We start from the raw sequence: 258039 nt of genomic DNA, 5'->3' as shown, positions 1-258039 counted from the left end.
GATAACAGTATAATATCATCTGTGCTGTCCATTTCTCTAATTTGAGGCAGAGTAGGTGCATTGGCAACCGTTAAATCAAACGGGTCTCGCAACAAAGATGTATTCGTCCCAGATTTAAGTGACGGTTCGCTATCATAGTAAATATTACTTGCCTTAGGGAATAGGTCCATTAGCTAATTTAGTCATTTACAGAAAATGATAATCACGTAGAATTTGTGTGACGTTCTCCCATTTCCATCTAATCATTTTGGTCAAAAATGCCTAAAACTATTTTTGTACAATGCCAGAATCTGATACAGCGAAAAAATATTTAAAATGCTTTTTCTTTCTTTTTCATACAAATGTCGATAAAATTTCCAAAGAAGTCGTTTTGTCCTTATAGTTAAATGATTCAACTTAAAATTTGGTATCTTTCCACGAGAGAAAAATTGTTTAAGTAAGGTCTCTTGGTTCTAATAATTCGGATTTTTTTTTTCAAATTTATTGAAATCCTTAAATTTTTGACTTTTTGTATCTTTACTATAAAGCAAAAAAGCATTAAAAATAGGATACATTTTTAAATACTTTATTTCAAAGACATTTCTTACATGAAACATAACACAGTTTATACTGAAATTAGAAATTTTATTTTTCCTTTACATTCTTTTAAAGGAATTTGAGAGCATATGAAGAAAAAATCCGAAAAAGCTAATAAACTAGAACCTGATTCCTAGAATCAAGTACGCAAAACTAAAATCTAAAAGATAAATGTTTTTAAGTGTATTCCAATTACCCAAAAACATACTCGGGCATGTTTTTAGTGTAGATGGAAAATGCCTAACAAGTTCAAGAGCCAGCGTTATTAAAATGTTAAAATGTAATGTACTACATTCACCACATTCGGGTTCACTTCTAGCTTAATTTTTTAATATTAGGGCGTTTCTGTCCGAAAATTCAATGATATGCTGGTCTATTCCGAAGTTAAATTGAAGTTTCTCTTTTTGGCAAATGATACTTCCTCTAGGACTATTTGGTGTCTGAGGCAATTCAGAGGATTGTCCGTTGTCTTGATTGCGTAAGTAAAGCAGATCTCACTATGAACTGTCGCGACGTCCGAATATGTCTCTTGTTGTAAGACATGGATGTTCTGATGTGATAGTGTGATAGCCACGAGATTTTCCTTGCCTGGTGCTTACACGGACCACCAGCCACTTACGTTTACAGTTTCAGTCAGAAACCCTAACGCTAAGATAAAACGCTGGAAATCATTTATAAACGATTCATATATATATATATATATATATATATATATATATATATATATATATATATATATATATATATATATATATATATATATATATATATAATATATATATATATATATATATATATATATATATATATATATATATATATATATATATATATATATATATATATATATATATATATATATATATATATATATATATATATATATATATATATATTCATTTCCACATAAAATCAAAACTGAATGCACATGTAGACGTTAAGGTATCTAAACTGCAATTTATGAAGAGGAGGAACAAGTCGTCATTCAAAATGTTCGTACCTGAGGAAATTTTTGACACAGTGGTCAATCCGTAATTTTGGCCTTACAGAGCTGTGGTGCATGAATTTGTTTTTAGAGATAGAGTTGCCCGTTTACCTGCACGTCCCGTTGAGCAATCAAAAAACTGAATAAAACCCTGTCTGATACGAACTTTACTATAGTTTATCAGAATGTTAGGGGACTTAATACTAATTAATGCAACCTATATACGGGTAGCTTTGGCTTTGATTATGATTTGATTATATTTACTGAAACCTGGCTTCAAAGTAATATCTTAAATACTGAAATCTTATGCGACAAGTACCAAAGTTACAGATGTGACCGCACGAATGATTTGAAGAAATCTGGTGGCGGCGTCCTAATTGCTGTTTCTTCGAAATTTGCTTCATCAAAAATTGATATTCCAAACGAACTTCAAATTGAATATTTAGGAGTGAAAATAAGGTGCGGCCATAATTCATTGTTTGTGACTTGATCCTATATTCCTCCTGGTGCTTGTAACGATGTTTATAATGCTCATTTGACTGATATCCAATCGGTCCTAGCTACTGCAAGATCCTCTGATTTGATTGTTTTGTCTGGTGATTTTAACATTCCATCTAAAATCTTACCAGCGAGAAATCTTGATGAATCAATAAATACATTTTATGAAACTTTGAATTCATTCATTGCCCAATCTGTTCCATTAATTCGAGTAACTTCTCACACTGGTCCTCCTTGGAATGACAATAATTACGTAGTTTATTGTCATTCCAAGAATGAATGAAGAATAGAAAGAATAAACTTTATAAAAAGTATAAAAAATCTGGATCTGCTACTGACTATGCAAACTACTCAATTGCTCGTTCAGAATACAACTTGTGGAATAAGCAATCCTATAACAATTATTTATCGAAAATTAAAAATGAACTGAAGCTTAATCCAAGGTCATTTTATAGATTTGTTAATTCTAAACGTCAATCAAATGTGTATCCAAGAACCCTTCACAGTGGTGCTGTTGAAGCGGATGATAATGAATCTATATGTATTTTTTTTTTTCAAAGTTCTTTGCAACAACTTACTGCTATAAGGATTTCAAGCAATCTGATGCGTACCCATATAAGATACAGGAATATTCGACATTCTCTACTCCATTTATTTCTCCAGATATTGTGCTGAGTTACATGGAAAAGATAAAATGTTCATATCGCCCGGGCCCTGATGGGATTCCCAGTAACACCTTCAAATATTGTGCTCATTCTCTTTTGACTGCTCTTTCATTTCTGTTTAATGAATCTTTGCGCACAGGATACTTTCCTACGTTGTGGAAGAATTCATTTATCATTCCGCTATTTAAAAATGGAAGCAAGTCAGATATTACGAATTATAGAGGCATTGCTAAATTAAGTGCTATTCCAAAACTGATGGAGAAAATTAGTTCTGATATTTTGAATCATCAAGTCTCCTCTCTTCTATCGCCTAAACAACATGGCTTCCGTAAATCTTGTTCGACCATAACAAATATCTTGGAATTGACTACAATGATTAATGAAGGCTTTAGAGATTGTTTACAGACTGATGTCATTTATACTGATTTTAGTAAGGCGTTTGACAAAGTAAACCATTCACTTTTACTATACAAACTGCATCGCATGGGCTTCAGTGAATTAATGGTATCCTGGTTTGAAAGTTATCTAAAGAATCGTACACAATTTGTAGTATTTGATAACATTATTTCGAAATCAATACATGTGCCTTCTGGTGTTCCACAAGGCAGTCATCTTGGCCCTCTATTGTTCTACTTATTTATAAATGACCTTCCATCAGCCATTAAATTTGGTTACACTCTCATGTATGCTGACGATGTTAAAATTATAAAGATTATTCGGAATAGTGATGACCAATCCTTACTCCAATCTGATCTGAATAGCATGTACAGAGATGGTGCTCATCAAATATGATGGAACTGAACATAAGGTTGCATATCTCTTTTTATAGATTAAATTATATCGACACGAATTATTACTTGAATGACACAGCGCGTGAAACTGTTGAATCCTTTAAAGATCTTGGAATACTTTTGGATCACAGGCTAGATTTTAGGTCTCACATTTCTATGACTGTAAATAAGGCCTATGGATCATTTGGATTTGTCAAGCGCTGGAGTAAGGAATTTTCTGACCCATTTGTTACAATGAACTTATATACTTCACTTGTGCGTCCTATCCTGGAATATGGATCCGTAATTTGGGACCCACAGTACCAAATTCATTGCAATCGTATTGAATCTGTTCAGAAACAATTTTTACTGTTTTGTTTACGTCGGAATAACTGGACACCTCAAACCTTGCCGTCTTACAAACTTATCAAATTACTTACACTGAAAAGTAGACGTACCATGCTGAATATCTGTTTTACGCTTGATGTAATTAACGGAAGATTTTAATCTGATTTCCTTATTAAAAGCATATCATTCAATGTACCGTTTAGACCTACCCGCAACTTTGAACTGCTCCACATTGAATACTTTCGAACGTACTTTGAAAACAACGATCCACTTCGCCGTCTTTGTAATGAATTCAATAAATTTGATCATTATCTTGATTTGTCAGAAGAGAAATACAATGTAAAGAAAAAGATAACATTATTATTAAATACTTGATATATTAACAAACCATATGTATATAATGTAATATATACTGTTAGTCTGTAAGGGTTTAATCCATAGATGAAAATAAAAAAACTCACCACAAAAGATACCAACAACACGCAAGGAATATTCCATTGCCTCTAGAATCAAAACAACCAACAACAGCATAAATGACGCAATAACAAACACAAACAATCATACGAGATATACACAAAATGACTCTAAAAATCCCTCACATGATGCAATGATTTCATTACTCTCTTCTCACTTCATTTTCCAGTAGCACGTTTATTGATTAGTTGGAATTCTATCTATAAGTTAAGGTAAAATATATACCAAATTTATGAGGAATCTGTAAAAAATGATATACACCCGTCAAGGATTATATTAACTACTTTTTATTCTACTTTATCTAAAATTTTCAATGTGAGGAAAAACACTCCAACTTATAATACAAAGGGAAATAATCTGTAGGTAGCCATCATACGAATCGGTAATGTCGTTAAGTTAATTTTTACTATAAACATTTTTTTCCATACAAAATTTTTTCTTAGTAAATTGCCCACATTTCGTAGTAAGATTTTTATATTGCCCATGTATTTTTATAATAGAATCAACGATGCATTAACTACTGTGTTGGAAATTTATTTAAGGAAAAATCCTTCCCATTTCGTAGTTAGTGAACTAAAAACATTTACAGAATTTTTATAAGTTTTCCTTTAGCTAAGTTAATTTTCGTCGTGGTTACGAAAAATGAACTATATTACAGTAAATTTGTTGAACTAGGTGGAAGTTAAAATGGTCCTTAAATTTACAAGACACTTTTTTTCTGTGTAGTTCAAAGATAAATATCTATCATCCTCTCCAAAGTCTTAAGTACGAATGAGGATAAGCTGATTAGTCGGAAATCCTTCGCCCTCGAGTGAGAGGTTTTTCCCGCTTTAGGTATGAAAACGTTTTTTGTTTCCCTCCACTTTCCTGGGATATATGATAAGTTGATACATCCTTTATATATCGCCGACAACCAGGGGATAATTTTGTCAGTCACTGCTTGTAACTCCGCCGGAGTAATTCCATCAGGTTTGGACCATTCAAATCCCTGAATGGTCCAAACCTATTCCTCCATCTTATTCTAGATTCCGATACAATGTCCTCGATAGGAAACGACCGCTGAGCCAATGTGGCACCGCCAGAACCTGGTTCAACCGTCTGATTTCCAGGAAAATGTGTGTCCAATAGTACCTCCAGCGTCTCCTCAATGGACGTTGTCCAATTGCCCTCCGATGTTTTAATGAAACCTGGTGCGAAGTTGGTGGATGCAAGAACCTTCCGTAGTCTGGAAGCCTCAGACGTATTCTCAATACTGCTGCAGTAATCATTCCAAGAGTTATGCTGAGCATTTCTCAGTTCTCGCTTGCATCCTCTCAGATTCTTCTTGTAAGCGTCCCAATCCTCAGGGGGCTCTAGTGGACTTTGCCTTGTTAAAGAGCTTCCTGCAGGATTTCCTCACATAACTTAATTTCGTAGACCACCAAGGTGGTCGATTTCCCCCCCTTGGCTTCCCTCTAAGGCATGCAGCTTTCAGTGAGATGTTGAAGGCCTTAGTAATCCGCTCCACTGCGTGTTCGATATCTTGCATATTTCTCATATTTGTCTGTTATTTCCGGTATCATCATATTGAACGATTCCCTATACCTATTCCAGTCAGCCTAACATTTGGCGGAAATATGGTCTTGGTGGTATGAACATTAAATTTGAAACTGATGTAGCGATGATCTGAGAAGCTGTGTCAACTTAAAAAAAATATTCATAAAATCTTATGTGTAGAAAATTTTATTTATGCATAGGTATGTATACAATATTTTTACAATATTAAATTGAGACGACGGGCTTTTTGGGCAGCAAATAAATCAATGACTTCTTCAGTCGGCACATTTGTTCGGCGATGAACCGACATTAATGCCAATCCATTGAGTCTACTCTCGCTAGTCGAATTTCTAAGATACGTCTTTAATCTCTTCATTGTTGAAAATGAAAGTTCGGATGAGTACGTAGTAACTGCAGGGATGGAATGCAGTACTATAGTACTTTTTCAATACTTTTTCACCCCGGTCAGTACCGTAGTACCCCCGCGAATGATTTAGTACCTTTTGTGTAGACATTTTTGAGTCGATATCAGATTTATGGTACAATATCTTTGACAAAATATTTTAATATTTTGAGAAAGTCTTTATCAATTTTGTCAAAATTTTATTTTCTTTAAAATTTAGTCTCTTGACAATAATTTTCCAGTGAAATTTTTGTAAAAAGTACCTTTCCGCTCAAAAAATACCTTTTTTGTACTTTCTTAAAAATTGTATTTTCCATCCCTGAGTAACTGGCAAATTGACCAAAATTTTTAAAAGAATATGCACGTTTGGAAATATCTCTTTATTGCACTCTCCAAGTGCTTCCATCGCTGAACTAGGCAGGTTCTTTTCGCAGGTTTTGCGCCATTTAATTAACACATGTGTGTTTGGCTATTTCGTTGTTGTTGCTATGGCTAAACAACGCGAGTCATGTTCACAAAAAAACAACAAACACAAATAAAAAGCAGAAAGACATTTTCCAAAAATGAAATTTGTGGTGCGAGAACAAAAACAATTTGTTTTTTCGGCCGTCGTTTGACGGACTTTTCAACTAATATTCTATGATTTGTGCAAGTTTTATAGGTTAGCGTTTTTCAAAATAAAACCTCCAGCTTTTCTTCAACATCTTCGATAAGATTTTTCTATGCAGCTAAAAATATATATTTATTTATTTATATAAAAATATTCATTCATTTCGGGGGGGGGGGGGGGGGGGGGTTTGATCCCCTTCATCCCCTCTCTGAATACGGCCTTGATGATGCGCATTCGCATCGCATCCCATAATGAGTTTCGTCTTTCTTTGTTGTTAGTATCTATCTCATTTAATATCATAATTTATTAAGGGGTTAAATTCTTTAATAAAAAAATCAATTTTACACTTGTCCGCGTTGGCATAGTCTATTAATTTTAATTTATAGTCTATTAATTGGAGGCACTGTGATGTCCTCTAATTGTGTGAAGTTTTACACACTCAAAAATTTAATATTTTCAGGTCCAACTTTTTGGACTTCTCTATTTTCAATTTTGCACTTGTCCGCGTTGGCAGATCAAGGCATAGTCTATTAACACTAGTTGGAGGCACCGTTGTGTCCTTTACTTGTGTGAAGTTTTACCTTGCACACTCGAAAATTTAATATTTGTGGCTTTCTTTATTTTCAAATTTTAACTTATCACTTGTTTACGTTAGCAAATCAAGGTCAATTATACCATCGAATGTGGAAAGCGATAGTAATGTAAAAAGGTTGTATTCGTGTCAAGTAGGTTAATATGAAACTTTTTTAACTGCATTGAAGCCGTGAATCGAATTAACAATAAAAGGATTATCTACGATTAGATGCCCTTGTATCTATTAATAATTTAATGTCTCTCCCTCTTATTCTCTATGAACGGCAGCAGGGAATTTTGCCTTTTTTTGTCGAGGCCATTCACTGGGCCTTGTCTTGGTAGTCATTCTGACTGTAAATGACATTGTCTAGTCAATGCTAATTTTACTAACTCCTGAACAAATTCTTTAAAATCATTATCTATTTCGTTCATGAGGAACATAAGGATCCACCCATGCAAAGATATAAAAAAATAATTTTGGAATTACCGAGTTAACCAACGTACAAGGTACAAGATTGAAGAGGAAGACAGGCAAATAGTAACGCGTTCAATAACATAATCAAAAGTGCAGGAGACTACGAACGTGTAGTAGCTAGATACAGAAATATGATTTTTGAAATTCTTTTGGACACTCAAGATTCAGAATAAATTATAACCGCGGGTTACCGTGACTGATATATATATATATATATATATATATATATATATATATATATATATATATATATATATATATATATATATATATATATATATATATATATATATATAGATACTTCGTTATTAAAGGATGCATACTTGAAATTACTGCTATTGTGTTGATCGCAACTGTATGTGCAAATTGATGAAGATATTGTTTTTTATTTTCACATTACAAAGGCTGCATACAACTCAATCCTAACATAATAAACAAAGCATTTTAATGACAACGTATCAAAAACAATTAAGGAGCAATTGACGTAGCACGTGTTCTCAACAATTGCTTGCATAACCGCAAATACAAATTAATTGTAAAAATCTTCTCGAGACTAGCATCTCTTTGATTCACTTATTGAATAGAGCCATGAACGGTAAAATAAGTGTAGCCAATACAATCAGAGCGGTAAATAACATATAAATTCATAATTAAAATGCAATTTAATAATTAAACTTTCCTTTTATCCACTCGAACCCATCGTTGTCAGTGACGGAATAAATGGAAACTTCGAATAAAAGTATTAAATGGCTGTTTGAGGATGGAGATATTGGGAAATACATTTAAGCCTTTTGGACTTCCCTGACGAATGCCATTTCCATTCAGTGTGCGTCATTACAGAAGTAGGTACAACTCCATCTGAGTTAAACGAGAAAATTAAGACAACACTCAAACTCAAAACAAGATGAACTCAACTAATATTACCCGAATTTTTATTTACTTTATATTTTATTTATTGTAATATGATTTAAAAAATCTGATTTGTTATTATTTTTTAATTAATTCAAAATAAAATGAATCAAAAATAATAAAACAAAATATTTTATTATCCACAAAGAGTTCACCATAAACTAATCAGTTAGGAACTAACTCATAGTATGCTCATATACTATCAGCCTAAAGCTAACTCACTCCGAGCTAACTTTTGGTTAGCTGAAGCTTATGCAGGGTTGAGTGAGGACTGACTCGTTCCAATGACAACACGTGTTAAAACTGAATAGGATTTTACATGGGAAATGAGTTAGGTTTTGAGTCACCTGTGACTCAGTTATGACATAGACCAAGGAAGGTATAGACATCTCAAGTGAATTCACAGCGCTGTAGTTTGTCTGCACACCGTAGATGGCTCTTTTTCGTCTGCAATTGAGTGATTCTTTAATTTGGCTTTAATTTGTTTTCTTTCCTTTGTTCTCTCGTTGAAACACCAAATATTGTGAAAGTTTATAAAATACTGTTCATCCACATCTTTTTTGTAATGCAAATTGACTGATTTGTACGGTAATTCTCGTTTTCCAAAAAGAAATTGAGTCACTTGACTGCGCAATTGAGTGGAATGACTGCGCACTGCAAATAAACAAAACCATGGTGAATTATCAAGGTATGTCTCTATATTTTCTTGGTCTATGGTTATGACTAACAATTTATTAACTTAAAGTCACCTCAATTTCCTACAGGGATTTGATAAGTTAATTTGATTTTGTGTTAGTAACAAAAAATTATTTTTTAATTTTGGTACGGAAACCAGTCATTTCGACCTGCTACATGTTTTTGCAGTTTTATGTACAAATGCTTTATATTATCATAGACCAAGAAAATATAGAGACATACCTTGACAATTCACCATGGGTTTGTTTATTTGCAGTGCGCAGTCATTCCACTCAATTGCGCATTCAAGTGACTCAATTTCTTTTTGGAAAACAAGAATAACCGTATAAATTAGTAAATTTGCATTACAAAAAAGGTGTGGATGAATAGTATTTTATAAACTTTCACAATATTTGGTGTTGCAACGAGAGAACAAAGAAAAGAAAACAAATTAAAGCCAAATTAAAAAATCACTCAATTGCAGACGAAAAAGAGCCATCTACGGTGTGCAGACAAACTACAGCGCTGTGAATTCATTTTCGTTGTCTATACCTTCCTTGGTCTATGATATTATTCACTTTAAAGAAATTACGTTCATTGGAAAATGACGTGTAAATAAAAATTTTTTACATCCCTTCTAAAATATGACAATGTGATATCCTATTTTAGGATATTTAATATTTTCGGTGTTCTCCCTATTTATTTTTATATTAAGTATTTGGTAGGAAACTATTATTGATTCATTGATTCATTGAGTTTTATTCTGTTCTGTGGGTCAATTATTCAAACGAAATTGAAAGAGACACAAGATGTACCGAAAAAGTTTTTTTTTTATTAGAGTTTTTTGAATTTCTTCGAAAATTTTAAACTTTTGCCACCAAAAAAATTCGTTTATTACAAAATTTTATTTTTTCATTAAAAAAAAGTATTTTTGAACCAACAACATCTCGTTTATATCAATCACTGTTCATTTCTGACTTTATGTCTTTAATAAGACACATTTTACAGTTTCATAGTAAAAATTTAATAAAGTAGTATGTAAATGTGAGTACTATGTTTGGTTTTTCACCAAAACACTAAATTAAAAGTACAAATATTTTATGAAGACGATTATATTTTGATCGAGTCTTACCAAATAATGGATGGAAAAGATCCAAGGAATTGATAGCAAATAATTTTATATTTCTAAATTAATTAATTAAAAAAAGTAACCGTGAAAACAAGCTGGTTTTCATCTTGAAAACTGAACATAGTACTAAGCTTAATGTTGAACACCTTTTCGGAATCTTACGAACATATCTGGAATATATGTCAAAAACAAAAAAATTTGTGTTTAGTACAAATTGCATGGTCCGCGGTTCGATTCTCCGTCCAGGCGAAAGGTAAAATTTAAAAATATATAAAATCGAATAATTTCTTCCACATTGTTTGTATTACAGAAAATGGTGCTCAGAACTAAACAAGCTCGTAGTGTTGAGTTAGTCTTTATGAAATTGTTTTTACATCCTGGAAAAGAATAAACGTTTATCACAAAAAGTATATACTTTTCTTCCAAATAAACTTCCTTACAGTGAAAAGCAAATGAGAAACGATCTTTGTCTGTCTAAAATTTCGTTTGGGAGGAAAGAATTATATTTTTGCGTGTGAGATGTGCTTACATCAGTTACCTAATGTATTGATTTTCAGAATATTCCCAATAGAAACTATACACATTTCTATGCGTTTGAACCAATTGCAAAAGCGCTTTTGCCATTCAGATTGAGGATTCACCATTTAATTCCATTTTTTGGGCGAGATAAATGTGTTGTTGTAAACAATAACATACAAGTAGTACTCGTATGTAAAGATGATCTGAGTTCGTATAACCTCAAAAATGGCAAGCTTTACGGTAGAGCTATTAGTTGACAGATTTGAACACTACGGTTGCCCAATCCCAAAATATAAAAGTCAACCCTCGTAATATACCCTTTTCTTCCATTTTGTTTATGTGAATGCCTTCTCTTATTTTTCACATGTTCGACGCCAAAACAGTAGTAAAAATGTTCTTTTTGGATCCGGAAGTGGATCAAAATGGCGCAGAAGCGATGAATTTAATATGGGCTTGTCATAGGACGGATGTCCACCATTTCAACAGCCGTTGCACTGAATTTACATCACTTCTTAAGGAGAGATGCGAATTCAGTGTTTTGGATGTGAATTAAGAAATTAACGCTTGTCTGGAACGTTTCACATCAAATATTTTCAAAAACTCGCAAGTTTTCTAGATTGGATTTAGCTTTTTTTGTCAAAATTTAAACAAATTATATCATTTTATTAATTCTTACTCTGTTTTTAACCCATTTGAAACCATAAAAGTTAAAATTACCCATTAAAAATATGAAAAAATCGAGTTATAAGAAATTGAATTAAACGAAATTCCTGTGTAGTTAAAATAAAGAACGTCTTTTGGAGGACATTTTCGGAAGTGCTTCTAAAGTTGTGCCTTTTGAGTAACTTCCAATTTTTTTGCTGGGTGGCGCAAGGGCGAATTTTAGGCCAACACATAATAAATACACGAACCTCTGTCCTAGGGTTTATTCGGCCGTGTAAGGTGATCTTTATATGGCAGTTCAATTTGGGTTTCTGTAACACAAACATCGCAGCATCAATATCATTGATCATTTTTCTCTACATTATATGCTTTGTTGCAATATTATGCAAATGACTTGAAATAAATTCGTGAAATCTATATAAAACTACACAAGTCATATTATAACAATTCAAAAAGCTTATTCTCTTTAAAATAAAATATTAACCGAATTAAACCTATTATTATAAACTTTAAAATTTCTTATTTTTTACTTATTACACGTACACGTATCGTATTTCCGTATGCCCAAAAAATGGGTCTGGAAGATGGATTTGTGTTTGTCCATGACTCCAAGCATTCGTCCCATAATGTTACAGAATACTTGCTATACAACACCAAAAAAATATTACCTCACCCTTCGCAGAGCTCGGTGTCCGGGAATCTAATTGAACACCTGTGGACATATATGGAAACAACGCTGAAGAACTTTAACATTTTTAGCAAATAATCTCTCAAAAACGTCCTTATGGATTTAAACCAATAATTTTTATTTATTTTTAGTGTACAAGTTTTTTTTTTTTTTTTTTTTTTTGTTACGCGGAATTAACGTTTTTTTGTTATTTATTTCCCTGAACAGAAATAAATCTGAATATTTTTTTTATTTTGTAACTCGGATCACAAGCTTTAAGTAAAGGTTTAATACATACACCCTCAAAAAAAATCGCCTCTTTAACATATGTTCCAAACATATTTTGCAGGAAGCACATATATTATTGGATACTGCCGAAACATTAATATGTTTGTTTTATGTGAACATATTATATGTTTGGAAACATTTTGAGCCCAAAAATGTTATATGCTTGGAAGAATTTTTCCCAAAGACGATTGTGCTCATTCCCTAACATACTCGTAGTTTTCAATTCCACGAAATATTTTAATTCTTGGCACCTTTTTCTGTAATACAAATAATGTTGAAGAAATTATTCACTTTTTTATTTTTTTAAATTTTACCTTTCGCCTGCACGGAGAATCGAACCGAGTACCATACAGTTTGTAAGCCAACACACTATCCACTGGGCTACGTAGCTGTTATGGTCACCAGCAGATAATTATCGTTATAAGTTACATTTATATAGCATAGTTTGCAGCGCCCACGAGCCCATGCAAACATAACATTATTTAACAGAAACATACATTTGTTTGCCACGTGGAGCAGTGGCTAGCATGTCTGCCTTGCATGCAAAGGGTCGTGGGTTCAATCCCTGCTCCGACCGAACACTTTTTTTTTGTTGTTTTTTTTTTTTTTTAATTTACACATTTATATTTATACTATATTAAATTTTTATAATAAAACTTCGAAATGTGGGTTATTAAAGATTTATAGTCATTAACAGTGCTTGATATAAACGAATTTGACTGATTTTTGGATAAAATATTATTTTTTATTGCAAAAATAACAATTTTGTAACAAAAAACTGTTTTTGGTACAAAACTTTAAAATTTGGAAGGAATTCAAAAACTTACAGAAGAAGAACGTGGAGTCGAGTATAAACATACATAAATAATTTTATAATATAAATATAAATTTATTTAGGCGTGAGCAGTTTTTTACTAGCATTTAACACCATCGGTCTAAAATGCCTTTTATTTTTTTTAATAATTCATTTTAAAGAAAATAAAATTTTCAAATTGTTTTAGCTGCAAAACTCGAACTTAATGCCCGCTTTTATATTTGAAGGTGTCCGTCAACTCCTCTTGGACTACTTATTAATAAAGAGGAACTAAACATTGTTTTTATACATTTTACTGTGTAATTTTTCACTATTTCCTCCTTATTTCATTTTACTGTCCCAACTCTAAAAAGAGTATAGTGCCCTTTCGTTATTTTTATGAAGACCCCTCATTTCTTTTAACGAACCAAGAAAAAAATTGTGCCCATAATGCCAAAATGATAAATAAAACACATGTCCACACATACATAAAATGCTGCTCTCAAGGCGAAAACACAGGCTTTTTTCAAATGTCTATTCTCTTGGTTCCGAATGTCCATTCTCTTTATTCAAATTAAATCATATTTAAACTTAAGCATACCAAATTTTTTGCCTTATAAAACAGTTTTCTGAAACAACATACAAGCGGTTTCACAGAAATTGTTCTCTTTTGATTCTTTCGCTGTGTTATGTTGATATCTTTTGTCAACTCTCCCGGTTTCCATCTCTATTTCTTTCTCTATACTCTCTCTGTCGCTTTGAATAAAATATCACAACATATGTATGTTTAGTCGAAATTTGTAAATTTATGCATGTTTGCATTCACACATATGATTTTTATGAAACATTCATGCCCCAAACATAATATATTCTAACATATTAACATAGATGTCCCAAACATTTAGTGTTAGTTTAGGAACATTACATGTTTGCACTTAAATATATTGTGTTTTAAAATTGTGCCCGAAACAAATTTTGTTTATATCGGAACATATGAAAAACATATATTTCTAAGAGTGTATATTTACTTCATATTTTTCACATTTTCACAATTTATTTCGAATTGATTTGGAGTACTACATTTTTTGCTGACTTTATGTAAAACCCCAACCAACTAGCTGTTTTAAATTTATTTGTACTGTAGTCTAGACAAAGGTCCAAACTATATCTGTCCAGACTAGGGAGGTTGTACTGTATTTGGATTACAGCCTATATTTTTAAATAACATCTAGAAATAAATCAAAACTAAATGGGTAGTTGGAATTTGGCGTCGTTTTCGAATGTCCTCTGTAGTGGACATCGGTAGTCAAAGAGTTAAAGTAAAGTAACAGTGAAAATGGCTATTTTAGCGGAAAATACGATGTTAATACCGGCCGCCTTTAGAATGAAACGTTTGTGTTATATTTGTGTCTTATTTTATCGTGCTTTCTGGGTAACATATACATTTTATAAAGATTTTTACGTGTTTTCCAATTACGCATTGTTGACAATACTAAACTGCCACTCAAAGGCCACTAACAATAAAATCAATGGAAAATAAACAATTTGTCCGTGTGTCAGTTCAGATGTCCATGACAATGCAAATGTGAATGCAAACATGCATACGCTATACATATGTGTAGGCATTTGTATATGTATGTCAAATTTATGGGTATTAATAGTAATGATCTTGAATTTGTATGGGATCAAATTTCGCTATGGTAGACATAAATGAACTCAGGTACTTACTGCTCGATGCATCGGTCAACATTTGCTGTTGCTTTGAAGCCGAGAATGGCAAATATCACTACACTGGCATAAATGGCTGTGATAGCATTACAGACGGAGACGAGTAGGACATCTCGGACGCAATTGTTTTTGGGGGTATTGTAACTGCCAAAGGCAATCAGTGATCCAAAAGCAAGACCAAACGAATAGAAGACCTGGGTTGCGGCATCCAACCACACTGTAGGATCGCCTAGCTTTTCTACTTTTGGTGTATACATGTGCATTAAGCCCGCGCTAGCTCCAGGTAATGTTATACCGCGAATAAAGAATATTGTCAGGACAATGTAGGGAAAGAGTGAAGTAAAATAGACCACTTTACCGGAACTCTGTATACCCTTCATCACAATGAAGAACACTATTGTCCACGATAATAGCAGACACAGGACAATCCACCATTTAAGACCGCCTGGCTCTTCCATGGACGGTGCTGCATCTAAAGTTGTGCGATACCAAAAATACGCTGTTTCCGAGGACAGGGCACATTCCTCCAGCACAGCTCCCGTCTCATTGGTGGGACACGATGCCCACGGGAGAGGATACTAAAAATTGAGAAAACTTTAGTATAGGGTATACTACTGCAATAGCCGTGTACTTACCCGGAAGCTATTGAATAAGTAGAAGAACACCCATGTTATGATGACATTGTAGTACAGCGCCACAAACAATGTTACTATACACGATGAAATACCAATGCCGCCCAACCATGGATGGATGGTGTTCCAAACTCCCAAAGCACCTAGACGCATACGTTGTCCCATACCCAGTTCAATAAGAAAGAGCGGTATACCCTCTAATATCAACATCACCATGAATGGTATTAGAAATGCACCTACAAGTAGAAAAAATAAATACAAATTTACTCAATAAATATGAAAAAAGGTTCCAAAGATTTCGTCTTTACACCAATGATTTTGGTATTCATCAATTAAATTAACATTTAATTGATTCAACAAATTTTTTAATCAAAACATAAATCAATCAAAAAAATAATATATGTAACAGGTTGGCTGAGAAGTCCCCGGTCTAACAAAGAAAAACACATTATTTTGGCAAAATTCGTTTTTGTTATTCAACATAGTTCCCCTCAAGAGCGATACAACGATTATAACGACCTTCCAATTTTTTGATACCATTTTGGTAGTACTCTTTCGGTTTTGCCTCAAAATAGGCCTCAGTTTCGGCGATCACCTCTTCATTGCAGCCAAATTTTTTCCCTGCGAGCATCCTTTTGAGGTCTGAGAACAAGAAAAAGTCGCTGGGGGCCACATTTGGAGAATACGGTGGGTGGGGAAGCAATTCGAAGCCCAATTCATGAATTTTTGCCATCGTTCTCAATGACTTGTGGCACGGTGCGTTGTCTTGGTGGAACAACACTTATTTCTTCTTCATAAATCGCCGTTTTGCCGCGATTTCGACCTCCAAACGCTCCAATTACGCCATATAATACGCCATGCGCATCCCAAAAAACAGAGGCCATTACTTTGCCAGCGGATTTTTGAGTCTTTCCACGCTTCGGAGACGGTTCACCGGTCGCTGTCCACTCAGCCGACTGTCGATTGGACTCAGGAGTGTAGTGATGGAGCCATGTTTCATCCATTTTCACATATCGACGGAAAAACTCGGGTATGTTACGAGCTAACAGCTGCAAACACCGCTCAGAATCATCAACACTTTGTTGTTTTTGGTCAAATGTGAGCTCGCGCGGCACCCATTTTGCACAGAGCTTCCGCATATCCAAATATTGATGAATGATATGACCAACACGTTCCTTTGACATCTTTAAGGCCTCTGCTATCTCGATCAACTTCGTTTTACGGTCATTCAAAACCATTTTGTGGATTTTTTGATGTTTTCGTCGGTAACCACCTCTATCGGGCGTCCACCGTCCTCCGTGCTCATTTCACCACGCTTGAATTTTGCATACCAATCAATTATTGTTTATTTCCCTGGGGCAGAGTCCGGAAATACATTATCAAGCAAAGTTTTTTTCTTCCACCGTATTTTTTCCCTTCAGAAAACAGTATTTTATCAAAAGACGAAATTCCTTTTTTCCACTTTTTTCACAATAACAAAAGTTGTTTCACAAAAGACGCTCTATCTCACAAACTAATTGACTTACAAACGTCAAATTTTGACACGAATCATTTGAAGGTTGGTACTATATAAAAATAATATGCATTTGATACTAGCGACGCCATCTATGTGTCAGACCGGGGACTTATCATCCAACCTGTTATCATTTCTGTGATTGAAGACATTTCAACTAAAAATTAATTGGATCAATTAAATTTGTGATTGAATCCATAAAGGCATTATTTTGAATGACATTTAAATTTGAGTTTTGGTTCCAGGAAACAAATTTGTTCATTCGTCTTTTTTCTGCTTTTTCTTAATGTGTTATTAAGTCCTTTATAAGTTTGTTAACGTTAACTTACCTTTCCAAATTCTGACTCGACTTCAAGTAGAAATTATACTATGTTTTAAGTTAAAACAGACTTTGAAATGAGACATTTCTTATTTCTGAATGCTTTTAGCGTTGGAGTCAAGATACAAAATTTTAAAGACAATTTCGTTCATTTTAAAGAATTTTCAGATTTATTGAATCAATTAACTATAAGGGCAATTGAAAAGTTTTTCTACTTTTGAACAAAGAAAAAGCCTTTATATCTTTATACCTTCTATGCTAAGCAAAGTTTGCAGTCTAATTTTAAGGATTCGAAATTTTTGCCCTCACGCCAATATTGCTGCACGAAACTGGATCGGGGTTATTTTGGCCCATACCCAGCGAAGCACCGTTTTGAAATGATCGACACTTCGGTATTTGTTAGTGCCAACTTTACTCTTCAAAATGCCCCGGGCACCATGTTTGTCTGCCCAGAGCTTCAATACTGTTACGAATTTGATATTTCTAAATTTAAGTTTATTTAAATTAGTTTCCGTTAATTTAAATTTCAAATTGTAACGATAAAATTACGTCATAACTTGTTAGAGTCATTTCTTTATTATCTAGTACTTTCCTAGACATTTTTTTGTGTTCTTAGTTTTCCAATCGTTCATTGTAAAAGTAACACCTTTTGTTTTACTGTTATAATTATCGGTAATATGACCATAATCCCTTATGCCTGCACGACATCTACCAGATGGTAGAATGCACTGGCCAAGATGAGAATAAGCCTGTACAATAACGCCCTATAGAAAGTTCTAGATAGCCGAGACAATGAACATAAGTCGATAAATATGTGCGATGTCGCCCGTGCGACATCTACCAGGTAGTAGCCTAATGTCGAAGGTTGTATGCCAATTAGCGAGAACATTCGAAATCGTCATATCTCGGTATATAAACCCCTAGCGGAGAGAGCAGCTAAAGTTTAATACAGTTTATACAGTACACATCGTAGAGCAAATAAGTGAAACCAATCAGTTAAACAAATAAATTGTAGATTTTCGTTATTTGAAAAGAACTGTGTTTTAATTATCGGATAATTAAATACGCCTCAATATAAAAACGTAACAATTGGTGTCGGAAGTGAAATAACGAAAAAAAAATTTACACTGAAGTTTAATCAGCTTCGAGTGGAATACTTGAAGGAATTGAGCAAAATGGAGCAGCCGACTACAGCAAACAAGGCTCAATTACAAAAGCGACTACTAGAAGAGTTCGAGCGGCGCAGTATTGATATCGAAACACATGAGTTCGATTATAAGGAAGATCTTGACGAATCAGTAGTAGCCAGTGCCTTGGAAACTCCATCTGTAGCTTCTAATGTTGTTGATTACACATCGATGGTCAATATTTTGAGCAAAATGATGGAAGAAAATTCTCTAAAAATGCAAGAGAATTCTAGAAAAATGATGGAAGAAAATTCTCTAAAAATGCAAGAGAATTCTAGAAAAATTATGGAAGCTAATTCTAGACAATTGGAAGAAAACTTCGACGAAAATTCAAAAAAGATGGACGAATATTCTAGAATTCTAAATGAGAATATTCAACAAATTGCTGAAGGCATGGAAAAACGTGTGGACCATATCGAAAGCCAAATTGGGGAGCTGGATAAGAATATTATTTCTGTGGATGAGAAAATTATTGTTCATGATGAGAAGTTTCTACACATTGAAAGAAAAATGTCAGAGCTGGAAATTAAAGGTGAACCAGTGCGCGTTATCGAGGGCTCGAAAACCAAACCTCCTGTTTTCGATGGCTCAACTTCATTTGATGTCTTCAAATTCCAATTCGAAATGGTTGCTTGTAGAAATTTATGGAACGACAATGACAAAGCAATTAAACTTCTATTGGCATTAAAGGGCAATGCCGCTGATGTGATACAAAGCATTCCCGCGGCACTTCAACGTAAGTACGGCGGAGAACATAAGCAAGACATCTTCAGAATGGAATTAAGAGGAAGAGACCAGAAGTCAAATGAGACTCTACAAGACTTTTCAACAGAGGTGGAACGGTTGGTGCTTTTGACATATCAAGGGGAAAGTCGTCCACTTGTGAACCGCATCAAGAGGGAGACCTTTGTGAATGGAATTAGAGACCCTGATATAAAATGTGCAACATATGCGTCACAAAAGGCTACATTCGCAGAAACAGTAACATTTGCACTTGCACAAGAAACTGCGAGATTGTTGGCACGACCTCAAATTCACAAGGTACGCAGAGTGGAGACCGAGCAAGATGAATCAAATTCCGCGATTGACTCAGTGAAAGAAGCAGTTAAGCAGGTAATGCAAGAAATGAATCAGGAGACAACTAAATCCAGAATAAAGTGCTATAACTGTGATAAGCCCGGACATGTTGCTCGTGAATGTAAAGCACGTCGTAAGCCATAAAGATCGAAATCGCCTTCACCACCAAACAATAGCCATATGTGGGTGAACCCACAGTCCATTGCAAACAAACAGGAACAGTCATTTCATCATCTAAAAGAACTTTTATGTTCAACTCCTGTTCTGGCGTATCCTATTTGTTTTGGATACAGATGCTAGTGCGTACGGATTTGGTGATGTACTATCTCAACAGATTGACGGTAAAGGAAAGGTCATCGGATATTTTAGCCGAACGTTATCCAAGCCCGAGAAGAATTATTGCGTAACAAGAAGAGAGCTGCTTGCTGTCATAGAAAGCGTAAAGCATTACCACAAATACTTGTATGGACAGAATTTCTTGCTAAGAACTGACCATTCAGCTCTACGATGGTTGCTTCAATTCAAGAATCCGGAAGCTCAGCTGGCACGAAGGATAGAAAGACTCCAAAGCTATGATTTCAGTATTGAGCATAGAAAAGGTGGCAAACACGGCAACGCGGACGCCTTGTAATGTCGAGTGCAAACACTGCTCGAAAGCTGAACAGAAGGAAGAAATCGTGGATATCAGGCTGTTGCACGTCGAATCTGGAGCGGACTGGCCAGCAGAGCAGCGTAAAGATCTCATTTTGAGCAAAATTATTTCGGCGAAGGAAGAAGATAAGAAACCCAGTAAGAGAGACATCGCAGCCGAAAGCCCACTTATGAAATCATACTGGGCTCAATGGGACAGTCTATGTCTGGTCAATGGAACCCTTCAACGTAAATGGGAAAGCGAAGATGGAAAGAGCAGCCGAAATTTAATAATCGTACCGGATTCTAAAATAAGAGATGTTTTGACGGAAATCCACAATGGACCTAGTGGAGGTCACTTGGGAATAACCAAAACAGCCGAGAAAGTGAAGCAACGATTCTACTGGGTTGGATGCCAGAAATCAATTGCTGAATGGGTGACAAATTGCGAGAAGTGCATAAAGGCGAAAGGGCCAAGACGAAAAAGTAGTGGTCTTGTGCAAGAGTATAGGTCAGGAGCGCCATTTGAAAGAATAGCAAAGGACGTTGCAGGGCCATTCCCAGTAAGTGATTCTGAAAACCGATATGTCCTTGTGGTCATGGATTACTTCCGCAAGTAGCCAGAAGTTTATGCCATTCCAAACCAAGAGGCGAAGACGATTGTAGACGTAGTCGACAAGAACTGGATATGTCGCTACGGTGTGCCGTCCGAGATACACTCAGACCTCACTCAGGAAGAAATTTTGAATCGGCCATATTCCAAGAGATGTGTGACTCTCTTGGTATCAAGAAAACAAGGACTACGCCATTGCATCCGCAGTCTGATGGCATGGTAGAAAGGTTCAATCGCACTCTGGAAGAACATCTTCGAAAGGTGGTGGATAACGGCCAACGAGACTGGGACGATCATATACCAAAGTTTTTGCTGTCGTATAGATCAGCCATACATGATTCTACGTCACGTACACCGGCCAAGGTCCTATTCGGAACGGAATTGAAGTTGCCCGGAGATTTGATATTCGGCGCTACACCCATTGAGCTCGCCATGGAAGAAACCAGTAACGACATACCAAACACATTTGGTAAAGTTCACGAATCAGTGCGAAACAAAATAAAAATGGTCAGCAACAGGATGAAGGCGAGATATGATCGTGCAGCGAACACTGAGGGCTTTAAAGAAGGACAACTGGTTCTGCTATTCAAACCTCAACGAAAGAAAGCATTATGTCCTAAACTACAAACGCAGTGGGAAGGCCCATATAAAGTCATCAAGAAGATCAATGATGTTGTATACCGCATTCAAAAGGACGACACCCCAAGGTCAAAGATGAAAGTTGTTCACCTGGAACGTTTGGCTCCTTACGGAATGGGTTCTGTGCCTATTCGGGACGAACAGGCTTAAGCGGGAGGCAGTGTTACGAATATGATATTTCTAGATTTAAGTTTATTTAAATTAGTTTCCGTTAATTTAAATTTCAAATTGTAACGATAAAATTACGTCATAACTTGTTAGAGTCATTTCTTTATTTTCTAGTACTTTCCTAGACATCTTTTGTGTTCTTAGTTTTCCAATCGTTCATTGTAAAAGTAACACCTTTTGTTTTACTGTTTAAATATCGGTAATATGACCATAATCCCTTATGCCTGCACGACATCTACCAGATGGTAGAATGCAGTAGCCAAGATGAAAATAAGCCTAAAAGTATCGCCGAGACAATGAACATAAGTCGATAAATATGTGCGTTGTCGCCCGTGCGACATCTACCAGGTAGTAGCTTAATCTCGAAGGTTGTAGGCCAAATAGCGAGAACATTCGAAATCGTCATATCTCGGTATATAAACCCCTAGCGGAGAGAGCAGTCAAGTCAGTCGTAAGCTAAAGTTTATACAGTACACATCGTAGATCAAATAAGTGAAACCAATCAGTTAAAAACGTAACAATACTATATATGAGATTTTCTGCCTACCAAACCTAATACAACTTAATCTAACCTTGATTTCATATTATTTTAAACAAGTATATACGGACTTATGTTCGGCCGGGCCGACTCTTAAATGCCCACCACCATTAATCAAATAATAAAATTGTTTCGTTTGAAAACTTCGTCAGGGTACTTGAAGTAATATCGGGAGATCGGTCTATATGCGGTGTATATCAAAATATGGATCGATTCTCCCCACATTCGCCTTACTTATTTGCGGAACCAAAATACCTATAGATTTTTAATTTTAGGCAAATCTGAAAAAATTGGGACGTCTAGATGCTCAAGAGGTCAAACTGGGGAATTGGGAAATACCAAACTATGGACCGATACATACCATCTTCGGCACACTTATGTGTGGACCTAACATACCTCTAGATTTCCAATTGCAGGCAAATCGCATACCAATTGCCGTTTCCAGAAGCCCAAGAATCAAATCAGGAGATCGTACTATATGGGAGCTATACCGAAACATGGACTGATACACACCATCTTCGGCACATTTCTTTCTGAACCCAAAATACCCCTAGATTTTGCAAAATCGGCTAAAACTTGCGGTGACTAGAAGACCAAGAAATCAAACCGGGACCGATTCACACCCTACACAAGATGTGCAAATAGCATTGTTATTTATACTTAACATACTGCACAGAGCTCAATGTGTATGAAGAAAAGCCAAGACTAACGAGTCACAAAACTGACTGGGAATATTTTAGGACTTTAGTCCAAAATGGAATAAATTGTTTTTCGCAAATAGAAACTTCTGACGATCTTGAAAAGGAAGTCTTAGAATTAACAAACCTAATTCAGAATTCTGGATGTAACAGCACTCCTATTGTAAAAAACCCGTCACTAGGCCACACCTACCCATCGTATATAACAAATCTCATTAAAGAAAAGAGAAAACAAAGAAAAAAATGGCAAACAAATAGATCGCCGCACGAAAAAAAGAAAATGAATCAGTTAGCACAAAAGTTACGTAAAGAAATCAAAAAGTACAATAATAACAAATTCAATAAATTCATATCAGAGCTTGGGCATGACCGTAAAACTGACTATTCTTTGTGGAAAGCAACGAATAAATTAAAACAGCCAAAGAAATTAAATCAACCACTAAGAACGCAACAAAATACATGGGCAAAAACTGACTACGATAAAGCCAATGTCTTTGCCGAACATTTAGAAACAATTTTCTCCAAAATTTCTAACCCAATGACTGACATTACCGGAAACATTGAGGAAGAAATTATAGAAAAGTTACGATGAAAGAAGTTCTTCAAGAAATAAAAAATTTAAGCTGCAAAAAAACGCCTGGTTTTAACCTAATTAATGGAGAGATCCTTAAGCAATTACCAATTAAAGCGGTAGAAAACTGAAAATATTCAAATATTCAAAATATTCAATTCTTGCATTCGCATTCAATACGTTCCAACTCTCTGGAAGGTTGCAGAAGTTGTAATGATTCCAAAGCCTGGGAAGGATTCTAGTCAAGCTAGCTCTTACAGACCTATATCTTTACTGCCATCAATTGGAAAACTATTTGAAAAAAATTTATGTAAACGACTCAATTCATATTTGGAGCGTGAAAAAATCATTCCTAATCATCAATTCGGCTTCCGAAAAGGACACTCTACAATAGAGCAAATTCACAGAATAACTCATGACATTGAAGAAACTTTTGAGAAAAGGGAGGTATGTTCAGCAGTCTTTTTGGACATATCACAAACATTTGATGGAGTAGTACACTCGTCATTAATACACAAATTGAAAAACATTTTACCCAGCAATTTCTGTCTTTGGCTGGAATCGTATCTAAAAGACCAATTTTATCGTGTCAAGCAAGGTTTGGAGTACTCCAACCTTTACCATATTCAATCCGGTGTACCGCAAGGTAGCATATTGGGTCCTATGCTCTATCTCCTATATACATATGACCTTCAGCCTCAGGAAGATTGCATAATAGGCACTTTTGCTGACGACACAGTGATAATGGCAAAAACGAGAAAATATTGAAGAATCAACAACCAAACTACAAACTGCTCTAAACGATATTGATAAATGGATGGACAAATGGGGTCTAAAATTAAACAGTTCAAAATCTGTGCATGTTAACTTTACACAGAAAAAGATACAACCTAAACCTATATATATTAAAGATCAAGAAGTACCTAGAGCTGATTCAACGAAATATCTTGGTATGACACTTGATGAAAAGCTGAAATGGAACGAGCACATAAAGAGTAAGAAAGATGCATTGGAAATAAAATACCGTGAGTTGAAATTGTTAATTGGGAGAAAATCTAATTTGTCAATTGCAAATAAACTAATGGTGTACAAACAAGTATTGAAGCCTATGTGGACATACGGTCTACAACTATGGGGTTGTGCTAAAAATCAAGACATAGATATGATTCAAAAATTTCAAAACAGAGTGTTGAGAGAAATAGTGGACGCTCCGTGGTATATAAGGAACAACTATCTGCATAGGGATCTGAATATAAAAACAGTGAGAGAAGAAATCTATCATCAAGCAGAATGGCATGAAATGAGACTGTTAAGTCACAAAAATGAAGAGATACCACATATATTACAACACATATCTAACCGAAGACTTCAGAGATATAAACCACTTGATTTGAAATTTCGATTCAAAAAACAAGGCACAATATGATACTTTAACTCTCTAAATTTTCATTTCAATATTAAAAAACTACTAGTTAGTCCCTTTGTAAATAGACTAGTTGTAGTATTATAACTTAAACAATCTATTTTTAATATTTAAGAATAAAAAAAAATAAAAAAATTATACACTCAAAGAAATGTAGAAATGTGTGGGAAATACGAATTTTGTAAATCTTTGCAATATTTAATTTGTTCACCTCTTTTAGTTAAGTTTGTTAACGTATACAAAAAATTATTGATGTAAAGAAAACTTTCTCATATTGGAGAAATTTTTTCTAAGGCATAATAATTGTAGTTTACCCTAAAGAAAAAATAAATTTGACAAACATTCTTTTCCTCTGTTGGTTAAGCTACTCTTGTAGTTTAGTCAATGTATGGTTTTAAGCTGAAATAAAAAAAAAACAACAACAATGCTTAAAGAACAAAACCAACAATAACAAAACAAAACAAATGGAAAAAGAAGAGGAGGCACGCTCGAAATAAACCCAGCCATGTGAATTCAAATCGATGATTTGACAGTGGCATAGGAAAAGAGATATGTTTGTTTCGAGTTTATTTCGGCATAAGCCGGCTATCAAAGTAAAACCTTTTTTCGGAGGGTTCAAGTGTGGTTTTTGTTGGGTTTAATAAACTGCCTGAATTTATTCTGATAATTGGTTGATAGTTTTGCTGCAAGTAGAGGATGCTGATGAGGAATGTGGTAATTCCGAAACGTGCGTCCATCCAACCATCTTGCAGTCTATAGGGCTTTGCCCAAATAAATTTGACAAACATTCTTTTCCTCTGTTGGTTAAGCTACTCTTGTAGTTTAGTCAATGTATGGTTTTAAGCTGAAATAAAAAAACAACAACAATGAAAAAATTAATCAGTAAAAAAAAAGAATAAATTAGATGTATTTGGCACATTTTATTATAACTTGAAAGGGAAATTATGTATCAATTCAAAAATTAGCTTTCTTGCAATGTTAATATTTCTATGAAATATTAAGGAAAAATATATATGAACAAATTATTATTTGTACCCGATACAGCTAACTTAATACCAGCCTTAAGGCTAAAACATGAAATACGCATATAAATTCCGCGTGTTTAATATTTTTAACAGATTTTCTAGTCTATATGTTACGAATTTTTGAACATAAAAAAGTTTTATTTCTGATTCAATCACAAAAATTATAGTATAAATCACAGTTTTAATTGGGCAAAAAGTACTTGATTAAAAAGTTAATTGATTTCATGAGCAAAATATTTTTTTTAATTAAAAACTTTACCATTTTCAATTACTTTGATAACTGACTTTGTGTTTTTAGTTTGATTAAACGATTGATTGTTTGAAACAAAATTTTAATTAAAAATTTAAACAAAATTTCCATCACCTTTTTTAACTGAATAAGTCTTCCGAGTTTGATTAAAAAGTTAAATGTATCAATTAATGTTTTAATTATTTTTTTTTTAATTTCAATCATTGACTTAATTAACTTAATGCTTTTATCTAGATTAAAAAGTTGATTGTATCAATTAATTTATTAATTGAACAATTTTTCAACTTCAATCAACTTTTTAATTGGAAATATTTTGGTGATACTTGTTTGTGCTTTTCATTCAGTGTATATAATAAAAATATTTAAAAGCTATTTTCAGAAATACGTGCCGTTTTATAAAGGATTGTGAACAAATGAAATATATTGTAATTGCCGTAGATCTTTGTCTCAAGGCTTCTTGATTGTTGCTAATAAGATACAATTACTACTATGTGTATGCAACTGCCTTTTCTTGGACTACTTTTTTTAGATCGCTCTTAACAATTACAACATCTTTACGAGTATTTCCATCTGCACCTGCACAAGGCATGAATCACTAATCCTTCCGCCACGCAAATAGGACCGTTTGATTTGAACTACATGCATACCATCATTGCACCTTAAGTTTTATAATGGTAGAAGAAAGGTACTGCCATCAAGATTCTCAAGCATCATATTAGTCTCTCCGACTGACCTATGAATCACAATGTTGGTATAGGTAATGCCTGTATTGCCATGCCACTATCAAACTTGATGAAAACGTTTTAAACAATGATGGCTAAAGCAAATTATGATGTAAATTCTATAAGCTTACATTTAGTACTTAGTTACACTATAGATGAAGAGGTCAATTACCCATAACTGTGGTCAGTGTTGAACATCCAATAAAATTATATTATAAAAATAAGCCTTCAAGCACTCATTCGGCTGGTGAATTAGTCTCAATTAACGCCTATTTGAGCAGAGGTTTTCAAACTAATGAATGAAAGCAGAAACAAATCAAGAGTGTCAATTCCATCGGTGTTCTTTTGGAATAAACTGGTAAAAGATCAACCATTTGAGGTATGCATATTAGTAGTTATGTTCTGCACCCTCAAAAAAATCCCTTCTGTATTATATACCCCAAACACATGCTGCTTCAAGCATATATATTTTCAGGATTGGTCCAAACAAAAAATTGTTTGTATCGTTCAAACATATAATGTTTCACCTTAGGCATATATATCTAAGGTGAAAAAGTGTATACAGTGGTAGAAACGATTATTAATGAAATTTTCTTTGGCGCCAGCCAATTGGTTAATTCATAAACGAATATAAAAAATGCGCCAAAGGATTTAATCAACAAAATCTCTTGAAAATGAATAAATAATGAATGTACATACACAGACGAAAAAGACTGTTTTTCATAAGTTTGGGTGTAAAAATTATATGTTTGAAACTCAATTTTTAAACACAATATTTTTAAGTGCAAGCATATAATGTTTATAAACTAGCATAATATGTTTGGGACATATATGTTAATATGTTAGAACATATTATGTTTGGGACATAAAATGTTTGTAAATATAATATGCTTGGATGCAAACATATATTAATTTAGAAATAGACTCTAAACATATATGTGTTTAGAAAGAGAGACATAAAGTGTATGCTGGAAGTAAAATAATGAAAGTAACCAATTGGCGCCTTAAAAATATATATACACAACGAAAATTGTGTGTGAATATAAACAAGTATAAATTTACAAATTTGGAGTAAACATATATATATATATATATATATATATATATATATATATATATATATATATATATATATATATATATATATATATATATATATATATATATATATATATATATATATATATATATATATATATATATATATATATATATATATATATATATATATATATATATATATATATATATATATATATATATATATATATATATATATATATATATATATATATATATATATATATGTTGTGATATAAGACTTCGCCAAAAATTGTATATGCTTAAGTAAAAATATTAAAATGAGTATTCGGAGAGAAAATTCATTCGGAACCAAGAGAAAAGACATTAAAAAAAAAAACATGAGTTTTGTTTATCATTTTCGCATTACGGGCACTTTTTTTTTTTGTTTCGTCAAAACAAATCGGAACGTACACTGAAAAAACAGTGAACCCACCAGGAAGAAAACTTTCGGTTAATTTTGAATATTTGTAGAAAATTTTAACTAAACAGTATTACAACCAGGGATCCGGAGCGGAGCGGAGCAAGCCCTTTTTTTTGCCGGAGCGGGAGCGGAGCGGGAGCGGCATTTCTAAAATCCGGAGCGGAGCGGTTTCCAAATGAAAAACCGCTCCGCTCCGAATAAAATATTACTTGAATGAAATGTGTAACTTTGAAATTACACTGTGTAGGTAATTTCAAATTTAGCTAGTACTTAGCGTAGTGTGAGTAAACGTTTAAAATGTACGATAGGTATTTTTGTACGTACGTACATTGGGGAAAACACAACGTGTTTTTTTAGTAATTGTTTTCAAAAACGGCAAATGTCAAAATATATATCTAGTATGTGTTGTAAAAGTAACAACAGTACTTTCGATCAATTTCATCCCGTATTAAAGGGTGATACGGTCAAAATTTGGTCAATATAAACTTGACGTATTTCTTTCAATTTTGCATTTAAAAAACCTGAACACCCCTCATTTTGAAGGTGTGTGTGTGTAGAATGTTGCTCCTATTTTGATTTTGGAATTCACTCTTCAGTTGTCAAAATGCCGTCCAAGCAAGAAGAGCAGCGTACCAAAATTTTGCTCGCGCATCGCGAAAATCCGAGCTACTCGCACGCAAAGCTGGCAAAATCGCTAAAAGTTGCCAAATCAACCGTTACAAATGTAACTAAAGTGTTTGGGTAACGTTTGTCGACAGCCAGGAAGTCTGGATCGGAGGGAAATCGAAAACCGGAAGCCGCTGAGACGACAAAGAGAGTTGCCGGTAGTTTCAAGCGAAACCCTAACCTCTCTCTCCGAGATGCCGCAAATAAGCTGGGTGTATCGTCTACAACCGTGCATCGAGCCAAAAAACGAGCCGGACTATCGACTTACAAGAAGGTAGTGACTCCAAATCGCGATGATAAACAAAATACGACGGCCAAAGCGCGATCCCGGAGGCTGTACACGACGATGCTGACGAAGTTTGAATGCGTGGTAATGGACGACGAAACCTACGTCAAAGCCGACTACAAGCAGCTTCCGGGACAGGAGTTTTATACGGCAAAAGGAAGGGGAAAGGTAGCAGATATTTTCAAGCACATAAAACTATCAAAGTTCGCAAAGAAATATCTGGTTTGGCAAGCCATCTGTACCTGTGGCTTGAAAAGCAGCATTTTCATAGCTTCCGGGACTGTCAACCAAGAAACTTACGTGAAAGAGTGTTTGAATAAACGTCTGCTGCCTTTCCTGAAGAAACACGGTTGTTCCGTACTGTTTTGGCCGGATTTGGCATCTTGCCATTACGGTAAAAAGGCCATGGAGTGGTACGCCGCCAACAACGTGCAGGTGGTTCCCAAGGACAAGAACCCTTCCAACACGCCAGAGCTCCGCCCAATTGAGAAATACTGGGCTATTGTCAAGCGGAACCTAAAGAAGACCAAAAAAACTGCTAAGGACGAGCAGCAGTTCAAGGCAAACTGGCTTTCTGCGGCGAAGAAGGTGGACAAGGTGGCTGTACAAAATCTGATGGCAGGTGTCAAGCGTGAGGCCCGGCAATTCGGATTTGGAAAAGCGAAAGCCTAACTGAATATTGTTCCTGAATTTTATACTAATTGAACTTGAAAAAGAAATTTAATTTGATTTTTTAAATAAATGATTTCACCGATTTACACGCGTTTTCCCTTGACCAAATTTTGACCGTATCAACCTTTACTACAAAGATGTTTGTAATGAACGTCAAATAAATGCAATTAAACGATCTTATTTATATTTAATTTTTTAGTTTTCTACACTGAAAAAAATATTGTCGTGAAGTCAAAGATTCCATGTCCTTAGAATAAGAATGCAAATTTTGCTTAACATGGAAGACGCATTTCTCTAAAATAAAGTTTTTTTTCTTGTCCAAAAGGCAATAAACTTTTGAATGAAGTTGTAATGTCCTAATAATTAAGTGATTTTACTTAAAAATGTGTATCATAACATGAAAGATAAAATTTTTGAGGTAACGTCAACGTGACTTTAATAATTAAGAAAAATTCTTTAAAATTAATAAAATTGTCTTTAAATTTGTTTCCTTTTTGCATCTTGCCTACAAAGCAAAAAATCGTTAAAAATAAGACACGTTTTTCAACACTTTATTTTAAAGACACTTTTTACTTGAAACATAGCATAATTTCTACTGGAAGTCGAGTCTTAATATGGAAAAAAATAACTCGTTAACTCGTTTTTAAAGGATTTTGATAACAACTGACGAAAAAAATCTAAAAAAATTAAAAATTAACATTTGCTTCCTAGAAGCAAGTACATAACCCCCAAATTTAAAAGAGAATTACGTCTTTAAAGTATCTTTACTTATATTCTCCGCTTCTTTGGCTCGGAATTAATACCCAAACTGTTAAAGTAGACAAAATCTTTGGAACCGGGCATGCTTTTTTTCATTCACATTTGCTTTACTATTGTACTATATCCTAGCATTCTCTTATTTCTGATATTAGTTCTCGAAAATTTAATTAAAATTATGGATAGTTTCAATTTTGGTTGAAAAATGTGCGCATATACATTTATTATACAATAAAGGGGAAAAAAGCGAAATTAGGTAACACTACACTCAAAAAAAAGTGAACTCTCTATTTCACTAAAGCTAATTTAACTTTATTTTAGTTCATGGAATTATTATGTTTGGAGAAAGTTTCCTTTATTCTAATAATTTTTTGTGTACGTTAGTTAAATTAACTAAAACCGAGGAAAAACATATACTCAAATGAAGCAAAAGGATGAACTAAATTCGTGCCTTCCTCAAAATAGTTCAGAACTTCTTTAAATTTGTAAATTTTACCAAAAACGCGTCCATCATGAACTTCGTATGTCACTAAAGACATTCTTGCAATTTTTAACACCAAGTTTTTCATTCAAACTACAAAATTTTCTTTAACAAGTGAAAAAACTTAGTTATATCTAATAAATTTTCTTGATTTTGTCGAAAAATATTTACTTATTTTTATGACATCAGCTTGATGCCTACGTTTGTAATGCTGTTTAGTTAAAATTTTCTACAAATATTCAAAATTTTCTAAAATTAACCGAAAGTTTTCATCCTGGTGGGTTTACTGTTTTTTCAGTGTAGATCTGAGTAAGAATATTCGTAGGTATACCACGGACTGATGTCGATGGAGGTTGTTGCAAACATAAACATACACACACACATTACAAATATAACAAAACCTCTTCTCTACACTCAAAAAAAAGTGAACTCACTATTTCACTAAAGCCAATTTAACTATATTTTAGTTCATGAACTTATTATATTTGGAGAAAGTTTCATTTACTCTACTAATTTTTTTCGTACGTTAGTTAAATGAACTAAAAGACGGGAAAAAATTATACACAAATCAAGGATATAGATTTACTATTCTCGTATTTCTCATAAAATAGTTCTTTATTTCTTCAAATTTGTAAATTTTACTACAAAAGCGTCCATCATGAACTTCGTTTATCACTAAAGACATTCTTGCAAATTTGAACTCCAATTTTTTCCTTCAAACTACAAAATTTTCTTAAAAAAATGAAAAAAAAAAATATTTATGTCTAATAAATTTTCCTGAATTTGTCGAAAAATATTTACTTATTTTTGTGATATCGGCGTGATGCCAGCGCTTGTAATACTGTTTAGTTAAAAATTTCTAAAACTATGCAAAATGTTCTAAAAATAATCAAAAGTTTTCTTCCTGGTGGGTTCACTGTTTTTTCAGTGTACGTCTGTTACAAAACAAAAAAAAACTTTCGGAGAGTAGTTACTTCTACTCTGTGTATAGACTTTCAATTCCAATCAGCGTTGCCGTTTTGGTCCGATCGGACCAAAATTGGTCCAAAAGATTTCTAATTTTTAAATTTGGTCCGATGGTCAGACCAAACAGAATTTGGTCCATTTTCATAAATTTGGTTTCTATCACATATTAAATAGTAGATGGTGCACCGCAAAGAATATTGTCGGGAGGCCAAATATTTCACATGCTTAAAATACGAATACGAATTTTGCTTAGAATAGAAGACGTATTTCTCTGAAAAAAAATCTTGTCTAAAAGTCTCTAAACTTTTCAATGAAGTCTGTTTGCATTCCTAACATGAATGCAAATTTCGTTTTAATGAAGTCAAAATGGATTTAATATTTCTGAAAAAATCTTCAAAATTAATAAAATATTTCAACACATTGTTTTAAAGTCATTATACCCTAAACCACATAGTGGTTAGGGTATAATAAGTTTGATCTGCCAAAAAATGTGCCTACAAGAAATATTGATTTTAGACCCCATAAAATATATACCGATCGACTCAGAATCACCTCCTGAGTCGATCTAGCGCTTGGCGTCCGTCCGTCCGTCCGTCTGTCCATGTATTTGTTGTTCACAGGATTTCGGTCGCAATTATTAACCGATTTTGATGAAATTTGGTACAGGGAGTTTTTTTGGGCACAGGGACGAACGTTACTGAATTTGGAAGAAATCGGATCAAATTTAGATATAGCTCCCATATATATGTATTACCCGATTTCGACAAATGGGGTCACGTTGCACTTTTTTTACTAACCGATCGTCGTCAAATTTAGCACAAAATAATCTTCTGTATCACCCTTTAAGTCTGAAAATTTCATCGAAATCGGTTCAGATTTAGATATAGGTCCCATATATATGTATCGCCCGATTTTGTCAAATTAGGTCATAAAACCATTATTTATCAACCGATCTTACTCAAAGTTGGCGAAATGTAATCTTCTATAGCACTAACTATATGTGCAAAAAAATCATCGAAATCGGTTCATATTTAGCTATAGCTCCCATATATGTACCATATATAAAACTCAATTGAACAAATAATACAATGTTTGTACTATAATTTTCTCGAAGAGGAGCGGAGCGTGGAGCGGAGCGGTTTTTTTTTCTCCGGAGCGGGAGCGGAGCGAAAAAAATGGACCGCTCCGGATCCCTGATTACAACCGTTGGCATCACGCCGATGTCATAAAAATAAGTAAATATTTTTCGACAAATACAAGAAAATTTATTAGACATAACTAAGTTTTTTCACTTGTTAAAGAAAATTTTGTAGTTTGAAGAAAAAACTTGGAGTTCAAAATTGCAAGAATGTCTTTAGTGACATACGAAGTTCACGATGGACGCATTTTTGGTAAAATTTACAAATTTAAAGAAATTCTGAACTATTTTGTGGAAGACACGAATTTAGTTAATCTTTATGCTTCATTTGAGTATATTTTTTCCTCGGGTTTAGTTAATTTAACTAACGTACACAAAAAAGTATTAGAGTAAAGAAAACTTTCTCCAAACATAATATTTCTATGAACTAAAATAAAGTTAAATTGGCTTTAGTGAAATAGAGAGCTCACTTTTTTTTGAATGTAGGACGAGTAAGTCAAAATATTCAAACAAAGGTAATTAAAGGAATCTTCACAAAAACTAACGAAAGGGCACTATACACTGAAAAATAGCATGCCCGTTTCCAAAGATTGTGTCTCTATTTTAAAAATGTTGGTATTGATTCCGAGCCAATGAAGCCGAGAATTCAAGTAAGGATACTTTTAAGACACAATTCTCTTTTAAATGTGGGTTTTGTGTATTTGACTCTATGAAGCAAATTTTATTTTTTCTCTTTTTCAGTTTTTTTCATATGCTATAAAAAGTCCGTTAAAAACAAGACAGTAAAAATTGTGCTATGTTTCAAGTAAAAACGTCTTTAAAATAAAGTGTTGAAAAACATGTCCTATTTTTTAACGATTTTTGCTTTGTAGTCAAGATGCAAAAATGCAACAAATTTAAAGACAATTTCATTAGTTTTGAAGATTTTTTCTGAATTATTAAAGTCAAGTTGACCTTAGTTCAAATTTTTTTCTTTCATGTTATGATACCCATTTTCAAGTCAAATCACTTAATTATAAGGACAACACGACTTCATTGAAAAGTTTATCGACTTTTGAACATGGAAAAAACTTTATATTAGAGAAATGCGTCGTCTAAGCTAAGCAAAATTTGTATTCTTATTTTAAGGACATGAAATCTTTGGCCACACGACAATATTTTTTTCAGTGTACTCTTTTTAGAGTTGTAACAGTAAAATGAACACATTGGGAAACAGTGAAAAATTAAACAGTAAGATCTATAAAAACAAAGTTTAGTTCCTCTTTATTAATAAGTAGTCCAAGAGGAGTTGACGGATACTTTCGAAAATAAAAGCGGACATTGAGTTTGAGTTTTGCCACTAAAATTATTTCTCATTTTAACGGCAAAACTCGCATCGGTAAAACCAGAATAACATTATAACTTTTTTAGGCAAATTGTATTATAACTTGGTGGGGAATGATCCAAAGCAACAATTGAATAAGTTTATTTTCTTTAGAATAAATAATTAAAGAAAGCAAACAATTGTTCACACCTAAATAAATTTATGTGTTGGTTGTAAAATTATTGTTTCGAATTTAAATATAATGTGCTTTTGAATGGTTATCGTTAACTTTAGGATTCGAGGGAAAAATATTTATATATTACTCGACTTCACATTCTTCCTTTGTAAGAGTTTTTTGAATTTCTTCGAAAATGTCAAACTTGTGTACAAAACCCTTTTTTGTTACAAATTTTTTATTTTTGCAAAAAAAAAATAATATATGATTTGAAATCAGTCCATTTCGTTTATATCAAGCACTGTTCTTTTCTGAATTTAAGTCTTTTATAAGACACACTTTACAGTTTCGTAGTAAAATGTTAATATAGTAGTATGTAATGTTGAACACCTTTTCGGGTTATTCCGAACGTATTTGGAATATACGTAAAAAATATATGTAAAAAAAATAAAAACAAAAAATGGTGTTGGTCGAAGCAGGGATCGAACCCAGGACCCTTGGCATGCAAGGCGGACGTACCAACCACTGCTCCACGTCGCCAACAAATGTATGTTTAACAATGTTATGTTTGCATCGGCTTGTGGGCGCCACAAGCTATGCTATATAAATATGACTTATAACGATAATTATCTCTTGATGACCATAACAGCTACGTAGCCCAGTGGTTAGTGTGCTGGCTTACAAACTGTGTGGTCCGCTGTTCGAATCCCCGTCCGGCAAATGGTAAAATTTAAAAAATTATAAAATTTAATAATTTCTTCTACAATGTTTGTATTACAGAAAAAGGTGCTAAGAGCTAAAAAACTCATGGAAGTGAGAAAAATGTGAGGGAATATACAATTAAGCAGAAAAAAATTTGAGCACAATCTTCTTTGGGAGAAAATTCTTCTAAGCAAATAATATTTTTGGGTTCAAAATGTTTCCAAACATATTATATGTTCACATAATAACATATAGTTTTTTGGAAGACAACGTTATTGAATTTGGATGGAAAAATACATAATGTTTGGAACTTAGACTACCCAAACATATTATATTGTTTAGACCAATATACTTTCAAACATATTTTTTATTGGAAGAAATCAAAAACATAAATGTTTGGGCAATACCCAAAAATGTATATGCACCGATTGTACACCCTCAAACATATTTTGCTTCAAGCAAGTACATTTTTGGTTATTTCCCAAACCTTTACATTTTTGATTTCTTCTAATATATAATATGTTTAAAAGCATATTGGTCTTACCGATATAATATGTTTGAGTAGTCCAAGCTCCAAACATTTTGTACATTTCCATCCATATTCGATAATGTTGTTTCCCTAAAAACTATATATTTGTCCACATATTTATGTTCTCAAAGTCCCAATCATATTTGTTTCCATATAAGAAGCATATTTTCTCTCAAGCATATTATTTGCACCCTCACAAAAAATCGCTTCTGTAACATATACTCCCAAACATATTTTGCTTCAAGCATATACATTTTTGGGTATTGCCCAAACATTTATATGTTTGATCTCTTCCAATATATAATATGTTTGAAAGCATATTGGTCTAAACAATATATGTTTGGGTAGTCTAAGTTCCAAACATTTTGTATTTTTGCATCCAAATTCAATAATGTTGTCTTCCAAAAAACAATATGTTATTATGTGAACATATAATATGTTTGGAAGCATTTTGCACCCAAAAATATTATATGCTTAAAAAAATTCTCCCAAACAATATTGTGCTCAAATTTTTTTTTATTTATTTATATATTTACAATCATAATGAATTATGAAAATAAACAGGTAATATAGGTGCTAACAACATAGTGTCTGTCATTAATTTTCCATAATTAAAATTATTATAATAAAAACTTTATAACGATAAATCTATATTGAATCCTACGCTTTTATAATATATAGTAAGAGATCTACATTTGTTGATATATCAAGAAACCCACAATAGGTTTTCGACCTGAATGCTCAAAATTTTGTTTCTGCCCAATTGTATATTCCCCGACATCTTTCTCACTTCCACGAGATTTTGTAGTTCTTAGCACCTTTTTCTGTAATACAAACATTGTAGAAGAAATTATTCAATTTTATGATTTTTTTTTATTTTAATTTTACCATTTGCCGGACGGGGATTCGAACAGCGGACCACACAGTTTGTAAGGATCAAAGAAGTAGCTGATCAATTGCCCAAGGGAAAATAAAATGTTAATTTTGTAATAACAAGCAACAACCACCAACTTAATTCAATATCGCTCCCTGTTAAATAGCGCTCCAAGCTACTAAACACATATATGTTTATAGGCTATTTCTAAATTAATATATGTTTGCATCCAAGCATATTATTTTTACAAAAATTTTAGGTCCCAAACATAATATGTTCTAACATATTAACATATATGTCCCAAACATGTTATGGTAGTTTATGAACATTATATGCTTGCACTCAAAAATATTGTGTTTAAAAATTTGTGTTCCAAACATATAATGTTTGTAGCCAAACACATAAAAAACAGTCTTTTTCATCCGTGTGTACGTGATAGCATATAAATTCTTACGAATCAATAAAGTTTGTTTCCATTTATTTATTGTTAAGCGCAAGCATATAGTGTTCATAAACTAGCATAACATGTTTGAGACATATATGTTAATATGTTTGTGACGTAGGACGGAAGTAACCAATTGGAGTCTTGAACATATAAAAGGTGAAAATTAATATCCCAGCAAAATAATTTGGCAGTTGCTTTAAAGGCATAACTTTAAAAGCACTTCTAAAAATATCCTCCCAAAGGTGTTCTCTATTTTAACTACCAAGGAAGTTCTTTTACTTCAATTTTTAATAACTCACTTTTTTCATATTTTTAATGAGTAATTTTAACTTTGTTTGTTTCAAAAAGGTTAAAAACAGAGTAAGAATTATGTATTTGGGAGTATATGTTACATACACTGAAAAGAAGCATGCCCTGTTCCAAAGATTTTGTCTTTACTTTAACAATTTTGGTATTGATTCCGAGCCAAAGAAGCGGAGAATACAAGTAAGGATACTTTTAAGACACAATTCTTTTTTAAATTTGAGTTTGTGTACTTGCTGCTAGGAAGCAAATTTTAATTTTACGTTTTTTCAGCTTTCTTTTTTCATATGCTATCAAAGTCCTTTAAACACAAGTTAACGACAACTTTATTTTCCAAATTCAGACTCGACTTTCAGAAGAAATTATGCTATGTTTCAAGTAAAAAACGTCTTTAAAATAAAGTGTTGAAAAACATGTCCTATTTTTGAACGTCTTTTTTGCTTTGTAGTCAAGATGCAAAAAGACAACAAATTTAAAGACAATTTCATTAATCTTAAAGAATTTTTCTGAATTATTAAAGTCAAGTTGACCTAAGCTTAAAATTTTTTTCTTTCATGTTATGATACCCATTTTTTATCCAAATCACTTAATTATAAGGACAAGGAAAGAAACTTTATATTAGATAAATGCGTCTTCTATGCTAAGCAAAATTTGTATTCGTATTTTAAGGACATGAAATCTTTGGCCTCACGACAATATTTTTTCAGTGTAGGCAATTCTTTGAGGGTATATAAATAATCACTCAATACTTTTGGGAAAATCTTCAGATACAATAGAGATATCTTAAAAATATCTCCGCAAGTGGTGCCTAAAATAATGTCAAACGAATTCTTTGGGATGAAAATACAATAGAATCGAATTACCCTCATTGATATGCGCACCCAGAGAAGGAATATGATCACCCCAAACATGTTTCAAGCGCAAAATTTTATTTTTGGATAGTGAACATGGAGAATGTTTGTCGCAACCATATTATTTTCTCGAAAATTAATGATTGATTTGCGGAGAAAACAACAGATTTGCGACAAAAATTTTCCATGTTCACCGTCCAAAAATAACATCTTGCTCTTGCAACATGATTAGCGTGCGAGATAATTCTGTTTTATATGTACTCCTTGGGATTTTCGTGTATTAATGAGATAAGCATAGTGAAAATATATTGTTGATTTATTTGTTCGTCTTCGGCATCATAGGCACTTACGATTATTTAGTTAATTTTTCCCCCGCAGAATGGAAACTGTCATAGATTTTAGAAACCGAATTATATAGAGTGAGATATTTCAGAACCTTTTGATCAATGTCATATGTTCAAATGTAAAATTGAAAAACCCGGGTTTCCTTACTTACCCCCACCATTCTGTTGACATAGATAGGGAAACCGCCATATATTTCCCAGACCTACAGAGTATCCAATAATACTGAGAAAGAATTGCATTTTTCCGGACCATGCTGCACGCTCTGGATCGCCAGGAATTTCTACCGAACTAACAGAATTTCTCTGGGGCGCTGTCAAGACAATCGTAACACCATGTGATCCATCACCTCGCGCCCTTGTATTCAAAGGCGCCATTTCGTGGCCATTTCGGGGCGCATCAATGATTTTGGTAGCCGCCATCAACAGTTGGGGAAATCAATAATGGAACGGATTCTTAGTTTTTCTCTATGCAGCTGTTTCTCCGAATGTGATGATACTGGAAGAAAAAAAGAAAAGAAAAGACAATTATTTTAATCTGTTATAAAATTTGTTACTATTTAGGTTTCACGAACTCGCGAAAAGGTGTAGACATACACTTATGGCCATGTGTAATGTCCACCATTACAAATTAAAACAAATAATGCACTCCTCGGAGATGACACTTCATGTAATAGCGTGTAAAGGCTTTGTCGGCCATTTGAAGGCCATAATTCGTGCAAATTCGAAAAAATCTAACCTGATTCTAAAATTTCATGTTAATTACGACATGTTTTGCTTTTAAACAATGAAATAAAATAAAAATATATAAAATTATATGGGGCTTTATTGTTGTTGCATTACTTATCAGCCACCTTGTAAATATAACAGAAGCTCTTCTAGTTTTATTCTAGACAAATGAAACGAATCGTATGGGCAGTACGAGAAGGTCGAATGTTAAAATGTAGAAAATCCTATCTAAAACAAAGTGAGCTTGTTACCATTACCCAGCGTTGCCAATTTAGCTTTTTTCCCGCTAGATTTGGCTTGTTTTGAAGACGTTTAGCTGGGAAAAAATTCATTTAGCTTTTAGCTTTTTTTCTGGCTTTTTTTCATGACCCTTTTAGCTATTTTTGGCTTTTTTATTTTCGAGATGTTCCTATTGCAATATGGATAAAACTTCGATTTTATCTAAGCCTTGCTGCCAGAATAAGGTTTTCCACACATTTCAAAGCTCATTTGAAACATTAATAATTATTCCGGCTCATTTTCTCATTTGAAACATTAATAATTATTTGCTGCAAAATGCCCGCATACATTTTGCAGCAAATACACCTTGTTGTAAAGTTTCTTCCTCGTATTCATAAAAGTTATCGTAAACTTTAAATCTACTATTACCATACAAATTCCTTATATAAAATGTCAGTAAATTATTAGGAATATTAGCATTTGACTCGTTTATTCTTTTTATGTTATTATAATATTTCAAAGTTATTATGATATTACTAAATTAAAATAGTAGATGTGAATTACTTTGTTTACTGAAAAAATATTGTCGTGCGACCAAAGATTTCATGTCCTTAAAATACGAACGCGAATTTTGGTTATAATAGCATTTGTGAATTTCTCTTATATAAACTGTTTTCCTTGTCCAAAAGCCGATAAAGTCGTTTTGTCCTTATACGAGTAGTTAAGTGATTCAACTTAAAAATCGGTATCTTTTCATGAAAGAAGACTAGGGTCAAATCTAAAAATTTCTTAAAATTAATGATATAGTCTTTAAATTTGTGGAGTTTTTGTATCTTGACCACAAACCAAAATAGCGTTCAAAAATAGAAGAGGTTTTTCAACATTTTATTCTTATTAAAGTCGAGTCTGAATTTGGAAATTTAAGTTGTCGTTAGCACGTTTTTAAAGCACTGTGATAGCTCATGAAAAAAAAAGAATGAATTCAAATTTGACTCGGAATCAATACCAAAATCATTAGTGTACAAAATCTTTGGTACCGAACATAGAAATAATAAGGGAAATAAAGTTTTGAATGTGGTATTATTTTTTTTAACATCAAAAAAATGCAATAAAAAAATTCGTAGTGATAGGATCAAAACAAATCTGCTATTTATTAATGGAATGGATTTACATTTACGAAAATTGGACAACAATAGGTTTGTATGGGAAGTTTTCGAAAAAAGTTATTCAGCATAAACTTGCAAGACAGTTAGAATGGGTTTTATTCTCTTGGGTAAAATTAGGAGAATTGTACACGTTCACGAATTTATGATTAATTCGGTTAAAATATATAATATATTGATATTTTCTAATGCAGTTCTATGTGACGTTGTGCAATATATCACACATTGGACTTGTTGATGATTAACCAGCTGATAATTGCAAGTTTACTGGGAAAAATGTTTTTACTAGGAAATTAAACGAAGGACGAAAAATTTGTGATAGTAATCAAAATGTATCGAGTACGCAAATAGAGCTAATATGACATAGATTTTCTTACAGTCTCACAGAAATGGAATTAAAATTAATACAATTAAAATAATATGCATTTTAAGTGAAAAAAAGCCTTAAAGTTTGTTAAATTTCAATCAAAAATGTGACTTTTGATACAAAAAAATTTCGCTTTTTTTCTAGCTATTTTTTTTTAATTTTTTAGCTTTTTTTGGCTAGTTTTTTGGACAAATCTAGCGGTTTTTGGTGAAACAATTCTGGCAACGCTGCCATTACCAATTGTAAATTTGAGAATGGATGGGACAGGCTACATAATTATATTTGTTATACCATAAAATATCGATCATATATTAAAAACTTTTAACAAAATATTAATTGATAAATAAATTAGAACAGACTTGAATTTAAGAAGTGTTTTCTTTTTTTTTTCTTTCAAAGAAGCGTAGATTTCTTTTGACACTTAAACCTTTTTCTTTAAAGGTAAATGAAAAAGTGTAAATACAATTGCTGAATCGTTTGTCATAAATTCGTGTTTAATTTCACTTTTATTCTCATAAATATAAATTTAGTTTGTTTCCTTAACGGTCAGTTTCATATAGGTCAGTTAGGTTTTAACTGTCAGTTAGCCAAACGATAGTTGAAAATATTTTTGAACTGGCTGTACTTTGAAATGAAAAACTGTTAAGTTCCTGTCTTGTGAGTACAAAAACTAGCGGAAATATTAGGTTAGGTTAGGTTAGGTGGCAACCCGATGTTTCAGGCTCACTTAGACTATTCAGTCCATTGTGATACCACATTGGTGAACTTCTCTCTTATCACTGAGTGCTGCCCGATTCCATGTTAAGCTCAATGACAAGGGACCTCCTTTTTATAGCCGAGTCCGAACGGCGTTCCATATTGCAGTGAAACCACTTAGAGAAGCTTTGGAATCCTCAGAAATGTCACCAGCATTACTGAGGTGGGATAATCCACCGTTAAAAACTTTTTGGTGTTCGGTCGAAGCAGGAATCGAACCCACGACCTTGTGTATGCATGCTAACCATTGCACCACGGTGGCTCCCAAGCGGAAATATTAAAAATTGTGCGAATTGATTGAAGTTTGATATTAAAACTTTTCGAAGAAACACACAAAATATCACTAAAAACCAATGCGTTTAGCATACAAAATTGAAACGATTTAGTTGGTTTTGGAAGTATTTTCAACCGGACCCAATATTTGTAAAATTTTTGATGAGAAGATTGTGACACTAAACCTTTCGTTTTCCAGCATATTTGAGCTCTTGGCATAAACGAAATTGATTTGAGTATTTGTCACAAGTAAAAATTTGTTGTACCAATAGAATCATGTACCAACATTGTATTTTTGGTTGTAAAGGCATTCGTTTTTTTATTACTCAACATCCGACTCATAGTCGCCTCTAGCTTCTTCTGTGCTGTCATTGCCACTTCCATTAAGCTGCGACAAATACATACTGTTTGATCAATAACTATTATTTGCAATTTAGAGTGTACGCTTTTACGGAACTTCATCATGCAGACATGCAGTTGCCTTTACTTCATACTGCTAACGTTGGTACTTTCCGTGTACATTAGTAGAAGTATATACGGCTGAAAGTCGAAAGGCCAAGCCAAATCTTATGTACCCTCCACCATGGATTGTGTACAAAGTTCTACCAAAGTTTGAAATCCATAATCGAATTTTTGTTTCCTAACATTGTCTTTTAAACTGTAAGTTAGTCCATATTGAGTCTATGTTAAATAAATAAGTCATATATAACAACCACTTGTAACAAGTTATATGTACTTTATGGGATCTGAGACTAATATTTCGGTGTGTTACAAACGGAATGTCAAAGTTAGTTTAGCCCCACCCTATGGCGGAGGGTATAACATTACACATTTAGTCATCCCCATCGTTTGAAAAGCTCTTTAAAACCATTGAGAGTTTTGATACACTTAGAGAAATTGACTTATACACACAAAAATTTTTTTCTGATTCAATCACGAAATTAAAGGGTCCAATTAATTTTTTAATTGAAATGTCTTCAATCACGAAAATGATAGTATCAATCACAGGTTTAATTGGACATAAAAAATACTTGATTAAAAAATTTATTGATTTCATTAGGAAATTTCAATAAATTGTTTTAAGTGATTCAATTAAACATGTAATTGATGTTGATTGCAAAACTCAATTATTTTTTAATTAAAATAGGTTACTATTTTTAATTACTTTCTGAATTGGCTTGTTTGATATAAATTTTTAATTAAAAATTGAAAAAAAAAAAAGAATTTATCAAAGGGCACTGGGCAAATATTTGACAGAAATCAGATAAGAATACGTCGACACAGCCAAACCAGCTAACATGTTTAGCTCATATTCGATATTTAACATCATGGTAGGATTATTTTCCAAAAACGATATCCAGATATTCGGAAAATGATTCAGGAAAAATGTTTGACACTTATTTTGGTCAAATATTTGCCTAGTGTGACCATAGCCTTAGTCTTTCGAATTCGATTGTATTGTAATTGTATCAATCAATTTGTTAATTAAAAATTTTAAAATGTTCAATCATTGGTCTAATTAACTCAATGTTTATATCTTGATTAAAAGGTTAATTGTATCAATTAATTTAAAATTTTTCAACTTCAATTAACTTTTTAGTTGCAAATATTTTGGTGATATTTTTTCTGTGTAAGCAAATTTTTAGGCAAACGAAAACTTTAACACCACAGAATATTAGAGCTACGTGATCTTTCTTATTTAAAGTTATCAGCAATGCAATAACTTTGTGATAAAATTGAATAAGTGATTTGATCGCAATTTATTGTGACTAATTGGTCTAATAACATGAAATTCAAAGTGGTACCATAGACCAAGGAAGGTATAGACATCTTTTGACAATTCACAATGATTTTGTTTATTTGCAATGCGCAGTCAAGTGACTCAATTTCTTTTCATCAAAAGAGTAAAGGAAAGAAAACAAATTAAAGCCAAATTAAAAAATCGCTCATTTGCAGACGAAAAAGTGCCATCTACGGTGTGCAGACAAACCACAGCTCTGTGAATTCACATAAGACGTCTCCTTCCTTGGTCTATGGTGGTACAGTGTCAGCAGTAAATATTTATTACTATTTGAGCATTTCATACATTAAAAATTAAAGATTTCACTTTTTTCTGTGATTTGTTTTTAAACAGCTGATGACAATGTTGCACATTTTTCGAAAGGATTATCGAGTACTTTGTTTTCTTTTAGTCCGCCTTCGGCTTGGGTATCCAGTACTAAAAGAAACCAGCTCTAATGTCGACTATGTGTGATCAAGGTCCGATATGGGATATTTCCAAGCAGATTATATGCATATAGCAATTTTCAGTACCTTAACAATGATTTTGTATTCAATTTAGCCACAGTAAAATATTCTTGGATAAAGATCAGACTTATAGAATGTTCAGATGACAACAAATCAAAATTGCACCCTACCTCGTTCAAGGAAGCAAGCATGATTGTAACAAACGGATATAATATCTTTTGGAGACGACTTTGACTTCGCCATAATCAATAATAACATATTTATAATTTACATGTTAATAATCTTACATCTTATGATGAAGGCCATAAAATTGCAGTTCATCCTATTCACAACAGTAAGTAAGCCCGTATGGAACATATTTGGCATTCATCTTAACCCCAAACCATGATTTTAGCCAGTTTCACAATAAATAATTTCAAATTTATGTGTGTTTGTAGCAATCACAATGAGGTCAATTTATACAATGGCTGTTCTTGAACACATCCTTTAATTTTCTGCTCAACTTTTCTAGGACCCTTAATGGAAATATTGGCAAATTTTACAGGGTCAGCTAATGTAGGGGGCAAGGTCGGTGCTCTGTAGTGAATTCAATCTATGCAATAACGTACGTTATTTATTGTATAAAGGCCAGTCTATTCTCTAATCAATGCCTGCACATTCGAAATGATGTCAGCGATTTTTAAAAATATCTTTTGCTAAGCATAGTTACTGGCGGCTCAAAGCAAACATACATATTTGTGTTTGCTCTAGACGTGTTATTTTTTTAACTACTGATATCCTTCATAATAACTAAAGCTGGAGCAAAGTTCATATTCATGTCTTTATTTGAGAGCAGACTTCGTCTACATAATTCATTTAGTAAAAAGAAAGCAAACCCATTTGATTCATTGAACCTTTCACAAATATATGCCACATACATTATTTTATTAAACAATATCGTTTTTAACAAATTTGTGATGCCCAAAGAGCAGTAGGCAGTCTGCAAGACCAAAGTTCAAGCATTTTACACACAAAAATAATCATCCTTATTATTGAAATTGTCCTCGCCATGATGTCGTGTCTGGGTTCCATTATTTTTTTTTTATGTACAGACAATTAATTAAGGTTTAATGGAAGTTTGGAAATCAATTATTTGCTGCAAATTAAAATTAAATCAAAAGATAGATAATTTTATGCTAAAATAATAAAATACAGTGTAAACTAAAAAAATATTTTTTTCTACTTGAAAACAATTCATTCTATCGAGACTCAAGATCCTTCGTTATTTCCAATGGCGATGTGCACATCTCTACACTCAGAAAAATGTAAACCCACCATGAAAAACATGTAGTTTATATTCGAAAATGTTAACAAAGATATTTTTCTATAATTGAAACATGGTACAAATATGTTAATAATTTATGTCAAATTGTAGAAAATTTACTAATAATAATAAATTTATTTCTGTTGCTTAAGAAAATTTAATATTTTGAAGGAGTTAACAATTTAAACACAATTTAAATAAAATTTATTTAATAGAGAAACTTATGAACGCAATTTAAGTAAACTTCACCCATTTTAGTAAATTGTTAACTATTTTCCAATTTAGTAAAATTGTGTACTTCATTTGTATAAAGCTTTTTTCTCATTTTTATTTCACGTCATTTATGTTAGCAAAAAATAACTAAAAGAAGAAAAACTTTCTCATATTTGGCAAAATCTAACTAAAATCAACTACTACATGAACTATAATAAAGTTAAATCAGCTATAAAAATGCATTGACTTTATCTGCGTGTAATTCAACCTCATATAGGTTGAGGTATACGTTATGGAGCGAAGGATATCTCGATTCTTAATAGAAGAAAAAAGGATTTTGTAACCTTGGGTGGCCGCACGCAGAGAAGAAACATGATTGTCACAAACATATTCGAAGAGCAAAATAATATGATAGTAGCTATTTTTGCGGCGACCATGTAACATTTTAACTGCAACCATGTTGGCTCAGTGAACATGGTTCTAAGAAAAATAATTGTCCTCATCTAAAATGTTATTATAGTGATAAAAAGAATTTTGTTTGGATGAAAAGACAATGGTCACGATTTAAAATGTTATGGTATTCATTAAAAATGTTTTTCTTCTAGTTAAAATAACATGGTCACAACCTAAAATGTTTTGATCTTTATGAAAAAACTTTTTTCATCGTCGAAAAAAGGACGTAACTTGAGAAAAGAAAACACAAAATTAACTTTATTTATTTGTTTTTATTTATTTATAAACTAATTCATTCAAGCAAACATCATATATTTTTACACACTCTATTTTATTTCAATATCAACGATAAGTAATTATTCCATATTTACATCGTGCCCATCAAATGTACAAACGCAGACATCATGTAACTGCAAATAAAAATAAATGATCCATATAGCAAAATGCAGAACAAAAAACAGGTACATGTTTTTTCAATTACACTTTCCTTTTTTGTGTTCACATAAAACCACGTACCACTTCTGAATAAATAAATTAACACAAAACACAGTAATTGCGTATTCTCCGCACGCTCACAAAAAATCGCTTCTGTAACATGTACTCCCAAACATATTTTGCTTCAAGCATATACATTTTTGGCTATTGCCCAAACATTTATATGTTTGATCTCTTCCAATATATAATATGTTTGAAAGCATATTGGTATAAACAATATATGTTTGGGTAGTCAATATCCAAACATTTTGTATTTTTGCATCCAAATTCAATAATGTTGTCTTCCAAAAAACAATATGTTATTATGTGAACATATAATATGTTTGGAAGCATTTTGCACCCAAAAATATTATATGCTTAAAAAAAATCTCCCAAACAATATTGTGCTCAAAATTTTATTTATATATTTACTATCATAATGAATTATTAAAATAAACAAGTAATATAGGTGCTAACAACATAGGTTTTCGACCTGAATGCTCAAAATTTTGTTTCTGCCCAATTGTATATTCCCCCACATCTTTCTCACTTCCACGAGATTTTTTAGTTCTTAGCACCTTTTTCTGTAATACAAACATTGTAGAACATATTATTCAATTGTATGATTTTTTTTATTTTAATTTTACCTTTTGCCGGACGGGGATTCGAACAGCGGACCACATAGTTTGTAAGGATCAAAGAAGTAGCTGATCAATTGCCCAAGGAAAAATAAAATGTTAATTTTGTAATAACAAGCAACAACCACCAACTTAATTCAATATCGCTCCCTGTTAAATAGCGCTCCAAGCTACTAAACACATATATGTTTATAGGCTATTTCTAAATTAATATATGTTTGCATCCAAGCATATTATATTTAAAAACATTTTATGTCCCAAACATAATATGTTCTAACATATTAACATATATGTCCCAAACATGTTATGCTAGTTTATGAACATTATATGCTTGCACTCAAAAATATTGTGTTTAAAAATTTGTGTTCCAAACATATAATGTTTATAGCCAAACATATGAAAAACAGTCTTTTTCATCCGTGCGTCCATTCCAAGTAACAATTAACACACGACTGACGCGTAAAATGAAAACCGTGTGTACCTGTCAATGTTTTTATAAAATTCTTTTCGCTGCAAAAAAATGAAAAAAGTAAATGGTCGCGAAAACAATGTACGTGGTCTTTATGGCCATGTAATGGCTCTAGCCATGTCTATACGTAACGTATAAAAATACTTTTTTCCTTGCAAAAAAGTAAAAAAAATTGAATGGTCAGGTACATGATTTTCCCGACCATTTAATGGTCTCAAATTCTATCATTCAAATGATAAAACATTTTTGCGGTATTTGAGAACCATTCAAATGCTTATTGCCACCATACATTTTTCTCCGCTCGAAAACTATTTTTACAAAGACAAAATACATGGTTTTCGCGGCAATTACATGCTCTAGATAAGCATTAAATGAATGCGGCAACCATGTCCAAACATGGTTTTTCTGTGCGTGCGGAAGGTGCTTTATAGCAAACAAACTTAGAACTCGTTTGCAAAAAAAGAGTGGAAAAAGCATTTACAAACTTGCTGAAAGCCACTGTATATAAAACGAATATAAAATACATTTTTACTTGTATGTACACATCTATATATAAGTTTGGAGGCTCGTCAGTGCTGACGTATTATAAATATCTCTCATTTTTCACTCTCTCTTATTTAGTTTTTACATAGTGTGAAATTGTAAATGCACTGTGGGTAAGAATATTTATTAGGAGTGGTACTATAACAAAAATATATGTTCGACGGATGACAAACAAAAAGAACCACTATTTTTATTTTTGTCCTTAATAAATAATTTATATTTTTTTTATTTTTTATTATTAATTTTTTTATAGAGATTATTTTTTGTATAAATTTACGAGTAAGTTGATTGCTAGTGCCTTTGTCATCCGGTTGTATCATCGAATTTTACAATACCACCAACCAAAATAAAATCTTTTCCCGTAAAATACATATACGCGTGTACAAAATCCACACATAGATGTCAACCTGTATATGTTATACAATGTTGGAGTCTGGATCCGATATTTCCGATAGCTATTATAGTCAAACCCAGACTGTATGGTCTTATACTCTACTTCAGATTCAATACAAAGTGTTGTCTGATGCGTTCTTACATCCTCAAAAATAATTGCCCATATAATATAATATCAGGCTTTCGTATAACTCAATTTTTTGCCAGACCCTTGAAATAAGGAAATTGAAAAATAATAAAAAATTAATGAAACAGAGTTTCATACGCATAACAATAACATATGATACAACATACATGCATAAAAAATACTGTTTTTCATATGTTTGGATATAAAAATTATATGTTTGGAAGTCAAATTTTTAGCACATTATATATGTCTACAATCTCGTTCCTCGGAAAATAAAACTCTTCTTTCAGTGTTTTCAAACGTTCAGAATAAATGGTTTTATTTAAATTTCTTTCTATTCTTCAACATATGAATCATTGTTTTACAAGAGAATTTTTTCATAAAAAATGTGTTGCATAGTTTACACTTGACCCCTCTTACCCAGTGCAGCCTACTCAAATTGTACACGTTCGATTGACGGGGTTCTACTCATCGCAAGACCAAAAGTGTAACTCACTTTGCACTGTAGCTAGTCTACGGTTACACTTTCAAACCACTTGTTTGTAACGGTGTGGTCTTTGCAGGAGTTTCTGCAACATTGTGGTAACACCATAAAATGTTGTACCATTTGTATATTAAACTTTTTTCCAAACGAAATCACCATTAGTTGAGCCTTATACCTCTTGGAAACACTGTACGTATACCGAGTGATATAAGTAACTATATATGTATATATGTGAACATGTACCATTAACGAAGGACAACATTAAAGAGAAAGCCTAAACAATACAGATACCAACACATTTGGTGACGACACGAGGTCGAAATGATTAGCATGCCAGCTGAGGGAATGCAACGAAACGGAATGGAACAAAACAATAACTATGGTTGGAATTCATGAGAACGAAATGTATTCAACTCTTGTGAAATATTCAATAATGCGCAGTTAAACAAAATACCCGAAGCACAAAACGAATGGTGGTGGTGAATACCGTGCCCTAACACAAATTGAATCGCCTCTCACATACATACATGACTTTACCATTGAATTAAAACAAGGACTCGTAGTAGAGAAGAACGCATTACGTATACGCATACTTTTTTATGTGTCTCTGCAACGATTCTATGACGCAGCAGCATGGTCATGTTATTCTTCCCATCAGCGTAATTTTATACACGAGTTAAATTAAAAACAAATCCATTAGCATGTGATACGAGAGTGTGTGTGTTGCTTTTTGGTTTATATAAGAGCACTGAACTCTATAAAACGCGATTTGCCATATTTTCTCGGTCACATGAAATACTTTAGAGATGTACATATTTCCTAAGTAAAGCAAAATATAGAGTAATAATAACAACAATGTCCTCCGAAGTATTCAATTTCTTAAGAATTAAAATTTTGGACTTAGCAGGATGTATTTCACAAATATTAGCATTTTATGAATAAAGTTATAGTCTAATTGTTTTATAGTTATAAGACTCTAAAATTTTGTTTCTTTTCTATTCTATGATATGAGAAAGTTACCTATTGAACATGCAAAATGATTATTAATTAGTTTTAATAATTTACTACAATATGTTCAGGTGTTAAAATATTTGTTTGGGACTAATTTGGTTAACACAAAAAGTATACAATGTTTACAAATTAGTATAATACGCTCGAAATCCACTTTTTTGAGTTTAAATGGCAGTTGTTTTTGGAAGAGTAATGTAAATGACGTATAAAATGCTTGGGATACGTATGTCAATATGTTAGATTATATAATGTTTGGGACATCAAATGTTCATAAATAATACATGAGTGGATTTAAATATATATTCTTTTAAATATTTCGTCGACACATATGTATGTTAAGATATATTGATCAAATGTAGAGAAAAAGAAAGGCACCAACATGACACAGTCAGAAAATCAAATGAAAACAAATTGCGTCTCACTGAGAGACAATAAGTGTGTATTTATTTTCTATACTAATGAGAATCCCCCAAACAATAACGGCCTTATTCATAAAAAACATTAAAGTGCAGTTTAAATCAACCAGCAAAAAAGTAGTGAAATTTGCGCAGAAGCGATGAATTTAATATGGGCTTGTCATCGGACGGATGTCCACCATTTCAACAGCCGTTGCACTGAATTAGCATCACATCTTAAGGTGTGATCTGAATTCAGAGTTTTGGATGTAAATTAAAAAATTTTGTCATATTTTGCCAAATTTATAATTTTTATAATTTTGTATGATTTTTAATACATTCTAAGGCTTGTCTGAAACGTTTGGTCTCAAATATTTTGAAAAACTCGCAATTTTCTAGAATTGATTTAGCATTTTTTTCGACAAAACTTAAATAATTTGTACCATTTTATTCATTCTTACTCTGTTTTTAACCTATTTGAAACAAAAAAACATTTAAATTTCCCATTAAATATAAAAAAGTGTTATAAAAAATTGAAAGAACTTCCTTTGCAGTTAAAATAAAGAACATCTTTGGGAGGACATTTTTGGATGTTCTTTTAAAGTTTTGCCTTAAGATGAACTTCCAATTTATTGCTGGGCAGTGATAGCTATTCCACTCTTATTATTTTATAAGCCGTATATAAAAATAGTAATAGTTAATAGTAATAAGGTGGCAACACAAGTCGTTATATCTTTTCATTTTCATCGTACTGACGAAGTACGAGTTATAACCGGTTGATCAAAAATAATAATAAATAATAAAATAATAATAATAATAAATATAATAATAAAAAATAAAGTCCTAATATTTCAATGATTTTGTTGTGACAAATTATTTTCCAGGTTAAATTATTTTATTTCATTTCAGTCAATTTATTAGTATTCCAATCTCAAGTCTATTGTTATTAAAAACACTAATCTAATCTATTTATTTTCTCGAACTAATTTTCAATGGATTTTGCATTAAGGTGACAAAAGTAAGTTTGATATGGTGATACATTTAAATAATATTCGTACGAATGAATTCTGCAAGTCTATTTCTGTAGTTATTTTATTTGGTTTAGTATTTGAGAAAAATAGCAACAAAACAGGTCTTTTATAAGAAAAGATCGCATTTATGTTACATATAATAATACTCGTATAAAGAGTGAAAAATTAATTACTAAAAATAGCACAATTTCATCAAAGAGTTAAAAAGAGTTATATCTTACAGAGAAAACAAACTTCAACCGTACAGATGTCGCATACACTCAAACAAAAGTTTTCTTCGATCCAAAGATGTTGACCTTCCCTTAAGAATTTTGATATTCATTCCGAGCCAAAGATGCGGCTTCTTTAAACTAAAGACATTTTTAGCGACCTATCTAAATCTAGGATCAATAACATTAAAAATAGGATACAGATCTCATTTATCGAATTTGATTCCCTTTCTGTTATATATTAGTAAATACGCGATATTTGTACGCGAGTAACAAACATATGTCAGTCTAAAAATCCAATTTATAACAGATACTTCAAAAAAGTTTTCCTGATTTAAAAAAAAAAAAAACCAAAGATGCAAAGTCCTTAAAATAAGTCTTAGCCTATATCTGAAGCATTTTTACCTTAAATCAAAAGATTCAATATCTCAGTTAATTTAAAGATTATTCCTTCAAATCAAAAATGTTTTCCTTAATTTTAAGGAAAAGGCGTGCTCGAAAAATAATTGTATAATTAGATATAATGCATTTGGACGTCAATTGCCTGCTTCGGTATCAGGCTAACATGAAATATAATAAGCAACGATGAGCCCGTCGTAAAACTAGGAAAAACACGACTAATGTACGCGTTAGAATTGTTGTTGTATCCTGGAAACCAGTTTCTGTAAGTTGCCACATGTTGTTGTAGTTGACTGTAGAAACAATAAGCATTGTTCGCCTGTTCACCACTTAGGTGAATTCTAACAAATTAGCTTTCTAAAAAAAATTTCGTGTTGTTGCATTACTATGTAACAAATCGAAATAAAAATAAGATTAAGGGACTTGTAAGTTATATGAAAAGATGAAGTACAGTGGGAGAAAAGAAGATTCAATTTGTAAGAGCTAAATTCTCAAATGTTTTCTCCATAAGGAGTTAGCATAAAGGGCCCAAAATTGAGTTATCTCTCCCAGCCAGATCTATACTAAAGGCTGTGGAAAGGTTCATTCGCCCGAATCGAAACATGTACAATCCAGGCGTGTATAGATTTGTGTCTGGCGTTTTCTTTTCAATGGCTCTATTAACCATGTTCCTTAATCTATCTGTCCATAAAGCTCGACAAATAATTGTATAATTAGATATAATGCATTTGGACGTCAAATGCCTGTTTCGGTATCAGGCTAACATGAAATATAATACATTTTTATTCGTTTGAACAACGTTATTTTCGTAGAAATTAGGAAGAATGCATTTTATATGTTTGCCAGGTATACCGGTATGAAATGAGCGTCAAGATACAAATGTCTCGCTAGGGAACATTTGTTGTGAACGACACTTATTTTTTAATGTTTGTTTGCTACGTGTGTGATAAATATTTAGTATACATCAGACATCATATATTTTCATCGTGTTAGAAATGTCAAATTTTGTAACAGAGAGTGATGCTTTGCGGAAAGAATTATTTATGGTTCAATGAGCTTGTTAAATGGCGCAGTTTCAAAAACTAAGTTGGCATTTCCAATAAATATGTCAAGTTGCGAATATTATTGATTTTTCTAATTGATCCAGTCTAGAATATATACTACATATTATTTGGAAACATTGATTAAATGTAAATAAAAAATAGTTCATCTCTAAAAAATATATGTGTGCACCCTCAAAAAAAATCGCTTCTTTAACATATGTTCCAAACATATTTTGCAGGAAGCACATATATTATTGGATACTGCCGAAACATTAATATGTTTGTTTTATGTGAACATATTATATGTTTGGAAGCATTTTGAGCCCAAAAATATTATATGCTTGGAAGAATTTTTCCCAAAGACGATTGTGCTCATTGCCCAACATACTCGTAGTTTTCAATTCCACGAAATATTTTAGTTCTTGACACCTTTTTCTGTAATACAAATAATTCACAAATAATTATTCACTTTTATATATTTTTTAAATTTTACCTTTCGCCTGCACGGAGAATCGAACCGAGGACCATACAGTTTGTAAGCCAACACACTATCCACTGGACTACGTAGCTGTTATAGTCACCAGTAGATAATTATCGTTATAAGTTACATTTATATAGCATAGTTTGCAGCGCCCACGAGCCCATGCAAACATAACATTATTTAACAGAAACATACATTTGTTTGCCACGTGGAGCAGTGGTTAGCATGTCTGCCTTGCATGCAAAGGGTCGTGGGTTCAATCCCTGCTCCGACCGAACACTTTTTTTAATTTTTTTTAATTTACACATTTATATTTATACTATATTAAATTTTTATAATGAAACTTCGAAATGTGGGTTATTAATCATTTTACTGTCCCAACTCTAAAAAGGGTATAGTGCCCCTTCGTTATTTTTATGGAGACCCCTGATTTCTTTTAACGAACCAAGAAAAAAATTGTGCCCATAATGCCAAAATGATAAACAAAACACATGTCCACACATACATAAAATGCTGCTCTCAAGGCGAAATCATATGCTGTTTGTCTTTCAAATGTCTATTCTCTTGGTTCCGAATGTCTATTCTCTTTATTCAAATTAAATAATATTTAGACTTAAGCATATCAAATTTTTGGCCTTATCATAAAACAGTTTTCCGAAACAACATAAAAGCGGTTTCACAGAAATTGTTCTCTTTTGATTCTTTCGCTGTGTTATGTTGATATCTTTCGTCAACTCTCCCGGTTTCCATCTCTATTTCTTTCTCTATACTCTCTCTGTCGCTTTGAATAAAATATCACAACATATGTATGCTTAGTCGAAATTTGTAAATATATATAAGATTGCATTCACACATATGATTTTTATGAAACATTCATGCCCCAAACATAATATATTCTAACATATTAACATAGATGTCCCAAACATTTAGTGTTAGTTTAGGAACATTACATGTTTGCACTTAAATATATTGTGTTTTAAAATTGTGTCCGAAACACATTTTGTTTATATCGGAACATATGAAAAACATATTTTTCTAACAGTGTGATTAATACAAATTATTGTTTAAGATTTGAAATTAGAACTAGAGCGTTGCACCCAAAAACAATAGAAAAGGAAGATTGGAAAATGGGCGACGTCATACCAAAAGTTGCATTTACGGTGTTGTCATATATTTTTGTGTTCGAATGCAACTCGACATCAAGCAAGTATGGTAGAGGTTTGTAGTTGTTTGCGATAGGGCCGACGCTTGTATGTTTGAACGACACCATAACTCAGAATGGGAGCTACCGTGGTGCAATGGTTAGCATGCCCGCCTTGCATACACAAGTTCGTGGGTTCGATTCCTGCTTCGACCGAACACCAAAAAGTTTTTCAGCGGTGGATTATCCCACCTCAGTAATGCTGGTGACATTTCTGAGGGTTTCAAAGCTTCTCTAAGTGGTTTCACTGCAATGTGGAACGCCGTTCGGACTCGGCTATAAAAAGGAGGTCCCTTGTCATTGAGCTTTACATGGAATCGGGCAGCACTCAGTGATAAGAGAGAAGTTCACCAATGTGGTATCACAATGGACTGAATAGTCTAATTGAGCCTGATCGGGCTGCCACCTAACCTAACCTAACTAACCTATAACTCAGAATGGCAAAAAGCATCAAAAATATATTATAATTTATAACATCCCAGTTCCCATCACATAAAATATACATCCAGTTAAAATTCAGTCAGCAAAAAAAAACTTTCGCACTAGATTATGGATAACTTAAAAGATATATTACATAGTCAGACAACTTTTAAAATAACTATTGAATTAAAACTTTGTATTCTTAATGCTTGTTTCCATTCATTTTGATCGCTAATGAATTTCAGTAAAGAATTCTTCGACAAATTTCAGATGGTAGGGGCAAAACCTATAACCCTCGGAAATTTTATGTTCAATAATTGTATTCAATATTCTTATTAAAATTTTATCCTTTATTCTATCTGATTTTCTTTCAAAACACAATCAAGAACTTTGCACATACCCGAAAAATGCTCGAGAAAATAATATTCTTTTTCTAATACATTCGAATGTTTGCTGCACGCTCACAAAAAATCGCTTCTGTAACATATACTCCCAAACATATTTTGCTTCAAGCATATACATTTTTGGGTATTGCCCAAACATTTATATGTTTGATCTCTACCAATATATAATATGTTTGAAAGCATATTGGTCTAAACAATATATGTTTGGGTAGTCTAAGTTCCAAACATTTTGTATTTTTGCATCCAAATTCAATAATGTTGTCTTCCAAAAAACAATATGTTATTATGTGAACATATAATATGTTTGGAAGCATTTTGCACCCAAAAATATTATATGCTTAAAAAAAATTCTCCCAAACAATATTGTGTTCAAAATTTTATTTATTTGTTTATATATTTACAATCATAATGAATTATGAAAATAAACAGGTAATATAGGTGCTAACAACATAGGTTTTCGACCTGAATGCTCAAAATTTTGTTTCTGCCTAATTGTATATTCCCCCACATCTTTCTCACTTCCACGAGATTTTTTAGTTCTTAGCACCTTTTTCTGTAATACAAACATTGTAGAAGAAATTATTCAATTGTATGATTTTTATTTTAAATTTACCTTTTGCCGGACGGGGATTCGAACAGCGGACCACACAGTTTGTAAGGATCAAAGAAGTAGCTGATCAATTGCCCAAGGAAAAATAAAATGTTAATTTTGTAATAACAAGCAACAACCACCAACTTAATTCAATATCGCTCCCTGTTAAATAGCGCTCCAAGCTACTAAACACATATATGTTTATAGACTATTTCTAAATTAATATATGTTTGCATCCAAGCATATTATATTTAAAAACATTTTATGTCCCAAACATAATATGTTCTAACATATTAACATATATGTACCAAACATGTTATGCTAGTTTATGAACATTATATGCTTGCACTCAAAAATATTGTGTTTAAAAATTTGTGTTCCAAACATATAATGTTTATAGCCAAACATATGAAAAACAGTCTTTTTCATCCGTGTGGCGAACAAGAATTGGAACGAATGGATATCTTCAAAGCGTGACGTCACGTTTAATGCAAGCCAAGTCTCGTTCATACATTTACATTCATTTGAACCTGTTCAATCAAGCGGTTCCTTGTATTCTATTCATTCGATTGATGACATTGATTCAATCCACCCGAACCGTTTAAGAGTGCAGTTGTTGAAGAAATTGTTAAATTTTATAATTTTTTTTAAATTTTACCTTTCGCCTGGACGGAGAAGCCAACACACTATCCACGGGGCTACGTAGCTGTTATGGTCATCAATAGACAATTATCGTTATAAGTTACAGTTATATAGCATAGTCTGCCCCGCCCACGAGCCGATGCAAACAAAACATACATTTGTTTGCCACGTGGAGCAATGGTTAGCCTGTCCGCCTTGCATGTAAATGGTCGTGGGTTCAATCCCTGCTCCGACCGATCCATTTTTTTTTTAAACACTTTATATTTATACTATATAAAATTTTTATAATGAAACTTAGGTTATTAGAGATTTACAGTCAGCAACAGTGCTTGATATAAACGAAATGGAGTGAGATTTTGGATAAACTATTATTTTTTTATTGCAAAAATAACAATTTTGTAACAAAAAACTGTTTTTGGTATAAAAGTTTGAAATGTTGGAAGGAATTCAAAAACTGTAAAAAAGAAGAACGTTGGGTCGAGTATAAAAATACATAAATAATTTTGTAATATACACATAAATTTATTTAGGCGAGAACAGTTTTTAACTAGCATTTAACACCATTGTAAATGCATTTACAATGCATACAAAAACTCATCGTTTGTACTTACTCATGTTTTGTACTTAATTTCATTTTTACCTTTAAGGCCGGTATTAAGTTGGCATTATCGCTTTAAAATGACGCTGTTTTGTCCTTTACTTTTCTTTAATAATTCATTTTAAAGAAAATAAACCTTTTCAATTGTTTTAGCTGCAAAACTCGAACTTAATGGCCGCTTTTATATTTGAAGAGGAACTAAACTTAGTCTTTATACATTTTACTGTTTAATTTTTCACTGCTTCCCCCTTTTTTATTTTACTGTCCCAACTCTAAAAAGAGTATAGTGCCATTTCGTTATTTTTATGAAAATCCCTTTGCAATTTTTGTATATTTCCCACCGTTTTTTTTTTAATTTCCTTTGCCTGAATATTTTGACTTACTACTCGTACGTTCCGATTTCTTTTAACGAACCAAAAAAAAAATTGTTCCCATAATGCCAAAATGATAAACAAAATACATGTCCTCACATACATAAAATGCTGCTCTCAAGGCGAAAACACATGCTGTTTTTTTCAAGTGTCTATTCTCTTGGTTCCGAATGTCTATTCTTTTTACTCCGAATATTTATTCTAATATTCAAATTAAATAATATTTAGACTTAAGCATATCAAATTTTTGAACTTATCATAAAACAGTTTTCCGAAACAACATACAAGCGGTTACACAGAAATTGCTCTCTTTTGATTTTCTCGCTGTGTTATGTTGATATCTTTCGTCAACCCTTCCGGTTTCCATTTCTATTTCTTTCTCTATACTCTCTCTCTCTCTCTCTCTGTCGCTCTCTGAATAAAATATCACAACATATATATGTTTACTTGAAATTTGTAAATTTATATATGTTTACATTCACACATATTATTTTTATGAAACATTCATGCCCCAAACATAATATATTCTAACATAATAACATATGTGCCCCAAACATTTAGTGCTACTTTAGGAACATTTAAACAATTTTGCTCGAAACACATTTTGTTTATATCGGAACATATACTCAAAAAAAAAGTTTACTTGGATCGAAAGATTTTGACCTTCCCTTAAGGATTTTGCTATTGATTCCGAGCCAAAGATGCGGCTTCTTTAAAATAAAGAAATTTTTTAGCGACCTATCTGGCTTTAAATCTAGGACCAATAAAATTAAATTAGGGTACAGATCTCATTTATCAAATTTGCATTCTCTTTTCGAGGTTTATTAATAAAGGTAGTCACGTTCAAATAAATGCCAGTTTAAAAATCTAAATTATAAGGGATGCTTCAAAAAAAATGTTTTCTTAATTCCAAAAAAACTTTAAACCAAAGACGCTAAATCCTCAAAATAAGTCTTAGCCTATATTTGAAGCGTTTTTATCTTAAATCTAAAGTTTCATTATTTCAGTTAATTTAAGGACAATTTCTTTATATCAAAAATGTGTTTCTTTACTTTAAGGAAAATTAGACTTAGTTCAAAGACATGCGACTTTAACGGAGGGATACAAATTTACAAAATTTGTGTCCTAATGGAAAATATTTTTGAAGCAAAGATTACAAACTTTATTTTAATTAAAATTTCATTATTTTAAAGAAATTTGTCCTTAATATTTTGTAAATTTCGCATCCTAAAATTTAGGTTGCGTAATCTTTAATATCACGTCAAAATTTTTTTCAGTGTATGAAAAACATATTTTTCTAACAGTGTAGTCTCTATTATGAAGAAGTGACTAACCAGTAGTTTATTTATTAACAATCACAGAAATTAAAATACCCTAAAACTAAACTAGGACAATTATTGTTGTAAAAATTTTATTTTAAATTGAGGCTTTCATATATTAAAACGAGTTAACCCTTTCGACCATAAAGTTGCCTGTGGGCAACTTTTTGTATTTTGAGACTACCTGTCAGCGTTGTTTTTGTTCATAAAACTCTAACTGCACGCAAAAAAAATTATTTCTTCCCAAACGAAATTTTAGACAAAAAAGATCGTTTCTCATTTGCTTTTCGCTGTAAGGAAGTTTATTTGGAAGAAAAGTATATACTTTTTGTGATAAACGTTTATTCTTTTCCAGCATGTAAAAACAATTTCCTAAAGACTAACTTTCTGACTAATTGCATTTTCTCTCACATCTTTCTCACTTCCACGAGGTTTTTAGTTTTTATCCCCTTTTTCTTGTAATACAAACCATATGTAAGAAATTATTCGATTTTACAAATTTTTTAAATTTTACCTTTCGCCTGGACGGAGTATCGAACCGTGGACCATGCAACTTGTAAGCCAACACACTAACCACTGAGCCATGTAGCTGTTATTGTCATCAATAGACAATTATTATTAAAAGTTATATTTATATGGCATAGCTTGCGGCGCCCACGAGCCCTTTCAACAAACTTTGTTTAACAGAAATATATATTTAGTTGGGCATCGTGGAGCAGTGGTTGCTACGTCCGCCTTGCATGCCTAGGGTGGGTTCGATCCCTGCTTCGACAGAACACCAAACAATTTTGTTTTACGTATATTCCAGACTTAAAGTCAGAAAAGAACAGTGCTTGATATAAACGAAATGGACTGTGTTGTTGGTTCAAAAATATATTTTGTTGTTGAAAAAATAAAAATTTTGTAACAAACGAATTTTTTGGTGATAAAAGTTTAAAATTTTCGAAGCAATTCAAAAAACTCTAACAAAAGAAAAACGTTTTCGGTACACGTTTTCCAAACTTTTTTTTTTTTTGCGTGTGTATCGAAAGCTACAAGTGTTAAGTTGACTTAAAAAACAGTTAGTATGTTATTTTGTCATTTAGCAAGTTTATTTTCATTAATACGCGCTTGCCTCAAGAAAAAAATATTTGCGAATTTGAAAAACGGATTTCATAAATGGGATTTGTTCAAAAATTACAACAAAAGTATTAAACGTTTTTATTAAATCTGTTTTAGTACATATTAAATAAAACATTTGTGGAAGTCAAATCTTAGAATTGCAAAAAACAACAAGTGAGAAATTTTTAAAATGGAAAAGTTGCCTGTGGGCAACTTTGGGAAATTGTGGTAGTAAAATTACATATTATTGGACATGGGACCTAGAGAAAAAAGGTTTGAAAAACAATGATATTAAACAAATTTTGAACTTCGATTGGGATGTCTCAGTGATTAGGAATGCGGCAATGATGTGGAAGACATATCTGCTGTGCTGAGGGGGAATTTGAAAGGAATCGCAAAAACGGAAGAAGCCATAGATATCAGCCATCTTGGCAACATACTGGTGGATTAGCACGAATATTGGCGCTTTACTATACTTTGGTTTTTTAGACCGCCAGTTAAACTGGCATGGGTTCAGAACAAAAAAAAAAACAAAACATTTTTGTGAATAACGCATGATTCACGCGAAGTCGTGAACGAAATTTAAACTAAATCTCGTAAATGTGCGTGAACGGGAGTAAACAAAAATTTGATTGTGTTCGTGATTAGCGTGAGTATAATATCTCGGAAATCACGCTCACGATTAAAATTCACGTTCACGATCCAATTCACACTCACGATAAAATTCAAATTCACGTTAAGACAGAGACTGAAAAAAATCACACTAAAGAACAAACTCACGTTCACGATTCAAGCTCACCGATTTTAATCACCTTCACGGATTTTATCACGCTAAATATTTCAGTAGCGTCCGTTGTTTGATTGCGAAATATATTTGAATTTTGCGAATTGTTCCGTCGTGATTTATGAATGTTACTTACTGATCAGTAACTGCAGCGAATCATGAGATTTGTCGTGAATCACACCAATTGTCGTGTTCCGAAAATTTTCCTGAGTTACGAGATTTGTTGTTACTTAATTGTGAATTACTTAATAATTAATTGAATTAAATGACTTAAACACGATTGAGAGTATGCGATATATATAAAAATTCGGGGTCGAAAGGGTTAATAAGTCATGTGGTTTGAAGCATCTTCTAGGTTGATTGGAAGTTTGGAGTAAATTAAAGAACCATATGATTCTACAGAAAAATATTGATGTTTATATGTAAATTACTCATCTTATTGAGAGAAGATGTTCCCAAGTATGTTATATTTTTCAAAGGCAAAGTGCTTCTGCAAAATATGTTCAATGCTAACTAAAGTAGAAGGAAATTTTCGAACACTTCTTAAAAACAGTAAGAATGATTAATATGACAATAATTTGGCGTCAATGATTTTTTTCTTTAAGTTTAGTAAATTTTTGCTTTTATGAACAGAATACACCGAAAATGGTAGTTTGGAAAACTGTCAGTAAATTCTCGTTATTTTAACAATGCATTTTGGAAATCTCGAAAAATCTAATAATATTTAGTTCAATTTTGGCATGAGCTAGTTCATTTTTCCTATAAAATAACTTTTTTCATCGTGCTAAAATGATCATATTTTAAGATTAAATACTTAAATTTTTTATAAGCACCAAAATTCAAATGTTGCCACTTTTTTGCGGCTGAAATTAAACTTTGAACCTAACCCAATCCTACATTATAAAACGTCGATTTGGTTCACGCAGAGAAGAAACATGATTGTCACAATCATATTTGAAGAGCAAAATAATACGATAGGAGCTATTTTTGCGGCACCATGTAACATTTTCACCTGTAACCATGTTGGCTCAGTGAACATGGTTCTAAGAAAAATAAAATTCTCCTAATCTAAAATGTTATTATATTGATAAAAAGAATTTTGTTTGAATGAAAAGACAATGGTCACGATTTAAAATGTTATGGCATTCATTCAAAATGTTTTTCTTCTAGCTAAAAAGAACATGGTCACAACCTAAAATGTTTTGATCTTTATGAAAAAAACTTTTTTCATCGTCGATAAAAGGACGCCACTTGAGAAAAGAAAATACAAAATTAACTTTATTTATTTGTTTTTATTTATTTATAAACTAATTCATTGTTTATTTGTATTTATAATGCTGTTTAAGCAAACATCATATATTTTTACACACTCTATTTTATTTCAATTTCAACAATAAGTAATTATTCCATATTTACATCGTGCCCTTCAAATGTACAAACGCAGACATCATGTAACTGCAAATAAAAATAAATGATACCATATAGCAAAATACAGAACAAAAAACAGGTACATTTTTTCAATTACACTTTCCTTTTTTGTGTTCACATAACACCACGTGCCCCTTCTGAATAAATAAATTAACACAAAACACTGTAAATGAAAATCGTGTGTACCTGCTCAATGTTTTTATAAAATTCTTTTCGCTGCATGGTCTTTATGGTCATGTAATGGTTCTAGACATGTCTATACGTAACCTATACAAATATTTTTTTCCCTGCAAAAAAGTAAAAAAAAAATTGAATGGTCAGGTACATGATTTTCCTGACCATGTAATGGTCTCAAATTCTATCATTTAAATAATAGAACATGTTTGCGGTATTTGAGAACCATTCAAATGCTTATTGCCACCATACATTTTTCTCCGTTCGAAAACTATTTTTACAAAGACAAAATACATGGTTTTCGCGGCAATTACATGCTCTAGATAAGCATTAAATGAATGCGGCAACCATGTCCAAACATGGTTTTTCTGTGCGTGCTTTGTTTTTATTTAGATGACACACATACACATGTATATTTGTGTTTGCTAGACAGCCCATTTTGCACAACGTTCGATATAAAAAACAAATCGCAGCGTTTACTATTTCCAAACATACCCTATGCCAACCGGCTGTTCCCTCCTTCTTTTATCAATAAGCCTGATGTGCCACATACCGAGTTGTTTTCATTTCGTTTGTTTGCAAACTTTTATTCGATTATACAACCACCGACAGGAGACGGAGCAATTGTATAAAAAGTAAAACGTAATAAATAGGAGACGATACGGCACAGTACACGCTGACGATGAAGGCGGGAGCAAGGTATTTGGAGTTGTAATATTTTGCTCACGCACACTCCAAAAAGAAAATTTGTATTCACGCACGGAAATCTATTAAAAACTCGCACTCCCGTGCACTCACCAATAATGAAGTGTCTCACGAGAAAACCGTGACTCACGAATAATTTTATTTTTATTTACCTGAAAACCTAACTGAAAACACGAGGATGATTAAAATCGAGAGCGTTATTAAACTCTTAACATCCTAGGTGTCACTAAAATTGTAAATGAATTTAACGTTTTACGGGATAATTTTTGTATGCGTAATTTTCTGAAATTCGCTGTGATTAACAAATTCATTATGAATTGTACTTCATTCAAAATTTCTTACATGTTTGCAATGGTTACAATGGAAGAAAAAATGCTGATGAATTTTCTAACTTTCGACAAAAAATTCCTTTTGAGTAATGGAGCCTGTGTGGAACTTTGCACCGATAGCACACACCATTGATCGTAACTGTCCTACGGGAAATGGATCAACCAACGAGTGAGTCCAGGACTAGGGACGGGTCAATTTAGACTATAGGACATGTCGGTGACTCGTTGTTAAGTACAAGTTCTGGAGCAGGTTTATAGGAACAGACTTTAAAAAGGACACCATTTACCAATCTTCCATCACTAGAAGCGAAAAAGTTTCAAAGTCAAATCGTCCATGTTCCGATTTTCGGACTCACCACATTTCTATAATCTTTAATCACAATATACAGTATAATACAGTGGAAGCCCAATAGTAAGCACGTTCGCTTCTACGAATGTCCAATAGTGTGAATGACACTTGTTTGTATGGGCAGTCCAGTAGAACTTGTGTATATACAAATAATTATCAGACACTAATTGATTTGAATTGATATTTTTTTCAATGTTTTTTTTCTTTGTTTTAACAAAAATGTTATCTAAATAACAACTAAATACCTGAGTTTTGTTTTTGTATAGAACGACCACTGTATAAATTTGGCAATATTGCCATTTTCGAGCACGCTTGCAACGCGAGTTAAAAAAAATCTATCTTCATTTCCAAAAAAATTCTACCACAAATCAACCAATTTAAAAAAATCTCATTTGGAAATTTTTGATTTTTCTCGTATGGGAAATGCTTTTTTTTAAAGAAATATTGTAATTACTCATTAACTTTATTATACGATTATATAGTACAGTGAAAACTTTCAATATTGGACACTCAGTAAATCGGAAACTTCTCAATTGTCGTCAGATGTTAGCTATATTAACACACTAAAATTAACATCTCATAACTGAACACTTCCCAAATGTGGATAAAATTTAGATCCCGATCACTTCTTATAATAGAGACTTAGTTTTTATTTCTCTTAATCTTTAATTTGGAAATATTACTACTTCTACAAAAATGGACATGTTATCGTGTGTTGTCACAATCGACTTTGTGTTGATATCAAATGAGGGCGATAATTCAGAAGATCCCTAATTAAGCATTGCATTGCACATAAATGGCTAAATTGGTAGCCCCAAAAATATTCACCTGAACTTATGTAACGAAACGAAATACATTTGGTAACCACTATACTCTGTATCGCTATAAATTACCCACAGTATGGAACAAAATGTATTCGTCCTTACATTAAATCATTTTTCTTCTATATAAGAATTCAATATTGTCATTCTATGCGTACTTTGTGTGGCCACTATCGGTCAATGCAATCTGGATGAGTATGAGGACAATCATTGACAAAGCATTCTGTCTTTCAACATCATTTATTTTTATGCTGTATGAACATAATTCTCATCCACATCATGACTGCACGGGAAAATAACTTCGAGTTTTCGCAGCAACAGGCATGAGTCCCGACAGCCGAAAGGTATGAACACGACGAGTGGCACGACTGCTGGCAGTTGACACTATGCAACAGGAACTCAACCTCTGCATTAAGTGTTTCGACATTTAGCTTGCTTCTACACTAATTGTTTTTCGGCGATTATCTTGCTTCCGCACTAATCGGTTTTCGACGATTAGCTTGCTTCCGTACTAATAGCTTCAGCTACTAGTTTGCTTCCTCACTAATTGTTTCGGCAATTAGCTTGCTTCCGCACTAAAAGTTTTTCCGGCGATTTGCTTGCTTCCGCATTGGTAGCTTCGGCTATTAGCTTGCTACCGCACTAATTGTTTCGGAAATTAGCTTGCTTTCACTAGTAGTTTCGGCACGTAGTTTGTAGACTTCGTTACTATCCCTACCGACACCATATCAAAGGATCAGCAACTTACCAACCCGAATCATCAACGCCGAATCAACTATCAACACTGAACAGGTATCATCGCTGCATCACCGACTCAACAACCCGAATTATCAACATCGACGCCTTATCGACGAATCAACACAACCGAACAACTAACACCGAACAGCCACTGACGGTTTATCAACGAATCAACAAAACCAAATCTTCAACACCGGATCAAATATCAACATCGAACAGCCACCGACGGCATACCATCCAGTCACCTGAATCAACAATACCGAATTATCAAGCCCGGAAAAATCAACGACGCCGAATAATTCATCAACGAAAACCGTATCAACGAATCATCAACAATCGCCGGAGCCGTATCAGCGGCTCGAATCAATAGAATCGAAGCCTCTTCTCCTGAATAATAAACCACCGACTTCCCAGCATACATTGCGTGACAAATATAAATATTATACGTATATAAGGTCAAATAAATAAAGTTCGTACTACTACCATATAAACAACATCAAATCATGTGTTCTTAATTTAAGGTTCGTGGATCCTTAAAGTTGATCCTGGACGACCACTGGTCTACCTCAGATGACGACAAAACCAATTTACACTTAATTCAATTTTAATTACAGTATAAATAGAATAATTTATATATCATAGTTTCTCTGTATAGAAATTCGTCAAAATTATATGTTATAGTAGAGTAATTGAAGTTGGTGAGGAATATTTTGAAAATTCTACCAAGAATACAATAGTTTAATTCAAAGTAAAATTTCAAAATAAAAGGTTAAAAAACTACGAAGTACAGTGAAACCTCTGAAAGGTTGACACCCACGGTCGCCTAAATTTTGTCCACCTTTGAGAGGTTTCCAGGTATGAGAGGTTAATTTTAATGTGTTAATATATAAAACGTTCCCAGACTAATGTCCATGTTTGGGAGACGTCCGGCTTTCAGAGTGTACAAGTTTGAGAGGTTTCACTGTATATGTATTGTATTTATTCTGGAGTTTTTTTGAGTTGGAAAGCGTCTTTCAATACTTCAACGATTCATGAAGATTCACCTTGAACTTCGGTGTCGATTGGTACACTATTACGATCGCATATTTGGGGTAATCGCACTGAAAAAAAAGCATACTCGGTTCCAAAGATTTTGTCTTTACTTTAAAAAATTTGGTATTGATTCCGAGCCAAAGAAGCGGAGAATACAAGTAAGGATACTTTTAAGACACAATTCTCTTTTAAATTTAGGTTTTGTGTACTTGCTTCTAGGAAGCAAATTTTAATTTTTCGCTTTCTGAGCTTTTTTTCTTCATATGCTATCAAAGTCCTTTAAAAACGAGTTAACGGCAATTTTATTTTCCAAATTAGGACTCGACTTCCAGAAGAAATTATGCTATGTTTGAAGTAAAAAACTTCTTTAAAATAAAGTTTTGAAAAACATGTCCTATATTTGAACGATTTTTTGCTTTGTAGTCAAGATGCAAAAAGACAACAAATTTAAAGACAATTTCATTAAATTTAAAGAATTTTTCTGAATTATTAAAGTCAAGTTGACCTTAGCTTACAAATTTTTCTTTCATGTTAAGATACCCATGTTTAAGTCAAATCACTTAATTATAAGGACAATACGACTTCATTGAAAAGTTTATCGACTTTTGGACAAGGAAAATAACTTTATTTTAGAGAAATGCGTCTTCTATGCTAAGCAAAATTTGTGTTCGTATTTTAAGGACATGAAATCTTTGACCTCACGACAATATTTTTTTCAGTGCGCATTTCATGCCACGGCCATAATAATCTTTCCACATTGTGAATACTTTCGGAGAAATATAAAGAATGAAAACCCATTCTTACCAAAACAGAAGCTATATACACGCACACAAATCTATATACACGCACAAAAAAAAACATTTAGACAACGTGTATCGAAAACTTTGTTCTTTTGTTAGAGTTTTTTGAATTTCTTAAAAATGTTCAAACTACAGTGAAACTTCTCAAACTTGGACATTCTGAAGACCGAACACCTCCCAAAAGTGGATAGTTGTCTGGGGACGTTTGCTATATTAACACATTAAAATGAATCTCTCATAACTGGACACCTACCAAATGTCGACAAAATTTAGGCGACTGGGGGTGTCCACCTCTCAAAGGTTTCACCGTATTTTTTTCAATCAAACTTTCCTTACAGCGAAAAGTAAATGGGAAGCGATACTTGTTGGTCTAAAATTTCGTTTGGGAGGAAAGAATTAGTTTTTTTTTGCGTGTAGATACCTAAATAAAATACAAACTCACTTATCAGTTTACACTACTCGCCTATACATGCTGAAATCTATGTTCATGGAAATGATTTTTCATAAATATTTAGTAAATAAAATGATATTTTTCTGTTTTTAAAATGCTTTAGTATGTGGGTATGGTCATGAAATACTTCCTAAAAATAAACAAACACTTTTGAATAATTGCACATAATTTAAATTCTAATCGATTTTGAATTTATACATACGGCAGTGTTACATCTAATGAACCACAGAGGCCATACTCAATAAAAAAATTCACAAAAAATAAGAAAAGCACCGGCAGGTCGTGAATGAGCTGGAGCGGTTAACGTGTCAGTCAATCATTTCCACCTGCCTAATGTTCTGAATAACGTTGTGCAGTAAAGCCGATTGTATGGAAGGCTGGGTTGCCAAAATACAAAAATATTAGAGAACAAAAAAACGTAATAGGATATTTCCATGAGTGGTGAGCAAATGAACCATATTTAATGTTAACAAATATGTCATTTATTTTTTTTTTTATTTCATCGAAAAGTTTAAACTTTTATCAACAACATTTTTTTTACATTTTTGATGTAAAAACAGTTTATTCCAATATCACAGCCGATTTTCTTTTTATTAAATACCGGGGGCTTTATGCTGCAAATATGATACATTTTGAGAAAATTTAATATACAGTCGAATACGGTTACAACGGATACTTAGGGGCAGGGATTTTTAGTTCGTTATGCTATGTTCCCATTCACTCGTTTCGAAATGCCCATTTATTCCAAATTCATATAAAGAGTAATTTTGTAGCTATTATCTTCTTGGCAACACTGGTTTAAAGAGCTGATTCACGTTTCGTGTTTTGTTCCACTGTCCAAGATCTTTCTTAGAAATGAACAGCGCTTGCAAATTACGCAGAATTTTTTGGTGAATGTGCTATTGGAAAGTCGGCCGAAGATCCACTTTATTATTGAAAAATTGTTGTCTCAATTTGATTTGATTTTGCTTCCACATACGTCAAGATTTTAAATCTTATAATTACCCAGAGAGAAGTTCAGCAATGTGGTATTACAATGGACTGAATAGTCTAAGTGAGCCTGATACATCGGGCTGCCACCTAACCTAACCTACCCAGCAAAAAAAGAGCTTCCAAAAAAGTAGTTTGGATCCCCAATTTGTGATCCGGAAGTAGTACAAACTCGGATCATCTCCAATGAATTTTACATGGGCTTGTTATAGGATGGAAGTACTCCATTTTAGGATCCTTAACATTGCTTTAGAAGTTGTGCCTTGGAAGTTTATTTGGATGAAGAAATTAAAAAAATTGACAAATTAACAAATTTTTTCCAATTTCACTTTTTATTTTTATCGGTATTTTTTGTTACACTTTTATTTTCTTATTATCTAACTTTTACAAATTGAAAAACTTCTTAGCTTCCACAGGATGCTGAACACCATGCCCCAAAATGTTTGTGATATGAACCTAATATGACACCACGGCATAACATTCTAACTAGTTCCTGAGATCTTCTTTATTATTATGAATGAAAAAATAAAGAACGCTGTTTCAACTCTCACCAGTGGCAATTTTTATTAAATATTTTTTTCATATTTGTTGTTATGATCTCAGCTTAAAAACCATTGCGTTTACTAAACTACAAGAGTACCTTAACCAACAGAGGTAAAGAATGTCTGTCAAATTTATTTGGGCAAAGCCCTATAGACTGTACGATGGTTGGATGGACGCACGTTTCGGAATTACCACATTCCTCATCAGCATCCTCTACTTGCAGCAATGGTTTTCAATCTGCTAAAAACTCCTACTACCAGGTATGAGTACAAGTATGCCGGCTCCATATTGGTAACAACTTCTTCGTACATATATCAGCAGTAATACTTTTACATAGACATTACATTGGAGGAAAGTACTTCGGTGCAAGCATACCAGCAGTGGAAAAATAAGTAAAGGGTGATTTGTTAAGAGCTTGATAACTTTTTTTAAAAAAAAATCGCATAAAATTTGCAAAATCTCATCGGTTCTTTATTTGAAACGTTAGATTGGTCCATGACATTTACTTTTTGAAGATAATTTCATTTAAATGTTGACCGCGGCTGCGTCTTAGGTGGTCCATTCGGAAAGTCCAATTTTGGGCAACTTTTTCGAGCATTTCGGCCGGAATAGCCCGAATTTCTTCGGAAATGTTGTCTTCCAAAGCTGGAATAGTTGCTGGCTTATTTCTGTAGACTTTAGACTTGACGTAGCCCCACAAAAAATAGTCTAAAGGGGTCAAATCGCATGATCTTGGTGGCCAACTTACCGGTCCATTTCTTGAGATGAATTGTTCTCCGAAGTTTTCCCTCAAAATGGCCATAGAATCGCGAGCTGTGTGGCATGTAGCGCCATCTTGTTGAAACCACATGTCAACCAAGTTCAGTTCTTCCATTTTTGGCAACAAAAAGTTTGTTAGCATCGAACGATAGCGATCGCCATTCACCGTAACGTTGCGTCCAACAGCATCTTTGAAAAAATACGGTCCAATGATTCCACCAGCGTACAAACCACACCAAACAGTGCATTTTTCGGGATGCATGGGCAGTTCTTGAACGGCTTCTGGTTGCTCTTCACTCCAAATGCGGCAATTTTGCTTATTTACGTAGCCATTCAACCAGAAATGAGCCTCATCGCTGAACAAAATTTGTCGATAAAAAAGCGGATTTTCTGCCAACTTTTCTAGGGCCCATTCACTGAAAATTCGACGTTGTGGCAGATCGTTCGGCTATTCATGATGAAATGTCAAAGCATAATGAGCATCTTTCTCTTTGACACCATGTCTGAAATCCCACGTGATCTGTCAAATACTAATGCATGAAAATCCTAACCTCAAAAGAATCACCCTTTACTTCGTCGCATCCATACCAGCGCTCCACAAAAAATACATGCAAAGAAAAAAAACGTTTGGAAAACGTGTACCGAAAACGTTTTTCTTTTGTTAGAGTTCTTTGAATTGCTTCGAAAAGCATACACTTTTATCACCAAAAAATTCGTTTGTTACAAAATGTTTATTTTTTTAATAAAAAAAGTTATTTTTGACGTTGTGTCACTATTCCCAAGTGTACCGGTTGACTTAGCTTTAAAAATCATCGAAAGTAGATGGCAAGAATTGGAGGGCCATACTAGACTTACAAAGAATATATTTATGAAAATTTTAAAATTCTGCATAGTGGAGACTAGATACTTTACGTATGAAGACAAAACATATAAACAAAAGAGAGGACTGCCGATGGGATCATCTGCTTCACCTATTGTAGCTGATATAGTTATGGAACATTTACTGGACAACTGCATGGAAAACTTGACAACAAAACCAAAAATCTTGACGAAATATGTGGACGATATATTTGCTGTGGTTCGGGAAGGTGCAATACATGAGATCTTGACAACATTAAATGGCTTCCATAATAGCATAAAATTCACGGTAGAAATAGAGAAAAACGGCAGAATTCCATACTTAGACACGCTGGTTATCAGGAAGGAAAATTATAAACTTGGTTTAGATTGGTACCAAAAACCAACAGCATCGGGGAGAATAATGAATTATTTTTCACAACACCCAAAAAGGATAGTGATTAACACAGCAAAAAATCTTATAAACAGGGTGTTAAACATAAGTGACAAAGAATATCATTCTAAAAACAAATCCATTATTAGAGATATTCTACACAACAATCATTTTCCAAAATATTTAATTAATGACTTAATATCACAATTTAAACCGGAGGGGAAAAAACAAAACGAAAATAAAAACGAGGAAACAATATACAAGTCACTAGTATATGTCAACAAATTATCAGAACGAATTACAAACTCTGAAATCTTTGATAAAGGACAATACACTTTAGCACACAAGTCAAACAATACTCTCAAAAAATTATTTTCCAACATGAAAACCAAGATCCCCACTATGGAAAAACATAATACGATTTATGAAATACCGTGCGGTGGAAATAATAAAGAAAAATGTGAAAAAGTTTATGTAGGAACATCCAAAAACAAATTAAAAACAAGAATTTCAGGACATAAATCGGATATTAAATTACGCACCAACTCGAATACCACAAAAACGGCACTAGCAGACCACTGTGCGAGAAACAATCATACCCCAAACTTTGACGACGTAAGAATATTAGAAAGAGAGAATAATTACAGCAAAAGGTTTACACTAGAAACACTTCACATAAACAATGTACCTGCAAGCAAACGAATGAACTTCAAAGTTGATACAGAAAACATCGCTCAGTGTTACAGGCATTTGCTTCGGAAAAGGAAACAACAAATACATGGTAGTGATCATCGTGCAATAGTAAAAACAACTCAGTGCAATACAGACAGCTGACGAGGGTAGTGAATCTACAGTAGCTTTAAGTATTTTGTGTTGTGGATACTACACATGTAAGTCATTGGTTGTGTTGCTGTTTTAATTTTTCTGTTCGCCTCATACTTGAAAAATGAGATTAAGATATGTCTGTCCGATTCTTGTATAATTATATTATTCTATAATACCATTTGAGATTATTAACTAAAAGTAATTAAGATTTACACTTATTTAAATTATTAAATGTTTAATACTGTGATATTTATGAAATGTAATTTCTATAAATCTATTGCAGACCCCTGAGGAACCGATTCAATATCGTAATCGCGAAATATTGGGAATAATAAATAAAATATTTTAAAAAGACCTCGAGCTTGAAGAACCATTAATTTATTTTTGAAATAACAACACAGTCCAATTCGTTTATATCAAACACTGTTCTTTTCTGACTTTAGGATTTTAATAAGACACATTTTACAGTTCATAGTAAAAATTTAATATAGTAGAATGTAATATTGAAAATTTTTTCGGAATCTTCCGACCATATCTGGAATATATGTAAAAAAAAAACTTTGGTCGAAGCAGGATCGAACCCACGACCCCTGGCATGTAAGTCGGACGTAGCAACCACTGCTCCACGGTGCCCAACTAAATATATTTTTCTGTTAAATAAACTTTGTTTAATCGGCTCGTGGGCGCCGCAAGCTATGCTATATAAATATAACTTATATGGGTAATTGTCTATTGATGACAATAACGGCTACATAGCTCAGTGGATAGTGTGTTGGCTTACAAATTGCATGGTCCGCGGTTCGATTCTCCGTCCAGGCGAAAGGTAAAAAAAAAATTTTTAAATTTATAAAATCGTATAATTTCTTCTACACTATTTGTATTACAGAAAAAGATGCTAAGAACTAAAAAACTTCGTAGAAGTGAGAAAGATGTGAGGGAAAATGCAATTAGCCAGAAATTTTTTTTTTCTTATAAGTTTGATTCATATTCTCGGTCTTCTACTACACCTTTCTCTTCCTCTGTTTATATATATGATACAATTTGTACTTTGAAAATCTCAATTACACCAGGAGGAATCGAACTCAGACCTGTTGTTTTGTAATCCAACACACTAACAGGTTGGCTGATAAGTCCCCGGTCTGACACATAGATGGCGTCGCTAGTATTAAATGCATATTATTTTTATATAGTACCAACCTTCAAATGATTCGTGTCAAAATTTGACGTCTGTAAGTCAATTAGTTTGTTAGATAGAGCGTCTTTTGTGAAGCAACTTTTGTTATTGTGAATAAAAAATGGAAAAAAGGAATTTCGTGTTTTGATAAAATACTGTTTTCTGAAGAGAAAAAATACGGTGGAAGCAAAAACTTGGCTTGATAATGAGTTTCCGGACTCTGCCCCAGGGAAATCAACAATAATTGATTGGTATGCTAAATTCAAGCGTGGTGAAATGAGCACGGAGGACGGTGAACGCAGTGGACGCCCGAAAGAGGTGGTTACCGACGAAAACATCAAAAAAATCCACAAAATGATTTTGAATGACCGTAAATGAAGTTGATCGAGATAGCAGAAGCCTTAAAGATATCAAAGGAACGTGTTGGACATATCATTCATCAATATTTGGATATGCGGAAGCTCTGTGCAAAATGGGTGCCGCGCGAGCTCACATTGTGTTTCCAGCTGTTAACTCGTAATACACCCGAGTTTTTCCGTCGATATGTGACAATGGATGAAACATGGCTCCATCACTACACTCCTGAGTCCAATCGACAGTCTGCTGAGTGGACAGCGACCGTTGAACCGTCTCCGAAGCGTGGATAGACTCAAAAGTCCACTGGCAAAGTAATGGTTTCTGTTTTTTGGGATGCGCATGGAATAATTTTTATCGATTATCTTGAGAAGGGAAAAACCATCAACAGTGACTATTATATGGCGTTATTGGAGCGTTTGAAGGTCAAGGTGACGTGCCACAAGTCATTGAGAACGATGGCAAAAATTCATGAATTGGGCTTCGAATTGCTTCCCCACCCACCGTATTCTCCAGATCTGGCCTCTAGCGACATTTTCTTGTTCTCAGACCTCAAAAGGATGCTCGCAGGGAAAAAATTTGGCTGCAATGAAGAGGTGATCGCCGAAACTGAGGCCTATTTTGAGGCAAAACCGAAGGAGTACTACCAAAATGGTATCAAAAAATTGGAAGGGCGTTATAATCGTTGTATCGCTCTTGAAGGGAACTATGTTGAATAATAACAACGAATTTTGACAAAAAAATGTGTTTTTCTTTGTTAGACCGGGGACTTATCAGCCAACCTATTATACCCTATGGATTTATTCAATGATGTAATTTTGCAATATAAATGATGTACTATACAACTTAAGAAAACAAGAGTATATTTTATTGGCATTATAAATTAATATGTTGTATTTTTTTCTGAAATGTAATATTCGCTACTATTAACGGTGTCCACAATCGCTGTAGAGGTTATTCTATTTAAAAAAATGTCAAGAAAAAAAGCAAATTTTTAAAAAATTTAATACGAAAAAAAACAAACAAAAAATAAATTTAAAAATAGAGTCTCAGCAGGATTCGAACCCGGACCGCAAGATATGATTTTAATTACTGGTATTAATAAAAGGAATCACTTTTAGTCTACACAGGTAAGTTATTATTTAAATTTTTAAATTAAGTAATACTACAAGTAGTAAGGTTTTGATTACCGGTATTACTGGAAGAATCACTACACTCTTTGAAAAATATGTTTTTCATATGTTCCGATATAAACAAAATTTGTTTCGGGCACAATTTTTAAACACAATATATTTAGGTGCAAACATGTAATGTTCCTAAAGTAACACTAAATGTTTGGGACACATATGTTAATATGTTAGAATCTATTATGTTTGGGGCATGAATGTTTTATAAAAATAATATGTGTGAATGTAAACATATATAAATTTACAAATTTCGAGTAAACATATATATGTTGAGATATTTTATTCAGAGACCGACAGAGAGAGAGAGAATATAGAGAAAGATACCGAGATGGAAACCGGGAGGGTTGGCGAAAGATATCAACATAACAAAGCGAGAGAATGAAAAGAGAGCAATTTCTGTGAAACCGCTTATATATTGTTTCGGAAAACTGTTTTATGATAGGGCCAAAAATTTAATATGCTTAAGTCTAAATATTATTTAATTTGAATATTAGAATGAGTATTCGGAGTAAAGAGAATAGACATTCGGAACCAAGAGACATTTGAAAAAAAAAAACAACGTGTGTTTTCGTCTTGAGAGCAGCATTTTATGTATGTGTGGACATGTGTTTTGTTTATCATTTTGGCATTATGGGCACAATTTTTTATTGGTTCGTTAAAAGAAATCGGAACGTATGCTAACCACTCCTCCACGTGGCCAACGAATGTATGTTTCTGTTAAATAATGTTATGTTTGCATGGGTTCGTGGGCGCTGCAAACTATGCTATATAAATGTAACATATAACGATAATTGTCTATTGGTGACTATAACAGCTACGTAGCCCAGTGGTAGTGTGTTGGCTTACAAATTGCATGGTTCCCGGTTCGATTCTCCGTCCAGGCGAAAGGTAAAATTTTAAAAAATTACAAAATTGAATAATTTCTGCAACATTATTTGTATTACATCAGAAACAGTTGTCAAGAACTAAAAATTTCGTGGAAGTGAAAATTATGTGAGGGAATGAGCACAATCTTCTTGGGGAGAAAATTCTTCCAAGCATATAATATTTTTGGGCTCAAAATGCTTCCAAACATATAATATGTCCACATAAAACAAACATAATAATGTTTCGGCAATATCCAATAATATATGTGCTTCCTGCAAAATATATTTGGAACATATGTTAGAGAAGCGATTTTTTTTTGAGGGTGTAGTGCTTACCCAGTTTTTGCTGGGTGAGATCAAAACAACAAATATGATTGAAGTACAAACCAACCATAACAAAACAAAATTAAATATTTTTCTAATTTTTTTTTTTATGTTGTACATAGTTTTTTTTTTTTGGCATATATTTTTATATAAATATATTTTTTCCATTAAAAATCAACAACAAATTACAAATGATCGTTATTTACAAAGCCTTCTCAAAAGAACTTTCATGGAAGTACAAAAGTTATACGGCACAGGTTCAAATCCCATCGGTGTTGAATTTTTTATTTTTTTACTTTTTTATTTATTTTCTTAAACTTAAATTTTCACTTAAAACTGCCTAATTCCGTATATTCTAATACTTGTTCAAAAGGACTGCATCGGAAGAGGAAAAACTCTATAGGGGATCCTAGGATGCCCTTTAAAAGAAATGTATGTGAACTTGTCCAAAAGGACTGCATCGGAAGTGGGAAAAATTGATGGGGGATTCCGGGATGCGCTTTAAAAGAAATGTTTATGGAGCAACTTCCATTTTTTTCTCGGTATATTTCTTTATTTATTTATAGTATTTATTATGCTATATGTTACCAGCCGGTTTAATTATAATCATTATAGTATGTGGTAGAACTATGAGTGTATAAAAATTACTTAGTATACTATTAATTATAAATAAAAAGTATTAAATAATAAGTAATAAATTAAAAAGTATTGATAAAAATTATGATTAAAAAGGATTGAAAGTTTAAGTTTAAATAGCTACATTTCAATGTAATCAACACAAAACCAAATTTAATAAGTTTAACAAAAAAGTGAACGTAATAATGGAAAATATCAAATAAAGAATTGAAAATATACAAAGCACTCTTAAAAGCATTTGCGTTGCCATTGAATTGAATAAGCGTGGGCAGAGAATGAAGCAGCCGAGTCGCGCCGCCGATTTTATCTGCCGCCAACCAGTTTCTGCCAGTCGAAGCCGCAGCCGAATATGTCGACTCATCTTGACTCAAAATTAGCCGCCAATTAATCAAAAATAATGATTAAATCAGAAAAATTATTTAATAATTTTTGTATTTTTTGTCAAAATGTTTAACATTCCACCCCAAATCAGTCAGTATCAAATTGCTATAATAATTTTGCAAAAGTTTAGCTCAGAAAATTTGAATGAAATGTAAATGTGATTGTAAGATTGGTTGTACAACTAATCTCATCGCCATTCGGATAACTTCAAATTGATTTTATAATAAATAATTGTCCGCCGCCGAATATACAAATTTATATCGGCTTAGCCGTCAAGCCGCCGCCGCCGGAAGCAAACAAAATTGTGTCAGCCCCCGCCGGCAAAAATGGGTTCACTTCATTCTCTGGGCGTGGGCTGTGAGTTCCATAGACGAATTGCATTGTGGAAAAATTGCCATTTAGATATCTGTAGACGATGATCTATCAAAAATATGTCTGTTGAAGAGACTCAATTGGTACGAAAATAAGTAGAATTGTCGATCTTGGAGTGAAGATCAGCCATAAGCATTGCAAAAAGTTACCAATGCATCCTGGAAAATTCACAGTTTGGTACTGTTTACGGGCTTGTGGCATCATTGGACCTAACTTGTTCAAAGATGATGCGAAACGTAACGTAACTGTGAATTGTGAGCGCTACCGTGAGATGATACCCAACATTTTTTGCCCAAAATTCAAAAACTTGACTTGCATGATATGTGGTTTTAATAAGACGCGCCGAAAAAATCCGTGGTTAAAGTAACGCTAAATTTAACGTATTTTATTATTATTTGCATGTAGATAAATTTTATCATTTTTTCAAAATTTTCCACAGCTCAATGAAATTTCCAATTTTAAGTACATCTCAAATATTTTATGAAGTAAACGTGGGTATAGAGTGCAATGATGATACACATAAGTTCAATATGAACTAAAACAAAAGAAATTTTTCGTACTATTCCCAAAAATAGTAAGAATGAACTACTCTGTAGTTAAAATGGTTATGATTTAGCGCCAATGATTTTTTCTTTACATTTAGTTCATTTTAGTTCTTCTATGAGAGGGTGTAATATCGTGAAGTGCAGTTAAAAAGTACATCCTGGCATTAAATTTTCCTGGTTTTAATAACTCTTTCTGAAATTCTCAAAATGTGGAGTACAATTTTCGCACAACGTAGTTCATTCTACCTATAATAAATGATCTTCAAACCGTTTGTTTATCCATTTTTTATGTATAGTTTGAAAGTTGTATATTTGAAATTGGGGTAGTTCACATTCAACAACTGACGTGATTTTGAGGAAAGCTCGTTCTAAAATGCTTATAAAGGGAAAATATTTCAAACTCCAAAACGTAGTTATATGCACGAAGTGGTCAAGAAATATCGTTCTCCGAACGAAAATGATGAACATCCATACCAAAATATTTCGAATACATATAACATTTCATTATGTGCGTTTCTGTACTACCCATCATTTGTAAGAAATGTTTATAAAGGGTGATTCTTTTGAGGTCAGGATTTTCATGCATTAGTATTTGACAGATCACGTGGGATTTCAGACATGGTGTCAAAGAGAAAGATGCTCAGTATGCTTTGACATTTCATCATGAATAGACTTACTAACGAGCAACGCTTGCAAATCATTGAATTTTATTACCAAAATCAGTGTTCGGTTCGAAATGTGTTTCGCGCTTTACGTCCGATTTATGGTCTACATAATCGACCAAGTGAGCAAACAATTAATGCGATTGTGACCAAGTTTCGCACTCAGTTTACTTTATTGGACATTAAACCAACCACACGAATGCGTACAGTGCGTACAGAAGAGAATATTGCGTCTGTTTCTGAGAGTGTTGCTGAAGACCGTGAAATGTCGATTCGTCGCCGTTCGCAGCAATTGGGTTTGTGTTATTCGACCACATGGAAGATTTTACGCAAAGATCTTGGTGTAAAACCGTATAAAATACAGCTCGTGCAAGAACTGAAGCCGAACGATCTGCCACAACGTCGAATTTTCAGTGAATGGGCCCTAGAAAAGTTGGCAGAAAATCCGCTTTTTTATCGACAAATTTTGTTCAGCGATGAGGCTCATTTCTGGTTGAATGGCTACGTAAATAAGCAAAATTGCCGCATTTGGAGTGAAGAGCAACCAGAAGCCGTTCAAGAACTGCCCATGCATCCCGAAAAATGCACTGTTTGGTGTGGTTTGTACGCTGGTGGAATCATTGGACCGTATTTTTTCAAAGATGCTGTTGGACGCAACGTTACTGTGAATGGCGATCGCTATCGTTCGATGCTAACAAACTTTTTGTTGCCAAAAATGGAAGAACTGAACTTGGTTGACATGTGGTTTCAACAAGATGGCGCTACATGCCACACAGCTCGCGATTCTATGGCCATTTTGAGGGAAAACTTCGGAGAACAATTCATCTCAAAAAATGGACCGGTAAGTTGGCCACCAAGATCAGGCGATTTGACGCCTTTAGACTATTTTTTGTGGGGCTACGTCAAGTCTAAAGTCTATAGAAATAAGCCAGCAACTATTCCAGCTTTGGAAGACAACATTTCCGAAGAAATTCGGGCTATTCCGGCCGAAATGCTCGAAAAAGTTGCCCAAAATTGGACTTTCCGAATGGACCACCTAAGACGCAGCCGCGGTCAACATTTAAATGAAATTATCTTCAAAAAGTAAATGTCATGGACCAATCTAACGTTTCAAATAAAGAACCGATGAGATTTTGCAAATTTTATGCGTTTTTTTTTTTAAAAAGTTATCAAGCTCTTAACAAATCACCCTTTAATTATAGTGGTTTGGTATCCCAACAATATGGGCTATGAAGCACCTTTTAAGAGCTTCATGGCCCACTGGATATTATGTTGCCTTACAAAACCATTTTCCGTTCGGAAAAAGATAAAATTTAAGAAATATACTCGTATATAAAATATGATATTTGCTCTACATTCTGGCTCCGGGAAACAGTCCCCAAAATGAAAATGAAATAATGTCCTAAGTTTTTGGATTTTGTTTTGTAACGAAATAAAGCCTAATTTTAACCCATTAACGCCCAAAATAAAACTGCCGGTAAAAAATTGATTTTATGGGTTTTATTAACTCAGTAACGACTAAATAAAAATATTTAAATAAAAAAACTGAAACTTTCTAGAAAAAAACGGGTGTCCCCATGTGGGGACATTGGGCAGATTAAGTATGAAATTCTACAAAAATCTCCATTACCTGGTAGTAGAATTTTAAACTTGTTATTACAATAAACTCAACAGTTTTATCTACACACACTCGAGATATTATATGCGAAAAATTATGGACTATACTATATTTTACATAAACATGAACCAGGAGCAAGTAGGAAAAGATAGTAAAGATTGGCATATTCGGTTAATAGCGAAACCCGGTTTGGACCACCGGTTAACCGGTGGTTTCCTCTTAAAGTCAAACTTTTTGTCATCAAAATGAGAAACAACTGAATTGGGAGCCAACGTGGTGCAATGGTTAGCATGCCCGCCTTGCATACACTAGGTCGTGGGTTCGATTCCTGCTTCGACCGAACACCAAAAAGTTTTTCAGCGGTGGATTATCCCAACTCAGTAATGCAGGTGACATTTCTGAGGGTTTCAAAGCTTCTCTAAGTGGTTTAACTGCAATGTGGAACGCCGTTCGGACTCGGCTATAAAAAGGAGGTCCCTTGTCATTGAGCTTAACATGGAATCGGGCAGCACTCAGTGATAAGAGAGAAGTTCACCAATGTGGTACCACAATGGACTGAATAGTCTAAGTGAGCCTGATACATCGGGCTGCCACCTAACCTAACCTACAACACATTTTTACTTATACCCTCAAAAAAAAATCGCTTTTGTAACATATACCCCAAACACATTTTGCTTCGCGTATGTATATATTTTCAATATTGGTCCAAACAAAATATTGTTTGTATTATTCAAACATATTATGTTTCACCTTAGGGCATACACTGGTAGAAAATAATTTTAATGAAATTTTCTTTGTGTGGATATATTTTTAAGGCGACAATTGGTTACTTCCATTATTTTACTTGCAGCATACTCTCTAGGTCTCTCTTTCTAATTACATATATGTTTATAGGTTATTTCTAAATTAGTATATGTTTATATATATCCCAAACATAATATGTTCTAACATATTAACATATATGTCCCAAACATGTTACGCTAGTTTATGAACATTATATTGGTGCACTTAAAAATATTGTGTTAAAAAAATTGAGTTCCAAACATATAATTTTTAACCCAAACATATGAAAAACAGTATTTTTCGTCCGTGCAGAAGCACAAAATACTTTGGTTAAAGTTATTAAGTTTCTTTGAGTTGATTTTCACTGCTTGTAAGAAAAACTCTTGTGGTCTATTATTCCGGGCATCAGACATCAAAAACGTAGAAAAATTCCAAAAAATTTCCAAATATCATCCCAAAATTTGCTCATATAAATTCAACAAGGCAGCACTATGGTCATGTTTTTTTTTTCCTTTGATATTTCCTTCCTCCCATCAAGTGTTTGCTTCGCCTTCATACATTCCCACAGTCAGTCAGTCAGTCTTTCATATTTGTTTTCAATTTCTTTTGGCCAAAGAATATGAGATACTACTGCGTAAGCTATTCAAATTAATTGAAAGTATTCACGGGCGTACATCAACGTACAAACGCCCATTCATGCAACCATATATCTCTATATTTGTTCCTAAATGCTAGAAAACTACGTAGGTGCACAAAGTCATATGTTTGGATATAAGTAAAAATAATAAAAAAATTATCCATAATAATCACAATTTAAAAGTAGATTTCTCGTGTTTACAAAATTCGGATAAGTCGACTTTTGAAAAATTTGGATTGTCGACATTTTTAAACTTTGGAAAAGTCAACTTGTCTATCTTTTTTACTTTTTTATAAATTTTCAGCATAAAAATATCTACATCAAGATACGAGATCAACGATTGCTACTATACTGGGTGAAGATTTAACAATTATGAGCTAAGCAATTATCTCATCGGCAATCAAAAAAGCATCGCCAAAAAATTAATGAAAATGTTATTTTTGGATCCAGAAGTGGTGCAAAATTTGCGCAGAAGCGATGAATTTAACATGAACTTGTCATAGAATGGATGTCCTCCATTTCAACAGCAGTTGCACTGAATTTGAATCACTTTTTAGGGTGTGATGTTATCACAATGGACTGAATAGTCTAAGTGAGCCTGAATCTTAATCGGGCTGCCACTTTAACCTTTAGGGTGTGATATGAATTCATTGTTTTGGATGTTAATTAAGAAATTTTGTGATATTTTGCCAAATAAAATTTTGTTTATGATTTTTTATGCATTCTAAATCCATTCTAGATCAATTACGGTAGAAAACAAAAGACAATGCTAATTAGTGTACTTTAAAAATTTCCAAAAACCAACATTGGTTTTTCGATTTTTTTTTTTGCAAAAAGTCGATGTTTTGACTTTTGACCCGCAAATGTGTATTCAACCAAATCTTTACGTAATAATAAAGTCCGATAATAATTGTTTGCTAAAATGGTACAAGTAATTTATAAGGTAGACTTAATGTGGAATTACATACCATCCTGGCATACTTGCTTACGTTATATTCGAATGCGTTGACAACTACGATTTTTCAAATGCACAGCATGCTTCGGAACACCAATAGATTTGCTGAGTGCAATCCTCGCCTCTGCGCCTTTTACTAAGTTTTTATATAACACACACTATTTTAAGTATAGGATTTAATGTGTTTTAACTTCCTCAATAATTCCTCGTTCATATTTTAGATATTTTCGTTTATAGATTTGTTTACGTTTTGTTTAGTGTTGCCAACGCACCCAACGCAATGAACAGTTAAAAGGTGAAATTACACCACCCGGTCATGCGAGCGTACGCTATTGTCAAAAAGATAAAATGTGGGAAATATGTACTTTTGTTTTTAGTTATACGACAATGTTACGGATACATAGGACCGCATGAAGTTGATGAGCTTTTAATGAGTTCGAGTGCGTTCACAACACTAGTCATATGGTTCTGATTTGTTTACATAACGTAACCTACCCCACACAAAACAAAAGCAATCTAAAATCCAGACGAAAAACCTAATGAAGTTAAAAAAGCATAAAGTTATATACTTTAAAAAATGCGTGGAATATAAAAATATAGTAAAAAGCGCAGAGGCTTGGGATTCAATCAGCAAATCTTTTGGTGTTCCGACGCATGCTTTGTAACTCAATTGAAAAATCGTATTCGTTAACGCATTTGAATATAACGTACGCACACATGGGTGGGTGGTATGTAATTCCACTTAAAAGTTCGTAAACTTCAGGTGTCCGTTACGTTGTCGTGTAACTCAAACAATAGTTTTTCCCACATTTTAACTTTTTTTGACAATTGCACATAACGTACGCATGCATGGTCAGATTGCATGTATTTCCACATATAATTCATCAAGTGTCAAGGGCTATTTTAAGTGTGAAAACATATTAGTTGTAGTTAGAAATTGTTCTATTGATGTATTGTTGTTGTTGTTATTTTTGGGGTAGTGAATCTACCTTAAATTACTGGTACCGTGCTTGCTTATTACTAGTGTAGCAAGCACACCCAGAAAAAAGTGTCTTCGAAATAAAAGGAAAAAATGTTCATCAATTTAGTTTAGCCATTTTATTTCCATTCAGTTAAATTTTTGTGTCAAATAATAAAATTTATTTGTTTCAGTAAAAAAATCCTAAACTGAAAGCAGTTAGGAATAGTTCATTAACTTGAATAAGGCATGTAATTTTACTAATACTGTTTTCTTCGCTGGGTATAAGAATTTACTACTGAACAAGAAAATTTTATTCACTGATAACAAAGCATTCGTAAAAATAAACAAAAAGCGAACTAAAACCAAGTTTCTTCAAATTTAGTAAAGTTTCTTATAAAATGATAAATTTATTTATTTATTTATATTCCTACTATGAAGTATTCAATCCTTTCAAAACTTAAGGAAACACACTTATTAGAATATAGGAAAATTTCCTACATTTCTTTTATCTACCTGTAATCGATACCTGTCATCGATATGTTTGCGCGTGGGTTGTTTTTTAATTGGAATCGCTTTGTTATGGTATACGGAGAGATTGTTAAAAAATAAATATAATATAATAAAAAACAAATAAAATACATAAAATATTTGTTATTTTAAATTAGTGAGAAAATTTTTCGTTTTTTGAAAATTGGTTTATAAAAAAAGAAAACACCAGCAGAATAACCACCCCTTCATTCGACTTCATTTTGGATTATCATGGTAATATTCAGTGACGCTAACCTTTTTTGAAAAAATTGGTTTAAGATTTTTTGTTTATATTTGTAGGTATTGAAATTGTAAAAGGTGGACAAAATTGCTAGCGGCAACTTATTCAAAGTGAAAGGTACTAGAAGAAGAAAAAAATGTGTTTTAATATTTCAAGGCCAGTCGATGCTGTTGATTCTAAATAAATATATTTAATATATTAATAAAACATGTATTTTATTGAAGAAAAAATTGCCTATATAAATAAATAAAATTCTATTTAAAAACGAAGATAAGCAGTTCGAATTTTGAAGTAAAAGGTTTACCACAAATATGTAAGATTTATCCAAATGAAAGAAGAATGTTCAATAAAATCATTCCATATATGAATGCAATTCTGTTAAATTTTTTCATTCTGTAGTATAGTTGTACATAAATATAGGAAAATGTTAACTAATATATGGAATGCATTCTACCTAATTTCTACGAAAATCATATCGTTCAAACAAATAAAAATGTCTTTGGCGCTATACGAAGTTCAATTTTCTTCACAATAAGTTCATTTTAACTTAAAGAAGAGGTCACTTTTTTCTGGGTGCACTTTAATAGAATTGATGACAAAAATCAGTTAATTTCATTTTAGATGTATGGCATGACACCATTGCATACGAAAAGTTTATGAGTTCAATCCCAGTTTAAGGCGAGTGTCAAAAACATCTTCAGTGCACCCAGAAAAAAGGGGCTCTAATGCCAACTGAACTTTATTTTAGTTCATGAAGATTAGTTGATTTTAGTTAAATTTTGCACAATATGAGTAAATGTTCCTTATTTGAATAATTTTTTGCTAACTTTAATGACGTGAACTAAAAATAAGAAAAAAAGTTGTATACAAATATAGTGCACAAATAAAATAGTTCATATAAAAAAATAAAATAGTTCATATTTTCCTAAAATGACAGAAGTTTGCTTAAATTGAGTTCATAGGTCTCTCAAATGAGTAAATTTTACTAAATTTGTACCTGTCATGAATTTCGTATAGCGCTAAAGACATTTTAACAATTTTTATATCCAATTTTTTCTTTCAACAGATGAAATTTTCTTAAACAAGAGAAAAAAATTAATTATTTTTAATAAATTTTCTTCAATTTGACAAAAAGTATTAACTTATTTGTAACATGCTGCAATTAGAAAACTATTTTAGTTAAAACTTTCTAAAATAAACCTACATTTTCTTCCACGGTGGGTCACTTTTTTTTGGGTGTGGTATTTTATCTTATCTCGTTAATGCTGGCGATATTATTGATTGTTTCAAAGGTTTTACTCCTAATGAGTGTTGCCAGGTTAGGGGTTTTCCCCTCAAATTTAGGGGGGTTTTCACGTTTAGGGGTATTTTTAGTGGTAACATTTATTTAGGGGGATTTTTGGGGGTAAAAAGTATCTTAGACCTCATAAAGTGGAGCAATTTTCAACCAAATTTTGAACAATTCTGACATGAAATTGGGGGAGAAAGATGCAGGAAATCAACCCAAATTCCTAAATATAAGCAAGAAAGCATTACCATTATTTTCATCATCCTTTTCAATTGCTTCTTTTTAATTTAATTTTTTAATATTTGACACAGTTAAAAAAAGAAATCGTATTTTAACTTAGAAGCTGAAAGCATTTTTAGAGTTAAATTTTCATTCAATTATGGGTTTTAGGGAGCCACCGTGGTGCAATGGTTCAGCGCTGGATTATTCCACCTCATTAATGTTGGCGACATTTTGGAGTGTTTCAAAATTTCTCTAAGTGGTTTCACTACAATGTGGAACGCCGTTCGGACTCGGCTATAAAAAAGAGGTCCCTTGTCATTGAGCTTAACATAGATTCGGGCTGGACTCAGTGGTAAGAGACAAGTTCACCACAGTGGTATCACAATGGACTGAATACTCTAAGTGAGCTAAAAAACGGGCTGCCACCTAACCTATGGATCTCATAATTTAACACCTACACCCAGAAAAAAAGGGGCTCTAATGCCAACTGAACTTTAGTTTAGTTCATGAAGATTAGTTGATTTTAGTTAAGTTTTGCACAATATGAGTAAATGTTCCTTATTTGAATAATTTTTTGCTAACTTTAATGACGTGAACTAAAAATAAGAAAAAAAAGTTGTATACAAATATAGTGCACAATTTTACTAAAAAATTAAATAGTTCATATTTTCCTAAAATGGCAGAAGTTTGCTTAAATTGAGTTCATAAGTCTCTCAAATGAGTAAACTAAAATTGTACCTGTCTCGAACTTCGTACAGCGCTAAAGTGCTTTTTTGAGTGTACAATTTTTAGACTGCAACAGCAAATTTAAAATTAAAATTATAATAATGTATATATTTACCGAATTTCGTTTATTTATGTTTTTTTTTACGTTGTAAACCGAAATTTATTTAAAAGATTTATACATTAAATTATTTTGTTTTACCTGCTTTTTAAATTGATATCGTATTATTATATATTTTTATTCAATTAAATTTTTAAAATGTATAACTACAGGATTTTTACACGAAATTTGGGAACCCATTTTGTACTTTTTACATTCTTAAATTTTTGGGGGTTTTTGAAAAAACTCTAGACCAATTTAGGCGTTTTTTTCTTAAGATTTGGGGGGAAGATTCAAAAATCACCTGGCAACACTGCTCCTAATGTAACACACCGTTCGGACTCGGCTATATACAGGGCATCCCTTTTCAAACTGGAATGAATTTTCCATGCGAGCTTGCAATAATGGCTACCCTTATAACCTAACCTACATCAACAGCCTTAATGGCTCCCCAAGTGTATTTATAAATATTCGAATATATGACTGAAACCAAAACGAAAATTTAGCTGATGGCCTCTGTAGCCAATGCTACTATTGTAATATTATTCTTATATTATACTATAAGTCTAATTTTGTAAATAAATAAATAAATAAATAAAACGAAAATACTAAATGCGCATTATTCTAATTCTTATTGTTTTATTTCACACGTATTGCCACACTCTTCAATCTTGCGAATCCTATATAAAGAACATAGTCAAATAAATAAAACTTCTATACTGTTTTTTTCTTTTTGTGCTTGTACGTGTTTTGTTGTAAGCTATGTCTACAACAAAACACGTACAAGCACAATGGACTGAATAGTCTAAGTGAGCCTGAATCTTAATCGGGCTGCCACTTTAACCTAACCTAAGCTATGTCTAATTCCTTCCGATCCACTTCAACGTCATCAAAATTAAAATGAGTGCAAATTTCAACACAGAGCCATTTATGGGGATTCCCATTGGTTCAAGTGATGAAAATCTACTGCCAAGTAGCTCTGGTATGGCTAATGTATTGAGATGTCCTTAAACAATACAAAATCAGACGCTAATTTCTAACGCTGTTGGTTTGTTAAGCTTAATTTAGAAATATTTTTATTAGGCTACATTTCTAAAAGAAACAGTTAAATTGCACAAAAAACCCACTACTGGATAAGATGTATGTCAGCCGACATGAAACAAGAAAACCTGGATATTTTTTCGCCCTAACCAGAACAAAATTTATACACAGAAAAAAAGTGTCTCGTAAATTTAAGAAGATTTTTACAATAATTTATTACAAGAAATTTCCATAATTTTAGTGCATTTTTCGCATCTTCAACGAAAATTAACTACTCGGAGGGAAATTTTACAAATTCTAAGTAGCAATCCTCTAGTTCATGCCCTACAAAATACGATGGAAATTTCCTTAAAAAATTTCTTAACTGGTAGTTAAAAATTCGTTTATCATGCTATAAAACTACTTGTGAAATGTAAAGTATTTTCTAAATAATAAGTGCAATTTCTATAAGATTTTTTTGTATGAGAAAATATTTTTTTACGAAAAATGAACTTGAAAGTGGATAGCAATTTCTTACTGACAATTCCTATAGTTAATAATTGTTGGTAAAAAATTACCCAATGAAATAATTTTAGTTCACATGTAATTAAATTTATAGACATTTTCGTCAAAAATGGTATATAACATTTCATGAAAATTTTGCAAATTTTAAGTTAAACGTTTCATCGTTCATAAACTGGTGTGCCTTTACGAATATTATTCTTAGAGTAAATTGTCAGCAGATGCGATGAACTAATGCATAGTACAGAGATGTTTATCGGAATAGTGGAATGTGATTAATGTAAAGATGATGTAACTTGAGTTTTGTTGTGTATAAATGAGCGTGGGGTTGTTTTTATTTTTGTTCATTTAGTGGTTTGTGTGTGTGTTCGTTATTCGTGGATGGTTTATTTGGCTGGATGAGGAGTTGTTTTCAATAAAGGCACATCTGTTTTTGTTGGAATGTTTTGGCTTTGCTTGGTTTTGTTTGGCATGCTTCAGTTGTATAGTTGGCGTTGGCGTGGGTTGTTGCATCTTTCAAGCAGGTATGCAACAAGGGAATATAAAGGCATGGAATATTTTGGATTTTTGAGACATATATTGGTGTTTCTTTATTAAACCTTTTAAATTAAAGTTATTAATATTTTATCGGTAGTTTAGAAAAAAGTTATTAAGAATATTTAGTAAAATATGTTGAAATTAAAAGTGCATTGAAATTTTCATTATTCAATGTAAAAGATTAATACTCAATTCCAGATGAATTTGGAAAATTTTTGTTATATCTCAGCGTATAGTTTAGTCATAAGTTGGTAAGTATTTTTTTCATATGGCTTTCTTTTAAAAAGAATTTTTTTATGTATATTATTATTTGTTAATTAACTTTTTGGAAAGCAGTTTAATGTTTTTCTTTGTTGTAAAAGCAATATTTAATTTTAGAGCAACTCCAGATGGATTCGAACAAATTTAAAAAATAGAGAATTGGTAAGTTTTCTTTTAAAAATTGGCTTTCGTTCAACTAGAATATTTACGTTTTTATGACCTTTGTATCATCAAAATTACAGGTTTTTAATACCTTATTTTAGTATTTCTTTAATCAAATTTTTGGAAACCAATTTAATATTTTTAATGTAAAAAACAAATATTTAAATTCAGAATAACCTCTTAAAAATTTGGAAAAATTTTTAGTACTCCTTTGATTGTAATAAGTTAATGGTAAGGATTCTTTAACTTTCTTTTAACCATAATATTTTTATGCATATTATTATTTTTTTCATTAGATTCTTTGGAAACCTATTTAATAATTTTAATTAATGTAAAAAATAAACATTTAATTTCAGAGTAACCCAAATAAATTTGGACAACTTTTTATATTTCCCCTCATCGTACAATTTAATAGAGAATTGGTAAGTTTTATATTAAAACTTTGTCTTTCTTTCAACTAGAATATTTAACAACACAGTTTTATGAGTTTATATAGAATACTTCATTATTTCTCTAATTGTTTCAGGTACAAATTTTATGAGATACGTTTTCCAAAGAAAAGTTGAGATACGTTTTACAAAGAAAAGTTGAATTCCTTACACCATTTGATAAAATGCCCCCAAATATGGTAAGTTACAAGCTCAAATGAAGAAGTAAAAAATTATATTTCATTACATGGTGTTAATTTTTAACAATTTTAATTATTCAATTCAATAGCGGAGTATTTCATCGTAATAAGTACTTATTACGAATTTCACGTGTGGTGGAAATAATAAACCACCATGCAGCGAAATTCAAAGTCATCCACTGGGTTCCTAACTTCAGGGCCCAGTGGACTGGTAACGACTGAAGTTATAAATTTGGGCAGCGACCAAGAGTCAGGCCCAATTAGTCGACCTGTAGACGGGTCGACACGCGGTGACACTTTGGCAAGTCGAACCTTTTCTAAGGTGACGACATCAAAAGAAGGCAATCCCTCTCGAAAGAGATTCAAGGAACGAAGAAATGCTTTGTTTATCCTGAAGAAATTAGGATCAGTCGACCCAAGCACGTTGTCGGCTAAGCAAAGCGATTCCTTAATATGGGCTCTAGGAATTCTTGAAGCTGGAAAAAGGGAACGATCACCGGATGAGCTGCCATCCTCTAAACGGGATCAAAGATCGTTTGCCTCAGTTGCAAAAGACAGCCTTGTGATGGCTATTATTAATAAAGGAGCATTGTACGGTATGATTCCAAGGCAAAAATGGGGGGAAATTGAGAACGCGACGTCTGGTGTCTACTCAGAGGTGCAAAAAAGTTTCCCGGACCAAGTCCTCGACGGCAAGATGCTGGATGGTATCAAGGACGATATAAGTTAATAGCTTTTGCGGACCAGAGGTCTATGGATTGCTTTAAAGCTGCATTGATGCTAATTGGTGAAGTTTGGGAAGGAGCCGCTTTGGAGTTAGTCGATAAAAAAGACATACCGGCTAAACCTACACCCAGAAAAAAGTGACCCCTTCTTTAAGTTAAAATGAACTCATTGTGAAGAAAGTTGAACTTCGTATAGCGCCAAAGACATTTTTATTTGTTTGAACGATGTGATTTTCGTAGAAATTAGGTATAATGCATTCCATATATTAGTTAACATTTTCCTATATTTATGTACCACTATACTACAGAATGAAAAAATTTAACTGATTTGAATTCATATGTATATGCTCGCTGAATGTTTTTTCTTTTGTGCTTCATGTCTATGTGACGGGAGAAATTTGCAGGAATACATAACTTTGTCAACCCATTCGCTAGTTATATATCGAACACGGGGATACAGAACCACATGAAGTGTAAAATATATATAGATATAAAAAAAGAACAAGTCAAATTCAATTTTTCTCAAATCATCAGCTCCAGTATTTTAATTTACAATTAAAAAACAATCACAGTGATATGATAGTATATGGAATGATTTTATTGAAATTTTTTCATTCATTTGGACAAATCTTACATATTTGTGGTAAAACTTTTACTTCATAATTAGAACTGCTTACCTTCGTTTTTAGATACAATGTTATTTATTTATATAAGCAATTTATCTTCAATAAAAGACAAGTTTTATATATATATATATATATATATATATATATACATATATATATATATATATATATATATATATATATATATATATATATATATATATATATATATATATATATATATATATATATATATATATATATATATATATATATATATATATATATATATATATATATATATATATATATATATATTAAGAATCAACAGTATCGACTGTCCTTGAAATAAAGGGTGATTTGTTAAGAGCTTGATAACTTTTTTTTTTAAAAAAAAACGCATAAAATTTGCAAAATCTCATCGGTTCTTTATTTGAAACGTTAGATTGGTCCATGACATTTACTTTTTGAAGATAATTTCATTTAAATGTTGACCGCGGCTGCGTCTTAGGTGGTCCATTCGGAAAGTCCAATTTTGGGCAACTTTTTCGAGCATTTCGGCCGGAATAGCCCGAATTTCTTCGGAAATGTTGTCTTCCAAAGCTGGAATAGTTGCTGGCTTATTTCTGTAGACTTTAGACTTGACGTAGCCCCACAAAAAATAGTTTAAAGGCGTCAAATCGCATGATCTTGGTGGCCAACTTACCGGTCCATTTCTTGAGATGAATTGTTCTCCGAAGTTTTCCCTCAAAATGGCCATAGAATCGCGAGCTGTGTGGCATGTAGCGCCATCTTGTTGAAACCACATGTCAACCAAGTTCAGTTCTTCCATTTTTGGCAACAAAAAGTTTGTTAGCATCGAACGATAGCGATCGCCATTCACCGTAACGTTGCGTCCAACAGCATCTTTGAAAAAATACGGTCCAATGATTCCACCAGCGTACAAACCACACCAAACAGTGCATTTTTCGGGATGCATGGGCAGTTCTTGAACGGCTTCTGGTTGCTCTTCACTCCAAATGCGGCAATTTTGCTTATTTACGTAGCCATTCAACCAGAAATGAGCCTCATCGCTGAACAAAATTTGTCGATAAAAAAGCGGATTTTCTGCCACTGATTTTGGTAATAAAATTCAATGATTTGCAAGCGTTGCTCGTTAGTAAGTCTATTCATGATGAAATGTCAAAGCATACTGAGCATCTTTCTCTTTGACACCATGTCTGAAATCCCACGTGATCTGTCAAATACTAATGCATGAAAATCCTAACCTCAAAAGAATCACCCTTTATTTGTTTATTATTCCACTATTTCCAATTTCCATGTGATATTATCAACTGTAAAACGCACTTTTTCTTCTTCTTGTACTTTTCACTTTTAATAAGTTGCTGCCTAACGATTTTGTCCTCCTTTTGCAATTTCAATACCTACAAATATAAAATATCATAAACCATTTTTGATACAAAAGGTTAGCGTAACTGAATATTACCTGATAATTGAAGATTCCAAAATCAAGACAAATGAAGTGAACATTGATAGATTTATTTTCAAAAAACTAACATTTTTCTCACTAATTTAAAATAACAAATATTTTATATATTTTATTTGTTATTTATTATATTATTTTACCATATTATTTTTTAACAATCTCTCCGTATACCACAACAACGCGATTCCAACTAAAAAAACAACCCAGGCGCAAACATATCGATTACACCCACGCGCAAACACATCGATTACGATGACAGGTATCGATTACAGGTAGACAATAGAAATATAGGAAAATTTCCTATATTCTAACAAGTGTGTTTCCTTAAGTTTTGAAAGGATTGCATACTTCTTAGTACGAATGAACTAAAATATTTTTCTATGCCAAGTGTTGTTCGGATGTATGAAAAACTTTCTATTATAAAGAAAGTCGCAATTATCATTTTATAAGAAATTTTACTAATTTTGAGGAAACTTGATTTTAGTTCGGATTTTGTTTATTTTTACGAATGATTTGATGATGCACCAACCTTCGTTACCAGGAACAGACAAGAGGTTTTGGACGTCACGTTGACCTCTCCGGAACTGAATGATAAGATGAGTGGCAAGTTTTGAGGGAACATAGCTTCTCAGATCATCGCTACATCAGTTTCAGATTGGCTGTTCGTACTTCAAAGACCATATTTCCGCCAAATGTTAGAAAAGCTGATTGGAATAGGTATAGGGAATCGTTCAATTTGATGATACCGGAAATGCCGGAGACAAATATGAGTACTGTGCAAGATATCGAACACGCAGTGGAGCGGATTACTAAGGCCTTCAACATTTCACTGAAAGCTGCTTGCCCTAGAGAAAAGCCAAGGGGAAAAATCGGCCGCCATGGTGGACTACGGAGTTAAGTAATATGGTGGTGCAATGGTTAGCATGCCCGCCTTGCATACATAAGGTCGTGGGTTCGATTCCTGCTTCGACCGAAACCCAAAAAATTTTTCAGCGGTGGATTATCCCACCTCAGTAATGCTGGTGACATTTCTGAGGGCTTCAAAGCTTCTCTAAGTGGTTTCACTGTAATGTGAAACGCCGTTCGGACTCGGCTATAAAAAGGAGGTCCCTTGTCATTGAGCTTAACATGGAATCGGGCAGCACTCAGTGATAAGAGAGAAGTTCACCAATGTGGTATCACAAGGGACTGAATAGTCTAAGTGAGCCTGATACATCGGGCTGCCACCTAACCTAACCTAACCTAAGTAATATGAGGAAATCCTGCAGGAAGCTCTTTAACAAAGCAAAGTCCACAAGAGCTCCGGAGGATTGGGACACTTACAAGATGAATCTGCTGAGAGCATATAAACGAGAACTGAGAAGGTTTCAACAAAACTCTTGGGATGATTACTGTAGCCGCATTGAGAATACGTCAGAGGCTTCCAGACTACGGAGGGTACTAGCATCCACTAACACCGCTCCAGGTTTCATTAAAACATCGGAGGGAAATTGGACAACGTCCAGTGAGGAGACGTTGGAGGTACTTTTGGATACACACTTCCCTGGAAATCAGACGGTTGAACCATGTTCCGGCGGTGTAACAGAGGCTCAGCGATCATTTCCTATCTAGGAAATTGTGTCGAAATCTAGAATAAAATGGGCTTTAAATAGCTTTGGACCATTGAAATCCCCTGGACCTGATGGAATTACTCCGGCGGAGTTACAGGCAGTGGCTGAAAGAATTATCCCCTGGTTGACGGTGATATATAAACGATGTGTAAACTTAGCATATATTCCAGAAAAGTGGAGGGAAACAAAAGTCGTCTTCATACCTAAAGCAGGAAAAGCCTCTCACTCGAGTGCGAAGGATTTCCGACCAATCAGCTTATCCTCATTCCTACTTAAGACCCTGGAGAGGATGATAGACATGTATCTTAGAACTAGCGTGGATTCAAGTTTGCTCTCGAAACGACAGCATGCATACTCGAAGGGCAGGTCGACTGAGACCGCATTGCATGAACTAGTCAGCTTTATTGAAAGCTCACTATCTGTCAAAGAATACACAATCGTGGCGTTTCTAGACATCGAAGGGGCGTTCAATAATGTCCATCCGAGCTCGATATTAAATGGACTGACAACTCTGAATGTTGATCCAGGTATACTTAGGCTGTTAGACGAACTTCTAAGGAAGAGACGCATTTCAGCCACACTAGGACAAGCAAACATACAAAGGTGTGTGAACAGAGGCACTCCTCAAGGAGGAGTTCTATCACCTCTTCTTTGGAATGTTGCTATAAACAACCTTCTGGTTTCCCTAGAAAAAGAAAGGATAAAAGTGGTGGCATACGCAGATGATGTGGCGCTAGCAGTCAGGGGAAAATTCCCATCCACAATCAGAGATAGTATACAGAGAGCTCTCCGGATGACTGAGGAATGGGCGAAAGATAATGGTCTTGGTGTAAATCCACCAAAGACAGAACTAGTCATGTACTGCAAAGATCGCAAAACTTCCACAGTTAGGCCCATTTCCTTGGGGGTACTGAAATTCCCTTTGGTGAGTGTGCAAAATACCTTGGCGTTATTTTGGACAGGAAGCTGAATTTTAGGCTTAATATTGTAGAGAGGGCGAGAAAAGCCACGGTAGCTTTGTTCTCCTGCAAAAAAGCAATAGGGAAGAAGTATATACGGCCGTAAGTTCGGCCAGGCCGAATCTTATGTACCCTCCACCATGGATTGCGTAGGAACTTCTACTAAAGGCTGTCATCCACAATCGAATTACTTGGGTTGCGATAACACTTGCCGATGGCAAGGTATCGTAAAACTTTTTAACACTGTCTTCTAAATTGTAAGTTAGCCCATACGGGGTATATATTAAACAAGAAAAGGCCGATTAAATACGTATATAACCTAGTTTGACAAAATTTTCTATAGAAATAAAATTTTGACAAAATTTTCTATAGAAATGAAACCTTGACAAAATTTTCTATAGAAATAAAATTTTGACAAAATTTTCTATAGAAATAAAATGTTGACAAAATTTTCTATGGAAGTAAAATGTTGACAAAATTTTCTATAGCAATACAATTTTGACAAAAATTTCTATAGAAATAAAATGTTGACAAAATTTTGTATAGAAATGAAATTTTGACAAAATTTTGTATAGAAATAAAATGTTGACAAAATTTTCTACAGAAATAAATTTTTTACAAAATTTTCTATAGAAATAAAATTTTGACAAACATTTCTATAGAAATAAACTTTTGACAAAACTTTCTACAGAAATGAAATTTTAACAAAACTTTCTATAGTATAAAATTTGACAAAATTTTCTATGGAAATAAAGTTTTGGTAGATTACAAAATTTTCTATAGAAATAAAATTTTGACAAAATTTTCTATGGAAATAAAATTTTGACAAACATTTGTATAGAAATAAACTTTTGACAAAACTTTCTATAGAAATGAAATTTTGACAAAACTTTCTATAGTAATAAAATTTGACAAAATTTTCTATGGAAATAAAGTTTTGGTAGATTATTTTTGGCGATATGGACCAATTTTTGTGTAATAAGTCATCGGCTATATATAACTAAAGACCGATATGAACCAATTTTTACATGGCTGTTAGAGACCGTATACTAAGACCACGTACCAAATTTCAACCAGGTCGGATGAATTTTGCTGCTCCGGGAGGCTCCCCAAGCCAAATTTGGGGATCGGTTGACAAAATGTACCAAATTTCAACCGTATCGGATGACTTTTGCTCCTCCAAGAGGTTCCGGACGTCAAATCTGGGGACGGTTTTTATGGGAACTATATATAATTATGGACCGATATGGACCAATTTTTGCATGGTTGTTAGAGACCATATACTAACACCATGTACCAAATTTCAACTGGATCGGATGAATTTTGCTCTTCCAAGAGGCTCCGGAGGTCAAATCTGGGGATCGGTTTATATGGGGGCTATATATAATTATGGACCGATATGGACCAATTTTTGCATGGTTATTAGAGGCCGTAAACTAACATCAGGTACCAAATTTCAACCGGATCGGATGAATTTTGCCCCTCCAAGAGGCTCCGGAGGTCAAATCTGGGGATCGGTTTATATGGGGGCTATATATAATTATGGACCGATATTGGCCAATTTTTGCATGGTTGTTAAAAACCGTATACTAAGACCACGTGCTAAATTTCAACCGGATCGGATGAATTTTGCTCCTCCAAGAGGCTCCGGTGGTCAAATCTGGGGATCGGTTTATATGGGAGCTATATATAATTATGGACCGATATGGACCAATTTTTGCATGGTTGTTAGAGGCCGTATACTAATATCAGGTACCAAATTTCAACCGAATCGGATGAATTTTGCCCCTCCAAAAGTCTCCGGAGGTCAAATCTGGGATCGGTTTATATGGGGGCTATATATAATTATGGACCGATATGGACCAATTTTTGCATGGTTGTTAGAGACCATATACTAACATCAGGTACCAAATTTCAATCGGATCGGATGAATTTTGCCCCTCCAAGAGGCTCCGGAGGTCAAATCTGGGGATCGGTTTATATGGGGGCTATATATAATTATGGACCGATATGGACCAATTTTTGCATGGTTGTTAGAGACCGTATACTAAGACCACGTACCAAATTTCAACCAGGTCGGATGAATTTTGCTGCTCCGGGAGGCTCCCCAAGCCAAATTTGGGGATCGGTTTATATGGGGGCCATACGTAAACGTGGTCCGATATGGCCCATTTTCAATACCATCCGACCTACATCAATAACAACTACTTGTGCCAAGTTTCAAGTCGATAGCTTGTTTCGTTCGGAAGTTAGCGTGATTTCCACAGACGGACGGACAGCCGGACAGACGGACGGACAGACGGACGGACGGACGGACATGCTTAGATCGACTCAGAATTTCACCACGACCCAGAATATATATACTTTATGGGGTCTTAGAGCAATATTTCGATGTGTTACAAACGGAATGACAAAGTTAATATACCCCCATCCTATGGTGGAGGGTATAAAAAGTGGGGACTAAAACCAAAAATTGTGCATTGGCTATACACGGCAGTAGTTAGACCTATAATGCTATATGGTGTTGTAGTCTGGTGGCCGGCACTTCAGAAACCGACTTGTTTAGATAAAGTTCAGCGTATGGCGAGCTTATGTATCTCAGGCGCATTTAGTAAGACAGGAACAGACTCCCTTAATGTCATGTTACATCTATTGCCTTTAGACATTTTGGCCAAACAGTCAGCTGCAACAACGGCTGTGCGGTTGCGCGAGCTATCACTGTGGTCGGAAAAAATGTACGGTCATAGTTCGGTCCTCAAAATAATGCCAGATGTGCCTAACGTAGTGGATTACACCCTGGCAAAACCACTTTTCGACAAAAAGTTTGAAACTCTTATTCCCAACAGTGAGGCGTGGTGTACACAGACCCCGGGGAATAAAAGATATATAGATTTCTATACTGATGGCTCCAAATTGAATGGACAAGTGGGGTTCGGAAAAGATTACCTAATCACTGTAGTGTTTTTCAGGCTGAAATATTGGCAATAAGAGAGGTGGTGAATTGGCTGAGAAGTAATGTTCCAACAAATATTGGCATTAATATATACTCAGACAGTCAACCTGCAATAAAATCCTTGGACTCTGTGTTCCTTAACTCGAAAACGGCCATAGACTGCCGCAAATCTCTCAACGAGATGGCTGAGCAGTACAATATTCACATAATATGGGTGCTTGGCCATAGGAACATACCGGGGAACTGCGAAGCAGATGTGTTAGCAAGGCTAGGAACTACCTTACATATTCCAGGGGAACTAGAATCTGTTGGTATGCCTCTGGCCACCTGCAAGCTCTTACTGCGTGAGAAGGCTGTTATGATGGCCAATATTCGATGGGAAAATTGCAAGGTTTGTAACGACACCAAGCAAATATGGCCCCATTTAAACTTAAACCGCACACTAGATATGCTAGTGTTCTCAAGGCGTCAGATAGCACTCCTGATATCTGCTATAACGGGTCGATGCCTGATAGGCAAAAATTTGCAAAAACTATAGGTGCGAAGTATAATGACTATTGTATAAGCTGTCATGATGTGGAGGAAAAGGAATCAATTAAACACCACTTGTGTGAGTGTCCTGCTTTTTGTGTAAGGCGTAAGCGAATTTTAGGAGCATATACACGCAAAGAAAAAAAACGTTTGGAAAACGTGTACCGAAAACGTTTTTCTTTTGTTAGAGTTTTTTGAATTGCTTCCAAAATGTTAAACTTTTATCACCAAAAAAATTCGTTTGTTACAAAATTTTTATTTTTCAATAAAAAAAGTTATTTTTGAAACAACAACACAGTCCATTTCGTTTATATCAAACACTGTTCTTTTCTCACTTTAGGTCTTTAATAAGACACATTTTACAGTTCAAAATTTAATATACTACAATGGAATGTTTTAACATTTTTTCGGAATCTTCCGAACATATCTGGAATATATGTAAAAAAAAAAAACAAACAAAAAAAACTTTGGTCGAAGCAGGGATCGAACCCACGACCCTTGGCATGCAAGTCGGACGTAGCAACCCCTGCACCACGGTGACAAACTAAATGTTTGTTTCTGTTAAATAAACTTTGTTTATTCGGTTCGTGGGCGCCGCAAGCTATGCTATATAAATATAACTTATATGGATATTTATCTATTGATGACCATAACAGGTACATAGGCCAGTGGTTAGTGTGTTGGCTTACAAAGTGCATGGTCCGCGGTTCGATTCTCCGTCCAGGCGAAAGGTAAAACAATTTTAAAAATTTATAAAATCGTATAATTTCTTCTACATTGTTAGTATTACAGGAAAAGGTGTTAAGAACTAAAAAACATCGTGGATGTGAGAAAGATGTGAGGGAAAATGCAATTAGCAAGAAAACAATGTTTTTTTTTTTTTTTTTTTTTTTTTTTTGAGTTTGTCCTTATGAAATTGTTTTTACATCCTGGAAAAGAATAAACGTTTATCACAAAAAGTATATACTTTTCTCCCAAATACACTTCCTTACAGCGAAAAGCAAATGAGAAACGAACTTTGTTTGTCTAAAATTTCGTTTGGGAGGAAAGAATTATTTTTTTGCGTGTAGCTTTAGATTACTGGCTGACCTGGAAAACGTTAACTTAAGCAGTTTGTTAATGTTTTTGGAGCAATCTGGTTGGTTCCACAAAAGTAAATAATAGAGAAGGTTCAGTGGTTAAGACTAGAAGTGCCCATATGCAATAGGTACTTTTAGTTAAATGTGGTATCACAATGGACTGAATAGTCTAAGTGAGCCTGAAATTTAATCGGGCTGCCACTTTAACCTAACCTAACCATTATTGCTTCCATTTTTTCCAGCAAGATATGTGAACAAATTACCTACGATGAATAAAAAAGGATAAGTCAAAATGTACAAACAGCGAGTTCATATGAACTACTCTCTGTTCTACGTGGTCATAATTGTTATTCACAAAAAACATTGTATTAAGAACTGTTATCATAAGTTTTTATAATAAAGTACTTTTGCTTAAAGAAAGTTTAATTTTAATGTATGAACATTTTCATAATAGTAAAACGATTTGTTGCTCCTTTAATTATTGAATTTCTCTGCACGCAAAAAAATAATTCTTTCCTCCCAAACGAAATTTTAGACAAACAAAGTTCGTTTCTCATTTGCTTTTCTCTGTAAGGAAGTGTATTTGGAAGAAAAGTATATACTTTTTGTGATGAACGTTTATTCTTTTCCAGGATGTAAAAACAATTTCATAGAGACAAACTCAAAAAAAAAAAAATAAAAAAAAATGCTAATTGCATTTTCCCTCACATCTTTCTCACATCCACGAGGTTTTTTAGTTCTTAACACCTTTTCCTGTAATACCAACAATGTAGAATAAATTATACGATTTTATAATTTTTTAAATTTTTTTTACCTTTCGCCTGGACGGAGAATCGAACCGCGGACCATACACTTTGTAAGCCAACACACTAACCACTGAGCTATGCACCTGTTATGGAAATCAATGGATAATTATCCATATAAGTTATATTTATATAGCATAGCTTGCGGCGCCCACGAACCGAATAAACAAAGTTTATTTAACAGAAACAAACATTTAGTTTGGCACCGTGGAGCAGTGGTTGCTACGTCCGACTTACATGCCAAGGGTCGTGGGTTCGATCTCTGCTTCGACCAAAGTTCTTTTTTTTTTGTTTTTTTACATATATTCCATATATGTTCGGAAGATTCCGAAAAAAATGTTCAACATTACATTGTAGTATATTAAATTTTGAACTGTAAAATGTGTTTATTAAAGACCTAAAGTCAGAAAAGAACAGTGTTTGATATAAACGAAATGGACTGTGTTGTTGTTTCAAAAATAACTTTTTTTATTGAAAAAAATAAAAATTTTGTAACAAACGAATTTTTTTGGTGATAAAAGTTTAAAATTTTCGAAGCAATTCAAAAAACTCTAACAAAAGAAAAACGTTTTCGGTACACGTTTACCAAACGTTTTTTTTCTTTGCGTGTGTACTGTGGAAGGATTGATTTAAAAATAGTTTAGTTGTCGACATTTTAAAGAGACTGTTAACCAATTTTTATTATCGGGTTTCCCACAAAATAAGCAAGTAAACCAAAATAATATTGACTTTTTAACTTGGTAGGGGTATATACACGCAAAAAAATAATTCTTTCCTGCCAAACGAAATCTTAGACAAACAAAGTTCGTTTCTCATTTGCTTTTCGCTGTAAGGAAGTGTATTTGGAAGAAAAGTATATACTGTTTGTGATAAACGTTTATTCTTTTCCAGGATGTAAAAACAATTTCATAAAGACAAAAAAACATTTTTTCTTGCTAATTACATTTGCCCTCACATCCTTCTCACATCCACGAGGTTTTTTAGTTCTTAACACTTTTTCCTGTAATACCAACAATGTAGAAGAAATTGTACGATTTTATAAATTTTTAAAATTTTTTTACCTTTCGCCTGGACGGAGAATCGAACCGCGGATCATGCACTTTGTATGCCAACACACTAACCACTGAGCTATGTACCTGTTATGGTCATCAATAGATAAATATCCATATAAGTTATATTTATATAGCATGGCTTGCGGCGCCCACGAACCGAATAAACAAAGTTTATTTGACAGAAACAAACATTTAGTTTGGCACCGTGGAGCAGTGGTTGCTACGTCCGACTTGCATGCCAAGGGTCGTGGGTTTGATCCCTGCTTCGACCAAAAAATTTTTTTTTGTTTTTTTTGTTTACATATTGTACAATTCCTGATCGACCGTCTGGAAGTGGACTGTATTTATTTTTAGTGCAGCTCAGGAATCGTAAAATTATGCCAAGTAAAAAATAAAAGAAATAAGAAAAAGAACAGGTTTCAGATTTCAAATGTTGTAACAGTTTATTGGTGTGTTGAGCTTCTTACCGGCTGGAGGACAGAATTCAAAGTGACCGAGTATAATAATGTAAGCTGACAATTGACCATTAGAGAGAGTATTTAAAAAAAGGAGTTAAAAAGAAAGTTGAAGCGAGACAACTAGGCTTATAGTACTAATAGATAAAAGCTTTTCTTTGCTTATAGCGTTGCCAATAATAATAAATTCAATGTTAATATTAATAGATACGTTAAGCTTAAAATTATTAATTCAGATTTATACAAGTGTATTTCAATTAATTAATTCATGAAATTCCAAATATATATATAAAAAACGCAACTGTTAAACTAGGTTTAACATGCCGCCCGCCTTGCAGGATTGCAATGTTGGTAGCGACATGATCCGGAGACAGTCCAGCCAAAAATACTACTTTGAAGAATTGGCATATGTGATGACGTTTGAATCATTCCAGCTCTTAATATCCCAGACAGCTGATCGTTTGCGACGATTAGTTCAATATTCGTTGGATTGAAAAAGTGAGGGTCAGCAAGATCGGTAATATGATCGAAAATTGTCCTCAATGAAGGCTCCGACGTGGGTTTTGGTAAAGTTGTGTTGAACTGAGGTTTAACCAAGGCGGTGATCTGGATTTTTATTTGCGGATCGTGGTAAGATTCCAAGTTGATCGTACAATACTCTTTATGATCTCGAACTGAAGTACTGAGATTTAAACGGTTAACAAATTTTTGCAAGACGACAGTCTGGGTCTCTCCGCTGCTCATAAGAAGACGAACTTTCGTTGGTCCTGTGGATGTTACCACGCGAGCGAGTGCCGTAGGTACAAATACATGAGAGGATAGACGGCGGCTCAGTCTTTCATTAAGGTATTTTTGACGTCGATGAGGTACACTGGAACTTCTACGTGGACGAGTCCTGTTATTAGTACGCCTGAGACTCATAGTTCTGTTTTGAGCATTTCTCAAGGGCCGTGATCGGGAAACATTAGAAGAATTTTGAGAATTCGGTTGCTGAATATTATCCACATGAACCATAGTATGGTGATTTTTGTTGCAAACTAAACATTTGTTCCGGGATGGACAAAAGTTCCTTTGATGGGCTGTGCACAGACAGTTAAAACAGAAACCTTTTTCTCGAATAATATTCCGGCGTTCAACAGCAGACATCCTTTGAAAATATGGGCAGTGTTTGATAAAGTGACGCTTCTTACAAATGCGGCACATTGGTGTACTAGAGTTTAAGCTGAAATGGTAAGATTTATTTAGATATGCGAACGGTTGTGTTGAAGATTAATCTTGAGCAATTGGGAGAATGCATAACTTCACTAAAGGGCGAACAAGTATTCCATTCTGGGTACGTATTTCAGCAACACGCACGTTCGAATCTTGGCCCTTGTAAACCTTCAGTATTCGTCCTAAACACCATTCCGGTTCGAAGGACCATGTACAATTCCTGATCGACCGTCTGGAAGTGGACTGTATTTATTTTTAGTGCAGCTCAGGAATCGTAAAATTATGCCAAGTAAAAAATAAAAGAAATAAGAAAAAGAACAGGTTTCAGATTTCAAATGTTGTAACAGTTTATTGGTGTGTTGAGCTTCTTACCGGCTGGAGGACAGAATTCAAAGTGACCGAGTATAATAATGTAAGCTGACAATTGACCATTAGAGAGAGTATTTAAAAAAAGGAGTTAAAAAGAAAGTTGAAGCGAGACAACTAGGCTTATAGTACTAATAGATAAAAGCTTTTCTTTGCTTATAGCGTTGCCAATAATAATAAATTCAATGTTAATATTAATAGATACGTTAAGCTTAAAATTATTAATTCAGATTTATACAAGTGTATTTCAATTAATTAATTCATGAAATTCCAAATATATATATAAAAAAACGCAACTGTTAAACTAGGTTTAACACATATATTCCAGATATGTTCGGAACATTCCGAAAAAATGCTCAACATTACATTGTATTATATTAAATTTTGAACTGTCTTTTTAAAGACCTAAGGTCAGAAAAGAACAGTGTTTGATATAAGCGAAATGGACTGTGTTGTTGTTTCAAAAATAACTTTTTTTATTGAAAAAATAAAAATTTTGTAACAAACGAATTTTTTTGGTGATAAAAGTTTAAAATTTTCGAAGCAATTCAAAAAACTCTAACAAAAGAAAAACGTTTTCGGTACACGTTTTCCAAACGTTTTTTTTCTTTGCGTGTAGATCTTATGGTGTTGTAAAAATGAACTAAAATACAATGTTATAGATGAACTAAAATTTCAGAGAATTATAAACTAGACAAGTTGAAAAAAATCTTAAGGGCCAAATCATGGTCAATATTACTACAGTTTAGTTCATTTTGCAATGGAAAAGGGTTCACTGTTTTTTCAGTGTAGGAGTCTGGATCAATTTCACGAAGAATGATTTTCTGAAGCCGACATTCGCGGTAGATATGTTTGGTCACATAGGACATTTTCTTTTCTTTAAAAATATGTATATTTTCATTGCCCTTTGCCCCGCACTGAAAAAAGCATGCCTGGTTCCAAAGATTTTGCCTTTACACAAATGAAAGCAGCGGAGAATTGAATCAAGGATACCTTTAAGACACAATTCTCTTTTAAACTTAAGTTTTGCGTACTTGGTTCTATGAAACAAAGTTTAATTTCATGTGCTACACTCTCCTTTAACCATAGCTTTGATATTATATACAAATGTAAATATTTCATTTTTGACACTCTTGCCATTTCAACAATATTTATCCGATTTTTGTGAAATTTGGATTCAATGGCTAATTTTTCGTGCTTTTTCATAATATGTACACCCAGAGAAGGAATATGGTCACCTCAACCATGTTTCAAGAGCAAAATGTTATTTTTGAATGGTGACCATGTAACATGTTTGTCGCAACCATGTTATTTTCTCGGAGATTATGTGTCTGATTTCGGCAAGCATATTATTTTTGGCGAGAAAAGAACATTTTTGCCATAAACATGTTACATGGTCACCATCCAAAAATAACATTTTGCTCTTGAAACATGGTTGAGGTGATCATATTCCTTCTCTGCGTGTACAAATTTAACAATATTTTTTACAATATGGCAATTTTTCAATACATTTTAGTATTTTTCTTCAAAATCTGCCACTATTTACAAATGTAAATATTGTGGTTTAAGATACTTTTATTTGATTTGTTTTGAATTTTTTCATATGAAAATAATACAAATAAAAGAAGAGGAAATAAAAACTTAAAATATATATATTTTGGGCAACTGTAGCATTTGGTTTGCACCCAGCTGTGTTCCACGCAGACTGGTTTTTTACATTGCCCACATTTTACCTTGTAGGACGCTTCCTTTTTTCTCACCATGGTAGCACATATAGCAATCGGTTTTAACTTTTGAATATCCTCTATCACCTTCATCAGGCATAAAAGAAATAGCCAACGATTGTATAGTTTCACCGATAATGTGTCCACAATGCTCAATTTGTTTTTTGTAATTGGTTTAGAGCCGTTAAAACATTGAGGATTTTTATCCAATTTAAATCCGTTTTTACTAACCAAAAATTGCTACCAGTCTAATTCAAATAGTTCACCGTCGTTTTCCATATGATATTCCCCCACTTCATTCTCATGTAAATCGGAGTAAAATTTGGCCTCTGTGGTCATAACATATGTGTATAAATCGGTCTAAAGATATAAATCTGAACCGTTTTAAACCAAATTTGGCATGCATAGTAAGAATGTTAAGTCTACACCCTGTGCAAAATTTCACGTAAATCGGAGTAAAATTTAAGCTTCTGTGGCCATATCTGCATAAGCGTAGGAAGGCCTCTGGGGAGGGGGCTTAGACCCCCCCAGAAAAATTGTAGCCCCCCCCCCCAGAATTTGAAAACCTATTTACGAATTTGCATTGTGGTAGCAGTTGCCGATTTTATTTCTTAACATTGTCTTCTAAATTGTAAGTTGGTTTCTTTACTATATGGTGAATTTTGTGATATTTTCCCGAATAAAAGTTTTTATGATTTTTAATGCATTATAAAGCTTGTTTGTCGAATATTTTCAAAAATTATTAAAATATTAAAATTTTCTAGAATAGATTAGCATTTTTGCGGCAAAATTTGAAAAGTTTTTACCATTTTATAAACTTTTACTCTTTTTTAATCTAATACAAAAAAAATACCCATTAAAAACACAACACGTCGCAGAGTTCCTCGATCTGGCCATAAGCTGAATACCAAAGCATATAACATAAAAATGGATGCAATCACAATAAACTGTTACAACAACAACAACCCATTAAAAACCTATTAAAGAAGAAATGAGTTAAAAAAAATTAATCAAAACAACTTCCTGCGTATTTAAAATAATTAATTTCTTTGTGAAGACATTTTTGGAAGTGCTTTTACAGTTGTGCCTTTAGAAACACAACACAAAAAATTTTTTGGAAGTGCTTTTACAGTTGTGCCTTTAGAAACACAACACAAACATTTTTTGCTGGGAAAAAGTATGGAACTACTTTTAGTTACTTTTTTTATAAATTAATCGTCGAGTTATATTGAAGTCTGATTTTTTATTAATTTTTATAAAATAAAACATGAATCGAACTGAAGTTCAGTCTATTAATTTTTTTCTAGGGGGGCTATAGCCCCCCTAGGAAAATTGTCTAGCTACGCTAATGCATATCTGTATAAATCGGGCAAAACAAACATAAAAAAGCGGTTATGAAGTTAAAAATAACAAAGGGAACAAAATATTTACATATGTACCCAGCAAAAAAAATTTGGAAGTTCTTCCAAAGGCACAACTTTAAAAGCACTTCCAGAAGATGCACTTCCAATGATGTTCTTTATTTTAACTACCTAGGAAGTTCTTCTCATGCAATTTTTTATAACATGCTTTTTTCATACTTTTAATGGGTAACTTTAACTTTTTTTGTTTCAAATAGGTTAAACACAGAGTAAGAATTCATAAAATTGTACAAATCATTTAAATTTTGTTAAAAAAATCTAAATCCAATCTGAAAAAGGTGTGAATTTTTGAAAATGTTTGAGGCCAAACGTTTCAGAACATTTTCATTACATTTTTGGAGACGCTTTCTTTGCTGGGTAAGTAGTGGCAGATAATGTAGAAAAACATTGGTGCCTAAGCTAGGGTTAAAAGCTTGTTAACGACAAATTATATCTGCAAATTCAGGCTCGTGTCCAAGTAGAAATTATGTTATGTTTCAAGTACAAAGCGTCTTTAAAATAAAGGATCGAAAAACATATTTTTAACGCTTTCTTTTGCTTTGTAGTAAAGATACAAAAAGTCAAACAAATTTCGAGGAATTTTGACATTAGTCAAACAAATTCTCTTTCATGTAAAGATACCCAATTTTACGTCGAATCACTTAACTATAAGGACAAAACGACTTCATTGAAAAGTTGATCAACTTTTGGGCAAGGAAAACAAACTTTACATCAGAGAAAGGAATCTTCTATGCTAAGCAAAATTCGCATTTGTTTTTTATAATATATTTTCAATAACATGAAATCTATGGCCTCACTTATATTTTTTCACAATATTTTTTTCAGTGCCATAACACTGTTTTAGTTTCAATGCTAATTCTTTTGACGATATTATGCAAGTGCTACGCATGACTGTAACATTTTCACCTGCAACCACGTTGGCTCAGTGAACATGGTTCTAAGAAAAATAAAATTGTCCTCATCTAAAATTTTATTATATTGATAAAAAGAATTTTGTTTGAATCAAAAGACAAAAGAAAACACTAAATTAACTTTAGTTCTTTGTTTGTATTTATTTATAAACTACGCAGCGGCGTAAATCGAGAGCACTTTCGATTTAAAGCATTCACGGAGCCCTTATTTTAGAGGCAATACTCATACGATTAGGTCTTATAAAATAATCCCTTTTGTAAGACCTCTTCCTTCTTTACAAAAAAAGTTGATACTCATTCATCATTCATTGCAAAAAACAGGCCTTAAAAAAGGTATTTATTTATTAAGATCGCTATTCCTTTTCTCATAACATACTTGTTGTGGCCTTTTGAAATGGCTTATCTGGAACATGTGTTTAAAGACACATTTTAAAGAACTCCTAATAGGCCTTGTTTGGTATTGTGAATTACAATGTGTTCTTGCAACGAGGCAAAATAAAACTATTTTTAAAAAGCAACTCATATTCTCATAGCAAGCTCTTATAATTTACGAGACCTTTGAAAAGCCCTTATGCCGTAAGCCAATTTATAAGTTTTTCGACAACGAGTCACAAACATTATAACGGCTTTAAAAAAAAGACATGTTCTCATATGCGCACTTCTTTAATCTAAGAGACCTTTGATAAGCCCTTATGCCGTAAGTTTATAAGTAACCGAAAGTTAAGAATAAAAATAATTTTGTTGTTGTGCTAGTCTTTTCTTCTCGTTGCAAAAATAATTTTGCACAATTTAAAGCAACACGTGTTTCTTCATTCGGGTTTGTAATTTCGTTTGAGCAAGTCGAGGTATTTGTTTTTTATTTTAAGTAGCTGAAGTGTCAAATATGCGGTAAGTATATATTTTTGACGAATATTATACTATATTGAATTGCATTATAATAATAATTTTATAATAATTTTACTTATTTATTTAGCGGCAACTTCTACCATGAAAGCCAATGATCTGTTCAATATGTGGAAATCAGACGTCCAATACGAAATCAGTTCCTATGAAGAAGGTGATTTATTTTTTATAGTACAATTTTATATAGTACAAAATAAAATAAAAAGAATTCTGCACAAATTTTGGGTTTCTTGTTTATATATGAAATTTGGAGTAGGTCCTTTATAAGGTATGTAAACAAGGCCTTTTAAACAGCCTTCATAAAAAGGCATTCAATTGGCATTATTTTAAACTACTATTAAGAGGCCTCTATTTAGATATGCTTCTTAAAGCCTTTTGATGTATACATTTTAAAATGCCTTATTTTATCACACATTATAAAGAACTTATTTGAGGCACTTCCTAAAAGGCCTTAAAATAATGACCTTATATTAGCCCTTATACTGTAAGTTGAAGTCGGAGCCCTTGGTCGGCTATGACACCCTGTGTAAAAATACAATGAATATGTAATGGGAAGTCAATGCCTTGTGTCTGCAAATAAATGCCTTTTAAAAGGCCTTATGAAGAGCGATTTCCGCCGCTGGGTAATTCATTGTTTATTTGTATTTATAATGTCGTGCAAGCAAACATCACATATTTTACACAGTCTATTTTGGTTAAATTTCAACAATAAGTAATCATTCCATATTTACTTAATAAATAAATGATACCATATAGCAAAATGCAGAACAAACAACAGGTACAATTTTGTACAATTTTTCAATTACACTTCCCTTTTTTGTGTTCACATAAAACCGCGTGCCACTTCTGGAAAATAAATTAACGCAAAACACAGTAATTCCGTATTCTCCGTCCATTCCAAGTAACAATCGCCACACGACTAACGCGTAAAATGAAAATCGTGTGTACCTGCTCAAAGTTTTTATAAAACCCTTTTCGCTACAAAAATGTTAAAAAAAGTAAATGGTCACGAAAAAAATGTACGTGGTCTTCAAAATACTTTTTTCCCTACAAAAAAGTCAAAAAAATTAATGATCAGGTACAATATTTTCTCCACCATGGTCTCAATTCTACCAGCATAACTATATTTACTACACTGAAATAAAAGCATGTCCAGTTCCAAAGATTTTGACTTTACTTTAACAATTTTGGTATTTATTTTGAGCCAAAGAAGCGGAGAATACAAGTAAGGATACTTTTAAGACCCAATTCTCTTTTAAATTTGGGTTTTGTGTACTTGATTCTAGGAAGCAAATTTTAATTATTCGTTTTTTCAGCTTTTTTCCTTCATACGCCATCAAAGTCCTTTAAAAAAGAGTTAACGACAATTTTATTTTGCAAATTCAGACTCGATTTCCGGTAGAATTTATGCTATGTTTCAAGTAAAAAACGCATTTAAAATAAAGTGTTGAAAAACATGTTCTATTTTTGAACAGTTTTTTGCTTTGTAATCAAGATGCAAAAAGACAATTTCATTAATTTCATTACTCAAGAACAAATTCATAGATAATATCATTAATTTTAAAGAATTTTTCTGAATTATTAATGTCAAGTTGACCTTATCCCAAAACATTTTGCTTTCATGTTATGATACCCATTTTTAAGTCAAATCACTTAATTTTAAGGACAATACGACTTCATTGAAAAGTTTATCGACTTTTGAACAAGGAAAAAACTTTATATTAGAGAAATGCGTCTTCTATGCTAAGCAAAATTTGCATTCGTATTTTAAGGACATGAAATCTTTGGCCTCACGACAATATTTTTTTCAGTGTAGTCATAATGTTTTCCAGATAAAATGTGGCCTTGCGGGTGGACCGGCTTATCATTTTGCACCGTTTGTAGGTTTTGTTGAGGATTGTAGGATGGACCGCTAGAACCGAAGCACCGGGATTCGTATTTTGTATCTTCATATATGGGCAATTACATCAGGTTATATTAATAAACTGTAAATACAACACATCGAAACAGATGCAACGTCCCTGCGACTTAAAAACAAAAATCTGCTCATTTTTTAATAAATTGTCGAATTATAGTTTTTAAGAAAAATGTTACGACAATAATATTAGATCTTCCCTTCAAAGCAGTTTTTATTACTTTCGGTACAACGCACTTGAACCAACAATGGCGGTTATATTTTTTAAAATGACATCGGGCGTGGTTTTTCAACCAACCACTCTACTTGTATACCATGTAAGGGGCAATGGGTTCATTTCCAGTTTCAGATTCGGCTACAGATAGGATGCCCCTTAACATATAATCGGGCACCCAATTTTGTTTGACAAAATTTTATTTCATGAAAAGATATCCAGTTTTAAGTCGAATCGCTTGACTACAGGGACGAAAAAGACTGTTTTTCATATGTTTCGGTGTAAAAATTATTTGTTTGGAACTCAAATTTCTAGAACATTATTTTAACTCGCAATCATATAATGTTTATAAACTAGTATAACATGTTTGGGACATATATGTTAGAACATTTTATGTTTAGAACATTAAATTTTCTTAAATATAATATATACCGAAAAACATATACCATAACATATACCGAAAAAAAGTAAACTGTTGGGACATATATGTTTATATGTTAGAACATATTATGTTTGGGACATAAAATGTGTGTAGATATAATATGTTAGATGCAGACATACATTAATTTGGAAATAGTCTTTAAACATATATGTGTTTAGAAAGAGAGACATAGAGAGTATGCTGCAAGTAAAATAATGGAAGTAACCAATTGGCGCCTTAAAAATATATCCACACAAAGAAAATTTCATTAAAATTTTTTACTACCAGTGTTGCCCTAAGGTGAAACATAATATGTTTGAACAATACAAACAATATTTTGTTTGCACCAATCCTGAAAATATATATGTTGAAGCAAAATGTGTTACAGAAGCAATTTTTTTTGAGAGTGTAGAAGAAAAATTAACTAAAGTAAAGAAGAAAATCATTGGCGCCAAATCATGACAATTTTAAATGTACGAATCGTACGAAAATGTTCGTTTGCTTTAGTTTACGTTGAACTTATGTTTCATAAAATGTTTGAGACATACTTAAAAAAGTATGATTTCATTAAGCTGTGGAAAATTTCGAAAAAATAATAAAACTAAAGTAATAGCAAATAATTTTTATGCAATAAGTTGAATAAGTTGAATGCATATATTAATTTACTAATTTCGTTGAAACATATATATGTTGAGAATCCTCTTTCTGAAAATGTACGTGTTTGAAGCAGAATATGTTTGGGAGTCTACGTTTTGAAGGTGTATAAGGACAAAACGACTTCATTGAAAAGTTTATCGACTTTTTCAGTGCAGTTTGTAACTATAACGCAATTAGATGCAGAGGAAGGCGTCTTAACAAATTTAGCAGTTAGTTGCAACTCCCGAAAAAAATTCGTTCAAACTGGAAACTCCATGGCCTGAGGATACAATGCGCTGCCTTTAGGAAATGCGCCGCAAATTAGCATGTTTGCACATTGGATGCCAACATACACATAATTAAATATATTTAAACGCATATTTAATACATAATCATCAGTAATATTTTTCTTGTAATACGAATGTGTAAATATTCCTTTTGTTGTAATGCGAATCTTTTTATAGATTAATTGTATATATAAATAAAAGAATAACAAATACGTGTTTCTGATTACGAGCGAATGATTGAGGAAGAATTTTAAGAATGCACCGGTTATGATACTTATATTGAAAATGATCAAATTTCAAAAAATTTTGGTACACAGAAAAAAATGTCCGTTGTTAAACTAATGCTAAAATGGATCAATGTTTATTGCAAACAATTTGTTTTGTTTTCGTGTTTTAAGAAATTTACTCCAACTAACCGTGGATATACATATCAATGGCCGCACAAGTAAGGTCAATGCTAACTAAAGCACTTCTCAAAAATAGTAAAAATTAACTATGGCGTGGTCAATATTTGTTTCTTTATTTTTAGTTCATTAGAAGAAAACAAAAATGTCAGTAAATTCTCATTATTTTAACAACGCATTATGGAATAAATTGGAATACAATTTAGTTTTTTTCCCAGTTCACTTTTTTCTGTGTATGAGACCAAATTAGTTTACTTAAAACTATACTTCGAAATGTCACCTTATTACAAAAAATCAAATAATTTCATTAAAATTGAGTCAACGAAATTTCTTAATTGACATAATAAAAACTGGTTATTAACCCATTAACGCCTACTGTACATAAAAAAGTTCGACACACTACTTGAACTCTGCTGGAAAATGTCCACCTTTATCCTAGTGACAAAAATTGACTTCGGTTTACTCATTGATATTAACACAGTTTACCGATATCACAAAAATAAGTAAATATTTTTCGACAGATTCAAGAAACTTTACTAGAAATAATTATTTTTTTTTGCTTGTTAAACGAAAACTTTTGTAGTCTGAAGGAAAAAATTTGAGTTCAAAATCGCAAAAATATCTTCAGCGCCATAGGAGGTGGGCGCTTTGTGATAAATTGAACAAAATTTTAAGAACGTAGTTAGTAAATCGTTATGTTAAAGTGGCAGGCCGATGAAGCTTCAGGCTCACTTAGACTATTCAGTGCATTGTGATGAAATCTTTATATATATATATATATATATATATATATATATATATATATATATATATATATATATATATATATATATATATATATATATATATATATATATATATATATATATATATATATATATATATATATATATATATATATATATATATATATATATATATATATATATATATATATATATATATATACAGAAAAAAATATCACCAAAATATTTCCAATTAAAAAGTTAATTGAAGTTGAAAATTTTTTCAATTAATAAATTAATTGATACAATTAACTTTTTAATCATGATAGAAAATTAAGTTAATTAAGTCAATGATTGAACATTTTAAAAATTTTAATTAAAAATTAATTGATACAATTAACTTTTTAATCAAATGAGGAAGACTAATTCAGTTAAAAAAAAGTGCTGATTTTTTTAATTTTTAATGAAAAATGTATTTCAACCAATCATTTGTTAATCCAAATAAAAACTTTAAGCCAATTCAGAAAGTAATTAAAAATAGTTACCTTTTTTAATTAATAAATTATTTGAGTTTTGCAATCAACATCAATTAAATTTTTAATTGAATCAATTAAAAAATTAATTGAAATTTGCTGAAAAAAATCAATTAATTTTTTAATCATGAATTTTTTTTATGCCCAATTAAAACTGTGATTGATACTATCATTTTCGTGACTGAAGACATTTCAATTAAAAAATTAATTTGGTGATTGAATCAGAAAAAAAAATTTTGTATATATATATATATATATATATATATATATATATATATATATATATATATATATATATATATATATATATATATATATATATATATATATATATATATATATATATATATATATATATATATATATATATATATATATATATATATATATATATATATATATATATATATATATATATATATATATATATATATATATATATATATATAGAGAGAGAGAGAGAGAGAGAGAGAAAATGCCAGATACCCATCTACACAAGCCTGACAATACACATGTTTCATCGCTGGCTAATTCGAATTTCCATTGCTTTTAGTACTCCTCTCTGGGACATTTGCAAAAAGAAATAAAATTATTATTATTTCTTAGTGATCATTTGGCCAGCACGCTAATTTCCACGATTTTTTCCATTAAAATTCTATTCCCATATTTAGGAAACATTTTGTAACCTTTCACAAAAAAAAAACAATCGTTTCATCTTTATGTATGTTAAATGATATCGACTAACCTCTACTGTCTCCGATTCTATTTGCAAATGTATCGAATATGTCACAATATGGGCACGGCATATTCGTTAATTTCAAATTTGTTGTTTTCCCTAATAAATTTTTCAATATTTTCTGGTAAAATTTGCGAGAAAAGTCAAAAAACAAACATAGCCGCACACATAAACTTAGACGAAAATTGATTTTTTTGCCAAAAATAAACCAAGGAAGCAATGCTGAAGTTAGGAGGCGAAGAGAAAGTGAATAGGAATGTAAGGCCATGGCAAATTCATAAACGTCATGCGATGGGACCTGTACACACTGCTGTTTGTTGTCTTGCCAAATGTAACAAATATGGAATGAAACAATGGGGTCTGTGGGTAAATCCCAATGCCATTGCCAGCCTCACTGCAGTATGTAAAGACCACAACGTCACAAACAGTTCAAAATACGCAGGATCACCATCAACATTTTCACACCCCCACCATATCCGCAATTGTTTGAATATTCAACCTTTGTTACATGAGGTCCACCCACTCACCCTCGAAATGTTACGAAACAAAACGAGAGCGACTAATCTTTTACTCGTACAGTGAAGAGACACAGTATCCTCCATCATTATTTTATATTTGTTCTGGAATGCTTAACCAACGTAAGCATTTGAAATTTCTTAATGAGTTTCGAAACATTAAATTCACAGTTTTAAGTCAAAATTAATTGGCAAAAAACAATATATCTAAGAAAAAAAACTCGCAAGATTTATAAAAAAATATTTTTTTTTCTTCGGGTGAAAATTTGCTCATTTCTTAATAATTTAGAAATACATTGGAATCTTCATAGTGCGAGATGGGTCACATTTCTCGATATTTCACAACTTTATATAACTTTTAAATGAGCATAGTCATGTTTTTCTTCATTACATGTTATGAAATACACAAATCAAAGTATTGTCATACGGTTGTAATGAATCACCTGTAAAAACTTCATCGTTGATATTTCGCCAAGCGAAAATATACAATCTCTGCGATTTTTTAAACATATAAATATTTTAAACATATACATAATGATATCAAATTTTCGAAAATGCGGCATCTACTTATTTTAAGTAAGATTTAGGTTTGAGTTGAAATCGGAGTTTATTCTAGTTAAAATACAAAATAATAATTTTTGGAAGTACATGTAATGTACCACGGAGCCACAGTGGTGCAATGGTTAGCATGCCCGCCTTGCATACACTAGGTCGTGGGTTCGATTCCTGCTTCGACCGAACACCAAAAAGTTTTTCAGCGGTGGATTATCCCTACCTCAGTAATGCTGGTGACATTTCACAGGGTTTCAAAGCTTCTCTAAGTGGTTTCACTGATATGTGGAACGCCGTTCGGACTCGGCAATAAAAAGAAGGTCCCTTGTCATTGAGCTTAACATGGAATCGGGCAGCACTCAGTGATAAGAGAGAAGTTCACCAATGTGGTATCACAATGGACTGAATAGTCTAAGTGAGTCTGATACATCGGGCTACCACCTAACCTAACCTAACCTATATATAATGATGTAATGTCCTCCTAGGTTGACATTAGTAGTAAAAGGAGTCAATGCACTACACGCAAATCATAATGTAATGGCAAGGTGACATATTGCAAACAGATGACTACAATATAATTTAGAAGACGGGGATATAATTATCAATTTTCGCATGTGGGCCAACAATATCATATTAGCAGGGCAAAAATGGTAATTGTTTGCTATTATGCCTCAATTTATTTTATATTATGCCTCAATTTGAAAAATATTAAAATTTTTGGGCAAATACTATAGATATTCATAAAATATTGTAATTGTGTTACGATAGCCCCTAAGTTGGCATTTTATTCGTTTCAGCCAAACTAAAACTTGTTTTAGGGTCATCGAGTTTAAAAAATAGCAGACAATGTTTGCTTTTTCAGCATACAGTAACTGCTTTTCCTTTTTCAGCAGACTTTTTGCTGAAAACTTTCTTTGAACATACTAATTCCATGAATTAAAATACAATAAAATTGGCTTTATTGCCATATAAGGCTCACTTTTTTTTAAGTGTAACAACTGTAGAGATATATATCGACATTCACCATAAATATCGTGCAGAAAAATTCAATAAAATGATGGTGATTTCATTTATTTCAAAATCTCAAATTAAATTGGTCAAACATATGCTCAGCTATATAAACTGATAAATTATTTAGTATAAAAAGGATACCCTTATCATGACTAACAAAAATATAAAATATATCTTATTGGAATAATGTATTCTCGTCTCTCAAAGACATGTCCTCCTAGACGGCAGTGAAAAGATTATGTCAGGAGTAGACCAACAAAAGCATAGAGCGGAATGAAGAGAATTGGTACGTGAACTCTCGTTCTCCAAAAAAAATTAATGAATCATATGCTCCAATGAGTTTAATGTGTGCGCACTGCAAACAAACGAATCGGCTTGAGAGTATTTTTCACTACGAAAAAATTTTACGGAATCACGTTCACGCGAACTCACGAAAAAACCGTACTAACGCACTCACGATAAGGAATGTTGTGACTCACAAATAATCGTCTTATTCAAGACCCTTTTATTGACTCACGATTGAGCAGTTACTTTTGAGAGATCGCAAGAGCTAATAAAAGAACCTTCGGTAGTCGTTATTACACGCAAAGAAAAAAAACGTTTGGAAAACGTGTACCGAAAACGTTTTTCTTTTGTTAGAGTTGTTTGAATTGCTTCGAAAATTTTAAACTTTTATCACCAAAAAAATTCGTTTGTTACAAAAATTTTTTTTTCAATAAAAAAAGTTATTTTTGAAACAACAACACAGTCCATTTCGTTTATATCAAACATTGTTCTTTTCTGACTTTAGGTCTTTAATAAGACACATTTTACAGTTCAAAATTTAATATACTACAATGTAATGTTGAACATTTTTTCGGAATCTTCCGAACATATCTGGAATATATGTAAAAAAAAAACTTTGGTCGAAGCAGGGATCGAACCCACGACCCTTGGCGTGCAAGTCAGACGTAGCAACCACTGCACCACGGTGCCAAACTAAATGTTTGTTTCTGTTAAATAAACTTTGTTTATTCGGTTCGTGGGCGCCGCAAGCTATGCTATATAAATATAACTTATATGGATATTTATCTATTGATGACCATAACAGGTACATAGCTCAGTGGTTAGTGTGTTGGCTTACAAAGTGCATGGTCCGCGGTTCGATTCTCCGTCCAGGCGAAAGGTAAAAAAAATTTAAAAATTTATAAAATCGTATAATTTCTTCTACATTGTTGGTATTACAGGAAAAGGTGTTAAGAACTAAAAAACATCGTGGATGTGAGAAAGATGTGAGGGAAAATGCAATTAGCAAGAAAATGATGTTTTTTTTTGAGTTTGTCCTTATGAAATTGTTTTTACATCCTGGAAAAGAATAAACGTTTATCACAAAAAGTATATACTTTTCTCCCAAATACACTTCCTTACAGCGAAAAGCAAATGAGAAATGAACTTTGTTTGTCTAAAATTTCGTTTGGGAGGAAAGAATTATTTTTTTGCGTGTAGATATAGGGACAATCATAGAATTATATGAGCAGTTTACCTGTGGAATCTGATTGACAACGTGAACATATTATTCCGAAGAAGAATGTTTAATTTCGAAGTAAAGCAAATAGTTGGATAATGTTATTTTGTTATCCCTGATAAAGCTTGGCATACTTCATCTTTTTGGAGAAAATTTACTTTGACTAGCTAAATAATATTTAGTATTTTGAAAAAAAAAATGAAGTTAGATATTACAAAATTATCTTTAGCGTAATATGATATTCGGGATGAACGAATGGACAAATTTAAAAAATTTAGGATATACTGAACTATTTTGTGGAAAATACGAATTTTTACAAATCCTGCTTCATTTGTCTATAACTTTTTTCGTCTTTTTTAATCCATTTAAATAGAAAACTTTCTTATGTTTTTAAATAAAATATAATAAGTTCCCTGGTATAAATAAAGTTAAATTGGCTTTAGTGTCCCAGTTTGAGTGAACTTATTTGCAAAAGTTTATTGATTTTGAATTTTTGTATATTTCCTCAACTTTTTGTCATTTGAATTATTAATTTTAAGCAAGAACAAAACATTTCGCAACATTTCGTGTCACCTTCCCTGTAGTTCAATTATAGCCACTTCTACACATTTGAGATGGGCCAATAAACAAATATCTTACTAAAAATGTTATTTTATACACGGATGAAAAAGGCTGTTTTTCATATGTTTGGCTATAAACATTATATGTTTGGAACACAAATTTTTAAACACAATATTTTTGAGTGCAAGCATATAATGTTCATAAACTAGCATAACATGTTTGGGACATATATGTTAATATGTTAGAACATATTATGTTTGGGACATAAAATGTTTGTAAATACAATATGCTTGGATGCAAACATATATTAATTTAGAAATAGCCTATAAACATATATGTGTTTAGTAGCTTGGACCGCTATTTAACAGGGAGCGATATTGAATTAAGTTGGTGGTTGTTGCTTGTTATATCAAAATTAAGATTTTATTTTTCCTTGGGCAATTGATCAGCTACTTCTTTGATCCTTACAAACTGTGTGGTCCGCTGTTCGAATCCCCGTCCGGCAAAAGGTAAAATTAAAATAAAAAAAATCATACAATTGGATAATTTCTTCTACAATGTTTGTATTACAGAAAAAGGTGCTAAGAACTAAAAAATCTCGTGGAAGTGAGAAAGATGTGGGGGAATGTACAATTGGGCAGAAACAAAATTTTGAGCATTCAGGTCGAAAACCTATGTTGTTAGCACCTATATTACCTGTTTATTTTCATAATTCATTATGATTGTAAATATATAAATAAATAAATAAAATTTTGAGCACAATATTGTTTGGGAGAATTTTTTTTAAGCATATAATATTTTTGGGTGCAAAATGCTTCCAAACATATTATATGTTCACATAATAACATATTGTTTTTTGGAAGACAACATTATTGAATTTGGATGCAAAAATACAAAATGTTTGGAACTTAGACTACCCAAACATATATTGTTTAGACCAATATGCTTTCAAACATATTATATATTGGAAGAGATCAAACATATAAATGTTTGGGCAATACCCAAAAATGTATATGCTTGAAGCAAAATATGTTTGGGAGTATATGTTACAGAAGCGATTTTTTGTGAGCGTGTAGCCATCAAAGTAGTTATTTTTACATAAAAAAATGTATTCATTACTTTATTTTTTTGTGGTGATAAGGACTAAAACTAAAGGAGTCTGTACGACTGTCTAACATTTAGACAATATAGACCTAAGAGATTAAACGACTCGCTTACAAATTAAATAGAATGTTCATTACATTGACCCGTTTTTGTTCTCCAATTGTGAATACATCTTTCGCATGTGGTAGAATGCCACTAACTATAGCAAATATTGTTTTCATTGGGTGCTCAGAAAAAAAAACAAATACTTTCCTCTGTTGTCATGGCAAATTTGTTTATAATCAATTTTATTCGGATGTTTTCTGGCTGTAATAATTTGGGGGGGAAGAGTATAAAGCCTTCCCTAAAGCCTTTGGAAAGTATATTTCTTTCTTATTAAATGCCACTACAAGTGATTAAATTCTCCTTCTTCATAGTAGGCATCGCCTATTTTTCTTAGATTTGACAAAAAAAATATTTTTGTTTTTTTCTTTTTTGAAAAATATTAAAACAAATTAATATCAGATCTTCAAAGTTTTAATAGTCGAATGTAGATGTTCTTGAAAACCCGTGCAAGCTATTATTACTTGATCAGCCCATTAAAAGTTACTTCATCTGACTGGCAGTAAAAAGTAAAAAATTTAATTGAACTAACTGAACATTTAGTTTGGTATAGAAAAATTGCCAATCACATGTTTAATTTGGTTTTTTATTCAAGTTGGTATAAAGTAGCAATGCAATCAATTAAACTGCACAAAATGAAATCATTTATTCATAAATTGATAGTGTAATTGACTTTGTTTTAAATCTCAATTGAGTTTTTAACAGGAAAAATTGGGATATGTATGTGTTTTCTTATTCCATTTTTTCATTCAAAACACGAAATTTTTTTAGCAATTGAAAAAAAATAATTATGGAAACTTGATATTGGGATATCACAATGAACTGAATAGAGTAAGTGTGCCTAATATAATGGAGAATATTATATCTAACCTAGTATAGTTTATATAAAACCTTCTTAAACTAAAATACATTTCCTTTCTTTGTACGTTCTCTCCGACTTTACTTCTTGAACATACAGAAATCACAGCTTTATCTGATATACATTAAGTAGCAAATAGTCTTAAAATGTTGATATCACAAATTCAGTTTGAGGTATATAGTCGGCTGTGTACGACATTAGCTCTTCTCAACTGTGTTAAACATTTCCTGCTTATTTAATATCGTTTAAGGGTAAATTTTGTTGTAATAATTTTGTCTCAATATTTGTTACATTAATTCAATTCAGTTAGCAATTGACGGTATTAGTACATTCAAGGAAAATGGCGTGGACTGAAAGATTTCAATGTTTTTTGGCATTGGTTCTGATCCAAAAACGCGTATAATAAAACTATTTTGAAAAACATTGATTTTAATAAAACAAAAGAATCCCAGTCTATTTTAGAAAACGACTGTTTTTCATATGTTTCTGTGTAAAAATTATGTCTTTGGAATTCAAATAAATTAAAACATTGTTGTTTTTGATCTCAGCTTAAAACCATGCATTGACTAAACTACAAGTGTAGCTTAACCAACAGAGGAAATGTATGCCTGTCACATTTATTTGGGCAAAGCCCTGTAGACTGCAAGATGGTTGGATGTACAGCTGTTTCGGAATTACCACATTCCTCATCAGCATCCTCTACTTGCAGCAAAAATATCAACCAATTATCAGAATAAATTCGGGTAATTCACTCAACCCAAAGTGATCTACCCTTGAACCTTCCGAAAAAAGGTTTGATAGTCGGCTACTGCCTAAACAAAACTCAAATCATCGATTTGGCTGGGTTGTTTGGGCAAACATTCTTTTCCTCTGTTGGTTAAGCTACACTTGTAGTTTAGTCAATGCATGGTTTTAAGCTGAAATCAAAAACAAAACAAAAACAGAACAAATTATAAAATTTGTAGGTTTTAAAAATTTCCCCAAAACATATTTAAGAACCAAAAGTGATTTTTGGTATATATTTTGCACTCTAATATACTTACGAGCTCCTAAATGCGATCAGCAAACATTTTGTTTGCTGTTATGGCTCAATTTGATAAATATTCAGGGTTTCGGACAAACACTATAGATATTCATAAAATATTGTTTTAATTGACATTTTTATTTGTTTCAGCCAAACTAAAACCTGTTTTAGCAGACTTTTATGCTGTTTCTACTAACAAATTTCTATGGGTGTAGCATAACGTGTTTGGGACATATATGTTGGGGCATTACATTTTCTTATATATCAAAGACATGCAAAACTCCAAGTTTAATTACAACAAATAAAAGTGAACGTTGAGTAAACGATCATGATTGCTTATCGACTTACACATTTTTTACATGAATACATACAAAAATGTGTTCATTTGTATAAAAATTATATATTTAAAAATTGCTGCAAACAAACAAATGTTTAGAAACTGGAATTAACTATTGGGCTTAAAAGAAGATATGCTTAGGGTGAGACAGTACAAAAATTTTTGTTTGAACAAATTCTGAAAATATATATGCTTGAAGAAGAATAGGTGTGGGATATATATTACAGAGGGTGCACCCTCCCAATTAGTTGAAATTTTATTTTCATTAAACCAAAAATACACTGAAAGAAGTGTTTTCTTTTCTGAGAAACGACATTTTAGACACGCACAGATTTCTTATGACGATAAAAAATGTGTTTATATGTATCATAAATTCGGGTTTATTTGGTCATAAAGAAAATCTTTATAAGAAATGGAACCTTCGTTTGTCTAAGGGCGTTTTCGATTCGCAAAAAATATGTTGCCTTGGTGTTACACTACTTTTTCCCTAATTGACATTTCGCCCAAATGATAGTGTAATTCTAAAGTTATTGTTAATTTATAATATTGTGAGGTATAAAGGATCCAAAATCTATGACAGTGTCCTTGATATGTTGCAATCAATTTCGAGAATGTTGCACCTTTTTTCCCAATCGAAATCGCCATAAAATTTCGCTCCGGGGGAAAGTATTTTTTTGGGTATGTTTCTTCAAACTATGAATGCTTGCTTTTTATAAAGACATCCGACTTTAATGGCAAATATAGCAAAAATTACCCGAAAAAAGAGAAAAAACACGTTTTTTGAGAGTATGTTTCATTCATGTGGCATAGGGCGTAAATTATTTGAATGAAATTTATTTAATTTTTTATTAAATCGAAGAAACTTCATCTAAAGAATTTTGCTGATATTTTCGTTTGTCTAAAATTTCGTTCCGGAGGAAAGTATTTTTTCTTAAGGTTAGGTTAGGTTAAGTTAGGTTATAATTAATAAATAAATAATTGAACGGGTGGACGGCCAGAAATATATTCAGTAGGTGATTCTGTGTAAGGACTAACATTTCTGGCAGACACTTAAAAATTTATTATTTTTTTAATCGGTCCTGTTCTGAATTAATAATAATACAATAATTTAAAAGGCAGTTTGTTTTTTGATTTTTATAAGGCAATCAATGAGTATCATTAAATCTCTAAGTAAATTGATTCCCAATGGCAATATATTGGATTGGTGCATTTGGAAAATGATAATGTTTCTTTATTCTTCTTGTTCTTTTATATCTTGGAGTCTTTAAAGCTCCATCTCAATGATTGATTCATTTTATTAATATTGTCTAATGATTTTTATTTCCATTCAGTTAAATTTTTGTGTGAAATAATAAAATTTACTTGTTTCAGTAAAAATCCTAAACTGAAAGCAGTTAGGAATAGTTCATTAACTAGAATAAGGCATGGCATTTTACTAATACTGCTTTCTTCGCTGGGTATAAGAATTTACTACTGAAAAAGAAAATTTTATTCACTGATAACAAAGCATTCGTAAAAATAAACAAAAACCGAACTAAAACCAAGTTTCCTCAAATTTAGTAAGATTTCTTATAAAATGATAATTCTGACTTCCTTTATTATAGAAAGCTTATCATACATACGAATAACACTTGGCATAGAAAAATATTTTAGTTCATTCGTACTAAGAAGTATTCAATCCTTTCAAAACTTAAGGAAACTCACTTGTTAGAATATAGGAAAATTTCCTACATTTCTTTTATCTACCTGTAATCGATGTGTATGCGCGTGGGTTGTTTTTTTAGTTGGAATCGCGTTGTTATGGTATACGGAGAGATTCTTAAAAAATAATATTGTAAAATAATATAATAAAAAACAAATAAAATATATAAAATATTTGTTATTTTAAATTAGTGAGAAAATGTTCGTTTTTTGAAAATTGGTTTATAAAAAAAGAAAACACCAGCAGAATAACAACCCCTTCATTCGACTTCATTTTTGAATCTTCAATTATGAGATAATATTCAGTGACGCTAACCTTTTGTGAAAAAAATGGTTTAGTATTTTTTTATTTATATTTGTAGGTATTGAAATTGTAAAAGGTGGACAAAATTGCTAGGCAGCAACTTATTCAAAGTGAAGGGTACTAGAAGAAGAAAAAATGTGTTTTAATATTTCAATGCCAGTCGATGCTGTTGATTCTAAATAAATATATTTAATATATTAATAAAACATGTATTTTATTGAAGAAAAAATTGCTTGTATAAATACATAAAATTGTATTTAAAAACGAAGGTAACCAGTTTTAATTTTAAGTAAAAAGTTTATCACAAATATGTAAGATTTGTCCAAATGAATGAAAAAAGTTCAATAAAATCATTCCATATATGAATTCAATTCAGTTAAATTTTTTCATTCTGTAGTATAGTGGTACATAAATATAGGAAAATGTTAACTAATATATGAAATGCGTTCTACTTAATTTCTATGAAAATCACATCGTTCAAACAAATAAAAATGTCTTTGGCGCTATACGAAGTTCAGCTTTCTTCACAATGAGTTCATTTTAACTTAAAGAAGGGGTCACTTTTTTCTGGGTGTAGATTGCGAATTTCTCTCATACAACGATTTTTTACTTGACATAAGAAAATTTTTCATTAATGAAAATTTTATTAGACTAAGGTCAACTTGTCTTTAATAAATTCGTTAACCATTTGTATTTTGACTACAAAACTAAAACGCGTTTACAAATAGGAGGTGTCTTTCAAAACTTTATTTTGAAAAATAGCATATGAAGGACGTTGAAAACCAATAAATTAAGATTTGTATCCTAATGCCAAATAAGGAAACCCTAAATTTAAAAATGAACTGTGTCTTAAATGTATCGTTAGTGCAATTCCTCGCTTCTTTGGCTCGGAATCAATATCAAAATAATTTAAGTAAAAACAAAATCGTTAGAACTGGGTAAGATTTTTTCAGTGCAGTCTAAGCAAAGTTCGTTGGAGACAAACGTTACAATGGGTACCATAAACAAACATTTATTTCCCTTTAAAGAGACAACTTTACCAAAAAAAAAAACTTCGTCGGAAATTCAAAAAGCAGTCTTCCTCAATAGCACAAACATATAAAATGGTGATGATAAATTCATTACGTGTACTAAGGTTCGTATTCTTATCGAATGCGCATCTTCGATACAAGAAAACTATTTTAGAAATATTTATAAAAACGTAATAACATTGCAAAGAATTACATAACTAGAAATTTCCCCATATATGAATATTGATAGTTAATTATTTTGTTTTTGTTTTTCCAAATTATATCCTATAGTTTACCTAAATAAAGCTTCATTTAATAAATAGTAGAGCACGTGTTTACAACATAGGATCTAATTAATATTTAATAATTGTATTTATTTTCCTAATACATATTTACTTGGAAATGAAAGGCTCTTAAGAGATCTGTTAAATAGAAAAAAAAACGTAAAAAAATATTCATCCATTCAAAAGTTATTCATCCAATTCAAAATAAGTGCAATGTGTTATGTGGATTCTTTAGCTTAATGGGCTTTACCTGAAAGCTTACAACTGTCGAATTTTAGAAAATAAATTTTCTTGTTTGCTCTTTTTACAGAAAAAATGTTTATATATCTATTTTTGTAATAAATAAACAAATGTTTCAAATTCAAGTGCATTAACAACGGGTAAGAGAAGTGCAATCAGAAAAGGCAAACATAACGATCATGGCCGTGCAAATTGACGATATAGGTTCTCTTTTTTAATTATTTATGATTTTTTTCCGCTGGCATCTGACATTCATTCAGTTACGTTACGTCGTCGTCGTCTCCTCTGTTGGGTCCCTAGTCAAATGAATAGGCGAATGTAAACGAATAAATTCAAGTTTAGCAGACAAATAAAGGGAAATAAAAATGAGATGAAAAAATATATGTCCATTCAAAAGCATTCGTCAATTCGAATTTCTTTGCATCATTTAATGACGTTGAATGTTGAAATATTTCTGCAATTTCCTCATAAGGATGAATGCATACACTATCTTTGTTTTTCGACGCAGAGACTGACACAAACACACGCATACACCCATATTAATTCCGAGTGAAAATCACATAACTCCCCGAAGGATTTTGCCAGTAATACTTTTCACCATGAACTATCATAAACTATCACGACAATTTTACCGAAAATATTGTGGATTTAAGATTATTGTATTATCAAGTAGGTATACTAGAGAACGCTATATCTACATTGATTTTTTCACTCTAGAAAATTTTGTGAAAAATCCTTTGTAGAATTTTCATATTGTAGTCACACAAACACACACTGACACATACACTCAATAGATGTTTTCCGTTTTCCCGTCGTGAGGGTAGGTTTTCCTCTTCGCATGTAGTTGGGTGTTGGTGTTGTCAAACCGTCGGGTAGTTTTCCCTTGAGTTTTCAATGCTCCAAAATAAGTTCAACTTGGACAATGCTTATTGCACTGCCTACCACATACAGCAAAAAGGAATTTTTATGAACTTTTCCAGGCTTATGGTAGTTTGTGAGAGAGGTTATTTTACACTCTTAGTTTCTGTTTAACGTTTGAAATATTTTTTTTTATTTGTAGCGAACACTTTTCGACGACTACCGGCGCTTAGAACTTTCCGCTGTGAACTGAATGGAATTGTGTGGTGAAAATTTGCTATACGATTCACATAGCGTTGAAAAGGGTGAACTTTATTGTGGTATTGGTGAGGCAAGTGATTGTATGGATTTGTATGAGAGAGTAGTAACTGGTCCTTGTATGTGTTGTTAGTTTGTTTGCGGAAATTCTTCATTTCTAAGGAACAGTTCTGAATTGAACTGCTCAACCATCAATGTCATACGAAGAAAAAAGAGAATAAAGTTTGCTTGGCCTACTCTAAGGGAAGAAAAAGAAGCCAAATTACTGAAAGCTTTTCAGCTCAACTAATGCAAACTACCACCACCAAAAGCAGAACTTGGAATATATGCTCAAAGGACAAAATAGGATAAAGAAAAATATGTCCACCAAGCACGTGGTGGTGAAAATACACACTTAAAAAAACCTCAGTCATTTCTTTGCTATAGAAAAAAAGTAGTGAGTGTGGTTCTGTATCTTCAGTGAATGTGTTGAGCACACAGACGCAAAAAAATAATTCGTTCCTCTAAAACGAAATTTTAGACAAACTACCATTGTTTACTATTTGCTTTTCGCTGTAGTGTATACTTATTGTGATAAACGTTGATTGTTTTTTAGGATGTGAAAGTAATTTTATAGAGACTAACTCAAAAAAATTTTTCTGGCTTATCCCATCTTCTCACTTCTGAGATGTTTATTTAGTTCTTATGCAATAAAAACAATGTAGAAGAAATTATTCGATTTTATAATTTTTTTCCAAGTTTTAACTTTTGCCGGACTGGGAATCGAACCGCGGACCAAACAGTTTTTAAGCCAGCACACTATCCACGGAGCCATGTAGCTTTTATTGTCATCAACATGCAATTATCGATATAACCATCAACGCACAAGTAACTAGAGGCGTGCACGTGAGTAATATTAAGTAAATCTTACTCACGCACACTCACGACAAGAAAATTTGTACTCACACACGAAAATGTAGTGACTCAGGAAGAATACCGTGACTCATGAATAATTTTATGAGTAATTTGTCTTAGCGGCGTGTATGAAAACATAGCATGATTAAAATCGAGAGCGTTATTAAACTTTTAATATCCCAGGTGTCACTAAAATTGTAAATGAATCCAATTCGTAAGCGTTTTATGTTCGTTAGCGGGATTATTTTCGTGAGCGTATTTTTCCGAAATTCTACTAATGCACACTCACGAAGAAATTATTTTTGTGACTCACGCCGCTGCCATCAGCGTGAGTCACGACAATTTCGTGTCGCGTGTACACCTCTACAAGTAACCCATGCAGTAAAGCTGTTATATTTATATAGCATAATTTTCGGCGCACACAAGCCGATTTAAAGAAAGTTATTTAAAAGGAACATACACTTTATTCGGTCCCTTTCTAACAAATAGAACATATGTAAACGGAAATAATGCAATTTTTTATATATTCGCAAGATTTTGAAAGGACATAAAAGCTGAAAAGATATATATGATATAAACGAAATGGACTATTATTAAAAAGCAATTTTTATAGAAAAATAAAAATTTTGTATCAATTTTTTTTTTCTGATAAAAGTTTGAATTTTTTGAAAGAATTTCATACAACAGCAAGAAAAAAACAACGTTGGTGTATCCATTTTCCAAACGTATTTTTCTTTGCGTGTACACAGAGCCGAAAATACAACGAATTTTTAACCATGCGTCTGGTCAAAATATTCATTGTAAATGTTTAGTAACGAAGTCAAAATAACATTATATAAGGTAAAATTAACAAGAAACATAGTTAAACTAATCATATATATATGGTTAGATTTTACACGAGAGAGGCAGAAATGAGTACGACGTAAACAAACTTTTAAAAAGCATTTGGCTCTGTTGTGACGATATTTATGCACAGCTTTGTGTTATAGAAGGTCATTAGTAAGTTACACGAAGTTGTCTTTCCTATAGCCACCCTCATTTTTCTAACTTCAATGATTGTTGAATTATCCACCAGTTTTAGTGTCTACCTGTTATTAGAAGCGAGCGGTGTTAATAGCGAATCCTATGGATAAGTACACCCTCACAAAAAATCGCTTCTGTAACATATACTCCCAAACATATTTTGCTTCAAGCATATACATTTTTGGGTATTGCCCAAACATTTATATGTTTGATCTCTTCCAATATATAATATGTTTGAAAGCATATTGGTCTAAACAATATATGTTTGGGTAGTCTAAGTTCCAAACATTTTGTATTTTTGCATCCAAATTCAATAATGTTGTCTTCCAAAAAACAATATGTTATTATGTGAACATATAATATGTTTGGAAGCATTTTGCACCCACCAACTTAATTCAATATCGCTCCCTGTTAAATAGTGTTCCAAGCTACTAAACACATATATGTTTATAGGCTATTTCTAAATTAATATATGTTTGCATCCAAGCATATTATATTTACAAACATATTATGTCCCAAACATAATATGTTCTAACATATTAACATATATGTCCCAAACATGTTATGCTAGTTTATGAACATTATATGCTTGCACTCAAAAATATTGTGTTTAAAAATTTGTGTTCCAAACATATAATGTTTATAGCCAAACATATGAAAAGCAGTCTTTTTCATCCGTGTATACATATTTAAAGAACTATGTAACAATATATTTATATTTTGTTGATTATGTAGGTAGCAATTCTAACAATATATGTATATAAGGTAAATTTCTTTCAATACTTTTGTGTGAAATAAAAAGAATCAGCAATTAGTACTCTCACAAAAGCTAACAATTTGTGACATCAACGAAATTTTCAAAGAAAGGGTGATACGGTCAAAATTTGATCAATATAAACTTGACGTATTTCTTACAATTTTGCATTTAAAAAACCTGAACACCCCTCATTTTGGAGGTGTGTGTGTGTGTAGAATGTTGCTCCTATTTTGATTTTGGAATTCAGTCTTCAGTTGTCAAAATGCCGCCCAAGCAAGAAGAGCAGAGTGCGAGCTACTCGCACGCAAAGCTGGCAAAATCGCTAAAAGTTGCCAAATTAACCGTTACAAATGTAATTAAAGTGTTTGGGGAACGTTTGTCGACAGCCAGGAAGTCTGGATCGGAGGGAAATCGAAAACCGGAAGCCGCTGAGACGACAAAGAGAGTTGCCGGTAGTTTCAAGCGAAACCCTAACCTCTCTTTCCGAGATGCCGCAAATAAGCAGGGTGTATCGTCTACAACCGTGCATCGAGCCAAAAAACGAGCCGGACTATCGACTTACAAGAAGGTAGTGACTCCAAGTCGCGATGATAAACAAAATACGACGGCCAAAGCGCGATCCCGGAGGCTGTACACGACGATGCTGACGAAGTTTGTCTGCGTGGTAATGGACGACGAAACCTACGTCAAAGCCGACTACAAGCAGCTTCCGGGACAGGAGTTTTATACGGCAAAAGGAAGGGGAAAGGTAGCAGATACTTTCAAGCACATAAAACTGTCAAAGTTCGCAAAGAAATAACTGGTTTGGCAAGCCATCTGTACCTGTGTCTTGAAAAGCAGCATTTTCATAGCTTCCGGGACTGTCAACCAAGAAATTTACGCGAAAGAGTGTTTGAATAAACGTCTGCTAACGGTTGTTCCGTACTGTTTTGGCCGGATTTGGCATCTTGCCATTACGGTAAAAAGGCCATGGAGTGGTACGCCAACAACGTGCAGGTGGTTCCCAAGGACAAGAACCCTCCCAACACGCCAGAGCTCCGCCCAATTGAGAAATACTGGGCTATTGTCAAGCGGAACCTAAAGAAGACCAAAAAAACTGCTAAGGACGAGCAGCAGTTCAAGGCAAACTGGCTTTCTGCGGCGAAGAAGGTGGACAAGGTGGCTGTACAAAATCTGATGGCAGGTGTCAAGCGTGAGGCCCGGCAATTCGGATTTGGAAAAGCGAAAGCCTAACTGAATATTTTTCCTGAATTTTATACTAATTGAACTTGAAAAAGAAATTTAATTTGATTTTTTAAATAAACGATTTCACCGATTTACACGCTTTTTCCCTTGACCAAATTTTGACCGTATCACCCTTTACAATCCAACAAGAGAATGTAAATAGACACGTGAGCTCGGCCGAAGCATCGGCTTCGGCATTCGGCCAAAAATCGATAATCGGCCTTCGGCGTCAAGAGGCCGATTAACCGAAACCGAAGCATTTTGAATTTATTTGATATTGATTTGTCCAAGTGTTGAATTTGTCTCGGTCAAAACTCCCAGTACAAAAAAAAATATAATCATGAATTCGGCCGATTATTACCTTTTTGTCGAACATCGGCTTCGGCCAAAAGAACCCGCTTCGGTCGAGCTCTAATAGACACACACATAAATAGACTCAAACATCGCATCGTTTGATGTTATATTTTTTATGCTTAACACACATACAACGCAAGCGAGATGATAGGTCAATTTACGTAATATATAAAAATAAGTCGGGTTTACAAATTAACTTAGATTAGTCTATCCAAATCACATGTTGGAGATGATAAGAATAAGACTGGAACCCACCTATCATTCTTACTCGAAAATGTTTTTGAGGTCTCATGTCGACCATCATAGAGGATTTGGCCGCATAAACAAGAAAAATTATCCATATGACTTACAATTTTTCACCACACGCAGAGAAGAAACATGATTGTCACGATCATATTCGAAGAGCAAAATAATATATAAAGGAGTTCTTTTTGCGGCAACCATGTAACATTTTCATCTGCATCCATGTTGGCTCAGTGAACATACTCCTAAGAAAAATAGAATTGCCCTCATCTAAAATGCTATTATAATAATAAAAAAATTTGAATTAAGACAATTGTCACGATCTAAACTGTTATGGTATTCGTCCAAAATGTTTTTCTCCCAGTTAATAGAATTATTTAAAATGTTGTGGCCTTCATGAAAACAACTTTTTTCGTTGGCGAAAAAAGGACGCTACTTAAGAAAACATAACACAAACTTTATTTATTTATTTATTTGTTAACTAATGTAGGCCAGACTATCCAGAATTTTCGAAATCGTCAAATCACGGTATATAAGCCCCTGGCGGAGGGAGCTGTAAAGTCAGTCATAAGCCAAAGTTTATACAGTACACATCGTAGAGCAAATAAGTGAAACCAATCAGTTAAACAAATAAATTGTAGATTGTCGTTATTTGAAAAGAACTGTGTTTTAATTATCGGGTAATTAAATACGCCTCAATATAAAAACGTAACAATTGGTGGTGGGATACGACAAGAATACCCCTATCAGACAATTGACTACGAGCAAGCCAGAGTTAATACCACCGCATTCTGAAGCGATATTATGGGTGCCAATGAATGGAGATTGTGAAGTCGGCAAATTGTGGGTTGTTGAACCAGCAGAAAACAAAAACAACAACATCTTGATAGAAAATGCCCTGGTAACAGCGAATAAAGTGAGACTAATAACAGGTCAGGTTTTGAACTTGTCCGACAATCAAGAGCATATTGGAAAATTTTCTGACATTGGCAAATGTACACCAGCCGAGGCAATAGTCAATTTGGAAAGCAACTCATCGAAGGCACATGGCACAGCGAAGAAACATCTTGAAGGTTATGTCGAAGCTTGGCCACGTCATCTATCACCGACCGAGAAAACTAAGGCCAAGCAATTGTTATCGAAAAACGCCTCTGCCTTTGCTTTGAGAAGAGAAATCAAGGAAGAACATCTGTTGTGAAGCATGTAATAAATACTACAGAGCAAATACCAATAAAATAGGCCCCACGAAGTGTTCCACTGGCAAAACGAGATGAGGTACATATGCTCGTAAAGGAAATGGCGGAAAGTGGTGTGATCGAGCCATCAATCCTTGGTGCTCACCAGTTGTACTAGTCAAAAAGAAAGATGGAAGCACCCGATTTTGCGTGTACTACAGAAAGTTAAATGATGTTACAAAGAAAGACAGTTATCCACTTCCACGCATTGGTGACACGTTGGACACACTAGCCGGAACAACATGGTTTTCCACGCTTGATTTGCAGAGTGGATACTGGCAAGTAGAGATCGCCGAGAAAGACAAAGAAAAGACAGCTTTTGGCGTTAAAGGCGGTCTTTGGCAGTTCAATGTAATGCCATTCGGTCTCTGCAATGCTCCGGCTACGTTCGAGCGATTGATGGAGCGGGTGCTAAAGGGGTTGCATTGGAAGTCCTGCTTGATATACCTAGACGATATCATAGTTATGGGCAAGACATTTGACGAGCACCTTAAGAACTTGAAGGATGTTATCCAGCAACTGTCAGCCGCTGGTCTACGACTTAACGCTAAGAAGTGCTCGCTTTGCCAGCGAGAAGTTAAGTACCTGGGTCATCATGTTACAGCAGAGGGCATATCCAACGATGAAGACAAAATTCAAGCAGTAAAAGATTGGCCACGTCCACGGAATCTACACGAGTTGCGCAGCTTCCTTGGTTTATGCACATACTACAGGTGTTTCGTACCAAACTTCGCCAGCATCGCCGCAAGCCTCCATAAATTAACGCAAAAAGGTAAGAAGTTCCAGTGAAACAAGGAACAGAAGGAGTCATTCCATCATCTAAACTTTAATAAGAGAACTTTAATGTTCTGCTCCTGTGCTGACATATCCTATTCCTGGTGAAAAATTTGTTTTGGATACAGATGCTAGCGCGTTCGGAAGTGGAGGTGTGTTGTCCCAACAGATAGATGGTAAAGAGAAGGTCATCGGATATTTTAGCCGAACGTTCTCCAAGCCCGAAAAAAACTATTGCGTAACGAGAAGGGAGTTGCTTGCTGTCATAGAAAAGTAAAGCATTACCACAAATACTTGTATGGACAGAATTTCTTGCTAAAAACGGATCATTCAGCTCTACGATGGTTGCTTCAATTCAAGAATCCGGAAGCTCAGCTGGCACGTTGGATCGAAAGACTCCAAAGCTTTGATTTCAGTATCGATCATAGAAAAGGTGGCAAACATGGGAACGCGGACGCCTTGTCACGTCGAACTTGTAATGTCGAGTGCAAACACTGCTCGAAAGCTGAACATAAGGAAGAAATCGTGGATATCCGGCTGTTGCACGTCGAATCTGGAGTGGACTGGCCAGCAGAACTGTGTAAAGATCCCATTTTGAGCAAAATTATTTCGGCGAAGGAAGAAGATAAGAAACCCAGTAAGAGAGACATCGCAGCCGAAAGCCCACATATGAAATCATACTGGGCTCAATGGGACAGTCTATGTGTGGTCAATGGAACCCTTCAACGTAAATGGGAAAGCGAAGATGGTAAGTTGGCAACATTTACACTGTGCGGAAATATATTTAATCGCTCTACCATTTTTATAGAAAATCTATTGAAAGTACTGTGTTTTAAATTGATAACTGTGCTAAAATAGACATCAGAAGTGTTGCTTCATCGAATGGTGTATTGTGATTGAAACTTCGTTCGGATTTAGCTGCATTATTTATTTGTAAAAAGCTTATACAGCAAAACTAAGTATATTGTGTTCTTTGTTGTTGTGTTCCTTGTTATAACCATATACCTTATAATACATAGATGGGCCATGGGTGTCAAACTATGTTTGACAGTTCCGAAGATTAAGAATAAACGAGAAAAATAAGAGCACGCTTACATTCTCTTTCGTTTTCCTTTTTGTAGTTTGCCAATTTTACACAAAATTAGAACGTTTATGATGCACCAGAGGATTTATAAATAAATTAATATATTAAAAGTTCATATTTGAACAAAAAATTGTGACCAAAACCACGGAAATACGAATTTTAATTTTGAGCAGCATTGCTCTTTACGAACAACACAAAAGCAAATGCACGAAAATTAATGTTTGGGACTGGCTCTTTACGAAAAAATCAAAACGAAATGTCAGAAAATTAATTTTTTGGAACTGACACATTTTTTTTTAAGAGAATAGTGGATCATCTATGTATTATAAGGTCTATGGTTACAACTACAAAAAGAAGAAGAATCATAAGCAGTGAGAAACAAAACGTTATATCATTAACCAGCTGATTTTATTATCACCACCAAAAGGAAAAGCTTTTTTGGTTGTTGTCTACAATTATTCACCACACCGAAGATATACACCTCTGTGATCAATAAGCTTTTGGTTGTTGTCTACACTAACTGTTTAAACTCAACATTTAAATATATTCACCTCTGTGTTCAGTATTGTTATCCCTGTCGGAAATACTTTCGAAATGATTAGTGCAAAAAATTCCAAAAATAGTAAATTAGATGAACCCGTTGTATCATGTTGGTTGTGTTACACAACATTTCATGGTAAATGCGTTGGTATTTCTGCTCGTACAGCGGATAATCTCCTTGAAGATAATGGCCTTCGATGGTGTTGTAGTAAGTGCAAAATTTATGATGTAGAATTTTATTCTTTTTTCAAAAATACTCGTGATGAATTTGCCTGTATAGCCAAGGATCTTTCTTCGCTAATGGAAAAGTTCTATACATATAAGGAAATGTTTGATAAAGCATCGTGATTGGGAAAGCTTCTACAATCTCCATCTGACCCCCTACGAAAAAGAAACAAACCTCAACATGTTAATGATAGTACTGATACCCCGATTGATGCAATTGGGTTTGGGAATAATGTCATTGAGTCGTTGTTCCAATCTGATCTTTGTCAAATTAATAATGTATACAATTACAGGAATACTATTTTAGATTTGATATTTACGAACCAAAAAGATATTGTTCCTTTTTCATCTGATCCGTTGACATTACCTGAGGATCGTTATCATCCGACAATAAGTATTCAAATTCCTTTGCCATTATATCGCAAGGAACCGAAAAATAACTGTGGAAAACTAGACTACTGCTTTGCAAAGACGAACTTCCAAAAATTAAATTCACTTTTAAGTGAAACTGATTGGCATGAAGTAATTTCATCATCTTCTATTGATTTAATGATTGAAAAGTTTTATTCTATATTAAAAGACTGTATTAAAAAATCAGTCCCTAGAATTTCGTTTAAAAACTCGACTGGTCCACCTTGGTATTCAAAGCAATTAGCAAAGGCTAAAAACAAAAAGAATAAACTATATAGAAAATTTAAGATTACTGGAAATGCTATTGATTTTGCGAAATATTGTGTTGCCCGAACTGATTATAACTTGGAGAATAGAAGATCTTATAAATTGCACATATCAAATGTAAAAAGTCAACTGAAACGAAACCCTAAAATTTTTATGGATTTATTAACTCCAAACGCAGTGTTAGAACTTTTCCTAAGTCACCTAAATTTGGAGCTGTTGTCGCAGATGATGACGTTGGAATTACTAATTTATTCGCAGACTTCTTTGAATCAACTTATTAAACTAAAGCCCTATGATGAATGTAATTCATATCCTTACCCAATACCTCAATCTTGTCTTATCAATATACAATCACTGGATATCAATACTGTTTTTGAAATTTTGCGAAGCCTTAAAAACGACAATATTCCAGGTCCAGATGGTATTCCTGCTTGTATCTTGAAACAATGTGCTGATTATCTTTCTCTTCCTTTATGCGAATTATTCAACAAATCGCTTAGTTCAGGAATTTTTCCGCCATTATGGAAACAATCCTTTATTACACCGTTATTTAAATCTGGTAGAAAGATGGATATTTGTAATTATAGAGGTATAGCTAAACTGAATGCTATTCCGAAACTTTTTGAGAAGATTGTGACTGAAATTCTATGTTTTCAAGTATCACCAAGATCTAGACAGATTATTTCCGTGGTGCAAGGTGAATCTGATGGAGCTGAACATATCGAAATGTAAACATATGTCATTTTTTAGAATAAAACTGTTGCACTCATGCTATGTCTTGAACGATCGTGAACTTGAACCTGTCAATTCTATACTAGACCTTGGAGTCACATTAGACACACGATTGGATTTTCGACGACATATCTCATTAACCATTAACAAAGCATATGGAACTCTTGGTTTCATCAAAAGGTGGAGCAAGGAGTTCTCTGATCCGGTTGTAACAAAACTTATATATTTCGTTTGTGCGCTGTATACTTGAATATGCATCTGTTATTTGAGATCCTGTTTATGCGATACACTCCAATTCAATAGAATCGGTTCAGTAACAATTTCTTTTGTTCTGTCTTCGCAGATATGGGTGGAACTGTAGTAACCTTCCTAGTTATGAATACAGGCTGAATATAATCAAACTCCCAACTTTAAAGAGTCGCCGTACAATGCTAAATATTAGTTTCTTGTCTAATGTTATTCACGGATTGTGGCTACATTCTGAATCGGATCTTTGTGAACGTTCCTCTGAGGCCATCACGGAACTACCAACTGCTCAAAATCCCTTGTTCTAGGTCAAATTATGAGAATAATAACCCAATACTTCGTCTGTTCTCCCAATTCAATAAGTATTTCTTCTTACTGGACCTATCTGAAAATCATACCACACTTAAGCGTAAAGTAATACTATTTTTAAATGCATAATGTTATTTGTAAATATGTATTTATAGAATTAGTCTGTACGGATTATTTAATCTATAGACTTAATAAAAAAAGGGCAGCCGAAATTTAATCATCGTACCGGATTCTAAAATAAGAGATGTTTTGACGGAATTCCACAATGGACCTAGTGGAGGTCACTTGGGCATAACCAAAACAGCCGAGAAAGTGAAGCAACAATTCTACTGGGTTGGATGCCAGAAATCAATCGAAAAAGTAGAGGTCTTATGCAAGAGTATAGGCCAGGAGCGTCATTTGAAAGAATAGCAATGGACGTTGCAGGGCCTTTCCCAGTAAGTAATTCTGGAATCCGATATGTCCTTGTGGTCATGGATTACTTCAGCAAGTGGCCAGAAGTTTATGTCATTCCAAACCAAGAGGCGAATACGATTGTAGACGTAGTCGACAAGAACTGGATATGTCGCTACGGTGTGCCGTCCGAGATACACTCAGACCAAGGAAGAAATTTTGAATCGGCCATATTCTAAGAGATGTGTGACTCCCTTGGTATCAAGAAAACAAGGACTACGCCAATGCATCCACAGTCTGATGACATGGAAAAACATCTTCGAAAGGTGGTGGATAACGGCCAACGAGACTGGGACTATCATATACCAAAGGTTTTGCTGTCGTATAGATCAGCCATACATGATTCTACGTCACGAACACCGGCCAAGGTCCTATTCGGAACGGAATTGAAGTTGCCCGGAGATTTGATATTCGGCGCTACACCCAATGAGCACGCCATGGAAGAAACCAGTAACGACATACCAAACATATTTGGTAAAGTTCACGAATCAGTGCGAAACAAAATAAGGCGAGATATGATCGTGCAGCGAACACTGAGGGCTTTAAAGAAGGACAACTGGTTCTGCTATTCAACCCGCAACGAAAGAAAGGATTATGTCCTAAACTACAAACACAGTGGGAAGGCCCATATAAAGTCATCAAGAAGATCAATGATGTTGTATACCGCATTCAAAAGGACGACAGCCCAAGGTCAAAGATGAAAGTCGTTCACCTGGAACGTTTGGCTCCATACGAAACGGCTTCTGTGCCTGTTCGGGACGAACATGCTTAAGCGGGAGGCAGTGTTACGAATTTCATATTTCTAGATTTAAGTTTATTCAAAATAGTTTCCGTTAATTTAAAATTTCAAATTGTAACGGTCAAATTACGTCATCACATTCATTTCTTTATTTTCTAGTACTTTCCTAAACATCTTTTGTGTTCTTAGTTTCACAACAATTGTAGTAACCCCTTTTGTTTTCTTATTGTTGTAGTAATATGACCACAACCCTCTGTCAGCTAAATTACGAGATAGGCAGAAACGACAAAGTGATTGTTCTAGATAAATGTAGCCAAGACTATGAACAGAAACGACAAAATGATTAGATAATTGTAGGCAAGACTATGGACATAATCAGCTATTCATGTGCGTCATCTGCCGGACACTAGTATAACATTCCAGATGGCTGTAGGCAATGAAGATAACCAGTTGAATATGTGCTGTTAGATAAATTGTATCTAGATAGTTCTAGTTGGTTGTAGGCCAGACTATCCAGAATTTTCGAAATCGTCAAATCACGGTATATAAGCCCCTGGCGGAGGGAGCTGTAAAGTCAGTCGTAAGCTAAAATTTATACAGTACACATCGTAGAGCAAATAAGTGAAACCAATCAGTTAAACAAATAAATTGTAGATTGTCGTTATTTGAAAAGAATGGTGTTTTAATTATCGGGTAATTAAATACGCCTCAATATAAAAACGTAACAATAAGTTAAAATTTCATATTGACATCGTACCCATCAGATGTACAAACGGAGACATCATGTAACTGGAAATAAAAATAAGTTATACTATATAGATAAATGCAGAACAAAACACAGGTACATTATTTCAATTAATGAATAAATAATAAATTATGAATAAATCTTTCTCTTTCTTTATTAGTTGTTGTTGTTGTTGTAACAGTTTTTAATGTAGTTTCATCCATTTTGTTTTATGCTTGTGTAGTTCAGCTGGTAGCCAGATCAAGGAACTCTGCGACAAAGATGGGGTGTGTCCAGAGTGATCTGGTATTGAAGCGGGTAGGCTTAGCTGTGCAAGCAAAAAGGTGACAAGTGTCATGTGGCCCTTGATTACAGATGGGACACACGTCAGCTACGCTGCTATCAATCACTGATGGATCTCGGGCTCTAGAAGGTGAAGATCAACCCTTACATTCCTGGGTGGAGGTTGTCTATCCACAAGATGGTGATTCGGATGACAACTTCGATGGCAACCCAAGAGGTACTGCTTTGACAACATGTAGTTGTGTCGACGCACTGGGATGATCTTGGTCTCCGCATAAAGGTGATCCAGGGGTGTACTGCGGAGACATCCTGTTGCGGTTCTAACGGCAGCGTTCTGACAGGTCTGTATGTTATTCCACTGCGTATCGATCGTTTGAGGTGTCCACACTGGCGCTGCATAGTTTACCACTGACCGGCCAATTGCCTTATATGTAGTTAGTTTCTTTGTCCGCACCCCAAGTGCTGCCGGCAAGCGCCTTGAGGACCTGGTTTCTACCGCGGAGCTTATCACAAATTGCAGTGGCATGGGAGGACGACTTATAAAGGCTATCGAATGTGACCCCGAGAATCTTGGGGTAATTTGTTGTCGAAATTGTTTCGCCATCGACTCTGACATTCAACTGCATGCGTACTTCCGCCGTCCATGTAGTGAATAGTGTGGCTGAGGATTTGGTGGGAGATATCCTCAAATTTCTTGCAGTGAAATAACTGGTAAGATCAGCGAGGTAGACATTTAATCGATCGCAAATGTCATCAACAATGGGCCCGTATGCCATGATTGTGCAATCGTCCTCATAAGACACAATCTCGAAGCCGTCAGGAGGGGGTGGAATCGAGGACAGGTAGAGGTTAAACAGTGCCGGAGATATCACCCCGCCCTGGGGAACTCCCTGTTTAACTCTACGGGGTTTTGACTTCTTGTCCCTGAATTCCACGTTCCTGCCGGTAGGGACGTGCTCTCGATGTCCTCGAATAATGTGGCATGGTTGACCGTATCGAACGCTTTCGATAGGTCAAGCGCCACGAGGACCGTCCTATGACACGGCTTGGGCTGATTAAGTCCCCTATTGATATGTGTCGAAATGGCATGTAAGGCTGTCGTTGTACTGTGTACCTTTCGGAATCCATGTTGATGGTAGGCAGCTGGAAAATTCTCCACAAGGCTGGGGAGGAGTAGTGCCTCAAGTGTCTTGGCTATTACGATTCACCTTTACTCGAATCTTTGCCTGGCTTCAGTATTGGAATCACTCTTCCCATCTTCCAGACATAGGGTATAATGAGTGATTCCAAGGACAAATTGAGGAGTCTGGTCAGGTACTCAACTCCCAGTATTTCTAGATGCTTCAGCATTAGCATTGAAATTCCGTCGGGGCCCAGCGCCTTAGATGGTTTCGCGCTGTTGATGACATTGGCAACTTCGGCTACGGTAAATTGTGGTGTGTCGTCGGCTCGGAGACCACGTATGCGACGAGTAGCTCTCCTTTTCGCTCTATCACTCTCGGGATGCTCGACAAACTGTCGGTTGAAGTATTTGGTGCATCTCTTCGGATCAGTCACAGTCACGTCGCCAAAGGTGACTGAAATCCCATCATCCCTTGTAGCGGGGTTCGAAAGGGCTCTCACTGTTGACTACAATTTACCAGTTCCTGTGCCTAAGTTACATTGCTTCAGGTGCTCTAAACAAGTGTTCCTCTTGTGCTCGTCGACTATCTTACTAATCTCTAGATTTAGTTCTCTGGTTGTAGGATCAGCAGTGTTAGCACGACGGCGTTCATCACGCTCGTCTGCGAGTCCCGCCGCTTCGGCTGGCAAGTTGGGCCTCACTTGGGCAATTCGTCCAGCGGGTATGAAGCGAACGGCTGCTGCGTTGATGATGTCCCGGAACGCCCTCTGGGCAACATGAACATGAGAGGGGGACGTTAGCTCACTGAAGCGGCAATCGGTGTATTCTCCGACGCCTTCCCAGTTGGCTTTCTTTTGATTGATAAACGTCCGGCGTTCAGAGGTTATGAAATCGGAGGGTCGGTTAATGGTGAGAATTATGGGGAGGTGGTCCGATCCCAATGAAATGACGGGTTGCCAGGAAACGTCATTTATCAGACCAGGCGACGCTAAAATCTGGCGAACTGCTGCAGTCACCCATAATTCTCGTGGGGCCTCTTCGTTCACCGTGCAAAATGTGGAGTCATCTATCTGGTCTGTCAAAGCTATGCCTCTCTGGTCATTACCTAGGAGTGAATGCCAAAGTTCATGGTGGGCATTAATGTCTCCTAGAACCAATCGGTTATGCCCGCACAATAGCCACTCAATGTTTGGGCAATAACCTGGAGCACAGCTACCAACCGGCGGTATATAAAGTCCACGATTTCGCTAATCTTACCTCGGAGACCGTTGCAATTAAATTGCAAAAACGATACACTATCCGGAACTGGAACAACAATATTGGGTGTAAGATGCTGCGGCGGAGAATATTGTTGTACGGGAGATGTCGGGGTGGTCGCATAGTCAGACGACCCACTGCTGCTATCGCTGGCACAGCATCCTGCCACGTAGTCAGTATGACTATACTCCCGCAGCGATGTTAAGCCGGATCAGTTCCGGTAATGCACCCACTCCAAGCACCGGTTACACCTGACCGAAACCGAACGGTGGTGGATCAGGTTTCGGCAGACTGAACAATACCATGGTCCGGGTTCTCCTCTATCCCGGCTCGGCCCAACAGCAAACGGAGAAGGCTCCCCGGTATGCACCTTCTCCAACACAAAAAGACGGACGAAACAACACGTACACTGATGTGGCAGCCGCTGGCCAATGGATGGGGTCCATCGGGTCAATCCGGTACACAGAACCCGCCGCCGTGGGAGTGTTTAAAATTTCTTTATTAGTAGTTCTTTTTAGTGCTATGTACACATTTTCGTGATCTTATGTATATATATATTACAGCGATGGCATTTTTATTTTATGATTAGCTTATTTTACAAAAACTAGGGGAAAAGCCTTTATTTGAGAATGGAGAAGATGTCCAAATACAAATTGAAAGCAACAATATATAGGCAAAGTTTACAAAAGCGTAAACAGAAATATATATTGCACTTTCTATTTGGTAAATGTTATTCAGTAAGATTATGGTGATAATTCTCTACAATTCCTTATCAAGGAATAAGTGGGATGTGTGTTCGTATGCTAGTAGTTTTGACTGATTCGTTTTATGAAATCAGAGATGGTCTCATTCCAGTACGTATGTGCAGAAGTTCTGTTGGATATCACCAACGAAGATATTGATAATTTTAAGGGATTTGTTTTGAACTACCTGTATTTTCTTGGTGTGTGATTTTGCTGCTTTATACCACATGGGACATTGAAAAGTTAGTGTTGGTCTACTAATAGACTTAAATATATGGTTCTTGTAGCTAAAGTTGTGATGTGAAATATAGATTATTAACGGACAAAAAGACTTAAATATGTTTAAGTCTATATGTTTGTCAGACGTCAATTTTTTATCCAGATGTATTCCTAAGTATCTCACCTTATCAAGAATTAGAGTTTGACCATCGCCAATCGATATGTCACGAGCGATAAGGCGTTTAGGTGACTTAGGTTAGGTTAAAGTGGTAGCCCGATTAAGTTTCAGGTTCACTTAGACTATTCAGTCCATTGTGATACCACATAAACTAATAGGTACCTATTACATATGGGCACATCTAGTTTTAACAGCTGAAACTTCTCGATTATTTCCTTCTGTTGAACCAACCAGATTGTTCCATAAATATTAGCAGACTGTTTGTGTTAACGTTTTCCATGTCCGCCAGTAATCTAAAGCCATATTCCCCCAAAATTCGCTTGCGCTTTACACAAAAAGCAGGACACTCACACAAGAGGTGTTTAATTGATTCCTTTTCCTCTGCATCATGACATCTCATACAGTAGTCATTATACTACGCGCCAACAGTTTTTGCAAAGTCGCCTATCAGGCAGCGACCCGTTATAGCAGATATCAGGAGTGAAATCTGACGTCTTGTGAACACTAGCATATCTAGTGTGCAGTTTAAGTTTAAATAGGGCCATATTTGCTTGGTGTCGTTACAACCCTCGCAATTCTCCCATCGAATATTTGCCATCATAACTGACTTCTCACGCAGTAAGAGCTTGCAGGTAGCCAGAGACATACCAACATATTCTAGTTCCCCTGGAATATGTAAGGTAAGGTCCCTAGCCTTGCCAACTCATCCGCTTCGCAGTTCCCCGGTATGTTCCTATGGCCAGGCACCCATATTAGGTGAATATTGTTCTGCTCAGCCATCTCATTGAGAGATTTGCGGCAGTCGATGGCCGTTTTCGAGTTAAGGACCACAGAGTACAAGGATTTTATTGCAGGTTGACTGTCTGTATATATTAATGCCAACATTTTTTGGAACATTACTTCCAGAAGTTCCAGATCTTTAGAATATACTCCGAAACCCACTTGATCATCCAATTTGGAGCCGTCAGTGTAGAAATCTATATATCGTTTATTCCCCGGGGCCTGTGTGCACCACGCCTTGGGAATTAGAGTTTCAAACTTTTTGTCAAAAGTGGTCTCGCCAAAGTATAATCCACTACGTTAGGATTATACTTTGGCGTTATTTTGAGGATCGAACTGTGACCGTAACTTTTTTTTTGTTGCAGCTGACTGTTTGGCAAAAATGTCTAAAGGCAATAGATGCAGTATGACATTAAGGGAATTTGTTCCTGTCTTGCTGAATGCGCCTGAGATACACAAGCACACCATACGCTGAACTTTGTCTAAACTTGTCGGCTGGTGAAGCGCAGGCCACCAGACTATAACACCATAAAGCATTATAGGTCTAACCACTGCCGTGTATAACCAATACACAATGTTTGGTTTAAGTCCCCACTTTCTTCCTATTGCCTTTTTGCACCAGTACAAAGCTACCGTTGCTTTCATCGCCCTTTCTTCAATAATAAGCTTACAGTTCAGCTTCCTGACCAAAATAACGCCAAGCAGTGTTGCCAATTTGGTGCTTTTAGCACCAAATTTAGTGCTTTTTGATTTCTAAAAACCACCAAATTGCCTTTTTGGTGCCTTTTCAAAAAAAGCACCAACTTGGTGCTTTCTGGCATTTTCATTTAGTGCTTTTGGTGTTTTTTTTTATTTTGAACAGTATTAAGTTTATTTGATACAAAAATTTTGATTATACGGTGTTCTCACCAAACATGTTTTGGGGTTTGAAATGTTTTCCCTTTATAAGCACTTCAAAACGAGTCGTTTTCGCCATACTAAAAAACAAGTTCAAAACACAAGTTTTTCTCCAAAACACGTCAATTTTAGTATGTGAACCCACCTAATTTGTAATATACCCCGAATAACATACCCTATTCAAAATATATGTCAAAATATTGAAATAAGTTTCATAGAAATAAAAGAATAAACAAAGGCTTTTAAGAACATGGACATGTGAAAATAACATAAAAAAATTTTCCCATTGGGCTCGCGGTAATTATTTGGACATAGGTTGCATATATGTGAATTAGGAGTAAATGTAAATTTCTAGTTTCCATGGTAACTGTCAAACTAAAACATCTCAACCCGGTGTGAACGGTGAAATGTTTTGGAAAAACGAATGAGGAAAACGAGTCGGTGGGAACATAGCATTAGACTTTCAAGAGCCGAAGAAACTCAAATTTATTGCCAAATATAGAATTTGATTGTTATGAAGTTGATATTGATTATTTTTTAATTAATATTGTTATTTAGGGTATTCTGTAGGAAAGTCGAGCGATGAGTGTCGAATTTTTGAATTTGGTAAAGATGTCATTAAAAACGTTTGTATTAAATTCACAAAAGCACGCACAACTGAAATAAGCAATAGACTCCTTCCATATATTAATATTTTGAAAGTTGAAAAACATCACTGATCAAAATGAATTGGACGAAAGCATTAAAACTGATCAAAGTGTATACTTGAATAGCGGTTCATAATGGTGAGTACTAAGTTCGAGTTTTGCCGCGAAAGTGAAAACTATATCAGTAAAAAAGGCATAAAATTATGCATATTTTGCTGCAAATTTGATTACAACTTGATGGGGAATAGCCAAAAGCACATTTTTACAAAGTTTGAATTCCTTTAAATGAATTATTAAAGCAAAGTAATTGTGAAAAAAATTACTCTTTTAGCAGCTAAACTCGATCTTAATACCCACCTTAACTTCTTAAAATTGAATTCACAAAAGCTCTATAAGACATCTTCGGAAGTTTTTTTTTTTTTATACCCTCCACCATAGGATGGGGGGTATATTAACTTTGTCATTCCGTTTGTAACACATCGAAATATTGCTCTAAGACCCCATAAAGTATATATATTCTGGGTCGTGGTGAAATTCTGAGTCGATCTGAGCATGTCCGTCCGTCCGTCCGTCTGTTGAAATCACGCTAACTTCCGAACGAAACAAGCTATCGCCTTGAAACTTGGCACAAGTAGTTGTTATTGATGTAGGTCGGATGGTATTGCAAATGGGCCATATCGGTCCACTTTTACGTATAGCCCCCATATAAACGGACCCCAAAATTTGGCTTGCGATTGCTCATAGAGAAGCAAATTTCATCCGATCCGGCTGAAATTTGGTACATGATGTTAGTATATGGTCTCTAACAACCATGCAAAAATTGGTCCACATCGGTCTATAATTATATATAGCCCCCATATAAACCGATCCCCCGATTTGGCTTGCGAGGCCTCTAAGAGAAGCAAATTTCATCCGATCCGGCTGAAATTTGGTACATGGTGTTAGTATATGGTCTCTAACAACCATGCAAACATTGGTCCACATCGGTCCATAATTATATATAGCCCCCATATAAACCGATCACCAGATTTGACCTCCGGAGCCTCTTGGAAGACCAAAATTCATCTGATTCAGTTGAAATTTGGTACGTGATGATAATATATGGCCTCAAACACCCTTGTAAAAATTGGTCGATATCGGTCCATAATTATATATAGGCCCCATATAAACCGATCCCCAGATTTGACCTCCGGAGCCCCTTGGAAGAGCAAAATTCATCCGATTCGGTTGAAATTTGGTACGTGATGTTAGTATATGGTATCCAACAACCATGCAGGAATTAGTTCATATCAGCCCATAATTATATATAGCACCCATATAAACCGATCCCCAGATTTGACCTCCGGTGCCTTTTGGAAAAGCAAAATTCATCCGATCTGGTTGAAATTTTGTACGTGGTGGTAGTATATGATATTTAACAACCATGCCAAAAGTGGTCCATATCAGTCCATAATCATATATAGTCCCCAAATAAACCGATCCCGAGATTTGGTTTTGGAGCGTCTTGGAGGAGCAAATTTCATCCGAGTCAGTTGAAATTTGGTACATTGTGCTAGTATTTATATGACCGTTAACAACCATGCCTAACTAGGTCCATATCTAAATAGTTATATTTAGCCCTCAGATAAATCAATCCCCAATCACACAACAATTGGTCCATCAATATCATCAATCGAGAATAATTGTATATAGTCCCCATATAAGCGACCCCCATATTTCAATTCTGGCTCCCTACGTACCGTGCAATAGCCCATATCGATTCGTAATTATTTGTAGACGTATCTACACATACTTTTTATTTTGTCTAATGTATACCACGTATGGACTAACTCAAAATTTAGAAAACGATTTAAGATACCACAACCCGAGTAATTCGATTGTGGATGACAGTCTTTCGTAGAAGTTTCTACGCAATCCATGGTGGAGGGTACATAAGATTCGGCCTGGCCGAACTTACGGCTGTTTATACTTGTTTGTTTTTTTTTTTTTTAGTAGAGCATTTAATTTTCGATTTTGTGATGGAAGGTGGTATGTTAGAATTTATATTATATTTTTGGTGCTTTTTGGCCTTGGGGAGTTGGCAACACTGACGCCAAGGTATTTTGCACACTCACCAATTTCAATACCCCCTAAGGTAATGGGCCTAAACGTGGGAGTTTTGCGATCTTTGCAGTACATGACTAGTTCTTTTTTTGCAGGATTTACCCCAAGACCATTATTTTTCGCCCATTTCTCAGTCATCCGAAGGGATCTCTGTATAATATCTCTGATTGTGTGTGGGAATTTTCCCCTGACTGCTAGCGCCACATCATCTGCGTATGCCACCACTTTTATCCTTTCTTTTTCTAGGGAAACCATAAGGTTGTTTATAGCAACATTCCAAAGAAAAGGTGATAGAACTCCTCCTTTGGGAGTGCCTTTGTTCACATACCTTTGTATGTTTGCTTGTCGTAGTGTGGCTGAAATATGCCTCTTTATTAGAAGTTCGTCTAACATCCTAGGTATACCTGGAATGGAGCCACCGTGGTGCAATGGTTAGCATGCCCGCCTTGCATACACAAGGTCGTGGGTTCGATTCCTGCTTCGAGAACACAAAAAAGTTTTTCAGCGGTGGATTATCCCACCTCAGTACATTATCCCACCTGGTGACATTTCTGAGGGTTTCAAAGCTTCTCTAAGTGGTTTCACTGCAATGCGGAACGCCGTTTTGACTCGACTATAAAAAGGAGGTCCTTTGTCATTGAGAATAACATGGAATCGGGCAGCACTCAATAATAAGAGAGAAGTTCACCAATGTGGTATCACAATGGAGTGAATAGTCCAAGTGAGCCTGATACATCGGGCTGCCACAAAACCTAACCATACCTGGATCAACATTCAGAGTTGTCAGTCCATTTAATATCGAGCTCGGATGAATGTTAGTGAACGCTCCTTCGATGTCTAGAAACGCCACGATTGTGTATTCTTTGACTGCATGTAATGCGGTCTCAGTAGACCTGCTCTTCGAGTATGCATGCTGTCGTTTCGAGAGCAAACTTGAATCGACGCTAGTTCTAAGATAAATATCTATCATCCTCTCCAGACTCTTAAGTAGGAATGAGGATAAGATGATTGGGTGGAAATCCTTCGCACTCGAGTGAGAGGCTTTTCCCACTTTAGGTATGAAAACGACTTTTGTTACCCTCCACTTTCCTGGAATATATGCTAAGTTGATACATCCTATATATATCGCAGACAACCAGGGAATGATTCTGTCAGTCACTGATTGTAACTCCGCCGGAGTAATTCCATCAGGTCCGGGGGATTTGAATGGTCCAAAGTTATTTAACGCCCACTTTATTCTAGATTCCCATACAATTTCCTCGATAGGAAACGACCGCTGAGCCCCTGTGACACCGCCAGAACATGGTTCAACCGTCTGATTTCCAGGAAAATGTGTGTCCAATAGGACCTCCAGCGTCTCCTCACTGGACGTTGTCCAATTGCCCTCCGATGTTTTAATGAAACCTGGAGCGGAGTTCGTGGATGCTAGTACCTTCCGTAGTCTGGAAGCCTCGCACGTATTCTCAATACTGCTGTACTAATAATTACAAGAGTTATGCTGAGCCTTTCTCAGTTCTCCTTGTATCCTCTCAGATTCAGAGATGTTGATGGCCTTAGTAATCCTCTCCACTGCGTGTTCGATATCTTGCACAGTGCTCATATTTGTCTCTGGTATTTCCGGTATCATCATATTGAACGATTCCCTATACCTATTCAAATCAGCTTTCCTAACATTTGGCGGAAATATGGTATTGGTGGTATGAACATCAAATTTGAAACTGATGTAGCGATGATCTGAGAAGCTATGTTCACTTAAAACCTGCCAATCAGATATCATTTCATTCTGTTCTGGCGAGGCCAAGTGACCAAATTAGTACGCAAAATAAACTCTAGGAGTGACTCTCTTCTTGTATTAATATCACCACTTGAATTTGCATCGCATCCCATAATGAGTTTTGTGTTTGTTTTCAATGACTCCTCAACTAAGGTGTTAGCGGCACATGGAGGCATCTCTCTATCATGTCCAATGTAGACCGAAGATACCCAATATTTGCATTTGGCTATTTCTAAACTGGCAACGACAGTGTCAGTATTGTACATTGAAGGTCAGGTTAGGTTAAAGTGGCAGCCCGATTAAGATTCAGGCTCACTTAGACTATTCAGTCCATTGTGATACCACATTAACTAAAAGTACCTATTACATATGGGCACTTCTAGTTTTAACCGCTGAACCTTCTCGATTATTTTCTTCTGTTGAACCAACCAGGTTGTTCCAAAAACATTAGCAGGCTACTTAAGTTAACGTTTTCCAGGTCCGCCAGTAATCTGAAGCTATATGCCCATAAATTTGCTTACGCCTTACACAAAGCAGACACATTGAAGGAAGCAGAAACAAGTTGAGCTTCTTTTTAGCAATTATACAGGCTCGATTTACATCATTACCAGTATACTGCAATAGTTTGAACCCCGGGGTACTTAATTCACATATGTATTTTGTTTCTATAAACATATGGTTCTTGAATAATAACTATATCTATGCCCCTTTCATCAGGAGAACTTTTAAGGCAGCACTGCAGCCTTACAATGGTGAAGATTTATCTGGAGGAACCGTAGGACCATCGAGATTTTCAACAACCGTCACATCAGCCGTTTCAATCGAGTCATCAAGACTGTCCTCTTCACAGATCTCGGTGACTCTCGCAATGACCATAAGTTCAACTTTGGTGAGTTTTGAGGCAGTAGAAACCTCCTCTCGCCTACGGTGTCTATCCATGTCTGCATCTGTGGTATCTCCCTCGACTTCGCAAGAGGATCCGCTTATTTCTGATTCAGACAGAGGCTTGTCCATTTCTGAGTCCTTTAGCCGATCGTTTTTATATACCTTCATTTGGATATAATGAAAGCCATAACATACACGGCCCTGGGACTTTGCTAGATGTGGCAAAGACAATATAAACACTACATGCCGTCTTGGTCCATCCACTTCATCAAAACGGCCAACTTTCCAATCAGCTGTTGCAAGGTCTGGATTGCATTGTTGCAGTCTATTTAAAATATATTCAGGATCAGGAGGGTTTTGCAGGTATCCACGCATTTGCTTTTGGTCTAGCCGGTATGTCTTTCTTCTCGACTAACTCTAGAGCAGCTCCTTCCCAAACTCCAACAATTAGTATCAAAGCAGCTTTAAAACATTCTATAGACCTCTGGTCCTCAAATGCGACTGGCTTAAATCGTCCGTGATACCAACCAGCCTCTTGGTGTCGAGGATCAGGGCCGGGAAAATATTCCAGTAGACGCCAGACAAAGCATTCTCAATTTCCCCCCATTTTTGCTTCTGAACCATACCGTCCAATGCTCCTTTATTAATTATAGCAATCACCAGGCTGTATTTAGCAACTGAGGCAAACGATCTTTGATCCCTTTTGGAGGATCAAGAATTCCTTGAGCCCATTTTAAGGAATCGCTTTGTTTAGCCGACAGCGTGCTTGGGTCGACTGATCCTAATTTGTTTAGGATAAACAAAGCATTTCTGCGTTCCTAGAATTTCTTTCGTGAGAGATTACCTCCTTTTTATGTCATTACCTTAGAAAAGGTTCGACTTGTCAAAGTGTCACAACCTGTCGACCCGTTTACAGGTCAACTAATTGGGCCTAACTCTTGGTCATTGCCCAAATTTATAACTCCAGTAGATACCCGTTCACTGGGCCCTGAAGATAGCAACCCAGTGGATGACTTTGAATTTCGCTGCATGCTGGCTTAATATCCCACCACACTTGAAATTTGTAGTAGGTACGTTTTACAATGAGTTAATCCGTTATTAAAAACACGTCCGTTCCCTTCGACGGTTGAATGAATTTCACCCTGTATCCTAAGGACTAATATTTTTTTATGTTTTCCGAATCCTTTATTTTCAGTAATAGCTATGCATCGTTGGAACATGGACTTCATTAAATGTTCAATTGCATCCTATAATTTATAATTCCATGCACTCTTCAAGCTTCAGCTTCAAGAAAAAATAGTCACTACAGTAGTTTTCGCTTATAGTCCATCGCACATATAGGAGATTTTCAGACATAGTCCAAAAATCATTTTTCTAATATCATTATGATATAAATTTCACATATATAGGTTGCTGAATAATCCGTTTCACTTATAGGCCGATTTTGCATATATTCCATTTTTTATTGTGCTGATCAAAAGAAATCGAATAAACTATTTAAGATATAATCCACAATAACATAACATGTTGGCAACATCATGCAAATATCTTCAGACCTGGTTATTAACCAGATATATATTATAATTGAGTTAATTTTGGTTCCTTGAAAATGTAACTTATTGATTTAAACATATTTTAATAAAAAAAAATGTATCGCCTTTTTATGTTTCCTTTTATAGTCATATTTCTGGAAATATGTGAGAACAGTTATATACCAAAAGTGGCAAATAAAAGAATTTGCTTAACTGTCGAATTTCACATATTATCCAAAAAGTTGGTGCAACTATGGGTATGGACTATAAGCGAAAACTACCGTATTTCTTACATTACTTTGATAAATATTTTTATCCACAATTTGCCAAAGGATTTCGATCGGATTAAGATGCTGTGATTGAGGAGGCCACTACATAACACTAATATTGTAATGCGAGTTTTACAAGCTTTGAAGTATGTTTTTCGTTGGTTTTTGGTCGTTATCCTGTTGAAACGTCCAACGTGACGACATTTCCCATCCCGTATATGGTTACATAAAATCTTCACGAAGGTTAAGTTAGGTTAGGTGGCAGCCCGATGTATCAGGCCCACTTAGTCCATTGTGATACCACATTGGTGAGTGCTGCCCGATTCCATGTTAAGCTCAATGACAAGGGACCTACTTTATATAGCCGAGTCCGAACGGCGTTCCACATTGCAGAGAAACCCCTTAGAGAAGCTTTGAAACACTCAGAAATGTCACCAACATTACTGAGGTGGGATAATCCACCGCTGAAAAACTTTTTGGTGTTAGGTCGAAGCAGGAATCGAACCCACGACCTTGTGTAACATATGCAAGGCGGGCATCCTAACCATTGCACCACAGTGGCTCCCAACATCTTCCAGAATGTTTTTGTACATCCAACTATCTACCATTAATTCGATCCATTAGCCAAAAATCATCCCCAGACCATTATGTGGACCCCTCCATGCTTGACAGCCTTAGCACAAAACTGTAGCACTATAGCCTATTTCCTCTCTAGCGTTTTTCCTCCATTTTGTCAGATTCAAATAAGAAGTACTTTCGTATTAGGCACCACAGTATTATGTTATCATAAGTTTGCATAACTGTGATGCATAATACGAAAGTACTTCTTATTTGTATCTGACAAAATGGAGGAAAAACGCTACTGTAATCACTCCAAATACATTAGTTTTTAAAATATATGATGCTATTAATTACAGTCGTAATTGAATTGAGTACAATGTTTATTAAATTTTGTACCCGAGAACAATTACCATCGTAATTAAATTTATTACGATGGAAATCAATATATTTTAGTAAACCAATTACTGTAATAATTGAGTTAAGTGCGTAGAATATTGATATTTAGATAAATACCCTGTAGGAAGTCTGGGGACATGTGTCTCTATGTCACCACTCTTGTCAACTATTATGGTGACATTGTCGATAATTTGTCTACTGCTTGTCTACAAATATTTCTCTAGCTTTAATGTGTAGAGAAATTTATGACAAATGAGAGTCAATGCTTCTTCTTCCTTTTCATTGTTACGCTTTTTTTGGTTGTGAAAACACGTGGTATCGCAATAATTGGACAATAGTTTAAAAAGAAAAGTGAGGTTTATAAGTGAATTAAAAAATGAATAAAAGAAATTACAAAAGACTTGTGAAAAAGCAATTAAAATTGTACAAGGATAAAGCAAATGCTGAAGAGGAGTTAATTTCTAGAGAGAGCACTTTCATTAATTTTGTGCTGCAAGAAGAAAATTGTGAAACCTTTGAAGGTTTTGAGTTAGCTGATATGTCCACTCCAACTCTGAATTTGAGGGAAAAACTGAAGCAGTGGTACATGGAAACATCGCCTTCCAGAAAGTGTTTGGAGAAGCTGCTCAGTATATTGCAGGAGGAAGGCCTAAACGTTTAATTTATTTAATTAAATATATATATATATATATATATATATATATATATATATATATATATATATATATATATATATATATATATATATATATATATATATATATATATATATATATATATATATATATATATATATATATATATATATATATATATATATATATATATATATATATATATATATATATATAATTAATTTAATTATATATACATAATAAATAAGATTTTAATTTCTAATTTTACGTCTTTTTATTTGGTAAAAAAGTGTTGACAAAATGGTGACAATGGACTACTGATTTAGTGGTTCCAATGTATCCATATGGTTCCAAAAGTACCACCTAGTCAGTAGTTCTTGTGTCAGTAGTTCATTCTCAATGACAAGTACATGTTAAATGTCAATAGAATTTTACATTGTCTGGGGTATATTTGGTCAGTAGTACTGGCGACACAGTCAATAGTAAGTCAGTACTGTTTCACTATTGACATTTCCAACAGGGTAAATACACCTAGAAAAAAGTGTGTATTCGTTTTATTAGAAATAATGTCTGTATAAAAAATCTTATATATTTCGAATAAAGTCGAAAAGAGAATTTTATATAATCTCCCAGCCACAGATCTGATTTAATAGAGACTCGAAAAAACGGGGAAATTTGCACCAACAATACTCATTTGGCATGATTTGTTTAATCGCCTCCACTTTATTTTCTGCAATAGAATAGATTTAGAAATAAATACTCCAATTTATATATTTATAAGATTTTTACCTTTTGTTCGGACGACCGCAAACCATACATTAATCCATGTAATTCTGATAGTCATCAAATATTTTTTGTCGTTAATGTAAATTGTTCCTTCATTTGCATGGGACTGAAAAAATATGTGGTGCGTTAGAGTGAGTGAAAAACAAAATTTGTTTGTGAATGTGCGTGAGTAAAATTTCTTCAAAATCACGATCACGAAAAAAAATTATAAAATTAACCTTCACGCTAAAATTCACCCTCAGGATAGAATTCACACGTTCGTGGGCAAAAAAATGATATTTTTCGTGAAATTGCACGACTGAAATTTTTCTCACCCACATATCTCTAAATGACGTCAACGTAGTAGAATAAAGATACTTACTTACAGCAACACTACAAATGACTTTTAATAAAACTTTTCGAAGGAGTGCGTAGAATATTTTCGGGCTTGCGACTTAAAGATCTTTAAAGACCAATATGACAATAACATCAGATTCTGTTTATGTAAGTGTGCTTATTTATTTTTGTTTCGTTGCATAGTAACGTCAACAATATATGTTGTTTGTGTTGAACAATTACTTAGTGTACTAAAATCAATAACACTTGGTCCAATTGAATAAAGTAATTGATGGATTGTGAATTCAATTACCAGAGACTTTGGATATTTTAGACAGTTTTCCATTCAACCAATTATTTTCGTAGTTGACTTATTAAAAATCATATTTAATTTTAATTTTTTATTCAATTATGCCAATAATTGATTTTTTTATTGCTTCATTTTTGTTTTTTTTTTTTTCTTTTTGTAGATACCGAAGAAAGTGATTTTTATGGTTAATATTTGTTTAATCTTAATTAATAACATTAATTTAATAAAATGACAACCAGCTCTGGGGATAAGGCGCTTTCGTAATAAGGAAAATAAGCAAGTATAAATTAAACCCCATATATGAGTATATTCTATAGTATTCCAAGTGGAATTAAAATTTCGACCCCTCCATATATAATTAATTACTATTGTAACGTGGTTTTGTTGTCGGCTGAAGTAGACCAGTGGTCGTCCAGGATCAACTTTAAGGACCCACTAACCTTAAATTAAGAACACGCGATCTGGTGGTATTTATACAATAATAATAGTACGAACTTTATTTATTTGACCTTATATACGTATAGTACTTATGTTTGCAAGGTATGCTTGGGAGTTGGTGAATTATTATGTAGCTTTTTAGTAAGGATGTCGGCGGATCGGTTGTTGACGATTGTTTCGGCTAAAGTCGTCGATACGGTGTCGGTGATTGTTCGTTGACGATCGGTTAGTGATTTGGGATTATCGTTGACTATTCGGGGTCGTTGACTATTCGGTTGATGGCTCGGTTGATGATTCGGTGGTGGTGATTGTGGTTTGCTGGTCAGCCGTCGGTGGCTGTCCGGTGTCGATGAGTCGGTTGTGTTGGTTTGGTCGGCTGTCGGTGGTTGGCCGATGTTTATGATTCGGGTGATGCGGCGGTAGGTTGATGTTTCGGGTGATGCGGCGATATATTGATGATTCGGGTGATGCGTGATATGTTGATGATTCGGGTGATACGGCGATTCAGTGTTGATAGTGTATGTTGATAATCTGGGAGATGTGGCGATTCGGTGTTGATTGTTGATTCGTTGTTAGGTTAGTAACAAAACTACAAACTACTTGCCGAACCTACTAGTGGAAGCAAGCTAATAGCCGAAACTGTTAGTGCGGAAGCAAGCTAATTGCCGAAACAATTAGTGCGGAAACAAGCTAATCGTCGGGAAACGATTAGTGCGGAAGCAAGCCAATAGCCGAAGCTACTAGTGCGGAAGCAAGTTAATAGCCGAAGCTACCAGTGCGGAAGCAAGCTAATAGCCGAAGGTATTAGTGCGGAAGCAAGTTAATCGTCGGGAAACGATTAGTGCGGAAGCAAGCTAATAGCCGAAGCTACTAGTGCGGAAGCAAGCTAATAGCCGGAGCTACTAGTGCGGAAGCAAGCCAATAGCCGAAACTATTAGTGCGGAAGCAAGCTAATAGCCGAAGCTATTAGTGCGGAAGCAAGCTAATAGCCGGAGCTACTAGTGCGGAAGCAAGCTAATAGTCGAAGCTATTAGTGCGGAAGCAAGCTAATCGTCGGGAAACGATTAGTGCGGAAGCAAACTAATTGTCGAAACAATTAGTGCGGAAGCAAGCTAATAACCGAAGCTAGTGCGGTGGTAGAGTTCCTGTTGCTTAGTGTGAACTGACTGCGGTCGTGCCACTCGTCGTGTTCAATACCCTTCGGCTGTCGGGACTCCCTGCTCGTTGCCCAAAAACCCCGAGTTTATATTCTCCCACAGCCACGACGTAGATGATGTAAGAGTATTCAGGGAATGTTGTTTTGTAATCGGGTCGGAAACTGGGAGGCTTATTATTTCATTGTCCAAGGTAAGAGTGACATTCCTCTGACATAAAAAGTCCATTCCTAAAATGACAAGTTCGGCTAGAGTATGTATTACGGCTGCCTTAATCGTGTAGCCTTGTCGTTATAGGTTATGTCGAGAGAAAATATGTCACCGAATGATACCACTCGCTTGTCGACCATTTGTATCTCTCTTCGTAGACGTTCGGCCCTAAGCCCTTGGCTACATAAAAACCTTTTCATAGTACCGGATATCTAGCTCGATGAAGCCCCTGTGTCAACCAGGGCATTGGTTAGTCGGTATCGGTTAGTCGGTGGAATATCGACTCTTTTAGCTGGTCGCTTTTCGTGGCATTGACAATCTATAGTTCGAAGACCCTCCTCACCGCAATAGGAGCAAAACAAAATCGTTCGGTTTTTGCACTGAAAACGTAGGTTAGGTTAGGTTATGTGGCAGCCCGATTTATCAAGCTCACTTAGACTATTCAGTCCATTGTGATACCACAGTGGTGAACTTCTCTCTTATCACTGAGTGATGCCCGATTCCATGTTAAGCTCAATGACAAGGGACCTCCTTTTTATAGCCGAGTCCGAACGGCGTTCCACATTCCAGTGAAACCACTTAGAGAAGCTTTGAAACCCTCAGAAATGTCACCAGCATTACTGAGGTGGGATAATCCACCGCTGAAAAACTTGTTGGTGTTCGGTCGTAGCAGGAATCGAACCCACGACCTTGTGTATGCAAGGCGGGCATGCTAACCATTGCACCATGGTGGCTCCCACTGAAAACGTAAGTGACCCACTTCCTTACATCTCCAGTAGAGGTTCTGCCTATAGTAGTTGGCCGGATTTTTAATAACCATGTGTGAGGTGTGAGGTTGTATCTGCCGGGATTCATGTAGTTTTACTAACTCGAAATCGTCGGTTAATTCGATGAGTTCGTCGAGAGTGCGGAAATCATTTCTTCGTTTATAATGACGATATTCGGGCTTAAGTCCTTCGTAGATGCGATCGAGGTGGTCGATGTTTCGTAGCCGTGAGTGCTGACGGGCCGTGGTCAGCATATTCAATATATTTTTACGAATGTGATATTTCTAGATTTAAGTTGATTTAAATTAGTTTCCGTTAATTTAAATTTCAAATTGTAACGATAAAATTAAGTGATAACTTGTTAGAGTCATTTCTTTATTTTCTAGTACTTTCCTAAACATCTTTTGTGTTCTTAGTTTTCCAATCGTTCAGTGTAAAAGTAACGCCTTTTGTTTTACTTATTGTTATAATTGTAGTAATATGACCATAATCACTTATGTTATGCCTGCACGACATCTACAAGATAGTAGAATGCATTAGATTATTAGCCAAGATAATGAGCATAAGCCTAAAAGTATGTGTACCATATCACCTGTACAATAACGCCCGATAGAAAGTTCTAGATAGCGAAGACAATGAACATAAGCCGATAAATATGTGCGTACCAGATAGTACTAGATTAATCTAGAAGGTTGTAGGCTAATTAGCGAGAACATTCGAAATCGTCATATCTCGGTATATAAACTCCTAGCGGAGAGAGCTGTCAAGTCACTCGTAAGCTAAAGTTTATACAGTACACATCGTAGAGCAAATAAGTGAAACCAATCAGTTAAACAAATAAATTGTAGATTGTCGCTATTTGAAAAGAACTGTGTTTTAATTATCGGGTAATTAAATACTCCTCAATATAAAAACGTAACAATATAGTCCTTAGCTCTTTCCCGATTAAGTTGTTTACGGTTGTAAAATAACTGTTCAAGCTGTGTTGCATGCCTCTTTGATAGGAGAAATCTTTCTGCTTTTAGTCGGAAATCTGCCCAGGTGAAGATATCCCCCTCTTAACACGGAACCACTTTAGGGCATTGTCCTGCAGTACCATGAGGAGGGTTGGCAATAATCGATCCTTCGAGAGACGATAACACTCGGATAATTCCTTCATCCTTTCCAGGAACTCCAATAAATCACCTTCTCCAGTATACCTTAGATCTCATTGTTGAACTACGCTCATAACCTCGTAGTCAGGAGGCTCGTGCTTATTGGCACGGAAGCTCTGCGCGTGTGCTTGGCGCAACATTGGTTGTACAACTTCGTTCTCTTCGGACCTGATTTCGGCTTCGAGATCGCGTAGTATATCCTTTGATGAGCTTCTCATTCTTTTAGCTCGAACATTCTTTGTGAGCTCCTTCCGCAGGCGCTCGACTGTGAACCCCTCGGTGGGTATATTAGCCGAGTTGCACTCGCTAATTAATTGCTCCTTTTTCAATAAGTATATCGAACCTAAAGACTCGGTGGTGAAGTGCTTATGATGATTCGTCGTACTGTCATCGTGTGTTGAATCGGTATCATCCTCTTTGGCGGTTTTGTGTTGGTTTTGGGCAGTGCGATTTTGATCCGGTCCCTGCTCGGGCGCCATTTTGTAACATGGTTTTGTCGTCGGCGGAGGTAGACCAGTGGTCGTCCAGGATCAACTTTAAGTACCCACTAACCTTAAATTAAGAACACACGATCTGGTGGTATTTATACAATAATAGTAGTACGTACTTTATTTATTTGATCTTATATACGTATAATACTTAACATATGTTTGCAAGGTATGCTGGGGAGTCGGTGATTTATTATGTAGCTTCTTAGTAAAGATGTCGGCGGATCGGCTGTTGACGATTTGGTTCGGCTAAAGTCGTCGATACGGTGTCGGTGATTGATCGGTGACTATCGGTTAGTGATTCGGTTGATCGTTCCGGATTGTCGTTGACTATTCGGTTGATGATTCGGTGGTGGTGATGGTGGTTTGCTGGTCAACCGTTGGTGGCTGTCCGGTGGCTGACCGGTGTCGATGAGTCGGTTGTGTTGGTTAAGTCGGCTGTCGATGGTTGGCCGATGTTTATGATTCGGGTGATGCGGCGGTAGGTTGATGTTTCGGGAGATGCGGCGATATATTGATGATTCGGGTAATGCGTGATATGTTGATGATTCGGGTGATGCGGCGATTCAGTGTTGATAGTGTATGTTGATAATTCGTGTGATGTGGCGATTCGGTGTTGATTGTTGATTCGTTGTTAGGTTAGTAACAAAACAACAAACGACTTGCCGAACCTACTAGTGGAAGCAAGCCAATAGCCGAAGCTATTAGTGCGGAAGCAAGCTAATTGCCGAAACAATTAGTGCGGAAGCAAGCTAATCGTCGGGAAAAGATTAGTGCGGAAGCAAGCTAATAGCCGAAGCTACTAGTGCGAAGCAAGCTAATAGCCGAAGCGATTAGTGCGGAAGCAAGCTAATAGCCGGAGCTACTAGTGCGGAAGCAAGCTAATAGCAGAAGCTATTAGTGCGGAAGAAAGCTAATCGTCGGGAAACGTTTAGTGCAGAAGCAAGGTAATTGCCGAAACTATTAGTGCGGAAGCAAGCTAATAACCGAAGCTATTACTGCGGATGCAATCTAAATGCCGAAACACTTAGTGCGGTGGTAGAGTTCCCGTCGCAAAATACACACATTCCAAACAACGTGAAGCATAATTAAGTGAATTCATGTAAGGACGAATACTTTTGTATTTCGTTCCGTTACACTATAGTAACCATAAGCGTAGGAAGGCCTCTGGGAGGGGGGCTTAGACCCCCCCAGAATTTGAAAACCTATTTACGATTTTCCATTGCTTTAATATATAATATTATACAAGTAAATACAACCGCACAAAGTTCCGCTAGCGGTGAATGTTTGAAGTCTGATATTTATGAAATAAAACTGTGGCTGAACTTATGATTTAAGTTCCTAAATTTATGTTTGGTATAAAAACTAAAGCACCTTTATTATTTTGTTCAGTCAGAGTTTTAGCCGATTTAATTAAAAAATTGTAATTGATATTAAAACTATTCTTACATAAGTGAATATCTTAATAACGCTGCAAAAAAAGAATCGTCAAACAGTAGTGAAAATTTTCTTTTTGTGTCCGGAAGTGGTGCAAAATTGGCGCAGAAGGGATGAATTTAAGATGAGCTTGTCATAGGATGGATGCCCACCTGCTTTTAGTTGCTTTATTATAAATTAATTGTCTAGTTATGTTGAAGTCTGATTTTTTATTCATTTTTATAATTGAACATATAACTCCATTAATTTTTAGCAAGTGGGGCTATGCCCCCCCCCCCCCCCTAGGAAAATTGTCTAGCTACGCTAATGTAACAGTAACACACCTGGAATAAGGGGGATTGACTCCCTTTTTGTTGGTAACATTTGATTTTAATACGAAATACAGATATATCATGTTTTGGAGATACTAGATTGATTGTAAATAATTATTGCCGCAAATTTTAATATAGTAATTTTAATATAGAAATATTAAATTTTAATATAGTAATATCAAATGAGTAATATCACGACGGAAAAATCTTACTCACGCACGATATTGTTTAGTAGGACTCACGCTCACTGACACTCACGAAAAGAAAATTTGCACTCACGCACACTCAAGCACGAAAATGTTGTGACTCTTTGTGTGTTGGTTGTTATTACTCTTGTTATCCCTCCTTAACGATGCGATTCATCATTAAGGTGGGTATTAAGTTCGAGTATAGCCGCTAAAATCACCATTTTTTCGCGATTACTTTTCTTTAATAATCCATTCTTTAATAAAAAGAATATTAACTTTATGAAAAGTTGCTTTGGGCTATTCCCCATCAAGTTATAATAAAACTTGCATCGAAGAGGTTTGTTATAGATTTTAGCGGAAATAATTTTAATTTACAAACGTGATTGAAAATTTTTCCGTTCCCAATAAAACATGTGATTGATTCAATCACCTTTGTGATTGAAATTGAATAGTTTTGAGCGATGGAGAGAAAGAGCAAAAAGAGAACAAGAAAATGTGAATTTTTTTCAACAACACGGATGGAGAGATCCGTCTGTAGAATTAACTCGTAACAAACGGTTGGGTTTTTGTTTTTCGCGTAAATTGAAGAACATGATTGGCGATATTCGGTCTGCTGCATTCGAAATGTGTGCATAAATATTTTGAATACAATAACAAGTCAAACAAAAGGGTCGAAAAAAATAAAGTGTGCGATAACAAATGGCCATGCGGTAAAGGAATGCATTTGGAATTACCTGCGTTTATGCTTAGCGGTATTGTAAACATGGAACACAATCTACATTTATTGAAGTAAGCAATTGTGAAATGTGATTAAAGTTTTCCATTTAAGCCTACATATATTAAACGGACTAAAATAATATACTTTGTTTATTCATTTCCTTTAGAGATCAATTTTATTTAGTCAAATTGGGCAATCCATCATTTAAAAATCTTCTAGTATAAGAATATTTTTCCAATCAAAAGGTGGGTTATCGTAATAATCTTTTAAAATTGTAATTTCTTTTACTCCCAGTTTTCTTAAAACCAAGAGCGGTATGGGTTCGTTTAGATTCACCTTCAAGTTGCGAAGTAGCATTAAATCGCATTTTGGTTTTACCTGCCTTTTTCAGTTTGAACCCAAGTAGAAAGCAGCATATCTGATATATAACCTAATGAGCAGCAATACAATCTCTATGTAATGGTAAAAAAATTCTTTCTTTTGTATGTACAAATATGAAAAATATATCCGAAAATAATAAAAATATGTATTTTCCATTTATATTTTTATATATGGTATAATACCAAATATTACATTGATTTGCTATTATTTTTGTCTCTGATTAGTTCAGATTTTAATAGATGTGCGGAAATTTTGGAAAGGAATTGCTACTAAAATTAAATTAAACCGAGCCCCTTTTATGCCAAAAGACTATAGAGGCAAATGAAGATTATAACTTAGGAACTAAGAATTAAGGCAATGTTTAAACAAAATTAATTTTTAATGGAACGAAAATAAGTTCTAATTTATCTGTTTACTTTCAGAAAAATTAAGTTAGCTTACAGGTTGCTGACTTATTGGAAATCTAGGCGCATCTACATTAGAAGGAACATGCTGACATGGTTATTATGATAAAGAAGATAATGATTTATACAGTTTATTTTTTCGCCCTTTAGTTGATATTGATAGTAATTGTATGTGTAAGTTATGTTAGAACAAAACACACAAATGACAAGAACCAAATTTATTTGTCTATTGCATAATTCAAAAAAATAATATAAAAATATTGATGCTTTATAAGAAATGCATATTTTCTTTTTTTCTTTCTTTTTTTTCAAATAAAAATAAATACGATTTTGGGGGCGCAATATATAAATTTTTTGATTGAAATTTATAGCCTATTTCAATTAATTACTTAATTGAATCAATCAAATAGTTGATTGATTTTTGTCGCGAAATTAATTAAAATTTTAATTGATTCAATTAAAACTGTGATTGAATTTTATGTTAAAAATCAATCACGTTTTTAATTGATTCAATCACACAATTAATTGATTCCGTGACAAATGTCTATTAAATTTTTAATTGAAAATCGTGTTGGTTTTCAACCAAAATGGGTGATTGATACTATCATTTTCGTGATTGAAGACATTTCAATTAAAAAAAATGATTGAATCCGCGAATTTTGTGATTGAAATCCAAAAATTTTTTTGGTGTGTGGTAGCTGTCGAACACATACAATATTACATATGTTAGATATTACAGGTGTGCACGTGACACAAAATTCTCGTGTCTCACGAAAATTTTGACAACGGCGTGAGTGTGCGTGAGCGTGATTGAAGACCCTAATATCGTGCCTGAGCGTGTGTCACGAAAATAATTTCTTCGTGAGTGTGCGTGAGTAACGAATTTCGGAAAAATACTCCAACAAAAATAATCCCGCCCTTGAACATATAACTCTTACGAGTTGAATTCATTTACAATTTTAATGACGCCTGGGATGTTAGGTTAGGTTAAGGTTAGGTTAAAGTGGCAGCCCGATTAAGATTCAGGCTCACTTAGACTATTCAGTCCATTGTGATACCACATTGACTAAAAGTACCTATTACATATGGGCACTTCTAGTTTTAACCGTTAAACCTTCTCGATTATTTTCTTCTGCTGAACCAACCAGATTGTTCCAAAAACATTAGCAGACTGCTTAAGTTAACGTTTTCCAGGTCCGCCAGCAATCTGAAGCTATATGCCCCTAAAATTTGCTTACGCCTTACACAAAATGCAGGACACTCACACAAGAGGTGTTCTATTGATTCCTTTTCCTCCGCATCATGACAGCTCATACAATAGTCATTATACTTCGCACCAATAGTTTTTGCAAAATCGCCTATCAGGCAGCGACCCGTTATAGCAGATATCAGGAGTAATATCTGGCGTCTCGAGAACACTAGCATATCTAGTGTGCGGTTTGAGTTTAAATGGGGCCATATTTGCTTGGTTTCGTTACAACCCTTACAATTCTCCCATCGAACATTTGCCATCATGACAGCCTTCTCACGCAGTAAGAGCTTGCAGGTAGCCAGAGGCACACCAACAGATTCTAGTTCCCCTGGAATAGGTAAGGTAGTTCCTAGCCTTGCTAGCTCATATGCTTCGCAGTTCCCCGGTATGTTCCTGTGGCCAGGCACCCATATTAGGTGAATATTGTGCTGCTCAGCCATCTCATTGAGAGATTTGCGGCAGTCGATGGCCGTTTTCGAGTTGAGGAAACCAGAGTCCAAGGATTTTATTGCAGGTTGACTGTCTGAGTATATATTAATGCCAATATTGCTTGGAGCATTACTTCTCAGCCAATTCACCACTTCTCTTTTTGCTAATATTTCAGCCTGAAAAACACTACAGTGATTAGGTAATCTTTTCGCTATTTGAAGTTCGAGATGTTTAGAATATACTCCGAAACCCACTTGGCCATCCAATTTGGAGCTATCAGTGTAGAAATCTATATATCTTTTATTCCCCGGGGTCCGTGTACACCACGCCTCACTGCTGGGAATTAGAGTCTCAAACTTTTTGTCGAAAAGTGGACTCGCCAAAGTGTAATCCACTACGTTAGGCACATCTGGCATTATTTTGAGGACCGAACAGTGACCGTAACTTTTTTCCGACCACAGCGATAGCTCGCGCAACCGCACAGCCGTTGTTGCAGCTAACTGTTTGGCCAAAATGTCTAAAGGCAATAGATGCAGTATGACATTAAGGGAGTTTGTTACTGTCTTGCTGAATGCACCTGAGATACACAAGCACGCCATACGCTGAACTTTGTCTAAACTTGTCGGCTGGTGAAGTGCCGGCCACCAGACTACAACACCATATAGCATTATAGGTCTAACCACTGCCGTGTATAGCCAATGTACAATTTTTGGTTTTAGTCCCCACTTTTTCCCTATTGCCTTTTTGCACGAGTATAAAGCTACCGTTGCTTTCCTCGCACTTTCTTCAATATTAAGCTTAAAGTTGAGCTATCTGTCCACAATAACGCCAAGGTATTTTGCACACTCCCTAAAGGGAATTTCAATAGCCCCTAAGGAAATGGGCCTAACCGTGGGAGTTTTGCGATCTTTGCAGTACATGACTATTTCTGTCTTTGCAGGATTTACCCCAAGACCATTATCTTTCGCCCATTTCTCAGTCATCCGGAGGGCTCTCTGTATAATATCTCTAACTGTTGATGGGAATTTTCCCCTGACTGCTAGCGCCACATCATCTGCGTATGCCACCACTTGTATCCTTTCTTTTTCTAGGGAAACCAGAAGGTCGTTTATAGCAACATTCCAAAGAACAGGTGATAGAACTCCTCCTTGAGGAGTGCCTCTGTTCACATACCTTTGTATGTTTGCTTGTCCTAGTGTGGCTGAAATGCGTCTCTTCCTTAGAAGTTCGTCTAACAGCCTAAGTATACCTGGATCAACATTCAGAGTTATCAGTCCATTTAATATCGAGCTCGGATGGACGTTATTGAACGCCCCTTCGACGTCTAGAAATGCCACGATTGTGTATTCTTTGACAGATAGTGAGCTTTCAATAAAGCTGACTAGTTCATGTAATGCGGTCTCAGTAGACCTGCCTTTCGAGTATGCATGTTGTCGTTTTGAGAGCAAACTTGAATCGACGCTAGTTCTAAGATAAATATCTATCATCCTCTCCAGAGTCTTAAGTAGGAATGATGATAAGCTGATTGGTCGGAAATCCTTCGCATTCGAGTGAGAGGCTTTTCCCGCTTTAGGTATGAAAACGACTTTTGATTCTCTCCACTTTCGTGGAATATATGCTAAGTTGATACATCCTATATATATCGCCGAAAACCAGGGGATAATTCTGTCAGCCACCGCTTTTAACTCCGCCGGAGTAATTCCATCAGGTCCGGGGGATTTGAATGATCCAAAGCTATTTAACGCCCATTTTATTCTAGATTCTGATACAATTTCCTCGATAGGAAACGACCGCTGAGCCACTGTGGCACCGCCAGTGCATAGTTCAACCGTCTGATTTCCAGGAAAATGTGTGTCCAATAGTACCTCCAGCGTCTCCTCACTGGACGTTGTCCAATTGCCCTCCGATGTTTTAATGAAACCTGGAGCGGAGCTCGTGGATGCTAGCACCTTCCGTAGTCTGGAAGCCTCGGACGTATTCTCAATGCTGCTGCAGTAATCATCCCAAGAGTTATGCTGAGCCTTTCTCAGTTCTCGCTTGTATCCTCTCAGATTCTTCTTGTAAGCGTGCCAATCCACAGGAGCTCTGGTGGACTTTGCTTTGTTAAAGAGCTTCCTGCACGATTTCCTCATATTACCTAACTCCGTAGACCACCATGGTGGTCGATTTTTCCCCCTTGGCTTCCCTTTAGGGCATGCAGCTTTCAGTGAAATGTTGAAGGCCTTAGTAATCCTCTCCACTGCGTGTTCGATAACTTGCACAGTGCTCATATTTGTCTCTGGTATTTCCGGTATCATCATATTGAACGATTCCCTATCCCTATTCCAGTCAGCTTTCCTAACATTTGGCGGAAATATGGTCTTGGTGGTATGAACATCAAATTTGAAACTGATGTAGCGATGATCTGAGAAGCTGTGTTCACTTAAAACATGCCATTCATATATCATTTCATTCAGTTCTTGCGAGGCCAAGGTGATGTCCAAAACCTCTTGCCTGTTTTTAGTGACAAAGGTTGGGGCATCTCCCTTGATGCAAACTACCAGATTTGTACGCAAAATAAACTCTATTAGCGACTCTCCCCTTGCATTAGTATCACTACTTCCCCATATACTATGATACGCATTCGCATCGCATCCCATAATGAGTTTCGTCTTTGTTTTCAGTGACTCCTCAACTAAGGTCTTAACGGCACATGGAGGCATCTCCCTGTCATGTCCCATATAGACCGAAGATACCCAATATTTGCATTTGGCTATTTCTAAATTGGCAACGACAGTGTCTGCATTGCACATTGAAGGAAGCAGAAACAAGTTAAGCTCGTTTTTAGCAATTATACAGGCTCGAATTACATCATTACCAGTATACTGCAATAGTTTGAACCCCGGAGTACTTAGTTCACATATTTTGTTTCTATAAACATATGGGTCTTGAATAAGAACTATCCCAATAAACACAGGATGAGCCTTTTTCAAATGCAACACCTCTTCAGTTTGAGGGTAAATATCATTTTCAACATAAATTCAACTTGACTTGAAAAAGCTCATCTTCAATTCATCTTCAAATTGTTTGCGAATTACAACCAATTTGGCAAAATGTTGACGAAAACTTTGAAAATGTGTTGAAGATAATTGGAGAAAACTTTGACAAAACACTACCCTGAAATGCAACGAAAAAACCACATGGTTTTCAATACTACTTTGGACAACAAAGTTCGTGGAAGAAATACAAAAATGTGGAAATTTTTTAATAATCAATTGAAATTGCTTATAATAATTGGTAAGTAAAACTAAAACACGAAATGAAAACTTGAAGGAAGTCACTAAACTCAAATCTCTTTGCAGACAACTAAAATATTTGGATGCTGATTCTTGGACACATTAAGAGGCTGGCCGATGAAAAATGGTAGTGGCTTATCGAGAAGAGAAAGTTTCCATAAATCAAAGTGCAACCAAAAAAACTTGGTATTTATGCTTTTCCATATCAACAACTACTGGATGATAATTCGCATCACATCGATAGTTTAATTTATATCGCATCATCGGTTTAATTTGTTATTTTGTGAATTGAAATTGCTGGAAATTTATTCCAATTATCTGGCCATCAAGTTCCTGAAAATTGCCAGTATTTTAATAACAACAATTTTGTAATACCAACGTTCTTGAGGAAATCACGAAGTACCTGGTCAGTTGGAAGAAATACAAATTGGTAAGTCAAAATAAAAAGTGAAATGAAAACATAATGGAAATCACAAAACTCGATTGTTTTGCAGAAAACTAAAATCATTGAATGGTATATTCTTGGAAGATGTTGGCCGATGAAAAACCGATGAAGGAAACAACAAAGAAAAGTTTTCAGAAAACTTACAAAGTGCAACCAACTAAAACAAAGTGCAACAATTCCTATATCAAGAACTTCTGGATGAAAATGTGCATCATCGGTTTAATTTGTTATTTTGTGAATTGAAATTGCTGGAAATTTATTCCAATTATCTGGTCATCAAGTTCCTGAAAATTGCTAGTATTTTAATAACAACAATTTTGTAACACCAACATTCTTGAGGAAATCACGAAGTACGTGGTCAGTTGGAAGAAATACAAATTGGTAAGTCAAAATAAAAAGTGAAATGAAAACATAATGGAAATCACAAAACTCGATTGTTTTGCAGAAAATTAAAATCATTGAATGGTATATTCTTGGAAGATGTTGGCCGATGAAAAACCGATGAAGGAAACAACAAAGAAAAGTTTTCAGAAAACTTACAAAGTGCAACCAATTAAAACAAAGTGCAACAATTCCTATATCAAGAACTTCTGGATGAAAATGTGCATTACATCAATTTACATCCCGTCATCAGTTTGATATTTTGTGATTTCCTCTTGCTGGAATCTATTCTAACACACAAGCCAGCAAGTTCCTCGATAGTAATTATTTCAAATTGCCAGCATATTAATGACACCAACATTATGGAGGAAATGGAATTATACATGTAAAAATGTTTAAGATATTTAAAGTTGTATTCATAGTTTTATTTATTAATATGTTTAATAAGATAATTACATTTTGATTGGTATAATATTATTATTTTCATATATTATTAATGTTATTTTTAAGATTATTATATTTGTTAACGAAAAAATAATAAAATTTACAAAATCCCTAGAAATTTAGTATTGACTTTCAGTTAGAACTAGGATTGACTTTCATACAAATTGTGGTTTGAAAGTATTCGCAACAATGCTAGTTTTTTATTTTTCTCACATTGAAAACTGTTTGAGAAATTATTGAGTAGCGATGCATTTCAATTTGAGGATTACAATTGAGAAATTATTGCTATTGTGTTGAATTTTACTGTTGAGGGTAATGTCTGTTTTTTGTTGAGAACGCGATTTTCTCAACAATTTCTCAACTTGAATATTACCCTAATCCTTTGAAAAAATGTTTGAAAAATTATTGAATTTTAGTATTTTTCAAACGTTTGTGTTTATTGGGATGTCTATGTCCCCTTTCATCAGGAGAACTTTTAAGGCAGCACATGCAGCCTTACAATGATGAAGATTTATCTGGAGGATCCGTAGGACCATCGAGATTTTCAACAACCGTCACATCAGCCGCTTCAATCGAGTCATCAAGAATGTCCTCTTCAGAGATATCGGTGACTCTCGCAATAACCATAGGTTCAAGTTTGGTGAGGTTTGAGGCAGTAGAAACCTCCTCTCGCATACGGTGTCTATCCATGTCTTCAACTTTGGTATCTCCCTCGACTTCGCAAGAGGATCCGCTTACTTCTGATTCAGACAGAGGCTTGTCCATTTCTGAATCCTTTAGCTGATCGTTTTTATACACCTTCATTTGGATATAATGAAAGCCATAACATACACGGCCCTGAGACTTTGCTAGATGTGGCAAAAACTGAGTGTTCAATATAAACACTGCATGCCGTCTTGGCCCATCCACTTCATCCAAACGGCCAACCTTCCAATCAGCTGTTGGAAGATCTGGATTGCATTGTTCCTCAAATGCGACTAGCTTAAATCGTCCTTGATACCAACCAGCCTCTTGGTGTCGAGGATCTGGGCCGGGAAACTTTTCCAGCACCTGTGAGTAGACGCCAGACAAAGCATTCTCAATTTCCCCCCATTTTTGCTTTGGAACCATACCGTCCAATGCTCCTCTATTTATGATAGCCATCACAAGGCTGTCTTTAGCAACTGAGGCAAACGATAACATACACGGCCCTGAGACTTTGCTAGATGTGGCAAAGACTGAGTGTTCAATATAAACACTGCATGCCGTCTTGTCCCATCCACTTCATCCAAACGGCCAACCTTCCAATCAGCTGTTGGAAGATCTGGATTGCATTGTTTCAGTCTATTTAAAATAGATTCAGGGTCAGGAGGATTTGCAGGTATCCACGAATGTGCTCTTGGTCTAGCCGGTATGTCTTTCTTCTCGACTAACTCTAGAGCAGCTCCTTCCCAAACTTCACCAATTAGTATCAGAGCAGCTTTTAAACATTCTATAGACCTCTGGTCCTCAAATGCGACTAGCTTAAATCGTCCTTGATACCAACCAGCCTCTTGGTGTCGAGGATCTGGGCCGGGAAACTTTTCCAGCACCTGTGAGTAGACGCCAGACAAAGCATTCTTAATTTCCCCCCATTTTTGCTTTGGAACCATACCGTCCAATGCTCCTTTATTTATGATAGCCATCACAAGGCTGTCTTTAGCAACTGAGGCAAACGATCGTTGATCCCTGTTTGAGGATGGCAGCTCATCCGGTGATCGTTCCCTTTTTCCAGCCTCAAGAATTCCTTGAGCCCATTTTAAGGAATCGCTTTGTTTAGCCGACAACGTGCTTGGGTCGACTGATCCTAATTTCTTTAGGATAAACAAAGCATTTCTGCGTTCCTTGAATCTCTTTCGTGAGGGATTATCTCCTTTTGATGCCGCTACCTTGGAAAAGGTTCGACTTGTCAAGTTGTCACCACCAGTCGACCCGTCTACAGGTCGACTAATTGGGCCTAACTCGTGGTCATTGCCCAAATTTATAACCTCAGTCGATACCCGTCCACTGGGCCCTGAAGTTAGGAAGCCAGTGGATGTCTTTGAATTTCTCTGCATGGTGGCCTAATATCCCACCACACTTGAAATTCGTAGTAGGTACTTATTACGATGATTTTATCCGCTATTAAAAAACACGTCCGTTCCGTTCGACGGTTGAATAAGAGAATAATAACGCTTTTGCTTTAACACTCTAATCATGCTCATGTTTTCAGACACGCCCCTAAGGTAAATTACTCATAATATTATTTGTGAGTCACGAAATTTTTCATGAGTTAAAATTGACAGAAGAATGTCATTACAAAATCATGCAATAAAATTGGTAAATTTTACAACTTATTTTTAACTGGCTTATTTGAGAAAGCACTTTTTGACAAAATTAAAATAAAAATGTTAGAATAGCCAAAAATTACTGTTTCCATTTGATATTTTCGATTTGTTATAAATATTTCGTACTGGGTACCCCAAATTAAACTCAAAATTTATTATCACTCTTATATATTTATTACACACGAAATAAACAAGTACATTGAATCGCAAGGAATTCAAATTCTCCTAAAAAATCCAGCAAACAGCTTTCTTGTAGTGTGGTATGAGCTAAAGCAGTATGTTTGATATTATGGATCGTGAGTGAAATTGTGAGCTGAAGTATATGTACACCCTCAAAAAAAAATCGCTTCTTTAACATATGTTCCAAACATATTTTGCAGGAAGCACATATATTATTGCATACTGCCGAAACATTAATATGTTTGTTTTATGTGAACATATTATATGTTTGGAAGCATTTTGAGCCAAAAATGGAAGAATGGAAGAATTTTTCCCAAACACGATTGTGCTCATTCCCTAACATACTCGTAATTTTCACTTCCACGAAATTTTTTAGTTATTGGCACCTTTCTCTGTAATACAAATAATGTTGAAGAAATTAATCACTTTTATAAATTTTTTAAATTTTACCTTTCGCCTGCACGGAGAATCGAACCGAGGACCATACAGTTTGTAAGCCAACACACTATCCACTGGGCTACGTAGCTGTTATAGTCACCAGTAGATAATTATCGTTTTAAGTTACATTTATATAGCATAGTTTGCAGCGCCCACGAGCCCATGCAAACATAACATTATTTAACAGAAACATACATTTGTTTGCCACGTGGAGCAGTGGTTAGCATGTCTGCCTTGCATGCAAAGGGTCGTGGGTTCAATCCCTGCTCCGACCGAACATTTTTTTTGTTTTTTTTTTTTTAATTTACACATTTATATTTATACTATATTAATTTTTTTAAATGAAACATCGAAATGTGCGTTATTAAAGATTTATAGTCAGTAACAATGCTTGATATAAACGAAATTGAATGATTTTTGGATAAAATATTATTTTTTATTGCAAAAATAACAATCTTGTAATAAAAAACTGTTTTTGTACAAAACTTTAAAATTTGGAAGGAATTCAAAAACTAACAAAAGAAGAACGTGGAGTCGAGTATAAACATACATACATAATTTTATAATATAAACATAAATTTATTTAGGAGTGAACAGTTTTTTACTAGCATTTAAGGTAGGATTACATACCCTGCGTTCAATGCGTACAATGCGTCCGATGATTGAAGAGTTGAAATTTCTCTTTGAAATCAAAAGCTCGAATAGTCTGCCGCAAACAGAAAAAATCAACCCTTCAATCAACGCACGGATTACCGCATGGTATGTAATTCAACCTTTAACACCATCGCTCTAAAATTCCTTTTATTTTTCTTTAATAATTCATTTTAAAGAAAATAAACTTTTTAAATTGTTTTAGCTGTAAAAGTCGAACTTAATGCCCGCTTTTATATTTGATGGTGTCCGTCAACTCCTCGTGGACTACTTTTTAATAAAGAGAAACTAAACTTTGTTTTTTTACATTTTACTGTGTAATTTTTCACTATTTCCTCCTTATTTCATTTTACCGTCCCAACTCTAAAAAGAGTATAGTGTCCTTTCGTTATTTTTATGAAGACCCCTGATTTCTTTTAACGAACCAAGAAAAAAATAATGCCAAAATGATAAACAAAACACATGTCCACACATACATAAAATGCTGCTCTCAAGGCGAAAACATAAGCTGTTTGTTTTTCAAATGTCTATTCTCTTGGTTCAGAATGTATATTCTCTTTATTCAAATTAAATAATATTTAGACTTATGCTATGGTCACACTGGGCAAATATTTGACAGAAATCGAAAAAGAATCCGTCGCCACAGCCGAACCAGAAAACATATTTAGCTCATATTGGACATATAACATCATGGTAGGGTTATTTTCCAAAAACCATATCCAGATATTTGGAAAATAGTTCTGGAAAAATGTTTGACACTCATTTTGGTCAAATATTTGCCTAGTGTGACCATAGCCTTAAACATATCAAATTTTTGGCCTTATCATAAAACAGTTTTCCGAAACAACATACAAGCGGTTTCACATAAATTGTTCTCTTTTGACTCTTTTGCTGTGTTATATTGATATCTTTCGTCAACTCTCCCGGTTTCCATCTCTATTTCTCTCTATACTCTCTCTGTCGCTTTGAATAAAATATCACAACATATGTATGTTTAGTTGAAATTTGTAAATTTATATATGTTTGTATTCACACATATGATTTTTATGAAACATTCATGCCCCAAACATAATATATTCTAACATATTAACATAGATGTCCCAAACATTTAGTGTTAGTTTAGGAAAATTACATGTTCGCACTTAAATATATTGTGGTTTAAAATCGTGCCCGAAACACATTTTGTTTATATCGGAACATATGAAAAACATATTTTTCTAACAGTGTATATATAAAATGGAGAAAACGTAATAAAATTGAGAATTTTTAAAAAGCCCTTATATTGAATCATAATTTAGATGGGTACTAAGTTCGAGTATAGTTACTAAAGTCAAAAACAATCTCCAGAAGCACAAACAGCATATAATCGAAATTTGAAAATGCGATCTTAGTACCGACCTTATGGAATGATATTATGTTAAAAACTTGATGAACTTCCCTTTTTCAAAGAAAGTAATAAAAATACAAATTCCGGCATGACTTCACAAAATTATTTCAATTCCTTTTTTCTTCTTCGTCGTTTTTGCGTCATCTGTTTAAAACATATGGGGTTGTCGTATACAATTTAACGAGAGTCTATTGACGTTGATTTCGAACATATGCCATATCAATAATATGGCAGGTTATCATATTCTTGTATCAGAGAGTATAAAAAAAAACAAGAGAACGAAACTGTCATTAGGTGGCAGTCATGAGGAAAGTTTCTCTAATAGCATGCAGTTTTTTTCGACGCTTCTCTCAAATATCATACAGTTTGCGGCGGCGTCACCCAGTTCAGTTCTCTGGTGGCTTTATGAAACGTAAGGAAAATAGGATTTAGAACTTACTTTGTAATAACAAATGTTCTTTTTTATAAATCTTTTCATTCTATTAAAATTTTTTGGCAGACAATTTGAAATTATAACTACCGATGCCTTTATAAACAATTTATCAAAACAGCGCTTCGACCGCAACGTCGGTAATATCAAAGCTGCAGGCATTGTGCGACATCTATACCGTTGACATTTGTTGTTTTTGTAGAAGTGAAATTTTCGTTCTCTTGTATTTTTATACTCTCTGTTTGTATTTGTTTCCATATTTCATTGTAGGGTTAAACAATAAAATTTGTAAAATTACCTAAGTATTAAAATATGAAAATTTCATTCGAATAATATTTTGAAATACTAAAGAACTTAGCTCATGCTAAGTTTACTTTGGAAAATGAATACACCTTTCGTGAGTCAACAAAAGCTTGTATAAACCATTTCAACTTCATATAAAAAAGTTTTACAAAGTCAACGTAGGCATTTCGTTTTTTGTGTGAAGCTATTCGGTAGTCGTTTTTGACTTCGAAAAGAAGTCAATGGAGAAAGTGGATAATTTTTTAAAGTGCCCTTTGATGAACAAAGGAGGTCAATGATCGGAAAATTTCCCCTATACCTGAAAATAGAACTGGAAACTCCGCGTTACACTTGGGATTGAGATTCTAATGGAAAAACTAAAGCAAAGAAAAGAAAAACAATTTCTGGATTAACGTATGGGATCTGATCTGAACGGGCTGTGGACGAGAAAAAAGCAGAAAAGAGAGTACGTCCCTTACTATAAACATTTTGCTTTTAATGGCCGTTTCCACTTCTGAAATAGGCTAACCATTGGATAAACTGGACAAAAATGTTGTCAAAATTCTATTTCTATAGAAAATTTTGTCAAAATTTTGTTTCTATAAACAAGTTTGTCAACATTTCATTTCATTCACTTTGTAGTGTGGTGGGATATTAAGCCACCATGCAGCGAAATTCAAAGTCATGCACTGGGTTGATAACTTCAGGGCCCAGTGGACGGGTATCGACTGGAGTTATAAATCTGAGCAATGACCAAGAGTTAGGCCCAATTAGTCGACCTGTAGACGGGTCGACAGGTGGCGACACTCTGACAAGTCTAACTTTTTCTATGGTAACGATTCAAGGAACGCAGAAAAGCTTTGTTTATCCTAAAGAGGTTAGGATCAGTCGACCCAAGCACGCTGTCGGCTAAACAAAGCGATTCCTTAAAATGGGCTCAAGGAATTCTTGAGACTGGAAAAAGGGAACGATCACCGGATGAGCTGCCATCCTCCAAAAGGGATCAAAGATCGTTTGCCTCAGTTGCTAAAGACAGCCTTGTGATGGCTATCATTAATAAAGGAGCATTGGACGGTATGGTTTCAAAGCAAAAATGGGGGGAAATTGAGAATGCTCTGCCTGTCGTCTACTCACAGGTGCTGGAAAAGTTTCCCGGCCCAGATCCCCGACACCAAGAGGCTGGTTGGTATCAAGGACGATTTAAGCTAGTCGCATTTGAGGACCAGAGGTCTATAGAATGTTTTAAAGCTGATCTGATACTAATTGGTGAAGTTTGGGAAGGAGCTGCTCTAGAGTTAGTCGAGAAGAAAGACATACCGGCTAGACCTAGAGCACATACGTGGATACATCAAACCCTTCTGACCCTGAAACGATGCAATCCAGATATTCCAACAGCTGATTGGAAGGTTGGCCGTTTGGATGAAGTGGATGGACCAAGACGGCATGCTGTGTTTATATTGAACACTCAGTTTTTGCCACATCTAGCAAAGTCTCAGGGCCGTGTATGTTATGGCTTTCATTATATCCAAATGAAGGTATATAAAAACGATCAGCTGTAAGCGGATCCTCTTGCGAAGTCGAGGGAGATACCAAAGTTGAAGACATGGATAGATACCGTATGCGTGAGGAGATTTCTACTGCCTCAAAACTCACCAAAGTTGAACCTATGGTTATTGCGAAAGTCACCGAGATCTCTGAAGAGCACATTCTTGATGACTCGATTGAAGCGGCTGATGTGACGGTTGTTGAAAATCTCGATGGTCCTACGGATCCTCCAGATATGTTAAATCTTCCTCATTGTAAGGCTGCATGTTCTGCCTTAAAAGTTCTCCTGGTGAAAGGGGACATAGACATAGTTCTTATTCAAGAACCCTATGTACTACAAAACAAAGTATGTGAATTAAGTACTCCGGGGTTCAAACTATTGCAGTATACTGGTAATGATGTAAATCGAGCCTGTATAATTGCTAAAAACGAGCTTAACTTGTTTCTGCTTCCTTCAATGTGCAATGCAGACACTGTCGTTGCCAATTTAGAAATAGCCAAATGCAAGTATTGGGTATCTTCGTTATACATGGGACATGACAAGGAGATGCCTCCAAGTGCCGTTAAGACCTTAGTTGAGGAGTCACTGAAAACAAAGACGAAACTCATTATGGGATGCGATGCGAATGCCCGTCTACAGGTCGATCATAGTATAAGGGGAAGTAGTGATACTAATGCAAGGGGAGAGTCGCTAATAGAGTTTATTTTGCGTACTAATCTGGTAGTTTGCAACAAGGAAGATGCCCCAACCTTTGTCACTAAAAACAGGCAAGAGGTTTTGGACATCACCTTGGCCTCGCATGAACTGAATGAAATGATATCTGAGTGGCAGGTTTTAAGTGAACACAGCTTCTCAGATCATCGCTACATCAGTTTCAAATTTGATGTTCATACCACCAAGACCATATTTCCGCCAAATGTTAGGAAAGCTGACTGGAATAGGTATAGGGAATCGTTCAATATGATGATACCGGAAATAACAGAGACAAATATGAGAAATGTGCAAGATATCGAACACGCCGTGGAGCGGATTACTAAGGCCTTCAACATCTCACTGAAAGCTGCATGCCCTAGAGGGAAGCCAAGGGGGAAAATCGACTACCATGGTGGTCTACGGAATTAAGTAATATGAGGAAATCCTGCAGGAAGCTCTTTAACAAGACAAAGTCCACTAGAGCCCCTGAGGATTGGGACGCTTACAAGAAGAATCTGAGAGGATACAAGCGAGAACTGAGAAATGCTCAGCATAACTCTTGGAATGATTACTGCAGCAGTATTGAGAATACGTCCGAGGCTTGCAGACTACGGAAGGTTCTAGCATCTACCAACTCCGCTCCAGGTTTCAATTAAAACATCGGAGGGCAATTGAACAACGTCCAGTGAGGAGACGCTGGAGGTACTATTGGACACACATTTTCCTGGAAATCAGTCGGTTGAACCAGGTTCTGGCGGTGCCACAGTGGCTCAGCGGTCGTTTCCTATCGAGGAAATTGTATCGGAATCTAGAATAAGATGGGCGTTAAATAGCTTTGGACCATTCAAATCCCCCGGACCTGATGGAATGACTCAGGCGGAGTTACAAGCAGTGACTGACAAAATTATCCCCTGGTTGTCGGCGATATATAAAGGATGTATCAACTTATCATATATCCCAGGAAAGTGGAGGGAAACAAAAGTCGTTTTCATACCTAAAGGTGGGTATTAAGTTCGAGTTTAGCCGCTAATTTTCACTAAAGTGAACACTAAAGCAGTAAAAAAAGTCATAAAATTATATACATTTGTTGCAGATTTCATTATAACTTGATGGGGAATAGCCCAAAGTAAATTCTCACAAAGTTTGTATCCCTTAAAATGGATTATTAAAGAAAAGTAATCGTGAAAAAATTACTATTTTAGCGGAAAAAGCCTCTCACTCGAGGGCGAAGGATTTCCGACCAATCATCTTATCCTCATTTCTACTTAAGACTCTGGAGAGGATGATAGATATTTATCTTAGAACTAGCATCGATTCAAGTTTGTTCTCGAAACAACAGCATGCATACACGAAGGGCAGGTCTACTGAGACCGCATAACATGAATTAGTCAGCTTTATTGAAAGCTCACTATCTGTTAAAGAATACACTATCGTGGCGTTTCTAGACATCGAAGGGGCGTTCAATAATGTCCATCCGAGCTCGATATTAAATGGACTGATAACTCTGTATGTTTATCCAGGTATACTTAGGCTGTTAGACGAACTTCTAAGGAAGAGACGCATTTCAGCCACACTAGGACAAGCAAACATACAAAGGTATGTTTATAGCAACATACAAAGGTATGTTTATAGCAACATACAAAGGTATGTTGCTATAAACCACCTCTTCTGGTTTCCCTAGAAAAAGAAAGGATAAAAGTGGTGGCATACACAGATGATGTGCAGTCAAGGGAAAATTCCCATTAACAGTTAAAGATATTATACAGAGAGCCCTCCGGATGACTGAGAAATGGGCGAAAGATAATGGTCTTGGGGTAAATCCTGCAAAGACAGAACTAGTCATGTACTGCAAGGATCGCAAAACTCCCACGGTGAGGCCCATTTCCTTAGGGGGTATTGAAATTCCCTTTGGCGAGTGTGCAAAATACCTTGGCTTTTTTTTTGGACAGGAAGCTGAACTTTAAGCTTAATATGGAAGAAAGGGCGAGGAAAGCAAAGGTAGCTTTATACTAGTGCAAAAAGGCAATATGGAAAAAGTGGGGACTAAAACCAAAAATTGTGCATTGGCTATACACGGCAGTGGTCAGACCTATAATGCTATATGGTGTTGTAGTCTGGTGGCCGGGACTTCACCAGCCGACAAGTTTAGACAAAGTTCAGCGTATGGCGTGCTTGTGTATCTCAGGTGCATTCAGCAAGACAGGAACAAATTCCCTTAATGTCATACTGCATCTATTGCCTTTAGACATTTTGGCCAAACAATCAGCTGCAGCAACGGCTGTGCGGTTGCGCGAGCTATCGCTGTGGTCGGAAAAAAGTTACGGTCACAGTTCGGTCCTCAAAATAATGCCAGATGTGCCTAACGTGGTGGATTACACTTTGGCGACACCACTTCTTGACAAAAAGTTTGGGACTCTAATTCCCAACAGTGAGGCGTGGTGTACATGGACCCCGGGGAATAAAAGATATATAGATTTCTGATGGCTCCAAATTGGATGGACAAGTGGGTTTCGTAGTATATTCTAAAGATCTGGAACTTCGAATAGCGAAAAGATTACCTGATCACTGTAGTGTTTTTCAGGCTGAAATATCAGCAATAAGAGAAGTGGTGAATTGACTGAGAAGTAATGCTCCAATCAATATTGGCATTAATATATACTCAGACAGTCAACCTGCAATAAAATCCCTAGACTCTGTGTTCCTCAACTCGAAAACGGCCATCGACTGCCGCAAATCTCTCAATGAGATGGCTGAGCTGTACAATATTCACCTAATATGGGTGCCTGGCCATAGGAACATACCGGGGAACTGCGAAGCGGATGAGTTGGCAAGGCTAGGGACTACCTTACATATTCCAGGGGAACTAGAATCTGTTGGTATGCCCCTGGCTGTTTGCCAGCTCAAGTTGCGTGAGAAGGCTGTTATGATGGCAAATGTTCGATGAGAGAATTGCAAGGGCTGTAACGACACCAAGCAAATATGGCCCCATTTAAACTTAAACCGGACACTAGATATGCTAGTGTTCTCGAGACGTTAGATATCACTCCTGATATCTGCTATAACAGGTCGCTGCCTGATAGGCGATTTTGCAAAAACTATAGGCGCGAGATATAATGACTATTGTATGAGCTGTCATGATGCGGAGGAAAGGAATCAATTAAACACCTCTTGTGTGTGTGTCCTGCATTTTGTGTAAAGCGCAAGCAACTTTTAGGAGCTAACTTAACTTAATCAGTCTGCTAATGTTTTTGGAACAATCAGGTTGGTTCAACAAAGAAAAATAATCAAGAAGATTCAGCGGTTAAAACTAGAAGTGCCCATATGTAATAGGTACTTTTACTTAATGTGGTATCACAATGGACTAAATAGTCTAAGTGAGCCTGCATCTTAATCGGGCTGCCACTTTAACCTAACGTAACCTACTGAGACCCGGGGAGGGGGGTGATTTGTTTTCATCCAGTGATGCCATGCGTAGGGAAAATCCTTTTTTGTAGGGATTTTTTCCTAAAATTACAACTTTATTTGCAACTGTATACAAATACGTCCACCGGAAATTAAAACGATCTACAGAATACAAACCAAGAAAAATGAATCTGCTTCAACAATAATTGCCAAATATGTAACTCCGTACACCCTCAAAAAAGATCGCTTCTGTAACATATACTCCCAAACACATTTAACTTCAAACATATAAATTTTTGGGTATTGCCCAAACATTTATATATTTGATTTCTTCCAATATATAATATGTTTGAAATCATATTGGTCTAAACAATATAATATGTTTGGGTAGTCTAAGTTCCAAACATTATGCATTTTTCCATCCAAATTCAATAATGTTGTCTTCCAAAAAACTATATGTTATTATGTGAACATATAATATGTTTGGAAATATTTTGAACCCAAAAATATTATATGCTTAGAAGAATTTTCTCCCAAAGAAGATTGTGCTCAAAATTTTTTTCTGCCTAATTGTATATTCCCTCATATTTTTCTCACTTCCACGGGAAGAAATTATTCAACTTTATAATTTTTTTTTTAAATTTTACCTTTTGCCGGACGGGGATTCGAACAGCGGACCACACAGTTTGTAAGCCAGCACTATCCACCGGGCTACGTAGCTGTTATGGTCATCAAGAGATAATTATCGTTATAAGTTATATTTATATAGCATAGCTTGCGGCGCCCACGAGCCGATGCGAACATAACATTGTTAAACATACATTTGTTGGCGACGTGGATCAGTGGTTGGTACGTCCGGCTTGCATGCCAAGGGTCCTGGGTTCGATCCCTGCTTCGACCGACACCATTTATTTTTATTTTTTTACATATATTTTTTTACATATATTCCAGATACGTTCGGAATATCCCGAAAAGGTGTTCAACATTACATACTACTACATTAAATTTGTACTACGAAACTGTAAAGTGTGTCTTCCCGTGTAAAAATTGAGAGATCTAATCATGTCTAATAATATCAAAGTATATATAATTATATCTGCTCAGATATGGTTGTAGATATAAATAGATCTACAGAGATATGTTATGTATAGTATTATATATGATTAGATCTGATTCAAGATCTCATCATATATGTTGTTATATCTATTTATATCAGTCATATCTGGTAAGATCTAATTATATATCTTCATATATGACATCAGTTTCAAAAAACGCTTTTAAATATCAATTTGAAGTGTCTTCCCGTGTAAAAATTGGGGGATCTGATTTGATATGGTTAGATCTGAGCCAAGATATGGTCAGATCTGAGCAGATCCGAAAAATGGTTATATCTGGTCAGAGCTAAATACTATGAAATTGGATCTGATCAGATCTCAAAAATGAGACATATCTAATCAGATCTAATTTGATATAATTGTATATTATTTGATACAATTGTATCTTTCGAGATCTTTCAACACATAAAAGCCCATAATTTGTATATAAAATGAGATCAATTGTTTTATTTAATAATACAGACAAAAAGTATGTGCATAATAAATATGTTTAATTTAAATTGATCCATCAAAGCTATTTAAGAGTATTGACAGTTGAGTTAGAGTGTTGTCCAAGGGTTTTTTCGTTTGTTTCTTCTGCTTTGGACTTAGACACGCGACTAAAGTATTACAGCGTTAAGGCAATCTGCAATTAAATTAAGTAAAAAAACAATTATTAAACAAATATAGTAATAAACAAATATGGGAATATATTGAACTATGTAAGCAAGTATTAGTATTGTTTTGGATCATTCTTCTTTAAGTTGCAATAAAAATTGCCATATAATTTTATGTTGCTTTTAATACTCACATTTAAAGTGTATTCTGGATTAGGTTAGGTATAGCGATAGGCTGTTATTTTAGGCTCATACATACTATTCAGACCATCATGACATCACAGTGATCAACATCTCACTTATCATTGACTGCTGCTCGATTCAATAATTAGCTCAATAACATGGGACCTCCTTGCTATAATCGAGTCCTATCGGCATTTCACGTTGCGCTGAAACAACTTAGAGAATCTTTGAAGCAGAAATGTCACCAACATTACTGCGAGGAGATAATCCACCGCCGAAATAATTTTTGGTGTTGGTCGGAACTGGGATTGAACCCGTGACCTTTTGAATGCAAGGCGGGCATGTTAACCAGTACACCACTGAGGTTTCCTTTTTTTCCAAATCTAGAAAATAGTAAAACTATATGAAAATGCCTACTAAGGAAATAACAAATACAATCTACTTACCTACATAATCTCCGCAATAAAGGAAACGATATACACTTTATCAAAGGAACACATTTAAAACAATTATATTAAATTTCTTAATATTCTCAGCTAGTCTGGCGTTAAATTTGTTTAGAAGTGATGCCCCTGACGGCGTTGACATTTGACATAATGACATTGAGGTTTAGACGTGTATTTCAAAAATCTTTTTAACTTGTTCATGATTTTTTTTTTATTATATTTTGGACCGTATTTAACCTCATATATAGTCAGATATGATGTTATATCTACCATATCTTATTAGATATAGTGCTATATATGGTCCTATCCAAGCATATATTATTAGATATGCCAGATATAATTAGATATTATACTATATATGATGAGATCTGCAATTATATCTAACCAGATCTAGCACCATATATAGCATATCTGTGCATATCTAATTATGTCTGAACCAATATCTGAACAGATCCAATTAGATCCAATTTGATATTATTATATAGGATTGGATCCTCCAATTTTTACACGGGTTCATAAAATGCTTAACTTTCAGACACAACTGTCTTTTCGTTTTCAAAAATGTCACCCCATAACTATCACCATTAGCAACGCCTGTTGTTATTAAATTAGAAAAAAATATATCAAATGTTTGATAATGCGAGTTTCATATTTTTATTTCATATAAAAATCTAATGTCTTCTCGTTTTTCGAGGAAGATAAAGGAGTATGAGAAGCTGTGATAAGGTAAGTTTATTGTTTTGTTCCTATTTTTATATATTGAATATTTTCTCTGTATTAGGAGGATGAAGTTGTGGTAGTCCAGGAAAAGATTAAAAGAAGACAGCGGAGCAACGTAAAGATTTGTTACCAGGCCATATCCGAAGTTGCGATAGAAGGAAGTATTTCCAATATCAAAAAGAATACAAATTTGGTGATGATTTTCATTGTGAACCGGATACATTCCCGTGCAATTATTCATAGTATTGTATTTGGAGCTTCGCACAAACCATTCAATACAGCGCTGGTTTAAATTATTGGGTACGAGAACCAAATTTTGGTAAGTACATGTATTATTTGCAAATATATCTTTAAATGGACTGATAATTCTTCTGTATATTTTATATTTTTCAGAGTTTTCATTCCGAGTAGCCAAATAAAGGAATTGCGAGACTCATTTAAAGAACTGTTCGCAGAGAGCAATGTACTAACCCTTGGTGGCTATGTATATATATTTTGTTTTTGTTATTGTTTTTTTTTTGTTAATTCTTAGACTTCTATACCTAGACATATATATATATATATATATATATATATATATATATATATATATATATATATATATATATATATATATATATATATATATATATATATATATATATATATATATATATATATATATATATATATATATATATATATATATATATATATATATATATATATATATATATATATATATATATATATATATATATATATATATATATATATATATATATATATATATATATATATATATATATATATATATATATATATATATATATATATATATATATATATATATATATATATATATATATATATATATATATATAATGTACATATGTTTGATCCAACTTATAATATCAAATACTCTTTTCATTATAAAACCATAAAATAAATCTTTTTTATTAATTACTGTAATTTCACTAATTTGAGAATTTGTAGATAAAATTATATATAATTAGATATATTAACATCTAATTATATCAAATTAGATATATTTAGATGTGGGCCAAATTTGAGATCTGGTCAGATCTAATTCCTTTAGAATTCTAAAGGAATTAGATCTGGTCAGATCTAATTCCTTTAGAATTAGATCTGGTCAGATCTAATTCCTTTAGAATTAGATCTGATAAGATATTACCATTTTTCGGATCTGTCCAGATCTGCCTACATATACTATCACATCTAATCAGATATGGCAGAAGATCTAATAATATATGGCCAGATCCACCAATTTTTACTCGGGTTATAAAAGACTTAAGGTCAGAAACGAACAGTGCTTGATATAAACGAAATGGACTGAGTTAAAATCATATATTATTTTTTTATTTCAAAAATAAAAATATTGTAACAAAAAAATAAAGTTTGAAATTTTCGAAGAAATTCAAAAACTCTTACAAAAGAAGAACGTGAAGTCGGGTATATATATAAATATTTTTCCATCGAATCCTAAAGTTGACGATAACCATTCAAAAGCACATTATATTTAAATTCTAAACAATAATTTTACAACCAACACATAAATTTATTTAGGTTTGAACAATTGTTTGCTTTCTTTAATAATTTATTTATAAAGAAAATAAACTAATTCAATTGTTGCTTTGGTTCATTCCCCACCAAGTCATAATACAATTTGCCGAAAAAAGTTATAATGTTATTCTGGTTTTACCGATTCGAGTTTGGCCGCTAAACTGAGAAATAATTTTAGTAGCAAAACTCGAACTCAATGTCAGCTTTTATTTTCGAAAGTATCCGTCAACTCCTCTTGGACTACTTATTAATAAAGAGGAACTAAACTTTGTTTTTATAGATCTTACTGTTTAATTTTCACTGTTTCCCAATGTTTTCATTTTACTGTCACAACTCTAAAAAGAGTACACTGAAAAAATATTGTCGTGTGGCCAAAGATTTCATGTCTTTAAAATAAGAATACACATTTTGATTAGCTTAGAAGACGCATTTCTCTAATATAAAGTTTTTTTCTATGTTCATAAGTCAATAAACTTTTCAATGAAGTCGTGTTGTCCTTATAAGAAAGTTAAGTGATTCGACTTGAAAATGGGTATCATAACATGAAAGAAAAAATTTTTGGACTAAGGTCAACTTGACTTTAATAATTCAGAAAAATTCTTTAAAATTAATGAAATTGTTTTTAAATTTGTTGCATTTTTGCATCTTGACTACAAAGCAAAAATCATTCAAAAATAGGACATGTTTTTCAACACTTTATTTTAAAGACGTTTTTACTTGAAACATAGCATAATTTCTACCGAAAGTCTTGTTTTTAACGGACTTTCTATAGCATATGAAAAAAGCGAAAAATTAAAATTTGCATCATAGAGTCAAATACACAAAACCCACATTTAAAAGAGAATTGTGTCTTAAAAGTATCCTTACTTGAATTCTCCGCTTCATTGGCTCGGAATCAATACAAAAAATTGTTAAAGTAGAAACACAATCTTTGGAACCGGGCATGCTTTTTCAGTGTATAGTGCCCTTTCGTTAGTTTTTATGAAGATCCCTTTAATTACCTTTGTTTGAATATTTTGACTTACTCGTCCTACGATCCGATGTGTTTTGACGAAACAAAAAAAATTGTGCCCGTAATGCGAAAATGATAAACAAAACTCATGCTATTTTTTCCAATGTCTTTTCTCTTGGTTCCGAATGAATTTTCTCTCCGAATATTTATTTTAATATTTTTACTTAAGCATATACAATTTTTGGCGAAGTCTTATATCACAACATATATATGTTTACTCCAAATTTGTAAATTTATACTTGTTTATATTCACACATAGTATTTTTTTTGCACGTTGTCGGCTAAACAAAGCGATTCCTTAAAATGGGCTCAAGGAATTCTTGAGGCTGGAAAAAGGGAACGATCACCGGATGAGCTGCCATCCTCCAAAAGGGATCAACGATCGTTTGCCTCAGTTGCTAAAGACAGCCTTGTGGTGGCTATCATTAATAAAGGGGCATTGGACGGTATGGTTCCAAAGCAAAAATGGGGGGAATTTGAGAATGCTTTGTCTGGCGTCTACTCACAGGTGCTGGAAAAGTTTCCCGGTCCAGATCCCCGACACCAAGAGGCTGGTTGGTACCAAGGACGATTTAAGCTAGTCGCATTTGAGGACCAGAGGTCTATAGAATGTTTTAAAGCTGATCTGATATTGATTGGTGAAGTTTGGGAAGGAGCTGCTCTAGAGTTAGTCGAGAAGAAAGACATACCGGCTAGACCTAGAGCCCATGCGTGAATACCTGCAAACCCTCCTGACCCTGAATCTATTTTAAATAGACTGAAACAATGCAATCCAGATCTTCCAACAGCTGATTGGAAGGTTGGCCGTTTGGATGAAGTGGGTGGACCAAGACGGCATGCAGTGTTTATATTGAACACTCAGTCTTTGCCACATCTAGCAAAGTCTGTATGTTATGGCTTTCATTATATACAAATTAAGGTATATAAAAACGATCAGCTAAAGGATTCGGAAATCGACAAGCCTCTGTCTGAATCAGAAATAAGCGGATCCATTTGCGAAGTCGAGGGAGATACCAAAGATGCAGACTCGGATCCTCCAGATAAATCTTCACCATTGTAAGGCTGCATGTGCTGCCCTAAAAGTTCTCCTGATGAAGGGAAACATATAGTTCTTATTCAAGAACCATATGTTTATAGAAACAAAATATGTGAATTAAGTACTCCGGGATTCAAACTATTGCAGTATACTGGTAATGATGTAAATCGAGCCTGTATAATTGCTAAAACCGAGCTCAACTTGTTTCTGCTTCCTTCAATGTGCAATACAGACACTGTCGTTGCCAGTTTAGAAATAGCCAAATGCAAATATTGGGTATCTTCGGTCTACATGGGACATGATAGGGAAATGCCTCCATGTGCCGTTAACACCTTAAGGCCGGTATGCACCTCTAGCGAAATTTTCGGTAGCAAAAATTTATTTAAGTCTACAACAAAAAAACAGGGCTGTGTACACAAATTTTAAACCAGCTAATTGCTTTTAAAAATTGTTAATATATGTTCCAAATATTCCTCAAATAAATTGTTTATTATTTACAGACCTTTTAAAACTTTTACGCACACAATGATTGTAATAAATCAAATGTTTGCTGCCAAAATATGCTTTTGACAACCCTGTTATTTTCATTAGAAGTGCGTACCAGCTTACGAAATTGAACGCTACCGAAAATTTCGTTAGCATAAATAGCAATGCATTTCTTATGGGAATGAAATTTTTCGCTAGAGGTGCATACCGGCCTTTAGTTGAGGAGTCATTGGGATGCGATGCAAATGCACATCATAGTATATGGGGTAGTGGTGACATTAATACAAGAGGAGAGTCACACCTAGGGTTTATTTTGCGTACTAATCTGGTAGTTTGCAATAAGGGAGATGCCCCCACCTTTGTTACTAAAAACAGGCAAAAGGTTTTGGACGTCACCTTGGCCTCGCAAAAATTGAATGAAATGATATCTGATTGGCAGGTTTTAATTGAACATAGCTTCTCAGATCATCGCTACATCAGTTTCAAATTTGATGTTCATACCACCAAGACCATATTTCCGCCAAATGTTAGGAAAGCTGACTAGAATAGGTATAGGGAATCGTTCAATATGATGATACCGGAAATACCAGAATATGAGCACTGTGCAAGTTATCGAACATGCAGTGGAGAGGATTACTAAGGCCTTCAACATTTCACTGAAAGCTGCATGCCCTAGAGGGAAGCCAAGGGAAAAAAATCGACCACCATGGTGGTCTACGGAGTTAGGTAATATGAGGAAATCGTGCAGGAAGCTCTTTAACAAAGCAAAGTCCACCAGAGCTCCTGTGGATTGGCACGCTTACAAGAAGAATCAGAGAGGATACAAGCGAGAACTGAGAAAGGTTCAGCAGCATTGAGAATACGTCGAGGCTTCCAGACTACGAAAGGTGCTAGCATCCACGAACTCCTCTCCAGGTTTCATTAAAACATCGGAGGGCAATTGGACAATGTCCAGTGAGGAGACGCTGGAGGTACTATTGGACACACATTTTCCCGGAATCTAGAATAAAATGGGCGTTAAATAGCTTTGGATCATTCAAATCCCAGAATTACAAGCGGTGGCTGACAGAATTATCCCCTGGTTTTCGGCGACATATGTAAGATGTATCAACTTAACATATATTCCAGGAAAGTGGAGGGAAACAAAAGTCGTTTTCATACCTAAAGCGGAAAAAGCCTCTCACTCGAGTGCGAAGGATTTCCGACCAATCAGCTTATCCTCATTCCTACTTAAGACTCTGGAGAGGATGATAGATATTTATCTTAGAACTAGCGTCGGTTCAAGTTTGCTCTCAAAACGACAACATGCATACTCGAAGGGCAGGTCTACAGAGACGGCATTACATGAACTAGTCAGCTTTATTGAAAGCTCACTATCTGTCAAAGAATACACAATCGTGGCGTTTCTAGACATCGAAGGGGCGTTCAATAACGTCCATCCGAGCTCGATATTAAATGGACTGACAACTCTGAATGTTGATCCAGGTATACTTAGGCTGTTAGACGAACTTCTAAGGAAGAGACGCATTTCAGCCACACTAGGACAAGCAAACATACAAAGGTATGTGAACAGAGGCACTCCTCAAGGAGGAGTTCTATCACCTCTTCTTTGGAATGTTGCTATAAATGACCTTCGGGTTTCCCTAGAAAAAGAAATGATACAAGTGGTGGCATACGCAGATGATGTGACGCTAGCAGTCATGGGAAAAAAGAAATGATACAAGTGGTGGCATACGCAGATGATGTGACGCTAGCAGTCATGGGAAACTTCCCATCAACAGTTAGAGATATTATACAGAGAGCCCTCCGGATGACTGAAAAATGGGCGAAAGATAATGGCAAAGACAGAACTAGTCATGTACTGCAAAGATCGCAAAACTCCCACGGTTAGGCCCATTTCCTTAGGGGGTATTGAAATTCCCTTTAGTGAGTGTGCAAAATACCTCGGCGTTATTTTGGACAGGAAGCTGAACTTTAAGCTTAATATTGAAGAAAAGGCGAGGAAAGCAACCGTAGCTTTATACTCGTGCAAAAAGGCAAAAGGGAAAAAGTGGGGACTAAAACCAAAAATAGTGCATTGGCTATATACGGCAGTGGTTCACCAGCCAACAAGTTTAGACAAAGTTCAGCGTATGGCTTGCTTGTGTATCTCAGGTGCATTCAGCAAGACAGGAACAAATTCCCTTAATGTCATACTGCATCTATTGCCTTTAGACATTTTGGCCAAACAGTCAGCTGCAACAACGGCGGTCACAGTTCGGTCCTCAAAATAATGCCAAAACGTAGTGGATTACACTTTGGCGAGACCACTTTTCGACAAAAAGTTTGAAACTCTAATTCCCAACAGTGAGGCGTGGTGTACACGGACCCCGGGGAAAAAAGATATATAGATTTCTACACTGATGGATCCAAATTGGATGGCCAAGTGGGTTTCGGAGTATATTCTAAAGATCTGGAACTTCGAATAGCGAAAAGATTACCTGATCACTGTAGTGTTTTTCAGGCTGAAATATTAGCAATAAGAGAAGTGGTGAATTGGCTGAGAAGTAATGCTCCAAGCAATGCTCCAACCTGCAATAAAATCCTTGGACTTTGTGTTCCTCAACTCGAAAACGGCCATCGACTACCGCAAATCTCTCAATGAGATGGCTAAGCAGCACAATATTCACCTAATATGGGTGCCTGGCCATAGGAACATACCGGGGAACATCGAAGCAGATGAGCTAGCAAGGCTAGGAACTACCTTACATATTCCAGGGGAACTAGAATCTGTTGGTATGCCTCTGGCTACCTGCAAGCTCTTACTGCGTGAGACGGCTGTCATGATGGCAAATGTTCGATGGGAGAATTGCAAGGGTTGTAACGACACAATGCAAATATGGCCCCATTTAAACTTAAACCGCACACTGATATGCTAGTGTTCTCGAGACGCCAGATATCACTCCTGATATCTGCTATAACGGGTCGCTGCCTGATAGGCGATTTTGCAAAAACTATTGGTGCGAAGTATAATGACTATTGTATGAGCTGTCATGATGCGGAGGAAAAGGAATCAATAAAACACCTCTTGTGTGAGTGTCCTGCATTTTGTGTAAGGCTTAAGCAAATTTTAGGTGCATATAGCTTCAGATTACTGGCGGACCTGGAACTTAACTTAAGCAGTCTGCTAATGTTTTTGGAACAATCTGGTTGGTTCAACAGAAGAAAGTAATCGAGAAGGTTCAGCGGTTAAAACTAGAAGTGCCCATATGTAATAGGTACTTTTAGTTAATGTGGTATCACAATGGACTGAATAGTCTAAGTGAGCCTGAATCTTAATCGGGCTGCCACTTTAACCTAACCTATAGTATTTGTCCAATCTTTAATGAAATTTTCTTTGTGTATATATATTTTTAAGGCGCCAATTGGTTACTATGTCTCTCTTTCTAAACGCATATATGTTTATAGTCTATTTCTAAATTAATATATGTTTGCATCCAAACATATTTTATTTACAAACATTTTATGTCCCAAACATAATATGTTCTAACATATTAACATATATGTCCCAATCATGTTATGCTAGTTTATGAACATTATATGCTTGCACTTACAAATATTGTGTTTAAAAATTTGAGTTGCAAACATATAATTTTTACACCCAAACATATGAAAAACAGACTTTTTCGTCCGTATATGAAAGAAACTTCTTTCTCAAAAACATTGCTGCACACCGCCGCAAAACTAAAGATTTACTCCGCTTAAATAAGCTTGGGTTTAATTCTGACAATCCATTCTACATAAATGAACAATTATCTCAACATTATTTCAAAGTGTTTAGAGAAACGAAAAGATACAAAAACGAGAAACGTCTGCACTCTGTATACACTATGAGAGGTGTCGTATATGTAAAATGCAGAGAGAACGATGACCCAATACAACTTAATTCTATATAAACTAACAAAACTTTTTCGCAATTCAACAGAACAAAACTAAAATCATATTTATATTCGAAATTATCATTATGTCTAATATAAATAATTATACAATACCTTTTATGTACTACTATTTCTACAAACTTCATAAACATATCAATAATACCATAGACCAAGGAAGGTATAGACAACGAAAGTGAATTCACAGCGCTGTAGTTTGTCTGCACACCGTAGATGGCTCTTTTTCGTCTGCAATTGAGTGATTTTTTAATTTGGCTTTAATTTGTTTTCTTTCCTTTGTTCTCTCGTTGCAACACCAAATATTGTGAAAGTTTATAAAATACTATTCATCCACACCTTTTTTGTAATGCAAATTTACTAATTTATACGGTTATTCTTGTTTTCCAAAAAGAAATTGAGTCACTTGAATGCGCAATTGAGTGGAATGACTGCGCACTGCAAATAAACAAACCCATGGTGAATTATCAAGGTATGTCTCTATATTTTCTTGGTCTATGATAATACCATAGACGCAGGTACCTATAAGTATCCTTATACGTACCAAGCAACAATATATTGTTTTTGTAGTTGAATGTTCTTAACAAACTGGATTTTTGAAGGAAAAACAATACGATTTTTTTGCGGCGTTCGTTTTGCTCGCAGTATTATGTGCACAGTGGTTGTTTCAAAATTGGTCCAAATTGAGGCACATCTTGCCAAATTCCAGGAGCCGATAGGTCTGGAAAATGTATAGAAATATAAAAACTTATTTCGACCACGATTTCCATGAAGTTCAAATAACTTTTTTTGCACTTTTACTCTCACTATATTGGATATATCAACGGAAGACATAAAATTATGTACTACCAAGCAACGAAACCAATGGAAACTTCAAAAATGACAAATTCTTCCAAATAACGGTATTTTCTGAAAGGATGTTAGTGTTATTAATTGTTCCAAATACGAAAATCGCAATATCTTTACACTGCTTTTTGAACTGTGCTAAAACCACTAATGTAATTAGTAATAGGTCCCATTGGACCTCATCACGCAGAATCGCACTAAACTTTTTCAAATACCTATAAAAACCGATTTAATGATTCAATCACATAAAAATTTAAAGTTTTCAACTTAAAACACTTCAGTACAAGAAGTCATAAACCATCAAGCTGAAATTCATATAAAAGATAAAGTTATGTATGAATAAAAATCAAAAAGGTCCAGCGGGACCTCATCACGCACAGAAGGGTTAAACACAATCTAGTTAAGAGCAAACATTTAATGATTCAATCACATAAAAATTTAAAGTTTTCAACTTAAAACACTTCAGTACAAGAAGTCATAAACCATCAAGCTGAAATTCATATAAAAGATAAAGTTATGTATGAATAAAAATCAAAAAGGTCCAGCGGGACCTCATCACGCACAGAAGGGTTAAACACAATCTAGTTAAGAGCAAACATGTAATGTTCCTAAACTAACACTAAATGTTTGGGACACATATGTTAATATGTTAGAATATATTATATTTGGGGCATGAATGTTTCATAAAAATAATATGTGTGAATGTAAACATATATAAATTTACAAATTTCGAGTAAACATATATATGTTGAGATATTTTATTCAGAGACCGACAGAGAGAGAGTATAGAGAAAGATACCGAGATGGAAACCGGGAGGGTTGGCGAAAGATATCAACATAACAAAGCGAGAGAATGAAAAGAGAGCAATTTCTGTGAAACCGCTTGTATGTTGTTTCGGAAAACTGTTTTATGATAAGGCCAAAAATTTGATATGCTTAAGTCTAAATATTATTTAATTTGAATATTAGCATGAGTATTCGGAGTAAAGAGAATAGACATTCAGAATCAAGAGAATAGACATTTGAAAAAAAAAAAACAGCACGTGTTTTCGCCTTGAGAGCAGCATTTTATGTATGTGTGGACATGTGTTTTGTTTATCATTTTGGCATTATGGGCGCAATTTTTTTCTTGGTTCGTTAAAAGAAATCGGAACGTACGAGGAGTAAGTCAAAATATTCAGGCAAAGGAAATTAAAAAAAAACGGTGGGAAATATACAAAAATTACAAAGGGATCATCATAAAAATACCGAAATGGCACTTTACTCTTTTTAGAGTTGGGACAGTAAAATGAAAAAAGGAGGAAACAGCTAAAAATAAAACAGTAATATGTATAAAAACAAAGTTTAGTTCCTCTTTATTAATAAGTAGTCCAAGAGAAGTTGACGGAAACCTTCAAATATAAAAGCGGTCATTAAGTTCGAGTTATGCAGCTAAAACAATTGAAAAAGTTTATTTTCATTAAAATAAATTATTAAAGAAAATTAAAAGGCAAATCAGGGTCATTTTAGAGCGATAATGCCAACTTAATACTGGCCTTAGAGGTAAAAATAAAATTAAGTACAAAACACAATAAGTTTTAAATGCATTTAAAATAAATTTATTTGTATATTATAAAATTATTTATGTATGTTTATACTCGACTCCACGTTCTTCTTTTGTTAGAGTTTTTAAATCCCTTCCAAAATTTCAAACTTTTATACCAAAAACAGTTTTTTTGTTACAAAATTGTAATTTTTGCAATAAAAATAATATTTTATCCAAAAGCTCAGTCCATTTCTTTAATATCAAGAACTTTTTCTGACTGTAAATCTTTAATAACACACATTTCGATGTTTCATTACAAAAAATTAATATAGTATAAATATAAATGTGTAAATTAAAAAAAAAATGTGTTCGGTCGGAGCAGGGATTGAACCCACGACCCTTTGAATGCAAGGCAGACATGCTAACCACTGCTCCACGTTGCCAACAAATGTATGTTTTTGTCAAATAATGTTATGTTTGCATGGGCTCGTGGGCGCTGCAAACTATACTATATAAATGTAACTTATAACGATAATTGTCTACTGGTGACTATAACAGCTACGTAGCCCAGTGAATAGTGTGTTGGCTTACAAACTGTATGGTCCTCGGTTCGATTCTCCGTCCAGACGAAAGGTAAAATTTATAAAATTGAATAATTTCTTCAACATTATTTGTATTACAGCAAAAGGTGCAAAGAATTAAATAATTTCGTGGAATTGAAAATTATGTGAGGGAATGAGCACATCTTCTTTGGGGAAAATTCTTCCAAGCATATAATATTGCATATAATATTTTTGGGCTCAAAATGCTTCCAAACATATAATATGTTCACATAAAACAAACATATTAATGTTTCGGCAATATCCAATAATATATGTGCTTCCTGCAAAATATGTTTGGAACATATGTTAGAGAAGCGATTTTTTTTTTGAGGGTACACAAACTTTAGATCTACTCAAGCACGTTACTGGATATATTCTTTGTAAACGATCAATCCAAAATTCTTTTATACAACTTTCTGCACCTTGTTTTTCGAAACACGACCTGATTTTTATCACCTATAACGTTCAAGTACACGGACGAAAAAGACTGTTTTTCATATGTTTGGGTATAAAAATTATATTTTGGAACTCAAATTTTTAAACACAATATTTTTAAGTGCAAGCATATAATGTTCATAAACTAGCATAACATGTTTGGGACATATATGTTAATATGTTAGAACATATTATGTTTGGGGCATAAAATGTTTGTAAATATAATATGCTTGGATACAAAGAAAATTTCATTAAAGATTTGAAAAATACTATGTGTGGATATAAACAAGTATAAATTTACAAATTTGGAGTAAACACACACACACACACATATATATATATATATATATATATATATATATATATATATATATATATATATATATATATATATATATATATATATATATATATATATATATATATATATATATATATATATATATATATATATATATATATATATATATATATATATATATATATATATATATATATATATATATATATATATATATATATATATATATATATATATATATATATATATATATATATATATATATATATATAATATATATATATATATATATATATATATATATATATATATATATATATATATATATATATATATATATATATATATATATATATATATATATATATATATATATATATATATATATATATATATATATATATATATATATATATATATATATATATATATATATATATATATATATATATATATATATATATATATAATATATATATATATATATATATATATATATATATATATATATATATATATATATATATATATATATATATATATATATATATATATATATATATATATATATATATATATATATATATATATATATATATATATATATATATATATATATATATATATATATATATATATATATATACATATATATATATTGTGATATAAGACTTCGCCAAACATTGTATTAATATATTGTATTAATATATAAAGGGTGATTCTTTTGAGGTTAGGATTTTCATGCATTAGTATTTGACAGATCACGTGGGATTTCAGACATGGTGTCAAAGAGAAAGATGCTCAGTATGCTTTGACATTTCATCATGAATAGACTTACTAACGAGCAACGCTTGCAAATCATTGAATTTTATTACTAGAAAAGTTGGCAGAAAATCCGCTTTTTTATCGACAAATTTTGTTCAGCGATGAGGCTCATTTCTGGTTGAATGGCTACGTAAATAAGCAAAATTGCCGCATTTGGAGTGAAGAGCAACCAGAAGCCGTTCAAGAACTGCCCATGCATCCCGAAAAATGCACTGTTTGGTGTGGTTTGTACGCTGGTGGAATCATTGGACCGTATTTTTTCAAAGATGCTGTTGGACGCAACGTTACGGTGAATGGCGATCGCTATCGTTCGATGCTAACAAACTTTTTGTTGCCAAAAATGGAAGAACTGAACTTGGTTGACATGTGGTTTCAACAAGATGGCGCTACATGCCACACAGCTCGCGATTCTATGGCCATTTTGAGGGAAAACTTCGGAGAACAATTCATCTCAAGAAATGGACCGGTAAGTTGGCCACCAAGATCATGCGATTTGACGCCTTTAGACTATTTTTTGTGGGGCTACGTCAAGTCTAAAGTCTACAGAAATAAGCCAGCAACTATTCCAGCTTTGGAAGACAACATTTCCGAAGAAATTCGGGCTATTCCGGCCGAAATGCTCGAAAAAGTTGCCCAAAATTGGACTTTCCGAATGGACCACCTAAGACGCAGCCGCGGTCAACATTTAAATGAAATTATCTTCAAAAAGTAAATGTCATGGACCAATCTAACGTTTCAAATAAAGAACCGATGAGATTTTGCAAATTTTAGGGGTTTTTTTTTTTTAAAAAGTTATCAAGCTCTTAACAAATCACCCTTTATTAAAATGAGTGTTCGGAGAGAAAATTCATTCGGAACCAAGAGAAAAGACATTTGAAAAAAGAGCATGAGTTTTGTTTATCATTTTCGCTCTACGGGCACAATTTTTTTTGTTTCGTCAAAACAAATCGGAACGTAGGACGAGTAAGTCAAAATATTCAAACAAAGGTAATTAAAGGGATCTTCATAAAAACTAACGAAAGGGCACTATACACTGAAAAAAAGCATGCCCGGTTCCAAAGATTGTGTTTCTACTTTAACAATTTTGGTATTGATTCCGGAGAATTCAAGTAAGGATACTTTTAAGACACAATTCTCTTTTAAATGTAGGTTTTGTGTATTTGACTCTATGAAGCAAATTTTAATTTTCCAGTTTTTTTCATATGCTATAAAAAGTCCGTTAAAAACAAGACTTCCAGTAGAAATTATGTTATGTTTCAAGTAAAAACGTCTTTAAAATAAAGTGTTAAAAAACATGTAGCGGCAAAACTCGAAACCAGAATAACATTATAACTTTTTTCGGCAAATTGTATAATAACAGGGTGGGGAATGATCCAAAGCAACAATTGAATAAGTTTATTTTCTTTAAAATAAATTATTAAAGAAAAGTAAAAGGGTAAACATGGCCATTTTAACGCGATAATGCCAACTTTATACCGGCCTTAAAAATTAAATAAAGTACAAAATTATTCGTTAATACAAATTCATATTTATTTGTATTTCTAAATTAATGGTGCTACATGCCAGCAAACAATTGTTCACACCAAAATAAATGTTTGTGCTGATTGTAAAATTACTGTTTAGAATTTAAATATAATGTGCTTTTGAATGGTTATCGTTAACCTAAAGATTCGATGGAAAAATATTTATATATATACTCGACTTCACGTTCTTCTTTTGTAAGAGTTTTTGAATTTCTTCGAAAATTTCAAACTTGTATACAAAAACTGTTGTTTGTTCCAAAATTTTTATTTTTGCAATAAAAAAATAATATATGATTTGAACTCAGTCCATTTCGTTTATATCAAACACTGTTCTTTTCTGACTTTAAGTCTTTTATATTTAAGACACACTTTACAGTTTCGTAGTAAAAATTTAATATATGTAAAAAAATATATGTAAAAAAAAATTTTAAAAAAATTGGTGTCGGTCGAAGCAGGGATCGAACCCAGGACCCTTGGCATGCAAGGCGGACGTACCAACCACTGATCCACGTCGCCAACAAATGTATGCTTAACAATGTTATGTTGTTAAACAATGTTATGTTTGCTTCGGCTCGTGGGCGTCGCAAGCTATGCTATATAAATATGACTTATAACGATAATTATCTCTTGATGACCATAACAGCTACGTAGCCCAGTGGATAGTGTGCTGGCTTACAAACTGTGTGGTTCGCTGTTCGAATCCCCGTCCGGCAAAAGGTAAAATTTAAAAAAAAAAATTATAAAATTGAATAATGTTTGTATTACAGAAAAAGGTGCTAAGAACTAAAAAACTCGTGGAACTGAGAAAAATGTGAGGGAATATACAATTAGGCAGAAAAAAATTTTTGAGCACAATCTTTTACGGGAGAAAATTCGTCTAAGCATATAATATTTTTGGGTTCAAAATGTTTCCAAATTATATGTTCACATAATAACATATAGTTTTTTTTGAAAGAGAACATTATTGAATTTGGATAGAAAAATGCATAATGTTGGAACTTAGACTACCCAAACATATTATATTGTTTAGACCAATATGCTTTCAAACATATTATATATTGGAAGAAATCAAATATATAAATGTTTGGGCAATACCCAAAAATTTATATTCTTGAAGCAAAATGTGGTTGGGAGTATATGTTACAGAAGCGATTTTTTTGAGGGTGTAAACTCACCTAAATCACAATATACATATCGAAATTTCAAAAACATAAACTACGAAAAATTGGAGGATGAGATTTTCAAGATTGAATGGGATAATATGTATACTATGGCCCCAGTAGATGATCAACCATTTTTCCTAGAGAATAATATTGAAAAATTATATGAAAGTACAGTGAAGCTAAAAACCAAAACTATTTAAAACTGTAATAGCCCGTGGTTTTCAGACCGTATAAACTTACAATTTCCTTTATGACCAGAATATGGATTCTTTTAATAAACTTGAATTTAACCAAATTACACAGTTGGACTTTCTCGTAACCTGTTCCAAGATAACATCAAACTCTGTTGGGTATGACAACATACATGCAAAGTTCTTAAAAATTATTTTGCCTGTTGTGTTACCTTTCATTGTTTATTTCTTTAATTGCATCATTAAAAACAGTAGTTACCCCAAGAGCTGGAAACATTCAAAAATAATTCCTATACCAAAACCCAATGGAGAACTACGACCTATAGCAATTCTATCTTTCTTATCAAAGGTTTTCGAAAAATTACTGCATCGTCAGATAAGTTCTTTTATACAAAAACACAAATTACGGACATCAAGACAATCCGGATTTCGAGCTCAACGTATTCGTTCTGAGATTGAAAACAATAAAAAAAAAACAATAAAATTAATATCCTGGTTTTACTAGATCATTCAAAGGCTTTCGATACAGTAGATCATGACATTTTGATAACAAAACTTAAGTACATGTTTCACTTTTCAGAATCGGCAATTAGACTAGTCCAATCTTATTTGACCAATAGATATCAATCAGCTTTTGTAATAAATACCCGATCAGAACCACTTTTAGTTACCCGGGGTGTACCTCAAGGGTCCATACTGGGGCCCCTTCTATTCACCTTTTATGGAAATGGTTTGGCAAATCAATTACAATTTTGCAAAATACATCTGTATGCCGAAGATGCTCAAATGTACTTAGCAGGCGATATAACATAAACAAGTTACAAGAAACTGTCAAAAACATAAATTTGGATCTGCAAAGAGTCCATCAATTGGCATGCGCAAGTGGCTTAAGCTTAAATCCATCGAAGTCAAAGTGCATTTTAATAAGGAAAAAAATCACTGTAAATCAGTTTGAATGTTGACATAATTCTAAACAACGGAAGAATCGAAATTGTTGAAAATGCCAAAAACCTCGGAATATGTTTCAATTCGTCACTTACATGGTCCACTCATATTGGAAATATAATTGAATCAGCTTACAATAAACTGCGCGTTCTTTGGAATACACAATATTATACACCACAAAAAACTCGAACATTGATTGTGAAGTCTTATATAAGCTGCCATACTGTATGAATTGAATGAATGAATTTAATTTTGCTGAACCAAAACATATAACTCAATCAATATATATTTCTATGCTATAATTATAAGATTTATATCTTGTTGTATAGGAAATTCGCATAAATAAAATAAATAAATAAATAAAAAAGGACAGATTTTGCATTTGTTCCCAAATGTAGGGAATTTTTCATTTCAAAGTTCCTGTTTAATGTCGAACGACATTAAACCAAAAATAGATCATTTTATTTTTTCATTTAATTTTTTGATTTAATATTGTAAATGTTAATTACATTTTTTTGTTGCCTAGTGTAAATTCTATTCTTTTTTCATACATTTACATTCGTCAACATTTCTTCAAATTATTCATTTTAGGCTTCACGTTTGTTTATTACTTTCATTAGAATAACTGTTAGAAACAACACTCAACGTCATCTACAGCCAGTGTAGAGAGTGAGTGTTGCAATTGTTGTTGTTCCAAAAGATCATTTATTCTTTGCTTTGCCCTTAACCAACATAAAGGGAAGGGAGCCACCGTGTTGCAATGGTTAGCATGCCCGCCTTGCATACACAAGGTCGTGGGTTCGATTCCTGCTTCGACCGAACACCAAAAAGTTTTTCAGCGGTGGATTATCCCACCTCAGTAATGCTGGTGACATTTCTGAGGGTTTCAAAGCTTCTCTAAGTGGTTTCACTGTAATGTGGAACGCCGTTCGGACTCGGCTATAAAAAAAGGTACCTTGTCATTGAGCTTAACATGGAATCGGGCAACACTCAGTGATAAGAGAGAAGTTCACCAATGTGGTATCACAATGGACTGAATAGTCTAAGTGAGCCTGATACATCGGGCTGCCACCTAACCTAACCTAGATGCATATAGAACGACGCCAATAAGAGCCCCTTCAAACTATTAGAAAAAGTGCATTTTAAGATAGTTGTAAAAGAATTGTGGTCAAGTAAAACACGATTGTTTAGATGTTTATTAATTTAATTAAACATTTATAAATTCTTATAAATATAACATTTATACGACTACCACATCACATTTAACATCATTTTTTGCATTAATAACAAAATTATGTTGAGTTACAAGTAGCAAGTTTCATGTTGCAGCATCTATCAGCCAGTCTTTTTATTCTAAATGGGGGTAGCGTGTCTGAAAAAATATCTGAAAAACTATCACTTTATTCCATTTGGAAAGTTGAAAATTGGTCACCAATATACCTTTCACAATTTTAATAGAAATAACTATGTTTTCAGCACTTCATTTTTATTTAAATAAATTACAATAAGATAGTTGCGCTTGGTGTTTCACAAAATATAAAATGGCTCTTGTAACAATAGTGATGGCAAAATACTTTCATGTACATTTCATACTTTTTGATACTGTTACGAAATTGATATTTCTAGATTTAAGTTTATTGAAATTAGTTTCCGTTAATTTAAAATTTCAAATTGTTACGGTCAAATTACGTCATCACATTCAAAATCATATCTTTATTTTCTAGTACTTTCCTAAACATCTTTTGTGTTCTTAGTTTCACAATAATTGCAGTAACCCCTTTTGTTTTTTTTTATTGTTGTAGTAATATGATCACAACCCTCTGTCAGCTAAATTACGAGATAGGCAGAAACGACAAAGTGATTGTTCTAGATAATTGTAGGCAAGACTATGAACAGAAACGACAAAATGATTAGATAATTGTAGGTAAGACTATGAACACAATCAGCTATTCATGTGCGACATCTGCCGGACACTAGTAGAACATTCTAGATGGCTGTAGGCAATGAAGATAACCAGTTCAATATGTGCTGTTAGATAAATTGTATCTAGTTAGTTCTAGATGGTTGTAGGCCAGACTATCCAGAATTTTCGAAATCGTCAAATCACGGTATATAAACCCCTGGCGGAGGGAGCTGTAAAGTCAGTCGTATGCTTAAAGTACAGTACACATCGTAGAGCAAATAAGTGAAACCTATCAGTTAAGCAAATAAATTGTAGATTGTCGTTATTTGAAAAGAACTATGTTTTATTAACGGGTTATTAAACACGCCTCAATATAAAAACGTAACAATTGGTGTCAGAAGTGGGATAACGAAAAAAATCTACAATGAAGTTTAATCAGCTTCGAGTGGAAGACTTGAAGAAGGAATTGAGCAAAATGGAGCAGCCGACTACAAAAAATAAGGCTCAATTACAAAAGCGACTACTGGAAGAGTTCGAGCGGCGCAGTATTGATATCGAAACACATGAGTTCGATTATAAGGAAGATCTTGACAAATCAGTAGTAGCCAGCGCCTTGGAAACTCCATCTGTAGCTTCTAATGTTGTTGATTACACATCGATGGTCAATATTTTGAACAAAATGATGGAAGAAAATTCTCTAAAAATGCAAGAGAATTCTGGAAAAATGATGGAATACAATTCTCTAAAAATGCAAGAGAATTCTAGAAAAGTGATGGAAGAAAATTCTCTAAAAATGCAAGAAAATTCTAGAAAAATGATGGAGCAAAATTCTCGAAAAATAGAAGAAAACTCTAGAAATTTGGAGGAGAAACATGTGGAATGACAACGACAGAGCAATGGAACTTCTCTTGGCATTGAAGGGTAATGCTACCGATGTAATACAAAGTATCCCAACTTCTTCCAGAAATAACTATAACGAAGTAATAGCTGCACTACGACGCAAGTACGGTGGAGAACAAAGCAAGACATCTTCAGAATGGAATTAAGAGGAAGGTCCAGAAATCAAATGAGACTTTACAAGACTTTGCAACAGAAGTTGAGCGGTTGTTGCTATTGACATACCCAGGAGAGAGTCACCCACTTGAGGATCGCATCAAAATTGAGACCTTTGTGAATGGCATTCGAGACCCAGACATAAAATGTGCAACATATACGTCACAAAAGGCTACATTCGCAGAAACAGTAACATTTGCACTTGCGCAATAAACTGCGAGATTGCTGGCACGGCCTCAAATTCACAAAGTACGCAGAGTAGAGAACGAGTGTGAAGAATCAAAATCTGTCATTGAATCGATGAAAGAGGCAATGAAGCAGGTAATGCAAGAATTGAAGCAACTAAATCCCGAATCAAATGCTATAACTGTGATAAGCCGGGACATATAGCTCGAGAATGCAAAGCACGACGCAAACGATCAATAAAAAAAAAAGTGACACCACAGTAAAGTGTGTCACCTTTAAACTAAATCGAGCTAGTTCAGCGGGGCAAGAACTGGCTCCCACAGATGATGGCCCCACAATCTACATAGCAATAGTACAACAGCAAAATAACAATTTAACTGTCGCGGGGTTTATTAACGGCGACAATCGCACATTGACTTTGGATACGGGTACGTCGAAGTCTATCTTAGATCAGACATAGTAAAAGAAAAAGTTACACCATTGATTGGAGTCAAACTACGCACAGCCACAGGGGAACCCGCAACAGTATATGGGAAAGTCGCCATGAAGTTAATTGCTAACATATCCGTTAAGTATGAGTTCATTGTGGCCGATATAGTAGATGAAGTTATTATAGGTGCGGATTTCATGATTGCCGTTGATCTAAACCTGGATATAAAACGTCGTGTCATGACCTGGCCCAATACCGAAAAACCGGCTAATGTGAGATACGACAGGAATACCCCTATCAGACAATTGAGTACGAGCAAGCCAGAGTTAATACCACTGCACGCTGAAGCAATATTATGGGTGCCACTGAATGGAGATTGTGAAGTCGGCAAATTGTGGGTGGTTGAACCAGCAAATAGTAAAAATAACAACATCTTGATAGCGAGCACCCTGGTAACAACGAATGAAGAGGGACTTATACCAGTCCGAGTTTTAAACTTGTCTGACCATCAAGGGCATATTGGAAAATTTTCTGACATTGGCAAATGTACATCGGCCGATGCAATAATCAATTTGGAAAGCAACTCATCAAAGGCACATGGAACGGCGAGAAAACATCTGGAAGGTTATGTCGACACTTGGACACGCCATCTATCACCCTCCGAGAAAAATAAGGCCAAGCAATTGCTATGGAAAAATGCCTCAGCCTTTGCCATTGAGAAGAAAAATCAAGGGAGAACATCTGTGGTGAATCACGAAATAAATCCCACAGAAGAAAGACCCATAAAACAGGCACCTCGAAGTGTTCCTCTAGCAAAACGAGATGAGGTTCAAAAGCTCGAGCCATCATCAAGTCCTTGGTGCTCACCAGTTGTACTAGTCAAAAAGAAAGGTGGAAGCTCCCGATTTTGCGTGGACTACCGAAAGTTAAATGATGTCACCACGAAAGACAGTTATCCACTTCCACGCATTGATGACACGTTGGACACACTAGCTGGAATAACATGGTTTTCCACACTTGACTTGCAGAGTGGCTATATAGAGATCGCCGAGAAAGACAAAGAAAAGACAGCTTTTGGCGTTAATGGCGGTCTATGGCAGTTCAATGTAATGCCATTCGGGATATGCAACGCTCCGGCTACGTTGGAGCGATTGATGGAGCGGGTACTAAAGGGGTTGCATTGGAAATCCTGCTTGATATAGGTTAGGTTAGGTTAGGTTAAAGTGGCAGCCCGATAAAATTTCAGGCTCACTTAGACTATTCAGTCCATTGTGATACCACATTTAACTAAAAGTACCTATTACATATGGGCACTTCTAGTCTTAACCACTGAACCTTCTCTATTATTTACTTTTGTGGAACCGACCAGATTGCTCCAAAAACATTAACAAACTGCTTAAGTTAACGTTTTCCAGGTCAGCCAGTAATCTAAAGCTATATGCTCCTAAAATTCGCTTACGCCTTACACAAAAAGCAGGACACTCACACAAGAGGTGTTTAATTGATTCCTTTTCCTCCACGTCATGACAGCTTATACAATAGTCATTATACTTCGCACCTATAGTTTTTGCAAATTCGCCTATCAGGCAGCGACCCGTTATAGCAGATATTAGGAGTGCCATCTGACGCCTTGAGAACACTAGCATATCTAGTGTGCGGTTTAAGTTTAAATGGGGCCATATTTGCTTGGTGTCGTTACAACCCTTGCAATTTTCCCATCGAATATTGGCCATCATAACAGCCTTCTCACGCAGTAAGAGCTTGCAGGTGGCCAGAGGCATACCAACAGATTCTAGTTCCCCTGGAATATGTAAGGTAGTTCCTAGCCTTGCTAACACATCTGCTTCACAGTTCCCCGGTATGTTCCTATGGCCAGGCACCCATATTAGGTGAATATTGTACTGCTCAGCCATCTCGTTGAGAGATTTGCGGCAGTCTATGGCCGTTTTTGAGTTAAGGAACACAGACTCCAAGGATTTTATTGCAGGTTGACTGTCTGAGTATATATTAATGCCAATATTTGTTGGAACATTACTTCTCAGCCAATTCACCACCTCTCTTATTGCCAATATTTCAGCCTGAAAAACACTACAGTGATTAGGTAATCTTTTCGCTATTCGAATTTCCAGATCTTTAGAATATACTCCGAACCCCACTTGTCCATTCAATTTGGAGCCATCAGTATAGAAATCTATATATCTTTTATTCCCCGGGTCTGTGTACACCACGCCTCACTGTTGGGAATTAGAGTTTCAAACTTTTTGTCGAAAAGTGGTTTTGCCAGGGTGTAATCCACTACGTTAGGCACATCTGGCATTACTTTGAGGACCGAACTATGACCGTACATTTTTTCCGACCATAGCGATAGCTCGCGCAACCGCACAGCCGTTGTTGCAGCTGACTGTTTGGCCAAAATGTCTAAAGGCAATAGATGTAGCATGACATTAAGGGAGTCTGTTCCTGTCTTACTAAATGCGCCTGAGATACATAAGCTCGCCATACGCTGAACTTTATCTAAACAAGTCGGTTTCTGAAGTGCCGGCCACCAGACTACAACACCGTATAGCATTATAGGTCTAACCACTGCCGTGTATAGCCAATGCACAATTTTTGGTCTTAGTCCCCACTTTTTCCCTATTGCCTTTTTGCACGAGTACAAAGCTACCGTGGCTTTTCTCGCCCTCTCTTCAATATTAAGCCTAAAATTCAGCTTCCTGTCCAAAATAACGCCAAGGTATTTTGCACACTCACCAAAGGGAATTTCAGTACCCCCTAAGGAAATGGGCCTAACCGTGGGAGTTTTGCGATCTTTGCAGTACATGACTATTTCTGTCTTTGCTGGATTTACACCAAGACCATTATCTTTCGCCCATTTCTCAGTCATCCGGAGAGCTCTCTGTATAATATCTCTGATTGTGGATGGGAATTTTCCCCTGACTGCTAGCGCCACATCATCTGCGTATGCCACTACTTTTATCCTTTCCTTATCTAGAGAAACCAAAAGGTTGTTTATAGCAACATTCCAAAGAAGAGGTGATAGAACTCCTCCTTGGGGAGTGCCTCTGTTCACATACCTTTGTATGTTTGCTTGCCCTAGTGTGGCTGAAATACGTCTCTTCATTAGAAGTTCGTCTAACAGCCTAAGTATACCTGGATCAACGTTCAGAGTTTTCAGTCCATTTAATATCGAGCTCGGATGGACATTATTGAACGCCCCTTCGATGTCTAGAAACGCCACGATTGTGTATTCTTTGACAGATAGTGAGCTTTCAATAAAGCTGACCAGTTCATGCAATGCGGTCTCAGTAGACCTGCCCTTCGAGTATGCATGCTGTCGTTTCGAGAGCAAACCTGAATCCACGCTAGTTCTAAGATACATGTCTATCATCCTCTCCAGGGTCTTAAGTAGGAATGAGGATAAGCTGATTGGTCGGAAATCCTTCGCACTCGAGTGAGAGGCTTTTCCTGCTTTAGGTATGAAGACGACTTTTGTTTCCCTCCACTTTTCTGGAATATATGCTAAGTTTACACATTGTTTATATATCACCGTCAACCAGGGGATAATTCTTTCAGCCACTGCCTGTAACTCCGCCGGAGTAATTCCATCAGGTCCGGGGGATTTGAATGGTCCAAAGCTATTTAAAGCCCATTTTATTCTAGATTCCGACACAATTTCCTCGATAGGAAATGATCGCTGAGCCTCTGTTACACCGCCGGAACATGGTTCAACCGTCTGATTTCCAGGGAAGTGTGTGTCCAAAAGTACTTCCAACGTCTCCTCACTGGACGTTGTCCAATTTCCCTCCGATGTTTTAATGAAACCTGGAGCGGTGTTAGTGGATGCTAGTACCTTCCGTAGTCTGGAAGCCTCTGACGTATTCTCAATACTGCTACAGTAATCATCCCAAGAGTTTTGTTGAGACCTTCTCAGTTCTCGTTTATATTCTCTCAGATTCATCTTGTAAGTGTCCCAATCCTCCGGAGCTCTTGTGGACTTTGCTTTGTTAAAGAGCTTCCTGCAGGATTTCCTCATATTACTTAACTCCGTAGTCCACCATGGCGGCCGATTTTTTCCCCTTGGCTTTCCTCTAGGGCATGCAGCTTTCAGTGAAATGTTGAAGGCCTTAGTAATCCGCTCCACTGCGTGTTCGATATCTTGCACAGTGCTCATATTTGTCTCCGGCACTTCCGGTATCATCAAATTGAACGTTTCCCTATACCTATTCCAATCAGCTTTCCTAACATTTGGCGGAAATATGGTCTTTGAAGTACGAACAGCCAATCTGAAACTGATGTAGCGATGATCTGAGAAGCTATGTTCCCTCAAAACTTGCCACTCAGATATCTTATCATTCAGTTCCGGAGAGGTCAACGTTACGTCCAAAACCTCTTGTCTGTTCCTGGTGACGAAGGTTGGTGCATCTCCCTTATTGCAAACTACCAGGTTAGTACGCAAAATAAACTCTATTAGCGACTCTCCCCTTGCATTAGTATCACTACTTCCCCAAATACTATGATGTGCATTTGCATCGCATCCCATAATGAGTTTTGTCTTTGTTTTTAGTGACTCCTCAACTAAGGTCTTAACGGCACAGGGTGGCTCAATGAAGGAAGCAGAAACAAGTTTAGTTCGTTTTTAGCAATTATACATGCCCGATTTATATCGTTACCGGTATTATGCAAAAGTTTGAAACCCGGAGTGCTTAATTCACAGATCTTGTTCTTATATATGTATGGTTCTTGAATAAGAACTATATCTATGTCTCCTTTCATCAGGAGAACTTTTAAGGCATTATATGTTTGGAACACAAATTTTTAAACACAATATTTTTGAGTGCAAGCATATAATGTTCATAAACTAGCATAACATGTTTGGGACATATATGTTAATATGTTAGAACATATTATGTTTGGGACATAAAATGTTTGTAAATATAATATGCTTGAATGCAAACATACATTAATTTAGAAATAGCCTATAAACATATATGTGTTTAGTAGCTTGGAGCGCTATTTAACAGGGAGCGATATTGAATTAAGTTGGTGGTTGTTGCTTGTTATTACAAAATTAACATTTTATTTTTCCTTGGGCAATTGATCAGCTACTTCTTTGATCCTTACAAACTGTGTGGTCCGCTGTTCGAATCCCCGTCCGGCAAAAGGTAAAATTAAAATAAAAAAAAATCATAAAATTGAATAATTTCTTCTAAAGGGTGATTCTTTTGAGGTTAGGATTTTCATGCATTAGTATTTGACAGATCACGTGGGATTTCAGACATGGTGTCAAAGAGGAAGATGCTCAGTATGCTTTGACATTTCATCATGAATAGACTTACGATCTGCCACAACGTCGAATTTTCAGTGAATGGGCCCTAGAAAAGTTGGCAGAAAATCCGCTTTTTTATCGACAAATTTTGTTCAGCGATGAGGCTCATTTCTGGTTAAATGGCTACGTAAATAAGCAAAATTGCCGCATTTGGAGTGAAGAGCAACCAGAAGCCGTTCAAGAACTGCCCATGCATCCCGAAAAATGCACTGTTTGGTGTGGTTTGTACGCTGGTGGAATCATTGGACCGTATTTTTTCAAAGATGCTGTTGGACGCAACGTTACGGTGAATGGCGATCGCTATCGTTCGATGCTAACAAACTTTTTGTTGCCAAAAATGGAAGAACTGAACTTGGTTGACATGTGGTTTTAACAAGATGGCGCTACATGCCACACAGCTCGCGATTCTATGGCCATTTTGAGGGAAAACTTCGGAGAACAATTCATCTCAAGAAATGGACCGGTAAGTTCGCCACCAAGATCATGCGATTTGACGCCTTTAGACTAATTTTTGTGGGGCTACGTCAAGTCTAAAGTCTACAGAAATAAGCCAGCAACTATTCCAGCTTTGGAAGACAACATTTCCGAAGAAATTCGGGCTATTTTGGCCGAAATGCTCGAAAAAGTTGCCCAAAATTGGACTTTCCGAATGGACCACCTAAGACGCAGCCGCGGTCAACATTTAAATGAAATTATCTTCAAAAAGTAAATGTCATGGACCAATCTAACGTTTCAAATAAAGAACCGATGAGATTTTGCAAATTTTATGCGTTTTTTTTTAAAAAAAGTTATCAAGCTCTTAACAAATCACCCTTTACAATGTTTGTATTACAGAAAAAGGTGCTAAGAACTAAAAAATCTCGTGGAAGTGAGAAAGATGTCGGGGAATATACAATTGGGCAGAAACAAAATTTTGAGCATTCAGGTCGAAAACCTATGTTGTTAGCACCTATATTACCTGTTTATTTTCATAATTCATTATGATTGTAAATATATAAATAAATAAATAAAATTTTGAGCACAATATTGTTTGGGAGAATTTTTTTTAAGCATATAATATTTTTGGGTGCAAAATGCTTCCAAACATATTATATGGTCACATAATAACATATTGATTTTTGGAAGACAACATTATTGAATTTGGATGCAAAAATACAAAATGTTTGGAACTTAGACTACCCAAACATACATTGTTTAGACCAATATGCTTTCAAACATATTATATATTGGTAGAGATCAAACATATAAATGTTTGGGCAATACCCAAAAATGTATATGCTTGAAGCAAAATATGTTTGGGAGTATATGTTACAGAAGCGATTTTTTGTGAGGGTGTGTATCTTTACAAATTGCATTGCCATACAAGACATAATGACTAATAGGTTTATTTATAATTATATGATGATAAAAATTGCAATTTTAACGGCTAATCTCGAACTTAATACCCACCTTAAGATGTAAATCATTAAGAGATGTCTATTATGTTCCCTGGTGTTCTTTCTGTGTTAAGTTTTGTACAGTTTTTCTGAGAAAATAGGAATTCTTACTTTACAGTTTTAATTTTGGAAACACGCCCGTAGTAGCAGCCAATTCAAAATATTTCTCTCTTTTAACTTCTTTATTTGTCAATTTTTGATTTTTTATCTCTTTTTGTTCGTGTTTTTGTCTAAACGAAAAATTTTAGAGTCACAAATTATTATACATTATTGGTCCCCCGAACACAGCTATTTACACATATGATTACTACGAATACAATTTTAAAGAGGAATTGGAGAAAATGTTGCAAAGAAACCTTCCAACAAGCAAAATAGATAACGAACGTGTGTGAACCTAAAGTCATGCACTTTTATCTATTCAAGAACAAGAGGCAATTTGGACATCTTGTTATAATTACCAAGTCTTTGGGTCAATGAAACACTGCAACGTAAATGGGAAAGCGAAGATGGTAAGAGCCGCCGAAATTTAATCATCGTACCCGATTTTAAAATACGAGATGTTTTGACGGAATTCCACAATGAATCTAGTGGAGGTCACTTGGGAATAACCAAAACAGCCGTGAAAGTGAAGCAACGATTCTACTGGGTTGGATGCCAGAAATCAATTGCTGAATGGGTGGCAAATTGGGAGAAGTGCATAAAGGCGAAAGGGCCAAGACGAAAAAGTAGAGGCCATATGCAAGAGTATAGGCCAGGATCGCCATTTGAAAGAAGGAAGAAATTTTGAATCGGCCATATTCCTAGAGATGTGTGACTCCCTTGGTATCAAGAAAACAAGGACTACGCCATTGCATCCACAGTCTGATGGCATGGTAGAAAGGTTTAATCGCACTCTAGAGGAACATCTTCGAAAGGTGGTGGATAACGGCCAACGAGACTGGGACGAGCATATACCAAAGTTTTTGCTGTCGTATAGATCAGCCATACATGATTCTACGTCACGAACACCGGCAAAGGTCCTATTCGGAACGGAAGTTGCCCGGAGACTTCATATTCGGCGCTACACCCAATGAGCTCGCCATGGAAGAAACCAGTAACGACATACCAAACACATTTGGTAAATTCCACGAATCAGTGCGAAACAAAATAAAAATGGTCAGCAACAGGTTGAAGGCGAGATATGATCGTGCAGCGAACACTGAGGGCTTTAAAGAAGGACAACTGGTTCTGGTATTCAACCCGCAACGAAAGAAAGGATTATGTCCTAAACTACAAACACAGTGGGAAGGCCCATATAAAGTCATCAAGAAGATCAATGATGTTTTATACCGCATTCAAAAGGACGACAGCCCAAGGTCAAAGATGAAAGTTGTTCACCTGGAACGTTTGGCTCCATACGGAACGGGTTCTGTGGCTGTTCGGAACTCAGCTATAGGCAGAAACGACAAAGTGATTGTTCTAGATAATTGTAGGCAAGACTATGAACAGAAACGACAAAATGATTAGATAATTGTAGGCAAGACTATGAACATAAGCAGCTATTCATGTGCGACATCTGCCGGACACTGGTAGAACATTCTAGATGGCTGTAGGCAATGAAGATAACCAGTTGAATATGTGCTGTTAGATAAATTCTATCTAGATAGTTCTAGATGGTTGTAGGCCAGACTTTTCGAAATGGTCAAATCAAAAAGTACGAAATGTACATGAAAGTATTTTCCCATCACTATTGTTGCAAGAGCCATTTATATTTTGTGAAATACCAAGTGCAACTACCCAACAAGCACAAGGATGAGCATTTTTCATAGGTAACACCATATCAATTTGATTGTGAATCCTATCTTCAACACTAAATCAAATGGCCTTGCAAATTGCTTGCTTTCAACAAATTTTCCAATAGGTTTGAAGCATTAAAATGAGATTTAGTTTGAAAAGTTGTTTCTAATGTGTTGAGAAGTTGTTGCTAACGAACTCTACTGTTGAGGGCAAATACTTTGGAATTACCCAATAAACACAAACGTTTGAAAAATGCTAAATTTCAACAATTTTTCAAACATTTTTTCAAAGGATTAGGGTAATATTCAAGTTGAGAAATTGTTGAGTAAATCGCGTTCTCAACAAAAAACATTACCCTCAACAGTGAAATTCAACACATTAGCAATAATATCTCAAGTGTTATCCTCAAATTGAAATGCATCGCTACTCAATAATTTCTCAAACAATTTTCGATGCGAGTCAAATTCAAAATTAACATCGTTGCAAATACTTTTCAACCTAACTTTGTATGAATGATATCCCCACTTCAAATTGAAAGTCAAAGCCAAAATTCTATGAATTTTGTATAATTTATTCATTTTCATCAAAATAAAATATATAATAATACACTACACTACATAATACACTACAATACCAATTGATAAATAATAATCTTATTAAACATATCAACAAATAAGAACAAAAAACAAACTACAAAACTTTAAATATCTTCAACATTATTAGTAAACACTTTTGCATTGATAATTCGATTTCCTTCCTTTTGGTGTCATAAAACAGCATTAAAATTTATTAACCTGCGGGCAATTTGAAATTAGGAACGTACTGGACCGCGTGTTAGAATTGATTTCCAGCAGAAGGAATTCACAAAATATCCATTTTAAACTGATAATAGCATATGAATTAAACTGGCGATGTGATGAACATTTTCATCCAGAAGTTGTTGATTTCAACAATTTGTTGTTTATAACAATTTTAATTGGTTGCACTTGTAATGTTTCTGGAAACTTTTTCTTGTCGATAAGCCACTCATTTTTCATAGGTCAGCTTCTTAATGTTTGCAAGAATGTAGCATCCAAAGATTTTAGTTTTCTGCAAAGAGATTTAAATTTATTGACTTCTATAAAGTGTTGATTCAATTTTTCATATTGACTTACCAATTATTATAAACTATTTGAAGCAGTTCCAGTTAATTGTCCACCATTTTTTCATCGGTCAGCTGTCTAATGTTTTCAAGAACGAAGCATCCAAAGATTTTAGTTTTCTGCAAAGAGATATACATTTAGTGACTTCCTTAAAGTTTTATTTCATTTTTTATTTTCACTTACCTATTTTTATAAACTATTTGGTTATTTGTCTAAAGTTTTCCATTTTTTTAATTTCTTGCAATTGACCACGAACTTCGTTGCACAAATAAGTATTGAAAACCACATGGTTTTTTCGTTGCATTTTAGGGTAGTGTTTTGTAAAAGTTTTCTCATATTATCTTCAACACCTTTTCAAAGATTTCGTCAACATTTTGACAAATTGGAAGTAATTCGCAAACAATTTGAAGATGTATTGAAGATGAGCTATTTCAAGTCAAGTTGAATTTATGTAGAAGATTATATTTACCCTCAAACTGAAAAGTTGTTGCATTTGAAAAACGCTCATCCTGTGTTTATTGGGTATAACAAGATGTCCAAATTGCCTCTTGTTCTTGAATAGATAAAAGTGCACGACTTTAGGTTCACATAAGTTCGTTATCTGTTTTGCTTGTTGGAAGGTTTCTTTGCAACATTTTCTCCAATTCCTCTTTAAAATTGTATTCATAGATATGATTACTATAAAATAAATAGCTGTGTTCGGGGGACCAATAATGTATAATAATTTGTGACTCTAAAATATTTCGTTTAGACTAAAACACGAACAAAAAGAGATAAAAAATCAAAAATTGACAAATAAAGAAGTTAAAAGAGGGAAATATTTTGAATTGGCCGCTACTACGGGCGTGTTTCCAAAATTAAAACTGTAAAGTAAGAATTCCTATTTTCTCAGAAAAACTGTACAAAACTTAACACAGAAAGAACACCAGGGAACATAATAGACATCTCTTAATGATTTACATCTTAAGGTGGGTATTAAGTTCGAGTTTAGCCGTTAAAATTGCCATTTTTATCATCATATAATTATAAATAAATCTATTAGTCATTATGTCTTGTATGGCAATGCAATTTGTAAAGATACAGTACCAATAAAGACACAACAAAATAAATAAATAAATAAACACAATTTACTTGAAGTAATTTCTTTTGGCATAAATGTTGAATGAAAAGAGTGCAGAAACAGGCCTATTAACCAAATTGAAAATTCTTCATTTTCTTTTTTAAATTCGTAACATCATGCCCATTTTTTTCCAACTCTCTCATACATGAGCCTATTGGAAAAAAAGAGGAAACAAGATGTCTTGTTATTTCAGATAATCTTTGGTTGAGGGTAATATCTGTTTTTTGTTGAGAACGCGATTTTCTCAACAATTTCTCAAATTGAATTCTAATCTAATTCTTTGAAAAAATGTTTGAAAGCGTATTGAATATAAGCATTTCTCCAACGTTTGTGTTTATTGGGTAGCTTATTATAATTTATTTAAATAAAAATGAAGTGCTGAGAACATATTTATTACGCTTACAATTGTGAAAGATATATTGGTGAACAATTTTTGACTTTCCAAATGGAACAAAGTGATAGTTTTTCAGATAATTTTCCAGACACGCTGCATCCATCGAGAATAAACACACTGGTTGATAAACGCTGCAACTTGTAACTTACTACTTTTAACTCAACATAATAATTTTATTAATGCAAAAAATTATGTTAAATGTTAAATATATTTATAAGAATTTATAAAAGTTTAAACAAATTAATAAATATCTAAACAATCGTATTATACGATACGTAAACGAGGATTTTGTCCTCCTAGATCTCAGTATATTTGCAATAGGCAAATATCAGCTGGCTCGTAGAGGATTTCAACAAAATCTCTTTGAAAATCCCCTATAATGCCTTGTACAACTTTGGTTTTAGTACTAAAAATGCGCTTTTTGCAACTATGCCCCAATTTTCCTCGTAGAATGTGTGTGTGCGTGTACACATGCGGGTTTGTGTTCGTATTGATATATTTACAAACAGCTCTTAAATCCTTAAATCTACGAAATCTCGTTATTTTGCCAGTCCGAACTCTTGAGATTTGTAAAGAGATTTTGGTTCTAATAGCGTCCGGAATAAAGGTAGGTACTATGTTCGGTTTCCGAAGCGAAATCCCATACAAAACCAAAAATGCGAAAAACTACCGAAATATTTTTTCATTTGTGGTACTTTGTTTTTTTCGAGTTGAAAAACTGACATAAAGTGCATAGTCCCTAATTAGGTCGGCTTTAAATCCTTCCATATGTTGAGATTAGTTAGTTTCAAAACATGGCGCCATTTGTAATGTGAATTAAGAAATAATTGATTTATTCAAATGATTTGTGTTAAATTAGAATACAAAAGTGGTTCGCGTTGTTATTTAAAAATGCAATTAGATTGACGAAATAAAAATAAAGGAGTGCTATATGTATATAACATATATAACAGCATCTGGTTCTGTAGCCGTTTCTGCCACAGTAGCATCTGCCCTCACATCCCTGACACCCACAATTGCACCACTACATCAGCTACAGTGAACAACTCCAACATAGCACCCTCAACACCTGCCACGACCACAGTGGCTGTGACCGCAAATATTGTATTGCAACAACCAAATACAACGGCCGCCCAAGTAGTGAGTGGTCCCATTGGGGTGGCAGCAAATACTACTCCAACATTAGCCACTATTACTAATTCTTCAAATGCAATATCGACTGTTGCTGCCGTTAGTAATACAAATGCAATACTAATGCAATGGTGGTTTCACAATCATCCACAATAGTATCACCAGCAGCTGGATCGAATGTTGTTGTTCCCACCACTACAATGGCTTTAGCAGGAGCTACCGTGGACTTAAGTCTGGTCAGATATTACAATGACATTGAACCGTATAAATACGGCAGAGAATGAAGTTGATGTGGAGGAATGTTTACCAGGTGATGTTGTTAAATTGGATTTTGCTGGCGAAGAAGTGGCCGGGTGAAATTTTACCCCTAAGGAATGTCTTCTAGGAGTTTCCAATCGGCGACCGGTGCCCGTTGGAAACTCCGCCTATTACAACAGTACCATCATCGCTTCAGCCATCAGCAACAATAGCATTCCATCAGCGTCATATTGTAGAGATACAACCAGGCCACCATTTATCATCATCCCCTGCTAATTTAGAATTGACTAATGTTGTGCAACATAATGTTTGCACAGAACACGAAGAAGTAGAAGAAGCTAATTGTCATAATACTGCAGATGTAATCGATGAAGATTTCTTTTTTAAAATATGCTTAAAAACGATTTCGTCTTATCTCTGTAAACCCAGTGCTTCTACATTCAACACCCATTTTTTACAAAGAAATGAATTGTATTTTTTTTTTATTATTTTACCGCTCCTCGTAATTGCTCCCTTTTCTATTTGTTAAGCGAGCTCGTTTTTTGTGTGTAAGAGGCGTAAATGAATGAGAACTGAACAAAAGAAATGTTAATGCAATTTTAATTTTTAATGGAAACAACATGAAAGCTAAATATGAGAAATGATAATTAAACATTTTTAAATATAACAATATTAATGAAAGAAAGCTGATAATCCAGAAAAGAAAACATTGTGTTCTAGGGTCTTTAATTAGTGTATAAATGTACAAATTAATAAAAAATCATAATAAAATTATAATCGAACTTGTTTTATTTTTATATACCGGGGTATAAGTAATTGGGTGGTCTTATACGTTTTATACTTTTTAATATAAAATTAGTAAATTTTTCTGAACAAAGTTATATCCAAAATAAATGTTTATAGCAAATAATTAAATAATTTTTATTTAAATAGCAAAATAATTTTCTTGTATTCATCATTTGTCCAAAATGATTGCGATAGGCTGGAATGAAACGATTTAATTTCGTTGTGGCTTTTAAATTTCAGTTAGCGGCATTCTTGCATTTTATCAATTCAAAACACTGGTTGAATTTCATAACGTGACTGAAATAGTTATTGGAACTTATACATTGGGAGAGTATAACATCCTTCAGTAAACCAGCCAATTGCTTCTCAATGTATTAATTTCAGTCAACGAAGAGTCTGGTATAGAATACTAACATCCCTTTGTGACGAAATATAAGTCGGGAACAGTGACTTTGGCTTAGGAACTACCCTTGAACTTGAGTTATGGGCTTAAGTTGGTTGTTCCCCCCGATGTAACAACATTGGCAAATGAAATGGCGTTATTATCCTTTGTGGGAACCGTGGTGGTGACCACTGGATTTGAAATTGCTAGTGAGGCGGTAACAGCATGGTATTGCAATGCGATTGTGTAGATATTGTGGACATCAACGAATTAAGTTTGTTGATGAATGAGTCCATTGCTGCGCATGATGTAAAAGTTAGCATAACACCGGAATTATATGTTTTTTTGATGTGCGTTACAAATTGACGGTATCCATTTGGAAAAGCTGAAGAAGACAATGTACCACATGTTGCAAAAGCTGTTGCAGAATGTGGTAAGACACCAGGAGTAGAGCGGCTGGAGCTTTATTCTTAACAATTATTAGTGTCCAGTGCTGTATGAGATTTTTTTGCAAAACAATCCAAAAACTGGTAGAAAAACACTTTTCAAAACAATTATCATGAATGCGTGTATGTAAACAATCAGCTGCTGCGTATGTATAAGTAAAAATAGTATGACATTTGGCGATGTTGTCAATTAAATTGCGGAAAAATAAACGCGGAATAGCTCCAAAATAGCTGTTTTCTTCGTTCGAAATGTATTGTCAACACTCTCATTTTTCAACGCGAAAGAATGGTTAAGTGAAGTTTTTTTCGTGCCAACAAACATAGTACCCACCTTAACTCATAGTCTGTAAAGCGCATTAAATTGTTATTTCATTTTTTATTTTCACTTACCTATTATTATGAACTATTTGGAGTAAATTCAGTTATTTGTCTAAAATTTTCCATTTTTTTTATTTCTTCCAATTGACCACGAAGTTCGTTGCACAAATAAGTATTGAAAACCACATGTTTTTTTCGACGCATTTTAGGGTAGTGTTTTGTCAAAGTTTTTTTCATATTATCTTCAACAACTTTTCAAAGATTTCATCAACATTTTGGCAAATTGGAAGTAATTCGCAAACAATTTGAAGATGTATTGAAGATGGGCTGTTTCAAGTTAAAGGCCGGTATGCACCTCTAGCGAAAAATTTCATTCCCATAAGAAATGCATTGCTATTTATGCTAAAGAAATTTTCGGTAGCGTTCAATTTCGTAAGCTGGTACGCACCTCTAATGAAGATAACAGGGTTGTCAAAAGCATATTTTGGCAGCAAACATTTAATTTATTACAATCTTTGTGTGCGTAAAAGTTTTAAAAGGTCTGTAATAATAAAAAAAAGTTATTTGAGGAATATTTGGAACATATATTAACAATTTTTAAAAGCGATTAGCTGGTTTAAAATTTGTGTACACAGCCCTGTTTATATACCCTTCACCACTACTGTGGTACAGGGTATAACAAGTTTGTGCATTTGTATGTAAAGGTGTGTACTATGTTCTGTTTTCGAGTTGAAAACCACTTTATTTTCGCGATTACTTTTCCTTAAATAATCAAAATTGTAAATGATAACAAACATATTCCCATAATATCTTGCCGAAATTTAGAGGAACAAGAGACTGTGTATCAATTGAATTAATTTATCTGCTTTATATTGAACTGTATTAATAAAGTAACCGCGAAAATTTCAACTCGAAAAGCGAACATAGTACTTACCTTAACGCCAAGAAGGAAAAGTCTGAGACCCATTGTTTAGTATACCGATCGTCTTAGAATTAAATTCTGAGTCGATTTAGCACAGAAAGAACACCAGGGAACATAATAGACATCTCTTAATGATTTACATCTTAAGGTGGGTATTAAGTTCGAGTTTAGCCGTTAAAATTGCCATTTTTATCATCATATAATTATAAATAAATCTATTAGTCATTATGTCTTGTATGGCAATGCAATTTGTAAAGATACAGTACCAATAAAGACACAACAAAATAAATAAATAAATAAACACAATTTACTTGAAGTAATTTCTTTTGGCATAAATGTTGAATGAAAAGAGTGCAGAAACAGGCCTATTAACCAAATTGAAAATTCTTCATTTTCTTTTTTAAATTCGTAACATCATGCCCATTTTTTTCCAACTCTCTCATACATGAGCCTATTGGAAAAAAAGAGGAAACAAGATGTCTTGTTATTTCAGATAATCTTTGGTTGAGGGTAATATCTGTTTTTTGTTGAGAACGCGATTTTCTCAACAATTTCTCAAATTGAATTCTAATCTAATTCTTTGAAAAAATGTTTGAAAGCGTATTGAATATAAGCATTTCTCCAACGTTTGTGTTTATTGGGTAGCTTATTATAATTTATTTAAATAAAAATGAAGTGCTGAGAACATATTTATTACGCTTACAATTGTGAAAGATATATTGGTGAACAATTTTTGACTTTCCAAATGGAACAAAGTGATAGTTTTTCAGATAATTTTCCAGACACGCTGCATCCATCGAGAATAAACACACTGGTTGATAAACGCTGCAACTTGTAACTTACTACTTTTAACTCAACATAATAATTTTATTAATGCAAAAAATTATGTTAAATGTTAAATATATTTATAAGAATTTATAAAAGTTTAAACAAATTAATAAATATCTAAACAATCGTATTATACGATACGTAAACGAGGATTTTGTCCTCCTAGATCTCAGTATATTTGCAATAGGCAAATATCAGCTGGCTCGTAGAGGATTTCAACAAAATCTCTTTGAAAATCCCCTATAATGCCTTGTACAACTTTGGTTTTAGTACTAAAAATGCGCTTTTTGCAACTATGCCCCAATTTTCCTCGTAGAATGTGTGTGTGCGTGTACACATGCGGGTTTGTGTTCGTATTGATATATTTACAAACAGCTCTTAAATCCTTAAATCTACGAAATCTCGTTATTTTGCCAGTCCGAACTCTTGAGATTTGTAAAGAGATTTTGGTTCTAATAGCGTCCGGAATAACTCATAGTCTGTAAAGCGCATTAAATTGTTATTTCATTTTTTATTTTCACTTACCTATTATTATGAACTATTTGGAGTAAATTCAGTTATTTGTCTAAAATTTTCCATTTTTTTTATTTCTTCCAATTGACCACGAAGTTCGTTGCACAAATAAGTATTGAAAACCACATGTTTTTTTCGACGCATTTTAGGGTAGTGTTTTGTCAAAGTTTTTTTCATATTATCTTCAACAACTTTTCAAAGATTTCATCAACATTTTGGCAAATTGGAAGTAATTCGCAAACAATTTGAAGATGTATTGAAGATGGGCTGTTTCAAGTTAAAGGCCGGTATGCACCTCTAGCGAAAAATTTCATTCCCATAAGAAATGCATTGCTATTTATGCTAAAGAAATTTTCGGTAGCGTTCAATTTCGTAAGCTGGTACGCACCTCTAATGAAGATAACAGGGTTGTCAAAAGCATATTTTGGCAGCAAACATTTAATTTATTACAATCATTGTGTGCGTAAAAGTTTTAAAAGGTCTGTAATAATAAAAAAAAGTTATTTGAGGAATATTTGGAACATATATTAACAATTTTTAAAAGCGATTAGCTGGTTTAAAATTTGTGTACACAGCCCTGTTTTTATACCCTTCACCACTACTGTGGTACAGGGTATAACAAGTTTGTGCATTTGTATGTAACGCCAAGAAGGAAAAGTCTGAGACCCATTGTTTAGTATACCGATCGTCTTAGAATTAAATTCTGAGTCGATTTAGCGATGTCCGTCTGTCTGTCTGTCTGTTGATGTATTTTTGTGTGCAAAGTACAGCCGGCAGTTTTAGTCCGAATGTCCTAAAATTTGGTATGGGGTCCGGTTTCGGCTCAAAGACGATCCCTATTGATTTTGGAAAAAATCGGTTCAGATTTAAATATAGCTGCCATATATATTTTTCACCGATCTGGTCATAATTGGCGTGTATATCAACCGATCTTCCTCAAATTCCGTACATCCCAATATTTTATGAGTCTCGAAATATATGAGTCCCATATATAGCTTTCGCCCGATTTACACTCCTTTGTCCACAGAGGCCAATTTTTTGCTCCGATTTAGTTGAAATTTTGCACAGGGAGTAGAATTAGCATTATAGCTATGCGTGCCAAATTTGGTGGAAATCGGTTCAGATTTAGATATAGCTCCCATATATAGCTTTCGCCCGATTTACACTCATATGACCACAGAGGCCAATCTTTTACTCCGATTTAATTGAAATTTTGCACAGGGAGTAGAATGAGCATTGTAGCTATGCGTGCCAAATGTGGTTGAAATCGGTTCAGATTTAGATATAGCTTTCGCCCGATTTACACTCATATGACCACAGAGGCTAATTTTTTTGCTCCGATTTAGTTGAAATTTTGCACAGGGAGTAGAATTAGCATTGTTGCTATGCGTGCCAAATTTGGTTGAAATCGGTTCAGATTTAGATATAGCTCCCATATATATGTTTTTCTGATTTCGACAAAAATGGTCAAAATACCAACATTTTCCTTGTAAAATCGCCACTGCTTAGTCGAATAGTTGAAAAAATGACTCTAATTTTCTTAAACTTCTAATACATATATATCGAGCGATAAATCATAAATAATCTTTTGCGAAGTTTCCTTAAGATTGCTTCAGATTTAAATGTTTCCCATATTTTTTTATTAACATTGTGTTTCACCCTAGTCCATTAGCCGACTTAAATTTTGAGTCTATAGATTTTGTAAAAGTCTATCAAATTCTGTCCAAATCGAGTGATATTTAAATGTATGTATTTGGGACAAACCTTTATATATAGCACCCAACACATTTGACAGATGTGATATGGTATCGAAAATTTAGATCTATAAAGTGGTGCAGGGTATAATATAGTCGGCCCCGCCCGACTTTAGACTTTCCTCACTTGTTTTGTTGTAGACTTAAATAAATTTTCGGTAGCAAAAATTTATTTAAGTCTGCAACAAAAAAACAGGGCTGTGTACACAAATTTTAAACCAGCTAATCGCTTTTAAACATTGTTAATATATGTTCCAAATATTCCTCAAATAAATTGTTTATTATTTACAGACCTTTTAAAACTTTTACGCACACAATGATTGTAATAAATTAAATGTTTGCTGCCAAAATATGCTTTTGACAACCCTGTTATTTTCATTAGAGGTGCGTACCAGCTTACGAAATTGAACGCTACCGAAAATTTCGTTAGCATAAATAGCAATGCATTTCTTATGGGAATGAAATTTTTCGCTAGAGGTGCATACCGGCCTTAATGTGTTGAATTTTACTGTTGAGGGCAATGTCTGTTTTTTGTTGAGAACGCGATTTTCTCAACAATTTCTCAACTTCCATTTTACACTAATCCTTTGAAAAGATGTTTGAAAAGTTGTTGAAATTTAGCACTTATCAAACGTTTGTGTTTATTGGGATTTTTATACAGTTTTAATACTTTATCGTCAACATCATATATCATCCCTGATCTTATTACGAAATGGTAGGTACAACGACGGTAGTGTCATCGTTTGGCTCCGCAGACCAAACGCCGCCTTCAATAAAATTATGCCCGGCTTTGTTGTAGTGTTGGGAATTTTGATTACTTTTCACTACTAGTTACTACTCTATACTTTTGAATTGAGTACTCGTTACTACTCGTTACTTTAATAAAAAAATCAAAACACCACATTTGATTTACTTTTTAATAATATTTGCTTCTTTCCAAAGAGTTAAGAAGAAGGATCCATCTTATAATATATATTTGGTGCTTTTTGCATTTCGGGAGTTGACATCACTGATAAACGGCGTAACAACAACTTGTGGACAGAAAAATAGGTGTAAGAATTTTTTTTATATTCACCGGGATTTTTAAGGACTGCTTCAATTCTCTTGGACATGGATAAAATTAACTTATGGCATATCTCGACCTGTATGCACCTCTAGCGAAAAATTTCACTCCCATAAGAAATGCATTGCTATTTATGCTACCGAAATTTTCGGCAGCGTTCAATTTCGTAAGCTGGTACGCACCTCTAATGAAAATAACGGGGTTGTCAAAAGCACATTTTGGCAGCAAACATTTAATTTATTACAATCATTGTGTGCGTAAAAGTTTTAAAAGGTCTGTAAATAATAAAGAATTTATTTGAGGAATATTTGGAAAATTATTAACAATTTTTAAAAGCGATTATCTGGTCTAAAATTTGTGTACACAGCCCTATTTTTTTGTTGTAAACTTAAATAAATTTTTGCTACCGAAAATTTCGCTAGAGGTGCATACCGTCCTTGACAGTGTGTTGCACCCCAGTGCATTAGTTTACTTAAATTTTAAGTCCGTAGATTTTGTAGGAGCCTAATAAATTGTGTCCAGATCGAGTCAGATTTAGATGTATGAACTTGGGACAAAAATCTTTATAAATAGCACCTATTACATTTTACGGATTTGATATGGTATCGAAAATGTGGAAATGTGTACAAAGTGGTGCAGGGTATAATGGAGTCAGCCTCGCCAGACTTTCCTTACTTGTTTTTTTTTATCTAATATATACCACGTATGGAATAACTTACAATTTAGAAGATGATGTTAGGAAGTTTTAAGATATACGGTGTTCTCACCAAGCATGTTTTGGGGTTTGAAATGTTTTCCCTTTATAAGCACTTCAAAACGAGTCGTTTTCGCCATACTAAAAAAACAAGTTCAAAACACAAGTTTTCCTCCAAAACACGTCAATTTTAGAATGTGAACCCACATAATTTGGAATATACCCCGAATAACATACCCTATTCAAAATATATGTCAAAATATTGAAATAACCCAATAAACACAGGATGAGCGTTTTTCAAATGCAACACCTTTTCAGTTTGAGGGTAAATATAATTTTCAACATAAATTCAACTTGACTTGAAACAGCTCATCTTCAATCCATCTTCAAATTATTTGCGAATTACAACCAATTTGGCAAAATGTTGACGAAAACTTCGAAAATGTGTTGAAGATAATTGGAGAAAACTTTGACAAAACACTACCCTGAAATGCAACGAAAAAACCACATGGTTTTCAATACTACTTTGAACAACAAAGTTCGTGGAAGAAATACAAAAATGTGGAAATTTTTTAATAATCAATTGAAATTGCTTATAATAATTGGTAAGTAAAACTAAAACACGAAATGAAAACTTTAAGGAAGTCACTTAACTCAAATCTCTTTGCAGACAACTAAAATATTTGGATGCTGATTCTTGGACACATTAAGAGGTTGGCCGATGAAAAATGATAGTGGCTTATCGAGAAGAGAAAGTTTCCATAAATCAAAGTGCAACCAAAAAAACTCATCACATCGATAGTTTAATTTACATCGCATCATCGGTTTAATTTGTTATTTTGTGAATTGAAATTGCTGGAAATTTATTCCAATTATCTGGCCATCAAGTTCCTGAAAATTGCCAGTATTTTAATAACAATTTTGTAACACCAACGTTCTTGAGGAAATCACGAAGTACGTGGTCAGTTGGAAGAAATAAAATTGGTAAGCCAAAATAAAAAGTGAAATAAAAACATAATGGAAATCACAAAACTTGATTGTTTTGCAGAAAACTAAAATCATTGGATGGTATATTCTTGAAAGATGTTGGCCGATGAAAAACCGATGAAGGAAACAACAAAGAAAAGTTTTCAGAAAACTTACAAAGTGCAACCAATTAAAACAAAGTGCAACAATTCCTATATCAAGAACTTCTGGATGAAAATGTGCATTACATCAATTTACATCCCGTCATCAGTTTGATATTTTGTGATTTCCTCTTGCTGGAATCTATTCTAACACACAAGCCAGCAAGTTCCTCGATAGTAATTATTTCAAATTGCCAGCATATTAATTAATAGTTATTTGACACCAACATAATGGAGGAAATGGAATTATACATGTAAAAATGTTTAAGATATTTAAAGTTGTATTCATAGTTTTATTTATTGATACGTTTAATAAGATAATTACATTCTGGTTGGTATTATATTATTATTTTTATATATTATTAATGTTATTTTTAAGATTATTATATTTGTTAACGAAAAAAAATAATAAAATTAGCAAAATCCCTAGAAATTTAGTATTGACTTTCAGTTAGAACTAGGATTGACTTTCAAAGAAATTGTGGTTTGAAAGTATTCGCAACAATGCTAATTTTTTATTTTTCTCTTATTGAAAACTGTTTGAGAAATTATTGAGTAGCGATGCATTTAAATTTGAGGGTTACAATTGAGAAATTATTGCTATTGTGTTGAATTTTACTGTTGAGGGTAATGTCTGTTTTTTGTTGAGAACGCGATTTTCTCAACAATTTCTCAACTTGAATATTACCCTAATCCTTTGAAAAAATGTTTGAAAAATTATCGAATTTTAGTATTTTTCAAACGTTTGTGTTTATTGGGAAGTTTCATAGAAAAAAAAAGAATAAACAAACGCTTTTAAGAACATGGACATGTGAAAATAACATAAAAAATTGTTTCCCTTTGCGCTCGCGGTAATTATTTGGACATAGGTTGCATATATGTGAATTTCGAGTAAATGTGAATTTCTAGTTTCCATGGTAACTGTCAAACTAATGGTGTTTTCTTTTCCAAAAAAAGTGCTTTGCCTTAATTTTGTCTGTACAGAATGCGCATTTTTAAAATGTTGCCAGCAACCTAAAAAATGCTGTCGTTTCAGCGGGCAGAAAAGAATTCAAAAAAGGAAACAGGGCAATCGCAGCACTCTCGTTTGTCGGTGGTGCTGAAAATGCCCGCACTTTGCCTCTATGCGTGGCGCTATTTTAACAAAAGAATTCGAAGCCTTTTCGCACTTTTGCCTGTTTTTTTTTTTTTTTTTTAGAAAAGAACCTAAAAAGTACATTTTCCGGGCAAAATGCACAAAAATGCGCATTTTATACAAGAAAAGAAAACGCCATAAAACATCTCAACCCGGTGTGAACGATGAAATGTTTTGGAAAAACGAATGAGGAAAACGAGTCGGTGTGAACATAGCAATACATTGCCATCGGTAAGTATTCCACAACCCAAGTAGTACGATTGTGGATGACAGTCTTTTGTAGAAGTTGCTACGCAATCCATGGTAGAGGGTACATAAGATTCGGCCTGGCCGAACTTACGGCCGAATATACTTGTTTACTGATTGTATTTTCAGTTTCAATCAATTTTTTAATTGGATTGTACTGAAGATATTGAGTACCCATTTAATTGTAACGAGTACTCAAAAAATTAGTCAGTAACGAGTACTTGTAATCAAATACTCGTTATTCTCCCAACACTACTTTGTTGCTACGAAGGTTTGTTTGAAATCGATATGCAGAAAAAGTAATGAAAACCTCATTTAGGAAGAAGTGAAGAAAAAATTGCAAAATAAAATGGATGCGTAAGTTGTCAGTATTTGTGGAAGAATATTTGCTAATATATTTGTACGCAGTTTGTTTGACGAGGTTGAGTCTTTGGAAGCCATCCTAATGGACGATGTGATTATTGAACGAGACGACAAAAGGTATGAATATATACTATTGCAACTCGAAATAAAAATTGTTATATATATGTATATTAAAATATGTGTTATAATCAAAGACTATTAATAAAGAAGACATGAGATCAGCTTGCTCTTCCTCTTTTTCTTGAAAAAACAGAGATTAATATCATACATGTTCCATGAGACGTTGCAACTTTTTTTCGGTTTCTCTTTTCATTTTGCATTCGTAACAAAACTTAATTCGCTTATTTTAGCAATTTTTTTAACTCATAAACGAACAAAAACACTTTGTGAAACATTTTATTAATAATTTAGTGCAACCGACACAGAAATTTGCGTGAAATGTTGGAGAAAATAGCTAAATAAAAATTGTCTGCATCAAACCAGTAAGTTCGGAGTGCTTTTCCAACAAGTATGATATTAATCTCTGTTTTCTAGTACTAACACTATCAAAGCTCATTTCATGTCTTCTTTATTAATAGTCTTTGGTTATAATATATATAATATAAAAAAAAACTGTTTTTTTTATGCACGTCTTTTCCATTTTTCAGCATTCCTAAGTTAATTGAAACTACCGTGTTTCCTTTAGTGGGCGAGGATACAGATCAGCAGTATGTGTGTGTTACTCTGCAGGTGCTGCCAACGCCTGATTATCCGGATTCTAGCCCGGAATATAAGCTTGTTCGTCCACGAGGATTGGATGATTCTCGTCTTACCGATATTAAAGCAGCAATCGAAAGCAAACTTAAGGATTCTGTAGGATTCCCGGTGGTATTTGATCTAATTGAAGTAGTTCGAGAGCATTTGACTGGTAGCAATTTGCCAAGCGGTCAATGTGTTATTTGTCTTTATGGTTTTTGCGATGGTGACGAGTTTACTCGAACAGAGTGTTTCCACTATCTTCACAGCTATTGTTTGGGTCGCCATTTGAATGCTTTGCGTCGTAACTATCAAGAAGAGTACAATAAACTTCCAGCCTGGCAACAAAAAAGCGCTAAGCCATTTCAGGCCCACTGTCCTGTGTGTCGGGAAGATATAACCGATGAAAGTGATAGTTTGCGTTGCGCTATGCCTCCCGCCGAGTTGGAGAATGCCCCAGAATTCCAACCTTCGCAGGAGTTGCGTGAACTACAAAATCGTATGTCCGCATTGTTTTTGCACCAAAAAAGCCGTGGTGCAATAATTGACTCAGAGGCAGAAGGAGGTGCTATTATTTCTATAGAGACTGAGCAGGAAATGCGCCGCCGCTTACAGCGCAAGCAAGAAGAAGTTGCCAGTACGGAAAGCACTGAGAGTAGTTGCAGCAATCCTAATGTAGACCTGAGTGGCTGCGGCAGCAGCAGTGACTCAGCTACTCCAGATACTGGCTCGTTGCCGGATCAGCAACAAAAGGTGGGTACAGAATTATGTGCTATATGATATTACAAAATATTTCATTTGTGCAACATTCGTAAAATATTACTAAGTTGAAATTCCACATGTACCAAGTTATAATGATACATGCTCTACAAACTACGATGCAAAAAATGCAATTTATTTCGGTTTTATACTGAAAGATTCTGCATATCGTATAAAGATATACTATACTAAATTAATTTGACTACGATCTTATATGCTTGCATTTATTCAAGCCGATCAAAGATAAACTGGTTGATAATCTAATATCCGCTATAATGATTGTCAACCATCGATAGGAGTTACTACAACAATTCGTATGAAGCAAGTCTTAGGAGATTAGCAAAGTAGAATGTGTACAACCCAGAAAGAAGATAGAATTAAGAGAATATCAGTTACATAACCTATCAGGCATAAGAAATAAAATAATTTAGTGTTTTGAGCAGAACGAAGTTCGTCAACTTGGTAGCAAGCATTTTTGTGTTTTTTTTACAATTTTAAAATAATCTGGAGGCGTTAAAAATCTTTCCTTCTTCAGATCACTTCCACATATTAAGGCATAATTTCCTCCCACAACTGAATAGAAATGTTTGCATCTTTGTAATCAGTAAATTACTACGATATACAACTTTGAAAAAACTGGGGGTTAATCACGGCATTCGATATCGAGAACTTTTCATCGAAATCTAAATTTTTCGGATCACGGGAGTCGATATCGAGTTTTTTTGATCGACAATTTTTTTGATTGGTAAATTGCAATCGTAAAACATTTTTCACTTGTTTTTTACATTGTTTTCGCCATATAGGAATAGTTAATATATTAGTTTTAGTTCGAATTGTTGGTAATTGGTAGTAAATTTTCATATAATGAACCTATTTTGAATATTTAGGACTAATGCAACACCAATAAACGTTAAACAAAAATTGGTCATAGTCGAGTTCGGGAGCGAGCATCCTAGCTTGGCAAAGAACCATATATAAAGTGGACATGCTAGATCGATATCCAAGAGATTGTGATCAACCAATTACCGTACCATTCCGTGCCAACATAACGCTTCTGGACCACCTTGTAAGAATAGTGAATGATGACGGCTTCCACTGGCAAAAAGTTTTAACACGGCAGACTATTGTAAAGCGATAGAATGTCACCAAAAATTATTTTCCATTTGAACGCCTCCTTCGTCAGCCGAAATCGTCCATTGAGCCTCCAAATGTGACTTTCTAATAGTGCACATTTCAAACCCATGTACTTACACCAATAACAATGTGAACTTTTATTCCTTATTTGTCGCCGAATTATTTTATATTCATCTCATCTTCCAATTAGGATGGAATTCGGAGGATTGTAAAAAGAGTCCATAAGATATAATGCAATACAATTTACTTTTTACTTTGAGATCTTCAAAACCTTTTGTTTTTCTACATTCTATTTCGTGCCGCTAACTTAATTTTGTCATTTCATTTTGTTCTGCTTCGTTATTTGCAGTTGGCAATTGTTTCGAAGGATTTTCTACGAAATAGATTTTCAAAAAATGTTTAAAAATTTTGCCTATGCAAAAATTCGCTACAATGAACGATGAGGCTTGGTTGACTTCTTTCCAAACAATAATTCATTTTATTCAACACTTCATTGCTTAAGCGTAATGTTCTCTCTGTCTGTCATAACAATCTATTACTTTTAAATGAAATTGAGAGCTTAACAGCTGTACAACAAAAAACAGAATTCAATGATATATATTCAAAAGCAAAGATTGACAGCTAAAAGCTAAGTAACTTAAGTAGTAAAATACTTCAAATATTAATCAGTTCTGGTGGTACATTAAATCTCCTCAAACATCCCGGCCATGTTGTATGGACGTAAGCCTTCAAGACTCCATTGGAATAAGCGCCAACTTATGGATAACACGCCTTATAATGCCATTTTTGGTTCTTATGTCCGCTACTCGTACTACTCCATCTGCACCTGCAACCACAGCAGCAACTCTTCCAATCAACCATTTTTGGGGAAGCGTATTGTCTTCGTGTGCGAGTACCAATGCGCCCACTTCTAGATTTCGGGACGGTTTTGACCACTTTGTCCGGCTTTGCAATTCTACGATATAATCTCTTTGGAATATTTTCCAAAATCGAGCCTTTAAGTCGCTTATTTGTTGCATGGCTTTTAGCGACGTACCGATTAGTAGATGACCTGGCGTTAAAGCGTCTCCATCGTTGGGGTCGTCTGTCATTGGTGCTATCGGCCTTGATTTTAGAATGGCTTCGACTTCTACTAAGACTGTAGCCAGTTGTTCGAAAGTTAGGTTTGCGTTTGCCACTGTTCTGTAGAGCAAATTTTTTGTCGACTTGACGGCCGCTTCCCATAGGCCGCCGAAGTGGGGTGCGCGAGGAGGAATAAACACAAACTCGATCCCGTTCTCTGCTACAAAATCGGCTATATGTTTTTGGCCTGTTTCGCCGAACATTGCGTCCTTCAATTCTTTTAGTTTGGCGTTGGCCCCCACAAAATTTGTGGCGTTGTCGCAATGAATACGGGCTCGAAGACCTCTCCTTCCGATAAACCTTTTTAAAACAGAAATGAAAGCATTAGTCGACAAGTCTGATAAAGGTTCAATATGTAGTGCTTTCGACTTAAAACAAACAAATATAGAAACATAAGATTTAAAGGGTGATACGGTCAAAATTTGGTCAATATAAACTTGACGTATTTCTTTCAATTTTGCATTTAAAAAACCTGAACACCCCTCATTTTGAAGGTGTGTGTGTGTAGAATGTTGCTCCTATTTTGATTTTGGAATTCACTCTTCAGTTGTCAAAATGCCGTCCAAGCAAGAAGAGCAGCGTATCAAAATTTTGCTCGCGCATCGCGAAAATCCGAGCTACTCGCACGCAAAGCTGGCAAAATCGCTAAAAGTTGCCAAATCAACCGTTACAAATGTAATTAAAGTGTTTGGGGAACATTTGTCGACAGCCAGGAAGTCTGGATCGGGGGAAATCGAAACCCGGAAGCCGCTGAGACGACAAAGAGAGTTGCCGGTAGTTTCAAGCGAAACCCTAACCTCTCTCTCCGAGATGCCGCAAATAAGCTGGGTGTATCGTCTACAACCGTGCATCGAGCCAAAAAACGAGCCGGACTATCGACTTACAAGAAGGTAGTGACTCCAAATCGCGATGATAAACAAAATACGACGGCCAAAGCGCGATCCCGGAGGCTGTACACGACGATGCTGACGAAGTTTGACTGCGTGGTAATGGACGACGAAACCTACGTCAAAGCCGACTACAAGAAGCTTCCGGGACAGGAGTTTTATACGGCAAAAGGAAGGGGAAAGGTAGCAGATATTTTCAAGCACATAAAACTGTCAAAGTTCGCTAAGAAATATCTGGTTTTGCAAGCCATCTGTGGCTTGAAAAGCAGCATTTTCATAGCTTCCGGGACTGTCAACCAAGAAATTTACGTGAAAGAGTGTTTGAATAAACGTCTGCTGCCTTTCCTGATGAAACACGGTTGTTCCGTACTGTTTTGGCCGGATTTGGCATCTTGCCATTACGGTAAAAAGGTAAAAAGGTCATGGAGTGGTACGCCGCCAACAACGTGCAGGTGGTTCCCAAGGACAAGAACCCTCCCAACACGCCAGAGCTCCGCCCAATTGAGAAATACTGGGCTATTGTCAAGCGGAACCTAAAGAAGACCAAAAAAACTTCTAAGGACGAGCAGCAGTTCAAGGCAAACTGGCTTTCTGCGGCGAAGAAGGTGGACAAGGTGGCTGTACAAAATCTGATGGCAGGTGTCAAGCGTGAGGCCCGGCAATTCGGATTTGGAAAAGCGAAAGCCTAACTGAATATTTTTCCTGAATTTTATACTAATTGAACTTGAAAAAGAAATGTAATTTGATTTTTTAAATAAACGATTTCACCGATTTACACGCGTTTTGCCTTGACCAAATTTTGACCGTATCACCCTTTATATGGGGGTCTACCACGAATTCTATATGATGTGTAAACAGGCCCACAGAAATCGACTCCCGTTACAAGAAAGGGTCTTGAACAATGAAATCTATCCCTTGGCAAGTTTCCCATAATTTGCGATAAAAGTTTCGGTCGATATCTAAAACAATGTATACAATTTCTCACTATTTTTCGCACTAACTCTCTCCCGTTTATTATCCAAACTCTTTGCCTTAAAATTGAGAGAAGTGCGTGACAAATCTTAAAATGTTGGTGTTTCACATAAAGCTCAACAAACCTAGACGCTCTTGGTAGCAGCAGAGGAAATTTCGCATCATACTCAATGGGTGCATTTATTAGTCTCCCACCTACACGCATAAGTACCAAGCTTCGATCATAGAACTGTTGTTTACTCATAAAGGGGGTTAGTTTTTGTATACTAGATTTTACGACCATATTCTCATTCACACTTTTTATTTCATTGCCGAATGCTTCTCTTTGAATGAATTCCACCATCAAGGCACTTCTCTTCATCTGAAAGTTCAACCAGCAAATTTTCCGGCCAACAATTTTCATTTAAGTAAAGGAATTCTGGCCCTATAAACCAAATAGATTTTGTCAGTTCTTCCGGGTCACAGCCACGGGACACAATATCCGCTGGATTCGATTTAGATGGTACGTGTCTCCAAATTGAATCATTTGACCATTCCTGCATATCGGCCACCCTGTTTCCGACAAATGTGCTCAAGCAAGCTGGGTATTTTTTAAGCCAGTACAATACGATCTTAGAATCGGACCAGAAAAAAACCCGATCTATATGCGGAAACAATGTTGGCTTCGCAACGCTCCATACTTTTGACGCTAAGTGGGCGACGCATAATTCCAGCCTTGGTAGATTTCTTTTCTTAAGGGGAGCAACTTTTGATTTGCCTGTCAAAAGTCTTATACTTATTGCGTCGTTTATAATGGCCCTTACATAAAGACAGCAACCATGTACAACTTTGGAAGCGTCTCGTTCCAATTAAGGTTACGGCGCCATAAGTCTTGTAAAATAATTTTGGCCTATAACACTATGGGACTTATAAGTCCCAATGGATCGAATAAGCGGGCAGATACTGAGAATATATTTCTTTTGGTAGTTTTAGCATTTCCAATATCAAATCTTAGCTTAAAACGGAAAGAATCTTCATTAGGACACCAAACCCAAGGTCTTTATAGAGTTAATTTCACTGTCGGTAAGATTCTTTTCAATTATTGTTCCCGTTTTACTATTGGCACCGTTGGAATGCCACTTTGCCAATTCAAAACCCGCGCTCTTCAAAATTGCGACAACCTCCCTCTTTATAACATTGAGCCCTTCAAGAGTCTCAGCTCCAGTTAAGAGATCGTCTACGTAAAAATGTTCTTCAATAACACGAGCACCAATCGGATATTTTTCTTTATTGCTGTCACTCAGCTCTTTCAAACAACGAATGGCCAAGAATGTTGCTGAAGCTGTTCCTATGTAACGGTGTTAAGGCAAAACATTTTAATTGGTATTTTCTCATTCTCTCTCCACAAGATCAGCTGATATTTTCCATCAGATGGGCATATCGAAACTTGCCGGTACATTTTCGTTATATCGGCGTTCATGGCATATTTGTGAGACCTAAATCGAATCAATGCATTATACAACTCATTAATATGTCGTTTAAGGAAACTTGCGTACTGGTGCGTCATGAGGCATCAAAAACTACCCTCAGTTTTGTCGATGTACTCTCAGGTCTTAACACACACTGTTGTGGGATGAAATAATGGGGTCCAGTGGGAAAATTTGTTATTTCTGACATGTGCCCTAGCATCATGTACTCCTTCATGAAATTGGTATACATTTCCTTGATATCAGGGGATTTTGACAATCTTCTCTCTAAGGACAAGAATCTACGTCTGGCCACCTCAAACGACGAACCTAGCAATGATGGATTAGCCTTAAATAAAGCTTTACTTCAAATCTACCACAACTTAGTATTTTTAAGTGCGCCTTAAAATGATTTTCAGAGCGTAAGTGCTCATCGCTAAGTTTTTTGTTGGAAATGGGAAGCTCTTCCAAATCCCAAAAATTTGTGTACGAATCAATTAAGGTTGTCCAACTCTTCTGTGCTAGAATCTTCTATTACATTACAACTAGCAAATTTTGTGTTATTCGGTACATGAGCTTTTCCGGCAACTATCCAACCTAGTATCGTTTTTTGCAATTCTGGCATCAAATTGCCCAATTTTATTTGTCCAACAGACAAGGTTTCAAAGAAAATGTCGGCTCCAATGAGTATTTCAACTTTGCAGCTCTTGCGAAATTAGGGTCTGCCAATTGTATATTAGGTGGTATCAATTTCTCAATGCCGCTCAGATCTTCAACTGGATGACAAGAAGATATCGAATCCAAAACTAAAAATTCATCTAATACAATACTTGTAAAAACATTAAATGTAACAGATTAGTCTTCATACTTCACTATTAGATGAATATATTATTGATCGAAATTTGATGCAATTTCTCTATCATTGCCAACAGCAAAAAAAGAAGCAAAATAAATAGAAATAACTAAATTAAGTTAGCGGAACAAAATAAAATGTAGACACATTTTTGAGGATTTCCAAGTAAAAAGTCAATTGTGTTGTATTATCTCTTATGGACTCGTACCTCTTTTTATATTCCTTTTCTTCGATTGGAGGATATGAGTAATCCATTGTCTTTGTTTGATGTTTAATAAGTACATGGGTTCGACATGGTATGCACTGTTTGAAAAAGCCACCTTTTTGTAGATTCAAAAGAAGAAAAAACATTTTGTGACATGCCAACGTCAATTATTGGTTAATCGCACTAGGAGCTTGCTCACGAACTCGAGTATAACAAATTTTGTTGTACCTTTTATTTGAGTTACATTAGTCATAAATATTTAAAATATACCCATTATATGTAAATTTGTTATAAATTATCTACAAATTGGCCTAAAACTTACATTTCTAATCCTACACAGAAAAAATATTTTTTGTCTTCAATCACCAAACTAATTTATTCAATTAATTTTTAATTGAATGTCTTCAATCACGTAAATGATAGTACCAATCACCAAAGTCAATTAAAAAATTAATTGTTCCAATTAAAAAAATATTTTATTTATTTATTTACAGCCTATTTCTGAAATCCGAACGAACGGCAGTCACTCACTTTCGTCTAGATTTGGGTTTCTCTAACGCATGGCTTACGTTACTGTCAAATGCTAGCATTACCAGATCTCAATTATTTCAATTTCCTGAAAAAGGCCCATACATTTTAAAAATGATTTTCCATAAAATTCAATCTGGCATCGCCGTTTATTTTGCAAATTTTTCTCATTGTTGATATTTGGTTTAGCTCAATTTTTTTAAGTAATTAGCCCTCATAGAGAGATATGTATTTGTATTTCTATATATCTGCAATAATTAGGTTTCGGTTTTCCTTTTAATGAGTGTTTCATTCCAAATGTATGCGTTTGTTCGTTTTAGAATTTCCTTTAAACGGTCTATATGGCGATTATAAAGAGAAATAGATCGATATAAACCTCTTTTTATCATATATTTGCACCAAAAAGTGTTAATCTATTAATGAATGCCTTTTTCCACAAAGCGAAAGGTTTGTGCAAAGTGAGTGGATTTGATATTTCTGTTCGATAAAATGCGAACCAATGGAGTTAGAGAAACCCAATTTTAGTGGTAACGTTACGTTTTCGTTCGCATTGATTTTCGTCTCACTTGTCGTTTAGATAGAGCTAGAGAAACCGAAATCAGCAGATTTTCGTTTTGTATGCGAACGAACAGCAGAATTCGGATATCAGAAATAGGCTGTTATTCATTCTGAGCATGTAATTCTAAGCCTATTTGGGCAAAATAAAATAATTACAATGGACCATATACTAGCACAATGTACCAAATTTCAACTAATTCGGATGAAATTTGCTCCTCCATGTGGCTCCAAAACCAAATCTCGAGATCGGTTTTTATGGGGGCTATATATGATTATGGCCTTATATGGACCACTTTTGGCATGGTTGTTAAATATCATATACTACCACCACGTACCAAATTTCAACCAGATCGGATGAATTTTGCTCTTCCAAGGGGCTCCGGAGGTCAAATCTGGGGATCGGTTTATATGGGGGCTATATATAATTATGGACCGATTTCGACCAATTTTTGCATTGGTGTTTGAGGCTATATATTAACACCATGTACCAAATTTCAACTGAATCAGATGAATTTTGGTCTTCCAAGAGGCTCCGGAGGTCAAATCTGGTGATCGGTTTATAAGGGGGCTATCGATGCGGACCAATTTTTGCATGGTCATTATAGACCATATACTAGCACCATGTACCAAATTTCAGCCCGATCGGACAAAATTTGCTTCTCTTAGAGGCTCCGCAAGCCAAATCGGGGGATCGGTTTATATGGGGGTAATTCCAAAGTATATGACCCCTTAACAGGCATATCAACTTTAAAAACCAACACCCTAAAACGCTTAGATTGTAATGATGTTTACTGTTCTCATATCGAATAAAAGTATGCAAGAATTATGCAATAAAATATAGCTTTTCGTTTATGTTTTTGTTTACCCACAATAAATGAATTCAAACACAAAAATCGTTTAAGTTTTTATATTGTAACGACCGTTACTTTTTAAAAGAAATTTTTTTTGATAAATAATTTTCTTTGATTTGTAAACAAACCTTTTACTGAAAGAAAACATTACAAAGAATTTAATCAGATTTTTTACTTGACACATCCTGTGCAAAATATTATAATACATGATATTTGTTTCCGAAATATGAAAACGGCACATTTATAAAGTAACGACCGTTACTTTTTTGATGGTCAAAAATAGTATTGAAATTAAATTTTGTATGAATGCTTTCGGCTGCTACCGAAGCTTGAACTTTCGTAGGTCCCAAATTAAGCAATCCGCGTGACATATATTCTTAGGGTGGAATTTTATTTAAAAAATCACAGAATATCGGTAACGACCGTTACTTTGGAAACACCCATGGGGGCTATATATAATTATTGACCGATGTGGACCAAGAGGCTCCGGAGGTCAAATCTGGTAATCGGTTTATATGGGGGCTATATATAATTATTGATCGACGCGGACCAATTTTCGCATGGTCATTAGAGACCATATACTAACACCACGTACTAAATTTCAGCCCGATCGGATAAATTCGCTTCTCTTAGAGGCTCCGCAAGCCAAATCGGGGGATCGGTTTATATGGGGGCTATATATAATTATGGACCGATGTGGACCACTTTTTGCATGGTTGTTAGAGACCATATACTAACACCATGTACCAAATTTCAGACGGATCGAATGAAATTTGCTTCTCTTAGAGAATCCCCAAGCCAAATTTGGGGGGACGGACGGACGGACATGCTCAGATCGACTCAGAATTTCACCACGACCCAGAATATATATACTTTATGGGGTCTTAGAGCAATATTTCGAGGTGTTACAAACGGAATGACAGAGTTAATATACCCCCATCCTATGGTGGAGGGTATAAAAATTGTTGAACCAATTGAATTTTTAATTGAAATTTTTTTTTAATTCAATTGAAATTTTAGGCGCAAAACATTTGGTGATATTTTTTATCTGTATATGGCAAAAACGCTATAAACAAAACGTAAAGAAATGTTTTACGATTGCAATTTACCAATCAAAAAAAAAATCGATCAATAAAACTCGATATTGACTCCCGTGATTCGAAAAATGTAGATGTCGATTAAAAATTTTCGATATCGAATGCCAGTGTCACTTCGAGGTGTTTTCCGTAATCACTAAAAAGAAATTCAAGATGCAAACGGGTGACAAACAAAAAAAATACCTGCTGAAAACTACTCCGCACTTTTTATCTTTTTATTAGCTATGAATTTAATCGAACTTTTAGATAACTATATATTTCGTGTATGAATCAGTTTTTATTAACAGTGGTAAGATCATAAATATTTCAATTTATTTTATAGGAGGCTAACAGTTCTAATGTGAAGACGAATTTCGCACCGGTGGTACACCAAACTCAACGAGATGATCCAACTAATAATAATTATCATCATGGCCGAAGACACTTCCGAGGTGGCAGAAGACATCATAATCACCACCATCATCAACACCAATCACAAAGGGATCGTGAACGCTTTGAACATAATCACATTCCATCAACTTCAACATCAGCAGCTGCTGCAGGTAACACAACTAGTCATTCCAGTGCTTCTCAAACGGTGCAATCACATCACAAGCATGGAAAATCCAATGCTGCCGGACACGGTCATTCCAGGTGACGATGGCCTCTTCTTATACATATAGAACGCAATGCTGAGGCTTTCACCAAGATATTGCTTTTGCTGCTACCTTCTTCAGTCCAATTGCCATTGCAATTTTGCTAATAATAGACCACTCAAAAACAAAAATATTTATTTTTGTTTGTTAAACAATCATTATTTAATGACAATATTTTTGTTACTTTATTGTTTAGTTAGACCTTAAATTGACTATTTATTTATTTTATTTTAGTTTGAAGACTATTTTAAGCAATTATCGCACACTTCATATAAATGAATAAATCACTATTCATAACATTTTTGCTCCCATTGGAGCAATCGTGTGAATAGTTTTAGTCATTGAGACTTTTAGCCATATATTGTATAATTTATTTCTTATTTTTTGATATATGTATGGAAACCTCTGTGTATTTCCTTACCTTATTTTTCATGGTAACCGAATACTGTAAAGAAGGTAGGCAGTGACATCTTGTGAAATGGCCTCGCCTCATTTGCGACGAAATAAATTATGCAAGGATTGTAATGAAATACTCAACCGGACTTGCAATAACTCTAAGATACTTTGGATATGTCAGTAGAACATAGTAACTTTGCCACAAGCACAAAAATAATGTATACATCAAAGACATCCTTTTTAATATCTCTTTGCGTAAAACTAAATAAAGACATTTCAATATATCCCTATAATAAAATAATATTAAACGTAGTATGTTTGAATTACTGTGTCAAAAATAAAGCGAATTACATATTTGAATAAAATCAAAATAAATTTATTGCTTTTGAACTTGACTTGAAAACAAAATCGATTTTCTCGATCGATTCGATTCCATAAGTTCTCGATCGATTAGAATGGTAAAATTGTAGAGGTAAAACATTTGACATATTTTCGTATATCAGAGGAGTAGGTTAACTTGGTCTATTCAGAGGTTAGGTCACTTGGTCTATTCAGTCCATTGTGATACCACTGAGTGCTGCCCGATTCCATGTTTAACTCAATGATTTCCATTTTCCAGCTGAGTCCGAAGACGTTTCATTACTGTGAAACCAATAGTGTGTAGATGTAGGTTAAAATACCTTTTTGTAGGATTTTTTCATAAAATTACAAGCTTAGGGAAAAAGGGGAGCTTTTTTATTTCTACTAAAAATGTAGTCAATTTTTTCTATTTCCACAGTTGACTATTTACAAAAAAAAGAATAATATATTCGTTTAATATTTTAGGTATTTGAAGACCCAAAATATTTGATGGCAAAAGCTTTACTAATTCAAGAAAATCAACAAAACTTTTCTTTAATCTGGGACACAATTACATTAAAAATATGAATTTAAATTAATTGCATGGCACGTCCTTGTTGCAATGACAATAAAATATGTGCTTGTCGACAATAAGTTCGAAGAGCTGTTAAAATCACTTCCTGATTTCAAAGGAAATTATTCACCCTTATTCCTGAAGTCGCCCTCGCTCTCGCCGTCGCTTTTTGTCGTCTGTCGCTTTTAAGTCGTCTCGTCATTCATTTGGTATTCCTACGAAGTGGCGACGACGACGATTACTTTTTGTACCAATTACAATACTCGGTAATAAAAGGCCGATATCACTAGAAAACAATCAGCTGATGTGCAAAAAAGAATTTTAATTTTTTCGGTTTAAAATATTTTTATTTCTGACTCAATTCTAAAGGTAGGTACTATGTTCGGTTTCCGAAGCGAAATCCCATACAAAACCAAAAATGCGAAAAACTACCGAAATATTTTTTCATTTGTGGTACTTTGTTTTTTTTCGAGTTGAAAAACTGACATAAAGTGCATAGTCCCTAATTAGTTCGGCTTTAAATTTTTCCATATGTTGAGATTAGTTAGTTTCAAAACATGGCGCCATTTGTAATGTGAATTAAGAAATAATTGATTTATTCAAATGATTTGTGTTAAATTAGAATACAAAAGTGGTTCGCGTTGTTATTTAAAAATGCAATTCGATTGACGAAATAAAAATAACGGAGTGCTATATGTATATAACATATAAAGGGTGATTCTTTTGAGGTTAGGATTTTCATGCATTAGTATTTGACAGATCACGTGGGATTTCAGACATGGTGTCAAAGAGAAAGATGCTCAGTATGCTTTGACATTTCATCATGAATAGACTTACGATCTGCCACAACGTCGAATTTTCAGTGAATGGGCCCTAGAAAAGTTGGCAGAAAATCCGCTTTTTTATCGACAAATTTTGTTCAGCGATGAGGCTCATTTCTGGTTGAATGGCTACGTAAATAAGCAAAATTGCCGCATTTGGAGTGAAGAGCAACCAGAAGCCGTTCAAGAACTACCCATGCATCCCGAAAAATGCACTGTTTGGTGTGGTTTGTACGCTGGTGGAATCATTGGACCGTATTTTTTCAAAGATGCTGTTGGACGCAACGTTACGGTGAATGGCGATCGCTATCGTTCGATGCTAACAAACTTTTTGTTGCCAAAAATGGAAGAACTGAACTTGGTTGACATGTGGTTTCAACCAGGGATCCGGAGCGGTCCATTTTTTTCGCTCCGCTCCGCTCCCGCTCCGGAGAAAAAAAAAACCGCTCCGCTCCACGCTCCGCTCCACGCTCCGCTCCGAGAGAAAAAAAATCGCTCCGCTCCGCTCCACGCTCCGCTCCGCTCCTCTTCGAGAAAATTATAGTACAAGCATTGTATTATTTGTTCAATTGAGTTTTATTTTATTTAGAAAAATCGGGCGGTACATATATGGGAGCTATAGTTAAATCTGAACCGATTTCGATGATTTTTTGCACATATAGTTAGTGCTATAGAAGATTACATTTCGCCAACTTTGAGTAAGATCGGTTGATAAATAAGGGTTTTATGACCTAATTTGGCAAAATCGGGCGATACATATATATGGGACCTATATCTAAATCTGAACCGATTTCGATGAAATTTTCAGACTTAAAGGGTGATACAGAAGATTATTTTGTGCTAAATTTGACGACGATCGGTTAGTAAAAAAGTGCAACGTGACCCTATTTGTCGAAATCGGGCAATACATATATATGGGAGCTATATCTAAGTTTGATCCGATTTCTTCCAAATTCAATAACGTTCGTCCTTGTGCCCAAAAAAACTCCCTGTACCAAATTTCATCAAAATCGGTTAATAATTGCGACCGAAATCCTGTGAACAACAAATACATGGACAGACGGACGGACACCAAGCGCTAGATCGACTCAGGAGGTGGTTCCGAGTCGATCGGTATATATTTTATGGGGTCTAAAATCAATATTTCTTGTAGGCACATTTTTTTTCAGATCAAACTTATTATACCCTAACCACTATGTGGTTTAGGGTATAATGACTTTAAAACAATGTGTTGAAACATTTTATTAATTTTGAAGATTTTTTCAGAAATATTAAATCCTTTTTGACTTCATTAAAACGAAATTTGCATTCATGTTAGGATACACATTTTTATGTCGAATCACTTAGCTATAAGGATAAACAGACTTCATTGAAAAGTTTAGAGACTTTTAGACAAGGAAAAACTTTTTTTCAGAGAAATACGTCTTCTATTCTAAGCAAAATTCGTATTTTAAGCAGGTGAAATATTTGGCCTCCCGACAATATTCTTTGCGGTGCACCATCTACTATTTAATATGTGATAGAAACCAAATTTATGAAAATGGACCAAAATGGACCAAATTCTGTTTGGTCTGACCATCGGACCAAATTTAAAAATTAGAAATCTTTTGGACCAATTTTGGTCCGATCGGACCAAAACGGCAACGCTGATTGGAATTGAAAGTCTATACACAGAGTAGAAGTAACTACTCTCCGAAAGTTTTTATACCCTTCACCACTACTGTGGTACAGGGTATAATAAGTTTGTGCATTTGTATGTAACGCCAAGAAGGAAAAGTCTGAGACCCATCGCTTAGTATACCGATCGTCTTAGAATTAAATTCTGAGTCGATTTAGCGATGTCCGTCTGTCTGTCTGTCCGTCTGTCTGTCTGTTGATGTATTTTTGTGTGCAAAGTACAGCTCGCAGTTTTAGTCCGATTGTCCTAAAATTTGGTATAGGGTCCTGTTTCGACTCAAAGACGATCCCTATTGATTTTGGAAAAAATCGGTTCAGATTTAGATATAGCTGCCATATATATTTTTCACCGATTTGGTCATAATTGGCGTGTATATCAACCGATCTTCCTCAAATTCCGTACTTCCGAATATTTTATGAGTCTCGAAAAACTTGCAAAATATCAGCCAAATCGGTTCAGATTTAGATATAGCTCCCATATATAGCTTTCGCCCGATTTACACTCATTTGCCCACAGAGGCCAACATTTTCCTTGTAAAATCGCCACTGCACTGAAAAAAATATTGTCGTGAGGTCAAAGATTTCATGTCTTTAAAATACGAATACAAATTTTGCTTAGCATAGAAGACGCATTTTTCTAAAATAAAGTTATTTTCCTTCTCCAAAAGTCGATAAACTTTTCTATGAAGTCGTATTGTCCTTATAATTAAGTGATTTGACTTAAAAATGGGTATCTTAACATGAAAGAAAAAATATATAGGCTAAGGTCAACTTGACTTTAATAATTTAGAAAAATTCTTTAAATTTAATGAAATTGTCTTTAAATTTGTTGTCTTTTTGCATCTTAACTACAAAGCAAAAAATCGTTCAAATATAGGACATGTTTTTCAGCACTTTATTTTAAAGAAGTTTTTTACTTCAAACATAGCATAATTTCTACTGGAAGTCGAGTCTTAATTTGGAAAATAAAGTTGCCGTTAACTCGTTTTTAAAGGACTTTGATAGCATATGAAAAAAAAATCTGAGAAAGCGAAAAATTAAAATTTGCTTCCTAGAAGCAAGTACACAAAACCTAAATTTAAAAGAGAATTGTGTCTTAAAAGTATCCTTACTTGTATTCTCCGCTTCTTTGGCTCGGAATCAATACCAATTTTTTTAAAGTAAAGACAAAATCTTTGGAACCGAGTATGCTTTTTTTCAGTGTGCTTAGTCGAAAAGTTGTAAAAATGACTCTAATTTTCCTAAACTTCTAATACATATATATTGAGCGATAAATCATAAATAAACTTTTGCGAAGTTTCCTTAAAATTGCTTCAGATTTAAATGTTTCCCATATTTTTTTACTAAAATTGTGTTCCACCCTAGTGCATTAGCCATCTTAAATTTTGAGTCTATAGATTTTGTAGAAGTCTATCAAATTCTGTCCAAATCGAGTGATATTTAAATGTATGTATTTGGGACAAACCTTTATATATAGCCCCCAACACATTTGACGGATGTGATATGGTATCGAAAATTTAGATCTACAAAGTGGTGCAGGGTATAATATAGTCGGCCCCGCCCGACTTTAGACTTTCCTTACTTGTTTTTGTTTTACAACAGACGTAGAGAAGAGGTTTTGTTATATTTGTAATGTGTGTGTGTATGTTTATGTTTGCAACAACCTCCATCGACATCAGTCCGTGGTATACCTACGAATATTCTTACTCAGATCTAGTGTTACCTAATTTCGCTTTTTCCCCTTTATTGTATAATAAATGTATATGCGCACATTTTTCGACCAAAATTTAAACTATCCATAATTTTAATAAAATTTTCGAGAACTAATATCAGAAACAAGAGAATGCTAGGATATAGTACAATAGTAAAGCAATATGAATGTCCTTACACTGAAAAAAAGCATGCCCGGTTCCAAAGATTTTGTCTTTACTTTAACAGTAAGGATACTTTAAAGACGTAATTCTCTTTTAAATTTGGGGGTTATGTACTTGCTTCTAGGAAGCAAATGTTAATTTTTCATTTTTTTAGATTTTTTTCGTCAGTTGTTATCAAAATCCTTTAAAAACGAGTTAACGAGTTATTTTTTTCCATATTAAGACTCGACTTCCAGTAGAAATTATGCTATGTTTCAAGTAAAAAGCGTCTTTAAAATAAAGTGTTGCAAAACATGTCTTATTTTTAACAATTTTTTGCTTTGTAGGCAAGATGCAAAAAGGAAACATATTTAAAGACAATTTTATTAATTTTAAAGAATTTTTCTTAATTATTAAAGTCACGTTGGCCTTACCTCAAAAATTTTATCTTTCATGTTATGATACACATTTTTAAGTAAAATCACTTAATTATAAGGACATTACAACTTCATTCAAAAGTTTATTGCCTTTTGGACAAGAAAAAAAACGTAATTTTAGAGAAATGCGTCTTCCATGTTAAACAAAATTTGCATTCTTATTCTAAGGACATGGAATCTTTGACTTCACGACAATATTTTTTTCAGTGTAGAAAACTACAAAAATAAATATAAATAAGATCGTTTAATTGCATTTATTTGACGTTCATTACAAACATCTTTGTAGTAATACGGGATGAAATTGATCGAAAGTACTGTTGTTACTTTTACAAAACATACTAGAGATATATTTTGACATTTGCCGTTTTTGAAAACAATTACTAAAAAAACACGTTGTGTTTTCCCCAATGTACGTACGTACAAAAATACATATCGTACATTTTAAACGTTTGCTCACACTACGCTAAGTACTAGCTAAATATGAAATTACCTACACAGTGTAATTTCAAAGTTACACATTTCATTCAAGTAATATTTTATTCGGAGCGGAGCGGTTTTCCATTTGGAAACCGCTCCGCTCCCGCTCCGCTCCGGATTTTAGAAATGCCGCTCCCGCTCCGCTCCCGCTCCGGCTAAAAAAGGGCTTGCTCCGCTCCGCTCCGGATCCCTGGTTTCAACAAGATGGCGCTACATGCCACACAGCTCGCGATTCTATGGCCATTTTGAGGGAAAACTTCGGAGAACAATTCATCTCAAGAAATGGACCGGTAAGTTGGCCACCAAGATCATGCGATTTGACGCCTTTAGACTATTTTTTGTGGGGCTACGTCAAGTCTAAAGTCTACAGAAATAAGCCAGCAACTATTCCAGCTTTGGAAGACAACATTTCCGAAGAAATTCGGGCTATTCCGGCCGAAATGCTCGAAAAAGTTGCCCAAAATTGGACTTTCCGAATGGACCACCTAAGACGCAGCCGCGGTCAACAGTTAAATGAAATTATCTTCAAAAAGTAAATGTCATGGACCAATCTAACGTTTCAAATAAAGAACTGATGAGATTTTGCAAATTTTATGCGTTTTTTTAAAAAAAAGTTATCAAGCTCTTAACAAATCACCCTTTATAACATTCACCCGATATGCACCTAATTGGCCCGATAGGCCAGATTTTCACCTTGATTTGCTTAAGTTGTGCACAAAAGTGGCTCTATTGAAAACATCCGTTATATTATTCATCCTCGAGTCCTTTGTATGATCAAGTGGGTTTTTATTATAATTTTAATTTCATTTCCCGCAAGCATCCAATGGGTACACATGACGTATCTGCTATTTGTGTTTCTTCCATTTTTGATTGACTTGAATTACAAGTTTTCTTATTTTGTATTTTGGGCTACTGGGATGTCTCTAACAGATTTACATTATCAGTTTTTCTAATTTCCACTACAACTGAGTTTTTGCCGCAGAATCTGGTCATTTGCCCCATAGTGCATTGATTGAAAGGTGAGGAAAACGCGTAAAAAGCCCAATTCTGAATAACAACTCCCTGCATTTTGGTAGCAACTCGCTTGAAGTTTTTGGGGGAATTGTTCCCATCGTTTTTCCCCTTTTAAGGCCGGTATGCACCTCTAGCGAAAAATTTCATTCCCATAAGAAATGCATTGCTATTTATGCTAACGAAATTTTCGGTAGCGTTCAATTTCGTAAGTTGGTACGCACCTCTAATGAAAATAACAGGATTGTCAAAAGCATATTTTGGCAGCAAACATTTAATTTATTACAATCATTGTGTGCGTAAAAGTTTTAAAAGGTCTGTAAATAATAAACAATTTATTTGAGGAATATTTGGAACATATATTAACAATTTTTAAAAGCGATTAGCTGGATTAAAATTTGTGTACACAGCCCTGTTTTTTTTGTTGTAGACTTAAATAAATTTTTGCTACCGAAAATTTCGCTAGAGGTGCATACCGGCCTTTAGCATTCGTAATACCAATTTTTCTCACAGGGAAGAGTTTCTTATTTTCGAAGTTGGTTTAGAATAAGGGGAAAGAGAAAATTCCCCGGGGAGAGTTTGTTGAGAATAGGGTAGCAAGGAATAGGGAAAAAATTCCTAGGGAGTTGTTATTCAGAATTGGGCTTTTTACCATGCACGCGTTTTCTTCACCTTGCAATCAATGCACTTTGGGGCAAATGACCAGATTCTGCGGCAAAAACTCAGTTTTTTGATAGTGGAAATTGGAAAAACTGATAATGTAAATCTGTTGCAGACAACCCAGTAGCCCAAAATACAAAATATGACAAACCTGTGGCACCTCATTGTCCCTAGAACAATCTGGCAAAGTTGGCACTTTTTAGTTTATTTAAATTTTGATACGTTAGTTAAAAAACACAATAACATATAGAAAATTGGACGTACAAAAGAAACTAATAAGCAAATTCACATTGTGTAAAATGGAAAATATTAATAAAGATACGTACCCAATAAACACAGGATGAGCGTTTTTCAAATGCAACAACTTTTCAGTTTGAGTGTAAATATAATTTTCAACATAAATTCAACTTGACTTGAAATAGCTCATCTTCAATACATCTTCAAATTGTTTGCGAATTACTTCCAATTTGCCAAACTGTTGACGAAATCTTTGAAAAGGTGTTGAAGATAATGTGAGAAAACTTTGACAAAACACTACCCTAAAATGCAACGAAAAAACCATGTGGTTTTCAATACTTATTTGTGCAACGAAGTTCGTGGTCAATTGCAAGAAATAAAAAAATGGAAAATTTAAGCAAATAACCAAATAGTTTATAAAAATAGGTAAGTGGAAATAAAAAAATGAAATAAAAGTTTAAGGAAGTCACTAAATGTATATCTCTTTGCAGAAAACTAAAATTATGGATTGTACGTTCTTGAAAACATTAAAAAGCTGACCAATGAAAAAATGGTGGACAATTAACTGGAACTGCTTCAAATAGTTTATAATAATTGGTACGTCAATATGAAAAATTAAATCAACACTTTAAAGAAGTCACTAAATTTAAATCTCTTTCCAGAAAACTAAAATCTTTGGATGCTACATCCTTGCAAACAATAAGAAGCTGACCAATGAAAAATGAGTGGCTTATCGACAAGAAAAAGTTTCCAGAAACGTTACAAGTGCAACCAATTAAAATTGTTAAAAACAACAAATTGTTGAAATCAACAACTTCTGGATGAAAATGTGCATCACTTCGTCAGTTTAATTCATATGCTATTATCAGTTTAAAATGGATATTTTGTGAATTCCTTCTGCTGGAAATCAATTCTAACACGCGGTCCAGTACGTTCCTAATTTCAAATTGCCCGCATGTTAATAAATTTTAATGCTGTTTTATGACACCAAAAGGAAGGAAATCGAATTATCAATGCAAAAGTGTTTACTAATAATGTTGAAGATATTTAAAGTTTTGTTGTTTGTTTTTTTTTTGTTCTTATTTGTTGATATGTTTAATAAGATTATTATTTATCAATTGGTATTGTAGTGTATTATGCAGTGTAATGTATTATTATATATTTTATTTTGATGAAAATGAATAAATTATACAAAATTCATAGAATTTTGGCTTTGACTTTCAATTTGAAGTGGGGATATCATTCATACAAATTTAGGTTGAACAGTATTTGCAACGATGTTAATTTTGAATTTGACTCGCATCGAAAACTGTTTGACAAATTATTGAGTAGCGATGTATTTCAATTTGAGGAGAACACTTGAGATATTATTCCTAATGTGTTGAATTTCACTGTTGAGGGTAATGTCTGTTTTTTGTTGAGAACGCGATTTTCTCAACAAATTTTCAACTTGAATATTACCCTAATCCTTTGAAAAAATGTTTGAAAAATTGTTGAAATTTACATTTTTCAAACGTTTGTGTTTATTGGGTAGAATAACATTAAATATATTCAAAGTTTGTGTAAAAAGCATTGTGTCGTGTTAATGTGATAAGTTTTTTCTTGTAAATTTAATGTAATGTTTGTATTTCGTGGAATAGTACTTTCTGTGTTCACGTGTATTCACGGAGATATTCGTATGAGAAGAACCCAATAAACACAGGATGAGCGTTTTTCAAATGCAACAACTTTTCGGTTTGAGGGTAAATATAATTTTCAACATAAATTCAACTTGACTTGAAACAGCTCATCTTCAATACATCATCAAATTTTTTGCGAATTACTTCCAATTTGCCAAAATGTTGACGAAATATTTGAAAAGGTGTTGGAGATAATATGAGAAAACTTTGACAAAACACTACCCTAAAATGCAACGAAAAAACCATGTGGTTTTCAATACTTGTTTGTGCAACGAAGTTCGTGGTCAATTGGAAGAAATAAAAAACTTGGAAAATTTTAGACAAAAAACTGAATTTACTCCAAATAGTTTCTAATAATAGGTAAGTGAAAATAAAAAAAAAATTAAATGAAACTTTAACGAAGACACTAAATATATATCTCTTTGCCGAAAACTAAAATTATGAATTCTAAGTTCTTGAAACATTAAAAAGCTGACCGATAAAAAATGTTGGACAATTAACTGGAACTGATTCAAATAGTTTATAATAATTGGTAAGTCTATATGAAAAATTAAATCAACACTTTAGAGAAGTCACTAAATTTAAATCTCATTGCAGAAAACTAAAATATTTTGATGCTGCATTCTTGAAACCTTAAGAGGTTGACCGATGAAAATGATGGTGGCTTATCGAAAAGAGAAAGTTTCCATAAATCAAAGTGCAACGAATTAAACTTGGTATTTATACTTTTCCATATCAACAACTACTACATGTTAATTCGCATCACATCGATATTTTAATTAACCTCGCATCATCGGTTTAATTTGTTATTTTTCGAATTGGAATTACTGGAAATTTATTCTAACTCACTGGTTATCAAGTTCCTTGCGAATTGCCCGAATTTTAATGAGTTTTACAACAATTTTGTGACACCAACGCTCTTGAGGAAATCGAATTTTGTGGTTTTCAATACATTTTGTGCCACGAAGTACGTGGTCAGTTGGAAGAAATACAAAAATTGAAATATTTTTGGCACAAGAGTGAAATTAGTCCAAAACGCTAACTATAATTGGTAATTCAAAACAAAAAGTGAAATAAAACGTAATGGAAATCACAAAACTCGACTGCTTTGCAGAAAACTAAAATCATTGGATGTTATATTCTTGGAAGATGTTGACCGGTGAAAAAATGATGAAGGAAACAACAAAGAAAATATTCCAAAAAACTTGCAAAGTGCAACCAATTAAAAAAGTGCAACAATTTCTATATCAAGAACTTCTGGATGAAAATGTGCATTACATCAATTTACATTCCGTCATCAGTTTGATATTTTGTGAATTCCTCTTGATAGAATCTATTCTAACACGCAGACCAGCAAATCTCGATATTAATTATTTCAAATTGCCAACATATTAATTAATTAATTAATTTGTGACACCGACATTATGGAGGAAATCGAATTATACATGTAAAAATGTTTAATATATTTAAAGTTGTATTGATCGTTTTAGTTATTAATACGTTTAATAAGAAAATTATGTTTTAATTGGTATTATATTATTATTATTTTTATATATTATTAATGTTATTTTTAATATTATTATATTTTTAACGAAAAAAATAAATAAAATTTACAAAATCCCTAGAAATTTAGTGTTGACTTTCAGTTAGAACTGGGATTGACTTTCATGCAAATTGTGGTTAGAAAATATTCGCAACAATGTTAATTTTTAATTTGCCTCACATTGAAAACTTTTTGAGAAATTATTGAGTAGCGATACATTTCAATTTGAGGATTACAATTGAGAGATTATTTCTATTGTGTTGAATTTTACTGTTGAGGGTAATGTCTGTTTTTTGTTGAGAACGCGATTTTCTCAACAATTTCTCCACTTGAATATTACCCTAATCCTTTGAAAAAATTTTTGAAAAATTATTGAATTTTAGTATTTTTCAAACGTTTGTGTTTATTGGGAAAGCTTATTCTGTTTACTCTCATGTGGTGATAAGCTTAAATCCGGCTGCGTCCGGCTACCGATGAAAAAATTCAAAATATTGAAAAAAAAAAAATTAGCGTTCCAAATTTTCGGGAAATGTAAAGTAAGCCAGTATGTCATCAATAATTAAGAAGTAAGTCAAGTCAATCAAAAATGGAAGAAACACAAATAGCAGATACGTCATGTGTACCCATTGGATGCTTGCGGGAAATGAAATTAAAATTATAATAAAAACCCTCTTGATCATACAAAGAAGGACTCGAGGATATAACGGGTGTTTTCAATGGAGCCAATTTTGTGCACAACTTAAGCAACTCAAGGTGAAAATCTGGCCTATCGGGCCAATTGGGTGCATATCGGGTTAAGGCTATATCTAAATCTGAACCGATTTCCAACAAATTCGGCATGTATACATTAGCGTAGGTTAGGTTAGGTTAGGTTAAAGTGGCAGCCCGATTAAGATTCAGGCTCACTTAGACTATTCAGTCCATTGTGATACCACATTAACTAAAAGTACCTATTACATATGGGCACTTCTAGTTTTAACCGCTGAACCTTCTTGATTATTTTTCTTTGTTGAACCAACCAGATTGTTCCAAAAACATTAGCAGACTGCTTAAGTTAACGTTTTCCAGATCCGCCAGTAATCTGAAGCTATATGCTCCTAAAAGTTGCTTGCGCTTTACACAAAATGCAGGACACTCACACAAGAGGTGTTTAATTGATTCTTTTTCCTCCGCATCATGACAGCTCATACAATAGTCATTATACTTCGCGCCAATAGTTTTTGCAAAATCTCCTATCAGGCAGCGACCCGTTATAGCAGATATCAGGAGTGATATCTGACGTCTCGAGAACATTAGCATATCTAGTGTGCGGTTTAAGTTGAAATGGGGCCATATTTGCTTGGTGTCGTTACAACCCTTGCAATTCTACCATCGAACATTTGCCATCATAACAGCCTTCTCACGCAGCATGCGCTTGCAGGTAGCTAGGGGCATACTAACAAATTCTAGTTCCCCTGGAATATGTAAGGTAGTCCCTAGCCTTGCCAACTCATCGGCTTCGCAGTTCCCCGGTATGTTCCTATGGCCAGGCACCCATATTAGGTGAATATTGTACTGCTCAGCCATCTCATTGAGAGATTTGCGGCAATCGATGGCCGTTTTCGAGTTGAGGAACACAGAGTCCAAGGATTTTATTGCAGGTTGACTGTCTGAGTATATATTAATGCCCACATTTTTTGGAACATTACTTCTCAGCCAATTCGCCACCTCTCTTATTGCTAATATTTCAGCCTGAAAAACACTACAGTGATTAGGTAATCTTTTCGCTATTTGAAGTTCCAAATCATTAGAATATACTCCGAAACCCACTTGTCCATCCAATTTGGAGCCATCAGTGTAGAAATCTATATATTCTTTATTCCCCGGGGTCTGTGTGCACCACGCCTCACTGTTGGGGATTAGAGTCTCAAACTTTTTGTCGAAAAGTGGACTCGCCAAAGTGTAATCCACTACGTTAGGCACATCTGACATTGTTTTGAGGACAGAACTGTGACCGTAACCTTTTTCCGACCACAGCGATAGTTCGCGCAACCGCACAGCCGTTGTTGCAGCTGACTGTTTGGCCAAAATGTCTAAAGGCAATAGATGCAGCATGACATTAAGGGAATTTGTTCCTGTCTTGCTGAATGCGCCTGAAATACACAAACACGCCATACGCTGAACTTTATCTAAACCAGTCGGTTTCTGAAGTGCCGGCCACCAGACTACAACACCATATAGCATTATAGGTCTAACCACTGCCGTGTATAACCAATGCACAATTTTTGGTTTTAGTCCCCACTTTTTTCCTATTGCCTTTTTGCACGAGTACAAAGCTACCGTGGCTTTTCTCGCCCTTTCTTCAATATTAAGCTTAAAGTTCAGCTTCCTGTCCAAAATAACGCCAAGGTATTTTGCACAATCACCAAAGGGAATTTCAATACCCCCTAAGGAAATAGGCCTAACCGTAGGAGTTTTGCGATCTTTGCAGTACATGACTAATTCTGTCTTTGCGGGATTTACCCCAAGACCATTGTCTTTCGCCCATATTTCAGTCATCCGGAGGGCCCTCTGAATAATATCTCTGATTGTGGATGGGAATTTTCCCCTGACTGCCAGAGCTACATCATCTGCGTATGCCACCACTTTTATCCTTTCTTTTTCTAGAGTAGGTTAGGTTAGGTTAGGTTATGTGGCAGCCCGATGTGTCGGGCTCACTTAGACTATTCAGTCCATTGTGATACCACAGTGGTGAACTTCTCTCTTATCACTGAGTGCTGCCCGATTCCATGTTAAGCTCAATGACAAGGGACCTCCTTTTTATAGCCGAGTCCGAACGGCGTTCCACCTTTCAGTGAAACCACTTAGAGAAGTTTTGAAACCCTCAGAAATGTCACCAGCATTACTGAGGTGAGATAATCCACCGCTGAAAAAACTTTTTGGTGTTCGGTCGTAGCAGGAATCGAACCCACGACCTTGTGTATGCAAGGCGGGCATGCTAACCATTGCACCACGGTGGCTCCCTCTAGAGTAACCAGAAGGCTATTTATAGCAACATTCCAAAGAAGAGGTGATAGAACTCCTCCTTGGGGAGTGCCTCCGTTCACATACTTTTGTATGTTTGCTTGTCCTAGGGTGGCTGAAATACGTCTCTTCATTAGCAGTTCGTCTAACAGCCTGAGTATACATGGATCAACATTCAGAGTTGTCAGTCCATTTAATATCGAGCTCGGATGGACATTATTGAACGCCCCTTCGATGTCTAGAAACGCCACGATTGTGTATTCTTTGACAGATAGTGAGCTTTCAATAAAGCTGACTAGTTCATGTAGTGCGGTCTCAGTAGACCTGCCCTTCGAGTATGCATGCTGTCGTTTCGAGAACAAACTTGAATCGATGCTAGTTCTAAGATAAATATCTATCATCCTCTCCAGAGTCTTAAGTAGGAATGAGGATAAGCTGATTGGTCGGAAATCCTTCGCCCTCGAGTGAGAGGCTTTTCCCGCTTTAGGTATGAAGACGACTTTTGTTTCCCTCCACTTTCCTGGGATATATGATAAGTTGATACATCCTTTATATATCACCGACAACCAGGGGATAATTTTGTCAGTTACAACTTGTAACTCCGCCGGAGTAATTCCATCAGGTCCAGGGGATTTGAATGGTCCAAAGCTATTTAGCGACCATCTTATTCTAGTTTCCGATACAATTTCCTCGACAGGAAACGACCGCTGAGCAACTGTGGCACCGCCAGTACATGGTTCAACCGTCTGATTTCCAGGAAAATGTGTGTCCAATAGTACCTCCAGCGTCTCCTCACTGGACGTTGTCCAATTGCCCTCCGATGTTTTAATGAAACCTGGAGCGGAGTTGGTGGATACTAGAACCTTCCGTAGTCTGGAAGCCTCGGACGTATTCTCAATACTGCTGCAGTAAGCATTCCAAGAGTTATGCTGAGCCTTTCTCAGTTCTCGCTTGTATCCTCTCAGAATCTTCTTGTAAGCGTCCCAGTCCTCAGAAGCTCTGGTGGACTTTGCCTTGTTAAAGAGCTTCCTGCAGGATTTCCTCATATTACTTAATTCCGTAGACCACCATGGTGGTCGATGTTTCCCCCTTGGCTTTCCTCTAGGGCATGCAGCTTTCAGTGAGATGTTGAAGGCCTTAGTAATCCGCTCCACTGCGTATTCGATATCTTGCACATTTCTCATATTTGTCTCTGTTATTTCCGGTATCATCATATTGAACGATTCCCTATACCTATTCCAGTCAGCTTTCCTAACATTTGGCGGAAATATGATCTTGGTGATATGAACATCAAATTTGAAACTGATGTAGCGATGATCTGAGAAGCTGTGTTCACTTAAAACCTGCCACTCAGATATCATTTCATTCAGTTCTTGCGAGGCCAAGGTGATGTCCAAAACCTCTTGCCTGTTTTTAGTGACAAAGGTTGGGACATCTCCCTTGTTGCAAACTACCAGATTAGTACGCAAAATAAACTCTATTAGCGACTCTCCCCTTGCATTAGTATCACTACTTCCCCATATACTATGATGTGCATTCGCATCGTATCCCATAATGAGTTTCGTCTTTGTTTTCCGTGACTCCTCCACTAAGGTCTTAACGGCATATGGAGGCATCTCCCTGTCATGTCCCATGTAGACCGAAGATACCCAATATTTGCATTTGGCTATTTCTAAACTGGCAACGACAGTGTCTGTATTGCACATTGAAGGAAGCAGAAACAAGTTGAGCTCGTTTTTAGCAATTATACAGGCTCGATTTACATCATTACCACTATACTGCAATAGTTTGAACCCCGGAGTACTTAATTCACATATTTTGTTTTTATAAACATATGGTTCTTGAATAAGAACTATATCTATGTCCCCTTTCATCAGGAGAACTTTTAAGGCAGCACATGCAGCCTTACAATGATGAAGATTTATCTGGAGGATCCGTAGGACCATCGAGATTTTCAACAACCGTCACATCAGCCGCTTCAATCGAGTCATCAAGAATGTCCTCTTCAGAGATATCGGTGACTCTCGCAATAACCATAGGTTCAACTTTGGTGAGTTCTGAGGCAGTAGAAGCCTCCTCACGCATACGGTATCTATCCATGTCTTCAAATGTCTTGGTATCCCCCTCGACTTCGCAAGAGGATCCGCTTACTTCTGATTCAGACAGAGGCTTGTCCATTTCTGAATCCTTTAGCTGATCGTTTTTATACACCTTCATTTGGATATAATGAAAGCCATAACATACACGGCCCTGGGACTTTGCTAGATGTGGCAAAGACTGAGTGTTCAATATAAACACTGCATGCCGTCTTGGCCCATCCACTTCATCCAAACGGCCAACCTTCCAATCAGCTGTTGGAAGATCTGGATTGCATTGTTTCAGTCTATTTAAAATAGATTCAGGGTCAGGAGGGTTTGCAGGTATCCACGCATGTGCTCTTGGTCTAGCCGGTATGTCTTTCTTCTCGACTAACTCTAGAGCAGCTCCTTCCCAAACTTCACCAATTAGTATCAGAGCAGCTTTAAAACATTCTATAGACTTCTGGTCCTCAAATGCGACTAGCTTAAATCGTCCTTGATACATTAGCGTAGCTAGACAATTTTCCTAGGGGGGGCTATAGCCCCCCCCAGCTAAAAGTTTATAGACTGAACTTATAGGTTCAATTAATGTTTTATTTCATAAAATTGAATAAAAAATTGGGCATCAAAATAACTCGACAATTAATTTATAATAAAGCAACTAAAAGTAGTTCCACACTTTTCCCAGCAAGAAAATTGTGAGTTGTTCTAAAGGTACAACTTTAAAAGTACTTCCAAAAATGTCCTCAATTGTTTTAACTACTTCATTTTTTACTTTTTTTTGTCATATTTTAATGTGTAATTTTTTGTTTTCTTTTTTTTTCAAATAGTTAAAAAAAAGAGTAAGAATAAATAAATTGGTACAAATTATACAAATTTTGCCACAAAACTGCTAAATCGATTATAGAAAAATCGATAAGTTTGGAAATTATTCGAGGAAAAACGTTTCAAACAAGCGTCATAATGCATTAAAAATCATAAAAACAATATAAAAATTATTTATTTGGGAAAATATCACAAAATTTTTTAATTCACATTCAAAACACTGAATTCGGATCTCACCTTAAGAAGTGATGCAAATTCATTGCAACGGCTGTTGAAACGGTGAACATTTGTCCTATGACAAGCTCATATTACATTCATTGCTTCTCCGCCAATTTTGCACCACTTCTAGACCCAAAAAGAACATTTTCACTACTTTTTAGGCAACGATTTTTCGCAGCATTATTAAGATATTAATTTATGAAAAAATTTTTTAATATCAATTACTATTTTTTTTAATTAAATTGACTAAACTAAATCAATCATAAGTTCAACCACAGCTTTACTTCATAAATATCTGACTTCAAACATTGACATAGGTAACTGCTACCACAACCCAAGTAATTCGATTGTTCATGAAAGTCATTAGCGGAACTTTGTGCAATTGTATATACTTGTTTTTCTAAAAATTAAAAAAAAACTATTGACATTTATTGAAAAATGGAAAATCATAAATAGAGTTTCAAATTCTGGGGGGGGCTAAAATTTTTTTGGGGGGGTCTAAGCCCCCTCCCCAGAGGCCTTCCTACGCTTATGCATGTATAGTTGGAATGTCAATTCTGTTTCCTGTGCAAAATTTCACGTAAATCGGAGTAAAACACATGGTTCTACATCAGGGCTGTGGAGCCGGAGTCGGAGTCTAAAGATTTTGCTGGAGTCGGAGTCGTAGAAATTTTGCTCGGCTCCGTCTCCGGCGAAACAAAATTTGAAAAACACTTCATATCTTTGTAACTAAAGAAATATTTCGACAAATTAGATTCCATCGGGGTTTTTAATCGAACAACGAAAAATGAAGATTTCAGGCCATTCAAATTGAAATTTCAAGGTGATATAAAAAGTAAGTTTTACTAAAATATGGACTGAATTGATCAATTGTATTGTCCACTGTCAGGACTTTGGTATTCCTTTTTTAACATATTATAATATCGATTTTTGACCCTATATATACTCTTGATAAAGGTACAATTTTAAGGCAATATATCAGTAGAACCTAAAGTTTTGAATTTTTGACAGGAATGATGAGTTCGAAGACGGGTTATACCGCACAAGTTTGTGATATAGCATTAATAGGGGAAAAACGATGGGAATAATTCCCCCAAAAACTTCAAGGGAGTTGCTACGCATGATTTCTTTGTAATTTCAAGTCAAAAACCAAAAAAAAAGCAAAAAATGAATGACTCTCCTTCAAATCA

General features: G+C 34.4%; 3 protein-coding genes and 5 long non-coding RNA genes across 9 annotated transcripts; 6 read left to right on the top strand and 2 right to left on the bottom strand.

Annotated features, from left to right (window-relative positions):
* Nucleotides 1-15264: 15264 nt before the first annotated feature.
* On the bottom strand, nt 15265-127870 carry LOC142240704 (sodium-dependent neutral amino acid transporter SLC6A17). The gene is made up of 4 exons (XM_075312405.1): nt 127555-127870; nt 39437-39780; nt 15920-16152; nt 15265-15862 (listed from the first exon to the last, which is right to left on the bottom strand). Exons 2-4 carry the CDS (start codon nt 39702-39704, stop codon nt 15281-15283), a joined length of 1083 nt encoding a protein of 360 aa, XP_075168520.1. The 5' UTR covers nt 39705-39780; nt 127555-127870; the 3' UTR covers nt 15265-15280.
* LOC142239745 (uncharacterized) lies at nt 70719-78632 on the top strand. Its single transcript, XM_075311521.1, has 4 exons — nt 70719-70753; nt 72036-72482; nt 72543-73136; nt 78500-78632. Exons 1-4 carry the CDS (start codon nt 70719-70721, stop codon nt 78630-78632), a joined length of 1209 nt encoding a protein of 402 aa, XP_075167636.1.
* A 27134-nt stretch (nt 127871-155004) lies between the features above and the next one.
* LOC142238529 (uncharacterized) lies at nt 155005-155660 on the bottom strand. The gene is made up of 3 exons (XR_012722748.1): nt 155569-155660; nt 155211-155313; nt 155005-155151 (listed from the first exon to the last, which is right to left on the bottom strand). It is a non-coding gene; the product is annotated as an uncharacterized LOC142238529 (long non-coding RNA).
* Nucleotides 155661-167962: 12302 nt separating this feature from the next.
* On the top strand, nt 167963-169826 carry LOC142238927 (uncharacterized). Its single transcript, XR_012722864.1, has 4 exons — nt 167963-168439; nt 168505-168868; nt 168933-169264; nt 169329-169826. It is a non-coding gene; the product is annotated as an uncharacterized LOC142238927 (long non-coding RNA).
* A 54815-nt stretch (nt 169827-224641) lies between these two features.
* On the top strand, nt 224642-226256 carry LOC142239426 (uncharacterized). The gene is made up of 3 exons (XR_012723025.1): nt 224642-224973; nt 225039-225352; nt 225417-226256. It is a non-coding gene; the product is annotated as an uncharacterized LOC142239426 (long non-coding RNA).
* Nucleotides 226257-227102: 846 nt separating this feature from the next.
* Nucleotides 227103-239791, top strand: LOC142238649 (E3 ubiquitin-protein ligase RNF25). Its single transcript, XM_075310348.1, has 4 exons — nt 227103-227233; nt 227285-227356; nt 227887-228727; nt 238708-239791. Exons 1-4 carry the CDS (start codon nt 227226-227228, stop codon nt 239020-239022), a joined length of 1236 nt encoding a protein of 411 aa, XP_075166463.1. The 5' UTR covers nt 227103-227225; the 3' UTR covers nt 239023-239791.
* Nucleotides 239792-247534: 7743 nt separating this feature from the next.
* LOC142240584 (uncharacterized) lies at nt 247535-248626 on the top strand. The gene is made up of 3 exons (XR_012723323.1): nt 247535-247928; nt 247994-248099; nt 248165-248626. It is a non-coding gene; the product is annotated as an uncharacterized LOC142240584 (long non-coding RNA).
* Nucleotides 248627-249207: 581 nt separating this feature from the next.
* LOC142240576 (uncharacterized) lies at nt 249208-250229 on the top strand. Of its 2 annotated transcripts, XR_012723320.1 has the most exons (5): nt 249208-249244; nt 249364-249541; nt 249634-249713; nt 249779-249897; nt 250042-250229. It is a non-coding gene; the product is annotated as an uncharacterized LOC142240576 (long non-coding RNA). The 2 variants fall into 2 exon arrangements; XR_012723319.1 differs by having other exon boundaries at nt 249779-250229.
* Nucleotides 250230-258039: the final 7810 nt, after the last annotated feature.

Source organism: Haematobia irritans, chromosome 5 (assembly GCF_050003625.1).
Source record: "Haematobia irritans isolate KBUSLIRL chromosome 5, ASM5000362v1, whole genome shotgun sequence".
Classification (NCBI taxonomy): domain Eukaryota; kingdom Metazoa; phylum Arthropoda; class Insecta; order Diptera; family Muscidae; genus Haematobia; species Haematobia irritans.
This window is presented reverse-complemented; position numbering and strand designations above follow the sequence as displayed.

Excerpts from the sequence above, each read along its gene's own strand:
- LOC142238649 (XM_075310348.1), top strand. Across the intron at positions 227,357-227,886 it reads ATTGAACGAGACGACAAAAG|CATTCCTAAGTTAATTGAAA; the intron begins GTATGAATATAT and ends TCCATTTTTCAG. Across the intron at positions 228,728-238,707 it reads TGCCGGATCAGCAACAAAAG|GAGGCTAACAGTTCTAATGT; the intron begins GTGGGTACAGAA and ends TTTATTTTATAG.
- LOC142240704 (XM_075312405.1), bottom strand. The coding sequence starts at position 39,704 with ATGGCGGCTACCAAAATCATTGATGCGCCCCGAAATGGCCACGAAATG. Across the intron at positions 16,153-39,436 it reads ATGTCAACAGAATGGTGGGG|GTGCATTTCTAATACCATTC; the intron begins GTAAGTAAGGAA and ends TTCTACTTGTAG. Across the intron at positions 15,863-15,919 it reads ACTTATTCAATAGCTTCCGG|TATCCTCTCCCGTGGGCATC; the intron begins GTAAGTACACGG and ends CTCAATTTTTAG.
- LOC142239745 (XM_075311521.1), top strand. The coding sequence starts at position 70,719 with ATGGTTTTCAATCTGCTAAAAACTCCTACTACCAG. Across the intron at positions 70,754-72,035 it reads CTAAAAACTCCTACTACCAG|TGTACCGGTTGACTTAGCTT; the intron begins GTATGAGTACAA and ends ACTATTCCCAAG. Across the intron at positions 72,483-72,542 it reads TATAAACTTGGTTTAGATTG|GATAGTGATTAACACAGCAA; the intron begins GTACCAAAAACC and ends ACACCCAAAAAG.